General features: G+C 36.2%; 1 protein-coding gene and 1 non-coding gene across 3 annotated transcripts; one reads left to right on the top strand and one right to left on the bottom strand.

Annotated features, from left to right (window-relative positions):
- Positions 1-748: 748 nt before the first annotated feature.
- SLC26A7 (solute carrier family 26 member 7) lies at positions 749-143,532 on the top strand. 2 transcript variants are annotated; one of them, XM_030794979.1, is made up of 19 exons: positions 749-874; positions 996-1,300; positions 40,588-40,698; positions 46,950-47,122; positions 67,768-67,932; positions 83,995-84,147; positions 87,845-87,927; positions 90,075-90,222; positions 92,622-92,735; positions 101,060-101,137; positions 102,143-102,238; positions 110,715-110,821; positions 111,960-112,026; positions 115,083-115,220; positions 118,321-118,369; positions 137,681-137,781; positions 141,588-141,642; positions 141,727-141,830; positions 142,851-143,532. In XM_030794979.1, the coding sequence occupies exons 2-19, from the start codon at positions 1,108-1,110 to the stop codon at positions 142,884-142,886; spliced, it is 1,971 nt and encodes a 656-aa protein (XP_030650839.1). In that variant the 5' UTR covers positions 749-874; positions 996-1,107; the 3' UTR covers positions 142,887-143,532. The 2 variants fall into 2 exon arrangements, with proteins under 2 accessions (XP_030650839.1, XP_003268333.2); XM_003268285.4 differs by lacking the exon at positions 142,851-143,532 and adding an exon at positions 142,010-142,184 and having other exon boundaries at positions 780-874.
- A 69,325-nt stretch (positions 143,533-212,857) lies between these two features.
- Positions 212,858-212,962, bottom strand: LOC115830744. Its single transcript, XR_004026295.1, has one exon. It is a non-coding gene; the product is annotated as a small nucleolar RNA U13 (small nucleolar RNA).
- Positions 212,963-243,793: the final 30,831 nt, after the last annotated feature.

Below are 243,793 nucleotides of genomic sequence, written 5' to 3'. Positions count from 1 at the left end.
TCATAGATTTAAGTTTTTTTTTTTCTTTTGGAGGCTAAGCAAAATGATCATAAAATAAAAATCTTTGACAGTCTGTTCTATTATAAAATGTAACACCTCTTCTTAAAAAGAGAACACCTACCCCCAAAAGTTATACAAAAAGAAGGCAGCACCATAAAAAAAGCTAAGGATACTTCAAACAATAGTTTGAATCATATGACATTCCTCAGTAAATTTCAGTTACAATAGAATGAATTATAGGACTTAGAGAAACCATCAGAGAAAACTGAATGAACAGTTTCAGAGACAGGGAAGATCTCCTGTCACAAATATGTGCTCATTGTGATACTTACTTTCTTAGCCCATGAGATGAAATTTCAGTTTGTTTATGAGAACTAGTTACTCCTTTCCCAGACTGGGCAGTAGCTATCCGAATGTTTCTGTATGAATGAAAACCTCATCTGCCAGGGAATAAAAATGGTAAGGACCTTTAGCAATGCCCTGTTATGTTTCTGAATTTTGTAGAACTGGCAGTCATCTGATAATGTTGAAAATATATAGCTCTCAAAGAAATAGGGCTGGATTCTCTGAATATGTTTTGCACAACAGATCCCTCTGGCAGCTTTATGATTTTGCACAGCTTGTAGAGAGAGACTGGACTAGCTGGGTATTTCCTGGTTTCATTAGCATAGCCCAGCCCACTTCCAACACACGCCCAGAACTACCTCATTAACCATTGGGATTGCAGCCAAAAACATAAGACTACAGTGAATATAAGGGGAATTACTGGCGAGAGAGCTGTAGACCGACTTAACACTGAACCCATTACTTTTCCAAGACCAGAAAAAAATATTACATGAACAGGAACTACTTCTCCTTCAGATAAGAATTCAAGGTTTTAATCTATAGTTTTTAAATCTAGAATAATTAGCTGTATCATAAAAAGACAGCTGCATATATTGAAGTGCTTCTGTTAATCTCTCTCTCTCTCTTTTATTTACTTATTTTCTGGGCAGCTTTGACATTGTAAACCACAGACGAATTGGAGCTTGGCATTGAAAGGAGGTGTCTGCAATGATTTTTTTTCTTGTTTAGAGAAGTTTACTTCTACAAGAAGAAATCTGAAAAATGACAGGAGCAAAGAGGAAAAAGAAAAGCATGCTTTGGAGCAAGATGCATACCCCCCAGTGTGAAGACATTATACAGTGGTGTAGAAGGCGACTGCCCATTTTGGATTGGGCACCACATTACAATCTGAAAGAAAACTTGCTTCCAGACACTGTGTCTGGGATAATGTTGGCAGTTCAACAGGTGACCCAAGGTAATGTATTGCATTTGAGTTTCCTGTATTATGCAGAGTAGATGTCACTTTGCTTCCTTGGAATAATAGTATGACCTAGAATAAACAATTTAGCTAAATAAATGTATATTAGCTGTGGGGAAACAAGCATATTGGATATCTTTGGAGAAGAGTTTTCCTAATTGTCTTTTTTCCTCTGTATTTTGATAGCTATTAAGCATTGAATAAACTTTTGAATGACATTACATTTTTTCACTGTTAAAATTCACACTGTTTTAGCGTGAAAGATTAGTAATTATGGGAGAATGAGTTTTTATAACATGATCTTATTGATACAGTTTCCTACTTTCACTGAATCAAGCTATAAAATAGTCCTGGCTTGAACACATCATTTTGGAACCTAATTAGCAGCACACAATTACCTGTTGTAGCCTTGAGAGTTGCTATAAACAAGGAACAAAGCTTTCTGTACATAAAGAAGGCTCTTTGCCAAGATTGGTATTTGCAAAGAGAATCCCGTGTGTCCTGAGAGCTTATGTTTTACTGTGTATGCTGATTTACTTCTGTATCACATTACCTACTACTCTATTTCTCAGTAAGAAATTTAAACTGGTGAGAAGTCTGATTTTAACTTTCCCCAAAACAGACTAAATGATATTCTGGATTTAGATAGGTGTTTCTATTGGCAAAAGCTACCGACCTAGTGTGCATGTGTGTGTATTTGTTTGCCTTAAAGATATATCCATTGCAGTTCTTGGCTAATTCAAATAATTTTCTACCTGTAGCAAGGGAAGGAACTAATTTCTGAACCTTGAGAATTTAGAACAGTTTCCCTGGCATAGACACTGCAGGCTTATATTTCCTTGCAGTTTCACTACCTCCTTGGCTTTAACTATTATTTACACTGTTAAATTATAAGCACTCTTTTAATTAAATTATTCTGTAGCTGGAACAAACTGGTTTGTGTATTTGTGTTTTTAGCATGATTAGGAACATCTGCACTAGTGACTTTAAGATCCATAATACTGTCATATTTTATGGGATTCCATTTTACTGAATAGTCATATTTTTAATGACCATTTTGCCAATAGAAATGCATAGTAATCTTTCAGAAAAATGCAAAGTAAATAACAGCTTTGGGCATTTTTGGACTTGTGTTTATTCAGTTTTAAATTCCAAATGAAACACTACCAATGTACTTTGAAAACTTAGGTGATGAATTTTTTTTTAACCAGATAGTTTCAGCATGTTATAAATTTATTTTGCTTTAATTTAATGTAAAATGCAAGAGAATTATGTTTTTAATAATAATTTCATTTTTTTACCTTTGGAAAATATCGAGTTAATAAGACAATTTGAGGATAAGATAAAGTTATCTATGGTGTAACATTAGCGATATTATTTATGTATAAGTTTCAGTAATTAATTATATAGCTTTTATTTGGGTATAGATTTTGAGGGATTTTGTTTTATGAGTCATGTATTTCACTGGTTATGAAGGGACACATTGGCCAGCCCCAAGACTGATGAGAAGCAGAACACGTACTCAGCCCTTGTGTCTTGGGAAGTTATGAATCTGGCTGCTGGTTCTCTTGGAAGGCTACCAGTGATGGATAAGGCTACACTACAAAAACTTAAATGTTTTTGTTTGCGAAATTTAAGACTAACTATTTTTAAAATGTCTATTCTTTTAAAAACAATTTTCTCAAACTTTTTCATGCTCATCTACTACGTATAGAGAGTTAAAAAGTGAAATGCCATAAGCTACCATTTGTTGTAAGAGGCAATGCCCTAAACCTTACATACATTATCTCCCCCTATCCTAACAGAATCCCAAGACACAGCAGTCTCCTTTCCATTTTCCACAGGAGAAAATGGAGGCTTAGAAGAGTTAGAAATTTTCCCTGGACGTCATACCTGATAAGTAGTAGAGTCAGGACTTGATTCCAAAGCCAACACTCTTAACGTTTTCACTTTATAGTCTACACTGCCAAAATAACAAGACTTTTCCTAACACCAACGTTATTAGTAATAGAAGACATTTCTTTGGAAGGGTGTGACTATCCTTCCCTTCAAATTACTTTTGCATTCAGGTTTCATCCCTGCAGTTTTTAGATTCAAAGGCAAAGTGACAAGAAAAATAACTAGACTGGGATACAGAGTAAGGAAGGCATTTAGATATCATTACCTCTTGTTTGTCTGAATACAATATTGGCAATTATTATCAGCTCGATTTTGTAAGGAAAATTAGAAGAGGGATAATTTTTGTTCTTGCATCATAACACAAACAATAGGATCAAGCACCTTTTTTTTAGCTTTACCCATTTTTGAAGCAGCTTTTCAGTTACTCAGCATAGTTGAATTATATAAAGTTGTCCAATTTAATGTTTCTTGACCTACAAAGATAGAATGTTTATGTTCCAATCTAGTAGTTGTTTTTCATTCTTCTTTCTCAAGGAATGCATTTAAATTAAGGATAATGGAAATTCATTTGAGTGTTTTCTATATGTCAAATACCAAGAAGCTATTTTAAATTATTTTAATAAAGTAAATCTTTACTTTATTAAAGATTTCCTAATTGTTAAATACAGATACTTTTCTATTATCAGTAGCATTTTCTGTGTTGACTACAGTCTTTCTGAAATCCCTTATTCTCTTGGTTTTTAGACACCACTCTTGTTTTTCTCCTGCTACCTGTCTGTGCTTCTCTTCTTATGATTCTCTGCAGATTTTTTGCCTCCCACCAAAGACTGGTGTCCTGGAGATTCAAACCCTGGCCTTCTCTAAAAGCATAAAAGATGCTAATCACCCCCTCCAATGCTAATGAAACTTTCTTCTCAACTTGAGATCTACATATTTATTTATTAATTTTTTAAAACCAGCCAGATTATCATTAAAATGTGATGTATACACTGCAAGACTACGTTTTCCAGCTTTCTTTGAGGTTAGGTGTTGCCCTGTGATTATATTTTGGCCAAGGGAAAATGAGCAGAAGTATACTTCTTCCAGTCCTAGCCCGTAAAAGTCAGGTATGATCCTCGTGTCCCCTATATGCTGGCAGGTATTAATGCCCAAGGCAAATTTGGAAGCTATGTATTGAAGGTAGCATTGACTCTATCAGCAGCCTTGGTTCCTGAGTGACCTTGGAGTTCTACATATTTAAGTATGCTAGCCTAGAATGTTCTAAATGTACTTCAAATGCAGTGTCTTCTAAAACAAACTGAATGAAACCTCCATTCGAACCAGAACTATAATAATAACAACAGTAATTTTTAGGCACAGATGCAAGCAGTATTGTAAGAACACTTGACATATATACAAAACTGAAGTTGGGAGAGGACAAACAACTTGCCTAAAGTCACACAGCAAATGAGTGGAAGAGGTAGGATTTGAACTCAGGTAATCTGGCCCCTGAGACTATGCCCTCGCCTTTATACCAGACTGCTTCTCTTAGAAAGTCCTGCACATCATTCTCAACTCTTTCCTCTCTTTTGCCACCCTGCCCACTAGCATATGATCAGCTGCCAGGTTCTTTTGTTTCTATCCCCTATCATTTTAACCAAGTAGTCTTGTTTCATGGGCCCTGTAGCCGCTGGAATTCTGTCTGAACTATTGAAATCATCTTGTGGGTCTTCATTCCTTACTCTGTCTCCGCCTGTAGGCCATATTCCATACTGCAGCCAGAATAATCGCAAAAATTTGAATGTATCGATCCTGTTCAGAATTGTTTAATGAACCTATATTTTCTCTAGAGTAAAAGTCCATTTCTTCAGCATGTCCTATTAGATCATTAATAATCTGGGCCTCTTTATAGAAAGCTCTACTCAAAGAGATCTCTCCTCTAAGAATCCCTCCCAATCTCCTGGGAAGATGTTTTCTTCCCTCTTACTCCCTTTGTACTTTCTACGTATCTCTTTGATAGGCCTTAACATTTTGTATTATAATATCTTGCTACAACTCATTCCACACTAGTCTGTAAGCTCTGGAAACAAGACAATGTCTTAATCTATATATTCTTACCAGCTTGTGTATTGCTTGGCACATAAATGTTTGTTGGAAGAATTAAAACATTCTAGAAGCCACCAATTGTTCCATTGCAGCATGCTATCACTCTAGAGAGGAAACTGAATTTAAACTAATTCTTATGTTTTGTTATATAAATAAATGTAATAAAGATACTGATAGTAAAGAAATACATTAAAATACAAGTAATTGATATTTTCCAACTTCTCTTACTTTCTTGAAGTTACAAATTTGCAGGCCTCCTGACACATCTGGTAAAAGATACGTTTTCTTTGTCCCAATGTTAATTTTTTCTTTAGCCAACAGTAACAAATATGAATAGTTTATATAAAAGTCCAGATGCCCAGCTTCTCTTGAAAAATCTAGGGAGACATGGCCATGCAGGGCCCACATCTCCATGCGGCAAAATCTGCAGGCCCTTAAGAGAGGCTCCTCGCTTTTGCCACAGCCCCCACCATTCACAGGTTCACTGCCACCCTTCCTGCTGGTATGCCCATTACCTACCTAGCTCTATGAATGGCTAAATTTGTTTCCCGTGCCAAGACACTTTCTAACATATTTTGTTGAAATGCCTCAAATTTGCCCTTGAATAAAACCTTTATAGGGAGATGACATAATATTAGCTTCTTCACCTAGAACCACAGAACCTTCAGGTCTGTGAACCTGGACTCATATGTTTCAATATACTTCACTTCTTTATAATCATATGCATTGTCTGTTACTGATTTTTACAATGTGTTCTGGGAAGGAGTCCAGCAGCTTTACTAGACTGCCAAAGGGGTGGTTACCCCTCTTCAGAGTAAATAGATATAATATAGAGATGTATAAAATAACATGTAGATGTATTAATTTCAAAGAAAGAAAGATAAAAGAAACTTCAGGTCCTTCTTTCACTAAGTTCAAATATTTCCTAGAAACTACTTGTATTTTTTAAAAATATTTTTAACATTTGGCAGTTCTCATTAGTAACATCAGGTAAGAGCCTTTATATTTAGTATCTGCCATGATGTTCTTTAACTGATATCTTGAAGAGCTTCACTGTCAAATATGTTTTATAGATAACCAAACATTTGTAGAGAATGTCATTGACTTAAAACACGTTACCAACATGGATGGCAAGCTAAGCAGTATAAGACTCTGGTTTCTAAAGCATTTAGTGCACATTACAGCCTGAATGACCATTTGGGGGAAAGAGTTTCTCTGTTTCCAACATGAAAACTCAAGCATTGAGACAGAGTGGAGACCTGAAATGCATGACTTGCCATATAAGAACCTAATCCACTGGGGTGGAATATGAGAATGTTTGGCCTTGCATTCCAAGGGCTCACCTAGACTTTTTCTTCCCAAACCATGCAACTTTTAGCTGCCATAGGGTTGCCTGATGTTCAAACCACAAGGTTTTGGGCTGCAGACAAAAGATGGATGTTCCTTATAATTATGCAGAATGTGTGGCATTACTGGCAACAAAACTTGTGTGTGGAAGCTAAGCTTCATTGCACTCCTGAGGGCAGCTTAGTGACATGCAGAACAGTAAGTGGAAATTCCTGACGCATACTGCATTGCACAGATTAAAGACTTGTCTGGGAATGTTTCCCTGCATGGTCTCAGCTTTGGCGATATAGAATCCTAGCATTAGCCACCTATCTCTAACTTAGCTCCCTTAATCACTGTATCTTCCTGCTAGTAACTTTTCTCCAGGAGCAATGGCATCCAAATATTCCTAAATGAGTCTAAAGTATATTTTTCTTACCCCATAAAAATATAGAAGAGGTGTGACACATTCCTGTCTTTTCCTTCACCATTTCCCCTCATCCCATGACCCAATCCCTCACTGTAGCTCCAAGCTTCATTCAGTACTTTTGACTCCCTTTTTATTTTTATTTAATGCAAAACAATGATGGTTTAGATATTAAAGGACCCTGGATTTATTTATGCACTTAGCATAATGCTCCCTATTACATTTAGAGCTGTCCATATGGAAGAACCATGACCTTTAATTTTAGAGTGTTGAAAACCTGGCAAGGTTTGCAACAAAATACATTGGCAGTGAGTGTCAGGATGAGATATGTGGTCTATCTTCTGTTTTTACCTGCTATGAACCATCCCTGCTCTTTTCAGTAACTGTATCTCAGATTAATTTGGGCGAACAACCCCTCTTCCATCTTTAGTACAAGTGATTTAGGTGAGTTTCTATTCCTGGCACAGCGGATGTTGTCCAGGCTGATCAGGGGACTGAATGCCTCTAGACCAGGATTCTCAAACTGGAGGCCTATTGGAACCACCTTGGGGATTAAAAGAATGCCAATACAAGGGTTCCACATCTAGCAAGAAACCAGATTTTCTGGAAATTGTGCCCAGGCATTGAGGCATTGTCTCTCTTCTATTCTTTTAAAAACATGTTGCGGTTTCTAATGTGAAACAGGTGAAAGCAGGATCTAGCCATAGTTATTGGACCAGGTGAAGGTTTGTGGGCCAAGATGTGATAATTAGCATAGTTCCATACACCTGGCCAGTGACTGATTCAACAATAAGGTCTGACCTCTAGGCATAAGGATATGAGTTTACTATACAAGGGGCCAGCTATTTATTATTAAAATGGTAATGGCAATGTAAGTGACCTGAGTGGTCAGTCTGGGTCTCAGTACATGTATGAGACCTTTTAGGAAGCCAAAACTTCCTTTGTGCTGAAACTGATGACAGTAGAGATAATGTGCCTCTACAGTTTCCCAGGACCTCCACAGCCTGAAAATGAAGCCAATCCAGCAAAATGCATAGCAGAGAGAAACTGAGTCCTGATGACAACTACTATAGCCCTGACTCTTCATTTGCATGTGCAAACACTTTTTTGCTTTGTTTATGTAGATTTAAGTTGGGTTTCTTCTAGTCACCCTAATGACACATTTGAGTGCTATTATAGTGTAAATGTTTTACATAAATAATTTCGAATATTATGAAACCCAGAAAGATTGATATTATTCTACTGAAGGGCATCTCATGAAAGTATGAGCTCTGAACATTAGGTGAATTGGCTCACTTCTAGGACTGCTAAGACCTAAAACTGCCCTGCTCCATTCCTCATTCTTCACCAGTATCTGTTGCCCAGCTTGCTTCTAGCATGACAGACATGGCCTGGGTGGGACCGGGGCTGACTCTGAGCCTCCCTTCACATCTACCCCTCAGGCTGCCCCTTCCCATGATGACATGTTACCTGCCTTGATAAAATAAAACCCTGGATTTCCCACCAGAAGAGAGCTTTGCTGGTGAGAAGCAATACAATGAGCTATTGCTCTTTTCCCTGAGGTTCTCTCACTGCCCCCTGCTACATAGAGTAGCTTAGGAGAGAGGGAGGGGAGACATGCTTTAATACTGGCCTGAGCATCCATGAATAATAGATTTTACCATGTAGCAGAGGTGACACACAGATGAAATGTTTGAATGAAATTTTACTAAAGGCTAGAGAGCAATGAAAAGCGAAAATAACCAGGCTTACTGCTGTCCACTTGGTTTGATCCCTCTTGTCTCAGCTCTGTTTCCTCTATCGGGACAGATGCCATGTCTAACACTTACCACCCCCCAGCTCAGAGCACCACTGTGGACATTTAACCTCTCCCATTCTGAGTCCAAGAGGAAGGACTGCTTTGGGGTCTCCTAACCATTTTAACATTGGAGATATCTGCACAAAGGCAAGACTTGACTCCTATTCATAGCCATGAGCCTCAGACAGCATAGTTTCTTCTCATTTAACACCATTTCTCAAAATAAAAAAATTTAAAAAAACACATTTTTTCCCCTTCATTCTTTGTGCTTGACTGTCTTTTCCTTCTATACAGTTTTTTTTCATGAGCTAATCTATTTTATTTTTTACCTTAGGTTTGGAGGTACATGTGAAGTTTTGTTCCATAGATAAACACACATCATGGGGGTTTGTTGTACATATTACATCACCCAGTGTATTAGTGCATTCTCACGCTGCTATGAAGAAATACCTGAGACTGGGTAATTTATTTAGAAAAGAGGTTTGATTGACTCAACAGTTCCACATGGCTGGGAGGCCTCAGGAAACTTACAATCATGGTGGAAGGTGCCTCTTCACAGGGTGGCAGGAGAGAGAATGAGTGCAAGCAGGGGGAATGCCAGACACTTATAAAACCATAAGATCTCATGAGACTCACTCATTATCATGAGAACAGCATGGGGGAACTGCCCCCATTATTTAATTACCTCCACTTGGTCCCCACTCCATGTGGGGATTATGGGGATTACAATTAAGGTGAGATTTTGGGGGGTCCCAGAGCCAAGCCATATTACCCAGGTATTAAGCTAATCCATTTTCCTGGCTTTACTTGCCACTGTTCTATTGGTTAATTGTAGTAATATATTTCCATCTTAACTCTTCCTTCCTAGCTCTAGATATAAATCGCCAGCTGCCTATTGAGCACAATCTCAATGTCTCCCAGGGACAAATTTTATAACTGAACGCATCATTTTTCCTACCAAAAGTAGTCCTTATCCTCCATTCTTTATTATAATGCAAGTCACCCGCCCATCTACACAGTTGTTCATGCCAGAAACCTGGGAGTGATCCTTCTTCCCCTGTCCCCTCAACAACTATATTCAATTAACCAAGTTCTGTAAATTCTTCCCTCTTAATATCTGTCTAATACACCTGATGCCCATTGTCCTCATGGCCACTTCCCTGATAATAGTAGATATAACCAACAATTGCTAAATGTTTAAAGTGTGCCATAAACTGTGCTAAGGATTCATTGTCTATTATATCAATTAATCTTCATAACGACCCTAAGAGTTTGATACTGTTATCTGTATTTAACAGATGAAGGAAAGTAGATTAATTTGCTAAGGTAATCCAGTTAGCATAAGGCAGAAGGAGTGTTTAAATGCAGATCTTTCTGACTCCTGAGCTTGTGCTTCTATCTTAAGAGCCACCAAAATTTACCCTGCTAGTTAGGATGTCTCTCACATACAGTTTTGTCCCTCTATTATCTATCTTAAACTGCAACAAAACTAAATTTTGAGTTAGGTAGTGGAAACCTTGTTCTTAAAATTCCTTCAGCAACACTGCAAATAACTTTTTACCTGCTCGTTCACTCTGAGGTGTTCCCTTGCTTCACATGATCTCCTTGGCCTCTCTCACTTTCCTTACTGTCTTTTTTTCTCATCCCTTTCTATTTCTAGCTCCTTCCTGAAACTCCAAATACTACCCCTGGGACTGAAACCACGGGCGTGCATTGATTGGCTTCTACAGCATTGGGAATCAATGTTTAAATACCAGAAGACTTAATTTTAAAATTGAAGGCTTTCCCTCCTTTCATTCAAATATAGTCATCTAACCACACAGGTTCCATATTCCCAAATGGCAACAATAGGCTGAAGTTGACTTTTGCCTGCACCCTTTATATGAACATGGACTTTCTAATTTGTCATACCCTTCCACACTCCTGTTCTTTTGTACATCATCACTATTTAACACCTGCTGTTTTATTCTGCTCAGCTCTAGAACAGATGTCCTCAAACTCAGCTCAAGGACAATGTGACTGGCCAAGGTCATCAAAGCATTTAGAATAACAGGGTATTTAATATAAAAGTAAACAACATCTAGAAGGCAGTTATGGCTATAAATTGCCAACTTTACTCTCATTGCACAGGATTAGACTTCTGAAAATGCTTTTCAAGGCCCTTCAATATCTGAATCTCACTTTCCAGCCACACCTTTTTTATGTTCCCTTCAGCATCATATGCTCTGCCTATATTGGACTGCACTTAGTATTCTAAAGGATCATGCTTCTTTGCCTCAGGACATTTGCACATGGTATTTCCTCTAAAATGAATAATATTCCCCTGCCTTGTCCCTTTCACCTGATTATAACCTACCATATTTCAGGAATGGGTTTAGTTCAGTAATTCTCAACCATGGCTACATATTAGAGTCTCTTGTGGCACTGAAAAAATACTCATGTCCAATCTCCACCTTAGATTAATTAAATCAGAATCTCTGGATAATTTAGGGCAAATAATTTTATGTTCTGTGCCTTGGCTTACTCAACTAACGAAAAAGTAAATAAAAATGAGCAGCCAGAGTTGAGAACCATAGGCTTTCAGAAAGCACTGTTGATACCTCTATTTTGTTTTTCCATGGTACTTATATCCTTAACTAACTTCATAGCATTTATTTTTGATTCATATTTGATTGAGCACTGTGTTAGTCCATTTTAACACTGCTGTAAAGAAATACCCGAGACTGGGTAATTTATAAAGGAAAGAGGTTTAATTGACTCAGAGTTCCATATGGCTGGGCAGGCCTCAGAAAACTTATCGTCATGGCAGAAGGAAAAACAAGCACTTTCTTCACAAGGCAGCAGGAGAGAGAAGAGAGCAGGGGAAACTGCTATTTATAAAACCATCAGATCTTGTGAGAACTCACTCACTATCACAAGAACATCATGGGACAAACCACCACCGTGATCTAATCACCTCCCACCATATCCCTCCTTTGACACATGGCGATTATGGAAGTTACAATTCGAGATGAGATTTAAGTGGGGACACAGAGCCAAACCATATCAATTGCCTAAGCCGTATGTTCCTCGAGGGCAGAGATTATTTACAGTCTAGGAAAACCAATCACTTTGGCTTTAGCACTGAAAGTCCTGAGTTCCAGGAAACGCTTTCAGCTCCTATCCCCAGTATTTGGCACGGTGTAAGTACCAGAATATTTGTTGACAGTGAACAATCATAATTGAGATAGATGGATGGGGTTTTCCTAGGCCCATGCTCCTTCTGGTGGCTCCTCTCTTCATGGGAACTTTGTCTCTTTCTGTTTCTATTATTTAAGCTCTTAGGTCTGTTGGACTTGGGGTTTCTTAATCATAGTGATTCTTCGTGTTCATGCTTGTGAGACCTCACCTGTGTAGCAAGTCACAGGAGGAAGGTATGATGTGATTGGCCTCAACCTCTCTAATGATTAGAAATACTGACCTTGGAGTAATAATGGTTGTCTGTGGACCAAAAGAATGTGTGTTTATAGAAATTTGTCTTCACACAATTATGGTTGTTGAATATGTGTAAATTTACCACAGGAGACTCACTTGTAATAACACTTAACCCTAATCCCGCTGATATTGTAAACTAGACAGATGGTTATACTGTGCTTTGCTAATAACTATTCTAAGACCACCACAAACCAGTTACCACAGGGAAATAACTTTCATCATTGCCCGCACAATTTGGGTTGGATTTTTTTATGTGTAATTCTTGGAAGTGCTTACCACCACCTAATTATTTTGTTTTTGAGAATACTAATCCATCTTGCTAGGATTCTGTATTCATTTCTATTCAAAAAATATTTGAAAGAATACAGCCTTTTGCTATGTTCTTGGAAAGCAATAGAGGAGTATAAGACAACAATCCAGCCCACAAGGGGCTTATTATTTTTTCCATCTTCAGAAATGCGTACAAAAGTATATGAGAATGTGATCTTGTTATTTTAACCTTGAATATATCATTCTGGTGTGGGTATTTAAGGGCGGGAACATTTTCTTAATGAAAGTTTGTAGAGTATTGGTTTCAGCCACTTTTTGCCTTGAGTAAATTGTATAACCCAGGGAGTCGCCAAAGAATTCTGTGTTTTTATTTAGGAACATGAAGATTAGTACAGTCCCATCTATATAACATAACATGAAATGACTATTTGGTGGTAAAAATTGGATCAACAAACTGGCAGTCTTAAAAAGCTATCAAAGTTTGATTCGCTACAGATCTATATTATATGATGTAGAATTTTAAGGAATCAGGTTCTGCTCATCACTCCTTCCCTGGAAAGGATCTCAAGGGAACTGTACACACAGGTAACATCTAGGGAAGGGCAACCATTGTCCCACTTAATCAGCTGAGTTAGTGTGCAAAGCATAGCTCTAGCAAAACTGGAGTGGAACAAAGCAGTTTTGACCTGATATCCAAGAGGAGTTTCTTTCTTTTAAAGCTAAGATTTGGATGCACTTGTGGAGAAAAGAAAAATAAACTTAGAGCTTACCTTGAGGCAGGCCCTGGTCCTTTTATTAGCCAGTAGCATGGATTAGGAAATAGTAGAAGAGAGTAAAACATACCATTGGACATGAACTCCTCCTACCAGGAAATGTATCCTCTTCAGAGTGTTCAGCTTTGACCCCTCCGCTTAGCAGCATTCCTCTTGGAGGAGGTGGTAGACAGAAGAGGTCTGAGAATTTCTGCTCTACAGCTTGAGCTAAGGTTGTGGCCCTGTGCCTGGAGATGGCTGGATAGAATCAAGACATTGCCAAAGGTAGGATTTAGGTCTGGTTTGGGGAGTTTAGCTAAGACATATAAACTCAGCCTGGTGAGGGTAAAGTTTAGCACTTGAATGTCAACCAGTAGGACTGGTTGACACAAAAAGTAAAACTGGGGAATCAAGTATCTGACGCTTAGGCAAAATGGAGAAACTAGTCAGGATTAGAACCTGGAGCCAAAGTTCTGGGTAGAAAGGAGTCTGAATTACAGTCTAGGAAGCCAACAGCAATGATAGATCTGTGTTTTCGAATTTTCTACCCAGTGTCTGAGCAGTCTTCAGATTTTGGTGGGTAAACCCAAGCCCATGGAAGACAGTGAGAAGATGCACCTGGCTGACAAGAGAAGTAAGGGAAGAAGGCATCAGCCAGCATCATGGAAGGTCATGTGTCGGTGTCCTCCGTCCTTGCATTAGAATATCAGGTTGGCCTCTTGGCCTCTTGTGGACTATTGTAGGCCCATAAGAATAGGAGTTATTTGACTTTCTTTTTTCTCCTGAATATGGAGGGTCAAGCAATTACCACAATCTCAGCTTTTTATGCTCTTTAGTTTTGAAGAGGGAGTTTTATTGATATTGACTTTCAGAATTACCTCATTATTAAAAATTTATGGACTATAAAATGTTTAATATTTTGATAATGCACCCATAAATCTTGAAGGTTGTTGAATAAAGTGCTTAATTTCATAAATATTTTAACAATTATTAATATAAAACCAATATTTCAGCATTTAATAAGTAAACAAACCATTATTTAGGATAATTCTAAATAATTGTCAATAATGTAACCATGTACCACTATGCATAAATCTTACCTTGTGTGCTGTGAATCTCTTCAACTTACAAACATTATCTGTATTCAAACCAATTCTATCTCAAGTTTTTTCAATTGCAACAAAGTGATCGATAGTAATTTTAGGACTACAATTTTACAGAAAGGAAATTGGCTCTGAAAGGTAATTCTCTGGTCCCAATTAGATTCATAATATATGCATCTCAGCTAAAAGTTATTTCAGTTCTGCAAGTCTCTGAAGTAAAAACTGAACTATAAAGGGACAACCATCAGGCACATATGGATGATATTGGAAGGCAGATATTGGAAATCTGTTATAATGGTTTATTTTTTGTACTCATCATTTTTGATGCTATTTATGACCATGCTGCCTTGACTTTATAGCCTTGGTTCTTTATATTTATCATAGATACAAGCACTTGCAACATTGTATCATTTAATTTTAAAAAACTGAATAGGGGATTTCAGTTTATCTCTTATTTTAAAAGAAAATCCTTCTTGACTGAAAGCAACTGTAAGTGTAAATTTCTCCCTTTACTATGGCATTTAAATCTTGAAGATGCCATCTTAAGAGGATGATAATTATATCTAAACCTATACAAATGCTGACATTTATTTAACTCTTTCTTTGTGTTTACCCTGTGTTGGGCCATAAGCTCCCTTTCTTCTGGGCTTTGCCTGGAATATTCTCTTAGTTCCTTTCTTTCCTTCCTATCACCTTTGCAAGGTTCCTCCTATAAGACTTAAACAACACTACCCTAATCCTTCTGAAATGGGTTAAGTCTCTTATGTGATCCTGTAACTTCCAATACTTCTTTCTTTCTAAAAACTTCACATGTAAATATTTATTTACTCTGGGTTTTTCCTGTTAAACTCTGAGATCTGTAGGTGCAGGGATAATATCGTGTCTACTTCATTTATCACTTAATTTCTTGTAACTGGTTAAGTGATTAGCACAAAGGAGTTGTTCAATAAATATTAGTTGAATAAAAGAATCATATTGATAGGGATTATCATTCCATTTTTTTTTTAACAGTAGAAGACTGAAATTCAGAGAGCTTAAATAACTTGTATAAGGTCTCAGCCAAAAAGAGATGAAATTGAGATCCAAATCCATGTTGCTCTGCTTTCCTAAATGTTACTACATCTAGGGCTGGTCCAGAGGACAGCTAGTTAGTGCCAGATGCATTGGGCTTTGCACTGCAAGACCAAGTAAAATAACATATGGGAATCCACATCACAGGAAATGTTCCTGCCTGCTGAGACTCATGCATCTACAGCTTTCCCTGGAATTGAAACACATGTCTCCAACAAGCTCAAGCAAACTAATTCTAACATTGTCCCCCAGAAACACTGGGAGAAAAATCAGAATCATTTAATTGAAGCACCCTTAAATGCTACATACAAGGAGGGAGGCTATGGTGTCAGCACAGATGTATCCCTAAATAGACGATGGCCTTGCCAGCCTGACACTTGAAAACAAAATAGGAACTTCATGGGAACATGCAGAATAGAAGCTAGGGAAAAGGATAAACCTGGAAAACCAAAATGCTACTCAACCCACTCCTTATACCTGAGCCTCCTGGAAGGTCACCACACTAGATTTGCCTCCAATCTCTCCACAGTCCTCCCCATGATGTTGTTTCTATTGTTGATAGCTCTGTATTACAGGTCACTTAATATCCCAGACTAGCCCACTCTTGGATTCAGACACTTCGAAATTGCTTCTTTGAGAGTGTTTACTTTCATGGTTTCCCAAACCTCATTAAGTACTGTATATCTGTTCAGGACGTTACTTGCCCCCAATTTTTTTTTATTTATAATTGACACATAATTGTACATGTTTATGCAGTACAGTGTGATGTTTTAATATATATAAACATTGAATAATGATCAAATCAAGGTAGTTGTCATGTCTATCACTTCAGATCTTCATCATTTCTTTGTGGTAATAACTTTCAGAATCTTCTTTTCTAGCTATCTTGAAATATACAATACATTTTATTAGCTGCATGCTACTATGTAATTGAACACCAAAATTTATTCTCCTATCTAACTGTAACTTTGTGCCCATTGACTAATTTCTCCCCACTCCCTCTCCCCCATCCCCTTCACAGCCTCTACTAACCACTATTTTACTCTCTACTTCTATGCGATAAACCTTTTTAGATTCTGCATGTAAGTGAGATTATGTGGTATTTGTCTTTCTGTGTCTGGCTTATTTTACTTAACGTAATGTCCACCAGGTTCATCCATGTTTGTACAAATGACAGGACTTTATTCTATTTTTATAGCTGAATAGAATTCCATGGTTTATACTGCAGTTTCTTTATTCATTTGTCTGTTGATAAATACTTAGATTGATTTCATCTCCTGGCTATTGTGGATAGTGCTACAATAAACATGGGAATGCAGAGCTCTCTTCAACATACTGCTTTCAATTCCTTTGGATGTATACCCAGTAGTGGAATTGGTGGATCATATGGTAGTTCTATTTTTAATTTTCTGAAGAAGCTCCATACAATTTTCCATAATGGCTATGCTAATTTACTTTCCCACCAACAGTATATAAGAATTCCCCTCTTTCTGCATCCCCACTAGCATTTGTTATTGATTTATTTTTTGTCATTTTGATGATAGACATTCTAATTCAGGTGAGGTGCATCATTGTGGTTTTGATTTACATTTCCCTGAAAATCGTTGATGTTGAGCATTTTGTCATATACCTGCTGGCCATTTGTATGTCTTTGAAAAAATGTTTATTTAGGCTTTTTCCCTATTTCTTGATTGGATTATTTGGATTTTCTTTGTGGGGTGTGTGTGTGTGCGCACCTTTCTAGTTTTTTTGGTTTTTGCTATTGTTTGAGTTCCTTTTATATTCCGAATATTAACTTCTAGTTAGATGCATACTTTGCAAATTCTCCCATTCTGTAGGTTGTCTCTTCACTCTGTTGGTTGTTTCTTTTGCTGTGCAGAAGCTTTTTAGTTTGATATAATTCCATTAATCTATTTTTGCTCTTGTTGCCTGTGCTTTTGAGATCCTATCCAAAAAATCCTTGCTCAGACCAATGTCCTGAAGCATTTTATTTATGATTTTTTTTAGTGGTTACATAGTTTTGGGTATTACATTTAAGTCGTTAATTCATTTTGAGTTGTTTTTTGTATATCATGTTGTTTTGGTTAGTATGGCTCTGTAGTATATTTTGAAGTTAGGTAGTGTGATGCCTCCGGCTTTGTTCTTTTTGCTCAAGATTGCTTTGGCTATTCAAGGTCTTTTATGATTCCATCACATTTTAGGCTTTTTTTTTTCTATTTATGTGAAGAATGTCATTGATATTTTGATAGGGATTGCATTTAATCTGTAGATTTCTTTGGATAGTATGGACATTTTAATCATATTAATTATTCTAATTTATGAACATGGGATGCCTTTTATTTGGGTCTTCTTCAATTTATTTAATCTATGTTTTATAGTTTTTATTGTAGAGATCTTTCCCATCCTTGGTTATATTTATTCCTAGGTATTTTATTTTATTTTTGTAGCTATTGTAAATGAGATTGCCGTCTTGAATTCTTTTTTGTATAATTCATTTGTAGCATATAAAATGCTTTTGACTTTTTTGATTGATGTATATTGATTTTGTATCCTGAAACTTCACTGAATTCATTTATTAGTTCTAACAATTTTGTGTGGAGACTTTAGGATTTTCTAGATATATGATCATGTCATGTGCAAATAGGGGCAATTTGACTCCCTCCTTTCCAATTTGAATGCCCTTTATTTCTTTCTCTTGCCTCATTGCTCTAGGTAGGACTATCAGTACTGTGTTGAATAAAAGTGAAAATGGCCATCCTTGTCTTGTTCCAGATTTTTGAGGAAAAGTTTTCAACTTTTGCCCATTCAGTATGATGTTAGTTGTGGGCCTGTGATATATGGCCTTTATTGTGTTGAGGTATATTTCTTCTATACCTAAATTGTTGAGAGTTTTTATCATGAAGCGACATTGAATTTTATCAAACACTTTTTCTGCATCTATTGAAATGATCACATGGATATTTTTCTTGATTCTCTTAATGTGATGTATTATGTCTACTGGTTGGTGTATCCTCAACTTTCCTTGCATCCCTGGGATGAATCCTAACTGATCATGGTGAATGATTTTTCTTTTTTTAGTGTGTTGTTGAATTCAGTTTGCTAATATTTTGTTGAGGATTTTTCGTACTTAACTCCATTAGGCATATTGGCATTATCCCTACCTCTTTTTGTTGTTGCTGTTGTGTCTTCATCTTATTTTGGTATCAGGGTAATGCTAGCCTCATAGAGTGAGTTTGGCAGTATTCTCTCCTCTTCAACTGTTTTGGAAGACTTTGAGAAGAATTGACATTAGTTTTTCTTTAAATGTTTGCTAGAATTCAGCAGTGAAGCCATCAGATTCTTGGCTTTTCTTTGATGAGAAGAGTCTTTATTATTGCTTTAATTCCATTACTAATTATTGGTCTGTTCAGGTTTTCTATTTCTTCATGATTCAATCTTGGTAGGTCCTATGTGTTCGAACATTTATCCATTTCTTCCAGATTTCCCAATTCATTGGCCAATAGTTGTTCACAACAGTCTTTTATGACCTTTTGTATTTCTGTGGTATCAATTATAATATCTCCTTTTTAATATCTGATTTCTCTTTTCTGCTTGGTTAGTCTCGTTAAACGTTTGTTAATTTTGTCCATCTTTAAGAAATACCCAATACTTTGTGTTCTTCATCTTTCATATTTTAAAAAATCTATTTTTAAAAAATATTTCTGTTCTGATCTTTGTTATTTCCTTTTACTAATTAGTGGGTTAGCTGTTTTTCTAGTTTGCTGAGGTATAACATTAGGTTGTTTACTAGAGATCTTTTTACTTCTTGAATGTAGGGATTTATTGCTATAAAATTCTCTCTTAGAACTGCTTTTGCTGTATCCTATAGGTTTTGGTATATTGTGCTTCCATTTTCATTTGTGTCAAGGAAATTTTAATTACCTTTTAAATTTCTTCATTGATGCATTTTTATTCAGGAGAATGTTGTTTAATTTCCATGTATTTCCACAGTTTCCAATATTCCTTCTGACACTGACTTCTGTTTTTATTTCATTTAGGTCAGAAAAGATACTTGATATGATTTCATTTTTAAAATTTTATGAAAACTTGTTTTCTGACCTAATATATGGTCTTTCCTGGAGAATGTTCCATTTTCTGTTGAGAAGATATGTCCGTTGCTGAAAGTGAGGTGTTAAAGTCCCCTACTATTACTGTATTGCAACTCATCTCTCCCTTTAGATTTATTAATATTTGATTTATATATTTGGGTGCTCCAATATTGGGTGTATATATATTTGAAATGGTTATATCCTCTTGGTATATTGACCCATTTATCATTGTATAATGTCCTTATTTGTCTTTTTTAAACCATTCTTGACATAATGCCTATTTTATTTAAAATAAGTATAGCTACTCCTGCTTGGTTTTGGTTTCCATTTGCATAGAATCTTTTTCTATCTCTTCACTTTCAGTCTATGTGTGCCTTTAGAGATGAAGTGAGTTTTTTGTAAGCAGGATATAGTTGGACCTTATTTTATTTTAATTCATTCAGCCATATTCAAAGTGTCACTGATAGTGCCACACTGTCTGTGTGTCTTTTCATTGAATAATTTAATACATTTGCATTTAATGTTATTATTGATAGGTAAGGATTTACTACTGTCATTTTGTTTCTTGTTTCTGGTTGTTTTGTAATTTCTTTTTTCCCTTTTTCCTCTCTTAATGTCTTCATTTGTGGTTAAGTGACTTTCTCTAGTAATATGTTTTGCTTCTGTGCTATTTATTTTTAGTGTATCCATTACAGATTTTTTTTGTGGTTATTATGAGGCTTACAAAAATTTTTATAGTTATAACAGGCTATTTTAAACTGATACCAACTTAATCTTGATCACAAAACAAAACAAAAAAACTAACAGAAACAAACTTTGTACTTTTATACCAACTCCTCCCATTTTGACTTTTTGATGTTTCAGTTTACATATTTTATGTTGCCCATTTCTTAACCCATTGTTGTAGTCATTATTGTCTTTAATAGTTTTGTTTTTTAGTTTTCATACTAAAGATATAAGTGGCTTATACACCACAATTACAGTATTAGAGTATTCTAAAACTTTTTGCATGCTCACTTTTACCAGTGAGTTTTATACTTTTTGATGTTTTTTTGTTACATGTCAGCATACTTTTCTTTTAGCTTAAAGAACTTTCTTTAGCGTTTTATGTAAGGCAGGTTTGGTATGGATGAATTTCCTCAGATCTTGTTTGTGTGGTAGTCTTGATCTCTCCTTCACATTGGAAGGTTAACTTTGCTTAGTACATATATTGGTGTGGTATTCTTGGACGTAGTATTCTTGGATAACAGTTTTTTTGTTGTTATTGTTTTACCTTAGCACTTTGAATATACCATTCTACTGTCTCCTGCCTTGTAGGGTTTCTCCTAATAAATCTTTTGAAAGCCATATTGAGACTTTGTTCAATGTGATATATTTCTTTTGCTGCTCTGAGTATTCTTTATTTGTCTTTGGTTTTTGCTAATTTGACCATAATTCGCCTTGGGAATTTTCTCTTTGGGTTGAATTTTATTGGTTACTTCCAAGGTTCCCATTCCTGGATGCTGCCATCTTTCTCCTGGTTTGAGAAATTTTCAGCCATTAATTTCCTAAATATGCCTTCCAGTCCTTTTTCTCTCTTTTTTAAGTGTTCCTAGTAAGTGGAGATTAGTTCACTTAATGGTGTCCCATTTTTCTTTTTCTCTTTTGATTGGGTAATTTCATATGTTCTATGTTTGAGCTCGCTTATTCTTTCCTCTGTTTCATCAAATCTACTGTGGAAGCTTTGTACTGAGATTTTCAGCTTAGTTATTGTATTTTTTATTCCAGTGATTTCTTTTTTAATTGTTTACATTTATTTGTCAAATTTCTCACTTTCTTCCTGGATTGTTTTCTAAATTTAATTTTTTATACGTTTTTGTGATTTTCTAAATTTTTAAAAAAGTATTATTTTGAATTCTTTGTCAGCCATTTCATAGATTGTCAATTCTTCTTGGTCCATTATTGGAGCTCTGTTGGTTGCTTTTTGTGGTCTCATATTTCTGTGAGTTTTCACAGTCCTTGTATCTTTACATTGATTCCTGCACATTTGAGAAGATAACCACTCCTTCCAGCTTTTGGAGGTACTCTTTGGTAGTACTAGACCTTTACTACTTAATATTGGAACTTAATCACAGGCCTGCTATTCCTTTCCATTCTGGGGAGAACTTGTAGTGAGCACCAGAACTTAAATGCTGCACCCAAACTAAACCACTGCTTGCCATTGTTTCCTGGTCTGGGGAAAATTTACTGTGATCATTGGAACTTAAATACTGCACTAGAACCAAAACACAGAGCTGCAGTGCTTTCCAGGCCTGGGAAAGACTTAAACGAGCGTGAGCACTTAATTGCCAAGGTTTTAATTGTTTCCAGGACAGGGGACAGCTCCACTTGAGCACCAGGGATTTGTGATAAATCTGGCCAGGGTTTCAGGCCTCAGGTGGTTATTTTTTAAAGCTCTCAATGAACACATACTCTTGCCACCCACCAATCTCTGGCAGCCATTGACCATGTGAAATAGGTAAACTGAGTGCTTCAGGTGTCTCTCTAAGGGATATCTCTTACAGAGGAAGTTACTAGGAACATTCTGAGAAATTCAAATTTCTATGAATTGAGTTCTTTTCCTTGGTCAAATAAATTGTTCTTTTCGCTAGTTTTTAGGGCTTTTATGCTTAAGACCCCCCTGAATTTGCCAGCATCACCTTAACTTGGTAGTAGGTTAAAATAGGACTGTATTACTGGTTATCCAAGAGGTTTCCAAAGTACCAAGGATCTTGGTAAGGTTTCTGCTAACCAGCAGCACTGTCTGCAAGTACCATCAAGAAGCAAATCTGATAATGGCTCTTCTCTGTCAAGATCTGAACCACTCAGATCTGCTGTAGTCATAATGACTGTTTCCCCGGTCCACTATAACTAAGGTATTATAATTTCTCTTGCTTTGTACTACTAACTTTACCTGTTCTTTCATGTGTACTTCTCATCTTTAAGATAATGCCCAAATATTATTTTCTCACTGGAGCTTACCCCAACCATTCCATTTCACATTTCCTCCCTTCCACGCTCTCCAAACTTTCCTCCTGTCTTTTATTCTGCTCTGATTTTTCTTTTTTATAGCACTAAATAATTTATATATTTTATGTCGATTGTTTATTGTTGTATGCTGTATATTCTCTTGTATACACCATGAAAGCGGGATTGTAGCCTACTTTTTAAAAAAGATTTATCATAAGTGGCTAGAGCAGTGCTGGAAAATAGTAGATAATTCTACTAATGCTTGTTAAATGAATAAATATTATTTTAGCTGCTTCTTACTAAGCTCAGACAACGTGGAGACCACCATTTTCTTACATACTTTCTTCATCTGAATGCAAAGTTAGAGATAAAGAACCAAAGTAAATGGGGAGGAAAATTCTTGTCCTCTGCTGCTTCCAGGCTCGGGGGTGGTCTAGAGAAATCTTTTTTTTTTTTTTTTTTGAGACGGAGTCTCGCTCTGTTGCCCAGGCTGGAATGTGCGATCTCACCTCCCGGGTTCACCCCATTCTCCTTCCTCAGCCTCCCAAGTAGCTGGGACTACAGGCGCATGCCGCCACGCCCAGCTAATTTTTTGTATTTTTAGTAGAGACGGGGTTTCACCATATTAGCCAGGATGGTCTCGATCTCCTGACCTTGTGATCCGCCTGCCTTGGCCTCTCAAAGTGTAGGGATTACAGGAGTGAGCCACACGCCCGGCCGAGAAATCTTATAGAAAGTTAGTCCTTCACAAAAACACTGAAACATGCCAGAGGATAATTTCTGTTTACCTTTACCTAGTTATGGGTGTTCATGGGGAAAGAGTGTCAGGATCTACAAGAAGCTTTTGTGCTTAGTATTTCCTAAAAAACTAGCCTTTAACACTGTTGGGTTGTTACTGGCCTTTGTAATGAACTTCTTAGTTTCATTCTATGTCTCGTTCACAGTCCTCTTGATGATGACTGCTTGGCCTGATAGTCAGGACCTTCCTTTTGTCTTTGATCCTTTGCTTCTCTCCTCATATTATCTGTTACTCTAGGTGAATATATAATTTTCAGAATCCTTTCTGTGTTCACCTGGGCTTCATGGAAGAGACCCTGGTACTTTGCTTGATATACAATAGTTTACTGATAAATGGAAGTAATTCTGAGTATAATATTCCTTCATAATAGATGTTTGCAATCTAAATGGACCCCTGGACACAAAAGCAACCAATTAAAATCATTTTGGTAGATACTGAAAATGAAGAACATATAGCATGAGCTAACATCATTAAAAGCACAATCAACTCTTCCTGGAATGGGGATGAAGTCGTTAGTCAGCAAAAGTTTCAAAAGAAAATTATGTTTTTACCTGATCTTGAAGGCTACATAAAAGTTTACTAGCTACCACTGACGAAGGGCACTATAGACAAAGGAAAAACGTATGCAATGACAAGAAGAATGAACGTTTGTTTAAATACTTTCTAATAATATAATTTGATGAGAATTGAAACTGGAGAATTTAACATAGTCTAGGTCATAAAAGGCTTGTATGACACAGAAAAAGAGTTTGGGTTGATTTTAGAAGGCAATGGAGAGCCATTGGTGGATCTTAAGGAGGGCTATGGAGGGACATGTCTTTTACAATAATTTCTGTGGCAGCAGCTTACATTACATGCTTGGAAGAGGCAAGAGGCTAGTTAGGAGAGACTAGTTAGGAAAAATTATCTCTGGAAAATAAAGCATTGCTATCTGAACAGAAAAAGACAGAAATAGTGGCAGTAGGAATAGAAAAGAGGGACAAATTCCATCCATATTAAGTGGAATAGATAAGTTTAGATCAGTGTTTTATGTAATATAAGGGTGAGAAAAAGAGACTATTTTGATGACTTCCAGGTTTCTTAATTGGGTGACTGCATGGGTGGTGATGCCATTTTCTGAGATAGAGCATAAATAAACAAAGCAACCAGTGTTTGTTTTTGTTTTGTTTTTAATGCATATTGTTTTGTTGTTATGGAGGGGTTGGTGGTGAGAGGGACCAAAATAAACAATTTCCATTTTGTATTTGTTATGTAAGTGCCTACAGGACCTCTTGTTATCCATTTGGGTCTAGACCTTAGGAAGGATATCATAAAGATGTATATATTGTGGTCATGGTATGGGATTGGATCAGATAATTAATGGATAGTTTGCAGAATAGAAAGAGAAATTAGGGTGGAAGCAACCTTGGGAATGCTGACATTTAAGAGTGGTAAGAGCTAGAAGAGTGAGGGGAGAAGATATGGTCTATGAATATCAGGGTGCTCTGGGAGCCAAGTGCTGAAATAGTTTAAACAAAGGTATTGACAGGGCCAAATGTAGCAAACTTATAATGTATATATGAGATATACAGTTCTCAGGACAGAAAAAGTTAATGATTAGAAACTCAAAGAGTGAAATTTAATAAGAATATAAACTGGAAAATACGCTTAGTGACAAAATCAGATACAACCAAATAACTTCGTGACTTTTCAGGAAGGTAGGCAACTTGGAAAGGCCATTCATTTGTGAAAGTTTGTTCATCCTTCAACCCCCACTTCAAGTCTTATCTTCCGATAACACTTTTTTGTGATTATGTTTCTCATAATTTTTCTACTTTCTCTGAATTTTGGTTACATTAACTATCCTATAAATTGCACATATAATTGTTGAATGTTGGATGAAACTTTGTGTCAGTTGAGGACCTTGTAATTCATATCTTATGTCCGTTTGTATCTCTCATGGAATTTAATATGGATTTGGAGACACCGTAAGAGCTTTATAAGTAATTAAGAACTGTCAGGAAGACCTCAGTTTTGAACTTTGGATGTATCACTTGAACAACTTCTTCAGCTGCTCTAAGATTTAGTATTCCAGTGTGTAAAATAGGGACAATAACACCTAGTACACAGAGTTGCTTTGAAAAACAAATGAGAGAATATAAGGTGCTCAGGGCAGAATCTAGTACAAAGGAAATGTTCAATAAATGCTATTATTGTAACCTTATTATTATCATCTATTCCCCACTAGAACATAAACTAGGATATGACATTTATAAACATCAACTCCACAAAGACAAAGATTTTTATTTGGATTTGTCTTAATCTATTTTGTGCAGCTATAATAAAACGCTGAGACTGGATAAATTGTAATGGACAGAATTTTATTGGCTCATAGCTCTGGAGGCTGGGAAGTCCAAGTCTGAACAGCTGTCATCTGGCAAGGGCCTTCTTTCTGTCTTATAACCTAGTGGTAGACAGAGAGAGAGAGAGCAAGAGAATGAGAAAGAGAGAGAGGAAGAAAGAGAGATAGAGAGCACCAAGGAATGCAAGAGTGTGTGCAAGAGAGGGCGACCTCACTCCCTCAATAATGGCATTAGTCCATTCACAAGAGTGGAGGCCTCATAACTTAATTCTTAAAGGTCTCCCCTCTTAATATTCTTATACTGACAACTAAATTTCAACATGAATTTGGAAGAAGCAAACTTTCAAACCATAACAGAGTTGTTAATTGATATATCTCTAGTGCCTGGCACATAGATAGGTGAATTAAGCATACAAAGTGCTTAATTCTAGACACTTCTAGAATTTTTTATACCTCTAGATTTTAGCTTTGCTACCTGAAGGTAAGAAGATAAGGAGGTGGAGAACATTAGCTTTGCAAGAAATCTTTCAAAAACAATTAGGTTAGACAAATTCTAGACATCTTTTTCAAGGGCAGTCTCTTACCTCAAATTTGCCAAGGACGGGTACTTTGAAACTTACTTCCATATATCACTTATATCAATTATTGGATAGATACCATTTAACATCGGCAGGTACTCTATGCATAAATGCGCATATATTCTGTCTCTCTTCCACTTCTCTTATCTCCCTCACCCTCATCTATCTGGTTAAAAAACAGAAACAAAAAAAGAAAACAAACAAATCCAAAACAGCATAGGAAAAGATACCATATAGCTTAATTAACATTTTAGACTCACTCTCTATATGTAGAATATATATAGAATATATAACTGTAATATATAACAACATAGAATATAGAATTTTGGGCCTCTGGGCATGTAGCCAGCACTTACACGATAACTGGGTAAAAGATTATTATTATTTTTTTTGAGACAGTGTCTTGCTTTGTTGCCCAGGTTGGAGTGCAGAGGCATGTTCACAGTTCACTGCAGCCTTGACCTCCTAGTCTCAAATGATCCTCCCACTTCTGTCTCCTGAGTAGCTGGGACTACAGGCATGCATCTTTCACTGATTTTTTTCTTTAAAATTTTTTGTGGAGACAGGGTCTCATTGTATTGCTCAGGCTGGTCTTGAAACCCTGGGCTCAAGTGATCCACCCTCCTTGGTCTCTCAAGAGCTGGGACTATGGTTGTGAGCCACCATGCCTGGCCTAAAAGAATATTTTAATGACATTTTGTATCCTTACGTGATACATGTGGGTCCATGATCATTCTCTTTTAGCTTATTGTGCATAAACTTTGGGGGAATTGCTGGGGAATGGCACTGTGCAAAGAGAAACATCATTACTGCTTTGGTATGATATCAGGGGTCCAAGCCACTTCCTCCTCTATGGGTAAATTGTGTGAGAAGGGAGTGCTGGCCTGCACCATGACTGTATGCACTGGTCTGACCAGATAATCGCCTCTCAGTCTTGCTTAGAGTCCGGGATTAGCATTGTGTGCCTTTTCCTTTGCTTGGTATTTCCTCATTTTCATGTGGGCCTTAATGTTTGCTATTCCACACTTATCCTCTTGAAGCCGGTGAGCTAACTAATCCTCTCTGAAAATAACTGGATTATCTTTAAGTAGTAAATTAACCCTTTCAGAGCATGATGGCCATATATAATCAATTTTTGAATTAATTAAACAATCACAATCTGAAAAGTGATATCATCCCACATGCATGGTGTGATGTTTACTTACATAATTCTGTAACTTTATGGCCAAGGGATTACTTATTTTTTTTTCTAAAATTTTGAATATAGCTAAGTAACATCTCTTCTACTAAAATATCAAAAGATAGAAATCATAAAAAGAAAGACATGCCATTTTTTATTAGTGATCTTGAAAAAATAATTCATAGAATTTGAAAATCTAGTTTAAGAAAACAAATTCACTACTAACTTGCATTTGTATATTATTTTATTATTAGTATTATCTTGCATTCATTTGACATTTTTTTACTTTTCAAAGAAGTCATTGATTTTTAGTGTGGTGTTACGAGCCTCATTTTTGTTTATAAATCCTGGATTCCATTAAATATAACTACAATGAAAATTCTAGCAGATACTAGGAGTAGGAGATGGTGTTCATCAAAATTCTTCTCCAAATCAAGCCCCCTTGTAGCCAAGATTATTTCTTCCTTCTGTGCTGAACTGGACCTGAACTGACCATTCTCATTTCCTTCCTCTAATAATTGGGCTTTATGGGGGTTCGAAGCTATGTTGGGACTCTCATCAGGATTCACACTTGACTGTCCCTCTTTCTACTTGGGTTAAAATTTGCTGAAGCAGAAAAAATTCCTTGGCCAATAATCTCTGACAAAGCCATAAATTGCTGATTTTTAAAAATGCACTTCATCTTATCATCTGCTTCCTTCCATATCACAGAAACTTTTGGTTTTCTTCCATTTAACATTGAGACCCAGAAAACCAGAAACCACTGTTGCTGTCACTTTCTCTTCCTAACCTGGGGGTCTCAGAGTCTGAAGTAAAAATGGTAAGAAGAAACAAAGAAATGTGTATTTCATGTATATTTGCGTTTCAACACACATGCATGCCTCTGGTTCCTGTCATCCTTAGATTTCTTGACATGGAATCAAGTCCTTTCTCAATGAGCCCTATTTTCCCTTGCTTTCCTTCGAATATTGAGATGTGTGTCCTTCTCCCTGGCTTGAACTTCCAGTGATTTCTTCATTGCCAGCCTTTACTAATGCACCCTCAGGAACCCCTCTTTCTTTGCGAATAAACTGCCCACTTTCAAAATGTTCACAAAATATTCTCTCTACCTGTTTGCCTTTCTTAAAACCTGTATATACATACAGGTATTATGTATGTACATATTATGTATGCCTCTCATACAAAGGCATTATCTCCTGAACATCTCTCTCAAGTGGAGGCTAATCATTCTCCCACTGCCTTTGGTAATTCATGCATAAAACTGCTATTTGCTTACTCATTATCTGCCCTGTTCAATACTGCATCCCCATTTGCATATGCTCCTTTCAAAGTCAATATTTTTTAATGCTCATATATTTTTGTAAAATTTTAAAAGTAAGATATTTTAACATAAATTGAGAACAATGTCTCTTCCCAACTCGACCTCATTTGGGTCACACATCTTACGTCCAGTGGCATCAAAGTGGCTGCAATAGGTTTACAAACTGGGTAAGAAAAAGTTGCCACAAAATACATTGATGGACATAAAATAGAACTTATAATATGGCCCTATAACCAGAACATTGTCAATAAACTTGTTAATATCTGCAACTCAAATATTTATGTTTCTGTATAAGAAAACTTAAAATTCCCTAAAACTTTATAGCTATCAAGAATTTTAATGGAGGCTTTTTCAATTTTATAGTTTAAACTTCACATATTATTATTAACTTGGTACAAAGTTAAAATAAAATATTTTAATGTATCAATATTAAAAAACAAACTTAAATAAACAATGCTATCTTAGGCTTATTCCCCCCTAAATTAGTGACTGAGTCAGGATTTATGTGCTACTACCATGTATCATTAGGGAGTGTAAACCAAGAGGGCAGGAGCTAGAGACTAGGAGGGAGAGATGAGAGGATGCTTGTTACAGAGCTGACTACCTTCAAGAGTGTCTGACTGCCATATCACTGGGACCATGCCCCCTGCAAAGCTATCAATGTCACTTCTAGACCATCTTTCAGTGGCAGGAGGAGGGGGGAAGTGGAAACATTTATTCTCCAGCTCACTCTCTTATTGGTCAAAGTTTTATTCTTTGGGTGCTCCTCTGAGTTGGCATGTATGAGTCTGGGCATTAACAGAATCCCAGAGCAGGTGTCAACAGGGAAGCCCCACAGCTCTAGAAAAAAACAAACAAACCTGTCAGATTGCATCACAGGAAGTCAGACAGCTCTTGCAGAGCTACAAGAGACAGGTGAGGCCAAGAACATTTGAATTGATGCATAAGAGATGTCCGACATACAAGAGGAAAGCCAAAATTATCTTTCTATTCTCTCTATAGAAAATATTATACAAATCATTGTCATATGTAGCAGTGTTCAAAGACTATACAGCCTAAAATCATAATATATAGAAGTATATACTATATATGTATACAGAGGTATCATAGAGTAAAAGTATTATAGAAGTATATCATGAAATTAATGCAAAGATGTTATTTTTTTCTGGATGATGGAATTTGTCAGCTTCTTACAGTTTATAATTTGGTGTGATTTCTCATTCTAAATAAATATTTGCCTTTTTTTAATTAACAAAAATTGTATATGCTTATGAAGTACAACATGATGTTTTGATATATGTATGCATTACGAAATGGCTAAATCAAGCTAATTAACATATGCATTACCTCACACTTTTTTTGTTGTAAGAACACTTAAAATCTATTCTCTTAGCAATTTTCAAGTATGCAATATACTGTTATTAGCTATAGTCACCATAGTGTACAATAGGCCTTTTGAACTTATTTCTCCTAACTGAAAATTTTTGCCTTTTGACTGACATGTTTCCAATTCTCCTCCAAATCTTGACCCCCCCCTCAGCTTCTGGTAACTACCATTTCACTCTTTCTATTAATTAAGCTTCTTTAGATTCCCTATGTAAGTAAGATTAGGTAGTAATTATCTTTCTGTGCCTAGCTTATTTCATTTAATATGTCCTTCAAATTCATCTACAATGTCACAAATGATAGGATCCCCTTATTTTAAGGCTGAACAGTATTTCATAGTGTGTGTGGTGTGTGTGTGTGTGTGTGCATATATATATATATATATATATATATATATAAAATCACATTTAAAAAAATCCAGTTATCCTTTGATGGACACTTAGGTTGATTCGCTATCTTGGCTATTGTGGATAGTGCTGCAATGAATGTGGGAGTGCAGGTATCTTTTTGATATACTGATTTCATTTTCTTTGGATATATGCCCAGCAGTGGAATTGCTGAATCATATGGAAGTTCTATTTTTAATTTTTTGAGGAACCTCCGTACTGTTTTCCATAATAACTATACTAATTTACATTACCACCAACAGTATACATGGCTTTCCTTTTCTTCATATCCTCATCAACACTTATCTTTTGTCTTTTTGGTAATAGTCGTTCTAACTGAGGTGAGGATATATCACATTGTGGTTTTAATTTGTATTTCCCTAATGATTAGTGTTGTTGTGTATTTTATTTTATTTTTTTTGAGACGGAGTCTCACTGTTGCCCAGGCTGGACTGCAGTGGCGTGGTCTTGTCTCACTGCAAGCTCCGCCTCCCGGGTTCATGCCATTCTTTTTCCTCAGCCTCCCCAGTAGCTGGGACTATAGGCGTCCACCACCATACTCGGCTAATTTTTTGTATTTTTAATAGAGATGGGGTTTCACCGTGTTAGCCAGGATGGTCTCGATCTCCTGACCTCGTGTCCACCCGCCTCGGCCTCCCAAAGTGCTGGAATTATAGGCGTGAGCCACCACAACCTATTGGTCCTTTGTATGTCTTCTTCTGAGAAACTTCTATTCATGTCCTTTGCCAATTTAAAAAAATCAGGTTACTTATTTTCTTGCTCTTGAGTTGTTTGAGTTCCTTACGTATTTTGGATATTAACCTCTCATTGGATGTATGGTTGGCAAATATTTTATCCCCATTCTGTAGGTTGTCTCTTCACTCTTTTCCTTTGCTGTGCAGAAGCTTTTTAGTTTGATGTAATCCCATTAGTCTATTTTTTCTTTTGTTGCTTATGATTTTTGGCATCATATAAAAAATAAATCAGTGCCCAGACCAACGTCATAGAGCTTTTCCACAATATTTTCTTCCAGTTGTTTTATAGTTTCACCTTTTATGTGGAAGGTAACTAATTCTATGTGCAATTTTATCTTTCCTGTGGGAAGCCTCCCAACATATGTAAGATTTAGGACTTACAAAACCTGGATCTGCCCCTTGGCTTAAGTTTCTTGTACCTCAAAACTTGTAAGAAAACAAACTCAGCTTTTCTTGATCTCATGTCCCCATTTAGAACCAAGCCTTTCTCTCCTCTTCTGAACGGTACTTTTCAAAGATGAATTCATACTGTCTGCCTCTTCTTCCACCAAGATCCATTTGCTCCTCCTTGTTCCCCACATCATCTATTCCCCAGGAAGCACTCTTTCCAAGGCCACCAGTGGTCTCTCTCTTGTCAAAGTCAAAAGGACATTTCTGTTATTTGCCAGGAGTGCCATTTCAGTGGAATTACCACAGATTCTTGGCCATGGCTTCCTTTATGCTCTTTTCCTCTACTTTTTTTTCTCTGCATCTGGCAATTCCCATTGGTTTATTTTTCCTTCTTTTCATCTGATCAGTCTCTTCACATGACTAATTCAGTACTTGGATCCAGTCAGCCACCTTTGGCCCTGTGGTGTATTCCAAAAGAAAGTGTTCTGTGCTCAAGCCTCAGGCAGTGAAGCTGATTAGTTTTTAAAATATGTGTGTGTAACACCCGTTTATATATGATGAGCTATATTTCTTTGGGAAATGCTGTCCCTTTCTTCACTGCCACAACCTGGATATCTGTGGTAGTTTCCTAACTGCTCTTTCTGTCAATCTTGTTTTTCTTCTGTATAACTTCTGTGGTTATCACCTAAAAGTAAACCTCATCACAATTTCTCCCATTAGAAAAAAATTTCCTAATGGCTTCCTTAAAATTCAGGATAATGTTCAGATTGCTTTAAAAAGTCTTAATCAAAAATGTTTAAATTGCATAGGTTTTATGAACTCATTGTACAAAGTGATAAAGATTGAAAGATATATAAAAAAACACCAGTAGCCCTCTTTTTGGATTTTTACATAAGAGTATCATACAAAACATAAGTCTGAGACTTGTTTTTCGTGTGTAACCACGTATAATGGACATGTCTCCCAGTTAATAGGTGTAGTTCTTAGCCTCTTAAAGAGCTGTATAATATTCCACAGTACAATTGTGCAGAAGTGTGTCTAATGATCTTTATATTGATACAGGCATTGAAATTACAGTCGGCCCTCCATATCCATAAGCATCGAAACCCTAGAATATGGAGGGCTGGCAATACTATGCCATTTTCTATAAATGACTTGAAAATCTGCAGATTTTGGTATCCTGGGGTGTCCTGGAACCAATTGCTGGCAAATACAAAAGTCTTCCTCTATTTTCATGTTCAACCAGTACATAAACTATTTTAAATTCACAATATTAGGTATGCATTCTTATAGGATGTGAAACAGATTTCCAAGCCACTGGATCAAGGTATGTATGTATGTGGAGGTGTTTCTTACCCACATCTTTTCTTTTTTCTTCTGGTACCTTGGAGAATCATCTCCCTCCCACTCTAGGGTCATTGGTTCCTATAAGCCAACATTATCTGCCATGAAGGATAGGAAGTGACTCTGGCCTAATTAGAGACTGCATCTCTCTGGCCACAATGATAGTATTTTGCTTTTCAGAATATAAAGCATACCTTTTCAGCTGTTTATTGATGTTTCACATTGGAAAGTTGTACATCTTTTGTTGGTATTTGCTAGCTGATATCTCTTTGGGAGTTCTTATTTTTTTAGTCACACTTACTGAGGTAAAATTTGCACATGATTACTTTTTTCAGCTTCTCAGCTATCTGAGGCCATCATTTTTCATTCAGGTGTACTCACTGTTAGATTCAGTTTGATCTCCTCCCTTTGGTTATTCTGAGAACCAAAATAGAACTAATCACTTAAGTTAGCTCTAATCAGGGTATGTGTTCTCTCAGCACCTACATCAACCTGGCCATTAGGCTCTCTCAAGCAGGAATGAACAAGAAGCTGTTCAAGGGAAGGCAGATTCTGTCTTTGTGGGCAGAGGCCAATCAGCTGAGGTTTGAGAAGACATTTCTAGGGTTGAGTAGAAGGCTTCTCTGACTACGGAATTTCTACGTGTTGCTGCAGTTCTTCTCTAGAGCCACAGGATGGAACGACCCCTCCCAGGCGACAGCAGGCCGATGAGACAGCAGTTCTCTGAGGAAACTTCTATGCTTCTGCTGGCCAAAATCCTCCTCCTTCCTCCCTAATCAATGGCAAAATCCTAGTTTTTGCTCAGCTCTTGAGGAGGTGCAAGCTCTTTCCTCTGTCATTAGGTCTGTTGGATTTCCTCTGGCACCAAAGAGAATGCAGCTAAGCACTTGTGATTGTGGCATCAACTTTGACTTCAGATGCTCCTTCCTGGCCCTGCCAACTCTAACCTGATTGTTGTGTTACAACACAGAGGAGGTTGAGGGAAACAAAATGTCTCGTAGGTTCCAGGCCCTATCACCCTGAATCTCAGGTAAGTTCTTACCACTTAATCCTGAAGGCTCTTTACCATCTAATTTCATCACCTGGCACTTTGTCACATGCGTCCCTTTTGCTAAGCATACCAAATGGCTTTACATCCCAAGTGAGCTAAGCAAACATTTTCAGAACGCTGTGCCTTTGAACACATTTCTTCTACCTAAATTTGTCTCCTTCTCAGGCATCTACTCTTCATGCTTTTTTGTTCATCTGTTACTCCCCATTCAGCACTCATCATAAGCATTGCTCCTTTTCGTAATACTAATTGGGATCCAGTCATTCATTCCCCCTTTATTGTTTAGTTATTTTTAGTAGCAAAAATTTAAAAAAACATTCATGCTTCCATGAAACCATAAATATGAGCTAAAAACATTCTAGAACTTTCGTGTAAGGAAAACTCAACTTTTAGAAGAAGGGTATCTGACTCAAGATTTTTATCTTTCCACTCTCCTAGTGTTAAGGAATTCAAGATATTTCCACCACCTTTTTCAGAGCCAGAGAATATATGAGATAAACTTAAAAATACAGAAAGAGAAGGAGAGAAGTCCAGGAGGGGAGAGAGGGAGGAAGCGAAAGATGGGGAAGGGAGAGAGGGATAGGGAGAGGGAGAACAGAATTTGTACGACACCTTCACATTTCCTGAGGTAGCTATTCCTATTTTCTAATTGTTACCTAGAAAAGTGCCTCAGGTTCACCTTCTTTTCCATTCCTCTTGTTCATAAAAGATGCCCTTTCATTTTCATTGAAAAGGCTACTCATCAGGACCTTAACTGGGTGATCAAAGAATGTAGCACAGGATTGAATCTTTCATTTCTTTTCTTTCGGTCTTCTTGTTGGTATTTTCTCCAAATTCAAAACTCTTTCTCTTATGGAAATTATTGGTACTTAGCCTTTATTCTTTGGGATGAGAACTTTAAAGTGCTTCTCTCCTTAGCCATTCTAGGCTTAAGTTTTTAAATGCAAGCAAAAATAACTCTGAAGCTCAATATTCACGACATCACTCTGCCATCTCCACTCCCAACTCTCAGGTATTTATAAGAAATACTTAAGCTTTTGTCATTGGCCGGCTTTTATTCATGTGAAATATCTTTACTAAAGGTATTATTTGGATAATACTATGAATTATCGAGTGGTAAGACTTATTAGGACAAGAATTTTGGCTTTGCTTTTAAAATAAATTTCTCAAATCCTAGAGTTCCTTTTCTACCATCGCCAAAGGCAGTAATCCATCTGTGAACCCAATATTTAGAACTAACTGAAAAGCATTGCTTGGTTTTGGTTTGGCAATTTAAAAAAAATGAATACAGTACTTTAACATAATTTTGAGAAATATATGTATATATGTATATAGATAGATACATATAGATAGAAACTAGCCAAACTAAAAATTTTCCATTTTTGTAGAAGATATTTAGTTTTCTATTTTTGTAGAAGATAGTGGAAATTTATAATTGTTTTTCTGAGTGGTAGTTTCTCTGTCATTGGTCACAAATAAGGTGGGTTAGATCATCTGGGAAGAGGCACTGTGTTCTTATTCCCCAAAAATGTGGTGAATACCCTAACAGCAACTCTGGTTAGAAGCAGGCTAGGAGTAGAGGCCAGGAGCCTTTAGGGTTTTACATGAGCTAATCAGCCTAGTCAGTCATCTTGATATTTTGCAATTATTTTCTTTCTTGTGCACCAGAAATTGGAGAGACGAATGAGACAATTAAATTGTGTTTCTTTTTGTGGAAACTTAATTCTATAAAGCTTTAAAAGACTAACCACAGTTCCAAATATGATTGGCCTATCTTTATTCACATTTGTTTTTAGACATTAAACAGGCTTAATCTCCTTAAAGTTATAGATATTCAGTCCTGAGAATATTGCCTTGAGAACCCTGTGAACACAATTTCTAGTGTTGGTACCGTGTATAGCAGAGATTGGATGAAACTTTAACTCTTACATCTGAGTATTAAGCAAGCAGTTCCTTAAAAGACTATCTTTACATTTAGCAACATAACCTCATAACCTTCTTTAGAAACTAAATTTCATTGGTGCTACTTTTATGATTCCTAATACAAAATTTAAATGATATTATAGAGATTCAGGAATTATGAATTAGAAGTACAAAGGTTGTAATATTATTTAATATTTCTTAAGCACAAGTGATTTGATCCTGTGCAGAAAGTGAGATTGAACTCTCCAGCATTGAATGACCTCTTACTTTGTGTCTCCTTCTAAAAATTGTCACCTGAATTAGTTGTGTAGGGTGACCGTAATAAAGTACCACAAGCAGGGTGGCTTACACCACAGGAACTTATTCTTGAGGCTAGAAGCCCAAAATTAAGGTGTTGACAGGTTTGGTTTCTTCCGAAGGCCAGGAGGGGAGAATCTGTTCCATTCCTCTTCTCTAGCTTCTGGTGGTTTGCTGGCAAGCTTTGACATTCTTTTGCATCTGGAAACAGTACCTCAATCTTCACACGATGCTCACACACCTTCATTTTCACGTGGCATTCACACGACCTCCTTGACATGTGGTGTTCACGTGCCTTCATCTTCATGTGGCATTCACACGCCTTCATCTTCACATGGCATTCACACGACTTCATTGTCACATGGTGCTCACATGCCTTCATCATCATGTGGCATTCACATGCCTTCATCATCACATGTGTTTTCACATGACTTCATCTTCACATGGTGTTCACATGCCTTCATTGTCACATGATGTTCTTCCTGTGTGCTTGCATGTCTCTTCACATGGTCTTCTTTTATAAGGACACCAGTCATATTGCATTAGGGTCCTACCCTATTCCATGATGAGCTCATCTTAACTAATTATGTAAGATATGACCTTTTTCCAAATAAGATCACATGCTGAGGTACTGAGGGTAAGGAGTTCAACACATAAATTTTAGGGGAACACAATTCAACCCATAACAGCACTCAGAAGTGCTTTATGAAGATGATAGACATTTCCGGGGCAGTAAATTCTACTGTAATAGCTGCTCCTTTGAGTTGTGTTAGCTCCAGTTTTCTGGGTCATATTTGAAGCTCCATAACCAATGGCTATAGTCTATAAAATATTGTTGGTCTTGTATTCATATCTGAGGGGAACAAAACTAGTGCTTCTAAGTCCTAGTTGTCTGATCTTACAATAAAAAGGTAAGGCTGCTAGGCCAACAAAACATAGAGTATCTAACAGAGGGGTTTTCTATATGTAATTGTAGCACCAATTTCTAACTTCGGATACATTACTCAATTTCTAAACTCCATATGTGTTTCTTTGGTTTTCTGAATACTTGCTATAAGGTCATGTAAATCTAAATAAACTAGTCTGAAACTGAAATAAAAATCTGAATCTTAATATATAAATCTTCTCTGTGATAAATAGTTCACTTTCTCATTACTAGTGTTTGAGTCACTTTCTAGTGATCTCAGCCAAAAGATTATAATAGGAGCAGAGCCAGAGATTGAGCTACTTACCTGCTTTCATGGCCCTTCTTGGTCTGGGGTCAGGCACTGTGCCTAGGGAGGCCAATCTCAGCACAGCGTGGGTTGGAGGGACAAGGCATACTGGTGGCAAATGTTCAGTTTCACACTAAGGGCTTCTCGAAAGGTTGGTAGTGTTCACAAACCCTGAGACTACTGGTGATTTTGATATGGGAATCTAGAATCTCTTCTCCTATAACCATTATCATATCTACAAAGCATGTTTTCTTAAAAATTACATCTTTCAAAGTCTTCTCGTGACCATTCTTTTGTGGCTGTATCAGCCTTACATTACCATTAAATAATTGTCCCTCTAAAAATAATCAGCCATCTAAAGATTTCATCCATCCCCTCAGCCATCCTCTTTTGAGACCCATTAGCCTAACACTGTGTCTATTCCTTGATACTTTTGTTTTTGTTGCTTTTGCTCTTATCTAAATTAGATTAAGTTACATAAGTATCTGTCAGCATTTGCAATATTTTTCCCCAAAATAATAGCATTAGCGAGTTGTAATTTTGCTCTTATTTGAATTGAAAGCCATGTTTTATTACAGAGAAAGTAGAGATAATTCTGCTAATTTGTTAGCGACTTATTAAGATATTCACCGTTTTGGGGGGACTTAACATATTTTAGCTTGTGTGAATGTGTGTGTATGTGTGTGCACATGCGCATGTATGAGAGAGACTATGTAACCAGTTTATATTATGAACCAGAATAATAAATGAATCAGAAAAAGGAAACTTTATCGAGCTGCCTCTCCTTTTTTTTGAGGTACGTGTGTGGGGGCTGGTCTTGGGCCTTGTAGTTCTTATTTGTGGAAAGGATACTTGATGTTTTACAGTACTGTATATCTGAATTAGTTCATTCCTCCTGTGTTTTGGCCATTGTTCATTGCCACATTAACAGAGAAATGGGTTTCCATTGAGGGCGAATGATATTGTTGTTTAAAGTAAAAGTTCAATATCAGTGTAATATGAGATAAAGGAAATGTCTACATGATTTCTGGTCTTGGAGGTTGTTCTAGTAGAATCTCCTGACATGATATTTTGTATTTAATTTACAGGTCTAGAGACTGTTGAAAAATTAAATATATTTTACTTGATTATTCCCACTTTAATTTGATAGGAACATGAAATCTGGGAAAATCCAGTTTTTAAACTAAGTTTGTTATAGATTTTATTTGGGATAAACACAGAGAAAGATGACTGTTATTGTAATAAGGCAGACAGATAAGCAGGAGATAGCTATTCACGCTATACACATGGTAAGATAAGAGGATACAGCTGCTTCCAGCTTTATGTTACATTTGCCTGTTGCAAGCAGAGCAGCCAAATGGGTCTACCTCTCAACAATTTTGATCCTGTCAGTATTGACCGTATTTATCAGAATGTTGTGTCCATATGATTAATCCAGGAGCTTTTGCTAAATATGCCTTTCTTCCCCACTACTGATTTAGTCAATCTGTGTGATCTTATAAAGTGTGGGCTACATTTTTTTCTTACTCAGGAACACTCTGCATTTCTGTCTCTTGATAGATAACTTTTATCAGGTAACTTATTTGGAAAAGTGGATGAGAAAAAGTTGTTTTCTAGCTTTTCATATGGCTGATGTAAACAGTATATTTTACAAAGTTGCTTACACTAAAAATGCCAAAAGGCGCTTCTTGGTAGAGGTGGGGAAATATTTAGCCTGCCAATACTAACAAAGCTTCAAGACCTGCCCCTTAACACCATCCTTTCTACCTCTCACCATGCCTTTATGAAATTCTGGAACAGCCTCTGCCACTGACTCTTCTATAATCACTTTTATCGTATTTTCACCAGACTGTAGGGATACATTACCAGCAAACAAGCAACCCAGATGGTTTTTAAAAAGAAGAAAGAAGTGGTCATTGGTTAACTTTTCATGTATTTTAAATGCAGCAAAAGTGGCTTCTACTGCTTGAAAAATATCTGAAAGATAACTACGGAGCTTATTAAGAAGTGAATTTCATTTAATTTAAAAATGGTAAAAGCTCAACAGTAAAAATTATTGATATTAGAATCAGACAGCCAGGCTTTATAGTGTGACTAATTAATTACCTGGCCTCATATTCAGAGACTCCAGAATCTAATGCCTCCTTCATTCTCAAGTCTCTTTGTAACATGTAAAGTCCTTTATGCCCTATTTAATTGAAACATTTGAATGAATTTGTCGTTCCAAGGACCAGCCACAGTCAAGATAATTTTATGAACCCTTACTCGTAGATATTTTGGTCACGTTTAAACCACCAGTGGTCATTTAGACATGTCTAAGAAAATTTTCTATGTGCATGTATCATACCAACTATGTAGGCAATAGTCTTTACAAGGAATAAAAATTAACAGTTATGAATTATTTCTTACACCTTGAAAAAGAAAAGTTGATTTCTTTTTCCACTCTAAGACACTGTACCTGAAATATAAGCCAAGGTCCAGTTAGTTGGGAAGCACATGGATTTATTCATCGGCCCTACCACTGTGACACACAGTCTCAGGCTGGCTGTGCAGCTGGCCAACCAGCCAATGTTAAGTATGCGTCCTTTTTGTCCAGCCCTAGTTCCCATTCCATTTTAGGCTTCTCATCTGTCAGGGGTAAAGCTTCTAGTCTCACCTATCTTACAGATGCTATTGTGCACATAAAATTATACATGTGAAATACTTCTAAAATTTTAGTGTGCCTGGAGATATTTTACAATGTTACTGTCCAACCTACCATTCAACAGGAAGACTCTCTGAACAACTGTTTTTTTTGTAGACATCTCTGCAATCAAAGGAAAAAGCATTAGTCCAAAAATAATGGTTTTTGGAATTATAAAAATGAACTAAAGAGGGAATTTTCTTTTATTTAGGGCAATAATGCTAGACTGTTGTTGAGAAAGTAGAATAAAGTATGATTCATTTTGTCTATGAGTAAACCAATACCTATTCTATTGTGTAACAGACTGTGTCTTGGGGTTATAAGGTGGTTTTAATTACCCTAGTCTTCTTCACAGGATTGGCTTTTGCTGTTCTCTCATCTGTGCACCCAGTGTTTGGTTTATATGGGTCTCTGTTTCCTGCCATAATTTACGCCATATTTGGAATGGGACGTCATGTTGCCACAGGTAATAATTCCTATGTTTATGCTTCTAATGTTATGCTCAAAAGAGGCTTAGTGATTATTACGGATTACATCTCCTTAGCAGTGTTAATGTCACTGCCGAAAACCACAGCAAATATTAGAGGAAGATATTTACTCTCCATGCATCAGATAGTCAATATACACTGTGGTTTATTGCTATATTACTGTATAGCCAAGGTAATTGCTAAGGATTCTTTGCATTTTTGAGTTGCAAAGATTCCACAAAAGAAGGGAAATGGGGCATGGTAGTACATGCCTGTAGTCCCAGCTACTCGGGAGGCTGAGGCAGGAGAATCGCTTGAAGCCGGGAGGCGGAGGTTGCAGTGAGCTGAGATTGTGCCACTGCACTCCAGCCTGAGTGACAGAGTAAGACTCTGTCTCAAGAAAAAAAGAAAAAAAAGAAGGGAAATGTTCTGAATTTACAATGAAATTAGAGAAAGTAAGCACTTGGGAGATAAGACTACATAAAATATAGCCACTCAAAAAACAGTGAAAAATATTTTACATGTATTTGATATGTGGACTAAATGATGATCTTTTAGGTTTATTCCAGGCTAGTTTATACAATGCTCTTCACTTGGTGTGACTCTTACCTTACCTACCTCTATATTACCAAAGAAAATATGAGGGGTGATTTGGTATTAGATAAACCTGGGTACATACCTTATTTGTTGTTTGCTATTTACATGGTCTTAGGCAAAATTTTAAGCTCCATTGCTGCTTTCTTGATAGCAAAATTACCTTCCAAATTCTAATGATTATAGTGAGAACTAGATAATCGATATACAGTGCCTAATTTAGTACTTGCTACATAATAAGATTTAATAAAGTTAGCTATTATTATTACAAAAATGGTATCTTAGTCAACTATTAAGGAAATAATAAAATAATTTTAACTAAAAATATCTATAGAGACATTTCTATTTATTTGGGGATTATATGATCTCAGCCTCTATGTAATAATATTTTGTGACTATTTCTTCAATGGCCACTTTGCATTATTGATTGTATCAGTTTTCTGTTGCCGCTGTAACAAATTACCATACGTTTGGTGCTTAAAACAAGATAAAGGTATTATTCTACAGTTCTGGAGCTCAGAAGTCTGAAATGATATTCACAGGGCTAAAACTAAGGTGTCAGCAGGGCTGTGTTTCTTTCTTGGGGGCTCTAGGGGCAATCCATTTTCTTGACTTTTCTAGTTTCTAGAGGCTTCCTGCATTCTTTGGCTCATGGACCTTTCAACCATGCGATATGTAAACATGCAATATTGCATCTTCAAATTCTCTTTGACTCTGATCTTTTGCCTCCATTTTCCATGTTTAAAGGACACTTGTGATTACATTGGGCACACCTGGATAATCCAGGCTGCTCTTCTTAAGATCAGCTGCTTAGCAACTTTAATTTCATCTGCAATGTTAATTCTCTCTTACCATATAGCATAACATACTCACAGGTTCTGGGGATTAGGATGTGAACGTATTTGAGAGGTCATAATTCTGCCTACCACATTGATACATATATTTTCTGTTAACATAACATTTTATTTATGTAGATTTGGCTTTTTAAATCAATTAATTTTGTTATGAGGGAAGGAACAACACTTACCAATCACTTACAACGTTTCTGCCTAAAGTGTGGCTCATGAACCAGCAGGTTCAGCATTATGTAGGAGCTTGTTAAAAGTGCAAAGTCTTTATTTCCATCTCAGGCCTACTGAATTAGAGTCAGCATTTTCATAAGATCTCTGTTTTTATTTAATCTGTAGGTAATATAGTATATATATGTATTTATATATTTATGCATATTTGTGTATTATATATATTTAAGTTTGAGAACCATGGATGTTCTATTTATTAGGTACTTTATTAAGAGCTTTACATACGTTATTTTATTTTGTTCTAGCATAAGCCTTTTAAATAGAAATTATTACCTTTACATTGCAGGTGAAAAGAAAACACTAAAATTCAGAAAGTTTCTGTGAGATCACAGATTAAAAGTCACAGGTGCATGGATTGCAACCCAGGTGCAACCAAATCTAAAGCACAAGCTTTTAACTTTACAACTCACTGTTCAAGAATAAGCTTTTCTTTTGCATTGATGCAAAAAAGAGAAAAGCACAATAATTAATTATAAATTATTAAAGCCTATTTTTTCAATTATCTTGCTTCCTAATTTCCTAACGATTTCTTTTCATTTTTCAAAACATTTAAATATATTCTTAGCAATAAAATGTTTTTTAATACTAACCTCTAAAAACATTTTCTCTGTTAAACCCAAGATAAAAGAAAAAGGCAAAACAAGTTTGTCCAATACACCGTAATTGCTTTAAGAAAACAAAAATACACAATTTGAACATGCTTAAATACATACTTACACAAAATGTTTGATGTCCTAAGGAATCACTGTAAACATTTTACAGATATTTAACTGAATTACTTTGAAATTACCATTTACATAAGACTCTATATTTAACAAATTATTAACAGCTATCAGAATCTTATAGTCTACTTGATAAATAATAGGCATTTCAAAATACACATAATTTACAGCCTTAACTGTAGTCATTCAACATTAAAGCCGGAGACTAATTCTGATTTCCCTTCTGTTAAGTCGAATGGGCTACCACACAGTAAATGCTAGAGACATTTTATTTCTGCATTTGTACTTCACCAAAGGCAGCCAGCTGGGCCTTCCTATTTGTTTTTTATCTCAGTATTTAGGATTCTTTGGGTCAGTAAAAAATAAATGATAGGCTGGGTGTGGTGGCTCACACCTGTAATCCCAGCACTTTGGGAGGCCAAGGCGGGTGGATCACAAGGTCAGGAGATCAAGACCATCCTGGCTAACACGGTGAAACCCCGTCTCTACTAAAAATACAAAAAATTAGCCGGGCATGGTGGCGGGCGCCTGTAGTCCCAGCTACTGGGAGAGGCTGAGGCAGGAGAATGGCGTGAACCCGGGAGGCGGAGCTTGCAGTGAGCCACTGCACTCCAGCCTGGGTGAGAGTGCAAGACTCTGTCTCAAAAAAAAAAAAAAAGATAATTTTCCCTTATTTTGCAACATATATATGTCAGGGAAAATAGACTAATTATGTTTTGACTTTGCTTTAATCTTGGACATAGGGACTGAGTGTCACCAATAAGTTCCTGCAAATTAATATACAGAACATACTTCTCTTTTAAATGATTTAATTTTGATGCATATGCATCCCACTTCCATAGTATTATTAAGATATTGATGTTACTTTCATGAAGAAAAATTATTTGGGATTTTGCCTTCAATTTAGGTGGCTGGAATGCAATGCTGACTTACTAAATACAATAATAAATTATGTTAGAGGCATCTTTAAAAGTAAACAATTCATAAAATCAGAGTATAAAGACATGAAACATACTGTTTTGCTCAACAATGTGAACTTTCTTATTTTAATTTAAAATAGGTTTTTTTTTTAAAAAGGAATAAATCAGTTGATTACATTTTGTGGCTTGCAAAGAACATATATTGGAATAAATACACAACAGTAAAAAACCTGGGTATTAATCCAACGGAAACAGCATTGTTGTAGAGAACCAATATGAGACAATTGGTAGGATAATCTTAATTTTTCTCGAAATTGGGGAAATTTATTTAAAAAGCAAAGTTTCACAATTTAGAGAGGATATTGTGAAGACTATACAAGGCACTTTTCAGAAGAAAAAATAAATAATTATTTACTGATGGATTATAATATGATAGGACTTGAGATAGTGTTTTTTTAAAATATGAAATCTCATTTATTCTCTATCAAAATTTTGTAATAGATATTTTATCATCATTTTACAAATAGGGAAGCTGAGAGAGGTTAGGTAACTTGAGCAAGATCGGAGGTTCATATTAAGTAGAACTGGGATTCGAACTTGGGTCTATTTAACTCTAGGGCTCATATTCACTTCCTATGAGACCCTGTGACCCACAGTACTGTTGAGCTATCAGGTAGAAGTGGTGGTATATAAGGGTACCACTAATAGGCTGAAAGCCTAACCAGGCTAAAGCATTGAGCAAATGAGGCAAAGATAGAGAATTAGTAGGGAGGAGACAAAGACAAAGAAGAGACCTATAAATAGATAATATAGAATGTCACCCACAACAGCCACACATATTCACGGGCAGTCCCACTTCCCTTGATTGGCCTTCACTATCTCAGAAACAGCAAAGCATTATCCTTGCTAAAGAGGCAGTACTCCCATGTCCACATTGGCGTGGTGGATATGCCTGTACCCATTGCTGGCAAGTCCTCTCTCTGGAGGTGTTCTTGAAATATGACTCACATGCAGGTGAAGCTTCCTTTTGTTCCGCTAACAAAGCCTTTTAGATGGCTTTCTCTTTTACTGTTCGATTGCCTCCCATCTTCCTCCAAATCCCAGGAAAAACAGGCCTAAAATAAAAAATTAACTAGTCTATATGTTTTTTAAAAATTCTGTAGTCAATTTGTTCAGTGGCTTTTGTACAAAACATTTTGCTCTGTACTCTAAGAGATTTAAACACCAAAAGACAAACTCCTTTACTCTCAGAAGTATCTGATTTGATCTCCCGAGCATCGTGCTGTAATATACCCTCGGAAATATGTCCTATCAAGACCAGATTCTATGGTGAATATTCTCTACTTGGTATTTCCCATCCTGGGTGCTAGAATCTCATTTCTAATAATCAGTTATATTACATTAGTTTCTTGATGTACTCTTAATTTAGTACTTTATGATAAGGTCGTGATTTATTGATGATTTATTGAGAATGACTTATCTCACTAAAAGAATGTTATTCAATCTGCTACCTGTATTTATGTACCACCAACTCTATAGAACAGAGAAAAGTATACAATGATAGACCATAACAGAGCATTATGACTTTAGTCTTATTAATAATTATATGAATAGCTACCATTTATCAGGTGTTAACTACATGTCATCTTCTATCATATGTGCTATATTACATTATTTAAGCCTCATAACAATCCCATTGGGTGAGGAATGCTGTTTATAGACAAAAATACTGAGGAGACAGTTCTGGGATTTTAGGCCAGGTTTTTTGGAGGCTACAATAGTCATGTTTTTCTGAATCCACAGCATGTACCGCCTCTCTTATCTAGTAAGACCAAGGATTGGCTGTGTTGAATTTCCATTGAGACCTGTTTCTGTTTGACTCATGTCTCTCTTGCCTTATGCTGCTTCGTGCATGGTTTGTGCTGGGTTGTCTACATGCTGAAAAGCCCCTTTTCATGAAGTCTCATTTATGACCAGAAGCAAAGTAAGATCTTCAAGTAATGAGAGTAAATGTTTGCACAATGCTGCAGTTTGTTTCTATAACCCAAATTTGCCAACCCCTCTTTGAGAGAATCAGCATTTCCATGTTCACCAGGCTGCATTCTCAGGCACGCTGTGCCAAGATGAGAGGCTTCAGAACTCTTGACAGGAAGAGGGGAACACACTGAAAATGGTCCCACAAATGTGCAAGGCCATGGCAATTCTTGAAAAATAACAACGAGCCTTATCTAACAACCGTAGACAGAAATGGTATGTTTAATTATTTTATGGGCCACAATATGTTGTTACACAATAATAAAAATATACTCTGCTATGAGACCACAGAGGGTGGAAAGATTAAGCCTAGTTGGGAGGATCTGGGATGGATCCTTATTAGATATGGGATTTGAGCCAGACCTTGAAAAACTAATAGGATTTGCACATGTAGAATGAAGAAGCAAGCATTTCAGGGAAAAAGCTGAATTTACTGAGGTCTTCATACCTATCATCTCATTTATACTCCCCTTAAATCCTGAAATGTAGGCATTATTACTCCCATTTTATGGATAAGACCATTTATATCCAGTGTAATCTGCTTTAGGTCACATTATTGGTAAATTGAGTGGTTGAATATAAATCCAGGCCGTAATCTTATTTCCTGTACCAGGACATTCTTTATGCCAATCTGCAGAGAGGTGGGAAAATGTCTGACCCAGGAGGGAATAGCAAATAGACGAGTGGCTGTAAGTTGAATGAATAAGCATATATGGAGGTAAGTTTCCATTTCATCCATGGAGCGAGATGAAGAGTGGAGAAGCAAGGGCACAGAGGAGGGGACAGTATGTCTAACAGATCTGTTTGGTTTCACAATGTAGTTTCGACAGAATCCCACAATTTTTATTGAGCCTTTAAATCGAATTACTAATAGAAGATTCCCCACACCACTTGGTTTCAGGCACCTTTGCCTTGACATCCTTAATATCAGCCAATGCCGTGGAACGGATTGTCCCTCAGAACATGCAGAATCTCACCACACAGAGTAACACAAGCGTGCTGGGCTTATCCGACTTTGAAATGCAAAGGATCCGCGTTGCTGCAGCAGTTTCCTTCTTGGGAGGTGTGATTCAGGTAAGTGATACTGACACTTGAGCACAAAGAGAGGGGCACAGCAGCACAGGGAAGGCAGCTGGTGTTTTATTCTTGTTCATGAATTTGTCTTTACAGGTGGATAAAGGCCTGATGTGTTTTATCATTACGGAAATGCTGTTTAGAGTCATTACTCTATAAATGCTGGTTGAATGAATGAATAGAATCAATAAATTGAAGTTATACAGAAACGGTTTTTAGTCTTTAAAGAATGAACTTCCTAAAAAATGTTTCAGAAAATGGAATGAGCTTCCTTGTAAGGTAATGAGGCAATCCCTGTGTCCACACAGTGACTAGGTCGTCACTGTAAGGGAATGTTATAGGAAAAATTCCTGCAATAGGAAGGAGATGTGACCAGATCTCTAGTGTCCTTCCCAGTTTTCAGATTTTATGATGTTATTGCCTGCATCAGTAACAAATAGTGCTTGGTTTATGCCATAGGTTTGCTGATCTGAGGTCACTGGACTCAGATCAGTACCATTAGCATCGTGTTGCTGCCAAGATTGCTACAGTCTATTTCTTCAAAATACCAGAATATGTAATTTGATGTTTCTAATCAGTCATCAGAATTAGAAAGCTCAGAGGTGACTATAAAATAAACGTAGACAGACACTGAATATTAGACATGGAATTGCCTGTTTGATAGCCATTTTCGCTTACTCTCTCATGGTGAACTGAATTATGTGTGCATAAACTTCTTGGGTGGCTGTGTTTTGGGTTGGGAGGCTCTATTTTACCCTGTAACATTATTTACAAGGTCAAAGATCTTGTAAACACCAAGAAGGGCGAAAAATAGTTGATGATTGGCTGGAATTAGATGGTAAGAGAAAACATGTGACCTAAAAGAAAGGAGCATTAAAATTCTTAGAGTTACATTGCCCTCTAGCTATGTGAAAAGGCTGAAAGAATTAAGGATGTAAAATGAAATGAGAGTAAGAACTCATGTCTTCATAGTGCTTGAGAGAAATAGACCATTTGAGTGGCAGCTCATTTGCTTAGGAGACTGACCAGACTGGTGGACCAATCAGTATTTTCTATGGCTTGTATCTGAGCTATCATACAATAAAAATTAGTTGCCTGGGTACCCTGTAACTTTCGGTTGATTTTTCCAACCATGGATGATGTCAGCCTATTCTGAGGCTTGCACAGGTAGGCTTAGTGGCTTTTCCTCCTTGCCTGGCCTGTGTGAGGCTCTCTCAGATCTGTCATCTATCTCCATCTCAGAAATAATCAGCCCTGTGAACTGGTAGATCAAACATGGATATGTTGCCTTGGATTTGGCACAGGTTTTCCTTAATTTCTATTCATTTAAAATAAAAAATCTTTGTATTAACATTGCAAAGATAATATTGTGTCTATTTTCTGTCCCATTATTTTCTCATTCATATTTCTTTTTGAATGTATGGTTTTTACTAGAGTTGGATATTCTCTTACTCTACAAAGCATGAAACAAGTAGTTTTAGGTTATTTAACAATGTAGTATTAGTTTTAGGTATATATTAATATAGTAAAAATCTAAGAGTATACATAATTAGCAGTGAGACCCGGCAACCTTCTGCTTAGTCTCATTTTAACCATCTTCTGAAAGTTTGAAACAATCATCAGGTATTCTGTTATTATCTAGTATATTTGGATTATGACTTAAAATGATAACATATAAAAGTCAAAGCCAGGATTCTAACAACATAAAAAATATATGTCTCATTTCCCCGAATGAAACTCCCTAGAATTATAAGAGCAAAGCAGAATGTTATTAAAGAGAATAAAAATAATTTTGTTTTCATGGCCTTTTATTACATGTAAAATCTGATTCAGAGAGTTGCATATTTTCTCTTATAACTTCATCAAACATCTGCTTTTCTTCCTCTTTAGTTCTGATCTTGGATATGTGACTTACGTTTTAGCCAATTTTTAAGCAGATGGCTGGACTTTATTTGACCTCCAAACTCTTCTTTCCATTGTCAACTAGAAACTTCAAGAGTTCTGCACCTTTGGGATTTAGCTGCTCAGTCATTTTTCCTTTTATTCCTTTAGATTTGAAATCCACTGAATCAAAGTATCCAGTTTCTACAAACACATGAAGTGTGTGTTTGGCTTGTTTTATTTATTTATTTGTGTATTGTTTTGCTCTTGCTTGCATATTATTTAGTTTTGGGTTGATTTTTTTCCCTCTGAAGATCCAGCTGACAGAATTATTTAGGTTAATAAGATTGTATTGTTAAAGTGTCTGAAACAATCGTGTCTGATCTGATTCACAGTTAGAAATGCTCTCACCTGCAAGGAACAGAGAACCCTCCTATCGGAGACTTACACTATAAAGATATTTATTGCTTCTTGTATTACAGGAAGTTATAGAAGTAAGTTCTGAAGGGGCTTTGGTGTTTGGCAACACATTCAATTGATGAACTAATCAGCTTTCTGCTATTACATAATAAGGGCTCCATGACTTTTTCTTTTTGCCTTCTCTTCTTGTAACTGATAAGTAAGTTTCTCCCACTAAACAGTAGCTTGTATTTGTCTAAATGTTCCCTACACACAACTCTTTCTCCACTTCTTTACTTGACTTATATTTTTAACATTATTTTAATGATTCTAGTATGTCTATCTCTTCAATTTTAACTTAATGCATTTTTTTAGAAGAAAGTATAGCATAGAACAATAAATTTCTGATTTTAGTTTGCTCTTTGCCTTTTTTTGCTTTTCCTCCAATATTTTGTATGTCTATAATATTTTAGTTTGTTTGCTATGTAAGACATTACTTAGAGAACAAAGTTCTTGTGGGTATTAATACAACCTTAAAGCATGTTAAAGTCATCCTTGTACCTAGCAAAGAACTCTACATGGTAGATTCTCAGAAAACTTGTTGAATTAAAAAATGAATTATCTATTCAGGAATTTGAAAACCAAAAAACATAATGCTAGGTAATAATGATTTTAAAATATAAACTGAGTCTGATGTTTGTTAATTTTAATTATTGTTATAGCAAGATGGGACTGTAAAAAAAAGTCACACTCAGAACTGTCACTTCCCTTCCCTAATGCTGGTATGTATGTATATATCTGGATTTTCATTTTATTAGGAACATCTCTTCAAGATGAATTCCTTGAATGAGGTTACTGGGTCACAAGGTAAATTCAAAACAAAAACAAATGTAGTTTTGTTAGACATTGTTAAATTCCCTTCCGAAGGGGTTGTGTCAGTTTACATTCCCACAGCAGTGTATGAGAGTGCCTCAGCCTTACCAACAGAATGTGTTCTCAGCCTTTTGAACTTTGGCCAAGCAGGTGAAAAGTAGTATTCAACGTAATTTGAGTTTCTTTAATTACGAGTGAGGTTCAACATCTTTTCATATGTTTAAGATCATTTTGTGCTAATTTTTTGAATTGTCTATTTATATTTGTCTCATTTTTCCATCAGAGTTGTAGATTTTTTTCTCTTCAAATTTTAAGAGTTCTTTATATATTATGGATATTAGCCCTTTTTCTGTGATACATGTTGCAAGTATTTCCTTCTAATTTGGCAGTTGTACTTTGACTTTATTTTACTATGCAAATTAAAAAAATTATGTTGTCAAGTTTATCAGTCGTTTCTTTTACTGCCCATTATTTTGAGTGAGTGTTAGCTTTTTTCAACACTGAGTTTATGGAGGAAATCATCCATATATTTTTTTCTAGACTTCCATGATTTAAGTTCTTTATTTTCTTTTTATATCTAGATTCCTGATCATTGTGGAGTTTATGCTTGTGAATGGTGTGTGATATGGATGTAATTTTATTTTTTTCTAAGTTGCTGCCTACTTGTGCCAACAACATTTATTAAAACGCCCATCTTTACCTCTATAACTTAAGATGCCAGCATTATCATTTCCATATGTACTTATATCAATTTTGGGACTTTCTTTACTATTCTACTGCCTTTAACTCTATTCTTGTGAAAGTAGCACCCTGTTTTACGGAGACTTTATAGAATGGTTTAATGTAGGGTAGGACTAGTCAACCTTTGTATTTTTAATTTTTGTGTGTCTTCTTGGCTATTCTTGCATGTTTGTTTTCCTTACGAATTTCAGCACCAACTTGCATTGGAGGAAAAGCAAAAAAAGGCAAAGAGCAAACTAAAATCAGAAATTTATTGTTCTATGCTATACTTTCTTCTAAAAAATGCGTAAGTTAAAATTAAAGAGATAGACATAACAGAATCATTAAAATAATGGTAAAAATATAAGTCAAGTAAAGAAGTGGAGAAAGAGTTGTGTGTGGGGAACATTAGACAAATACAAGCTACACTTTAGGGGGAAAAACTTACTTGTATAAAAAGAAACTTGCTGATACTTTTATTGGGATTGTGTTAAACTGACATCTTTATGATGTTGATTTGTCCTATCCAAGAACAGAGGATGCCTTTCATTTTGTTCAAATCTAATTTTGTGTTTTTCAGAGTGTTTTAAAATTTTCCTCCTACAAGTTTTGCACATTTTTGTCAAGTTTATTCCCAAGGATTTAATCTTCTTTGTTGCTATTATAAGTGGAGTTTTCTTTACCATTATGTCCTCTGGCTGGCTATTGTTTGTGTCTTTGAAAGCTATTGATTTTTGTATGTTAATTTTGTATCCTGATGTCTTACTGAGTTCTTTTAGTATTTGAATTAGTTTTATTGTTCATTAATTTGCTAGAATTTTTAAGAGATATTTTTACTTCTTTACAAAATCATATGACTGGTGAGTTCTCTAATCAAATTGCTTTGAGTTTTGCAACCTCTATTATAACATTAGGTAATTGTGAAAATAGTGGGCATTCTTGCCCTTTCATGAGCTTACTTATAATGCCATTAACATCTCCACAAATTACAATGCAGTCCTCACAAATAAAGTTTATATGTTTTGTCATGTTAAGAAATTATAAATTGTGTCCTATTTTTGTGTTTTTAATAGAAACTAGAAAATATGTTGAATATTGCTGAAGCTTTTTCAGCATCTGTAGAAATAATCTTACTTTTATTCTCTCAAAACTATCATTTATTATGTTAATAGATTCCCTAATATTGAATCAACTTTAAATTGCAAGAATAAATTCCAGTTGGTCATGGTCTATTTTATTCTTAATGTGGTGCTGGATTCTGTTGATTACTTTTCTTCTTTAGTATTTTGCATCATTTTTCTTTAGTAGTACTGGACTGTAGTTTTCTTTCTTGTGCTGTCTTTATCAGGTCTAAGTCTCAATGTTATACTTTCTTCTTAACGTCCTTTCTCAATGCTTTTCAGCATGTATAACACTTTTGGAGCATCTAGTACTGGAGGTTTTGTAGAATTCCTCTTTAAAATAATGTTACCTGGTGCTCTTTTGTAAAATAATTTCTTGATGATCCTCTCCAGTTTCTTCTACAAAAATTGGTCAGTTTGAGCAGCCTAGCTCTAAAACCACCAGAATTGGAAATCTTTATTTTCTTGGAAAATTATATTTTTATCTATCTTTTCAAACGTATTTACATGTAGGTCTTTAAAGTAGTCTGTTGTAATTTTAAAAAAATTTATTGTTTCAATGTTTTACCCTTTGATATTTTCTATTTTTATATTTGTGCTTTTTCCTTTGTTCTTGATCCAGGCAGCTAGTGGTTTTTCTATTTTGTTACTTTTTTAAGAAAACCAGAATTTTGAAATAGTAGGTCTACTTTTTTCCTATTTCTGTCTCTGCTTTTATCTTTATTATTTCCTTCAATTTACCATTATTTTATTGTTTGGTTGTTGCTCTTCTTCTATTTTCTCTATCTAGGAATTCAATTTGCTTGTTTTTTTTTCATTTTTATTGATAAAAACACTTAGTGCTATGAATTTTCCTATGCTAATTGTTTGAAATGTATTCTGTTGATTTTTATGTATACTGTATTTTGTTTCAATATTTTTTAGGAATAAAAATTCTGTAATTTCAGTTTGTATTTCCTCCTTTACCCAAAAATTAAGACAAGAGTTTTTAATTTTAGGTGGGTGAGTCTTTTTGCTTTTCAGTTTTGTCAATAATTTCTAGTGTTATTTCATTGCAGTCAGGGAGTATTGTTTATAATAATTTATGTTACCTAATTTACTAACATTTTCCTTCTAACCTAATCTATAATCATTTTTTTGCGAGTGTTTCATGAGCACTTGAGAAAAAATATATAGCCCTGATTATCAGAGTGTAAAGATCAGTATATAGCTATTAGGTTCTTCCTTGTTGATTATGATTATTCACTTTTTTGCCTTTTTGATTTTTCTTGCACTGACTGAGAAAGGTGTGTTCATTACTGTAGGCTGCCTTAACTAGAATAATGGTATTGCAGTGGTTTAATTATCTTTTAGGTAAGCTATATATGTTTGTGTCATAAACATAAGACCATCCAATGTCTCTCACTCATTGGCCTTCAGACAAAATAAATAATTTCTGTCTGTCTTCTCTGTTGCCCTTTGATTTATATTGCTAGTATAAACAAAGTGCACTTATACAACCACAATAATGTAATGTGATAGTCTCTATGTTGTACATTAGAATATGGGCCTTTTAAAAACAGCATTATTGAGATATAATTGCCATGCAGTAAATTCTACATATTTAGAATGCACAATTTGATCTTTTGACAGATGTATATGTCATGAACCCATCATCAAGACAATAAAAATATCTGTAGTTTCACAAAATTTTTTCTTGACCATTGTAATCCCACTCCGTTAGCTCCCCTCCTCACCCACTGATCTGCTTTTTGTCACTGTGAGTTAGTTTGCATTTTCTAGAATTTTATAAAAATGAATGTACTGTCCCTTCCCTTTCTCTCTCTTTTTTTTTTTTTTGGTCTGATTTCTTTCACTCAGCAAAACTTTATTGCTGTTTATGTTGTAGATTTATTGCCATGGTTTTATAACAGTAGGAACTCTTGTGATTAGAACTCATGCAATTTCTGACAGTTGATAATGCAGTGACTAAATTGACTGGTGTGATAATCTTATTGTCTCCAGTTCTACTATCTGTTTCTAAGGCACATCGTCTCATAAGAAAGTTTTTTAGTGGAACTGATGCAGTTTTGTACTATTAGTATTACTTTACACAAGGAAAAGAAATTTTTTCTAGCTAAAAACAGTAAAAACAGTAGCAGCCAAGAAAGGAGTTGCTTGCACACTCACAGTAATGAAATGTTAATTTCAAGGCAAGGTGGAAACTTTTAAAATGCCAGTATCAATAAGAATTTCTACTGGGGACACAAACACATAATAAAAGCCAATGCACTTTAAAAACCATTGTTATCTTCTCCCTGTAGCTTTTATTATTCCCTGTCATGGACAATTTGCGTATTTGTTTTTCCAAGAGCTGAGAGGGGTCTGGGATTGTCCCTTGCCCATTCACCTTTGGAAATTTTCCCAAGCTCTACTTTTCTGAAGGAGCCATAGGACAAGATTTCTGCCATGGGGAAATCTAGTTTGTCTTTTTGATCTTTCTTGCACTGAGAAAGGTGTGTTCATTACTATAGGCTGCCTTCACTAGAATAATGCCATTGTAGTAGTTTGAGTACCTTTTAGTTAAGTTATATATGTTTGTGTCATAAACATATATTCAACAATTATAAAAGTGTGGGGTGACACAAGGTGTGGTGTTTAGTGACAAAGCCTTGTATTATGATACTAGTGCATTCTGGAGACACGTGGTCTTATGTCTTCAAGGATGATAAAAAGACAACTGTAACATAAATAGGAGATTCTTCAATTACTTTTGGTGTTGTGCTAAACATTTTCTTGCATGTTTTAAATAAGAGGATCAGGAGTATAGAAGGGACACAAGATATAAAACTAGTTTATACTGCCTATTCAACACATCGTACTTAACTCTTCTCAGGAACATCATCAAATTCATATTGATGATGTAATTGTCATCAGAATTGTAATGTAATGTTTCTCAAAAACATTACAACTTCTTTTGTGATGCAGGAGGAGGACAATCTGAAATCTCTTTTGATAATGTTTCACTGTTTTACAACCATTACAGCAGAAAGTCATTACTCTGTTTAATCTAAATCTTTCCATCTGTGTTTGTACCTGGCGAAGCTAAGAAGTAATAAACTTAATCAAGTTAGAATTATAACACTCTTAAAATTATAAAAAACTTTCCTCACGTACAAAAATAATTATATTTATTAGCCTAGTATTTGACAAGCTCTGTTCTAAGCTTACTACATGTATTCATATATTCAATCCTCATTTACATTTTAGGAAAAATTATTTAGGAATAATTTTGTATTATACAGATAAAGATACTGAAGATAAACTGACTGATATAGTTTGGCTTTGTGTTGCCACCCAAATCTCATGTTGGATTATTATAATCTCCAATGTTAGGAGAGGAACCTGGTGGGAAGTGATTGGGTCATGGGGGTAGATTATTCCCTTGCTATTCCTGTGATAGTGAGTTCCCATGAGATTTGGTTGTTTAAAAGTGTGTGGCACTTCCTCCTTTCTCTCTCTCTCTCCTGCCACCATGTGAAGACATGCTTGCTTCCCCTTTGCCCTTTTGCCATGATTGTTGGTTTCCTGAGGCATCCTCAGCCATACTACCTATACAGACTAATAGAGTGACTTATTTAGAATCTTTTTTTTTTTTTTTTTTTTTTTTTTTTTTGAGACAGAGTCTCGCGCTCTCACCCAGGCTGTGCAGTGGCGCAATCTCGGCTCACTGCAAGCTCCGCCTTCCGGGTTCACGCCATTCTCCTGCCTCAGCCTCTCCGAGTAGCTGGGACTACAGGCACCCGCCACCACGCCCGGCTAATTTTTTGTATTTTTAGTAGAGACGGGGTTTCACCGTGGTCTCGATCTCCTGACCTCGTGATCCGCCCGCCTCGGCCTCCCAAAGTGCTGGGATTACAAGCGTGAGCCACCGCGCCCACAGTAGGAGTCGGACTCCAGTATCCACTTTCTTAACTGCTGCTATGCAGCTTTCTAAACTAGTGTTGACAAAGGAAGCAAGGAAACTTAATCCATCTACTTCTCGGGCCAGGCATTGTTCTAGCTCTTTCCCATATTTTACCTCATTAATAATAGTGGCAGTCTGTGTACCGGGCATGTGTCATGTGGCAGGACAATGTTCTTGGCTCCACAACAGTGTGCCTGTCATTCTCTAGGCATGCCAGGCCCCTTCTCATGCCTCTTGTATGGCTCCTCTGTGTCTTTCAAGGTTCAGCTCAAATATGATCATCTCAGAGAAGCCTTCCCTGGATCTCTGGACATGCTTGTATGTGATTCCTCTTAGTGTTCCTGTAAGACATTGCTCATGTCCTACCTCATAGGGCTTCTCAATCTACCAGGAAATATTTTTTACACATTTGCCTCCTTTTCTAGACTGTGAGTCTCTATAGAACAGAGACTATTTGTCTCTATAATTCCAACAGCTGGTACTTAATAAATGTGAGTTGATTAAATTGAAGAGGAAAAAGGTCAGTTAAATGTTAGTGGCATCACTATGTTAAATAACCAAAATTAAATTGAGTCTTTTTTTCATCCTTCACCAGAAGATAGGGAATGTGTCTGTATCTGTTTAAATTGTAAAACAGTTCTTGATAAACAAATAGTAATAAACGTATACTTCTCTAATTTGCTCATGGTTATTTTGTTAGATCCATCTAGCTTAAGTGTGGAGACCTAGTCAATAAAAATCTCCCACCTTTTCTTATGAATACTCCCACACCTGATGAAAAACAAAAACACAACTACTCTACAACTCCTTACACTTGTGTCTTTTAATAATATCATGCTTCCAATCATCCGAATTTATGACTATTGTTTTATTGAGCTCATATTTCTTAGACAAATATGAAATCGGAGGAGTCAAATTGTCCATCCCTAGCAGTTCTGACTTTCATAATATCTAGCATCAGAGGCTAGTTTTTTCTTGAAGTGTCTGAGAACTGAAAAGATTATGGTGCCCCCTTCAACCATGTAATTCCAAATACAGGTGATTCTAAATTCCAGTGAATTTCTGATATATTACACAAAATTTAGATAGACATTTCCTGAACATATGATTAGTTTGTCTGTGGAGTAATGTGTACTTGGCTCATCTCTCTGCTCTCCATTCTTGCTCTGTCTAGTTTAGGTGACTTTTTCCTTTTTCCTTTACTATTCCCGTTATACCAACACTGTCATGAGATCAATCCTACCAAAGCACAGCTCTCATGTTTGAGCCAGTGTGCAGCATAGTTCTTGGCAAGATCAGATGTTTAATGAATGTATGGAAAAGTGATGTCACTCACTACTGCAAAACTCCCTTTTCACTACTTTTACTGTGGACTATATTCTGACTTCAAAATGTCTTGCTTTATTTTCTGTTACTCACTTGTGGCTAGTTTTGTTACTTCCAGACTTGCTCTGAACATATCCCATGCTGTCCTGTTTGATCCTCATACTCTTCCCTCTTTTTTGAATGCTTTCTAATGGTTTTCCTCCTTCAGTGTCAAGTTAACAATTTTAACCCTATCCAGCAATACTCCCTTCTCCCTCTGAAATCCAGTGACACATGTTCTATTTCTCTCTTTTATATGTGTGGTTTATATCTCTGTCTTGGTGTGGTTATTTGCACACATGCCATACTTCTAAAACCCAGCTGTTTGGTGCTTTTCTTAGAGTCCTTCTTTTTCCCTGTGCTGATGTATGCAGGATTCGGGAACTCTTCATGAATAGCACACACTTTGGCGAGAAATTTAGACTTACCTGAAGATTCTGTGGAACAGGTGGAGGGGATTTTCTTTTCTTTTTTGCGTTTTTAATAACTTTCACTTTAGGATGATTTTAGATTTGCAGAAAAGCACAAAAATAGTACCCAGAGTTGACATGTATGCCACACAGTTTCCCCTGTTACTAACATCTTACATTAGGATGGTATATTTGTCACAATTAATGAACCAGATTGATATTTTGTTATTAACTAAAGTCTATATGTTGTATCCAGATTTCCTTATTTTTTTTTTTTGAGACAGAGTCTCACTCTGTTGCTCAGGCTGGAGTATAGTGATGCAATCATAACTCACAGTAACCTGGAACTCCAGGGCTCAAGTTATCCTTTCACCTCAGCCTCATGAGCAGCTAAGACTATAGGTACCTGCCACGCTAATTTTTAAAGTGCTAGGCCAATTTTTAATTTTTTTTTTTTGTAGAAATGGGGTCTCACTATGTTGCCTAGGCTGTTCTCAAACTCCTGGCCTCAAGCCATCCTTTCCTCTTGGCCTTCTAAAGCACTGGGATTATAAGCATGAGCCACCATGCCTGGCTGTTAATTATTACCTAATGTCCTTTTTTTGTGTTCCAGGATTCCATCCAGGATACCACATTACATTTAGTTGTCCTGTCTTTCTTCAGTTTCCTTATTACTGAACATTGCCGAGACTTTTTAAATTTTTAATGATCTTGACACTTTTGAGGAGTACTGGTCAGGTAGTTTGAAGAATGCCCCTCAATCGGGATATGTTTGATGTTTTTACCATGATTAGATTGGCGTTATATGTTTTTAGGAGGAAGAGGTGTGTGTGTGTGTGTGTGTGTGTCTACATATAATTGTGATAAAACACACATAACATAAAATTTACCATCTTAACCATTTTTAAGTGTGTAGTTCAGTAGCATTGAATACATTCATAATGCTGAGCAGCCATCACCATCATCCATCTATACAACTCTTTTCATCTTGTAAAACTGAAACTCTATACTCATTAAACCAGTGACAGTCTCACCACATCATAAACTATAACAACACTTATCATTGTTGATGTTAACTTGATCACCTGGCTGAGGTAGTACTTGTCAGTTACTCTATTTTCTCCCTTTCCATACTGTATTCTGTGGAAATAAGTCATTATGAATAGCCCACACTTAAGGAGTGGAGGTTATGTCAAGTGGGGAGTTAATGAGTGGATATTGTCTGCATAAATTACTGGAATTCTGAACATATTTGCCTATTCTTCCCTATTTATTTATTTAGTCAATCATTTATATTTGTCTGGACTCTAAGATATTTGTTCTATTCTTTGGTTATAATCCAATACTACTTTATTTATTTTGCTCTTCAAATTGTCCTGGCTTTGGACATCGGGAGCTCTTTCAGTTGGCTCTGTGCCTGTGTTTGACACGCTTATTTGTTTATTTACTTGTTTAACACTTCCTTCCTTTCTGGCACTACAAGATAATCCAGGTTCATATTATATATGCCCTGCTCAGTCCTAGAATCAGCCATTTCTCTAAGGATCTCTGATTTGTTTTATTAGAGAAAGTTGTTAGACTTTAGGATTTAGATGGTAGGTATGCTTATTGCTACTGGGGTGTTGTTGCTTCTAAGGCTTTTTATCTGACAGAGCAAGGGAATATTTTTAGGTATGTTAAACATAATATGTTTTTCCCTACCCACTTGAATGTCCCTGGGAGGTCATAAGCCAGTTAAACTTTGCCATTTTGCCTCTTAATATGCATGGTTGGGCTCACTTGCCCAACTCTTAAGATATTAGCGAGAAGCTGCTGATCACCAGTGTCAGGTGCTTCTGTCTATTGGGAGACTTCCTTTCCCTGGTTCTGGCTAGGACCAATTATTATTTTAGAGAAACAGTTTAACAACTGCCTGACCATCACTTGATGGTCACCTGACATTCTAGGTTGGGGCGGAGGATGGCCCTCTACTGCCCTGCTCATGTCTGACTAGCTACCTACTATAACATTTCCCCCAACAAACATCAAAGACTCCAATTTTTTTGAAGAAAATGGAGAAAAGTCCGGTGGTTCTGTGGGTCGTGGCCTTTTGCTAGCTGTCAAGACAGGGTTGGCTCCATTGGTTGGTAAAAGTGGTATCCTGCCAAGTCCAAGGGGGACAGGGACAGGACTTTTCCTCTGTTGTGTCCCACTGATGGGCAGTTTATGGGTCCCCTGCAGAAGGGTGATTTGGCAGGATGGTATCCCTCACTGAGGATCTGGAGCTTGATGGCCTGAAAGCAAGAGGAGACAAATCAGGTTACTAGATTTAGAAGAATGTTAAAACGAAATAAGGGGGTGAGGACAGCTTCCCAATAAGATCTCAAGAGTTGAGCGAGTGGGCTCAAGAACACGTATTAAGGGGCAAAATGGCAGAGTTTTACTGGTATATGACCTTCCAGGGAAATTCAACTGGGAAGGGAAGAACGCCTCAAGTGAGCATGCATATGACTCCAGTAAACACACTGCACATGCTCCCCTCCCAAGTGCTAGCAGGCCAGCGTGCATGCAGACAGCCCACTCCAAGGGAAGAATCATGGGAGAGGGAACACAAGACCCCAGAAGCATGCCGACATATGAAACCCCAAGTCAAAAGGTCAAACAGTGCACTTGGTCTCTCAACTTGCCTGCTTGGCCCCTTCTAAGTGTACTTTACTTTTTTTTTCCATTCCTGCTCTAAAGCTTTCTAATAAACTTTCAATCCTGCTCTAAAACTTGTCTCAGTCTCTCCTTCTGCCTTATGCCCCTCAGCTGAATTCTTTCTTCTGAGGAGGCAAGAGTTGAGGTTGCTGCAGAGCTATACCCATATGGATTTGCTGCAACAGTGGTTTCAGAATTATTAACCCCATCCCCATGGGAAACAACCCCAGCAGTTAGAGTCTAGTGTTTCTTTTTGCCTTTAGTCTTCCAGACTCTAGTCATTTTCAAAATTATTTATGTTAGCACATTCTTTTGCCACCCACTTCAGTGAGGTTGTTGCATCCATTTAGCCCGTCTGAAAAGACTACATATTATATGATTCCATTTAAATAACCTTCTGTAAAAGGCAGAACTTATAAAGTCTATAGAGACGTAAAAAGCACAATCATTGCCAATTAGATTCTTTATCATATTCTGCATTCCATTCTGAGAACTCCTCACCTCCTAAATGATTAGTTATATATATATTTATATATATATACACACACACATATATGTATAATGTGGAAAAATAAACAAGCACACAATTTACCATCTTAGCCATTTTTAAGTATGTAATTCAGCAGTATTAAATACATTTACAATGTTGTGTAACCACCAACCACCTCCACCATTTGGAAACCAAGTAGTATCTAAGACAGTTCTCAATCAATTTAGAAGTTTATTTTGCCAAGGTTAAGGACATGCCAAGCGGAAACGAACATAGCATCACAAAAAAATGGTCTATGGTCTGTGCTTTTCTCCAAAGGATTCTGTGGGCTTCAATATTTAAAGGGGAAAAGCAGGCTGGAGGAGGAAGAGGGAGGATGTGGTAATCCACATGTAGCAAGGGAATAGGAGCAGGTAGGGGAATTATTAACTATGTATTCCTCTTGCCCTCCGTATATCAGCACTTTACATAAGATAAGGTAAACATAGAGTGGCTACCTGTGGAGATATTTCACCTTTATCGGTGGCTGTCTACTTAGTAACCAAAGGCAAGGCAGTTTCTTGCATGACTCAGTTTTCAGCTTATTTCTTTTCCTTTTGGCTTATTGTATTGAGGTCCCAAGTTTTTATTTTTCTTTCACACATATGTCTCCATAACCTTTTTCAACTTGTAAAACTGAAACTCTATACTCATTAGATAATAACTCCCATTCCTCACTTCCTGTAGCCCTTGGAAACCATCATTCTACTTTATGTCTCTGTGATTTTGATTACTCTAAGTATTTCATGTCAGTGGAATCATACAGTATTTGCCATTTTGAGACTGGCTTATTTCATTTAGCATAATGTCCTCAAGGTTCATTCATGTTGTTACATTTTTGGAATTTCCTTCCTTTATAAGGTTCAATAATATTTTATTGTATTTATATACTACATTTTGTTTATCCGTTCATCCATTGATAGACACTTGTGTATCCATTGTAGCTACTCTGAATAATGCTGCTATAAATATCAGTGTAAACATATGTCTTTGAGATCTTGCTTTGAACGTTTATTTGCATGTATACCCCAAAATGGAATTGTTGGACCATATGGTAATTCTATTTTTAATATTTTGAGGAAACATCATACTGCTTTTTGTAGTGGCTATACCATTTTACATTCCCAGCAACAGAGCACAAGTGTTGCAATTCCTACATATGCTTGCCAAAACTTACTTTCTGTGTGTGTGTGTGTGTGTATGTATGTGTGTCTGTGTGTGTGTGTGATAGTAGTCATCCTAACGGATGTGAGGTGCTCTCTCATTGTAGTTTTGATTTGCATTTTCTTAATGATAAGTGATGTTGAACATCTTTTCATGTGCTTATTGGACATTTGTATACCTTCTTTGGAGAGATGTCTATACACATCCTTTGCTCGTTGTTGAATCAGATATTTGTTTTTGTTGAGTTTTAGGAGTTCTCTATATATTCTGGATATTAACACTTATCAGATATATGATTTGCAAATGTTTTCTCCCATTTTGTGGGTTTCTTTTTTATTCTGTTGATAGTGTCTTTAGATGCACAGATTTTTAAAGTTTTCATGAAGCCCAAATTTGTTTAGTTTTTGGTGCCCATGCTTTTCGTGTCATATTAAAAATAGCGCTGCCTAATCTGATGTTATGATGCTTTTGTTCCAGATTTTCTTCTAAGAGTTTTATAGTTTCAGGTCTCATATTTAGATCTTTGAACCATTTTGATTAACTTTTGTATATGGTGTTAGGTAAGGGTCCAACTTCGTTCATTTGTATGTGGATATACAATTTTCCCTGCACCATTCATTGAAAAGACTGTCCTTTCCTTCATTGAATGGTCTTGTACACTTGTCAAAAATCATGTGACCATGTATGCATGGGTTTATTTCTGGGCTATTTTATCTATTGGTCTATATATCTTTTTATGCCAGTACCACACTGCTTTGATTACTATAGCTTTTTAATAAGTTTTGAAATCAGGAAGTCTGAATCCTTCTGCTTTGTTCTTCTCAAGACCTCTGGTCACATAGAGGTTTTTTTTCTCCCATATCTATGAACAGCACTAAATTGTTTTCCTAATGTTATTAGCAGTTTCACTCTTTCCCCCAAATCTGAATATATTCCTCAGCATACAACACAGGGCTCTTTAACATTTCAGGCCCCACCCAAACAGCTTTTCAGACTTTACCATCCAGTCACCTATATCATTCTTCTTCATGGTCCTGGTTAACAGTCCTCTTTCCCAACATCATCATTTCACATCTCTTTACACAATCTTTTAGGGTGTGAACTGTATCTTTAGCTGCGTAATCTGCAACAGTGTTGTGCCTAACTCTTAGTAGATATTCAATAAATATTAATTGAATGGACCAATAAGTGATTTGGTATAATGTAAAAGCCAGAAAGCAGACTAACCAACATAACCTAAAATACATTCTATATTCTATCCACTTGGCTAGTATAATTGTTTCCTATGTACTATTTGTTATTTTAAAATATTTGAAGGCTACTTGCAAAAAAAAAATGGCCTGAAATCTAGATACATTCAATTAATGTGGAACACATGGTGTTTATAGAAGCATTATCAAATAATATCATGCTAGTGAATCTTGATCATGTATGTCAGAGGATTTCAGTATTAGCCCAGAACATCAGCATTACTACAAACAGCTGAACTATATTGTATGAAATTGATTTCCTCATGAAATACTGCATGGACAGGATTTTGGGAGTTGGCCTTCTAGATTAGAAATATTATCATCCATATTATTGGTAAAAGGAGATGATGTGGCTGTTTATTAAGTAATTAGCTTTAAAAATCCTTGACATTGGTATCAAATTTAAATACTGGGTCTCCAAGCACAATATTCTAGGAGAGCCCCATTTCACATACTTCAGTTTGAAGATAAACATGTTTCAATCTGTGGGCCCCTCTTGCAAAGCCTGTGTTGCTTGTGTACTACCTTTGAGCTGTGTACACCAGCATCTGTATGCCAGATTCCTAATGTCAGTGTGAATTAGCTACTAAAATTTGAGTGGTGGGAAAAGAGGGGGTTCTTAAATCTCCCCTCCCCATCCTCCACTAGTTCCCCTTCCTTTCCTACTTCTCTTCTTCCTCTTCCCTCTTAACACGTCTGCCATTGTGTTGGGTTTTGAAGAAGTTTGTCATTCAGAAGACAGAAATTTCTCCTCGGTTAAACCTCATATGTTTTTAATCATCCTTCATATGCCCAGTGGTTTGTATCAGAAATTAGGTCTTTAAGGAACTTGACCTTTCAGAGTCGAGAACTTTCCATGTTAAAGATTTATCTTTTGGTAGGAGGATTTTTTTAAAAAGTATAATAACGTATACAAGTAGAATGTTACAATAATATTTTGAGTCTTTAGATATTTTAAAAGAGGATAATTCATCTTTTCTCATTTGTGTTGCAAGGTAGGTTCCCATGTTTTTTAATACTTGAAATGGTTGAATTCTTTTTATGTCTTGAACTTCTTCTGGACTCTTTTGTTTGTAAGTTTTAAACTGTGGAAATGACAAAGAAGCTGCTACTAGAAGATGGTGGTTTAGCTTGAAGTGGTATGGTAGGTGACCACTTAAGGTTAGGTAACCTTTCTTTCCCAGGCAGGGCAAATCATTTAACCCTCTCAGCAGGCACTGGAATTTAGGAAACAAGTGGAAAACAGAAGGTAAAATGATGATGGTCTATACAAGGCCTCAAGATTACTTGGCATACTGATGCAAACTTTCCAACATTCCAAGTATGCATAAATTTCATGTATGCACACTGGTTTTGCCACTTCAAAGATTTGGATTACTTGTATTCTACATTTAGCCGAAATGAAAATTCAACTCTAGTTTTCATCGTACCTCAGTAATATGCTAATTTCATCCTCATGGCCTGTAAGAGTTAATGTCATAAGTTGGAACTAACTTACTAGTAGAGAAATACATGGGAATAATTGGTTCAATGTTTTTCATAGCTGATTGTGTTTTCAGAATGAAAACCAACTGACCACAAATCAAGAGCTGCTCCCCCCCAAAAAAAATCACCATGTTCCACTTGTGCCCACACAATTGGTTGCTTGGGTATTTCTCTCAGAACATCTCTCTTTGACAAATATAGTCACTAAAAAATGTTAGTAGCAGAAGCTGCTGCTTTGGCATCCTGAGTTGGCTGTAACAGATTGCCTGATTTCCACATTGGCACCCCATATTCTTTTCTTTATTATGTATTGAATAAAAAGTGGCTGCTAAACTGCAAACAATTTAAATACATTTCCTTCTTCATTACATTCTTTTTAGTTTTACAGAGTTAGAAAATGTAGTGTGGCCCTTTCTACATTTTCGAAACTGGTGACTGTTTTTCCATACTAGGTAAATATGTATGACACCCCCTGTTGTTCCTGCTACATCATAGGTTAAACATTTTACAGGTTTCGAAGCCCTTGCATGTATTATTTCACACTCACCTTACACAACTCTACAAAATAAGGCAAATATCACTTTAATTATTTATAGATGATAATGAGGCTTGGAGAATTTCAGTAGGTTTTCTATCATCACAAACCTAGGATGTGGTAGAACCTGGGTCAGAATATAGGTTCAAATTTTCAGATTTGAGCCCATGAAAATCCACTGTAATTCAGGCTCAGAGCGTTATTGCTTTTGGCCAAGGGGTTATTGTATTATGATCAGAATAAAGAAATAATATATTTTGCAATTTTTGCTCTAGTGGTACCAGATACCACTTTATATTTCTCATTTTCATCACTGTGACCTCTTGATAAAGGAGATCTTGTTGTTATCCTTCCCTCTGATTTCTTTAAGAGTTAATCTCATTTGCCAACAAGAATTTTTTATTTATTTATTTTTTGAGACAGGATCTCACTCTGTTGCCCAGGCTGGCATGCAGTAGCATGACCACAACTTACTGCAACTTCTACTTCCTGGGTTCAGGCCATCTTTCCACCTCAGCCTCCTGAGTAACTGGGACTATAGGAACTCGCTGCCACACTCAATACTAATTTTTTTTTTTTTTAGGAGACATGGTTTCACATGTTGCCTAGGCTTCTCTCAAATTCCTGGCCTCAAGTGATCCTCCTGCCTAGACCTCCCAAAGTGCTGGGATTACAGAAATGAGCCACTGTGCTTGGCTTGCCAACAAGAATTTTAAGACTTGGCCTACATTACTATAATTAACACATTAAGAAGTCATATCAGCATTACCTCTTTTGTTTCCATTTTCTAGTGCTTATACTTTTGAATGTAATTTAGCATTACTTTCAAAATAGTAAATTTTACTTTTTGCAGTTTCTGCGACTGAGTTTACACAGTTGCATTATGCCAAAGTGTGGGCCATCTTCTGAAAGCTCTCTTGCAAAGGAAGAACACTAGTCATTGAGGTATCAGGAGTTAGAAGAGGCCAGGTGTGGTGGCTCACACCTGTAATCCCAGCACTTTGGGAAGCCAGAGCAGGAGGATTGTTTGAGCCCAAGATTTTGAAACTAGCTTGGGCAACACAGTGAGACCCTGTCTCTTAAAAAAAAAAAAAAAAAAAAAAAAGCCAGGCATTTGTCTGTAGTCACAGCTATTCAGGAGGCTAAAATGGGAGGATCACTTGAGCCTGGGGGGTGGAGGTTGCAGTGAGACATGGTCATGCCACTGTACTCCAGCCTGGGTGACAGAGTGAGACCTTATCTTAAAAAAAAGAAAAAGGAAAAAAGAGAAGAGTTTTGTTGCTTCCTGTCATTCCTGTCACCTTTTGCCCAGCGGAGTTCAATGCACAGCTTCTACGTAGAGGTGATGATTCTGCCTGGTCATGAAATGGTTTTGAGATGGAGGATGATGCTATGAAAAGTAAGGAATGTTGAAGGACAATGATTTTTATACCGATTTATGGGCTTCTCAAGACATATGTCTTTACCCTATCTGTCTTTTGCAGTGCCACATATACAAATAAGTCCTAATATATTCTTATTAAATATTAGCCCTTAATAATTATGCCTAGTGTTCCACTATTGGAATGCTAAGCTTGTGGGAATTATTTATATCCTACTGCTGAAGGTCATCGCCAAGGTCTGATTTTTCACAAAATAAATTTACAACCTCTGGCATAAATGGGTTACTACTTGACTGAGTATCTGGTCAAAGAGTGTGTTCCCATTTCTCAGAACCTGGGAGAATCTTGAGGAATGGCTTTCTTTCTTCAATGGTTTTGAGGTTTTATACCTACTGGGTATAAAGTAGTGAATCATGTCTTTTCCTTTTTAAAATTTTAAATTACAGATATAGCAATGCAAATTCAATTTTTCTTCCATGTAGACCCATATATTAAACTGATTTGAGTGTATTTCCCTTTTTTGAAACATGTAGGATTAGGAAAAGAGAAAAGTCTAAATTTAGAAAAAATATTGTGTTAATTTTAGTTGAGATACTCACGTTGTACCTAATAATGTTTTCTAGAACTTTAAGTGTAATAAAAATATATATATAAAATAGAAATAAAAATAAAAAAATAAAGTTAAATTAAATTAAAAAAAAAAAGAAACCTTTGAAACCTCTTAGAACCTAACAATGTGCTCAGGGAAACCCAAGATATTGTATACATACAATGGAAGAAACTTGTTACACGTCAGTTCTCTATAATTCTATCAAATGAAAATGAGAATGTGTCAAATATTAACCCCTCTGGGAACTTTGGGGAGTTTCATATGAAGTTCATCTCACTTCTCCCTTCTCCTCTTAGGTGGCCATGTTTGTGCTGCAACTGGGCAGTGCCACATTTGTGGTCACAGAGCCTGTGATCAGTGCAATGACAACTGGGGCTGCCACCCATGTGGTGACTTCACAAGTCAAATATCTCTTGGGAATGAAAATGCCATATATATCCGGACCACTTGGATTCTTTTATGTGAGTTTTTCATATGCTTTCATACATATCTTTTGAATGTGCAAGTTTCACAAAGTAGAATTTGATTAATTACAGTACTGAGATTTTTCTGTATTAAAGCAACTTGGGTTTAAATAAAATCTTATAGGATATTTTGAGTGTGACTTAAGATATGAAACTAATTTAGTGAGTAATTTCTACTAATTTTGGAAATGATTCCTTGTAATGAACAATGGAATATGAGCTAATTTGGGAGCATAATTAGAAAAAAAAAAACCTGAATTTTTTGTGAGCCAGGTATTGTTGCCAGCTTCTAATGGGAATCATCCACTGGGATTATGGCCCAGTTTAACAACAGTGCACTCCCCCACATTCTTTCAGTATTGCAAATCCCGGTATGGATTAAATCAGAGACCTGGTGGAAATTGGTGGCTGAAGCCTCAGTAGCAGACAATCAGCTATTAAAAACCACCTGAACCCGAGAAAGAGAGCAGCACTGGCCATTTGCAACATATTTTTCTAACAACACTCCTTTGTTCTTGGGTTTTTTTTTTGAAGTGGACCTAAAATCTGTAACTGCTCAAGAACTCACATCCTATTAGAGGTTTATTTTTTAAAAAGCCTTGTTAATGAATTTGCTGACAACCAAACTTTGTTTTGTTTAACTTTATGCATTGCTGTATGCTAAATAACATTAATTTTTTGTTCCATAATGAGAGTATTGTCATTCTTAATTTTCTTAAATATTAATGGCTGGAAGTAGCTCAATGAATGGAGTATGGTAATTTATCTATCTGTTATTGAGGTGGTTTCTGGCATTTCTGTATTATACATGGCCCCGTGAGGATCCTCTTTATTTGCATATTATTCTCTGCACCAAACAAACATTGATTGTTTCAGAAGGATAAATTCCTATAATAGAATTATTAGATCAAAGGGATATAAATTTCAATCTGAAAAGATGTATCCATTAATATTTTACTCTGACGTTATCATTGTCAACTCTGGTTATGGCTATTTTTTAAATGACCATTTGATATGTGAAAAAAATGGTATCACTTGTCTAAGTGTGTTTCTCTGATTAGTTGGCAAAGTAGTTAATAAAAAGCAATTGGCAACACGGAGCTGGAAGCTGGATCTGAATTTCTATTTCTTAGATAATTTCCTGCTCAATGATTCATTCATTGTAAGAATGATTAACACTAAAGCAAGAACACTGGAACTGGGCCTGGAAGCAACATAATTCCAAGCTCCAGCTCAAACAAAGCAGACCAAAGTAGCTGTAAGCTGTCAGGTGACTAGTTGAAAGTTTAAGACTTTCAGTGACAGCAGATCTACACAACAGAACCAAAGCAGTGATAGTTTCTGTCTTGACCTCTCACCTGGAAATGTCCTGGCCTGCTTGTCCACACATGTACAGTTTAAGGAAATGACTGTCCATTACCACTTGGCCTCTTGAATCATATCTGCATACACAAACGATCATCTTTCTTTTTTCTAGTTGTGTTAAAGAAGCAGGGTAGCCTGCTGTGAGAATGACTTTGGTCTTTCAGCTTGTTTCTCTGGTGGCAATGTGAATAAACTTCTATTAAACACTTCTGTTAAAGGGTTTTGTGTGTGATTTTGTTTTTCATTTTGTTTTTTTTGAGGGAAACTGCAAGCTACTTTACCCTAGTCTTGTAGATCAACACTGTGGGACTTTTTGGAGGTGTTTCTTTTTTTTCTTGAGACGGAGTCTCACTTGTCACCAGTCTGGAGTGCGGTGGCATGATCTTGGCTCACCGCAATCTCCGCCTCCTGGGTTCAAGCGATTCTCCTGCCTCAGCCTCCTGAGTAGCTGGGACTACCGGTGCGTGCCACCATGCCCAGCTAATTTTTGTATTTTTAGTAGAGATGAGGTTTCACCAAGTTGGCCAGGTGGAGGTCTTTCTTAAAAACTTTGCAGTGAAACGGAATCAGATTTGAGAATGTTTTTAGACTGCTGGCTTTAAATTCACATTACTCAGTTGATGGAAATTGCTATGCTTTGTGTTGATGGAAAATGAAAAAAAAGTTGCTCTTGCTTTTCAATTATCACAGAGTCCTGTACTGTGAGGCTGTTAGGTGGGAATGGTGCTTTGGTTCTTTGCCATGGTTTCAAATGGATGTTGATTTGCAATGCCAAAAATTCTGGTGATCTGAGTGTTAGATTAAGAAATAAATCTTACATCATGCACAGGTTGCAGTGGGATATTGGGAAGTGTGCTTTGGGGTACTTAGGCTGAGAGAATCTGATGATGGCTACACTTGCCACTGAATCATTTAAGTGTTACATAAAGAAGCAGAGCTGAACTCAGCAAGGATGTAGAGCAGAAGACATCATACAGGCCTTGGCTAGCATGTCAAAGAACCTACAGCAGAATGAATTGACACATTTGGGGGACTTTTCACTCTTTGACATGCATCCTGCCTCTGAGTTTTCACAATTGTTATATCATTTTAGAAAGCAATTCAGGCTGAAGAGAGATAAAGCACATGTTACTGATATTCTTGGAACATAAATTGGATATCTAGAATATTTAAGACTCTTGCACAATGAGCCAGTCATGATTCCTAACAGTCTCAGGTGGGCTACTCATTTTTGTCAAAAGAATCCAGTTTTAGCCAATCAAAATGTCCATTGATTAATTAATTATTCTTAGGTTGAGGTCTGTAGATTGGGGTCTCTTTATTCTGCCACTGTGTGGTTTTTACAGTGTCTTCCTCGCAGGGGATGTCCGATTCTGTGCTATTCAGAGAATCTCATTCCCTAGTTGAGTTGGATGAGTATGAACAGCTAATATTTCCATCTCTTTGGTTGCTCTGGGGTGGCAGGTGTCCTTGCCACAATGAAATATTTTTAGGGAGCAATTTGAATCAGATACACATAGGGGTCTGTGCTCAGTTCTGCCCTCTTAGATGATAGATAACAGACTTCTCATAGGCTTGAAGGATAGACATGGCATAATGCCTTCCCCTTATCTACATCTGGCATGAGGAAAACACGCCCCGACTCCAGCGAAGCTCAGGTTGTTGGGCCGCTCTTTCTTTTCTAGCTGAAAGTTGTTAAAGAGTTTCCTCAGGGGAGGAGTTCTTCCCGAGTGTGACACATGACTAAGGCTTTCCCCTTTGAATGCCCTTCGAGAACTTCTAGGGTCCACATATTCAAAGGGAGCCTCCAGAATAATTGTCATGGCCCTACTATATCGCTAAGAAGAGTGGGTATAATTAGGCCTAACTTATCCTTTTATTTAGCCTTCCTAAATTCCTTCAGAGATAACTCTTTACTTTTTAAATTTGTTCTTAAAGTTTTATATCTAGATTCATATACTTCTGATTAAACTATCTTTCTTTTAGTATTACGGCTAGTTCTTAGTAAACTTTAAAGATTACATCAATGTGTTCTTTTTCAGATACATATTGGGAAAAAATTATTATTTTTTCTCTGAGGTAACTTTTGGCTCTTGTTAGTTACCATAACTTGAGCTAATGACCTAGTGTCTTTGATTTCCAATTGTATTGTCTGCTTTGTGCACTGATGATAATTATACTTTTTGGAATTCATTTCCAAAATGAAAAGCATCGAACATAGGTGTTCATCAAGTGGAAGCCATTATCTTTCTTACTAGTTGTGAATAGTTCAGTGTAACAAATTATGGATTTTTTTAAGTGTCACTTAACTAATAGATACTAATGCTTTTCCTCTATAGAGGACTCTTACTCAGATTTTAAAGAAGACTAAATAACAAAACAAACTTATGTGTATTTTAATGACTTAAAAATGGCTTGAAAATTTATAAAACCTTTAGAAACAAATATATCTTCTGTTAGTGGGGGTTGATCATTACAATTAAAAAAGCTATTTTTTTTAGTTTATTTTTATTTATAAATGTTTTCAACAGTTCAGCTCAAATCTCCCTCGGCAGTTATAAACGCATTTAATAAATTATAAACAGTGTTGCAATATATTTTAAAATAAGCAGAAACAATAATGTTATAAGGGTCACTTCTGTCTTGGGATCCTGGCTCAGAAGTTAAATTGTTCTATTCTTGGCTTCCTTTAAATTCAAATATTTGACCAGTAAGTTGGTTCCTTGCACAGATAAGAAGAAAAAGTTTAATTCTTATTTACAAAAAAATTTTTAAATTGAGGAATGATGAAGTATCTTTTTATCAGAAAGGATGTTTTCCCCCAAAAGGCACAATAAAAATTACAAAAATTCCTAGTTCGTATTAGCACATGTGGGTTTCTTTGAGATGGTGCCAGTGTCTCAGCCTGCAGCAGCCTATGATAAATTTGGCAAGGATACTTTCATTGGCATGGCTTTATATGAGCACTGCTCTAAATAATTATGTACAGTTATATATATTAAACCCAAGAGCAAAAGGTGAGCTTGGCAATATATTCAACCATCCTTCTTGGAAGTTTTTATTTTCTGCCCTAAAAATGGGTAGTTTCAGAACTGGAAAACAGTTTAATTCCCACCCCCCACTCCTGAAGTACAAGCAAAGTACTTTTCTAGTTTGGACTGCAAAGACTGCAAAAGGGAACCAAGAATGTTAATAAAATGGGATAGACATGTCAGAAGGAAGTCAGAGCCAATGAAACATTTTCTTTTATAGAGAATGAGATCACAATTAAATATGTATAAATGGGGTTTATACGTGGAGAACAAATCTACTTTGTAGACCTAGGCCCTGTGGGATTTCTGAATCAAGAACATGCTTTGATGGTTTATGAAAGCTCACAGTTTCTCTGCAGATATTTTGACATCTCTATTGTGAATTGCAGGAATGTTCAGTATACCCTGAAAAATGGACAGAATAAATTAAAGGGGAGAGAAAAAGAATGTTCATCTGTAACTTGATTCAATCAGTGATGCAGGGGATAGAAGATGTGGCAGGTTTAATTTGGATATGAAACAAGTATATGGAAATTTATAGCCAAGGTTACTTTAGGATTCTAAATCAGAGAGCAAATATTTTTGCAACTCAACCATCGTAGGCCAAACTCTCTCCATCCCTCACAATTCACTGAAAAATGCATCAACACAAAATCCAGTGCTCAAGTAATTCAAATTAAACTAATTTACCAAACAAGAGATGGCTGGATGCCACCTGGACCTTGGAATGCTTGGTTGTATGTTTGGTCCAAGTGAGTTTTGTATACTCATGATGTCTTTAGCTATTTAACATACCATACTTCCCTTAGACCACATTTGTTCTGAGACTTATTTTATCCCTTGAAATAATAGCAAATGGATTTATTCCAAGTGTATCATATAGTTATTGATTAGAAATTGGGGTATAATGATGTAAAAAACTACCAGAATGTTGGTTTTCCTTCTTTCTTTTGGGATTTTGTTTGTACTGATAAAAGTACAGCCTGTGGTTAATATCCAACTTAATCTTTCTCTTTCTCTTTTTTCTTTTCTTTCTTCTTTTTTTTTTTTTTTTTGAGACATAGTCTCACTCTGCCACTGAGGCTGGAGTGCAGTGGTGCCATCTTGGCTCACTGCAACCTCCACCTCCCAGGTTCAAGGGTTCAAGCAATTCTCGTGCCTCAGCCTCTGGAATAGCTGGGATTGCAGAAGTGCACAACCACTCCTGGGTAATTTTTGTATTTTTAGTAGAGCTGGTGTTTTGCTTTATCAGCCAGGCTGGTCTTGAACTCCTGTCATCATGTGATCTGCCCGCCTTGGCCTCCCAAAGTGATGGGGTTACAGGCATGAGCCACTGCACCCAGCCTATATTTTTCTTGTTTTTGTATTTATGTTCACTACTTTAGAGGGAGGTGGGATTTGAGGGGCTTGATCTTATCAATACCTATTCTAAAATGTTTAATGATGTATAATGATATAGGCAAAGTTGACAAGAGACATCAAATTCTTATGAATAGAGAGAACTTGTGCTGACATCAAGTTCTAAAGGATCAGAGTTGGCTTTAGGTGTCCCTGAGCAGGAATTTAGATCTGCTTGGAGGCAGGATTCAAACGTAATGAGCTTGAAAGCAAGTTGGGGTGGGGAGAGGGCATGCCTGGACAATCATGACTCATGTTTAAAGGTTCCAAGGATGTGAAAGCTGCCTTAATTGTCCAACAGAATAATCAGAATAATCTGGGGGGATTTTACAAGCTACACATGAGTAGGAAGAGATCAACATGCATCCTTGATTAAAGAACCACTAGAACAGATTTACTGAATAAATTGACCACCTCACAGGCATTGAGGATACAGTTGAACAATAACATTTTTGTTCCCATGGAATTTTATTGAAACACTGAGGAGGGATGCAAAATATGGAGAGAGGAGACAAAAAAATTGGCAAATAAAGTAATCTCAGATAGTGTTAATGAAGGAAACAAGGCGGTGTGATTGAAGGTGGGTAACGTGGTCAAGTCACAGGGGTGGGTCTGCTTAGATAAGATGGCCTGGGAAACCTTTTCTGAGGACATGGCTTTTGAATGGAGGCTAGAAAGATGAGAGAGACCCAGCCATAGAATGGTTTGAGTTAAGAGTATTCTATGAAGAAAGAGAAGAAAGAGCAGCAAATGCTAATTCCCTAAGGTAGATACAAGCTTGGCATGTTGGAAAGACAGAATGGGTTTGCTTCTAAGATTCTTTCCAGTGGAATTTCAGAAATTTTGTGATTCTATTTCATTAATTCCTGAGGTTTGGCTATAAGACCAGACCCTACTCTTGTTTTATATGTGTAGCTGGCAGAATATACGTTTAATAGGGAGACAAGAACAAGAACTACATGCCAGCTCCATTGTTCAATTTCTGTGTGGCCTTAAGCAATTTAGCTAACCTCTCCAAGTCTTATTTTCCTCATGTGTTAAATGGAAATAATAATGCTCACCTTGAATTAATTAAGACATTAAATGAATCACTGTGTATAAGATGGCCAGCATAGAGCCTGAAAGTGTTAATTCCCCTACTCTTCTAGGAAGTGACTAAGTTTAAACAGTTTCCCCATTCTTTCTTCTTGAGTCCCCCCTGCACCACCCCCCATCTGCCTGTGATAGGGAAAATATGAAAATGCCTCTCCCTTCAGGAACGGAGGGTGAAGGCACTGTATAGATACAGGTAGGCTTTCACCAAATATGTTTATGTTAAGAAAAGGCCATGATCTGTGTACTAACAGCTTTCAGAATCAAGTTGGAAGGCTTTTTGCTTCCCTTGTACTAAAGTGACTCTGCTGCTGATGTTGAAGGTGCAAGACTGGAGGGTGAGAAGAGCTCGTATGCCTGAGAAGCAGCCAGGTGCCATTGAATACCACCACTAAAACTCCAAATCTAAGACTTCATGCTCCATAATAGTCTCCTCTTCAAAGAGGTAGCATCTTCCCTCCATAACCCAAGGGAAAAGGAACCAGCAGGGAAATTTGGAAAAATTCTTTGCTGGACTGAAAAAATCATGAGAGAGTCATTGGTAAAATGTGCACGTGTTTGTCTAGGGTTGAGGGGACCTGTGTCAAAATCCTGATTTTGTCATTCACAAGCCAAGTCACCTGGGGCAGGACACTAGTCTTTGGAACCTTGGTTTCTATTTCTACAGAATAAGTGTGTGGAACTGGTTGATTCCTAAGGTTTTTTTCTGGTGCTGACAAGTGTCTTCTGAACATTTCCTTTGATAGGCACTTTAGTTGTAATCCTCACTGCAGATATTAACTATGACTGATTGATCTTTGGTAGATGCTCATTCAGTTGGCCATCTCTCTTAATTGTACTGATCACTTGGTAGTTATTATTGAAAACTTTGTTTGGTTTCTTTTTGTGTTTTAGAATACTTCTATCTCAGCTAACATGACAAGAGGGGAATTTACTAGGGTCTATCTGTGATTCTAAGAACAAAAGCTTGGCATCCCCTCTGCCCTCTCTATTAGCTTCCTACGGCTGCCACAATAAACTATCACAGACGAGGTGGCTTAAACAACATAAATTTAATTTCTCCCAGTTCTGGAGGCTGGAGATTCACAATCCATGTGCTGACAGGACTGGTTTCTTTTGAGGCCTCCCCGCTTGGCTTGCAATCGGCCTCCCTCTTGCTGCTTCCTCACTTGGTGGAACCTCTGTGCATGCACAGCCCCTGTGTCTCTGTGTCCTGATTCTTAGGAGGACGCTAATCATATTGGATTAGGGCCCACCCTAATGGCTTCCTTTTAACTTAATTACTTCTTTAGAGACCCTGTCTCCAAATACAGTCACATTCTGAAGTTCTGGGGGTTAGGATTTGAACATATGAATATTGAGGGAGCACAAGTCATCCCATAATACTTTCTTTGAGTTGTCTCAGAAGTGAGCAGCATTAGATTTGGTGCTGGCGTCTTATGGCTCCTATAACTTGTTACCACAAATCTGGTGGTTTAACAAAACAAATTTATTCCCCCATTTCTGGAAGACAGTTCAAAATCAAAGTCTCTTCTGGCCCATGCTCTCTCTGCAGGTTGTAGGGGAGAAACCATCCTTGCCTTTTCAGCTTCTGCTGGCTCCTGGCATTCTTTGGCTTGTGGCTGCATCATGCCAACTTCTGCCTCTGTCTTCACATGGCCTTCCCCGCTGTTTTTTCTTCTCTCCTGTCTCTTACAAGAATACTGATCATGGGATTTAGGTGATCTCATTTTGTGATCGATCCTTTACTTAATTACATCTGCAAAGACCTTATTTTTCCATATAAGGTCATAGTCACAGGCACTGGAGTTTAGAATGTAGACTTTTTTTGGTGGGGGGGAGCGGTAGGGGACTACAATTCACTCACTACAGTAACCCAACCATGTATGGTGAGGAGGTTTTATGTTTTTGCTTGTTTTTTGTTTGTTTGTTTGTTTTAAAATTAGAATGTGACTGAAGTTATCCATGTGATGCTATCAGTAAATATAATTAACATAGTTTCAAAGCTATTTCAGGGCCGTGACTACCACTGAGTGCTCTGTGTTGTGAGATGAGGCTTCTGATAGAAGTACCATCTAAATGGATAGATTATTAATAAATTTTATTCAACATAGGACTTTACAGTAGATACAATGAGTAAAATAGTTTATTCAGTGGTGCTACTGTTGTCTTATTTTAATATATACTCTTTGAGACATAGAAAACAGTCCATATTTTTAGACACCTGTCTATATACTGATTATGCCAAATGCACTTTCAAACCAAAGTTTGCACATGTGGTAGTTGGCATATATGGATGTTACCATTGTTTCTGGAGATAGTTCTGGTTTTGTGGTTGATGACTGACTCAAAATAATATATTGGGAATTAAGAATTGTAGATTGCAGATTAGTAGTTTATACCTACTATTAAAATAGTGTGCTGATAGATTTATTACAGTGTGCTAATTTTACTAATGCTCTGTTGTTTCTCTAGTCAAACACTAACTTATTTATCACAGATCTTTAGTGCCAAGATAGTGCAGGAATGATAATGCTACTAAAGGGTTATGTGTTGTTTTTAGCATAGAAATATTTATTCAAATAATCTTTGTGGTCCTTTTATGGATAATTCAAAAATGTATTCATCATTACTAGTGAAGAATTATTATCAATAATATCATTATGCTCTAAAAATGTTTAAAACATTTTTTCTCATGTATATTTTATTACAGCAAAACCTAAACCAACCAGAATGCAGAGGAAAGTAATGTTTTGATTAATAGAATTTTCTGGTTAATAAAGTATTGAGCAGAAAGTTCATTTAATTTTTAATACTTGTTAATATTTTCTAAACATATAAGATCTATTTGTATTATGAAATTTAACAGAGTGGATAAACTTTGTATTTTTCTTCCTGCATAGGTATTTCTTTACAGTGCCTTGTTTAGAAATTCATGACAGTTGTGCAATGAGAATTCAATAGCTATGGTCCCAGGGAGACCTTTGTTTATCTTTTCTTAGCTAAATACTAAATATAAACTTTTTCAGCCTTGATGTTGCTTCATTTTTCTAAAATTAAAATTTGACTATATCAAAGATGGATTACTTAAAATTATTGCAATGGTAGTTTAATATTTGGCTCAATACCTTGCACGTAATATAACCTCAATAAACAAGTTGAATAAATGAATACTTGATAACTGCAAATCCCCCTAATATAATATAGCCCAAGTATTGGTAGTGAGAAGAGTCTGGATCCTTTCTCTTCTTGTTATTCTACCTATTCAAGGTAAAATCTATGCCTACTTACAGACTTATTGTTACTAGTACTATGCTAGACCCAAGTATTCATTCATTCAACAAAATTTGAGTATCTACATTTTTCCCAGACACCATTCTAGAAGTTGAGAATCCATCAGTGAAAATAAAAGCTTATAAAGAAAGGCAAATTAGACAAAAACACTTTATATAAATATATTGTATATGTGTGTGTATGTGTGTGTGTAAATGTCTATGAAGTACTTTAGAAAAAAGCCTCACCTCTAAAGAAAATAATGAGAAGCAATACATGTGCTGTGGATAGGTGATTTACCTCAAGATGGATTGTTTATGCATATTGATATTTTTCATTTTATATCATTATAATAAATGGTAAATTTAAACAACCAATATTACAGTCTCAAAATTAGCTGAACTCTCAATATGTAATGAACTAATATTACAGTTTTATTAAACTGACTAGGCAGTTCTGGTTAGATAGCTTACTTATTTATCCATACAGATATAAATATTATCTTTGCTTCTCTGAGATCTGGGGAGAAAATGCTGATCCTCAGTAGGAATTTTTATCTACTGGAGCTTAACGCATGATAGTGTATTCAGATGACTGGATTTATACCAGAAATTAGAAATTTAATGTGTGCTTAGGATGCCTGGAACTCTATTAAATGAGCATATGTAAATATGTGTGTGTGAGTGTGTGCATGTCTATCCTTAGCCCCATTCCTATCTCTTTTTCCATATGCCACCCATCTATCATGAGCCTGTTTTAGCTTGTGATTCTGTCTGTGGGTCCACATGACAGTCATTAGAATGACACTCCTCACCAGCCTCCTTTCCTATTGTGTTCTTCATGCTGGTTGTAATGAGCTATCCACCCCCATGTTCTTCTGGAGCATCTTGTGAGATGTGCTTTGCTTGATGAGCTGTAGTTTAATCCAGACAGACAATAAAAACCCTGGGAGTTTTCTCATTCCATTCATTCTGGGGTGGTCATTTTTATTACTGCAAACACATGTTCTCAAAATGCACACTACAGCAAATTTGGTATGGCTTGGAAGTTTTGCATATTTCTACTCTTTCTTATACAGACATTGTCATGGCATACTTTTAATACCATATAAAACAGCAGAAAAGATATTCTCTAAATGCTTTAAAATATTTGGATGTTTGTCTTCTTCCTGACAAATCATCTAAATAATATTCTCAATTTTATCCTCAGATCATGAAAAATCATCAGAAAGCATTTGGACAATTTGTTTTTTTACATCGTCTCTATCTCCATTCCCTGTAGAATATTTCTCCCTGAGTATCATTTTGGATTTTTATCCTGGGATTGATTGAATAGTGGGCAACTTTAAGAAATGAACCCTCTTCCTTCTGTAGAAATCCTGTGAACAGTTATCATCCACAACATAGAGACAGAGAGGAAAAATGTCATTTGCATCTAACATAATGATGACATTGTAGTACCTACTTTTCTTTTCAAGCAGCATGGAATAAAATAGAATTATGTGAAAAAGATAGTAAGTAAAGCTACCTGACCCCTAATATGTTTATTAATGTATCTGATTACATAACTAGTGGGTTTTTTGTTATTGTCATTTTAACTGTATGGATAAAAGGGGGTCTGGATAGCCTACATTATGCTAATTCTTTTCACCCAGTGAGGCTCCACTTAATTGAGTACATTTGCTTTATCCTAATTCTATTATCCTAATTATTTTCACTCAGTGAGGCTCCACTTAATTGAGTACATTTTCTTCGCTCAAAATATTTAACATGTTAATGATAAAATTCAATATGCAGTATTCAGGCTTAACCTGATGCACTGCCTTTATACCAGGTGCATTTGATCTGTGGGCCAGATGGGCTGAGTCCTTTGATGAGGAAACCTACTAAGCAGAATTTTATGATATTCTAAGAAATATAGTCCATATAAATTCTTTTGATCCATTGTCTATATAATGTTTTGACTCAATATTTTGAGTTGTGGTCAAATTATATTTAAGATGCTAAATAGAAAGGACAAAGAACACAAGAAGTTAGGCTACTATAAGAATAGCCTGTGTGCCAGAATAAAACTAATCTTTATCACCTGAAACTAGACTTGAGCAATCTGCTGTGGACAAATAGAAATGAAGTTATAAAAACTGGATTCAGCATGTTCAAGAGAAAGAGAAGTTAAGAGACATTTTGGAAATAAACATATAAGGACAATTCAAAACCCTAAAGTTATCAAAGTGATATATTTTCATAAGAGAAAACATGGAAGATACAAATAAGCTCTTATGCAGAGCTGTTAACATTCCAGATACATTCATACATATTTAGAAGCATGAAATTTTATTTCATCAAAAGTAATATCTATATTAGCTTTCTAGGGCTTTCAAAACAAATATCACAGACTGGGTGGTTTAAACAACAGAACTTTATTTCTTACAGTCCTGGAGACTGTGATCAAGAAGTCTAGATCAAGGTGATGGCAGTTTTGATCTTTTTTTTTTTTTTTTTTGAGACGGAGTCTTCGCTCTGTCACCCAGGCTGGAGTGCAGTGGCGCAATCTCGGCTCACTGCAAGCTCCGCCTTCCGGGTTCACGCCATTCTCCTGCCTCAGCCTCTCCGAGTAGCTGGGACTACAGGCGCCCGCCACCACGCCCGACTAATTTTTTGTATTTTTAGTAGAGACGGGGTTTCATCGTGGTCTCGATCTCCTGACCTCGTGATCCGCCCGCCTCGGCCTCCCAAAGTGCTGGGATTACAAGCGTGAGCCACCACTCCCGGCCTTGATCTCTTTTTAAGGCCTCTCTCCTTGGCTTGCAGATGGTGGCCCTCTCCTTGTGTGCTGACATGGTATTTCTTCTGTACAAGGTGCATGTCTGTGTTCTAACCTCTTTTCAGTCATTTTGGATTAGGGCCCACCCATATGACCTCATTTTATCTTAATCACCTCTTTAAAGGCCCTATCTCCAGTATAGTGACATTCTGAGGCACTGGGGGTTAGGACTTCAACATATGAACTCGGAGGGGGCCACACAAATGAGCCCATAACAATGTCAAACCATACACATTTATTTGAAACTTTTCTTTTCAGACTTAGCATTATAACAGGAAGGTCTTTCCATGTCAATAAATATACATTTTGTCTAAAATAATGAATTTAATGTATGTAGACTATTGTATGTATATATGTAACCTAGAGAATTCAACCAGTTCTCTTTTATTTTACTCTTTAAATGGATTCCATTTTCAATGCTGTTTTAAACAATGTTTCAGTGAATATCTTTGTAACAAGGTTTTTTCACACGAGCTTAATTATGTTCTAGCTTAATGTTTTGAAGTAGAATTGCTAAGGCAAACAATAGAGCAGTTCAAAAGTGTTTATTTTATTTTTTCAGCTTTACTGAGATATAATTGCCACATAAAAATTGTGTATATTCAAAATGTACAATGTGATGTTTTGATATATATATACATTGTGAAATGATTTCCAAACTCAAGCTAATTAACATATCTATTGCCTTCAAAGGTTTTCCATACATTTTATCAGATCACCAAAGGACTGCAACAATTTATACTCACAAGGGCATGTGAAAGAGTTCCCATTTCTTCCCCCAGATTACACTATTTAAATTATTATTTAAGCATCATTAATAATTTGATAAAAGAAAGAATGCTTTCTTATAGTTTGAATTTACATTTCTTTGATTACTAGTGTGGTTGAGCTCTTTGTTCACACGTTTATTGACCATTTGTTTTCTTTTGTTATCTGTTTATGTCCTCTGCTAATTTTAAAATACTTATTTTCTATGACTTCAGGTTTTATATTTAACCTCATTTAATCTAGAATTTATTTTATTCTGCTTAGTTTTTGTTCAAATATGATATGTTGGATAATCTTTAATATTGGATAATGCAACTGTTATGTTTCTGGGTTTTTACTGTTTTAAAATTTTTCATATATCTATATATACACACACATATATATATATTATATGTTTTTAAGTTAGAGACCCTATCTCTTTCTATATATATTTAATATATATTTAATTAATATATATTATATATATATTTAATACATATTTAAGTAATATATGTTTAATATATATATATTTAATACACACACACACACACACACACACATGCACACACATATTTAAGCTAGAGACAGGATCTCCTTCCGCTGCCCAGGCTGGAGTGCAGTGGTGCAATCATAGCTCACTGTAACCTAGAACTCCTGGGCTTAAGGGATTCCCCCCCGCCAGCAGTCTCTTGGGTAGCTAGGAGTACAGGTGCATGCCACCATACCCAGCTAATTTTTAAAATTTTTCATAGGGAAAGAGTCTTGCTATATTGCCCAGGCTGGTTTCAAACTGCTGGCTTCAAGCGATCCTTCTGCCTCAGCTTCCCACAGTTCTGGGTGGTGAGCCACCGCACCCCGCTTTTTCTTGTATATTTTTAGTATCATGTTTTGACTTATTATAAATATACTTTTATGTTTGTTAGTATAAACCCATAAATATTTTCTTTCAACATTTTCTAATATATTCTGTGCATTTAATATTCTGTATGAATTTGAGAACCACTGTGTTAAATTTCCAGACAACAAAATTCCAGGTGAGTTTCCTTATATCAAACATTCATGTAGAGGATGGATTGCGTTTGGCTGGTTATTATTTTTCAGCACCTAATTTAGGGTTCTTTAAAATCTCACCCTATCTTTTTTGTGCTAGTAGATTTAGATGCTTACATATCTATCAACAACATTCTAAGTTGTTGAACAAAGTGTTATTGGCACTTGATCGAAACATAGCCTTTGATTTTAAAAAGCGCTTTAATGTTGTTCTTTTGGTTGACTTTACTCTTACATTGATCCTACCTTTTCTGCCACATCAGATTATCCCAAATTACCAAGATTGAGTGTTTGATATTAATGTATTATACTTTCTTCCTAGTTTCAGGCAAATTCTTTGATGTAGATATAACTTCAAGCAGGGCTGCACACTTTTAAAGACAAATGGTTGTATTGATTTCTTGACCATACTTTTCAGGAAGTCATGCACCCCTCCCCTCCCATTTTATGCTCTAAGTTTTACAAATAGGCCCTTTAGGCAGAATATTTTCCATCAGGTTTCTTCCTCTTACCCCCTCTATCATCTATAACCTGGCCAACTCCCATTTATCTTCTTTGAGAAGGACCCATCCCACCACCACTCAAAACTCTAAGTCATATACTTCAGGTGCCCTTTCCACGTCCATAGCACTGTATGCATTAATTTATTGTTTTACTTAGCAATTCCTACACTAGACCATGAGCTCTGTGAATACTGAAGCAACGTCTAAATTTTTTACTATGTAGACCTCGCAATGGGCATGGTGCTTGGTATAAAGTAAGTGACAATAAACAAGTAAGTTAATGCTGAATGACTGAGAACATGTTAATATTTTACATGAAGCCAAATATCTGATGTCAGTTAAATGCCAGCTCTTAACTCTTTTGTGTGTGATCTGTGTGCTTGTTTGCTTCTGGGGTTTGAGGAGGGCCCTGAAGTTGGGGAACCCATGGTCCCCTGACTGCTGTTGATGATGAATCTGCATATAAATAAGGAGTTAAGCATCTCTGCCCCTCAGAGTGTCAGGGATGAAGCCAGAAGAGTCATTCTCTTTAGCAGTGTTCTTATGTAGGAAGGTTCAAACCCTGAGTTTGATGAAAGAATCAAGGGTACAGAAATTTTGTAGATGCAAATAAATACATAGCATTAGCACTGACTACCTTCCTACCTATATCTTTCCTCTCCCTAGCCATTAAGATAGTTTTATAAAACATCATTGAGTTTATTGGGGCCATATTTTCATATTGGTATATTATAGGTGACCCTGGATTTTGTTTGTATTTTTTCTCATTACTGTAGATTTATGCATATGTTTTTGAAAACATCAAGTCTGTGCGACTGGAAGCATTGCTTTTATCCTTGCTGAGCATTGTGGTCCTTGTTCTTGTTAAAGAGCTGAATGAACAGTTTAAAAGGAAAATTAAAGTTGTTCTTCCTGTCGATTTGGTTTTGGTAAGTATAAAATCAACATTTAGCTTTTTGCCATGCAAAGCTTTCCAGTTCTTGGGGAGATCTGCAGATGCTTACTATATTGTCTATAGTAACCTCAGCTACTCCTGTCTCTCATTAAAGCAGGGCTAATTTGCGTGGCTATACATTAATGTAAGAACAGGAAACATTTTGAGTCAATAATTTAAAAAAGAAGGCACACGTGTTTTCAATTTATACAACAGTTCTCATATGCTTATAATGGTTTATATAAATAAGAGAACACATAGCTTAAGATCTTAAATAAGGAGGTACTTATAAGGGTGAGACTTAAAATGTCTCTGGCATGATCTTCTGTAAATTAATAAAATGTGGTATCATTTCCTATTCATATGGCACCTATAAGATATATATAGAAATATTATCAATTGATAAATGTTCATTCATGATTGAAAGGTTTTGTTACTTACCTAATTTTGCTTCATTGAAAGGATGCTCATGATTTTCACTGACCAAAGTTGGTTCTCTAAAATATTTTTTTGTTGTACCTGGAAAAGCAATACATTACATTTTGCTCCTAAGGCTTGTGGCATTAGAAAATATGTTTCGAAATTTCAAGAACCTCTGATGGGAACTCTTAACTATACAAAGCATTAAGTTGAAAATAAAATCTTAACATATAACCACAGTCTACTAATTTACTATCAATTGGCTTTAGTCTTTCAATGATCTTTGAGTTATACATGTATATGATAAATGTTGTTTAAATAACTTCATCTATTAAAATATTCCTTCTAATTGTTGAAATTATGTAGGTTTATGTACAATTATAAGGCTAGCACATTGGAAATTGACTATGAAGGCTATGACTCATTTCTATACAACTAATACGAAAGGCTTCTCTCCATAACTAGGCCATGTATGATCCTATACTCTTGATAATTTGAGATCTATATAACATATGTGATTTATATAATATATATGTGTGTATATTTCAAATAAGCCATAAAAATACAGAATACTATGATTATTAGATTTCACAGCAACAACCGTGAAACATACCATCTTATCTCGAAGTCCTGTAGATATTAAGAAATGCTTATTATATCTTGGGAAGCTATAGTGCATGTTTCATAAAACCAAAAATTGAAAATAGCCTTAGGGATAAAGGCTGTTGAGCTGGTAGTAAACCAGTTTCTTATGCTCTGCAAAACCAGTTACGATTATTCTTACAATAAGATTAAAAGTATTCTTTATACGTGTTATCCCTAACATTTCTAAGACCCAAGGCAAAAGTACCAATGCAAGCCCCAATACTTATAAGTTATAGATCAAAATGTTAAATATAACAGATTCTGTTTTCTTATGTTGACAAATATCCCTTAGTGATGACTTTGAAAGCCGGGTTAGAACAGAGAATTTTCCTAGTCGTTTATGTTCTGCCAGTATGGGGCAGCGTGGGGAGACCTAGCCTCTTGCTCTGCTCCCTCTCTTCACTTTCCAGCTCTATCCCACCTGCCAGGGCATTCATATGTATATGTGTGGACACCTCTGTTCTCACGTCCAGGCTCCAAACACATCTCCACTCCATCACCACTATGACTGTCTCTTTGCCAACTTTCTTGAGCCACCCTGGGAGGATGGACTTCCAGAAGATGCCCTGCAAGCAGGCAGAAGGACATTTGGGCAGGAAATGATAGATTCTTAAGTATCCAGAGTGTGGTTCAGAAAGAAGGGTACAGGTTTGAGTTGGGCACAAACCCCCTACTCCCACAGAGCTCCCTTCTCGTGGGGAAGTCTACAGTTGGAAGAAGCCAGATTAGAACTCTCTGAAGCAGGGGTCCTCAACCTCTGGGCCATGGACTGGTACCAGTTCATGGTCTGTTAGGAAACTGGCCACACAGCAGAAGGTGAGCATTATTGCCTGAGCTCTGCCTCCTGTCAGATCAGTGGCAGCATTAGATTCTCTTAGGAACACGAACACTGTTGTGAACTGCGCATGTGAGAAATCTAGGTTGCGTGCTCCTTATGATAATCTAGTGCCTGATAGTCTGAGGTGGAACAGCTTCATCATCCCCAAACCATCTCACCCCTCCTCCCCCAACCCTGTTCGTGAAAAAATTGTCTTCCACAAAACCGGATCCCCGGTGCCAGAAAGGTTGGGGACTGCTGCTTTAAAGCACCAGTCACACCTGGGGTGCAATCTCCTCTTGCCCAGGTCTAAGGGCAGTACTGGCCTTAAACACGCATATTGAATTAATATTGAAGAAGGACCAATTACTCAACTGATAAGGAAAGTTTAATTTTGGTAAAGAAATACAGCGAGGAGGTACAACACTGAAAGGCTAATTCAGTGAGTTAGAGCACTTATTTTAATATTAACTGTGTATCAAATACCCTGTATACTTCCATTTTCAATAAGAATCCAGTATCTAGTAACTGTGGCATATTTTCTTTATAGCTCTCAATATTTTCTGACCTAGTATAGATGTTTCATGATGATTATGAACAATTATAATTTATTAATTGGCGTAGGAATTTTTAAGTATGTTAATATGTCTGATTCTAACTTAATAGCCTGAATCTTTAGCTACTACTAGCTTCTTTAGAAAATGCTACTATCGTATTACAATATTTATAAATGTTAACAATATCACCTTTATGGTTTTGTTCCTTTTTATCTTTTTCTTCAAGTCTTCAGGTGTTTTGCTTTTTAAGCCTATTTGATGTTTTAAAAAACCTCTGCAAATTCAGCTAAATATCATCACAGAGAACAGAACAACAGGAATAGGGGAAAAAACCTACAAAATTATATTATTGGGCATTGATTATTAGATATTCCTTATTTTGCTAGTGTGAATTTGTTATACTTTTGTTCTGGCCATGTATATTGTAAATTTGTACTTTAAGTGGATAACTGATGTGTCTCTTTTACAAGACGAATTACTCCAAACTGATACCATAATCATGTGAAATTTTTAATATCTATTAAAATTATCAGAAAAATGAAAATCGATGGAAAACAGTAGAATGCAGTGGCTGGTGAACTGGGCTCTGATATGCATGTTAAAGATGATTATGGGTATAGGCAGGGAACATGTAACCTTGCTTAACATACGTCAGTAACAGAAGGATAGGGTATCTGAAACTCCATAGGGGTCATTTTAAAAGCATTGAGCCCAGCAGGCTGTGAAGCAGCATGTTTCACTACAAGAAATAGTAAAAGCTAAAAATTTAAAAATATTCAAGGAGACTGTAAATCATCATTGATTACTAACATGGATTAGGAATGTTGATGCAATATCTTAAACTTGTGAAAGGCTGCTGTCATGGAGAGAAAATGTGCTGTCTTATGAAGCATCCCTTCGTATCATGGGAGGCAAGTATTTAGGTTGGATTGTGCTGTCTTCATGCACACACATGCTCCTGTATCCTGTAGTTTTTCCCCTTCAAAATTGGACATAATTGGGTTGACAACGGTAGGATATTAGAAAAGCCATATGATTGGGATGTCATCTAATTTGGAGACTGTCAGTGCTCTCAAAACTGACTGACTTTTTGACTTTTAATATTTTATTTATTTTTGAAAATCTGTGCAACTGCTATATTATTCTTGATGTTTATGGGACATGAGAACAATGTTTACTTTTAAAAATTGTTTTAAGGTGTTTGAGAGGTCAGTAATGTATATTTTTTTCTTTTTTCAAATGGAACCACACAGATTATTGCTGCATCATTTGCTTGTTATTGCACCAATATGGAAAACACATATGGATTAGAAGTAGTTGGTCATATTCCACAAGGGTAATGTAGTCCTTTTTAAAAAAATATTATTTGTTTGTTTATTTTTGATGGAGAAAGGGACAGGGAGTGAGTGGGTATGGATATTTCATTTCTTAATTCTGATTAATTTCTATTGCAAAATGATAGAAGTACACACTTCATGTGTAGAGAAAGAGTAACTTCCTAGACTTCACCTTTTACTAAGGATGTTGATAATTGCTTTATACAGCATTGCTTCAGGTAAAAGGTTTGGGAAATATTTGCAAATATATTATTAACAAAATAGAGGGCATTGACTTTGCAAATGAGAGTTACGGTCTGGGATTTAGTCAGCCCTATGTCTTCCCCACCACACATATTCTATAACTATTTTCATTTCACTTAAATCATAGTAAAAGTAGACAAGCATAATCTGAAATAGCAAGCCCTAGGCCTGGGTAGTATATAATAATGAGAGAGTGGAAGGGGAGAAGAAGGCATGGTTCCCTAACTGGCCTGTAGCCTTCCTCTGGCCGCCAAGAAGGAGTTTAACAAAAGAGATGTTCACCCTAAAATGAGCAAAAGGTCCTACCACATATGGGCTGAAAGAAAATAAAAATATGTGAGGGAAAGAGGACAGTGTCTTAGGGGTTATTCACTTTGAATGGGCTGCATTACATGTACACTGATAATTATAAATTTGGGGCAAAGTTACAATTGTTGAATCCTATAAATTTTTATCTTCCAATCCCAAATTTTTGTTTCTAATTACATGAAAATGGAGAAACAGTAGAAGAATTCTCAGGAATTAAAAAGGGAATGTTAAAAATCCTATCTCTAGCACATATAGATATAGGCTAATGCTGATTATATGAATCAAATTGAATTTTCTCAAAGATTCCTGCTTTTCTACCTTTGAAAGTCAGCTTATTATTCCTTTTATGCCGATTTGTTGTTATTAGTAATTAGGCTCACTCAGCCTTCGTGAAACAAAGTTCTTTTACTTTGAAATGGTTTTGTATAGCATAATAACCTGTAATGATACAAATCAATTTGTCTTAATGGTAAACTTAAGTAGGTGGGTTAAAAAAAAAAAGTCATGCCTCTCCTCTATCACCTCTAATTCTCCTTTATTTTGAGTGACCTTTCCAGACCCATCCACTAAAGGAATTATAACAAGAACATGGCTTTGAACAGAAATGGAGCTGAGATTGCATTCCAGCTCTGCCATTCACCTTGTGATGTTAGACAAATTACCTAACCTTTCTCAAAATGTTTTCTCCTCTATACAGTGGGTATAATGATGCTTGGTTTGGAGGTTGTTGGGAGAATTAAATAAAATAGCTATTATGAAAGGGCGAAGCATTCTACTTACATACTGGGTTTTAAAAATCAACATGAATTCTCTTCCCATTTTCTTCTACTGCCTGAGGGATTTATTTATTTATTTTTTAATTTTTTGTGTAAGTCTCCCAAATAATAATCAGGGATAAATAAATAATGATACTTTGGCTCAAGTGGTTTTCAAAAGACAATTAGACAAAGGCTGGGTATTATTTGAGAGAAATATTTTGAACAGTTCTTTGAGATGGAAAAACAACTATGGTCCTGTATTTTGAAGCAGAGCGTTAGTTAGATGGAGCCGTTATACATATTTTTCTTAATGGATGTAAGGCACAGTTAAGTGTACTGTGAAAGGATTGAGTTAAAAACATAATTAAGATAATGAACTCAATGGCAAATTTAGGGATTAACTCAAGAATTGTAGCTCAGAGTAAACCAGTGTTTGCATACAGCACTATAGTATTCAAAGGAGGAAATACAGTCTGCAACACCAGCCTAATAAATATTTGGAAAGGTTCGAATGAAAGAATGCTCCAGATTTGCTTTTGTTCTGATACAGGAAATTTCTGTTGAGTCAGAGTTTCTGTGGTATAATCTGAATTCCCTGGGCGTAAATGCCAGTTAAATGCATGGAGCTGTCCCTGTGGTGTTCCTTGTAATTTTGCTTTTCTGCTAAATAATGTTGAAAATGAAGGGCTTCTAAGGGCAAGGCTGCTTGGTTTTCTCATGGGTATTTCACTTAGTCTATGTAAACTTCAGAGTCATTGCCACAGTTAAATTCATTGCAAGTTGTTACAGAAATTACATGAAGTTTGATGACTTCAGTATGGTCCTTCTTTCCACAGAATTCCCTCACCTAGAGCTCCCCCGATGAACATCCTCTCTGCGGTAATCACTGAAGCTTTCGGAGTGGCACTTGTAGGCTATGTGGCCTCACTGGCTCTTGCTCAAGGATCTGCCAAAAAATTCAAATATTCAATTGAGGACAACCAGGTGGAGTGTGCCCCCAGTCCCTCTCCACTCCAGTTGTATCATTGCACTGTGCACTCCCAGATCCTAAAAATGTTGAACTTATGAAAAATAAAACTTTCCTAACTGTATAGCAAGAGTGGGTTGAACAAAACAAAAGAAAAATATTGAAATCATTCATAGGAAGCTAAAAACCTGACATTGATGGTTCATAATACCTTTTATTTTGGTTAAAATAAAAGGCATCATGATGTTCTTTTTGATTTGTTTTTAGGAGAGAATCCAAACAGATTTATTATTGCATGCTAATGTTTAATAATTATGGATTTCTAAGTACAAATAACACTAGTATTACTCTTAGTAAAAAAAACTAAAGAATGTGAGGGTCGATTCTTAGAATACCAAGGGATGTAGATTACACTGATCATATTTCTGAAAATACTTTTGCATATGTCCTGCTTGAAGTCCTGTCATGGTCCTACAGAGCTGTGCTGTTCTGCAGAGAAGTTGCAGTGTGGTGGTTTATGAATGTTGAACTACCTGTGTGCAAATCTCATTCTCACACTATGTGACCTTAATCTTCTCTGTGCACCAATTTTGTCATCTTCACAAAAGTAGATTTATTCATTCCACAGATATATGTTGAACTCTAATACATAGCAGGCACTGGTCTAGGTACAAGGGATACAATGGTGAGCAATGCAGACCATGTCTTTCTTTTACTCGAAACTTCCCAGTTGCTTCTGGTCACACTCAGAGTAAGAGCCTCTCTCATGGCTTACAAGGCTCTATATAACCTGCTAATACCCTTTTCCTCTTTGGTCTCATGCCCTTTTACACTCTGTGCTAACACCACCACCTTGCTTCTTCTTGAACCCATTAGTCATGCTTCTGGCTATGGATATTTGCACTTGCTCTTCCCTTTTCTGGGAATTCTGTTCCCTCCAATACCTGCTTAGCTCCTCCATTTATTTATTTATTTATTTATTTATTTTAATTTTTGTTTTCTAGAGACAAGTCTCACTCTGTTGACCAGGCTGGAGTGAGTAGCATGATCATGGCTCACTGAGGCCTCAACCTCCCGGGCTCAAGCCATCTTCCTGCCCTAGCCTCCCCAGTAGCTGAGACTTCAGGCATGCACCACCATGCCTGGCTACTTTTTTTTTTTTCATTTTTTAAAAGTAGGGGTCTTGCTGTGTTGCTCAGGCTGGTCTCAAACTCCTGGCTTCGAGAGATCCCCTGCCTCGGCCTCCCAAAGTGCTGGGATTGCAGGCATGAGCCACCGTGCTCAGCCAGCTTCTTTATTCAAATGCTCCTTTCTCAGGGAGGCCTTCTTTGGTAATCTAAAATCTTAAACTCAAGATTTGCCCATGCTTTCCTCTGTTTTGCTTTCTGTATTTATCTTGTTTCTTGCCAGCATTCGCTTTCCACCACCACAGCTCTACAAGGGCAGGGATATTTGTTGTGCTTACTAGCAACAGCAGATGCAAAAATACTGTTAAGGGGAATTAGCAATAATCCAAGTGAGATTTGATGACTTGGACCATGATGTAGTGATGGATGAGATGGAAGTATATGGATTCTGGATTGAATATGGGTGCCATTTGGGAAAAGAAGGAGCAGAAAAATCAAGAATAACCCTAAAGCTTTCAATCTAAGCAATTGGAACTTTGAATAGGGAAGAACATGGGAGAACCAGGTTGGGTGGTAGACAGCTGTAGCCCAATTTAGGAAGTTGGAGATATCCGTTAGCCATCCAAAGGGAGATGCTTAGTAGTAGATTGGGTATACAGTCTGACATTCAGAAGAATGGTCCAAGTCGCAGATAAAAATTTTAGAGTTGTCAATGTGTATTTGAGTAGCTTATATGTAGATAGAGAAGAGAAGCAGTCCTCCAATATTTGCAATTCGTTAGATGGGAAGGAACCACAAAAGGCATTACAATGTGATGGCCAGGGAGGTAGGAGGAAATCAGGGACATCCTAGAAGCCAAGTGAAGGAGACTTTAGGGAGGAAGAAATGAGCAACTATGCCAAATGCCTCTTTTAGGCAAGGGAAGCCAAGAATGAACCATTGGTTTAGCATTGTGAAGGTCATTTGTGTAGTGATGAGAAGAAAAACCTGACTGAGGTGACTTAAAGATGGTGGAGAAATTGATGACAGAGAGCATTAAAAAAAAAATAGTATTTCCCTATAAGGTTGTTCTGAGGATTAAATGAGTAAAGTGCTTGAGAACAATTTCTTGCTCATTGTAAGCACCCAATAAATGTTAGCTATTTGTATTGTAATTGTTAAATCCCAGCTGGTGGGGAGAACAAAATCTGAATACAAACAAGCCTCATTATGTGACAAATTGTACCTGCAGTCTCTAAAAGTCGATTGTGATTAAGATATTATATATTCTCTCATTATGAATCTTGCAGGAATTTTTGGCCCATGGCCTCAGCAATATAGTTTCTTCATTTTTCTTCTGCATACCAAGTGCTGCTGCCATGGGAAGGACGGCCGGCCTGTACAGCACAGGAGCGAAAACACAGGTAACTGAATTGTTTCTCAGGGACAAAGCACTGCTGGGCCTTCACTCCCCTTCTAGGAGAGTGGGAAGAGCTAGCTTCTCTTTAACGCCCTGAAACTATTTTCACTTATTTAATTTTTTTTCTAAGTTGTTTTAAGAAAGTCTTTCTCTCTCTCATCTCTTTCCTATAAATGACACTTCCGAAAGCTAAGGATTCAACAAGGAAACTAAAAAATTCTGTACAAATTGAAGCTTTACGGTTAGCAACCTTTGAGGCCAAAGCTCCCTCTAGTGGTGCCTCTCTCTTTCTTTCTTTCTAATCTAAATGGTCAACATGACGTTTTCCCATTTTTGTTAACTGTCTTTAAATAAATAAAATCGATTACATGAAAAAGAAATCAATCTTTGACACTGAAATTTCTATCTATAGATATGTACAGGTATATAAATGTATAATAAGATATCTGCACGTATTTTAGGTTAAACAATTATTATAATTTTTAGGAACTCAAATCAATTTGACATGTATTGAGGGCCTGTGATATACCAGGCATTCTGCTGGATACTGGTAAGATGATGATGATGATCATGATGTTGATGATGACAATCATAGTGATGAAGATGTTGCTATTGATGATGATGGTGGTTGAGATATTGAGTTGTGTGCCAGGCATCGGCTGTCATACTTTTGTTATAAATGAACTTGTTTAATCCTATGAAAAATTAAACCTTTGATGGTCTAGGCAACCTTAAGAAGGAGGTGTAATTATTATCCTCAGTTTCTACATGAGAAAGTTGAGGAAAAGAAGGTTAAAGTAACTTACCCAGGTCATAGAGGTAGTAAATGGCAGAGCCGGGATTGGAACCCAGATAGATCTACTTCAAAACTTGGATACACAAGAAAAATCATGTGTATCTTAGCATAAAAAATTAACATTAACAGGTAACCATTATTAAAACAATTTATGTTTAAGATAGGAATCAAATGAGAACTTTTAAAACATTCATTGGGACTCTTCCTTATTAAATACTATTTTAGGTTGTAGAATAATTAAGTTTGAAAAGTATGTGGTTCTTGACCTTGTGGGCAAGTGATCAATAGATATTAAAATTTAACATAAAACTAACTAATCAAATTCATATCCATGTATCATAGAGTACATGAAAAGAAGCAGTAATCAATTCTGAATATATTGTAATTTGACAAATAATTGCCACAGCTCATCAGCTAAGAAGTAAAATCCTCATCCAACCTTGGTTTATATGACACAAGCAATCTGATGGATTTTTAAACAGCTTGGATTTTCAAGTGTAGGGTCATCTTCTGTAGTGGTGTAAACATTTTTGCAAACTGTACTCTCAAATCTTTGTGATCTAAATTTGAAGGTTTAATATGCAGTGAACTTAAATATTATTCCCTACTCTGATGACTCTTCTATCTGTAAAATCCTAGGATCCTATAGCAGTTTTTTTTTTTTTTTTTTTTGGCAGAGTCTTACTCTGTTGCCCAGGCTGGAGTGCAGTGGCACCACCATAGCTCACTGTAGCCTCAAACTTGTGGGCTGAAGTATCCTTTCACCTCAGTATACAGAGTAGCTGGAATAACAGGCATGCACCACCACACCTGGCTTTTTTTTTTTTTTTCAAATTTTGTACAGATAAGGGTCTTGCTTTGTTGACCAGGCTTATTTTGAACTCCTGGCTTTGAGAAATCCTCCAACCTCTGACTCCCAGTGTTGGGATTACAGGTGTGAGCTATTGTGCCAGCTGGATTCTATAGTAGTTTCTTCCTGGTTTCTTACCAGAGTGAATGTATTAGGTTTCTCTCTTCATTGTCAGGCTCAATAAACATAGTGAGTGGTTCGGCGTTGGGCTCCAGAGCCTGGGCTTGTACCCTGGCTTCACCACTAGTGAAGTGGCTTTGCACAAGTAACTTGACCTCTCTGGCATAAGTAGACTTGCCTATTAAAGTAGAATTATTACAACAACTAAAGGAGTTAATAATGCTTATTTAGCACAGTGCTTCAGCACTAAATGTCCTTAAAATGTTAACAATGATCATCGATTTTATTATTACTATTGTTATTTAGAAAATAATTAAATATGTTTAGAATGTTTTTTTAACACTTAATGTTAAAACATCCTGGTATGGTCAAGATGCAATGAGACAGTTTTCTAGTCCAAGTTGCCCACTGTGCGGCAGGATCTTGAGCAAGTTAACATACTCATTTATCACATGGGCAGAAAATGTTGAAATAGAATCTTTGAAGTGTTTCCACTTTCAATGTGTTCCATAACTGGGGTTTCCTTAGGCATTTCCCTGCTTTTCTAATTACTATTTTAGTAATAATCATTCTATCTGATTCATCTTTGTAACCTTTAATACTGAGTGTCTGAAAGAGAATAATTTGAGAAAGCTTATACTTATTTTAAATTTGGGATTTTTTTTCACTTGAGTTGGGTGTACAGATGTTTGATTAATATGGTTGGGATAAATCAGCGCCCCTTCTCTTCTCTGTTCTGGAGGCCACACATTTGAATGACTAGAACAGCAGAACGTTTCTAAGGACTTTTTATTTAATAGGAATTTTTTTTTTCTGCATGGTATTCTATTCATCAGCCTTCAAAAGAAATGAAAAAAATCTGTCAAAACACTATTCCAGGAAAACAAAGCTCAGTGGTAGGATATTTTCATGCTCCTCTGCTTGTTGAGATGGTCACTAATCTTTTCAACAACTCCCATTAAATTGCACAGGGAAAGAATCTGATTTAACGTGCATACTCAAATTGAGGATGCTTTCCCATGGTAGTCATTTCAGACCTTTAGCATTGCAAGTGTTAAGTTTATGTGGGTAAAACTGATAACTGGCATGGTTCCGAGAAAGCACTACGTAAGCCAGGCCTTAAAAGTTTTGCTCTAAATAGGCTATTTGTGAAAGCAACTTTCTATGTGACACGACTTCACAAAACAACCCCTTAAATGGCTCTGATTCTCTTAGGGACTAGATTTATATCCCATAAATTGATGTAGATGACAAACAATCTTCATTTTTTAGGCTAATGACAACCAATCAAAGGATCAGTGATAATCATCTTACACTTGTTAATGAATTCACCAACTGACTTTTATTCAGAAACATTTCTGGTATTTCTGTAGAAATGGTATTTCTGTTTAAAGCTATCTTTACAAAATGCAAATATGGTCATGTTGTTTTTGCTTAAAGCCCTTAAAAGGCTTTGCATGGGTCTTAGAATTCAAACATTTCTGCTGTCTACCAGGCGCTGAGTGCCTCCTGGCACAGCCTCTTCTTGGCCTGTTCTCCACCTCATTCTCAGACCTAGTCCTTCTCCAGCCCTTGTGGGTTCCAGTGTCTGTTCCCTTTGTCTTTGAGGCTGCCTTTCCCTTCCTCTCTATGTGAATTCCTCCCATCCTTGGTATCTCACTGCCATTTCTGGGTCTGTCATGTTCCTCTTTGTCAGCGTCCTTAGTGCTATTTGACATTAAATGTTCATTAGTGTGATTATATGATTGATGTCACCCTTCTATCCTTGACTTAAAGCTACTGGAGAACACAAAACCTTGTCTGGTTTTGTTCACTGTATCCTCAGTGGCTAGCCCAGGACCTGGCATGTGGTAGGTGTTAGGTAACTACTACAGAAAATAATGAATGAGAAATGAGAGCTTCCAATAACTATAAAAGAAAACTACCAGTTTTGCTGACATTAGAAGAGACTGGTTAGGCTGGACAGTTTTTTTTAAATTACTGCTTAATATCGCACATTTACAGAAAATCCCATTTAAAACCAGGCTTAGGATCATGCACTTTAGAGAAGCACAACTGAACAGAAACATAATATGAGCTACACAGATAATTTAAATTTTCTAGTAGCCACATTTTTAGAAGTAGAAGAAATTGATAATTTTAATTTTATATTTTAATTTACCTAATGGAGTCAAAATGTTATCATTTTAACATTAATATTTCAAAGTTAATAATTTAAAAGTTATTAATGATATTTTAACATTATTTTCTTCTTGGTACAAGGCTTCAAAATCTGGTATTTTAGATTTCAGCATACCTTAATATGAACTAGCCACATTTCAAGTCCTCAAGAGCCATATGTGGCTGTTATGACAGTGAATTTGGGACAATTTTATACAGAAGTGAGTTGATGGTAAAGACTTTCAGTGCTTTAGAAAATGAAACCAAATGTTTGGATTGGAACAACAAGAGTTACTGATCATTTAACACCAAGTGCCATGGTCATCAGACACATTTCTATCTTCCATATGAAGAAACCCTTTTTACAGTGACCCCCTTTAGATGTGACACCCAAAGCATGCATATCTAAGAAAGGCCTTCAGGAGAATAAGAAATTTGTAGCACAACTTAGACAAATAGCACAAAAAAATTACATTTCTTCCTTTTCTCCTTCCCTGTAAAGAACGGTAACTATGGGAGGGAGGCTCAGTGTCCCCTGGCTTTCTTCCTTGCATGCTTCTCTTCACTTCCAACAGAGGAGATCTGCTGGTGCTCTGCAGGGAGCTCGGGAGGTATAACTAGGAGGGATGAGAGACTGAGTCTGCTGCACAGGCAGCTCAGCCACAACTGAAAACAACAGCTGGCATGTTTTTCTGCAACACTGAGATTGTCTCTGCATTCTAATTTGCCAAACTGTATTCCTTTATTCTTTCAAAATTTGGCTAATTGCTTTCATCTCCTTTAAAACCTTCTTAATCTAGCTTTAGTTATCCAATGTCATCTCTCTCTTTTTTCTTTCTGCTCTTGCCCATCTCTTTTGCCATTTCACTACTTTCCACAAGACTGCGCATGCAGTGAGTTCAAGAACTACTTATGCCTTCTTTGACAACTACTTAGGAAGTAAATGACTGGTTTCTCCCTCTACTCCCAACCAAATATATAGGTATGGATAATAAAAATGCATGCATGGTCATCTTTGTAACTAACATACAGCATATAAAATAATTGAGAACATAACAAGAATAAAATATAGATTATTTCATTATCTTTTATGCAGAATTAACTCTTAAATATCAGTAGTTACGATTTTGAAGCAAAAATATATTTGGACATTTAGTTAGTATGATATGGAAAGAAGGAGTTAAAGAGTAAAATCCTAGCCAGTGTTTGCCCAGTGGGTAATTGTGTGAACGCTTTACTAATTGCAATAGAAGCCAACCTGAAACTTATTAAGAAGGAGCTAGTTTTGTTTTGTTTTCTGAGATTAAAAAAGGAGCAAGCTCATCTCTTTTGCTCTGGTTTTAACTTGTTTTTCAAATTTTTCTCAAAGTAGGTCAGAGAAAGGCAAGAAAATAATACCTCATATGCAAAGTAAAATATACGAAGAAAGTAGATGACACTTGAAATATAGCTTAAGTGGGTTATTACAGAATCCTGAAGTTAGAGAATTCTATTTTATACACTGCAAATATTTTATCTTAATTTGAGCTCTTTTTGAATTCACTGAGTTGGCCAATTATGGAATGATGGCTTTCACTGCATAATCTCAAAGACTTTTTACAAATCCAAATTTCAGTGTCCTGGCTTCTTCTTTATGAAGAGAATGAATACCAGTATTTTGAGAGCTTTGAGGGCAGACACTATAATATTATTAATTTCCATGACTGGGGAGTATATACACTGGACAGAGCTGCTAAGAGTTTCTTGTCTGATTAGATGAACTTATCTTTTGACCAAGGGCATCAACAATGATGAGGCAAGTACATTAAGGGAGCTAACATAACCCATTTACTTATGGTCTATTTCATTACATGACTTACCATTTAAGGTAAAAAATAGTCTTTTTCACCCATAGTTTGTCACCCTTTACCAAATAAGATCCATTTAACTCTTGACTTATTTTGACTACAAGACTGAAATTGTAGTTCAGTTGTTGTTGATGAACATACAAAGCACCATGTAAATAAAAGATAAATTTAATATTATTTAGAGAAAAGCCCAAATGTAGTTGTGATTTACTGTTTTTAAATAGAATTATTTAGTTAGGCTGTAATTTCTATAACAGCTTTAGTGTACTATAATAAATTTGGGAACCTTAAAATATATTTGGCGTTTTTGGATCCCAATTCAGTACATATTTTGTATTACCTTCATGCTTTCTACTCCCTAGCTCTATGACCTTGGCATAGTCACTTTGCCTCTCTGTGTCTCAGATCCTTCCAAGTAATTGCAACTGCATGTGTCCAAAGTTCATTCCAGCTCCTAAGATTTAGGGTTTTGGTTTCAGGTACATTGTAAAGATATGAGTGAAGAGTCCCACAAAAAGGGTACATGCCATTGTCTTTTGTCTTAAAATAAACCTTAGCTGTTGGTATTTTTTTCTTTTCATGTAAACATGGATTTACTGAATCACTGACTGAGCTCTCTGACTGGATCCTGTGAGCTGCACTCTGACACCTACCTCTTTGCAGTCTAGTAGAATGTCAGGCATCATATTTTATTGTTTAAAAATTCTTATGTAAAATCACCAATTACTCCGAAATGATCAGGGTAGTGACAATTTGGTGTACTATAACTTTTTTTAAGTGGCAATCATTAGTTCCCCTACTGATTTAATTCCCAAGTAAGAATTGTTTTTCCCCTTTGTATGCTGAAGACTGTTTGTGATGAGTTACACAAACTATGGAGGGGAGAACAGACTCCCTCAGCCTCTGCCAACAGGAAAAGGCCTTGAATGACTGCTTGCTTAGCAGAATAATTATAGCTACTGCCACTCCACTCTCCCTCTTCCCATATACACACCTTTTAATAGTACAAGGTTAGGACAAGCGCTGTTGCTGGACTTACCCTGGGTGTGGACATATGCATGTAAGCAATTGTTAGAGATCTCTTCCCAGGTTTCTTTTTTTTTTTTTTATTAAAAATAAGGTTTATGGAGGTATAATTTAGATATAGTACAATTTATTCTTTTAAGGTATACGGTTCACTTTTTTTGAAAAAAAATTGTTGTATAACAAGTAAAATCAAAATATAGAATATTTCTATCACCCTAAAAAGTTTTCTCATACTCTTTTGTAGTCAATTCTTTGCCTCCACCTCCAGCCTCTAGCATCCTATAATTTATCTTTTTTTCGGAAAGTCATATATATGAAATCTTATAGTATGTAGCCTTTTGTGTTTAGGTTCTCTCATTAGTTTAATGATTTTGAATTTCATCCATTTTTTTAAATTGCTGAGTTGTATTTTATTGAATGGATGTACCACAATTTATTCACCAATTGTTTGATATTTTAGTTATTTATGATTTTGGTGTTTATGAATAAAGGTTCTATAAATACATATTTAGGTTTCACGTGGACATACGTTTCATTTCTCTTAGCCAGTCCTGAGTCATAAGGTAAGTGTATGTGTAACTTTGTAAGACACTGCCAAACTGTTTCAGAGTAGCTGTACCATATTGCATTCCCACCATCAATGCCTGAGAATTCCAATTGCTCTGAGTTTTTGCCAGCCTTTGATATTGATTGTTTGTTCATATATTTATTTTTAATTTAAGCCATTCTACTATGTCCAAATTCCCTTTGATATCTCCATAATGATGTTCTAGGCATCTTCATGACCCTGTGAAAGCCTTCTTTTCTCTTGTTAGGAAGGCAGCTGGCCAAATGTTTTATTAGGTCCTGAACATTTGCTTCTGTGAAATCAAGTTCTCCATCAAGTGGAACATGGCTATAGGAGTCAGGTGAATTGAACTGCCTTTTGTCAGCAGGCTGGTTGGTTAGAACATGATACTAATGGCTTTTCAAGTTTAGTAAAATTAAGTCTGTTCCACTGCCAGAGATCACTCCCATATCCCATATAACTACTTCACAACTTGAGCATTTACTAACAAAGAAATCCAAAGGAGAAGGTAAATGCTTCAGTGGAAGTTATCGGCAGAGAAAAATCCTAAGCCACATATTCAGTTATTGCTCGAACAACCTCCTACAAAATAAGGAGGGGAGTCAGGCTAAACAACAACAGGCTAAGAACTTTTAATTGAAATGTCACTTTCACTATTAAACAAAAAAGCCATAAGTGTGATGTGTGATAAAAGTTGATGGTGTCCTATTTCTTTGTGTGAAATTGCTTTTCTCTCATCACTGACTTAATTTGATTGCACCAGTTTGTCAGCTGTCACATTTGGCTTCCCTCAGTTGCAAAATATAGATAATGACAGTCTAAGCAATTTAACAGTTATGTGTCAACATTTTGTTTCTTCTAATCAAGATAAACTAAGAATTATCCCCCCACCCCATAACTTTGACATAATAAAAAAGTTCAAGGCTTTCTTTTTCCTTTTTGTCTGTCTTGTATTTTACAGGTGGCTTGTCTAATATCTTGCATTTTCGTCCTTATAGTCATCTACGCAATAGGACCTTTGCTTTACTGGCTGCCCATGGTATGGTAGTGCTTTTTCACTATCTACTTTTTAATTTAACTTTTCATGGGAATCATTGTTTATAAAATTCCTTGGAAGTATAACCTCAACAATCCTAAATCTAGAAACCCTGTTACAGAAGTAAGGTTTGAATGGAGGAGGTGTGGAAAACTACCACATTTGAGGCAGGTGTGGGAGGGGGTACCGAGGCTGTTTTTTTTACGTTTTTGGCTCTCACATAAGAATGGTATTGTAGAACTAGATTTATTCTGTGCTCATCTGGAGGGTGGAACTAGGCATATTCTGTTATAAGAAGTATAAATTTTACTAAAACTTTGACTGTTAGAGAAACATATGTGCTGGGACAAGGAATTAGGAAACAAAATACAGCTTCCCGCTTGTTGATATATCTGTTACACAAAGTGATTCAGAACATTAGTGCCAGTGCTTCACCTTCTTCTTCATAAGCCTGAGGCACCAAAGGAATGCAAAACACTGGGCTTATGAGAGCCAGTCTCCATCCTTTGTTATTCTAATTTTTCATCTGTGCAGTGAGAATAAACAATTTCCATGGTAGGATCTTCCAATAATCAAGTTTGCTTTTCAAGAGAGTTATAAATATCTTCAGGTGAAATCAGATAATTGACATTTAAGGCAGTTATAAGAAAATATATGATATACATATTTAATTTCGTGCAACAAATACATTTCAAACAAATGACTGTGAATGTGTATAAAGAGGGCATTTAGCTTCATGATGTTCACCCTTACCATTTACTTATTTTCTTTTTGCTCTTGTTGTTTAGAATTGTACAAATATTACCTTATGAATTTCTAGAATATATATTATATTCCTGAAGTACAATAATAGGTTAGTTTTAAACAAAATTGCTTTTGTCTTCTAATTGGTTATTGCTTTTCTCTATTAAGTACTTTAAAAACAAAACAATAAAAATACCTTAGCCCTTTTAAATTTAAGTTAAAATTTTTACGTTGCTTCTTCTTCAACTTACGTTTTATTTCTAGTGTGTCCTTGCAAGCATTATTGTTGTGGGACTGAAGGGAATGCTAATACAGTTCCGAGATTTAAAAAAATATTGGAATGTGGATAAAATCGATTGGGTAAGTAGAAATTTGACCTAAAACAATCCCTTTTTAGCTTAAGCTTATGTTACCAAATATGCACTAATACTTTTATTTGCAGAAAATAGATATAGTCATTTGAGACTTGTACGCTTTACAAACTACCATTTATTTTTTCCAAAATCTTAATAAAAGCATTAAAATATAAATTGTCTTCATATGAAACAGAAATAGAGTTTGGTCAAATTTTGATGAATGTGTAGTTTGAGAACTTTTAAAGAAATGCTAATAATTTCAGTGGATTTGGGATGCCTAATTTACAATATAATTTTGGAAGTAAGACTTACCAGGGAAATAGACACTAATAGAAATATGACAATTTATAACCTATATGAAAAACTATCCTTAATCACTAAGAATGCATGCTGCGTGCATATAGGGTGAACCTCTTAATGGTGACCACTGTCATTCTAAATACAAAAGGTCTCATGAATTGCGTTTTAAATGGGTTACATTAAGAGGACCATGCTTGAAAGAGATTAAAATATACTGAACCATGATAAAGTGTGATTTCTACTAACATAAATAGCACACTGATTCTAGAGAAACCTATCTATGCAAGAGCAATCCAGAAATCTCTCCCTCTCCAATATGGGAGAAGTACTTCATGAGTACCCTCTGTTTAGCTCTATCATGACAGTCACCATATTGGAATATAATTATTGATATGAAATACACATTTTCTCTTCTTCAGATCATTTTCTCTGAGAGGTTTTGGGATATTATTTATTTTAGGAGTCAGGTGAATTGAACTGCCTTTTCTCAGCAGGCTGGTTGGTTAGAACATGATACTAATGGCTTTTCAGGTTTAGTAAAATTAAGTCTGTTCCACTGCCAGAGATCACTCCCATATCCCATATAACTACTTCACAACTTGAGCCTTTACTAACAAAGAAATCCAAAGAAGAAGGTAATATTCCTCCTGGGGCTCAATATTACTGAGCTCCTACCAAAGTATAATGCTGGGCACCATGAGGAATGTGCAGATGAAAAAAGAACGATCCATCTCTCCAGACAGTTATTTGTGGAGGAAGTGGACACAGAAACACTAAATCATTATGCAAGACAGGATACAACATGACCTGGAAGGAAAAGTAAGAGCTTAGTTTTGGGGAAAATAGAGGCAGGAGCATTTAATTTGGACTGATTAACATGAAAGAATCTCACAAAAGAGCTGAAATATGAACTGAGACTGGAAGGAACAGTATTTTGTAGGAAGAACAAAAGGCCAAAATTAACCATGACCTTTTAAAGGTGATATATGTTAGGTGGCTCATGAAAACAAAGAAATGAGAAGATGCAAACTTACTCAACAAGCTACTTGATAACCCTATGGTTAAGTTATTTCTAAGGAACTCATTGATCATATAGGAGGCAGCATGTTACCATATTGGAAACAGTAGAGAAGATGTCAAGTAAGCTTTCTACTAGGAAGTGATTTCTAAGTTGAGAATTGAAGAATGAATAGGCATTACCTGGAGAAGAAAGAAAGAGAACCTCATATGCAAAGATACAGGGATGAGTGTGAACATGTCTGTCTCTGAAAAAATCAAGGTATTTGGCATGGGTAGAACATATAATGTGAGGATGGGAGTAGTGACAGATGATTTTGGAAAAGTTAAGAATGGGTTGGATTGGGAAAGGCAGCTCATGATTTACAAAGATGATTTGATTTCATTAGGAAGGCAGTGAAACATCACTGAAAGGTGAAATAAGAATAAAATGTATGTATTAGAAAGGTCACTTGAGTAGTTTGAGGAAGATGGATCAAACTAGTGAAGTATACAGCAACTGGAGCACTGCTTTAGCCCTTCAGGCATATAAATGAGGAAGGCCTAGACCAAGGCTGAGACCATGAAGTACAAGAAACAATCAGATGAAAAATATTAAAGAGATTGCCTTTGTTAGTCCTGACCACCAGTTCATTATATAATGTGGATCAGTTGGAGTGACTTCTGAGCTTCTATTTAGGAGCATCAGTGGAGGAGGATTATATCATTCACTGAGTTATAGGATATAGAAAATTCTATTGTTTAGATGCATTTAGTGGTTACCTTTAGTCTCTTTGAAAAAAAAAAAAGGATTCTCATACCCGAGTTATTTATTTCATCTCTTTGTTTTCTGTACCTCACCAAGTAGTTTTCCAAGAACTCATGTGTTTTATATTCCTTGAGCTATTTCATGGTGACAATATCTGCTTGTTTTCATACTAGAAGGAAGTTTTTGACTGAGTATAAAATGCTTTCTCTCAGGTCTTTTTAAATCTAACATTACCTTTAGGCATTGAGGGATAAAGTAGAGAAATCACAGGTCAACATAATTTTTTTGTTGTTTTTTTAAGTAAGCTTGTTTTTCTAAATGGATGTTCAATGAAGTTCTTTCTTCTTACCCATGAAGTCTGGTACTATTATCAGAATATCACTGTGGTTGAGCACTCAGTCCCAAAGTTCTGAGCATGACATAATCTTTTGATCTCATAATCAGAATTATTTACAATTTTTTTCTTCTAATATATCTTTGAATATTTTTTCAAATCTGTGTTCTGCTCTCTTCTTAGTGAATTTTCTGTTTGTTTTTACTTTGTTTTTCTTCATATCTATATATTTTCCCATGACTATTTTGTTTTTCTGTGTAAGTGATTTCTTTGGACTAGACACATATCTCTGAATATGTATTTCTAGTTGTGATTATCTTACTTTTTAAATTTTAAACATGGCTTTTATTTTCATTCATTTTCTTTCCTGAATTATTCTAGCCTGCTTGCTTTTTATGTCCTTCTGTTTTTCTGTTTTTCATTGATCATTCCTTCTTTGAATTTTTTATTTAAGGTTTTTTTTTTTCCTGAGATTATATTGCCTATTACATATCTGAATCTATCTTTTGCCACTTATTCATTATTTTCTTTCTTTATTTTCCTCATTTCCATGAATAGGGCCCTTGATGATTTATTTAGAATTGTAATGCATTTTTTAGGGGACCTATTTGCTGGAAAACAACATAGGGAGAGCAGGAGGTTGGAAATGAGGTAGAGCAGCCCGCAGTTCTTACTTAGATCATGGAAGCAAAGCCTCAGAAATCATAGATTCACTGGTGATCTCACGCTGTTGTCATCTCTCCATTCTTCATCTTGTTTTACTTCCTGCAGTTACCTTTACTTAGGAAGTCAGATTGTAAGTGTTACAAATGGCTTTTCATTCTCCAGTCCTCTGGTATCAAATAAATCTCTATGAGTACATTTCCTTTTTCTCTGGTAGCCCATCTTTGACCTTAGAACTTAGAAGCTGTTGCCCCAAAAGCTCTTACCAGATTATTGTATAGAATTTTCAGGATTCTGGCATTTATGCAAAAATCTATACTTGATTGAGCTCTGAGGATAAGTTTGTTGGCTTCTAGTGTCCTCCTTGATTATTATCCAAATTTCACAGTATTTGGCAAGTCTGTATAATATTTCGTAGTTAGAAGTTTTGATCATTGTTCTGGCTTTGTTGATGCTGATTTTTTCCCTTCTATGTTCACATTTTATATTGTTTTGGGTGGATTTTAATAGAGGAGGGTTGTGTAAAAATGCCTTTAATATACTCTCTAAATCTGATATCCAAATCTATACTTAGAACATTAATTCTACTATTTAACAAATGGTGCTGGGAAAACTGGCTAGCCATATGGAGAAAGCTGAAACTGGATTGCTTCCTTACAGCTTATACAAAAATTAATTCAAGATGGATTAAAGACTTAAATGTTAGACCTAAAACCATAAAAACCCTAGAAGAAAACCTAGGCAATACCATTCAGGACATAGGTATGGGCAAGGACTTCATGTCTAAAACACCAAAAGCAATGGCAACAAAAGCCAAAAGTGACAAATGGGATCTAACTAAACTAAATAGCTTCTGCACAGCAAAAGGAACCACCATCAGAGTGAACAGGCAACCTACAAAATGGGAGAAAATTTTTGCAATCTACTCATCTGACAAAGGGCTAATATCCAGAACCTACAAAGAACTCAAACAAATTTACAAGAAAAAAACAAACAACCCCATCAAAAAGTGGGCAAAGGATATGAACAGACACTTCTCAAAAGAAGACATTTATGCAGCCAACAGATACATGAAAAAATGCTTATCATCACTGGCCATCAGAGAAATGCAAATCAAAACCACAATGAGATATCATCTCACACCAGTTAGAATGGCCATCATCAAAAAGTCAGGAAACAACAGGTGCTGGAGAGGATGTGGAGAAATAGGAACACTTTTACACTGTTGGTGGGACTGTAAACTAGTTCAACCATTGTGGAAGACAATGTGGCAATTCCTCAGGGATCTAGAACTAGAAATACCATTTGACCCAGCCATCCCATTACTGGGTATATACCCAAAGGAATATAAATCATGCTGCTATAAAGATACATGTACACGTATGTTTTTTCTTTTTTTTCTTTTTTTGAGGTGTAGTCTCGCTCCGTCCCCCAGGCTGGAGCGCAGTGGCGTGATCTTGGCTCACTGCATGCTCCACCTCCTGGGTTCATGCCATTTTCCTGCCTCAGCCTCCCAAGTAGCTGGGACTGCAGGCGCCTGCCTGCCACCACACCTGGCTAATTTTTTTTTGTATTTTTAGTAGAGACAGGGTTTCACCGTGTTAGCCAGGATGGTCTCGATCTCCTGACATCGTGATCTGCCCGTCTCGGCCTCCCAAAGTGCTGGAATTACAGGCGTGAGCCACCACACCTGGCCACACATGTATGTTTACTGCGGCACTATTCACAATAGCAAAGACTTGGAACCAACCCAAATGTCCAACAATGATAGACTGGATTAAGAAAATGTGGCACATACACACATGGAATACTATGCAGCCATAAAAAATGAGTTCATGTCCTTTGTAGGGACATGGATGAAGCTGGAAACCATCATTCTCAGCAAACTATCACAAGGACAAAAAAACCAAACACCACATGTTCTCACTCATAGGTGGGAATTGAACAACAAGAACACTCGGACACAGGAAGGGGAACATCAACACTAGGGCCTGTTGTGGGGTGGGGGGAGGGGGGATGGATAGTATTAGGAGATATACCTAATGTAAATGACGAGTTAATGGGTGCCGCACATGTTTACATATGTAACAAACCTGCACGTTGTGCACATGTACCCTAGAACTCAAAGTATAATAAAAAAAAGTATATAAACAAAGAACATTAATTCTAGCAGCAGTATGGCAAATGGTTTACAATGCAGATGACAAAAGCAGACAGTTAAGTAGGACACTATCAAAAGAGTTGAGGAAAGGAACAGTGTGAACTAAGATATCATTAATAATTCAAGAAACGGATATGGCTTGAGATTTTTTTCTTAACAATTTAAAGAACTTGTGAAATGATCGGACAAGTAGATTAAAGAGGAGAAAAAGTAAAATATGATTCCATAGCTTCCGATTATAGTGTATTGAAGGATATTAGTGTTATAACTGAAGGAGAACGTTGGAGGAAGGACAGATTCTGGGGTGAAGTTAATGAGTTTGCATTTGGACATGTTAAGTTTGAAGGTGTTTGATAGCTGAAAAATTGCTTAAGAGCTTAGAATTTGTAGTCTCCTACTTAGACGTGATAGTTGAATACTTGGAGTAAGGCAATATGGTGTGTGCAAAGATATGGTGTGAGAAAGGTGACATGGATATAGCAGGCGCATGATGATTCAGTGGGACATTGGATTTAGCTTGAAAATAGCCTTCTGTGGTTGGAGTGGATAGATATCTCCTAGCTGCTAAGGGATTCAACAGTGAAAAGCCATGGATTATTGGGTTATTGGGCACAGCTTTCAAAGGATTATTGGACTATTAGGCACAGCATTCAAAGTATGAATATTGCACAGACTTTTGTGGATATAGGCTATATACCCAATACGTATAATGTCTAGATTTCTAAATAGATGGACTGTGCCTAGAATATCATGGAAGTAAAATTATCCAAGATATGGGTGTGTGTGTGTGTGTGTGTGCATGTGTGTGTGTAAACTAATTTGAAGGTTTAAAGTTTAAAATATCATGTACATAGTCATCACATGGAAAATTAGAAACTGTTGCACCTCTTTACATCTATTAACAGTTTAATACTGATTCTATTTTTAGTTGTTGGTCAAAACCCCCTTTGAAGTAATGAGAAAATAGGGGTCCAAATGGAGGCTCAACTCATTGGCTCAGAACCGAGTTTGAATAGCTGAACATTGGATACAGAATTCAGATGTATAAAAATTTAATAATAGGGATCTGCCACAAAAACAGATAGTACAACAGATAGGCTAGGGCGAAATGAGGTAATTTAGTAGCTGTTAAACTGTGCTTTATGCTGATGTATTTTCTACAAGGACAAAGGATTGTGTGCCCTACTTAAGGTTAACACTGGGGTTAGTTTGTGTTTGGGGACTGTGAGTGCCAAATAGGGAAGAGAGCAAGTAGGAACACATAACAAAAAATAAAAAATAGGGGCCCAAAAGCCAACTAATTCTTGATAACTGTGACAACTAGCATTTGGGTCTTTAACAGGAATTATTACAGAATGCTGTTGGGATTTGTTCTAACCAATGGAATTATTTATTGGTCTATGTTATTAATTTCCATTTGATATTTTTTCAAAGCTATAAATGTAGCCCCAGCAAATAAGTAAGCATTTGGAAAGCCCAACTTATAATAGATGATGTTGTGGGAGAGTAAATATGCTTTAAAAATAGAACCAGATGGTACCAAAATTTCTGGTTGCTCTGATGAATTCTGGCCTCCAGGCTCTATGGTTTTTTAAGTGGCAGGGACCAGGATCCTTAGTTCCCTATGCCATATTGAATCATGGAGGATGGCCCAGAGGAATTAGATTTATAAAGCTTTTGGTGAGGTATTATTCTGCCACATTCAGGCAGATTCAGTTAGGATTTGAGAATGAGTGAGATTCAGAGTCATCATGGGAAGCTAAAATAATAGTCAAAAACTTGCAGCCTTGTTTTGTATATGATTAAGTATAGCATAATACACCAGGAAGAAAAAAACACACACTATATAAACAGAAGACTCAGATGACTGACTGTGTGTTCACCTGAATAAAGAAAAACCATTTCAGCTGGGAATGATCTCATAGTAAGTAATAACCTAGCATTACATTTGTAGATGATGGATCTTAAAATGAGATTCATTTAAATTGTATTCTCTCTTTTACTCCAGAATGTGTGTTTGTCCTACATCAAAAGGAATTTTAAGGATAAAATTCCCTCCATTTGCTTCCAAGGGCTCAGCTTTTCAAAACAGTCTGTTAAGAATCACTCAAACTCAGTGTAGATAAATAGTCCAGACAAAGGAGAAGTATTTCAAAAAAAAACAACAACAACAAAAAAGAGCCCTTTAGAAATATTTATTTCAGACTTATCTGAAAAACAGTTGCACTCCTTCCCTCCCCAAGATTCTAGGCTATTTTTAGAATACAGAAACGTTTCTAACTTTCTCATTTGTATATGGAATTGAAATATGTTTTCAAAGATATTTTAAAGTGATAATATAGCTATTGGGACAGAAATAAATAAATGTAGAATTGCAGTCAGAGGCAAAGTGCTGCAAGTTTTGGGAGGACGAGAGAGGTTAAAAACGTTGTTAGTTTACTGTTCGATAAATGCAGGATTTAGTGTTAAAAAAATATAACCTGGATTTCACAAATTATTTTGCTTTTGAAGATAGTTTTTCAGCACTAAGCTTAGAAATGCCAACTATAATACAATATCTTGTTGCAAATTATAATTTTACGTGGTGAACAAAACTGCAATAACTTTGGTATTCCAACTAAAAGAGAATTAGTTTCATGTAATCTTTTGAAATGTTCCCAAAAACTAAGTTGGCCCTGATATTTTAACTTTCATAATGAATGGCCCCTTACAAATAAAATTATAATGATCTTCATAGTGATTGATCTAAAAGTGGCATTGGCAGTGTTGTTTGACTCAGTCATTTTAAAATTAGGCTTCCTGAGCCTTATGTATTAATAAACAACCTTAGTTATTTTTATAGCAATGCTAGAAGACAGAATATTGTTGGGAATGACCAAAAATCTGTACACAATTGCTTGTAATAATATTACATTAGATGAGAAAGGAGTGGGAAATCATGGCATGCTTTTGAACCATACACATCAACCAACTATTTACAGATCTTAAATATAGCGTTTGTTGGGGATTGAACTAAGGGTTGGCAGTGTCTGGAAATAAAAGAAGAAACTTTTCCCCACCTTTGCTGCTGAGAGTCTGATGGAGCAGGATTTGTTTCTGTATTTCTGAGCTTCTGTTTACCACTTGTTAAATAATATTTTCTTGCTGAGAGATTTGGTCACAAGAGTGTTAAGAATACGATTGTGAGGAACTTAGCAATAATGAGAAGAAGTGAATTTCAAAGGATTCACAACTTCTGTTTCTTGTTTCTCTTTCAGGGCATATGGGTCAGTACATATGTATTTACAATATGCTTTGCTGCCAATGTGGGACTGCTGTTTGGTGTTGTTTGTACCATAGCTATAGTGATAGGACGCTTCCCAAGGTAGGATCCTATCTAAATGCTCTGTTTATTCTGACACTGCAGCAAAATATATGGTTACTTGCCATATGGTACTTGCTAGTTACTTTTATTTCTCTGTAACATATAGTACTACAATCTCATGTTTTTCTTGCTGTCAGAGAACTAGGGACAAATAGATAAGAAAATGTTTTATCTGCATATGATATTTAACAATGTTGAACTTAATGAAGATAAATAGCTTATCAACATTATAAAATAGAATATATAAACTCTTTTAAAATAAATAAACCCCTTAGCCTTATACTGCATCATAGAGAGATTTCTTTTTTTTTCTTTTTATTTTTTATTTTTTATTTTTTTGAGACGGAGTCTTGCTCTGTCGCCCCTGTCGCCCAGGCTGGAGTGCAGTGGCGCAGTCTCGGCTCACTGCAAGCTCCGCCTCCCGGGTTTCTTTAAGTGAAGAGAGTTAGTAGCTAATGATCACAAACCATTTCACAATATAATTATTTAGAAAGTTAAATAACTTCAGAAAATTTTATTTTTCAGAAGTTAGATTAATCTATCTTCTAGATAATTTACTGAGAAACACACTGTCTCTTTTTGTCATTTTACTGAAAATTTATAAATCATTTCCCTAGTCTGACCAATTCTTTTTCTGCTTTACAAAGTATTCTTGTGGGAATAATGTTTCTATTTACTTCACATCCATCTTTCCCTTAAAGCTATTTGTGAAATAATGTGTTCTAAAAAATGTTGTTTTATCTCCATAGAGTCTTTCTTTATAGAATTTATATATTCGGATTCAATACTATTCAGTCCATCTTGTCATTGATTCTTTCTTTCTTGCTTTTCATTAAAACAGTATTTTATCAATACTGCATAATCTCTTGCCTTTTCTCTTTTAAAATTCTTCTTTACTAATCCACATCTAGTAGCTTGGAGAGATGGGGCTCTATTTATATGCCTCTGTTGTTAACTTCTATCCAGGAATATCCCAGAGATATATAGATTTACCAATGTCCTCTTATGAACAAATGAGTTATAGGATATAAATTATTTCAGACACATTCTAGTTATTAAATAACTACTTTTGATTTCTTCATTGTTTATATAATGATTAGGAAATGACTTTTTTATTTTCTATCTGCTTTAATTTTAGAGCAATGACTGTAAGTATAAAAAATATGAAAGAAATGGAATTTAAAGTGAAGACAGAAATGGACAGTGTAAGTTTAGTTTTATTTTTCCTTTATGCGATTGTTAATCATTTTGTGGGTGAGATAATTTTAAGATATCACAAAAATTAGATAAATTATGATAGTTAAAAATATAACTGTTTTTAATTAGTATAAACTTCCAATGGTACATATGTGATCACAATATATGTGGCAAACGACATGCAACGAATCAACAGAACAAAAGAAAATCTCTTTGGATTCAGCATTCAGACAAAAGCATAGCATGGTACCTAGAACTACAGTTCACTGTAGAATCATGGCATTTGGACACCTCTTTTCCATTACTGAGGTGCATAAAGTAATCAAACTAAATTGATAGTCTATTCTGAATTAAATCATGGAGGAAGATAGGAAATAGGAGAGGGAATGAAGCAAATTTGGTTCATGGTATTGCTTTTTTTTTTTTTTTTTTTTTAACTCAGTCAATGAGACTGTATGTTAGCAGAGGGTAATTCAGTCCAATGGCCACAGAATGCCAATAGAATTGGTTTCTTACACAGTGGGTAGCTTTTTAAGGACACAACTTGTATAAACAGTCTTGCTCTGCTCATGCTTAGGAAAGCCAATTGATTATGTCTGAATTGTAGTTTGTTGTTCTAAAGGATGATTATAACAGTTTAAAGTGAGGGGAAAAATGTTGACTTGAAATATTTTTACCAATTAAAGAAAATTGCCCTCATTTTGAACCTGCTTTGTAAATGTTTGGCTAACCTTTTTCCGTTTATTTTCCACATACCCTTGTTTCAGTATCTCATAATTCCCCTAAGGACAGAGTAAACTGGCCTCCCACCAGAAGGACCAGAGTCAGGGTATTTCCAAATAGACTGGAAGTAGGAAGTAGCATCAGGAACCCTCTGCGGCACCCAAGGGAATGGCTTATGTTTTTAATACTATGGAAAGATTTGTTTCACAGAATGCTATTTGGGTTCAGAGCCTTCCAGGGTGTTCTAGGCTCAAGTTTTCCACCAACTTTGCCTTTCTTTTCTTTCCTTATTTTTTCCATGGGAATTTAGTGCTTGTGCAAAGCCCTAGACTGACTTTTGGGTCCCTGAAGTCCCCTGTGTATCCACACCACAAGTACACATGTATTAGCCCTGACCTCCTTAGCTTTGAGACTGAATTTGGCTTCGGATTTGACTATTTTCAGCTTAAAAATCACTGTTTAATAAATTCTGTCTAATCCTTAACTTCTTCATGGGCTAAACATGTAGAGAAGTGAATGAGGGGATTTGTAGGAAGATAAAAGTGCTAGAAATTTCTCCACATCTTTAAGTCTTGATTGGTTTCTGTCTATTCACTGACTTGAATAATAACTGTTTCACAAAAGATTTTAATTTTGCTATAATATTACATCTCTCTAATTATTCAATGTTTTGTATAAAAAATAAGAGGGAAAAAACTAAGATAAAGCAAGATTTGAATATAAGTTCTTAGGTGGAATTTTCAGCTAAATTAAAATAATCTGTCATTTATCTTTTCCATTTATGCACTCTTCCACCTCTTCTTCATGTGAAATGACCCTTCCTGATTTGAGAGATCTCTTCCCACTCAGTGAATTCAACCCCACTGATAATTTCTTTTCTAGAACAATTTGAATCTCTATTCTTTCACAAATACATTTTTTTTCCATATTAACTTAAAACAACACATTGGCACAATTATGTAGTGCAGGGTTGTCCAATCTTTTGGCTTCCCTGGGCCACACTGGAAGAAGAATTGTCTTGGGCCACACATAAAATACACTAACGCTAATGATAGTTGATAAGCTAAACAAAAATTGCAAAAAAGTCTCATAATGCTTTAAGAAAGTTTATGTATTTGTGTTGGGCTGCATTCAAAGCCATCCTAGGTGGCATGTGGCTCACGGGCCATGGGTTGGACAAGTTTGACATAGTGTGATTAGAGGGTCAGGCTAAGCTTTGGTGCTTTGGGATGACTAATATGACAGGCTTAAGAGTTCATTATTTTTTTTTTTTCTAAGAGGTTTACTCTTGTCCGAACGTTAGTTTGGCAACTTAAGGTTTGTTTGTTTTCTTGAGTTACTTGTTGCAAATCTCCTCACTTTGCAAAGTTCAATCAGTTTTGTAACTATAGGAACTTTTTGAGATTTTCTAGTTTAAACATTTATCTCATTTTTGGAAATGAGGGAACTGAGAAAAGTTAAATGAATTGTCCAAATTAGCATACTTAATATTTTCTTTCTTTCATACTTCTATCCTCTGTCTGTATGAATCGCTATTCTTTGCATCTCCTCTTCTATGGAAGTAAAGCCTGAAAGAATATTGCTTTACTTAGTTGGTAAGGAGTTGTCATTTTGTAGAATTTACCCTCCTCTATGTTTCTAGGTAAGCCACTTGCCCCAAAGGTCATAGAGAAGACTGTTTTAGTTGCACATCACCAAGTGACGCGAAAATAGCCAAAGCAGACACGTTTTGTGTCATAACTTTTCCTTCTTCCTTTCTACATCACTCACTACATCCTGGCAACCAGTTCCTAGGCCTGCCCAAAGTGAAATTATATTCCTAATACTACCTCTAGGTCTCTGTCTTCAAATTAGGTCTGTTAATCACTTGTAAAGTTACATTTCAGCTGAAGGAAAGCTATGTCATTATGAGGTAAATGACTCATAGTTGACCCTTCAGAACACATTTTCATTAAAAAAATACTGATGGTTAAGTAAATTAATTTTTAATTGATAGATTGAATGAAAGAGATACTTTTGAAAGGACAGGACTTCCTGGAACTCTTTAGATAGTCTAGGCTACTACCTCCTGAAAAACCAGCTAGGAGGAATAAGGGCCACTTTCTGAAAAGCTGCCAACCTTTCTTGCCATTATTAATGTTTCTTAGTAAGCAGGAAGTATATATTTCCCCTAAGGAAGTGTGATAGTACATTAAGGCCTCTAAATACATTTTAGTATGAAAATGTTAATTGAGAGATTGCTTATAAAATTGAGTGACATTTAGATCTGATTGTTTATTGGCTATAATTCTCTATTATTTAATTCAGAATTCTGCATCTGTTTCTTTTTCTCCTCCAAAAGGAAACCCTGCAGCAGGTGAAAATTATCTCAATAAACAACCCGCTTGTTTTCCTGAATGCAAAAAAATTTTATACTGATTTAATGAACATAATCCAAAAGGAAAATGCCTGTAATCAGCCACTTGATGATATCAGCAAGGTAGGATCAATGGTTTGATTAGAATGTCATACTACATATAGCCTTATATCATGACAATAAAACATGTATCAAGTAAATAATAATACATCACACAAGTATTTCGATACCTCTCCCTTCAGCAAAACCTATGATTATTTGATTCTTTTAGTTAATTTTTAGGTAATCACTCTCTTGTTCATTCATCATTTATTCAGCACATATTTAATGGACATCTGTCACAGGTACTATAGCACTAAAAAGAATAAATAAGACAAATGATCTAATTTAATGGATCTCTTAACCAACCTCTAAAGGATTTTTTTTTTTTTTTTTTTTTGAGATAGAGTCTCACTCGGTCACTCAGGCTGGAGTGCAGTGGCGCCATCTCAGCTCACTGCAAGCTCTGCCTCCTGGGTTCACACCATTCTTCTGCCTCAGCCTCCTGAGTAGCTGGGACCACAGGTACCCGCCACCACGCTCGGCTAATTTTTTTGTATTTTTAATGGAGACGGGGTTTCATGGTGTTAGCCAGGATGGTCTCAATCTCCTGACCTCGTGATCCACCCGCCTCAGCCTTCCAAAGTGCTGGGATTACAATATGCGTGAGCCACTGCGCCCGGCCGAAAGGATCTTTTTTTAAAACCAAAAAAAGGCATTAGATCTAACTCTAAACGTGATAGAATATGATAAATGACTTCAGAGATGCATAAACTGTTGCAATCATTTTAATAATATTATTATAACATTCCAGAATTCTTTATCTCCATTTATACTGTCAATTAACAGTGATATTGAATCAAATGTGCATCAATATGATTTAATATAAATAAGCTATCTATTATCATTTGAATCCTTAAGCCCTCTGTAATGTTAGGAGTGTGAACTCTGAGGCCAAGCTGCCTGGGTATGCCACTTACTAGCTGTGGAACTTCGAGTTGTTGAATCTTTGTTCTTCAGTTTTCTCACATGTAACTGAGAGGATTAAATGAGTTAATAAAGGCAAAGCACTTAGAATAGTGTTTGGCCTACTCAACACTATAACATCTTAGTTAGCATTATTAGTTTGGTTGACTACTGTCTCCATGAAGCTTTCCTTGACTCCTCTAGATCACAAGGATCTCTTCTTTTTCTTGTGTCCTTGAGCTACTTATCCCTCAGTCATTTAGGTACATAGAAGATCTTGACCCTCCCATTTCTGATGTCTTAGGAGCTGTCCTGAACCACATTCCTGTCTCCTACAGCTTCACACTTCTGCCTTTGGGCCTTACCCTAACTTGTACCATAGAAGCCTTATATACAGGATCAGATACGTAATTTACAGGGCCCCAGTGCAAAATGAAAATGTGAGGTCTCCTGTTCAACAATTATTAAGGATTTCAAGATGGTGACAGAATATCATTAAACCAGATGGGAGACCCTTCTAAGAGAGGGCCCCTTTTGTGAGGAAAACTAAAGAGGTAAAGTGCCCTTCTCATCACACTGTATCAAGGGTACCTACAATCAACATGATTTATCAACTTGTTTAACTCTACCTTGATCACCTGGGTAAGGGAGTGTTTGCCAGGTTTCTACACTGTAAAGTGATTCCATTCTCTCTATTCTGTGCTCTCTGGAAGAAAGTCACTGTGTGCAGCCCACACTTAAGAAGCGTGGAATTATGATCCACCACCTTAAGGGTAGAATATCTACATAAATTATTTTGAAATTCTTTTGCACGGGAGATTTCAGTTGAGGTATTTATTTATTAATTTTTATTTATTTATTTTTTTTGAGACAGTCTCTTACTGTTGCCCAGGCTGGAGTGCAGTGGCCCGATCTTGGCTCACTGCAAGCTCTGCCTCCTAGGTTCACCCCATTCTCCTGCCTCAGCCTCCCGAGTAGCTGGGACTACAGGTGCATGCCACCACGCCTGGCTAATTTTTTTTTTGTATTTTTAGTAGAGACGGGGTTTCACCATTTTAGCCAGGATGGTCTCGATCTCCTGACCTCGTGATCCGCCCACCTCGGCCTCCCAAAGTGCTGGGATTACAGGCGTGAGCCACCGCACCCGGCCTAGATGAGGTATTTTTAAGAGGAGGGAAAGGAAACTCAAGTTCACTGAATATCTCTCAGGGGCCAGTCCCTTTAATCAGGCTAACTTAATCATCACCAGCCCTGAGATGTAAGTGGCATTACCTGAATGTTACATAAAAAGGGAGGTAGAAATAGAGAGAGATAAAATAACCAGATGGAAATTGTGTAGCTGATAACTGTAAGAGTCAGGCTTAAAATACATAAGCTGTAGCACTGGCCATAAAGAAGAGAAAACACAGGTTCTCTAGTCAGCCTTTAAGATAAAAACTGATCTCGCGAGAGAAGCAGTGTAATGTAGTGGTTGGGAACAAGAGGCTTGGAATTGGAAGGGCATGAACTTTGGTTTTAACCCATGCTATTACTAGTTTTGTGACTTTGGTGAAGTTGTTTAACCTTTCTAATCTTTGACTCTCTCATATAAAAAATAAAATTTGTAACTTCATATGCTTGTTCTGATGATTAAATGATTAGTGTGAAGTCCTTGGCATACAGTGAGGAGTGAAGAAATATCAACTGCTATTATCATGATTAACAAAAATAGCAATAATACATTATTTGAGAAGTAGACAGCAGATGATCTCCTTAGAGGCATCAATTATTGTCAGACAAGATTAACTGTAGGATACAGAGCTGTTTTTTTTTTTTTAATCCAGCATTTTCATGTAGTGGTAGTATATATGATAAGTGGTTCTCCCTCTTAAAATGCAATGCTAATAAAGATGATTTCTGATTGAATATGCTACTTAAAAAATGTGCAAATGTTTAACTTCTAATCCAAAATCCAAACAAACTTAGTCTTGCAGAAAATATTCTAAAGAAGACAGTCTGACTGATAACAGAAATTATTTACTGAATTGCTATATACTTAGAATTAATTATTTTATTATTTCATTGTTTTATACATTATTCTGAAAAATATGCTAGTGAAAAACAATTTTGGAGATGAGTTTTTTTGTTATTCTTTATAAATAAAAGAATTATGTGATTTTTTTCAGACAGAAGTAAAATTTTATAACATTTTTCTTCTTTACGTTTGTTTTTATTTTAGTGTGAACAAAACACGTTGCTCAATTCCCTATCCAATGGCAACTGCAATGGTGAGTTAGCTTTAAGGAAAAAGAAAATCTAAGTGTTTACCTTGAATATAGACCAGAGAATAAAATCTTCTTCCCCTTCTCCTCCTCATCTGCCTCCCTCCTCTGTTCTTCTTCCTCTTTTCTCCTAATTTTCCTCTTCCCTCTACTCTCCTCCTCCCTTCTACTGGCTTTAGCTTAAGCTTATGTTACCAAATAAGCACTAATACTTTTATCTGCAGAAAATAGATTTAGCCATTTGGCTCCTTCTCCCTTCTCTTTCTTCCACCTCCTCTCCTGTCTTCTCCCTCTCCTCTTCACTTCTAGTCTTCTTTCTCTTCCTCCTCTCTCTTCTTTCCTCCTTTTTTCCCCTATTTTCTCCTCCTTTCTCTCTTCATTCTTTTCTTCCTTTTTCTCTGTCCTTCTTCCTCTTCCCTGTTCTCTCTTCAATCTCCTCCTCCCATTTTCTTTCTTTTCTTCTTCCCTCCTCTCTCCTTTTCTCTCTCCTTCTTCCTCCTCTCCCACCGCTTTTCCTTTTCTCTCCCCTTTCCTCTCCTTCTTTTCATTTACTTAAACATTTGAACCACAAATTGAAATTCATGGCATTAGTGTAGTTTTAATATGGATGAGGATTTATCATGAAATATATCTTTGAATACATTTTGGATCTCCACCCAAAACAAACCAGCAGTTTAAAGCTATTACATGTTCAGATTTACCTGAAAAATCAGGTGACAAGAACAAATGTTTTGATGGTGGATGCTTGTTAAATTACCAGGTCAATGTTCTCTAGAAGTTTAATTATCTTTCTTTGCAAACTCATAAATTGATGTGACCGTTGTCTCAGTATAGAGAAAATTAAAAGATATACAAGAAAATATGAATGAGAAGCATTGTGATATTATAACTAAATGATAACAAGAGTTGAATTGAAACAAATTTGTATATTTATCTTTTAATTTGATATTTACTAAGATTAAAGCATCAATGTAGTTAAATTATTCATAATTGTGACTTATTTAATATAAAAGGTTATACAAAAGTCTTTTATTTTTTGTGTCATGCAATATTTGCTTAGCCAATTTCTTCTAAGTAGGTGGAGATAAAAGTGATTTTTATTGGAAATCTTTGACAAATATCTAGTTGTATTACTTTTTATTTTGAACTTTTGGAAATAATTTTAGTTACAAATGTGTTAGATTTTTAAAAAAGTTACTAATGGAATGACATCTATTACTTTAAACATATGCTTCAAAATAACTATGCTCTTTTTAGCATGGAGCTAAAGAAATAACATGATTTTTGAAAGAATGAAATAGCATTATACATTTTTCTGTTATTAGATCACAAGTTTGAAGAAATAGGTCGATGCTGAAAATTCAGGGTGAAAACTGGATTTTTTAACTTCCCTTTTTCTTATTAATAAGGGGAAGTCAATTATGGATCATTTTTTAAATTTACTTTAAATAATTTTTATTTTATTATAGATTCAGGGGAGACGTGCAGGTTGATTACAATGGTATATTGAAAATAGTACCCAATAGGTAGTTTTTCAACTTTCTCCTCATCTCCTATCCTCCCTACTTTTGGAGTTCCCAGTGTCTATTATTTCCATTCATATGTCCATGTGTACTTATTGCTTAGCTCCCACTTACAAGTGAGAACATGTGGTATTTGGTTTTCTATTTCTGAATTAATTCACTTAAAATAATGACCTCCAGCTCCATCCATGTTGCTGCAAAGACATAATTTCATTCTTTTCTATGGCTATGTAATATTCCATGGTGTATATATAGTACATTTTCTTTATCCAGTCCACTTAGGTTGATTCTATGACTTCTATTGTGAATAGTACTGTGATAAACATAAGACTTCAGGAGTTTCTTTGATAAAATGATTTCTTTTCCTTTGGGTAGATACCCAGTAATGGGATTGCTAGGTTGAATGGTAGTTCTATTTTTAGTTCTTTGAGAAATCTCCATACTGTTCTCCATGGTGGAGGGCAGAGTTTGAACTAATTTACATTCCCACCCACAGTATGTAAGCATTTCCTTTTCTCCATACACTTACTAACATCTATTAGTTTTTGACTTTCTAATAATAGCCTTTCTGACTGGTGTGAGATGGTATCTCATTTGATTTTGATTTGCATTTCTCTGATGATTAAGGATGTTGACCATTTTTTCATGTTTGTTGGTCGCATGTATGTCTTCTTTTGAGAAGTGTCTGTTCATGTCCTTTGCTCACTTTTTAGTGGGGTTATTTTCTTTTTCTCATTGGAATTCAAATTCCTTATAGATTCTAAATGTTAGTCCTTTGTTGGATGCGTGGTTTGTACATATCTTTTCCCATTCTCTAGGTTGTCTGTTTAATCTGTTGGTTGTTTCTTTTGCTGTGCAGAAGGCCTCTAGTTTAACTAAGCCCCATTTGTCTACTTTTGTTTTTGTTGCATTTGCTTTGAGATCATAGTCATAAATCTTTTGCTTACACCAATGTCCAGAAGAGTTTTTCCTAGGTTTTCTTCTGGAATTTTTATAGTTTCAGGTCTTATATTTAAGTCGTTAATCCATCTTGAGTTAATTTTTGTATATGATGGAAGTAAGGGTGTAGTTTCATTTGCCTGCATGTGGCTAGCCAGTTTTCCCAGCACCATTTTTGAATAAGCAGTCCTTTCTTCATTTTTAATATTTGTTAATATCATTGAGGATCAATTGGTTATAGGTAGGTGGATTTATTTCTGGATTCTCTATTCTGTTCCATTGATCTGTGTATCTGTTTTTGTACCAGTACCATGCTTTTTTGGTTACTATAGCCTTGTAGTATAGTTTGAAGTTGGATAATGTGAAGCTTCCAGCTTTATTCTTTTTCCTTTAGGATTGCTTTGCCTATTTTAGCTCTATTTTGGTTCCATATGAAGTTTTGAATTATTTTTTCTATTTCTGTGAAAAATGATATAATGTGTTAGGAATTGTATTGGATCTGTAGATTGTTTTGAGTGGTAGTAATTTTAATGACATGGATTCTTCATTTCCATGACCATGGGATGTTTCTCCATTTGCTTGTGTCATTTGCAATTTCTTTCATCAGTGTTTTGTAGTTCTACTCATAGAGGCCTTTCACGTCCTTGTGTAAATGTATTCCTAGGTATTTTATTTTTTTGTGGCAGTTGTAAATAGGATTGAGTTCTTGATTTGGTCTTTCAGCTTCAGCTTTGTTGGTGTACATAAATGCAACAGATTTTGTGCATTAATTTTGTATCCTGAAACTTTACTGAGTCATTCATTAGTTCTAGAAACCTTTTGGTAGAGTCTTTAGAGTTTTCTAGGTATAGAATTGTATCATTTGTGAAGACAGATGGTTTGACTTCTTCTCTTCCTATTTGGATATTTTTTATTTCTTTCTCATGCCTGATTTCTCTGGCTAGCACTTCCAGTACTATGTTGAATAGGATGGTGAGAGTGGGCATCCTTGTCTTGTTCCAGTTCTTAAGGGGAATACTATCAGTCTATGCCCATGCAATATGATTTTGGAGATGGGTTTGTTGTAGATTGCTTTTATTATTTTGATGTATGTTCCTTTGATACCTAATTTGTTGAGGGTTTGTGTCATGAAGGGATGTTGGATTTTATTGAATACTTTTTCCGAATTTATTAAGATAATCACATGGCTTTTAATTCTGTTTATGTGGTGAACCACATTTATTGATTTACAAATGTTGAACCATCCTTGTGTCCCTGGAATAAAACCCACTTGACCATAATGAATTTTTGTTTTTGATGTGCTGCTGCATTCACTTTGCTAGTATTTTGTTGAAAATTTTTGTGTCTTTGTTCATCAGGGATATTGGCCTTTAGTACTACTTTTTTATTGTGTCCTTACCAGATTTTGGCATCAGGATGACACTGGTTTCAAAGAATGAGTTAGAGAGGACTCTCTCTTCCTCAATTTTTTGTGATAGTTTCAATGAGCTTGGCACCAGCTCTTCATTGTCTGTCTGGTAGAATTCGCCTGTGAATCCATCTGGTCCTGGACTTCTTTTTGGTTGGTAGATTTTTTTTTTTATTACTGAATAAATCTCATAATTCTTTATTGGTCTGATTAGGATTTCAATGTCTTCCTGGTTCAAACTTGGGAGGTTGTATGTTTCCAGGAATTTATCCATTTCCTCTTTGTTTTCTAGTTTGTGTGCATAGAGATAGTCACAGTAGTCCCTGAAGATCTTTTGGATTTCTGTGCTATCAGTTGTGATGTCACCTTTACCATTTCTCATTGTGCTTATTTGAATCTTCTCTCTTTTTTTCTGTTGGCTTATCTAGCTAATAGTCTATCAATTTTGTTTAGCCTTTCAAAGAACCATTGTTTCATTTCTCCTTGGTATTTTTTTTGTCTCAATTTCATTTAGTTGTACTCTCATTTTTGTTATTTATTTTCATCTGCTAGCTTTGGGTTTGATTTGTTCTTATTTGTCTAGTTCCTTTGGGTGTGATGTTAGGCTGTTAACTTGAGATCTTCCTATCTTTCTGATGTAGATACTTAATGCTGTAAACTTACCTCTTAACACTTTTTTTTTTTTTTTTGCTGTATCTTTGAGGTTTGTTATGTTGTATCTCTATACTGATTTGTTTCAAAAATAATTTTGATTTATACCTCAATTTCATTGTTTACTCAAAAGCCATTCAGGAGCCAGCTGCTTAATTTCCATGTACTTGTGTGATTTTGAGAGTTCCTCTTAGTATTGATTTACACTTTTATCCCACTGTGTTCCAAAAAGATGCTTGATATGATTTGATTTTTTTGGAATTTATTTAGATTTTCTTTATGATCAAGCCTGTGGTCAATTTTACAGAATGTTCCATTTGCAGATGAGAAAAATGTATATTCTGTGCTTGTTATGTGAAATGTTCTGTAGCTGTCTATTAGGTCTATCCAGTCAAGAATCCAATTTAAATCCAGAATTCCTTTGTTAGTTTTCTGCCTCAGTGATCTTTCTAGTGCTGCCAGTGGGATATTGAAGTCCCCCACTATTATCATTTGGCCACTGTCCCTTTTCTTAGGTCTATTAGTATTCATTTTATAAATCTGGGTGCTTCAGTGTTTGATGCATATATATTTAGGGGTAGTTAAATCTTGCTGAATTGAAACCTTTATCATTACATAAGGCCCTTCTTTGTCTTTCTTTCTTTTTTCTTTTGCCATTGTTGGTTTAAAGTCTGTTTTATTTGATACAAGAATAGAAACTCCTGTTCTTTTATGTTTTTCAGTTGTGAGATAGATCTTTCTCCACCCTCTTGCTTTGAGCCTGTGAGTGTCATTACACAAAAAATGAGGCTATGGAGGCAGCAGATGGTTGGGTCTTTAAAAATAAATCCATTTTGCCAAGCCATATCTTTTAAGTGGAGCATTTATGCCTTTTATATTCAAGGTTAATATTGATATGTGAGGTTTTGTTCCTGTCATAGTGTTGTTACGTAGTTGCTTTGTAGTCTCAAATGTGTAATTGCTTTATAAAATCTGTGAACTTTGTACATAATATGCTTTCATGGTAGCAAGTATTGTCCTTTCATTTTCATGTTTAGAACTCTTTTGAACATTTCTTGTAGGGCTGTTCTGGGTGTCCTTAGCATTTCCTTGTCTGAGAAAGACTATTTCTCCTTCTTTTATGAAACTTAGTTTGATAGAATATAAAATTCTTGGCTGGCATTTTTTTTTTCTTCAAGAAGGCTAAAAACAGAGCCCAAACTCTTCTGGCTTGTAATATTTCTGCTGAGAAGTCTACTGTTAGTGTAGTGGGATTTCCTTTATAGGTAATTTAGCCCTTTTCTCTAGCTGCCTTTAAGTTTGTTTTTTTTTTTTCATGTTGGCCTTGTATAGTCTGATGACTCTGCTTCAGTGATGTCTTCTTCTACAGTATCTCACATGTGTTTTCTTAATTTCTTGTATCTGGATAATTACCTCACCTGCAAGATAAAAGACATTTCTCTGAATTATTCGCTAAAATATGTTTTTCAAATTGCTTACTTTTTCTTATTCTCTCTCAGGTATGCCTGTAAGTTATAGGTTTAGTTGTATTACATAATTTCAAATTTCTTAAAGGCTTTGTTTGATTTTTAAAATATATTTTTCTTTATTTTTCTGCCTGGGTTAATTTGAAAGACTAGTCTTCAAAGTCTAAAATTATTTATTCTTTTTTTCTGGTATATTATTAAAGCTTTCAAATGTGTTTTGAAATTCCTTTAGTGAGTTGCTTAATTCTAGGTGTTCTATTTGGCTTTTATAAAAATATAGCTATCTTTCAAATCCTGAATTGTTTTCTGGTTTCTTTGTGCGGATTTTTAACTTTCTTCTGGATCTCACTGAGTTTCTTTGGAATCTGCATTTTGAATTCCTTATCTGCCATTTCCGACTTTTCCTTTTGGTTAGAATCAATTGCTAGAAAGCTAGTTTGATCCTTTGGAGGTGTTAAGACACTCTGTCTTTTTGTGCTGCAGTAGTTCTTTCACTAATTCCTTCTCATCTGAAGGAGCTCTTGCTTATTTTTGAATTTTATATAATTTGGATGGGACTTTTACATTTTTCACTCTTTTATCCCTTGAGGGTATACTGCAGTATATGTTTTTTACAATCCTTTGGCTTCATTTCTGGCTGCTTTCAGGGCAAGGTTCTGCATGAGTTCCTTGGTTGTGGACAGCTTCTGTGCACTGGCTTTCTCAGATGCTGCCTGTTGTAGTGATATATCGAATGTAAGAGCCAAAACAGTATCTTCTGCAGGGCTGAGGGTGCAGAGATCTCAGGTAGCTTTTCTCCTGCACTGTCACTATGTACTTCTGGCAGCAAGTTTTTATTTTGTGGGGCAGTTCAGGCTCCAGTCCAGTAGGTGATATTTAAGAGTAAGAGCTGGCTCACTGCCCAGGAGGCTGATGAGTGGAAGCACTCAGTCTCACGGGAGGATGGCAAGGGGAGATCATGTTGGGCTGTGAGTAGGTCTCCAGGGAAGGGGCAGTGGGGCGAGCACCAGATTCTCATGCTGAGCTGGCAGGAATGCAGTTTACCTCCCTATAGCACCCCTTCCTCAGGACTCATGACCTTCAGTTTATATAGACTTTGTCCTTTGGCTCATGGCTGCAAAATGGCTGCAGACTGTGGATGAAGCCCTCTGTCCACTCCCACTAAAACCAACTCAGGGCAGAGCCACCTTCCCCAGTCCAGAGCAGACAACTCTGTAGCTTATGTCCTCCATTGCAGGGCTGCTGCTGTTCTGTATAGGAAGGAGAAGTTGGTCCCTGCTCATTGTGCAATCCCAAACAGGGAGGGTTCACTTTCAGTGGTGGTGGAACTGCCATGAAAAGCACTTTCTCCAAGTGCTTTCCTTCATACATACCAGCCCCCAGCAGGGAGAACCTCTTCTGAGTCTGCAATAGTGGATGAGGGGAGTGGAACATGATCACCTCTCCATGTCTGTTCCTGGCTGCTGGTGCTGCCCCCCTTCAGTGATTGGTACCACATCTGTTTCCTTTGTCCCAAGGGGGGCTTTGGTGAGCTGAGTGCCCACCCATAGAAGTGGCTGAAAGTTAGATCTCCAGAGGTCTGAAAGCTCCCCTGGGACCCATTGGTCCTCTGCACCTGCCAAAGTCAGAGCGGGTTGTAGGAGATGTTTGCGGGCAATCTGGTGGTGCAGGGACTCAAGGTCAGAGAATCTTCTGGCAGGGCAGAAGTCCACCATAGGTGCAGAATTAGTATGGTGCCATCTTAGCTTAGGTCTGAGGAGAGTGAGGGCACACATGTGTGAGCTGGTCACCTGGTTCTTTGACCCTGAGAAGTTCTCAAGTTGCCACCAACAGCATTGCACAGTCACAAGAGCAGAGGGACTCCCTAAGAGTTTGGTAGTCTGCAGATTGTCGCAGGGGTGAGGGGAACAGAGAATCACCCCCACCTATGTTTTCCGTGAACTCTGAGTTCCTCGGCTGCCAATCTCTCAGACTTTGCTGCTTTTTTTGTGTGTGCAACCCTACTTCTTCCATTGGGATTTCTGACAGGTCCTGGCTCTCTTCCCTCAATATTCCATTTAGGACATGCCCATTCACCAACAACTTTGACCTAGTTTTTGAAGAGAACTGGTATCTGATGTCCCTAGTCAGCCATCTTGAAAAAAACGAAATACAAATATTTTTAGAAAGCAAGAATGGCATGGTTACTGCCTTATTTCTCAAGTCTTCACTGTTTTTCTTTTCCCATTGACTGTCTCTTTCATTTAACATTATTTCCCAAAGAATTTGGTATTTGTTACTATTATGGCTTTATCACTAGGCACAAAAACTTAATAGATGGTCAATTAATGAATAAATGGAAAAAAGGGAGCAAACAAGGGAGAGAGAGCAGGAAAAATGAAGGCAGAATCACTGAGGTCCAAATCATTACCTAAACCCTTGTTAGGATTATATAGGGTCATATGGTATATAATATTAGCATCACTCCTTGGTAAGAGAGAAAAAGAGACAAGAAAGAAATGAAATCTATAATTATATTATAATGTATAATTATATATTTATATAAATAATATATAATATATAATATAAAGTATATATAAATATATCATAATTTTATATGTATTTATATATTAAATTGATATATTTATTAGGTATATATATATGTGTAATAAATGTGAGAACGATTCAGAAGCATCTTGCTAAAGGTCTGGGAAAAGGGGAAACTATTCTGAAGAACTTAATTAGGATTATCATCTTTGGCTGAAGATCTGGTTGGACACTAAACTTGGGCTGTTGTGTTCTCTCTCAGATACCAGCTAGGAGAGCCCTGAGTCTTACTGTCTCTCTCATGACCATACACTGGGTCATTATACAAGTTTCAACACATTTCAAATAATGAAAATTATACAGGCAGGTTTCTGTCCAAAATACAGTTAAGTTGGAAATATTTAACAGAAAGAAATTTACAACAAAAATATAACCCCAAAACTACCATATATTTGGAAATATGTAACAATTAAAAGGAAAAGAGGAAAACTCATATCATTCACACATGAAATAATTGTATATTTAAAATATAAAAACAATACACTGTATTTGAATTAATGAGAAGTTAAAAGTTTCTTGTAATTCATAATCAATATAAAATCAATTTGTTTCAATATACTAGCATCAAAGAGAAAATACATAAAAGTTACCATTTACAGTATCTTTAAAAAATTTCACATCTTAGAAGTGAATTTAAATAAAAATGTATAGACCTACACAGGATGAAGATGTACAACTTTATTATGAGACATTAAAAATACCTGTAGCAAGTAAATATTTATAAATAAATGGTGGGAAACACAATGCCCATTGATTAGAATACTTGATATCAAAAAGCACAATTTCTAAAACTGATTTATAGATTTATATTTAATATCAAGTAAATATTTTAATACTTGAATATTTTAATATCTAAATATTTTAATACTTGAATATTTTAATATCTTTTTACAAGCTTATTTAATTTTTTAAATAAAAATGCAAATGGCCAAGAATAGTCAAGACACTTGAAAAATATGAACAAATGAAGGGTATGTCCTCTTAGCATCAAGATGTATCATAAAGCTCTAATAATTACTGCAGTATAGTATTATATCAGAAATAAATAGGTCAATATGACAGAATAGAGAGCTCAGAGGCGGAAAACCCTCACATGTATTGCTGTTTTATTTATGACAAAAATGGCACTATAGAGCAATGGGAAAGGACAGTCTTGATGATAAATAATGCAGAGACAATTATGTATCTATATGAATGAAATTAGGCCACTAATCCACACCATACCACACATATGTATGAGGTAGATCAATTTCAATATAGTAAACAAAATGTAAACTTAGAAGAGCATATAGGAAAATATCTTAAAAGACCTTGGAATAAGTAAATTTTCTTAAAACAAGAAATATAAAGCAGTAAGCATAAAGAAAATGATTATTAAACTTCACTATATTATTTTTAAGAACTTTTGTTTGCCAGAAGGCACTATATAAACATGAAAAAATAAGTCAGAGTGGAAGAAGATAGATGTAACTTACAAAATGCAGAAAGGACTGCTTTCTACTACAAATCAACTAGTGAAAAAAGGCAGACAACTCAATAGAAAAATAAGCAAAAAACATGAACAGACATTTCACATAAAGGGACATTTTCTAAGTTACCAAAATATATACATATAGGAATATGCTTGACTTCACTATTATTATTCACAGCTATTATTGGGGAAATGCAAATTAAATAACTCTATATGTATGATATTGGTCAAAATGGAAAAATCTGACAATACCAAGGATTGGTGAGGATATAGGGCAACAAGAAGTCTCCTTCAATGTTGGTGGTAGTATAAACTCTTACAAGTTGAGTATCACTCATCTGAAATGTTTATGACCGGAAGTGTTTTATATTTTGAATTTCTTTGGATTTTGGAATATTTATTTATGCATTATAAGGTATCTTGGGAATGCGACCCAACTCTAAACACGAAATTAATTTATGTTTTATATGTTTTATATACACCCTATACACATAGTCTGAAGGTAATTTTATACAATATTTTAAATAATTTTGGGCATAAAACAAAGTTTATGTGCATTTAACCATCAGAAAGCAAATGATGTGGACAATCATCTCCGGTTGTTTGGCATTACCATCACTCCTGACTGAATTTATATGCTACCAATAAGCAATCATTTTCTTACATTTATCCACATGTAAGTACTGAACAGTAACAATTATGACATACCATTAAGATAGTAAAATGATGTGTTCAAGGTAACTTATGATGTCATGTTGACATTCAGAAAGTTTTGGATTTTGGAGCATTTCGGATTTTGCATTTTCTGATTACCATCTGTGCATCCACCTTGGAAAACGGTTTGGCAATGTCTTATAAAGTTGAAGATACACATATCCTGTGATCAGCAATTCTGCTCTTAGTTGTACATCCTGAAGAAATGATAATTTATGTGCAGCAAAGTACACAAACAAGAATATTCACAACAACATTGTTTGTAACTGTCCAAACCTGGAAATATCTCAGGTGTCCAACTAAAGCAGCAGGTACATATAAATTGTGACATATTTATACAATTGAGTTTTTACTTAATATATTTGTTATATGTTATACTCACATAATAATGAAAATTATATACATCTTATAAACAATGTTGGGGAAAAAAGCAAGACAAATAAAAACATATAGTAAGGTTCTAATTTCATTCATATAAACTTAGATGAATTAAAAACCTGAATTATATTAATTTTTGCACTTCTAAGACAATTAAAAAAGAATCTCTTAATATTTGTATCTGGAGGAGTTATAAGATTTTTCATAAAATTGCTTATTAATCCCCCAAAACTGGAAATAAGCAAAACACCCATTAGCAGTACAATGGACAAATAATACGTACAATGTTTTGTAAGAGGATAAAATACATATTATAATATCAATTGAATTACAGCATATAATATGTTGTAAATCAATATATGACATAATAAAATAGAATATAAATATATGAATGAACTGCATGGACCCACATTAACATGGATGCATCTCAGATGTCAGCTTTTCTGGTCTTTTCTAGTTTATTGTGGCAAATTTACTTTTACCTGCCCTGTGCTCTCAGAGAACACTTATGTAGTACTAGAATAATACTTACTTAACTTCTTGAGTGCCTTGCTCTCTTTCTGAACTGAAAAAATTTTAAGGGAGTTTCTTACTTCTGCATCCTGACCAGGCCCACTTTGCACAGAACAGTAGCTGATGGGCATGATCACCTTTGCTGGGTCCTCGTGAAACTCTTTGGTACCCAGTGGCCCTTCGATACTTGTCAGACATACTTTATCAGAACACTTCTGACATCCTCCTTCTCTCCCCTCCAAAGTTTCCTCGGTCCTCTTATCTCTCTCTCTTGTTCAAGTAATGCCCTGCTGTACTCTCCTATGCTTTAAATGCTGAAGTTATGTGTACTGTGCTTATTTTTTATTTTACATCTTAATTTAATCCCTAAAACCTATAACTTGGTTTCATTACCTTTACATTTTTACTTCTGTGACTCTGATTCTGTCCTTAATTATGTTCGAAATGAATTAGTATTATCTTCACATTGTTTTTTATCTTATGCTATGAGATAGCCTTTGTTGTATTCTATAGATAGAAAATACCCAGTATGTATGTGCATACCAGACACAATAATAGATCAGGGCATTTTTTCCTATGAGCCAAAGTAGCCTCAGAATCCTCTCAACATATTGTTGTAAGAAGCTACTACAAGTGGAGTTGACATGCAGCTGAGATCTAATTGCCATTCCAGCTTTATTTCATTCTGTGACATAATGACAGATTAATGTTAAATCACTTCTACTTTAAAAAATCCCTCTGTTCTTAATAAATTATAATGGTTTCCTTCTGAGGATCAAGTACTACTCCCTAGCATGGCACCTAAAAGGCTTCCTAATCCTTTCAAATTGCTTTCCTTCTTACCACACATTATACAAGCTCTCCGTCCCAGCCAGACAAATCCATTTATGGCTCCAACATCTAACTTAATCATCTCTGAGTCTAAGCCTCTATTTGGATTCTCATAACTAGAACCATCTCCCTTTTCTTCCAATCCAAATTTTATAGTTTTTCTGAAGTTTAATAGAGAAGTATAATATATTGAAGAGACACACTTCTTTTCAATCTTGTTAGGGGGAAAAAAGTCAACTAGATCCATATAGAAGAATTCTCAGTCAAGTGCAGACTGGGATTCAGTATCTTCACCTGTAAAGTTTAATTCATAGTAATAGTGAAACAGAGAAATTGCCACATGCTTTCATCAATCACATGTTGCCTATATGGTTATAGAGTCATTTTATTTATGCATATTTTACTCCTAACTAGATTTTAAGGTAAATAATGCATTTTTAATTTCCATTGTATTATCCTTCATTGTCCAATGAACAAAATATTTGTATAGCAATTCACAGGGCATTATTCTCAATAACTAAAACAGGTAATAGGCAAATGCTCTACTCTTCATTTTAAAATAATTAAAATAATTACCAGAACACTCTTCATTTTACTGGTGAAGTTGAGGCCCATATGGGAGACTTAACTTGCTCTGGATCATGCAGCTAGTTAGGGGTAGTAGAGGCAGGACTTAAGTCCCTGTTGAAAGTAGGCTGTATACATGAAAGGGGATACTTAAAATTGAGATTCAAGAGGATTGGTCTAAATGCAGCCTGCATGGAAGGAAGCAAGAATGATAGGGTGATAATAATCTAGAGAAGAGGAGTGAAGATTCTATCTTCCTCTTCTTTGGTCACAAGGTTATGAAAATGGAGACGAAGGACTCAAAAGAGATTTCAGCAGTGTAATGAACACCAGCTGGAACTGTTTGGGAGTTGGAGTAAGGGAGAGAACGATACAAATGATGATTCTGAAACTTTGAAACTCTCAAACTGGGAATAATAGGGAAGCCAGGAAAACAGCTAAAAGGAAAAGTGAGTTTAGGTAGGACAATGGTAAACTTAAGCTAAATGAAGTCATCCAGGAGACATCAAGTGGGTTTTGGGGACTACAGAATAGATCTAGAAGTGATTAAAGGAAGAAAAGACATAAACTGAGTAAGGGAATGGGCAAGAAGGAAGAGATTTAAAAATAGCCCTCTCCCCTAAAAATCATTTCAGAAGGAAAAGATTTATAGTTGAGCACATGATAGAATAATCAAAATATATGAAGCAGGGTTACATCAATTATGAAATGGAAATCATGCTATTTCTCTTAGTAAAAATAAAAATTTCTCAATTTTTAGAGACATCTTCCATTACCACTTTTAGTAGTTTGAGTCTCCAAAACACTTCAGTCAGTTTATGTCAACTTCCAATCATTATCAAGTCTCAGCTAACACATCACATTCTTCCATTCACTCCTGCATTAATTCATGCTCTTGTTCACTCAGTTAATCTTTCTTGTACATATTGAACATCTAATAAATCCTGGGCACAACAATGAATGCTGGATATTCAAGGATGAAGAAAGTAGACATGAATTCTGCCATCACAGACCTTGAAATCTAAACAAGTTCCCATCCTTATTACTCATTTCCCAAATAAATAATGCAGGTATATTAGTTTCCTATTGCTGCTGTAATAAATTGCCACAAGTTTAGTGGCTTAAAATAGCACAGATTTGTTATTTTACAGTTCTAGATGACAGAAGTCACTGAAATGAGTCTGGAGATAAAATCAAGTTTTGGCAGGGCTGCATTCCTTCTAGAGGGTCTAAAGGAGAACTCATTTCCTTGCCCTTTCCAACTTCCAGAGGCCATCTGTATTCCTTGGGTCATAGCCCTGTCCTCCATTCGCAAGCTGCCAGTGTGACATTGTCAAATCTCTCCTCTCTCATCTTCAAATCTCAGAAGAGATGTGGTCTCTTCTGTCACCACATCTTCTCTGACCTCCAACCTCCTGTCTCCTTGTATGACACTGGGCCTACCTGAAAAATCTAGGATAACCTGCCCATCTCAACATCCTTAAATTAATCAAATCTGTAAAGTCCCTTTTGCCATGTAAAGCAACATATTCGCAGTTTCTGGAGATTAAAATGTGTGCATCTTTAAGGGGCATTATTCTGTCCACCACACAAGGTCTCCTTCATCTCCATAGCATTTTCTGCACATCTCCAGCCCTCATCACACTTTAATTTACTAGCTCAACTGACTAGTTTCCCTACCTGACTGTGAGTCTGTTGAGGGCAGTGATCACTGTTTTCCTTGTTCATCATTGTACTTACATTTTCTAGGACAGTGCTTAGAGTAGGCACTCAATACATCTATATTAGCTGTCTGCTGGGAGGAAGGAAGGAAGGAAGGAAGGAAGAGAAAGAAGGAAAGAAATGTTCAATAATATGTGCACATGTTTTCCAAAGGCAATGTTGTGGTTTGTCTTAAATATGTATCTTCTTATTTTCTTGAGAAATTTGAGATATAAATCTACTTTTCAATAGTTAATTGATATCAACAGAAAATACTTCCTTTTAAAAAATTATGAGTTACTCACAGACTGTCAAGAATCTTTGAAGTATATAAAAAGCACTCTTAAATTATGCAACTATGAATATTTTTTAATTAAAGAAGTTAATGAATATTCCACAGGAGAGAGCTGGCTTCCACAGTCTGGAGTTAATTGCTTACCCACACCTGATGGTTAATTTCTTTCTGAAATGTTGTTTTTTTTTGTAGATAAAGCCCATCATTTGCCACATTCCACATGGGTATAGATTAGTTGTCTCCTTTGCACATGCTCCAAGCTTACCTCATTTTGCTTAAGGCAGGATATTAGCTGTGCATTCACTTTACTCTTTTCTAGGATTATGTGATTTTTATTGCTCTGGTTGATTTACTTAGGAGTTTAGAACACAAGGTTATAGCCATAAAATTAGTGCAACGGCAGAACTGAAAGGATACTGTGTAAAAGAAAACTTCACTTATTTTTGGAAAAATGTTAGAAATGTCCATTGTATTTAAATTTTCATTTGGGTGAATTGGTAACTTTACCATTAAGACTGTGTTTTTTCATTTAGAAGAAAATTATGAATTGCCTCTCTTAAAATAGCTTACTTAAATTATTATCCACAACTACAAGGCATGAGCCTGTTGTTTTGCTTTACTTTATTTTTATTTTTGGATGGCCTGAAAATATACAAATATTTCAATTAAAGGGATAGCACAGAGGAAGTTGGATAAAAAAATAAAGACGAAGCAAACAATGGCGTGAACTCACTCTCAGACAATGGAAGGGACATTTTTAAATCACTATTGATAAAGCCCCAAACACTTTCAGAGTTAATAATCTATCATCATGTACATTATGAGATAATTAAAAGAAAATAAAGAAAATTGCAAGTACAATTTAGAAGTGAAATATGGTAGGATAGAAAAGGAACAAAAACTTGTTTAAGAATTTTCAATACCTTTTAATTACCATGTTCTAGTCAATTAAATGCAGTTATCAATCTCTCTAAGTAACATATACACAGATTGTTTTTCACTGTAATTTTTTTTAAGTTCAGAATGAGAAATAAGTTTTTGATCAGCTAGTAGTGGCTTCCTGAAGCACTGAATTGATGGAAATTGTAAGGTCTTGTTTGACCTCAGTGGAAAAAAATATCAAAATTCATTAGCCGTGTTTGCCATGGCTGTGGATAGGGATGATTGAACTCATGTCAGACAGTTACAGATAATAATTTATGGAGCATCTTCCAGGAAAAGCAACGCATTGAAATATTTTCCAAATAAAACAACTGCTAATATTCTTTCAGATTACAGTTTCTTTCTAGCAAGCCTGTCTTATAGACATTGCTATTATGTTTGGTAGTAAATAAATAATAAGGCTTAAATATCTTAGAAAAATTCATAATTTATTAAATCTTAATATTTAAGTTACATATGAATGCTAACTTTTTCTGTGGAAATTTTGAACAAATAATTTTAGATTGCAGATTATTTTAAAATATGTACTATTTTATAAAAGAGGTATCATTTGGTAAGAACAAGGTTGTATAAGTGGATAAAAAAGGACAAAATTTGATATCAATCTGTGTCATCATTGTTATTTTAAGATGTATTGTCAAATATGTCAGTGGTTTAAGTCTTTCATTTAATCAAAGCCATTGGATTTTTAAAACTTACTGATGATTTTCTTTATATTTAATAAGAGTACCCACCTTTAAGCAGTGATATGCTGGTGAATAACAAACGATTCTTGGAGTGGGGATATAAGGTTGGATGGTGGAGAAGTTCTGATCTGTAGCATTTGCCAATTTCCATGGTGTAAATATTTCCACTATCACTGATTTTAAGCTACCAACATGCTGTCATTAAGCAAGGAAGATATATAAACGACTGACTTTCAAGAACTGGCATCATCTGGCCCCAACTCATTACTGACTTTAAAGAAACCATATAAATTTTATTTTCTAAAAAAAGTTTGAAAAAGTCAGCATAAGAAATTTTCAAATATTAAGTTCCAATATACATTGTAAACATGATTAGTCTTACTAATTTTTAAATCTTACTTTGTAAGAAAACGTCTAACTCCCTTATATATATTTTACCTATGTATATTATATAAATTTTTTGTTTTCTCAGAAAGTTTACCTAATATTTAATTGTTAGAGATTTTTATACTGTGAAAATTTAATAGAACATTTCCAAAAATGTATTTATGACCAGTCAACATCCCACTGTTGATTTGAACAAGTACTCTCTGCTTAGGGTACTTTTCTATTTCCTGCAATCTTAATACTTTCCTATTTCGGATAATAAGCCAGGGCATATTATGCTGAAAATATAAATAAAAGCCTCTGCATTAGTAGAGGTAAATTTTATGTTTAATCAGGCTAATAATGAATGATAATGATTACAGTTGAGTGGTCAGTAGATGAGCTATGTTGTGGCTATTTTCAATTTTGCTTGAGGTTCTAGTTTACCATTTCAGGCCTATGGAAACATAGCCTGAATGTCCACTAACCAGTTAGCCCCCCTTGCCCTGGGAGAAACAGCAGAACAGAAGGCACTACTGGAGTACCTGGCATATAGTTGGTCCTCATTAAATGGTTGAATGGGAGCAGAGGGAATTTGAGATCTTAAGCTGTCATTAGTGTTTGATTAAGGCTGTCCACATGGTTAGAATGCGTACATGTCTACGTTACTTCTCCTTTTGGGAATCTGATACATCCTGCAAGGCTGCTTTTTGCATTAAGCCTTCCCTGATTACTCCAAAGAGACTACTCTGTTTTGTAAATTCACATTTTTATTCATTTTATCATTTTAATCATGTCATTTATATACCATTGCTATCCTTGACACTCAAAAGTATTATAAGCTCCTAAAGTAAAGAATAAGACCTCACTCATATTTGTTATCACCCATTCCTTAAAAAAATTACTCCTTAAAAGTTACTGATTATTTAGTATTATTATCCACTCCTTCTTGAACATAGTACAAACATAACATAATTATTATTCAGTTAATAGCATGTTCTTGGATTAATAAATATAAATATAGATCTAAAGATGAAACTGAAAACCAAGTCTTATACCTGACTATCAGTTTTCAAATACATAGAAATTACTTTGTAGCATTTCTCCTTTTCCTAACAGTTACTGTCATATATAAATTTTCAGTGTTCATTATTTATTTCACTGCTTTTTTTAATCTGTAAGCAGTATTTTATTTATTTATTTATTTTTGGGACGGAGTCTCGCTCTGTCACCCAGGCTGGAGTTGCAGTGGCGCGATCTCGGCTCACTGCAAGCTCCGCCTCCCGGATTCACGCCATTCTCCTGCCTCAGCCTCCCGAGCGGGATTTTTTCTTAGTTGCACTATTTCCCTCATATTTTCTCCCAACTTGAGAAACAACCACAGTCCCACTTTTATGTAGCCACTATACAGAAAAACCTTGAATATTTTAAATGGCAACGCTATTTAAATTAAGAATTTATTTTTTCAGGGAATTTCATAATAATTAATGAATTTGAATTTAAGTGATAGACTTTGCCTACAGTGGTGGGGGAATCAGCATATGTGATCTGCTCTGAGAGCCACATCACTCCTCGGAGGGACCCCAAATGTGGCCTGTCACTGTTAAGAAATCGGTCATAACATGTAAGGAAATCGTGGCCCTAAGAATATCAATCAAAAAGAGGTCATGAACTCCTAAGTAAAATCTTGTTGTTTTCATCAGGTAGATTCAGAGGCCGATTTACTACGAACTGAATGAAGCTTAATTTTCAGGGCCTGTCATATAGATCCCTTCCAAGGCTGTGGGACAACCCCTAGCAATGGAGTTTTTTTTTAGTGTGATTCCAAAATTGTATACGCTTCAGGCACCACAAAGCAGGGCTCTACTCTGGGCATACCTATTAAGGAAACATTGTGATATTGTGGAAAAGGTACTATTCAGAATGTCTAGAGACTTTGCTTCTGTCTGTGTTTAGCACTAATTTGCCAGATATCCTTTAAAAATTATTTAAACTTTTAAACTGAACCTCAGTTTGTCCATGTATGAAATGATATTGGTAATTAACCTATTTTGTCTTCTTCTTTGAGTCATGTCATAATCACCTGAAATTGCATTCCAGTAATACAAAATCAGAAAGTTCAGGAATAATTAATAACTTACTGAAAAATGTAAAAATTAGAAGTGTTTAGAATTACTGTTGTTAAACATGAGGCCACTGTTACCCTCCCACCAGTCAACAAAGCCAGCAGCAGAAATCTCTTAAAATTCTCCCTAACTCAAGTCTCTGTTTCTCCTACAGAAGAAGCTTCACAGTCCTGCCCTAATGAGAAGTGTTCTTTAATCCTGGATTGCAGTGGATTTACCTTTTTTGACTATTCTGGAGTCTCCATGCTTGTTGAGGTATTTATGGAACTTGTGTTTAAAACTGTTTCTTCCCTTTTGTTCAGTAACAGGGGTTTTCACCACCTTCTCTCCATAGTCTTGAGCCTGCTTGTTGCAATACTCATCTCACCCCATTATTTGCAAAGGACGTAGAACTTTGCTCCCATCACTGTAGATTTGTTTTCAGGAGATCCTATTCAGCTTCTAGTTGTATGTATGTGTGAGGGTCAGGGATAAGAATATTTGCATGGGGTAGTCAGAGAGAACAGTACATAGACTTGAGATACAGTGGGCATAGGATCTCCTAGGCAGTCAATTTACAAGGATTCTAGGAAGGAGAAAAGCCCATTCTAGAGCACAGGCTGCATAAGCAAGTGCCTTGATGATGTCAGGAGGTTTTCTCTCACATCATGGTTGGGTCCAGTTTGACCTCGTACCATTTCTGGTCTCACAAGCAGTGCCCAATGCAGGGGCTTTTCTCTGTTCTCTCAGGCAATGGTGCCTCTTTCTCTACCCTATGATCGCCATGTGGTTTCCATGATCCAGGTATGCAAAAAACAAAACTCCACTTATGGCTTTAAAACTGACATAGCTTCCATACCCCATTTCCATAGATGGAAGAACACCTAATTTTGCCAATTCACGGAAAACTCAGACAAAACTTCTAAGATTTTTTTACCTCCTTTTTTTTTTTTTTTTTTTTCTGAGACGGAGTCTCGCTCTGTCGCCCAGGCTGGAGTGCAGTGGCGCGATCTCGGCTCACTGCAAACTCTGCCTCCCGGGTTCACGCCATTCTCCTGCCTCAACCTCCCGAGTAGCTGGGACTACAGGCGCCTGGGACTACAGGGCCCAGAAACTGCTTTGCGGCAGAAAGCTGCCATGATCGGAGGGCTCACCCCATTTGTCCACCTTTCTCAGGAAACTCAGCCACCCTGTGCTGCCCTGCCTGGTGCCGATTGTCTAAACACGGTTATTGTATATTTTTGTCCAGTCGTGTACTTCTTTGTGGAGGAGGGGATAGTCTTGTATTAGTTACACATCATGGTCAGAAAGTGGAAACCAGACCTTGACTTTTAAAGGGTTCAGATCAGTATCCTTGAAAAGGTCGCATGTTGTGGACTGGGATTGTTTTCTTGCGGCGTAGCATACCTTGTGTCTGTATTCATTTATATCTTAAATTTACTTGGAAATGTCCAGCCTTTCAAACTCAGGATAGTACAAAGGACAACATTAGTGTTGCTTTCCTATGAAGATATGGGTGGGAGTATGTGGAGGGGAACTGCTTAGTATGTGGAAGCCACAGCATAGTCCTAGCTGCATTACACTAGCTAAGGTGTGGGGGAAATCATCTCACTTGTCTAGATCTCAGTTTATTCATTTTCGAAAAATGAGGCGGCGATTTTGTTTCAGAATTGGCAGATATTTCGAAAATAAATAAATTGTTTAAAACAATTGAAGTTTAAGTATCAGAGGCCTGAAATCTAGTGGCTATTTTTAGCAAGTCGCCCTTTCTCCCCACGTAGTATGTTTTTATTTTCTTGTGGTTCACTATAAAACCTTTGCACAGTTGGACTTAGGATTCAACCTGAATACTTCGTGTTTTCTTCTAGCTGAACCTAAATTGTAAACACATGGTTCCTCTTCACAGGAGGGCCTCTTGTATTCGGCATTTTTATTTACTCTGTGTTCCTAAAGTCTACAAGAGTCTCTTATAATTGTGTGTTTAAGGCTCTTCTGGGGTGCTCATTGAAAATGCAGTCTTCTGGGTTCTGGTTCTGATCTAGGAGCTTCATTTTAAACACCCATAGGTGATTCTCATGCAGAGGGCTCAAAGATCCTGTTTTGAGAAACACTAGACTAGGATTTTTTTTTTTTAACTGGGAAAGGCCAGTATGTTTTTTTTATTCAATTCCATTTTAAATTGGTTTCTGAAATTATTAGCTTCTTTCTCTAGATATGACAAACAGGACTTAGGGTTAATAAAGAAAGAAGGAGAAACGGTTACCTACTCCCACTGAGTTTAGGATCCACGGCTGACAATTCAGAGAAATTCAAACAATCTTGGCACTGGGCATGTTGAAAAAAGACTTATTTTTCGTCATTCATCTTAGTGGTTTTAAAGATCTGTACACTGGAATGACAGGATCAATCAACTGATGCAATTTATTTTTAAATTGGCATAAAATGACATTCCCTTAGCCAGGTGTGTTTTATCTATATCTACAAAACCAGCAGTTTTGTATCAGTTTGCCCTTTTAAATTTCCTTATTATTCCTATTTTCTTTATTGCATTATGGTTATAGTAACAGCGTGATCTATGTTAAGACCATAGACTTTAAAGATAGGCTAAGCCTGGTTCCAAATGTCATCCATATACTAGTTCTGTGATCTGGACTTAAGTGTTTACTTACTTTTCTGTAAACTTTAAGTGGAAATACCCGCTTCATCAAGTTGTTGTGAGGCTTAAAAATGATGTATTGCATATAAAGCACCTAAAAAAGTGTCTAGCAGTTAGGAAGAACTCAATAATGCTAGTTTCTGTTATTTTTTCTCATTGTAAAAATGTCATTTCTTAAAGTGTAAATAATATCATTGCATATTATTTCTTAGTTCCAGCCACCCTGGAAGAAGGTTCAGAGTAAACAGCCACAAGGACTCTTCAGCCCTGCATGGCTTCATGCTTTCTAACAACACTCCTTGCACTGTTTTCTTAGTTGCTTTGGCATAAGAAACGTTCTCTTGGGAGTTGTAGGTTGAAGGAAGTAGGCTGACTTCTCTTTATTCTTTTACTTGGGACATTGAGGAGGTCAGTGAACTGGAGATTATATTTATCAGCATCAACAAACCACCCATAGCAATGTGTTTATGTTTCACTGAGCTTAAGAAAAATCAAACACTGGGAGGTCACCTTGAATTAATCATTTTAACTTACAAAAATGGGAGCCATTTATTCAATGGCAAAGATGCAGTCCATGTTTTTTGCTGTTTTCTCATTTATGCTCCATAATATATCTCCTATTATTTCACAATTCTTCTCACCTAGAAAGAACTTCTTACTGCTGGAAGAATATGAATGAAATTTTGAATGTACAATGTGCACCATTAGAATATATTGTAAATGCACCTTTCTATATTTTATGTGTAAGATACATCACTATTATATAACGAAATCCATCCTCTGGTAACTAAAACGCCTAAATTTACTTTTACAGAAGTTCATAGACTGACTTTGATTTGGGTGAATTTAAGATCAGAGCCTTTAATAAGTTGTTTCTGCTTGAGATTTTCTAGGACTTAAAAGAGGCCAAACAAATGAGTTAGGATCTCTTATCTTGCATTCCTTTTAAAATGGAAGTTGAGTAATCAAACTTGGCTTGGATTATAGTGAGGTTCTCAATTTAACATTCACGCACCGGGTTTGTAGAGCCTGTGAATATGTCCAAATTATTGTAAAATATTAAAGCAAGCAGTAGGTCAGCAACTTTCTTCACTTTCACAAATGGGTCCTTGTCTTCTATTAAAAGAGGTTGAGAACAATTTTATATCATTCTTATAGGGCAGCAAAGGCACTGTTTTTACTTTTATTAAATGATGTGGAAAAGGTAAGCAGTCAAATTTAGTTGCAATAAAGGTAGATGCCCTGCTGTATTAGTCTTTTAGACGCTTGCCAGATTATGCCTGACTGTGTAACAATGCCTCCCTCTGGTGGTTTGACTTCATAAACATCGGCTTTAAAGGAAGTTTGATTTCTTCTGAAGCCCATCGTATTTCCTCCTGCTGGCTATTCTGAATTAATTGTGGGTATCCTATTTTAATTCTTCCAGGTTTACATGGACTGTAAAGGCAGGAGTGTGGATGTATTGTTAGCCCATTGTACAGGTAAGAGAATGTCCCTGACTAACGTTGAATGTGATTTTTCTGCACTTCCACATGTATTCTTCTATCACTTGTGCTTTCTTTTAGCTTCCTTGATAAAAGCAATGACGTATTACGGAAACCTAGACTCAGAGAAACCAATTTTTTTTGAATCAGTATCTGCTGCAATAAGTCATATCCATTCAAATAAGGTGAGTTGATTAAGTTGGCCTGAAGGAGTTATAAGAATATTCAGAATATAGAATCGAAGCTTTGCATCTTTTATATTAGCTTATTACTCCATTGGCATCTAAAATCTGTTAGCCCCCCCACCCCACCCCACCTCAGACTTTCTATTACAAGTAAAAGAATTTTTCCATTCTTTTTTTAGGCCAGTTATAAACTGTTGTTTGATAACTTGGATCTTCCAACAATGCCACTACTCTGAGGATTGGGCGGTTGCCTATCAATTGCAAATGGCTTACTTGTACAACAAATGTTTCTTCCAGGATCTACTGTCCTGGGGATTTGAATCCACCTTTCTCAAATATAAAAACTCTAAATATGGCCTTATAAGTTTTTTCTGCTCTGATATCTTGCCTCTAAGCTTATGTTGCCATCTTTGGAAATATTATTTGCAGAGTCTAGTGCTCACATGATCTGAAGTGTCAAAGTTATCTTACAAATGCTGGGCTTATGGTTTAGTTTTACAGTTGTTCTTAGAGCTTTGATTTCCTACAATTTTTCCTTGAGTTTTGAATTGTTTTTCCTTTCCTCATCCCTAGAATAACATTTGGTGCCTCGCAGAGTCATCCCTATTGTATACAATCAGAACAGTATGTATTTACAAAATAATAACAACACTATTATTATTATATCTAAATATTGAGTGCTCTCGTTATATTCCAGGAATATTCTAAAAGCTTTACTATGTTGTTTAACTGAATTTGCCATGACCTTATGAGGTGGATACGATAATGTAACCCATTTTTAGAAACAAGGAAAATGACCAGGGAAATTACACCATCTGTAAGTGGTAGAGCTGGTTGCAGAGTCAGCAGTTTGACTTTGGACCTGGAGCTTTGAACTGCTCTACTCTGATGCTTCAGAAAAGGTTCATTTTTTTTGGCTTAGCTGGACAGCTTGCTTCAGTTACTACTGTTCTTTTACTCTGGTACCAATTTGAGAGTTGAGTAAATAGCACATACTTATTTCTTCCTCTTGTATTTCAGAATTTGAGCAAACTCAGTGACCACAGTGAAGTCTGAGACCCTTTTGTCGCAGTACAGCTCTTGTCTTTACCAACTGCCTGAAGAGGCCATATGCTGGCATTTTGCACAACTTTTTTGTTTTTTAGATCCTACAGATGACCTCTGCTACAATAAGTGTGATGTGACTTAGTAACTGCATAGCAGTTGGAAAGAACTGCCAACTTTTTTTCTCATTTTTGTTAGTAAGAAGATTCACTTATTTTAATATAAAAATCAGTATATGTTTAGTTTTAGTGTACTGAAGGATAAACAAGGTTTTATTTTATTTTACCATAATATTTTGTGTTGTTTTATTTCTATTGTGCTGTAAGTTGATATTTAAAATTGAGAAATACTTTTGTCATAGGCAATTTGGAACATTTACAAGCCATTTGTAAAATTTTAAGATAATCTGTAACTAATACATAAAAACAACTTAGCAAATGTGCGATTTTCACACAACTTCTCTCTGTATAGGCCTCTGAAATATCAGTAAGGCTAAATATTACTTTACACAGTAAGATGTGAAATTCACAAAAAGTAAACCAAACAAAACAAATGAAAAACTGGAAATAATTTGTTTCCATATCTTTCCATACATCCATTCCTGAAGTATTCAGGAATGTTTTCATAATCGAAAGAAATGAGTATCCCAATAAAACCATTGACGTTGGTCTGTTTTGCTGTGAATATTGGAAATGCTTAGGATCTTCAGACCCAATAGCTCTAATTTTAACATTTCTACCCAATAAGAGGCTCTGTTTTCCACTGAAGTTTTGTTGGAGAAAGAGAATATGGGAATTACACATTTTATAATTTTTAGATGAGAAAATACCACTAACAGAATAGCTTTGTGCTATTCCAGTATAAGATGAACTGTAATAATTTTTGACTTTCCTATTTCAGAGATTGTCAATATAATATGCTTATCTATATCTATATGGATGGATAGGTAGGTAGATCTTCATAGATTTTTTTTTCTTTTGTTAGAGGAGAGCTTGATGTGATTATCTGCAAACCCACCAAACCAACAGGATAATTGACAAATAAACGCCATAGGCTAGGCTGAACTGTATGTTATTGTTTTCATGCTTATACATATATTTTCAATCACACATAAGTACATAGAATTTCACATTTTAATTTAGCAAATTGATTTACCTAGGAAAAAATTATCACCTTCAAAGATAGGCATAGACACATAATTATGCTTAAGCTTTTAACAGCATTTTAACCGCTCTAAAAATTACAAGAGTAAGAAAAAGCTAGGTACTTTAAAGTGAGTTTGAGAAACAAGTTGAAACTAAAATTAAAATACCAGCCATTTAGGTGCTTTCTCTGGCATCTATAAAAGTAAATTCTAGTGCCTGCCAAGTGATGGATTATAATCGTCTCTAGCAAATGTGTGGTAAACATTCATATGGCCCTTGATTTTAACATTAAATCGTAGGTAGGGCAATGTAGTAAAACGAAAGAGAATTAAGAAAGGTTTCGGCCGGGCGCAGTGGCTCACGCTTGTAATCCCAGCACTTTGGGAGGCCGAGGCGGGTGGATCACGAGGTCAGGAGATCGAGACCACGGTGAAACCCCGTCTCTACTAAAAAAAATACAAAAAATTAGCCGGGCGTGATGGCGGGCGCCTGTAGTCCCAGCTACTCGGAGAGGCTGAGGCAGGAGAATGGCGTGAACCCGGGAGGCGGAGTTTGCAGTGAGCCGAGATTGCGCCACTGCACTCCAGCCTGGGCCACAGAGCGAGACTCCGTCTCAAAAAAAAAAAAAAAAAAAAAAAAAGAAAGTTTTCAAATTCTTATAACATATCCAGCCATTTCAATTTTGATTGAAATGAACTACAAAGAATAGTGTTTGTCCCTGTGGTAGCCTCAATCTCTTTATCACTAACTTGGATTGAAATGAGTGAGGCCAACTCACATTCCCATCAAACACTCTTCCAAGTAAAAGCAGAAGTAATAATTGGAGGTAAAGTTTCCTTAGAGAAAATAATTTTATTCTGCTTTGTCCAATTAAATTATTCCAATGGTGGATGGTAATATTCACCATCTCTAATTCATTGGTCACTGGCAGGTAAGCATGAGTTAAGGAAAGTCAAAAAAGAAAATATATTTTGCTACGTATAAATTGATATTTTGCTATGCAACTCCTATAATTGAATTTGTATAATGCAGGCACTTTCTAATTCATTAGAGATTATGGATCAGGTCTGACATTAAAATCGTAGTTAATTGATGGATGGTTTTTATAGTTTGTTGATAAAATGAACACAGTATTGTCTGAGCAGTTATATTTTAATGCATTTCAGTGTTTCTAGTAGAAGTTTAGTGGATAAAACCAAGTCCAATAACTTGGGTGTCAAATGCTAATGTTGTATTCAATGTAAAGGAAGACCAAACCATGTACCTTATGAAAACCTTTGTTTTAAGACTTCCACACACCAAGGCTACAATGACTGTTAACCTGTAGGAAGTCTCTGGTATTGAGTTCTGAGAGCTTAAGAGCTAAACATGTTAGACACACAAGATTCTAAAATGCAAATGTTTATTTCGAAGCAGGCATTGACAACACAAAAACTGTGTAGTGGTCTTGATGTTCGATTGTTTCTAGAGTCACACTGAATTATTTTTATGAGATTACCTTATTTTTATATATGACAAACTACTTCTATAATACTTATTATGGTAAAATAAAATTGGAAAAAATTAAAACTGACCTATAAGAGCGTTAAGGACCTAATAGAGTGACATATATAAATTAAGCATAAAATATGTAACCAGGAAAAGACTGTTAACATTACATTTATGCAAATTAAATGCCCTTAAATTTCACCATTTGTCTTTCATTTTAAAGGTTATTTGCCCCTGCTTATATGATTCAAGCGTTATAAGATTTAGCTTGAACTACTTTGCAGTAATTTATTTGACAGATCTCTATTCTATAAATGTGTAGTGTAATGAAGAAAGAGATCTTTCTTTTTTAATGAAAACATTAATGTGTTAATACCCTGTATGGATAATGCTTGACATTTAGTGGTTGCCAAAATATATTAGTATATTGTTGAACATACATTATGGCTTAGAAATGCATATTCTGTATTTTGTGGGATGATAATCTAATTCAATATAGAATATGCTATTTGGCAATGAGTTTGTGGCCAGATTTCAAATAGGAAGTTAAGTGGTACTTTCACAATCCAAAGATTTTTAGTTAAAAATCATGTAGTCTAATATGCTGCAGTTATTTTTTTACGTTTTTCAATGCATTTAATTATCTTTTTTATAATTCTTTGTACTAACTCAGCATGTAACAACCAATTTACATGGAAATAAATCGAAATATGATAACTATTATGCTTAAACGGATTTGTGTCTATTATTTCATAGTATTTACTCTCCTGCAAAGCAAATAATACATAATGTTTCTTGGAATGACCACAGAATATTATGTGTTGAATATTCCTGGAAGTATCCATTATTCTTGGTGATTTATTCTTACAAAATTTCAACCTAGGACCGTAAGATACTGTGCCTTAATTTATGGACTGCTGATAAGAATACTTTTTGCTACAAAACTACATTTAGACATACTCTTTTACCAGGTTTACATCCTTTTCCTTAAAATTTTAATTAATATATACATTTTAATTTTTTATTTGCTTTGGCTCTTCATTATATGCTGTTGTTTGTCTTTCCTGATTTCCTAGGCTGAATTCAATATTCTTCAGTCTATTAAAGGCTACTTTTCCAAAGACAAGAAGCAAAGGAAGTCTTCTAGGTGTTAGAGAGATGGCAGATAATGAAACAGAAAAAGCATAAAAGCCCTCATGAACTTTGTTCTAACAAGGGAAGACAAAATAGAATACATTTAAAATGCATTTATTGTAAGTTAGATTATAATATGTGCCAAAATGAAAATACATTAAGAAAGATGACAGGGAGTATGGCAGAGGATAAAGTGTTGCCTTCCTACATAGGGTGCCAGTAAGGTGATTAATGGTAGTGTCTTAGTTCTGGCTGCTATAACAGAATACCAGACTAGAGCGCTTAAACAATCAAAAGTTACTTCTCAGTTCTGGAGTCTGAGGAGTCCAAGTTGAAGGTGCTAGTCAATTTGGTTTTTGGTGGGGGCTCTCTTCTTGGGTTGTAGATGGCCACCTTCAAACTATGTCCTCATATGGGGGAAAGAGAAAGAGTGAGAGAGAGAGAGAGCAGTCTTCTTTTAAGGACACTAATCTTATTGGATCAGAACCCATCCTTATGATGTTGTTTAACCTTAATTACCTTCTTATAGGTCCTGTGTTCAAATGTAGTCACTTTGAGGGTGAGGGATTAAATTTTGGGGAAACACAATTCAGTCCACAACATTCTAGCCTTCACCAAATTCATGTCCTTATCATATGCAAAATACTTTCATTACATCCTAAGAGCCCCAAAGGTCCTGACTCATTCCAGCATCCACCCACAAGTCTAAAGTTCAAAGTTTCATAAAAAAATCATCTAAATCATACATAGATGAGAATAGAAACAAGATTAACTCTTATGCAAAATTCCTCTCCAATTGTGAACCTATGAAGCCAGACAAGCTATAGGCTTCCAAAATACAATGGTGGCATTGTCATAGAAATGGTATCCCCATTCCAAACAGGAGAAGTAAGAAAGAAGGAAGTAGTGACAGGTCCCAAGCAAGTCCAAAACCTACCAAGGAAAATTCCATCAGACCCAGAAACAAAAATAATTCCTTTTGCTTTGATCCGCCACCTCTTTGACCCCCTGGGGTAGCAGTCCTGCCTCCAGAGTTCCACAGGGTGGTTCCACCCTATCGCTTTGCAGGGTCTTCTCACCCCTAGAACTTCAATTTGAGGCTGTCTGCCCTATTATAATTGAGGCAATGTCCCCACCCTTTGAAACCAAGGAGGCAGCATGGATTATCTCTGAGTTGCTTGTGTTGTCATTCTTTCTTTTCTTGAAGAACAGCACATGTTACAGCTGATTAGCTCTATGGTGTTGTGCTGTAGAACCTAAAAAATCTGATCGCTCTCCTTCATTTTGTCCCATCTCTGTTCCCTTCAGTTCAAACTGGCAGTGGTTTGCTGACATAATTTTATCTCTATTTCTCGCTCCTGCTGAGGTGGCTAATCAGATTCATGGTTCATAACCACATTAATCTACTTATTAAATGGTTGTTTAGCCACACTCTTAGTGTTCTCTTCAGAACAAGATTTCTCATTTTATACAATATGAACAGACTGATAATTTACCACATCTTCAACTTCTTGTTACTTTCTGCTTAACAACTCCTTGTTCAATTCCCCTTTCCCCTCATATTTTACTAAAAGCAGTCAGGAGTAACCAAGTCACTCCTTCAATGCTTTGCCTAGAAATATCCTCAGCTAAACATCCAGTTTTATCACTTGTGTTCCTACTTTCCAAAAAAAACACTAGAACACGGTTCAGCCAAGTTCTTGACCACTTTACAACAAGAGTCGCCTTTCCTCCAGTTTCCAATAACATGTTCCTCATTTCTATCTGAGACGTCAGCAGAATGGCCTGTTATGACCATATTTCTACTAACCTTCCATTTAGGATTACTTATTTATTCTCCAAGAAGATGGAGGCTTTCTCTTTCCTTTTCTTTTTGAGCCCTCACCACAATCGCCTTTAAGTTCATGACAGTCCTTTCACAGCAATCCAGGCTTTTTCTAGCATGCACCTCAAAACGCTTCTTCCACTTTTTTAGTTATTTGTTACAGTGGTACCTCATTTCTCAGTACCAAAATCTGTATTAGTCTATTTGGGCTGTTACAACGAAATACCATAGACTGGAGGCTTAAACAACAGGAGTGTACTTCTCTCAATTTCAGAGGCTACAAGTCCAAGACCAAGGTGCTGGCCAATTTGGTTTCTAATGAGGGTTCTCTTCCTGGCTAGTAGAAGGATGCCTTCACTCTGGGTCCTCAGGGAGGAGAGAGAAAGAAAGAGCAAGCTCTCTGCTGTCTCTTCTTATACGAACACTAATTCTATGAGATCGGAGCCTGACACTTATGGCCTCATTTACCTTTAATTACCTCCTTATAAGTCCTATCTCCAAATATAGTCACATTGGAGATCAGGGCTTCAATATATGAATTGTGCAGGGACACAATTCAGGCAATAGCGAGGAGTTATGCATTTCCTAGACTTTTAACAATTTTCTTTTTTTTTTCAATCTGAAAACCAGCCTTACTAGAATTGTATTTTCATTTACTGTATGTCATGCTTTTGTATTAAAAACATAATAATTGATCATGGTCTGGTTAAAACATTCTGTTGCTAAAGCCAGTAAGTTAGCATAGACATAACTAGCAATACCTGGCTACTCAGATGAGGCTGTGGCCATGAAACAGTGATGTGTTCAGGAATGGGTTTGCAGCATGCCAATGGTGATTCAGAAACTGAGGCATATGATATTCTGGTGATGGTTCCTAATGATTAGCTATCTCATTAAAGAAGATAGAATTGAATTAGCTAGGCTAATTTTTTCTAAGTTATCATACTGTTTTAATGAAAATAACAGCACAGACTTGCTTAATTTCACCAGTTGTCTCAGAGATAGGCACGGAGCACAGTCTTACTGATAACTTTCCACTTTGAGTTTTTGCTTTCTTTTGTTTTGTTTTGCCTTTTTTTTTTTAAAGAAGAATGCTCAGTTACTCCAAATTGATGAAGTTGTCAGAAACAATCTCTTTTAAAGTACTTACTATTCAAAAATCCTTACTTTCTTTTTAATTGATTCAGCAACAGGATTTTATTTTTATTTTATTTTATTTTTTTTAGACAGGATCTTTCTCTGTTACCCAGGCTGGAGTGCATGCAGTGGTGTGATCTCAGCTCACTACAACCTCCGCCTCCTGAGTTCAAACAATTCTCCCACCTCAGCCTCCCATGTAGCTGGGACTACAGGCATGCACCACCACACTTGGCTAATTTTTGTATTTTTTAGTAGAGATGAGGTTTCCCCATGTTGGCCAGGCTGGTCTTGAGCTCCTGACTTCAGATGATAAGCCTGCCTTGACTTCTCAGAGTCCTGGGATTTCAGACATGAGCTACTACACTTGGCTGGAAATTCATTTTGATCAAACTTATCTCCTTTCTCTTCTATATAATAAAGACTATTCCCTATAGTAAGTGTAGGAAGATTTTCAGTATTTTTTTTATTTGGAGCCTCTTGTTTTAAAGAGTCATTTAGAAATTGGCTCATTCTGATGGTAGTTTCTTTTGCTGTGCAGAAGCTCATTAGTTTAATTAGATCCCATTTGTCTATTTTGGCTTTTGTTGCCATTGCTTTTGGTGTTTTAGACATGAAGTCCTTGCCCATGCCTATGTCCTGAATAGTATTGCCTAGGTTTTCTTCTAGGGTTTTTATGGTTTTAGATCTAACATTTAAGTCTTTAATCCATCTTGAATTAATTTTTGTATAAGGTGTAAGGAAGGGATCCAGTTTCAGCTTTCTACATATGGCTAGCCAGTTTTCCCAGCACCATTTGTTAAATAGGGAATCCTTTCCCCATTTCTTGTTTTTGTCAGATTTGTTAAAGATCAGATAGTTGTAGATGTGTGGTATTATTTCTGAGGGCTCTGTTCCGTTCCATTGGTCTATATCTCTGTTTTGGTACCAGTACCATGCTGGCAGAGTGAACAAGCAACCTACAGAATGGGAGAAAATTTTGGCAATCTACTCATCTGACAAAGGGCTAATATCCAGAATCTACAAAGAACTCAAACAAATTTACAAGAAAAAAACAACCCCATCAAAAAGTGGGCAAAGGATATGAACAGACACTTCTCAAAAGAAGACATTTATGCAGCCAACAGACACATGAAAAAATGCTCATCATCACTGGCCATCAGAGAAATGCAAATCAAAATCACAATGAGATATCATCTCACACCAGTTATATTGGTGATCATTAAAAAGTCAGGAAACAACAGGTGCTGGAGAGGATGTGGCGAAATTGGAACACTTTTACACTGTTGGTGGGACTGTAAACTAGTTCAACCATTGTGGAAGACAGTGTGGTGAATCCTCAAGGATCTAGAACTAGAAATACCATTTGACCCAGCCATCCCATTACTGGGTATATACCCAAAAGATTATAAATCATGCTGCTAGAAAGACACATGCACACGTATGTTATTGTGGCACCATTCACAATAGCAAAGACTTGGAACCAATCCAAATGTCCATCAATGATAGACTGGATTAAGAAAATGTGGCACATATAAACCATGGAATACTATGCAGCCATAAAAAATGATGAGTTCATGTCCTTTGTAGGGACATGGGTGAAGCTGGAAACCATCATTCTCAGCAAACTATCACAAGGACAAAAAACCAAACACCGCATGTTCTCACTCATAGGTGGGAATTGAACAATGAGAACACATGGACACAGGAAGGGGAACATCACACACCGGGGCCTGATGTGGGCTGGGGGGAAGGGGGGAGGGATAGCAATAGGAGATATACCTAATGCTAAATGATGAGTTAATGGGTGCAGCACACCAACATGGCACATGTATACATATGTAACAATCCTGCACGTTGTGCACATGTACCCTAGAACGTAAGTATAATAAAAAAATATATATATATATAAAGAAATTGGCTAATTAATAAGTCCTATAAGTATCCATAAATTACAAGAACAGTTGTTACATTAAAAAATAAAATACTTTGATAATGAAGTAAATAAAATAAAACTAGAAATCTATCTTTATTTCCTTTATTGCTAGAGCTACTTTTTAAAATCTTCTTGGTTTTGAAGCAATTTATGGACTCATAAGTCTAGAAAAGTGAGGAAATACAGAACCTCTTTTGGACTAGCATGTGTCTTCCAGATCAACTTTCATATTTAATGCCTCTCTTTCTATACTTCCTTTCACCTTGATTTATATCTTACAGGCTTCTCAAGCTTCCATTCTCCCTGTTTTCTTAAATTTGTAGTTAGGGACCTATTGTTTAAATAAGGGTGCCTTTATTTATGGTAACAAAGCCTGAGAGAGAGCAGGAAAGGGAGTGAAGTGAACGCAATTTCTGGGCACTGAATGGATTTTGTGGGGAGAAATAAAGACTGAAGATAAGGCCAGGTTTACAAAAGATATTTCAGGAGAAAGTTGGTCGGCATGATTGACCCTGTGGTGGTATGATTTCAGGAGTATCTTAATGTCCCTTAAGTCCAAATATCTACTTCACAGTCTTCCAAGAGGCTTGAAGTTCTCATCATTAGTCATTCACTTGGGCTGCAGTAAATAGTATATGAAAGGAAAAACACATGGAAGCCACTGTAACACATTGTGTTAGCCTTATGAAGAACTAGTTCATCTAAAGAGCTTATAAGACATTGTCCCCAAAGATCTGAAAGAACAAAGCATACAATAAATTTTGATGAAGAAGGATGGTTAAGAATATTTTGGGTGCTGCAGAGGACAGGGTTTGGGGTGGTAGCATGATGCTGGGAGGCAAGATGGGTGGTGAGGGGGAATGGGTGGGGGAGGGTAGGCAGGCTGAGTGACAGGCCTCAGGCATTTTTGGATGACCGGTTCTTCCCTGGCCCCCAACCCCCGGTGACACAGACATGGCAGAACTGGGTTTCATAAAGCCAAACACAATTCTTCCCACATTACAACTCTTTCTGCAGCTCGAATCTATGCCTTTTGCCTTGGCTGGGGAATTCAAATTTGAGAATAACAGTGTGATTGCCCCAAATGGGATTGGCATCTAATTTCTGTCTCATGGAAACCTTTTGTTTTTCCAGTTGTCTCTCTTCACCTAGCCAATGGAAACATTGAAGTAGTAAGAGTCTAGCTTAAGACAGTAGAGGTTTAATCAATTAAAATCAATCAAATGATGTTGCTAGAGTCCTCTTGAGTCTTGTTTGAAATGCGAACCTTATAATATCTACACCAGAATTGTCATGAGTGCTTGTTTGCTAAATGCAAACAGATTCTAATGGCCTATACAAGACCTAGTGAATCAGGATTTATTTGGGGTGGGCTTGGGAATATGTATCTTAAAATGATAAGCCCTTTAGTTTTAGACCCTAAAGTTTAGGATCACAGTCACGAAGACTTTCTTTAGTCTGGTATTTAAAAGAAGCCCTGTACTACAATTCTTAGGTACTTATGTTTTCATCACTTCATCTGTTTCAGCTTGTGCATTAGTCATAACGTATTGTGGCTATATAGTATCCCTATAGTGTTATTCTTAGGTAACAAAAACTGGGTACATAGTTATGTCACATTGCAAAGGGCAATGTCAAATTAACCAAAGCCTTTGCTCAATATGATTATGTCAAGCCAGAAAGTGCCTGAAACATATTATCCCTATTCATATAGTCTTGGGTGACTTGCAATAGTTTTCCTAAGACTGGAAGTTGGGAGGTAATATCCCTTATCATGGAAAATTTAAATCTTCTCCTTGTTTCACAAATTTGTACTTTTCCACCACATATTGATGTAGTCATATAAGAAAATGATCCCATCCTCCAAGTTGCCTCTCATACACATCCACTAAAAATACATCGTAAAAGAAAAGGAGATATTTCCCTTCCAGCCTAAGGCTATATGGGTAATTATTTTCTTTCAACACCTTCATTGAAATTCCATGTAATGCTACCAGAGTGAATTATAGTTAAACCTTTTATTCTGCACATATGGAGCTGGAATAAAGGGATGGTGCCAGCAATATTACTCAGCTACTTTCAGTTTGGGGATTGAGACTGATGTAAACTATCATAACTAGAGAGAAAATGATATTCAATTATGAATCACTGCCAGATGTGTGAATGTACGTCTTCAAGTTTCATTTTCTGGAATATGCTTACTGTAGTTTATTTCTTATCCACTTTTAAAGTGATTCTCATTCTATGGATAATAGATTTAGTGGCATTAAATGTTCAGAACATCCAAAAATTAATAAAATATATATTTGGACTCCATCTCACAATCCAAAACAGAAATCAAAAACTGATCTAAAGTGTATGTTAGGTAACAAAGTTCTGTAGCCCGAGTTGCAGAGGAGCTGTGTGCGGCACTTCATTGTGCATCTCATACCACACTTGCCCAGAGCACCAGCAATGTGAAGGAAAGAGAGAGAATAAAGGAAAATAGGACACAACAATTGTTAGAAAAATTAGTAGCAGCCTGAGTAAAATTGGGGGAGAATTTGATATTTCTGTTCTTGAGACTCAGGATTCCAACTCTTGTGGTATACACAGACTCAATTTTTGGTATTCAGATGAGGTGGCTGGGAGGTAATCCCATTTCTGCAGTTTGGTGTTCCTGAAAATTCCTTCTCTCTATCCTAGAGTGAACCTTTAGTGCTGTCAATGCTTTCACTTCTCTGTGCTTAGTAACTTTACCATTTCCACTTTCCAGTATTCCAAGCTGCAACTACATCTTTAATCCCCCTTCTAAATCCTGTTCCTAAGGGCCTCACACAGATAACCTTGCCTCTATCTTCAGGAAGCCATTATGCATTTTCTTCCTCAAATTTCTATTAATTGCCTGGTAACCTAAAGATATATACATCAAAATCCATATGTACTTGTATTTTTTGAAACAACTGGTGGAACTGTCCTTTTTTTCTAATCAAGGTCAAATCTGCTACTCTGAGTTTCCCTTAACCTTGTTTGTTAATTTAGTTTCACTTGTGTTAAAAAAAAAAAAAAAAAAAAAAAAAAAAAAAAAAAAAACAACTTCCACTGTGTTTTCCCAGGCACATCTCTATCAGTTAATTTTCCAAGTGTCTTTGATCTCTTTTACTAGACTGGAAGTAACTATAGTATATTAAAAAATAAGTTATTTATCCTCTCTCTTAAAACAAAAATCTTCATTTGGCCATGCTTCCTTTTCTGCCCTTTATCTCTCATTTTCTTCAGTCCCCTCTGAATAATTTCAATTCCAATGTGCTGAAAGAGTAGACATTTGCTGTCTCTACTTGCTCATCTCTGGCTTTTGCAGTCTAAACTTTGCCTCTACTACACTTTTAAAGGGTTCTGCACAGATAGCCATTCACTTCAAATTTCCAAAGTCAGTGGCTACTCTTTTCAATCCTCTTCTTATTAATTTTGTTTGCTTTTATACTCTTGACCACTCTTTTTCATAAAATCATACTCCTTTGGCTTCTAGAAATCACTTATGTATCAAAAAAAATTGAACATCGATTATGAGTCAGGCACCATGCTAGTTGATACAGGCACAAGATTGAATAATTATTTGCCCTTAAGGATTTTAGATACCTGTGGGCAAAACAGGAAAAAAAAAAAGAATTATAATCCCACATATTATGTGCTCACAGTTTAAGATGCCATTCAAGCTAGTGTCTATGATCACCTATTTTGTGGTCACTTTTTAGAGATGAGACAGGTACCTCCACCCAAAGTTTGGTTTGAGACTGATGATGCCACAAAGGCACGAAGAGGGTATGGAAATGTTCATTAACTTACATAATTTGGCCTTCTGATAAGAGCAGGGCAGGCTGCTTAAGCTAGTCTAAAAGTTACTTGAAAAACAAGGAAAAGAGACTCGCTTAAACTTCTTATGGTGGTTAAGGGATGAAGCTTGAAGGAAAGTCCCTGAAGTGTTTTGAACTTTCTTGCACCAAAGGAAAAAGCACCCCAGCTTTCTTATCAGCTTGCTCAAATGTGGGGCAGAAAGGAAAGAGAGAGGTGTGAAGCTTAAATGTTGTCAGGAGTAGTCAAACTTCAAAAAATGGAGTCATATTCTTTATTAAAATTGATTCCGTTAATGTTAGATGCACACCTATGTTTTGCTAACATGTTATTCTTTCTTCTAATGTTATATATTCACCGTATTTTATCATAATTATTCACTTGTATACTTCTAAACGTACTGGCAATCTAGTAATCATTGGTGTGTTCCTGGCCCTTTAAATGTTACGTTTATTATGTATTTGTTGAAGGGATGAATGAAATGATCAATCAATCAAAATAAAAAATATTTAACGATATTAAAAACCTAGAAATCAACTAAAGAAAAGAGGTTAGTATTTTCAAGAGATCCAGAAGGTGAGCGTGATTGGAACAGCAGGGAACAGTCAAAGGCTTGAGGCAAATCTGAAGAGGTAAATAGAACTTGACTATGAAAAACCTGCTGCCCCTATTGATCACTTTAAACCACCAGTTTTAAATCACAATTACACTGCAGTTACCTAACTTGACTGCTAGAGAATTAATCTCTACTTTCAGATAAAGTAAGCAGGCATTTCTAAGATGCCATCTGAAGGGTAATGAGAAGTTTTGATTCTCCAAATCCGTTGTCAATTTGTGACAGCTCTCAAAATTTCTAATGATAAAACTCTCTTTCATAGTTAAAGCATTAATTCAATATGTTATCAGTAAGGACACTATAATACAATAAAGGAAAATAAAGCTATTAACTCATCATCGCAATTTACCATACATTATTGCTTATCAAGAACCCAGACTTAGGTAAATGGGACTTATGGAAAAGTAGACTTGGATTAATAGAACAGTGGCCTTTATTACAGTCAATTAATATACTGTGTTAATTATCCATTTCTTCTTAACAAACTACTCTAAAACTTATTCATCATTTCTCATGATTTTGAGGTTTACTGGATTCTGCTGGTCTTCCTGGGCTCACTCATGTTGCTGCACTCAGCTGCTGAGTTAGCTGGGATCTGGGCTTATCTGGGACAGCAGAGATGATTGAGTCCCCTTTGTCTATGTGGTCTTTTTGGGGGGGGCTTCTTCAAAAGCCTGGAAGCCACAGAATTGTGAGAGAATGAAGGTGAAGTTGCAAGGCCTCTTGAGGCCTAAGCTCAGAAGCTTAAGGATGTCACTTTCACCACATTTCTTCCACCACAGGCCAGCCCAGTTTCAGGGGGGTAGAGAATTAGATTCCACCTTTGTGTGGGAGAAGCAGCAAAGCCACTTTGCAAAGGCACAGACATAAGCTTCCATTAAATGACCTTCTAGAGTTCTCTACCTTTGGTTACACAAATTATTAACATTCCTTCGATATGTAAAGCATCCTTATCCCATCCAGGAACTTCAAAGTTTCATCCCCATTACAGCACCAGGCTTTAAGTCTAGGACCTCATGATCAGCATCTGGTTGGGTATGGATGAGGCTCCTCAGATGTAGCTTCTCTTGATGATGAGATATGTGAACTAGAAACATGTATTAGTTAATTCTCCCATTGTTGTAAAGAACTACCTGAACTACCTGTTGAACTACCTTCAACATACATTGGTGAGACAAGGACAGAATCACCACAGAAGACACTCCCTTTAAAATATTAAGAATAGAGCAATGAGCACACCCAGCTCCTGGATTTTGGTTTCTAACACTATAACGCAAGAGAAGGAAGCAGGACTCCTTGGAGAAAAAAATGATTCTAGGGCTGGAGCAGTCTAACCATAAAAAGAAAAAAAAAATCAAGAAAACCCAGGCTGAGAGACAAATACCTTTAATGTGTCCCAAATGCCTGGCAGATACGCTTCAAACCATCAAGGTTATCAAATGCAAAAAAAATTTAAAAAGACTAAAATATTGTCACAGACTGGAGGAGGCTAAGAGACATGATGACTAAAGGTATTGTGGTATTCTACAGGGCATCCTGAAACAGAAAAAAAAATAGAGAAAATGTAGTGAAATTGAAATAAACTGTAGAGTTTGGTTTATTGTAAGGTATCAACATTAGTTCCTTAGTTGTGACAAATGCTTCATGATTATGTAAAACGTTAATAGAGAAACTAGATGAAGAGTCTACGTACAGGAACTCTCTGTATTATCTTTGCAGCTTTTCTGTAAATATAAAACTACCCTAAAATAATAATAAATTTAAAAAAGAATAAAAAGAGAAGCAGTCTCAATTTTGTAGCAATTCTGAAAAACAGTAGGGCACATGTCACCCATTTCCCCTTTTCTGTGGGCAAGAGAAGTTATTTGGTTAAAGCCCAGTTCTACAACCTGGGAGTGACTGTTGAATCGACTGTTACTGGATCTTGTAACAAATAACAGATCTTGGATCTGGCTACACTGTCTGGTCTTTTGGTTCTGTTCTCTTAAGACGTCTTCACTTTTTGATCAGAAATAGCTGATCTTTGCAGCTGCGCCTCAGCCTGCTTCTTTTTCATAGAAAGTTCAGACTCAGAGGCCTTTTTTTTTCCCCGTTTATATTTTTTTGACCCAAAGAGGCAGTGCCTATCAGAACCATTCTCTGAAAATTGTTGCAATTTTTACTGAAGTTGATGCCATGCCCTAAAGTGGCATCCATAATTCTTTTTAGGACTGTTCTGTGTCTACTTTGGGCATATAAAACTGCTGTGCTAACACACTTTTGATTCTTAGAAGTTTTTTTGACTCTAAGAGTGGTGAGATCAAAAGCCTACTAACCAGACACCACTTTTAAGTCTTTCTCAGATTTTAAAGGGGTTTATAACAACATAGTTAAATAGGTACTTATGATAAATGATCTCTCCTAAGATCATTTCTTACACTGGGAATATTCTACAGGACAGACATGTGAATGAATTTTATCTTTCAGCACAGCAATTTCTAGCTCTTCTATATTTCTTCTAAATTCTGCTTTCAAACTTAACAGTTCTCTCTTCAGCTCATCTCTCTCCTCTCAACTTACCAGATGCAGCTTCAAAAGCACTTTCAACACTGCCTGGCACTCTCCTTACAGATCCACACATTTCATTTTCTGTATTTCAAATTGCTGCAGGCTATATTTTCTCTGTTGTTCTGCTACTACATAACTGAGTTGCTTTTCTCTTCTTTTTTTTTTTTTTCTTGAGATGGAGTCTTGCTCTGTCTCCCAGGCTGGAGTGTTGCGATCTCGGCTCACTGCAAGCTCTGCCTCCCAGGTTCACGCCTTTATCCTGCCTCAGCCTCTCGAGTAGCTGGGACTACAGGCGTCCACCACCACGCCCGGCTAATTTTTTGTATTTTTTTTAGTAGAGACGGGCTTTCATCGTGTTAGCCAGGATGGTCTCGATCTCCTGACCTGGTGATCCGCCTGCCGCGGCCTCCCAAAGTGCTGGGATTACAGGCGTGAGCCACTATGCCCGGCTATAACTGAGTTGCTTTTCTAGTTGTCTCCAATAGCACTTCTTCACTGCTCTTGCAGCCTCTGCCTGCTGCCCAATAGCAAAACTAATGCCACATTGTTTCTAGTTTTTATGTCAGCTCCCACACCAATACCAGTTTCTATATCACTTATCTATGGCTATGTAATAAACCACCCCAAAACTTAATAGCTTGAAAATTGGCAATGTATTATCTTTCAGAATTCTGTAGTTTGGCTGACTTGATCTTCAGTAATCTCACTTGTGCACATTCTTGTAGCTACATGCAGCTGAAGGATTGGCTAGAGATGGGCTCAGCTGTGATGGTGAAGGTTGCTGGAACATTCTCTCCAGGTGACCTTTTGTCTTAGGTTTTTCACCATAAGAGAGAAATGGAGAAGCTGGAAAGCATTTTGAGGCCCACTCTCTGGCACACATGAATGTCATTTCTGCCACATTCTATTGATCAAACCAAGTTACACACCAGCCCAATTATTTAAGGGGACACAGGGATGGACTTCTCTGGATGGAAAGAATTGCAAAGTTGCAGTTAAAGGAACATGCTTATTAGAATGGGAGGAGTTTGTGGCTATTAACCTACTACATACCCTCGGTTAGGAGGAAACATTCTTTTAGTTAGGAGCAGGTTTAGCTCTAAGTAAAAGTCCCTCTCTCTACTGCCCCAGAAAAAAAAAAAAAACGACTTAAATCAGATGGATCTTTATTTCTCCTTCATGAAAGTATCTGGTCCAGAGCAGCAGCTCTTCCCCGAGAAAGTCACATGGCTTGCTCCCAAACTTCAGTTAGATTTCTTCTGTCACTCTGCTGGAGAACACTTAATAGACAATCTTATATCCAGAATCATATCCAGACTCTCTTTATCCATTTTCCTGATGCTTTCATAATGGTTATTCAATGTGATATTATTAATGACATAATCATTCTATATGTCTCTATCTAATCTATCTACCTACCCTACCTCTCCATTCATTATCTATCTATCACTTCTGTATCTTTATCATTTATCTTTCCTATCAAAACGCAAGTTCTATGAAGGCAGATCAGCTGTGTGCAATGCTTTATTGTCAGTTCCTAAAATAGCCGTTCCTGGAACATAGCAATTTGTCCTTCATGCCTGTTGAATGGATGAAAGCTATAGATATAGATAAAGTCCTCACATACAGCTATATCTCAGCAACCCAAACATCAACTTATTTCAGCCATTTGCAGCCCCTGACTTCAATTCAGAGTTGGGAGAAGCAGGTGCTGACACAAAACTGGAAGGAGGAAAGTGTAAGTGAAGGAGCTTGCTCACTGCCCAGAAGTGTCTTTTTCTGCCTTCTTTCTCTATCTGGTAACTTCCACTTCCCAATCTATGATCTAAACAATTAGTTGTCTCTGCCCTATCTCACAGATTTCTTAGCAAAATTTTTTGTCCAGGATATCTATACTGCACCCCACTCCTTTTATGATACTTAATTAAAAGATATATTAAGGAAAAACAATTTTAAAAAGGGAAATAGCTTATGCAAGGCATTGTTAAATTAGCAATTTAATTTGACCAGAGACAATTATCTTCTTCACCTTAACCAACTCCAAGAGAAGGCAAAATAAATATTGAAAGTCATAATTGAAAATATAACAAAATGAACACATTTCTAGGTTATTAGGTAATGTGATTGATACATTTTATAGCAAAATATGTACAATATTTTAAAGGAAAATATAATAAATTATCATTCTTGGTTATTTACTGTGTGTCAGCACTATTTTAAGTGCTTTACAAGTTGTATAATTTTATGCTTAAAGCCACTAAATAGGTAGAAAGTATAACTCTTAGTTTGTCTTAAACATTGCTTAAGATGTCCAAGCATCTAGGCACACTTTTTTTAACACTGCAGGAAAATCCACATTTTCTTTTCTATATGTTTCTCTATATATACCTACCTATGGGCAAAATTGTTGAATGTATAAACAATTTTACTAAAGCAAAATAGTGTGTGCTTTTTCCCATCCATATAACTGGTTTATATCTGAGGCCAATTACTAAAAGTCATGATTCGTAAGGCTAGAAATAATTGGTTGTCAAAGCATAATGGCAAATACAGAGAGAAAAATCTTGGATCATCAGAGGAGACAATAATCTGTTTAAGAATTTCTTCTTCACACTTTTCCCATAGCAACGAAGTTAGAACAGGGTGAGATTTTTATTCCCTAAGCTTGTGTACAGTGAGAGCTCTATATCCAGGGGGAGGGCTTTGCCTTTTCTTTTCTTAATCTACTTGGCTGTAAATTGCAGAGCTGCTAAACTGAAGGTAGCTGATAGATGCTTGAGAAAAACAGTACTGAAGCTGCACAAAAGGATGTGCATTGGCCAAGATCATGATGGATTCCTAAAAAACTAGTCCCAAGAAGTCCATATCAAACTGATATTAAGAATCTATTAAGGGCCAGGCACGTTGGCTCATGCATGTAATCCCAGCACTTTGGGAGGGTGAGGCTGGCAGATCTCTTGAGGTCAGGAGTTTGAGACCAGCCTGGCCAACATGGTGAAACTTCGTCTCTACTAAAAATACAAAAATTAGCCAGGAGTGATGGCACAGGCCTGTAGTCCCAGCTACTCAGGAGACTGAGGCAGAAGAATCACTTTAACCCAGGAGGCAGAGGTTGCAATGAGCCGGTATTGAGCCATTGCACTCCAGCCTGGGCAACAGAGTGAGACTCTGTCTCAAAAAAAAATTAAATAAATAAATAAATAAATATCGGATCTGTAAATTGGGAGTATAATGGTTATAATCACAGCTGTGAAGTCCTACTGAAATGGTTTTGGATCTTACCTTAGGCATTTCCTACCTGTATGGCTAAGGGCCCATTGACCTCAGAAAACTCATGGGAGGATTATTTGTTAAATAAGAGAATTGATGCAAGGCACTTAGCACATTCTTTTGTTTAATAAATATTTATTGAGTACCTACTACTTTTCTATGTGCTTAGTATAGATAACTGAATGAAAAGGAACTGGAAACTGACATTTGATGTTTTAATATAGAGATGGAGAGACAAAACAAGGTAAATAGAAATGCAAATAAATGCTTACAAATTGAGAAAGTGCCCTGAAGAAATAAGCAAGGTACCACCATGGTAGAGAATAACGTAGCCAATAGGAGGGTAAAGGAGGGATTGGGTGAGACAGTTGGGAACTTAGTCTGGGTAAGCTGCTCAGGAAGGCTTCTTTGAGCAGGAAGTTTAAAAGTGAGACACTATGGGTAAGAGGAAGACACCCAAACAAAAAAGCCATTTTAGGGTAGAGGAAGCAGGCATGAGAGGACTCCAAGAGAGGAAATTTCATGCACAAAATTTCAGAAGCAGGAAAGAACTCAGGTGTTCAAATGCTGAAAAGACCACAGCATGGTTTGGGGACAGTGAGTACTACAGGGGAATAGAAGGGTGAGAACAGGGCTTGGTACAGAGGAAACATTTATAAAAGGCAGCGGCTTTTATTCTTGTTATTTATATGAGGAAGAGATGAGATGAGGTAATATGTAAAAAAATGTAATATAGTGCTTGAAACATAGTAGATGCCAATCAATACTATCTCCTATTATTTTTGTTGTTATTTTAGCAGTACTAGTGGCACTGATATTTTTTGAAAAGCAGATCACACTTCAGGTGCCTCCTGTTAGTGCTCTGTTCCATCTTCATGTCACAGTCTTCATGACTCTCCCTGTTGCTTTTATTCTTACTTTCAGAGCACAAATATTCAGCTGTTGTATTCTCTAGAAATTCCACCCATGACTAGTGGTTCATCTGGAATACTTGTATCTTGAATATATTTATTTCATTTACTTCAAAGCTTTTTGATCCTTTTATTTACTAAAACATTTTTTAAAAGAGAAATGTTTAAACAAAATAATTTAAAAATTGGGTCAGTTCACTAAAATACTCCACATTTGGTATCAAGAGCAATAATTTTTACTGCGATTATCTGAAAAAACATCAGAGTCTTGCCCTAGTGAGTGGGGTCTGGGAAGCACCCCCACAAACATGTCTGCCCCTCTCCAGCCACTGGGAGGCGTTACTCTCCCCAAATGATCATGAATGATTGATTTGAGATTCTGGACTCTTCAGAGCTTCTTCAGAAGTGAACAAAAGACAGTCATGCTCTGAGCCTTGGTGGCATTTAGTCAGCTCTTTAATGTGATTCTAATGGTTTGTGTGTGAGAGAGAATTAACAGTAAATTCATTATGAAAACCCATTTACCACAGGGTTGACACCAGCAAAACCCTGAGGCAGCTCAGGGAATTCTGGGACACAACATCTGTTTCAGTGAACATAACTCAGACATTCCAAATCGGTGCTCGCTCATTGGTGCTTAATAGCTTCTTGCACAGTTCCTTTTCTCCTCGGGACATACACATTCAGACACAGAAAACCATAAAGGCCAAATGTCTTCTTTAATCCTCCCAGGCTTAGCTAGCTAAAAGGAAACTGTCAAAAGCCATAGCAACTGCCTCTGTGAAAAGAAAGCAGAAATAATAATAATAATAAGAGCGGGAACGAATAGAAATAAAGCTAATTTGCTGATTTAATTCATTCAAGGGTCTCTTTTTCTCTCTTTTACTGCTTTTGTGTGAGATTTTCATGTATATTTCAAATAGTATGTATAATTCTAACATACCTACTTTGTTATGATTTACTGTTAATAACTTAGCTGAAGTGCAAATGGCCTCACATGCTAATTGGGTGTGCTTCCTGTGACATATGCTAACTGACTTAGAAACTAACATATGCTGTTATTACTCATAATAGATCAGCTTTGTCTGAAATATTTGTGCCCGAAATTACCATTTGGCATCTCTTCAAATTCAAATCCACCTTCTGCCCTGAGATGGAATTCAAGGATTTGTTTTCTGTTTTATATATTTTGGAGAGGCTGCTTTCACTGCTACAATAAGGAGTGTTCAGTGTTTACATTATAATGACTATTTATGGGGGTTTAATATGTTGCTTGTTGCAAATCACATCCGACTGAATCTTGGCAAAGTGGCACAGAGATGTGGGACCACATTCAAGTATATTTAACATTGTATCAAGCAGTTGATCTTTTGAAAATCTATGGTGTTAAATGGTACTTAGCATAATCCTACAAACTCTTTTTAATTTTTTGCTTTGTAGAAGTTTAAAATGATGTTATCTTGTACCTTTGCAGAAACAAACAAACAAACAAAACTATATTTTCTGGTTGTCAGCAACTTACTAAGTCTCAGGCGATGGGAGAACCTAAAATCAACCTACTCATTTTAGAACTGCTAATACTTTGTAGGTTGTTACTAGATTTTCATATTTTTGTGTTATCTCTTAGCATGTCCTCCTGTGGCTGAGTAGAAGATGGAGGCGGGAATATCTGGAAAAAATATATGTAGATGCTAAAGAGTAACATGACACCCCAAATGAAATGCCTGGTTTGTATCACATAATTTTATTCCAGTTTGAAATATTGCACTAAATTGTAAAAGCTTATTAGCTAGATAATTCTGATAGGTGGGAAGGGAAGAGGTAGTTTCTTCATCATTTTGGAAACTTCAATTTGTAAAGTGGAATGTTGTAGATTTTGGAGATAATTCAGGTCATTGAATCAGAATCAGAGTATGTGAATAACAGCATCTTCAGTTACTGTTTAACTTCAAAGGAAGATTATTTTTCTTCATTGACATTAACCTTGTTAGGGGAAGCAGTTGGACATGGCTCCTCAGCATCCCTGCATGTTCTTGCCATGTGTGTAAACTGCAAGCTGTATTCATCTCCTGATAGTGTGCAATCTTCATAGTCACAAAGACTCCTAAGCAAGTCAGGGTTACCTCAGCGTCACTGCAATGTAGCTGCTTACTGCCTAGTGAAGAGGGACTGGTTGGTTTGCTGTTAATTCAGTAACTACTGGAACCCTGGCTCTGGGTTCCTCAGCTGCAGTACAACCCACCGTATGTGTGGCATCCATCTGGGCCCATGGGGTTTGGAGACAGGAATCTGGACCACTGTGCTGATGTCCCTGCTGTTGGCTGTGCTGTGAGCAATAAACTGTCTTGTCTACTTTGGGCATTTATGGAACGGTTGTAGCTTATTTCTTCTCTTCTTCTATGAGGTTGAAGTTGTTCCCTGACAAATATATTTGGAAAGATCTTCCAAAAAGTCAACTTTTATCCTAATTATTTAAAAACTGTATATTGGCAAACAAAATATAATACACAATAGAAGGTATTTTACATAGATAACAGTACAGACACTACCTTTATTTGTAAAAAATCATTTTCTAAATCTTATTTGAGCAAGTTAAAAATATCTTCCAGTTACTGGCAAGTATTAAATACATTTTTTTCATTTATTGTCTCAATAGCCTTATGAGGTCAGTATTATTATGCCATTTTTACACATGAAGAAAGTTACACTGAGCTGGTTCAATAATCTGTCCATGTCAGATGGCTTTTGAACTGAGGTCTATCTGATTCCCAGTCCAGTGCTTCCAATGTCTAAATTCAGCCACCTTAAGACCAATGACTGCTTTAAATATCTTATGATTGACTTCATCTCCTGATATAAATTTTGTGTACTAAAACATTTATTCTTGGAAGTATAGTCTTCTCTCCTGAGGTATGACTCCTCTACCCTTTTCATTCCACCACATTATCTTTCTGAAGTCATCAGTCATACATTTGGGATAAAAATCAGGATTTTAAGTCATAACTTGAACATAGCTTGAATGTTGTGAGACTTGTGCTCTATCTAATAAATAAGATGCTTCAAGTGAACTTGATTGTTCCTACCAGTGAATAACCAGATAACTCCAGAAAAGGTTGGAATTATTTCAGATAAACTGATTCATGGTGTCTTTGATTTGCTTTACTTTTTTATACAATAGAATGCAGTTTGTCACAATCCTTGACACTGTAGATAAATGAGTAGAATCTAGGCTAAATGAAGAACGAGATGTACTGAGGTGGATGAAATGCAGTAGCCCTGTTGAGCCTATTTGATATGTTATGTTTAGGGTTTTTGAGTGCTAATGCTGCTGGCTGGCTCGACAACAATAAAATCACTACAATAAATAAAGCAAAACCAGGTGGTTCTACAAAATCATTCTGATTAAATTCATGAAACTTACCATCAAATCTTCTAAATATATGCAAATGATTAATATGTGACTGAACATCTACTGGGGCTTTGTTATATTTAGGCTACAAATTTACAGAAAAAAACTAGATACTAAGATGTACTGTGGGAAAAAGCAGTGGTGGATTCCTCTGAACCAATAAGAATATTTTCAGATTGGCTTTGGAGAATCTCTAATTTCTGTGCTGAAAACAGGAAAGTTCTGAGCATTTCAATTACAAGTTACTGCCTAAAATAGGAAGTAGGAGTTTTAATGATATGAGATAAATTCTGACTGCATACAATGGTACCCCAGGCCAGCCTGGTTGATTGAATTTGCTGAGCTCAGTAAGTGAATACTTTCCCTTACAATTTGAGTAAGGGAAAAGCAGGTCTAGGCTCTTTGAGATCTGGAGCATAGACTATTGAGAATACTCTCTTTAAGTCATAAAGATATTACGAAATTATGTAGCAAAATAAGTATTTAGAATGAAGAAAAAAGTTAAATAAATTATATTTCAAAAAGCTGACACATATCACAAATGTCCCCAAATTCAGAAAAATAATTATTTTCAATTAATTAACTTCTGGATTCACTTCCATATTATTTTTAGAAACATGATTTTTTCCCTGCATACTCTTTGTTCACTTCTTCATATAGCAATTATATAACATTTTTTAAAAGGAAAATAAAAAAATAACTATTTCCTTTAGCATGGCTGTATACATTTGTATTTTTTATTGGTAATTTTGAAAATCTTTTAGATTCCTAATTTGGCATTTGTAATATCATATGAACACTTAAGATGCTTGTCAAAATTGTGAAAACTTCCATTAAAATTTCTTCCATGTATTAGCTTGGCTATTTCAGAGCATTTCAAGTTTTCTTGTGCAATGACTGCTCTTCAACGGTCTTTGAATTGACAAATGGCATTAACCAGTTTGTCAATGTCTTTGGTGTAGTAACTCAGTATTTTATCATCATTGTCTCTATTCATGTTTGTCAAATTAACAGGTAATTTAAATCTTTTTTTCCAGTATTTTAATGTGACTTGCTCTTTTTCATAAATGGGATTCTCAAACAAACCAAATACCTACTCATGATTTCCATTTTGAAATAATCTTTTTGTATAAGGAATTACTGCTTTTGATAGTATGTAAGTTTTTGTTTTGCTACAATTTATTTCTCATTGCAGAATAATTTCTTCTTGATTTCCTTGCTTATATTTTTGACTCCATTAACTTTTATCTGTTTTAAAAATTTGATTAATATGTAAATCTTGAAAAAGATGAAATATAAAGCCAAATAAGCTATAATTTCTATTTCTTTTATTGAAACTTTCCAAAACACCCTTCCAAATTTTACATAATATGGCACATTTTCAACTTAGCCTCTTTTGCCAGATCCCACAAGATAGCCAGACCTTTGCTAAAGCCAAGCACTGAAGATGAAGCATGATGGAAGAGCAGTAGGTCTAGAAAGAGATACCAGTCTTAATCGACTGAGGTTAAAATGTCTTACTTTTATAAATCTTAAACAAAGAAATGTCCTGTCATGTGAACACATTGTTGAAATCTTTCTCTGGGACTTTGAAAAGACTCAGTTAGGTGAGGGACTCTGAGGCTTAAGCTTTCATTGTTTTCTGGAAAAAGCTCTGCTGCCAACCAGATGACACATCGATCCCTGAACACTACCAGGAGCAGGTGAGCTCTGAAGCTGTAGATGGCATCCAAGGCAAAGCATTCCAGAAACCTTTCTTTGCAGGGTGCAAAACAAGGGGCTAGGAAAGGTAAGGTGGGCCATTTCATCAAGAACTGGTTCAGATGTGAAGGCTGACAAGAGTGACAACTAGCGCTCCTCTGAATATTGCATTCTCTTCTGTTCATTACTGAAGAAACAAATCAAAAGTGCAAAGAAATAAAAAAGGAAGTAAATGGACCTTGCTTCCCAATACTTCTCTATTTTCTTACCGAGGCAGCCTAAAGTTCATTTCTGAAAGTAGTCTCAAAATTGTATAACTCTTGAGATTGGAGGGCTAGAAGCCTCTAATCTTTCCTAGGTTATACCAGGGAGGGCCATTGCTACATTGGGACTGCTCCACTTCTGGCCATGTTGTACCACAAAGAGAGAAGGGGCCAGAGATAAGGCTTCTGACATGGAAAAGAGTGGCCAACACTCCCGGTTTTTGTGAGAATAAGAGGTTTCCCAGGAAGCATGTCTCCGTTAAAAACTGTCAGAGACCCAGGAGAACTGGGTTGAGAGTTTACCCTAAATCAGAAAGGCCAATTCCCTAAATGGAGACCTATATCACAATATTTCCTATAGGTGAGAATATAGACTTTGGGTAAGCTAAACTGAGTTTCTAGTCATAGACCATGAGCAAATGGCTTAGCCTTTCTGAGTCTCATTTTCCTCATTTGTAAACTAGAGATGACAATGCTCATATCATATAATTTCTGTAAGGAATAAATTACCTGCTAAATTTAAAGATCCAAGTATGTAGTCTGATATGTAACAGGAGTTCAAAACTGATGGATCTCATCAATATTATTCACATCATCATCCTTCAAGGAGTTAGAGCTGTTGGGTGGAGTCAGCAGTGGTTTCCAGGTGATAGTGATATTTTCAGCCAGGTAAACTACAGCAACAGGGCTCATAGAGTCTGTCCTAATAAAAGTAGGGTCTTTGAGAATGTCTTGGAATACTGTGGAACAGTATTCAGTCTTGAACTAGGGAACTGGTAAGAACCAGGAAGATTAGACAAGAACCAGGCAGATTAGACAAGTCCCAGCCAAATGAGTTGGTTTCAGCGTAGCAGATCTGGCCCATTAGGGAATTAGAGCCACAATCAGAAAGCTGAAGCAGGTTAGAATCTTAGATTCATTTCCTTGGGCAACAAAAGCTTTTCTATACCTGTCCTGTAGAGAAATTTGTTTACGGAAATTAGTACTAATGTTGAATTCTTAGCACTGAGCCTGGCTCCTGGTAGACACTGAATAAGTAATTACTTCAGACTTGCTTTTGGTAGAAGGGTGATACAGACGACCTACCCTCAGCCTAGTGTGCCACTCCTAAAACCCCTGACAAGTGAGTCAATAACCCAAATGTCTTAATATGAGACCCGCAGGGATCACCGTCAGCCAGTTGCACGTGAGTTCATCTATTCTCTATTGCCAATCTGACTGCTAAAATTTCTGAGTTCAGATATGTTCCTAAAGTAGAAACTTGGGATAAAGAGTCTAAATTCCAGTAATCAGTTGAACTATAAGATCCAAGTGGGAGTGGCAGCTAGAGCATTCATAAGCTCTAGACCTCAGTATGTGAGAGGGCATAAAGCAAGAACAATGGTAGGTGACACTGCAGGGACAGCTCAGCTATAAGCTGCTCTAGGAGATAATTGATGGTTTCTGTTTCTATATCCCATCAGTGACAATTCCATCACAAGTGGCCAATAGCTGTTTGCTGCTGCTGCTGCTGCTGCTGCTATAAGCTGAAAGGTTAGCAAGAATCTTTAAGAAGCTGGGGAAAGAAAGGATCTAACTTCTTTTGGATTATTGGCTTCATATAATAGTTGGGGATAGTAAATACCCAGGGCTCCACAAGATTTATTTAGAGAAGAGGTAAAGTCTTTGTTTCAATTGTGGAAACTATTCTGGGATCTGGAAGAGCGTCATGTGCCATAGTGGTTTGCTGCACCTATCAACCCATCACCTAGGTATTAAGTCCCACATGGATTAGCTACTTATCCTGATGCTCTACCTTCCCCTGCCCCCCAACAGGCCCCAGTGTGTGTTGTTCCCCTCCTGTGTCTATGTCTTCTCATTGTTAACCTGTTAATTTATAAGCTTCAAGAGGATAGGAACAATTTCTGGCTTGTTTTCTGTATCCATAGCCCTACCTCAAATATCTAGCACAGTGACTAGCTTGAAGAAGGGGTCAATAAATTTTGGTTCAATGGTTGAACAAATAAACTAATGAACAAGTGAGAACCCTGGGCCTCACATGCCCTAGGAGACCTTAGGTATTTTATCTCCATCCCAGAATCTGCTAATGGAGATCTGGAATATCAGAAAATTGAGTAAAAACACCAAATTTTAGAAATTAGAAGGATATCAATCACATCCTAGTTCAAGAAGCAGACAGTATTTCTTATTTGCCACACTTAATTATTTGATCCAATGAAACACATCGTCTAAAGCTATTGCACACATTTGGAGCTAAGGAGTGCCTTCACTTGAAATCCTTTTGTCTGATCCTATGAAGCCTTGTGTTCCTTGCAAGAAAAAAGAAATAACTGGTGTTTTGATGTACGTAAGAGAGGAGGATGGGTCCTATATTGTGCTTTAAGTGGTTTAAGTTTAAAATATAACAAACTCACCCACTGTCTTGCAACTTTTTTCCAAAACGGTTACATTCTTAAATGTTAAGAGTGAATAAGAGCTCTATACAACTTACTCTGCTGTCTTTTATGAAGGCTCCTAAAGGAATATAACAGTTATCCCGTAGAGAAACACAAAAACGTTGTATATTAATTTAAGCTTTATGCTTTATTGTGGACCACCTTTGGCACATTATGTAGCAAATCTCTTGCCAAAAATTCTCATGGAGAGAATTAGTATAATTCACAAAATTCTTTTGGAGGAAATGAACAAGCAAACAAACAAACAAAAAAACCCCAAACAAAAACAACCAGTAAAGAAACATCCTAAGGCATAACATGCAAAAGCACTTTTCACTAATCAAAGAATCATTGCAGAGTTGGCTGACAATGCTGTAATAAATGACCTTCATTGCTGCTCAGAAACAATATGCTTTGTGAATACAGCACATTCTACATTATCTAAAACTCAGAATTGAGGATTGAGGTTGTTTTTAGTTCAGCAAGGGAATGAAGGATGACTTTTCACTTAATTCCCATGCCCTGGAACATGCCCCTAGCGAAATTGTTGACCTTTCTCTGTTTACATTCATAAAACAGAAAGTCTAGCCTGTTTAATAAGGATGCAAAAAGAATTAGCTTGAACTTGTGATTAATTCAGCTGCATCAACTTAGTTTGCATACACTAACTAAAACAGAGAAATTTAGGTAGTCTAATATATATACTTCATTCAATCCAAGTTGACCAAGGTTTCTAAAACATGTGTGCATTTGAAATTTTTTCTAAAGAGTTGGAAAATGCATTCATAATCCTAGTTAACACTAGTTTTGTATTAAAAATGTAAAAATTGAGTATATTAAATAGATTTTATCACCATAAAGCCACTGTTTTCTATTGTTACTTTTAAGTTAAATCAAAAATTTCTCTTGCCTATGGTCATGATACCTAAGGAAGCTCACTCAATAAGTGTGTTATTATTTTAGCTACTCAAAAATGTAACTTGATATTACTCTGAAATATATTGAAAATTCAAGGTAGTATTTGGGAGGACATATTTTGAACAAACAATTACTAATCAATATTATTTGTGATGGAGGAAAATGATAAAAGTGAGCTATTTTATTTTCTAGAAATCAATCAAATCCCCATAATATTCAATCTTAGGTAAACATCTTTTCCTCCTATGCCTAACCCATCAATTCATCACTCTCTCCAACAACCTATGGGGGATTAGAGTCAATAGCACTTCAAGAGCTTGTCATCATAGCCTACAGTAATAGCTAAAACTGAGAGGTGACAGCATGCTGGCAGTCCTCACAGCCCTCACTTGCTCTCGGTGCCTCCTCTGCCTGGGCTTCCACTTTGGTGGCACTTGAGGAGCCCTTCAGCCCACCGCTGCACTGTGGGAGCCCCTTTCTGGGCTGGCCAAGGCGGGAGCCGGCTCCCTCAGCTTGCAGGGAGTGTGGAGGGAGAGGCGCGAGCGGGAACCGGGGCTGCGCGCGGCGCTTGCGGGTCAGCTGGAGTTCCTGGTGGGCGTGGGCTTGGTGGGCCCCTGCACTCGGAGCAGCTGGCCGGCCCTGCCGGCCCCGGGCAATGAGGGGCTTGGCACCCGGGCCAGCGGCTGCGGAGGGTGTACTGGGTCCCCCAGCAATGCCAGCCCACTGGCGCTGCGCTCAATTTCTCACCGGGCCTTAGCTGCCTTCCCACGGGGCAGGGCTCAGGACCTGCAGCTCGCCATGCCTGAGCCTCCCACCCCCTCCATGGGCTCCTGTACGGCCCGAGCCTCCCCGACGAGCGCCACCCCCTGCTCCGCGGCGCCCAGTCCCATCCACTACCCAACGGCTGAGGAGTGCGAGCACACGGTGCGGGACTGGCAGGCAGCTCCACCTGCAGCCCTGGTGCAGGATCCACTTGGTGAAGCCAGCTGGGCTCCTGAGTCTGGTGGAGATGTGGAGAACCTTTATGTCTAGCTCAGGGATTGTAAATACACCAATCAGCACCCTGTATCTAGCTCAGGGTCTGTGAATGCACCAATCGACACTCTGTATCTAGCTGCTCTGGTGGGGCCTTGGAGAACCCTTATGTCTAGCTCAAGGATTGTAAATACACCAATCAGCACTCTGTATCTAGCTCAAGGTTTGCAGACACACCAATCAGCACCCTGTGTCTAGCTCAGGGTTTGTGAGTGCACCAATCGACACTCTGTATCTAGCTGCTCTGGTGGGGCCTTGGAGAACCTTTGTGTGGATACTCTGTATCTAACTGATCTGATGGGGACTTGGAGAACCTTTATGTCTAGCTCAGGGATGGTAAACGCACCAATGAGCGCCCTGTCAGAACAGACCACTCGGCTCTATCAATCAGCAGGATGTGGGTGGGGCCAGATAAGAGAATAAAAGCAGGCTGTCCGAGCCAGCCGTGGCAACCCTCTCGGGTCCCCTTCCACACTGTGGAAGCTTTGTTCTTTCGCTCTTTGCAATAAATCTTGCTACTGCTCTTTGGGTCCATGCTGCTTTTATGAGCTGTAACACTCACCATGAAGGTCTGCAGCTTCACTCCTGAAGCCAGCGAGACCACGAACCCACCAGAAGGAAGAAACTCCGAACACATCTGAACATCAGAAGGAACAAACTCCGGACACACTGCCTTTAGAACTGTAACACCGTGAGGGTCCGCGGCTTCATTCTTGAAGTCAGTGAGACCAAGAACCCACCAATTCCGGACACAAAACCATCTTGTGCTTCAGTGCCTTCCTTCTCAGATTAATGTTGCAAGGCAACAGTATCTATATTAGTCTATTTTCACGCTGCTATGAAGAAATACCGGAGACTGGGTAACACATAAAGGAAAGAGGTTTCATTGACTCACAGCAGTGCACAGCTAGCGAGGTCTCAGGAAACTATCAATTTTGGTGGAAGACACCTCTTTTCAGGGCGGCAGGACAAAGAATGAAAATCAAGTTAAGGGGGAAGCCCTTTATAAAACCATCAGATCTCATGAGAACTTACTCACTATCACGAAAACAGCATGGGGGGAACTGCCCCCGTGATTCAATTACCTCCCACCGGGTTCCTCCCATGGGGATTGTGGGAACCACAATTCAAGATGAGATTGGGTGGGGACACAGCCAAATCATACCAATATCAAAGCCTAAATTATTGTGAGAATTGTCTTCATAGAGTAAGCAAGATGCTAGGAAAATGTTTCAAGACAATAAAAAGATTAATATTATTTATACCTCATTTCATTATACTCTTTCTGTTCAAATAATTCCTCCTTCAAAGAAGTTCCAAATCTTCCAAATATAATTCATGTTGTCTAATTGGACTATAGGATGATCATTTAAAGGTGATGACTAACCACTCATTCACTCATTCGTTCATTTAATAAACATTGACTGAGAAGTAACTAAGTTAGCCAAAAGAAAGACAGACACTCTCAAGGAGCTCACAGGTCACTGCAAAGAAAGAGTTTCCCAAAGCAGTAAATTGATAAGGAAACTATTGTCTGGATTTTGGGTTTGTAAATCTAGGAGTTCCATTTGTCAGTGTATCCCAAGATAATGTGATGCAGGAAGACAAACTCATGAGATAATACATTAACCAGAATGCTAATATAGGCCGGTCACATTTGCTCATGCCTGTAATCTCAGCAGTTTGGGAGGCCGAGGCTGGTGGATCACCTGAGGTTGGGAGTTTGAGACTAGCCTGGCCCACATGGTGAAACCCTGTCTCTACTAAAAATACAAAATTAGCAAGGCATGGTGGCAGGCACCTGTAATCCCAGCTATTCGGGAGGCTGAGGCAGGAGAATCGCTTGAACCTGGGAGGTGGAGGTTGCAGTGAGCTGAGATCGTGACACTGCACTCCAGCCTGGGTGACAGAGTGAGACTCTCCTCAAAAAAAAAAAATGCTAACATACCGTATTAGTTAATTTATAATGAGAAAGCTAACAAACAGGGAGATTAGGAGTTTCACCTTTTGGTTAGTGTATTCTCTTTTATAATAGCATAACTTATATGTAATGTGAAATTATATTCAGAATGGTGCATGGGGGAGCAAAGAATCTGAAGAAGTGGAAGCCAGTATTTTTGAGGACTGTTTTGACCCTTTTGTCTTATACTATAAAATTCTATACAGAGACCTATAACTTTTAGTTTCATAAAAGCAGGTCTCATTCTCCTGGACAATGTTAGGAGACTACAAAGTTCTTATTCTGCCACTATCATTTCTATAGGTTATGTTATTGTACTACAATGATACAATCAAAACAGTGTGGTACTGGCATAAAATCAGATATATAGACCAATGAAATAAAATAAATAGTCCAGAAATAAACCCTTGTATATATGGTCAAATGATTGTTGATAAAAGATTGTAAGGCTACACAATGGGGAAAAAAATGATCTCATCCATAAATGGTGTTGGGCAAAGTAGATAGCCTCATGCAAAAGAATGGATTCAAATCCCTATCTACCCCACATACAAAAATTAACTGAAAATGAATTAAATACCTAAGTATAGGACTTGAAACTATACAACTCCTAGAAAAATACATAAAGGAAATACTTTTACGGTATTGCTCTAGGCAATAATTTCTTACAGATGACACCAAAAGCAGAGGATAAAGTAAAAAATAGATAAACTGAACTATATCAAATTTTAAAACTTCTGCACAGCAAAGGAAATAATCAACACAGTGAAATGGCAACCTATGAAATGAGAGAAAATATTTGCAAACTATGTATCTAATAAGTGGTTAACAACCAGAGTATATAAAGAACTCCCACAACTCAACAATAAACAGAAAGTCTGACTGAAAAATGGACAAATGGCCGGGCGTGGTGGCTCATGCCTGTAATCCCAGCACTTTGGGAGGCCGAGGTGGGTGGATCACAAGGTCAGGAGATCGAGACCATCCTGGCTAACATGGTGAAACCCCGTCTGTACTAAAAATATAAAAATTAGCTGGGTGTGGTGGCGGGCACCTGTAGTCCCAGCTACTCGGGAGGTTGAGACAGGAGAATAGCATGAACCAGGAGGCGGAGCTTGCAGTGAACCGAGATCGCACCACTGTACTCCAGCCTGAGCGACAGAGCAAGACTCCATCTCAAAAAAAAAAAAAAGAAGGAAATCCTTTATATGCTACAACATGGATAAACCTTGAAGACATTATGCTAAGTGCAATAAGCCAGTAACAAAAAGACAAATACTACATAATTCCACTTATATGAGGGACTGCAACCCAAGTCCATTCTTGTTTCCTCTGACCTTGATGACAAAGGTATTATGCAGAAGCTGGAGTCCTTCATTATGGAGCGAAATATCTATGCTTGGTCCGAAAGTCAGAATTTAACACTATTTTACCATACTTGAAAATGATAAATATATGTGTATAAGTCTAGCCAACTAGATTGGGATCAAATAATTGTAAATGGTGCGTTTTAATTCCAATAACAATATTCTTGTATTTTTAGCACATCTGAAGATATTTTTTGGCATAATAATACAATACAGTGCTAAATTTGACGGAATTATAATAGAAGATCTTCTTCATTGACTGCAGGAAAACTTGGACTCAAACAGCACTTGATCTCATCAGTAGTCAACCACCACATCGCTTCTCTAATCTTTTGAGGTTTTCAACCAAGAAAAAGGGCTAAGTCCATCTGATTTTAATCCTATAGGCAAAGATGTTTATCTGAGTCAGTGATCTCTGATTCTTTCCTGTATGAAAGCTGAAAATCTTTGGGGGAAATCCTTTACAAAACATAATGTTGAATGGAGATGTTTTGATTTTCCTTATCTCCAACTGCAATTTCTCAAAGAAGAGCGATAACAGAGCTGACTCTTTTAAACGAGACACCACTGCTCAGAGGAGGTAGCCTTTTTCTTTCTCTCTTATTGCCTTTCCCTCTTCCTCCTCCCTCTTCTAATGTATGTAAAATGCTAATAAGCTAAAAAGAGTTAACTGAGCACAACTTCTTCCTAACTTGACATTCTTGCCTTTGGCCAACCATTTCTATTTTTCACTTTCAGTAAGCTCAAAAGGGGTAGATGAGGAATAGTGAGACAAATTTAAGAACATTCATGGAGAAACTTAGAACAGATTTCTTTTTGTCTTTAATATTTTTCAGCAGTGATAGAACCATAAGAAGGAAAGAAATAGCAGTAGTAATTTGGTTTTGGTGCTGGTTATGGGGCACTGGAGAGAACAAAAAACCCTCTCAAAATATTACGCTTGCAAGTTATGCAAATTAGATTTAAGTTTTATGAGAGAAAAAAAGTTCCAAATAATCTGCAAACAATAAAGAAGTCTTATTTTGGTATTAACCCTTCTAAAGCTATTGTTTGATGCACTAACTTTTCCTCAGAGGTGCTAACTGAGATTTGCACATTGTAGGCATTCAATAATTACGGGTTAAATTATTTTTGATTCAGGACAGGAACTGCATCAATTTTATATGAACAAATCATTTTTACTTGAATATTAATCACAAAACAATAAATGATGCAGCAATATAATAATTATTTTATGATTGTTATTATCTATTGAGCACCTTCAATTTGCCTACCATTGAAATATACATATATTACTAGGTATTTCTCTGAGATAAGAGAACTTTCCAGACAGCTCAATTAATTTCTTAGAAACCAAATAAATCAGCTATTTGATCAGCAGACATCTGTTATCAATACTCTAAAATTTGATTAAAAAAGGTGTTTTACTTGTGGTTGGATTTATCTTTGTAAAATATACACATATAAAATAAGATAAACGCATGAAAAGATTCTAAAATTTTCACTAAAATCTTCACCATTTAGACAGAAATATCTTGTTTGCTGCAGTAGTGAGAAGGAAATTAGACAATGTAGTATTTTCTATATTGTGTTTCTTCCTATAAGTAAATTCAGAAACTTTGCTTTCTTAACATAAATTATTAACCTCAACTGGCAAATCCTCTTTTTAGGATATTATAATGATGGATAAAATATATATGAGTTTAGGGTTTTAAAATATTTAAAATGAACTGAGCCAGATGCGGTGACTCACACCTGTAATCCCAGTACTTTGGGAGGCCGAGGGTGGATGGATCACCTGCGTTCAGGAGTTCAAGACCAACCTGGCCAACAGGGTGAAACCCCGTCTCTACTAAAAATACAAAAGTTAGCCAGGCATGGTGGCACACACCTGTAGTCTCGGGAGGGTGAGGCCAATCACTTGAACCCAGGAGGTGAAGGTTGCAGTGAACCGAGATCATGCCATTACACTCCAGGCTGGGTAACAAAGTGAGACTCTGTCTCAAAAAATAAATAAATAAAAAGTAAAATAAAATAAAATGAACTGAAAAAACTGGACAGATCCTAAGTGACAAGAGCAAGTCAGTTGCCTTTAATCTCAGATCTAGATGGTTCAGATGAGGCACAATATGACCAGGAAGCTAGCAACCTACCACTTTTTGAAAGTTGGACAATTTAATACTGGCAAAGACTCAAAAAATGCTTAAAGTATGTAGTCTACGGGTTTGCTTTTGTTTTGTCTATCTAATCAAATCTTCTTAAACTTTAATTAAGAGAGAATATGAGAGGGATAGAATGTGGATCACACATAATGTTATTGCATTGTAAGTTGGAATCATAGGAGCAGCCAAGACATTTATTGAAATTTAGTTTCAAAGCAGTCTACATTGATGTTCTATTATAACAATTTCATTTCAATGTATCAAACGATGGATGAAGATGCAGTTATCTGGTCTGATGGATGTGATACTAGGTAAAGGTGTAGTGCTCTGTGCTTCCTTATTTAATAATTGAGCTTACAATAACAACAATATACTACATTTTCAAGTAATTTACTATCTTTAAAATTTCCATTCAGTTTGCAAGACAATCATTATTGCTTTATTATCAAATAAGAATATCATAAGATTGATCATAAAAGAATTGTTAGAATTTGGCCAGCAATTTGCCTTTGATGATAGTGCTGTGGAGTGGTCTGGAAAAGTACATAGGGATCTGTTATAGACCGAGTTGTATTCTTCTGCCCAAATTCATGTGCTGAAGCCCTAACTCTCAATGTATTTGGAGATAGGGCCTTTAAGGAGGTAAGGTTAAGTGAGGGTATAAGGCAAGGATGCTATTCAATAGGACAGACATCTCTACAAGAAGAGGAGCAATAGCAGGAGTGTGCATGCATAGAGGACAGGTCATGTGAGCAAACAACAAAAAGGCAGCCCTCTGCAAGCCAGAAGAAAGTCCTCACCGGAAACCAAGTCTCCTGACATCTTGATCTTGGACTTCCAGCCTCCAGAACTATGAAAAAATACATTTCTGTTGTTGAAGGTTCCCAGTATGTGATATTCTGTTATGGTAGCCTTAACAGATGAATACAGGATCTTGTAGGATATCAACTTCTGAGTGTTACCTAAAGCTTCAACTCTTCTTAGTTCCCCTAAGTGACTAGTTATGGACCTATCACAAGCTTGTTTATCAAGATGCTTCTTGAACTTAGGGTTTTACATATTTAAAATGGATAGTTTAAATATTCTCAGTGCTGTCTTTGAGTTAGCAAGTTCTATGCTTTGTTACCCACTTTAAAATGTGTGTGTGTGATTTTTTTTGAGATGGAGTCTCACTCTGTTGCCCAGGCTGGATTGCAGTGGCGCAATCTCGGCTTACTGCAAGCTCTGCCTCCCGGGTTCATGCCATTCTCCTGTCTCAGCCTCCCAAGTAGCTGGGACAACAGGTGTCCGCCACCATGCCTGGCTAATTTTTTGTATTTTTAGTAGAGATGGGGTTTCACTGTGTTAGCCAGCATGGTCTCGATCTCCTGACCTCATGATCCGCCTGCCTCAGCCTCCCAAAGTGCTGGTATTACAGGCGTGAGCCACCGCACCCGGTCTAAAATGTGTTTTATTGTAATAAAATATACATAACATAGAATTTACAATTTTAATCATTTTTAAGTGTACAGTTCTGTGGTATTAAATACATTGACAATATTGTGCAATTAGCACCACCAGACATCTCCAGAATGTTTTCATTTTCCTTAAGTGAAACTCTATACTCATTAAGTAACTCCTCATTCTCTGTTCACTCAAACACTGGTGACCACCTGATATGGTCTGGCTCTATGTCTCCATCCAAATCTCATGTCGAATTGTAATCTTCAGTATTAGAGAGGGGACTGGTGAGAGATGATTAAATCATGAGGGCAGACTTCCCGCTGTTCTTGTGGTAGAGTTTTCATGATATCTTGTTGTTTGAAAGTATGTAGCACCTCTCTCTTTGCTCCCTGTCTCTCCTACTGGCCATGTGAATATGTGCCTGCTTCTCTTATGCCCTTTGCCATGGTTGTAAGTTTCCTGAGGCCTCTCTAGTCATGCCTCCTGTAGAGCCTAAAGAATTGTGAGTCAATTACACCTCTTTTCTTCATAAATTACTCAGTCTCAGGTAGTTCTTTATAGCAATATGAGAATGGACTAATACATCACGCTTCTGTGTTCTGTCTCTATGAATTTGACTACTGTAGATACCTGATACAAGTGGAATTATACAATATTTATCCTTTTGTGACTGGCTTATTTCACTTAGCTTAATGTCTTCAGGTTCCATCTATCGGGGCTATATTTAGAATACTTACAATTGACATTATGTGGACACCATGTTTTGAATCCTATAGTTACTTTATACAGAGGTCTAGGGTTGGGGTCTCAAGGTAAGTTCTAGGTCCACAAGACGAGAAGGCACTAAGAGGCTAGAGGAAAAGGCTATTTACCAGGTACTTATAGATAATTTTATTATTTTAAAAACTAGTATGGTCATACTAGTGATACCACCTAAATATCAATTCCCTTCTTGTGCATCATGACTTTTTCAAGAGTCACACAAAATTTTATGTGTGCCTGTTTGAAATATACTTACCTATAGGAAAAAAACTAATGAATTTTTGGATGGAGTGAATTTCTCTTCGTTTACCAGGAAAGGCTGGTCATGTTTAATGAATATAATAATAATGTTTTTAAATTGCTTACTAGAATGACCATCAAATTTCAGCTAGATTTGCAATCATTTGCCATGACAGCTTATTTGATCACATGATATTTTCTCTTTTGAAAAGCAGTTATCTATCCTTAAAAGTTAATAACTTCTAGACTAGATATGCATCACAATTGTCTTTATTTATTTATTTATTTATTTGAGAAGTAGTTTTGCTCTTGTTGCCCTAATCTTATTTGTCATATGTCTCTAGCCAATGGTTTTCTCTTGATGATGTACTTTGTTCTCATAAATTCACCAATTTGTAATATTAGTCTACATGTGACCATTATATATTTTAATAATAGCTTTATTGAGATAAAATTCATATGCCATAAAATTGCCTTTTTAAAGTATACAATACAGAGGTCTTTGATATATTCATAGTTATGCAATCATCATCACTATTTAATTTTAGGTGGTTTTATCACCCCCAGTACCCAATAGCAATCACTCTCTATTGCCTAGTGCCTAGAGTCACTATCTTACTTTCTGTCAGTATGGATTTGCCTATACTAGATATTTTATATAGATAGAAACATATAGTATGTCTTTTCAAACTAGCTTCTTCACCTATCTGAAAGTTTTTATGGTTCATTTATATTGTGGCATGTATTAAGACTTAATTGTTTTATTGCCAAGTAATGTTCTATTGTATGAACATACTATATTTCATTTATTCTTTCCTGTTGATATGCAGTTGGATTATTTCCACTTTTGGGCTATTAAGCACAATGTTGCTATGAACACACATATGCAATTTTGTGTGGCATACGTTTTTATTTCTTTTAGGTACATAGCTAGAAGTGAAATTATTGGGTTATGGGAAGGATTTTTTTATTTCTTCAAATTTACCCAACTTTGTGTATGATTAATATAAATGTCAGTTATTTTCAGAGTGTATATGTGTGCCTCTACACTTATATATATATAGATATATAATCTATGAGTGTGTATTTATATATACAATTTCACATTTTTATGAAAGTGAATACTTAAATTACTGAAATAAATATTTAGACATCCCCTGTACCCACAACAACAATGTCATCTATGGAATATGCTAGAATCTTGGATCCTGAAAGACTAACTTGAACATTTATAGATTTAACCTACCTTTATGCTTTATCATGGTAACTTCATGAGCCTATTGGCTACCATAGTTAAAGTCCTCATCTCTAAAGGGCTGTTAATAGGATAGAGTCAATTAAATAAATAATGAATGTAAAGAATCCAGGATGTGCCTAGGAAAACTTAAGCTTTGAATACATGGCATATACCCTTATTCTTCAGTATATTTCAGCCTAATTCCTGAGTTTCTTCCTTTGCTATGAAATTTTGTATAAATTGGAAAACCAGCAGTTGGTATTCAGTTTAAATGGAATAATCATCAAAGGCATTTTGTTGAATTAGCTTTTAAAGCACTTAATTGTAATTCATATTATGCCTGATGTGTAAAGAGGCAATAAAGACAAAAAATAACTTTACGTCAGTTGTAAACTTTATTCCAAAGATAAATTGCTATCATTATCACTAATAACATCTCTCTATATAAATTTGATTCCTTAAATTTTGAGAATATCAGAATGTCCTTCTGTGTGCATAAATTAGACCACCCCTCAAAATGCAGCTCTAATAGTACTCTTCAAAATTGAAACAATCTTTTAAAATGTATTTTAGAGCAAAGCTAAAAAGCACCCATCTTTCTTAAAAATATCTAAATCCTATCTGACTTTTGAATCATTCTCAAAATTCACATTAAAAACCTCTCTTCCTTGCAATGAGTTATTCTTGTTACCATTCCTCTTCAGAGAATCATGATAAAACAAACAAAAACCTTTAAATATTCATCTAACCTTTCCAGTGGTTCCTGTGCAGTTTAATCAAATACCACTATTTTGTAGTTAGTGTGTCTCTCCCCATCCATGCTCGGATGGGTGTTCTGAAGTGGTTTAAGTAACTTCCAAATATACCATGATTCACAGTTGATATTCTTTTGGGGCTTACAAGTAAAGCCAACAAACAGTGCAAATGAAATGTCAAATAGCAGGATGGGGCCACTGGTCAACACTTGTAACTCCTACAGTATAGGGAGATAAACTTTATGAAAACACGGAAAGTACTTGTAGAATGCTAAAAAAGTCAGTGCCATTAGCTAAGGCTTGGAGAAGCTGAGCTCAACCAGAAAGTTATTTTGGCTACGTTTGTCCTGTAACTTCTTTTGTTAATTTCCCAGTGGCATTGCGATGAAAGAAAAGGCTGTACTCTGCAAGCCATTGGAGGATGCAACTTCTGAGAATGAGCATGGGGGTTCTGGTATTGCAGAAATCAGTGGGAGATGTTAAAGTCTTCTGCAGAAGACTCTATCCTTAAAACTTAAAAATTGTGAAAAATTTCAGGTGTATACTGAAATGCATCCCTAGTTTCTGCAGATACAACAAATAATGGGGGGTGGCAAGAATAGAGTTCCAAGGAGGGCTTGGAATAGAGTTGACTTAAGAGTTATTCAGTGACTAGTATAGAATTTGATGAATTCAGAAGGAGACCAAGGCAAGCTCAGGATAGATGAATTATATCAGCCACTACTACTGGAGGGTTTCATCACTGCCAGAGTGAGTTGGGACTAGGATTCTGGCACTAAATCCAGAACCACTCTGTTAGATTGGTATATGATTTTAAAGCAGTGGAGTTCACATTATGTCTCTACTACAATAGCAAAGTATAAGCTACTAAATTTCATGGTGCCTTAGCATTCTTTACATTTTGTGTAAAATGGAGATGATGACATTACTTCATCCGAAAAGTTATGTCATCAAGGTATTTGATTCCATCAGTTTCTACACATATCCCCACAATGATAGAACTATTATAATCATCCTTAAAAATTGCTTGCTCCAACTATTGCAAATGACAGGGCATAGTATTTTCTCTCCGAGCAGCATCATTGAGGGGTTAGGAAAAGAAATTATACAGGATATCCTGGCACTTAGTTGAAAGAAAACAAGACAATAATAACACTTCATGGTGTCAGAATTACCTTAGACTTTATATAAAGCACATAGAACCATATTGACACAAAGTAAGCATTTACTAAATGTTAGTGATCATATTTACCCTTTCCTGTTTTTTTAAGTTTTATTTTTAATTAAAACATAATTGTGTATATTTGTGGATACAGTGTAATATTTCGATAAATGTATACATTGTGTATTGATCAAATCAGAATATTCAGCAGATTATATTTGTTCACGTCTAATTTTAATTACTATTTAAGAAACAACATAAATTTACTAAACGATAAGTTCATTCTTAACAAATGCAAATCATGCTGTCTTTGTGAAGTTCTGATACCAAAGTCCACTTCAGGTATTATCAAGGGGCATTATTTCAGTTGCTGGCTTTAAGCAGATGATTGTCCTTGACATTATTGTGCTTCCAGCGCTGGCCAGGTGAACAGTGTCCCTTACAGATCATAGCAGCATTAAACACATTCTCTTCCTGGTTGAGTTGCACTTTATGTCATCAAAGCCACTGGGATTGGGATTCGAGTTCATTGCCTTGGCATGGCGGTTTTGCCATGCATGTTTCTCTTTATGGCCCTCAATTTAACTTTCAATCTCCATATAACATTCGTGTTGAAAAATTCTTTTTATGACTTCTAGAATATTGTAAGATTAGGGGCTTTGCATTCTCCAGCAAGCAACATTTCACTCACCCATACTAGGCTTTCATTTCTTCTAGGGTTGACTATTTTAATTTGTTCCTGATGGCATTCCAGATTGTTTGCAAAACTGGCTGCAGATGGTTTTGAATGTGGCTGCTGCCAGCATTGTTACTAAGACGTGGTCTGTAGATCATATTTCTCCTATCTTACAGTCTTTATGTTGGCTGCCTGTTGGTCAGCATAGGGCTTTTAAGAATCCTTTTAATGACCTATATAGTTATCAATAGCCCTAATTCTGTTTACTTTTCTGACTTTTAAACATTTTTAAACTTTAACACAGACTCTTCACTTATCCAATATGATGTTGTCATGTAGAGCATAACTGGTAGAGTGGATTGGTAATTGAGTTACCATTCAGACTGGCTTCAGCCTGTCCCAGGCGCCAAAAACCAGAATGATTTGAAGAGTGCACAGAGAGCAGAAATTTTGTGGTGAATAATTTTAGATGTATTTAATGATTAATAATTTTACTTAATTATCACCTTACCTTCTTGAGATGCCTTTGGTTGTTTTTAAAGTGGTTTTTTCTTATCTTCTTTCCAAAAAAGGTAAAAATAAAAAAAGAATGCAATGGCGCCTCAAATGTGTATTTAACTTGTGAGGTTTAGAGCAATCACTGAATAAAAGTGCTAGAAGGAGATACTGCTGTGTGTAATGACCTTAGTTGTTTTGAGAAATTTTTGAAAAAGTAACCTATTTATCTTGAGGACATACAAACTGTAAAGCCACAAACTGCAGCGAGTCATTTTTGGTGCACTATATGACTTTGTAGTTGGGATCATCAAGCTTTTTTCTGGATACGAGAGGAGGAAGAGGATGTAACTAGCCCTCTGTCCCACCTAAATTATCACATCTAGGAGGCAGGATTTGTTTGTGTTTTCTTGCGTTGTTTCTTTCCTATCTCTTCATAATTTCTCATATAAAATTAGCTGGAAATTAAATGGAAAATTTTTTTTTACATATATATAGTTGTGTTTTTCTTCTGAGGGGTAGGGTTTTGTAGATAAATAACTATTTTTTTCCAAGTTTGGGAAGCAGTTGAGAAATAAGATGTAGGAAATAGAGAACTGGAGGTCACGTATAAGCTTTATTATAGAAACGTGTGATTGAAGAACATGGCTATAGATCTGCAATCAAATAAACCTGATAATGCTTTCTCTCTCTCTAAACCTAGACTTTAGAACAGCCCACATGAAGGAAGGTTTCGTCTTCAGAGCAGTCACACCTAGAATACCACTTCACATTGGATCAAAGCCAAGAAGAAAGAAAACAATCCTCTCATCCTCTATGATTTCAGCTTTTTAGAAAATTAGTTTGAAGGAGTTTTTGTAGGAATGGTGTGTTAGATTATTTGGCTTACGCCTCTTGCTAAAAATTGTAAGATATAGTGGAATGAGCACATATATATGGGAGACTGCCATAACAAATATTAAATATTTTGGAAAAGTTAAAACCTAAAGAAATAAGCAGAATAAATAGACTATCAGAGCACTAAAATTGTTTTTTTGTTAGTTTATTTCATGCTGAGGGTAAACGTGACACACTCTTGGACCTCTTGGAACAAGAAAAACAGAAGTTAAAACCTAAGATTTTGTGTTTCATAAAAGATTTTCTTGGCCGGGCGTGGTGGCTCACGCCTGTAATCCCAGCAGTTTGGGAGACCAAGGTGGGCAGATCAAGAGGTCAGGAGATCAAGACCATCCTGGCCAACATGGTGAAACCCCGTCTATACTAAAAATACAAACAAATTAGCTGGGCATGGCAGCATGCACCTGTAGTCCCAGCTACTCAGGAGGCTGAGGGAGGAGAATTGCTTGAATCCGGGAGGCAAAGGCTGCAGTGAGCCAAGATCATGCCACTGCACTCCAGGCTGGCAACAGAGCAAGACTCTGTCAAAAAAAAAATTGTCTATAGTTTAAAGACTTCCTCTCACATTCAAGTAGGACCTAAAAAGTCTCACTCTGAGGAGGTGAGGGTAACCTATAACTAAAGCTATCGTTGTATATCTCCCCAAACATGAAAAATATCCCTTAGGGGGGCAGTGAAGTAGGAAAATAGAAAGAAAAAAGAGAAAATATCTAAAAAAGTGTGACAGGAGACCAATATTCCCCTTTAGTTTTGTCCCCAGGTTTGAGATGTTTCCCAGCTGGTAGTGCCATCGGATGCCTCTGGTATAGGGCATATTTGTCCTGGGCCTTAGGAAGTTTCTATGCAATAAAAAAAATACAATGCCTACCATTCTGCCAAATGTAAAAAGGCATAAACAAGGCACTATGGGTGAGAAGCAGAAGAGGTAATAGCAGCAGAAACAGATTTCACATATTAGAATTATTTAAATATTATAAAACATCTGTGATTTCTATGTTGAAAGAAAAGAAGATGTCTGCTTCTGATTATGAAAGGGTAACCTCTACAGGACTTCCCCTACCCTTGTAAATAACTAGAAAACTAGAAAAAAGTACAAAATACCTTTTCTTAGATGTTGAAAAAACATCAGTGCAAGCTGATGTGCTCTGAGTAAATGGAAACAAAGATAGTAAGCCATGCGATCACAACAGCTGTATGTCTCGTGGCAGTTTTTGAATTGGTACAGAGTTTGGAAGCCCAAACAGAGCTCAGAAATTTTACCAACATGAAGAGTCAAATAATTTTCAGGCAAATTCTGCAAGAGAACTTCTGCATGGAAGAAAGAGCAATGCAAGAGAGAGCTGTGGAAATCTACATAATGATTTCCTTGAAGCTTTGTCTTAATATCCATCTTTACAAGCATAGGGTAAAACCCAAAGACTGCCCAAATAACAATGATCATAAAAAGAACAATTACTAGGGAAGAGTAAATTGACCAATATTAAGAGTTTACAAAGGCTAGAAATCATTTGTGTTTCCAGTAGATGCAAGAGACCATGTTGAGTATATTAAGTGGAGACTGTGAAAGGGTCACATGTTAGTAGCAGGACTAAACTTAGGTTAGAGTAAAAGCCAATCTACTCAGGTCCTACAAAATCCTAAAACAAGCCCTATAAAAGATAAGGCTGATTCACAAGTGCTCTAATTGCCTGCCAGAATAGCTCACAACTCTAAAGTAATACAGTAAAATCCAGTTTCAATTATGCAAAATTTATGCTGTTTAGAATGTAATAAAAGTTACTAAACATGCAAGGAAGCAGAAAATAATAACTTCTACTAACTAGGAGTAAAAGCAGTTAATAGAAACAGACCCTGAAATGACAGAAATGATGAAATTAGCAGACAAGGATTTTAAAAGAGCTCTTATAAATATGCTCAATGTGCTCCAGAATTTGAAGGAAAGTAGTAAGAAGGTACCAAAGCCAAAGATATTTACAAGACAATTGGAAATCTAATTCTGAATAGTTGGTGATAGTAAATAATTTTATAATTTAATTCGTGATAATATTATTGTAATGATTTTTGAAGAAATTATTTCTTTCAGAAAATTACATTAAAATATTTATAGATAAAATGATACATAATAGGAATTGCTTCTACTTTTATGGGTATGGGAGATGTTAGATGAGATATAAATGAAGCAAGATTGGCTATGAGGAGATAATTATTTAAGCTGTGTGAGTTTTGAGTGTATTCAATTACTCTATCTGCTTGTGTGTAAATAGTTAAAGAAAACTCAATGGAAATGTTTTTCAGCAGAAAGGATGAAGAAAATGAGAATGAATAAACTGGTAAATTGGCCATAATTTAAACAACACCCGGAGAGACAAGTAGATGAAAAACAGAGTGAGAAAGGTGAGAGGACACTACAGGACTTTAGCAATATTTGATTAGAGTCCCAGTAGGAGGGGCAGAGGTAATATTCAAAAACATAATGGCTGAGAAACTTCCAGAAGTGAGAAATTCTTCAATTTACAGAATCAAATTATCCAGAAGATTCCAACTATAATAAAATTTAAAAATCCATACCTAGTCATAATATAACAAAATTATTGCAAACCAAAAAGAGGAAATACCTTTAAAACTTGAAGAGACCAAACCCAAATTCTGCTTTAAGTACTGAAAACTGTAAGTTTTACTCAACTGTAAAAGTGGGAGAAGTTTCTGTAAGTAGAATGATATTTTAATTTTCCAGGGAGAAATTGTCCACCTGGAATTTCACACCCATCAAAAATATTTTTCAAAGGTAAGAGTAATATAAAGATATTTTCAAAGCAATGAATCTGAAAAAAATTATTAGAAGTCTCTCATTGAAGGATATTTTAAAGGTGCTTAAGAAGAATGATAGTGATCCCAGATGGAAGTCGTGAAATGCAAAAGGGAATTAAGGGGGAAAAAGGGTAATAGTGTGAGCAAATGTAAATAAACATTGATTATATAAGATACTTATAATAATATCAAATAGAGTCAAAAATTATTGAATCAAGATATATGAAAAAATATCAAAAATATCAATCAAGAAGGATAGAGTTAAATATTCTCAGGCCCTTGTGTTATCTGAGAGGACAGTAAATGTTTTGATTCATTTAGTTTTATATGAATGTTGTAATTGCTAGGATAACCACTAAAAGAACACAGCCAGATGGAACAGAGGAAAATGCTAAAAATATCAAGCAATACAAAAGTAAGCAATAAAGAAGAGAAACAATATTGGCTGAGAAGTACAAATGGACGATAGATTTAAACCTGAACATAACAGTATTTACACAAATAATAATAACATAAAGGTTAAATTAAAATATAAATATTTTCTCAATGAATATTAAAAATTCCAATCACCCTATTTAAAAGAGAAACATTTAAAACCTAAGGATATGGAAAAGTTGAAAAAGTGGAAATAGGAAATATATAGTAGGAAATTATTAACCAACTGAAATATTTTGTAGGTATAACAATAGACAAATTAGATTTTAGGCAGAGACACTAAGGGAGGTAAAAAGGATTACTTCATATGAATAAGGAAAATATACCAATTTAAATCTTAAATTGCACTTAACATTGCTTCGAATACATAAAACAAAAATTGCCCATTCACTAAACCATAAAAGCTCAAAAATTTTAAAGAATAGCCATCATACAGGGACTATTATCTGTTAAAAGGCAAATAAAAGCTAAAAGTCAATATAAAAAACAGAGCTGGAAAATTGTTAAGTATTTGGACATTAACTGCTGTGAGTTAAAAAGAAATGAAAATGAATACCATTTTTGACTGAATGATAGCAAAATACTACATATAGAAAATGCATGATAGAACTACAATTGTACTTACAGAGCAGTTTATAGACTTAAATACCTATATTAGAAAATAAGAAAGGTTAAAAATAATAAAATAAACATCTATCTTAGCAGTTAGAAAAGGGCAGCAAAATAAATCCAAGCAAAGTAGAAGAAAGGATGCAGTATTCATATTTATATCACCAGAGATTAGTGATATAGAAATGTACAATGGTAAAGATTAACAAAACCAAGAGTTGGTTCTTTGTAAAAACTTACACAAATTATGAATATCTGGCCATTCTAAAATACTTACAAGTCAGTATTCCATCAGGGGACAGAAGCTATATTGCTAATTTTAAGAGATTATTAGCTAGTAGCAGGGAATAGTCTACCAAGGGAGGTAAACTGTAACCAACCTGGAAATAGCAGATATAGGGGCAGCTTTGAGCTGAGAGAAAGTACCCAAGGAAGGAAGAACCTTGGAAGAGCGACCCTGGCAAGGATGAGCTTCACATCTCATGGAGAGGGTGTGGCTGTGGTCTGCTGCCTATGAAGAGAATTTGCTAAATGCCACAGGCCAGACCTGGGGAACAGGAAACCACCTTCTGGGGGTGCCACCAAAACTCACTAGGAAGCTGCCTGCTGGGTGCATTGAAACACCCTGGAAAACCATCCACCGAGGTGCTGCTGAAATCACTGAAGGTTGTGTCACTGGGAGTTTCTGATGCTGCTGGCTGCTGTTAACCACAGGAGTGAGAAGAAAACTCACTGTGCTATTTCCATTACCCTGTGATGTTTTACCTATTGCATAGCTTCAAAGAATGCATCACAACATCAAATGGAGTCTAAATGGGGTAAACATGTTGACCTTATATAGTCCTATATATAATTTATGTCCTAAAGAGGCCCATTTTAACTTGCTACAGAGAAGCAGGCTACTTTTATCACTTTGGAAGAGTGTAGTCAAGCAACAAGAAACATGTATATATTAATTTCATCTAACTAAGCTAGCTTAGTGAAGTGAAGGTTGCTTTCTACTCATTTGATCCTTCCCTCTTTAGTAACTGACGTGATATAGTATCTGTAGGAGTTTCCTTACTTCCTATCTATAGAGAAGCATGGATGTAGTGTGTAAGACCTAATGAGTACATTTCTACAAGGCCTTTCATTTTCTTCAACCTGAGAATTGGTTCCACTCTTTAGATAAGTAGTTTTGTTCAAAATGATACTATATATTCTTTCACCAACCCCCTGAACCACATTTTACTCAATGTAGTTCTGACTTGGCTTAAGATTTTATATCTCCTTTATCTCTATGGAACAGTTTATGGCTGCCTATTCAAATGGGTTCTTTTGCTTGAGAGTATCAAAAAAATTCACAGCCAATTTGAACTAAATATTAGTTATTGTCTCATGAAACTTAGAACTCCAGGAAGGAAGCCAACTTCAGGTGTAGCTCATCCTGGAAATCAGACATTAGGGTACTCGCTCACTGTTCTACGTGTCCCTATTTGACCTCATTCTGCAGGTGAACTCTCACGATGTGCCAGTCAAGATGGCTTCTCTCAGCCCAGACACATATTTTTTGGAGTCCTTGTTAGCTCCAGTGGAAAGCTTTAGAAAATACTCTAATTGGCTTTAGCAGAATCATGTGACCATATTGGAAATGGCAGGCCTTGGGTAATATTCTCTATCTCTTTTGTGTAGAGGAAGGTATGGTAGTTTGAATGAAAGCCTGTTGGGATTATAAGGAATCAGAGACCTTATTCTCCAAAGGAAAAACAGAGTGCTTTAAAAGCAAAGAAGGGGAATCAAGGAACATATTGCTATGACTAAAATCATAGCTTTCATAGTCCATTTATAAGGTCAAAATTACTGTTCTGGAAATCACTTTTCTTATTGTAGGGCAGCTCGTATATCATACATTCTAAACATGCACAAAGAATAATGTTAAAAATGTCATTTGGAAGGAAGCATGCTTAGAAAACCTATATATTCTTTGACTTACAAGATGTTTTAGTATTTTGTTTAAATATAAAAAAACTTGGTCTCCATAGGTGTTCTTAAACATTTCTGATGAAAATATAAATTGATATAACATTTCTAGAAAATATTTTTCCATTGTGTAACCAAAAGACTTAAAAGTCTTCTTGAGATTTGACCTAAGTATTTAACTGCTTCAAGGTAATTATCCTAAAGAAATAATAAAGAATGAAGATAAAGATCATGTAGAAGAATGTAAGCTATAGGGGTATTCAAACTAATGAAAGTTAGAGGCTGGGCACGGTGTCTCATGCCTGTAATCCCAGCACTTTAGGAGGCCGAGGCAGGTGGATCACCTGAAGTCGGGAGTTTGAGACCAGCCTGGACAACATGGAAACCCGTTCTCTACTAAAAATACAAAAATTAGCCAGGCTTGGTGGCACGCTCCTGTAGTCCCAGCTGCTCAGGAGGCTGAGACAGGAGAATTGCTTGAACATGGGAGGTGGAGGTTGCAGTGAGCCAAGATGGTGCCACTGCACTCCAGCCTCGGTGACAGAGCGAGACTCTGTCTCACAAAAACAAAAACAAAAACAAAAAAACAGAAAAGAAAATTAGGAACACATTAAATGTCCTAATCTAGGAGAATGGTTAAAAAAATGATGGCATGTCCAAATAATGGTATATTATACAACAATATAAAATGGTTTTGAATCTAGTTTCTTTTTTCTGAGAAAATGGTTTTGAATCTAGTTTCTTTTTTCTCAGAAAAAAAGAAACTGTATTCAAAAGCATATACTTATGATAGTTCATATTTCACATTTGTAAATGGTTATATTTATACAGTTACACAAAAGTATAATGCTTTTCTGGGGAAAGAGATTATATGTGGTTCTGCATTATGTTTATATTGCTCTAATCTGAATTGATGATCTATTGTTATAAAATTTTTAGAAAAGTCTTAGTCTACTGAAAAGTATATCCTAGTTAACTTTAGTGATTGTATTTGTCATGATCAATTAAGAGGTCCAGGTGCCTTGCCAATAGCTGTGCTGCTGTGACAATATAATTCCTTCCCATAGAGCTCAGTGCAAAGTAGAGCTGCTTAGAAAAGCTCCGTCACCTCTGAGTACTTAAGTGTGTTTGTCAACAAGCATGGTGTAAGCTGCTTTGATACCTGGAAGGAGAGGGTAGAATCAAAGTGACTAAAAAAGGAGTCTGCCTTTATTATTCCCAAAGGGTACTAAAAAATATAAGCTTCTTGAGGGCAGGGTTGGTGTCTGCTGTGCCCATCAGATTGTCTGTTCCATAGGGGATGTTCACTAAGTAGGCATCAAATGCATCATTTTCTCATAGAAAGTAACAACTCAAGTAACAATAACAGATAGCTGTGAAAACATCTCTTCACTCACTACCTCTATCTCTGAAATATGTACATGTTGGCACCTCTGAAGAGATGCTTGTCAGTTGGCATTTATGGAGGCAAGTGTCATGCAATATGAAGTCTACAGCTTCTCCAGGTGACTCTCCCCTTTCTGACGGGATATGCTATGAGAAGATTGTTATTCAAACAGCCCAGAAACAAGAACTGAACAGCACTAACATCAAACAAAAGCAGCCCCTGGATTTTCTGACAAACCAGAAATAATTTTCCAGATGCAGGCAGCATACTCAAGTTGGCATTTGTAAGTTCTTACATTTAGCAATAAATATTGGGAGGGAACCATGTCTGCAGTCTTGGGGGTGGCTGAACCTTAGTTATTTGATTTACAGTGTTCCAAATCAGAACAGAAATCCCTTCCTTGCTTCAAGTACATGCTGGATTCTTGGCAATATGTATAGACCAAATGGAGCTTACCTAAACCTGCTTTCCATTGACTTTTACCCTCATATTTTCTTCTATGAAGCAATTGAAAATGACTAAAGGCAGCAAATAAAACCTGTGGCCAGGACATAGCTCTGCAGTTGTTTGGCAAAGGTTAGGCACACTGAGTGAATAACAAAAGGAAAACTACCTAGGAATCCACAGATCGAAAAGATTTAAATACATTTGTTACAGCAAGTACCCAAATACCTACTAAAGAAATTACCGTGCAGGGGTGCATGCCATAGGGATACTTTGTGTATATGACAAATAAGGAAAATGTCCCTAAATCCTTCTTGGACTAAAGCCCAATACCCATTCTCTGTATTTAACAGATTCTCAGAAGGCATGGCAGAGTTGAGCTGTCTCAGCCATTGTGTGCCAGGGAAGCATCACCTGGAGGTTTGGAACAAAATTGAGAGTGGAATCATTTGAAATCAACAGGGTACAAAGTAAGCAGAGTAACATAGCTCCCAGCGGCACACTACTCGTTGCAGGACCCACATTTAAACAGCAGCTTCCTGCTGAAGTCAGGCCATAAAGGGATGTCTGAAGGAATCCTGAACAGGATGGGGAGGAAAGGCGGGAAAGAGATGAATGCACAGTGTCTGGAGTTAATAAAATTCATTTCCTCCTAAGGCTCATGGCCATGGGGGTAGAGAGAAGAAGGCTGAAGGCAAAGGTAGGTGTTCCTGGGTAACAATTATGGGTGAGGGCGAATGCATCATGCTTCTCCTGTAGGAATGCTGATTCCTGAAAGGAACTCCTGAGGACATCTGATGGACACTGGAGTCCTTGTGGCATTGTTCATGCAGGGGATGCTAACACGATGACAGACAAGCAGGCAGAATGGGGAAAAGTGAGAAAGTAAGCATGCTCACCAGTGTTAACGAGTTGTTTTTGCTTTGCTTTGAAACTCAATCATCTTTGGAAGGTTCCCACCTTCAAAAAGCTGAGTAGTTTCTTTACAGCAGTGGTTCTCAAACTTATCTGTCCATGACAATCACCTGGAAGGCTTAGTGAAGCACAAACTTCCAGGGCTCTGTATTTAAAGTTTCTGATTAAATATTTCTGGGGTAGGACTTGAAAATCTGCATTTCTATTAGGTTCAAAGGTGATGCTGATGGTGCTGGTTTGGGCGATGAAATTGAAAACCACTGCTTCTAGCACACAGGGACCTGGGGAGTGTTTATAAATAACTTTGATTCAATAAAGATCTTTCTGTCTCAGCTTCCTAAAGTATCAATTTCATTAAAATACTAATAGAAAAAAATAAGTAGAAAGTAAGCATATTAATGTTTAGTAATTCCTTGGAGTATGACAACTGGCAGCTTTGCCTGTCACATATTTTGCTCTTTGGTTTCATTTGCCCATGGGGAATATGAACTTAGATATTCTGCTTGTCTCCCCTTTCTATTGTAACCGTCTCCCTACTCCTAACTCAAATAGCAGCACCAGGTTTTAGAAGCCTATGGCTGTTATGTCAAGACCCCAACCCTCCCTGTAGCACCACTGCTATGCCACTGGGGCAGCAAGGCAAATTCAAAGCGAACGACTGGCAAAGATGATACATTTCTCTGGAGACCCTAATGCATTTTTTTGCACAACGAGCTTAATTAAGAATCCGTGGCAATATATTAACCACAAGTTTATGGATCTCAGTATGCCAATCAAACATAATGAGATAAATGCAAATGTCAAAGCACAGACTCTTTACCTAGGAATATCAGAAGGCTTAAAGCTGTACCCTCAGTCAGTTGTCAGAAAGCAATGGGAATGGCTGGGCCTGAGGAGGGCAGGGTTTGCCCACTGCAATTTAAAAATCCATGGCGTGACCTCCAGGACTGAGCTCTCACATATCCAGGGTATGAAAATAAGACTAAAGGCCAGGTGCTGTGGCTCACGCCCATAATCTCAGCATTTTGGGAGGCTGAGGTGGGCAGATCGCCAGAGGTCAGGAGTTCTAGACCAGCCTGGCCAACATGGCGAAACCTCGTCTCTACTAAAAACACAAAAATTAGCTGGGCATGGTGGCGGGTGCCTGTAATACCAGCTACCTGGGAGGCTGAGGCAGGAGAATTGCTTGAATCCAGAAGGTGGAGGTTGCAGTGAGCAGAGATCGCGCCCATTGGCCTTTAGCCTGGGTGACAAGAGTGACTCCGTCTCAAAAAAAAAAAAAAAAAAGAAAAAAAGAAAGAAAGGAAAAGAAGGCTAAAAATGGTTAGTTTACAGCCTCACATTAAGATGATGATGATGATGATAAATCTCAAGATGCTGACCTACTTCTGAAGAATGAAGAATAGGGCTAGAAGTCAGGAGCCAAAATCCACATTTGCATCCCAGGTCTGTCACTATAAGACAAGCCAAATGACATCCCTTTGAATATCTAGTGAAGCAGGAAGGCTGATAACTGCTTGTTTTATAATAATGCATATCAGTAAAGAAAGTAATGGATTTAATTGTATTATTTTATCTTCTGAATGACTAGGTTAAAAAATGGTTAAAATAGAGGACTGTCATCTGTTTGGTGTATCTGGCTCAGGGTCAGATTTGATGAACTTATAACGGTTGAACAACCTGCAACATAAAGCTGGCTAACAGATGGTTGTTAACTTGAAACGTGTGTTCTGGTGGCTGAAGGGCTCGGCCTTGCTAGGATTGGTGTTTTTCGCTATTTTTATTCAATAACAAATTGAAAGCATAGTTATCAAATTTGTGAGTGACACAAATTTGGAGGAGACAGCTAATATCTTCTGTGAATACATTAACAGTGAAATACATTTTCTTTTCAACTTGGTAATAAAGTGACTTTAATAAAACATACTTTAACAGAGAAGAATGTAAGGTCCTTCACCAAGACAAAAAATGACCCAGAAAGCAAATCCTACCAATAGGATAGGTGACTTAAACGTTATATGCATGGAAAAGGCTTGCTTTTAATATTAAGCGTTTATGAGATTTAGCTTCTAAGAAAGTCAGTGTGATTTTTTGTTGCCTTTAATGAATTATACAGAATGATTGAAGTGATAGTTTGCTGTAAATTAGCCAGATTATATCCTGAGCATCATCCTCATTTCTGGACAACACTCTTTTGAGTACAGAAAAAAGCAACCAGGTGGGAGAAGGGAAGGATTTCACATGAAGCATGGTTGAATGAACTGAAAGATTTTAGCACTTATACACGAAAACTAAAAGGACAATTAACGCTCTGATTTAAATTACTTAAAACTATAGTCATGGTGAAGAGAAACTATTATTTATTTTTGTATGTAGAGCCCTGGAGAATATAATTAGGACCAGAACTTAGGGAGGCAAATTTTAGGTCAGCATAAGAAAGAAATTCTTTCTTTTAAAAAATGCTTATCAAAATGATACATTGGTTACAGAGGCAAAAAATGCTGCCAAACGTGTAATTAAAGACTACAGTTGTCTTCTCCCTCTCCACCCTAATCCTTGCTCCCTGCAGGCAACCTCTAGGGAGTTATTTTACTTACTTTCCTGGTACTCCCTCTATTTTCCAAATGTCATGCATATTCTACTTTAAAAAATTAAATCTAATGACTTCTATAGAAAATGAGATTTTGGTTCTCTGTTATTCTCTCTTCTCCTTCTTCACTCTCTCAATTTAGTTAAATAACTGTTTCTGCTTATATCAATAACCAGGATGTACTTTATGTAAATAGTTTATGATTGAGACCTATGAAGTATTATGAGTATATTTTCTTTCTTTCTTTTCTTTTCTTTTTTTTTTTTTTGAGATGGAATCTCGCTCTGTCGCTCAGGCTGGAGTGCAGTGGCATGATCTTGGCTCACTGCAAGCTCCGTCTCACAGGTTCATGCCATTCTCCTGCCTCAACCTCCCGAGTAGCTGGGACTACAGGCACCTGCCACCATGCCCGGCTAATTTTTTAAATATTTTTAGTAGAGACGGGGTTTCACCATGTTAGCCAAGATGGTCTAGATCTTCTAACCTTGTGATCCACCTGCCTTGGCCTTCCGAAGTGCTAGGATTACAGGCGTGAGCCACAGCGCCTGGCCGACTATATTTTCTTGTATAATGATTTGTCTTCCTTAGAATTAATAACTGTTTTTTGTTTGTTTTTTCCCTTACGTAATTTGTGTTATTTTCATCCCCAAACTCTCTAGGAGAGCTGCATAACTTAAATCAATACAATAAAATGCACTGGTCCATCTCTTAGCACTATTTTTTTCCCAGCAAAATTGTCTCTGAAGTCCTCAGCTCAGTGGCTTCCATCTTGATGCAGCTGTGGTCCTTCTGATTCCCTTTACTTCTTTTTTGACTTTTATAGTATCCTCCTTCTTGTTTTATTCCTCTATTTGGTGGAACATTTTTTCTGCAGTAGTTTCTTCAGAATAAATGTATGACAACTAAATTTTTGAAATGGGCATCTATTCTTCTTTAAGTTTGATTCATAATATTCCTGGGCTTAGAATTCTAGATTTGAAATTACATTACTTCTAAATTTTGAAGACATTGATTTATGCTATTGTTTTCCAACTTTCAGGATCTTTGTTAAGAAGCCTAAGCCCTTACATTCATGCTGCTTTTTTTCCCCCTTCTGGGAAGATTTCAGTAACTTCTCTTTTTTTCTTGTTAGTCTGAAATTTCTCAATGATTTCCATTGGTGTAGAACTTTTTCATTCATTTTGCAAGGCACTTGGGAAACTCTTGGTTTTCAGTTCTTAGAGGGTCTTTCATGTTCTTTTTTTTTTTTTTTTTTTTTTTTTGAGATGGAGTCTCACACTGTTGCCTGGGCTGGAGTGCAATGGTGTGATCTCAGCTCACTGCAAGCTCCGCCTCCCGGGTTCACGCGATTCTCCTGCCTCAGCCTCCTGAGTAGCTGGGATTACAGGTGCACACCACCACACCTGGCTAATTTTTTGTATTTTTAGTAGACGAGGTTTCATTATGTTGGCCAGGGTGGTCTCGAACTCCTAACCTCGTGATCCACCCACCTCAGCCTCCCAAAGTGCTGGGATTACAGGCGTGAGCCACCATGTCCGGCCCTTTCATCTTCTTTATTAATTTTTTTGAAAGCAAATTTTGCCCTTCTGTTTTGTTTTTTGTTCTCTTTCTAGAATTCCTATTAGTCAAATGTTGTACCTTCTCAATCTTCTAATTTTCTCATATTGTCTTTCATATTCTCTTTCTTTTTATTTTGTTCTATGTTTTGGAGAGTGCCACAAATGTGTCTTTTAATCAGTCTATCAGAGTTTTCATTTTCAGTACTGTATGAATTCCAAGGGCCTCTTTTTTGTTTTCTGAAAGTTCTGTTCTTATAACATCCTGCTCTTTATTTTATGAATACAGAATTTTTACCTCTTTAAACAATTAATGTTAATATTCTCTACACTATGTGTCTCTTTCAAGTTCCTTTTATTCTCCGTGCATTGATTTGGACTGTCTTTCATGTTAGAGAGTTTCTTATAAAAAATGCTGGAATATCCTTTCATATTCTTGAGTGAGTGTGTTAGATTTGGTTTTCTGGGAAATAGAGTTTGTGCAGAAGTTTACTGGGAATTCCCTTGAAATCAACACCTAAGGGGGAAAGTGTTGAGAAACTGAATGGGAATATGGTTGCGACCAGTTCACAGTCAATCACATGGAAAGCACTGGGGTTTGGATGTCTCCTCACAGATGTACAAATTAAGCAAGTGGGCTAGACTTATTTATCCCATACCTATAAGTCATTAGATTTCGGCTATTTCCAGGGAAGGGGTGTGATCTTATGAGAGCCATCTCTCTTCACCTGCGAGCAATTCTCTAAGAGGAAATCAGCAATAATCCATAAGCCACTAACACTCACACAGTTGACAATAACACCTCAGTCCTGAAGAGGACTCAGGGTGACACACTACAGTATCTTCTATAGCAAGGCACTAAAATGCTATCATGCAGATGAGGTTAGGCAAATGGTAGATCTCACTACAAAGTTGTTTCAGGAGAGGGAATACTATGAGACAGCCTCAAATATCAGCATCAGAGTTACTTCTCTTGGGCTGGTAAATTTCCACAGATGAAATTGGGGAAGAAGGTAGATAGTGGCCAGTGTACTAGAAGGACATTCAAGGAGCTCAGTATTCACTGTACAGACCTTGGCTTAGTCACCTTGTTTGTCCAAAGGTGCTTCACCTCCACCATCCACTGTGTCTTGTGTCTGAGTGTCCACAATCTTCATGACTTAATATCTTTAGAAAGTAAACCAATGTGCTTCTGCCTGTGTGGGAAGAACAGCTTCCTGGCTTCGTGGGGTGAGGGGGGGAATCTGTGTGTCAGACTCTTCTTATATATCCCTTAATAAATTCTCCCGTATTCAGACTGACATTACAGATGTACTTGAGCTTTTCCATGGTTAGTCTTTCCCCTGGCAGGCTTAAATTTCAAGTTTTCTCTATTCCTCCAAATCAGCTTCCAAAGTTTCATTGACATTCTTGGTAGATGTTTAGCAATTTTTACGCATTTTACCTGGATTTTGGAAATGAAGAGAGGAGATAAATGAATTGTTTAATCTTCCATGTTTGATTTTCAGTTCCAGTAATTACCTTCTAAAAAGCAAAATGCGCTGTCTGCGCTATCTCAAGAGGTGATGAATTCTCAATCACTGGAGGTGTTCGAGCAGAGAACAAATGATCACTCAAGAGGTATGTAGACAAGATTCCTGTGTCACATTGGAATTAGGAGCTAACTCTATCCAATCTTGAGTGTCAATGGTTCCATATGTTGTAGGAGAAAGGCTTTATGTCCATGAGAGAAAAATGTTCCATGGAAGTCAGAACAGAAGTCCATGTAGTACAACTTCCTCATTTTGCAGATGGGCTTAATACTCAAGGCCTTTTTTGACTTAGCTTCCATTTACTACTTTCGTTCCAAACTCACGACATTACTCCAACACACCCTTGGATTCAGCTATACAGAATTTCTGGCAGTTTCCCAAATATATGATGGTATTTCATGCCTCCTTGTATTTCCACATGCTGCTCACACCTAGAGAGCTCTTTTCCTTTTTTTTGTCAAAACAACTCCTACTTGTCCTTCAAAAACTTAACCCAAGCATATCATCCTACACAAAAACTTCCCTCAGTGCCTGCTCCATGTCTTATTTAGTTGCTTCATTTCCATGTGTTCTCCACTACGATGTATAAGTGCCTTGAATAGAGGAAATATTCATATGCACTTCTAGGGCTAGCACAGAACTTAGTGAATAATAACAGCTCAATAAATCATGGTTGAATGAATGCATGAGTGATGAATGAATAAGAAAATTGAGTCTGAGAAATTTTAAGTGACTTAACCAACGATACAGAGTTGATCATTGACAGAGTTAGTTGGAAACGTAAGAAGGGCTTTCAAATTTCCTCTAACATGTTCTTTTAACCAGAAAACCTCACATAATTTTCATTTCTTTTTTTAAATTATACTTTAAGTTCTGGGATACATGTGCAGAACGTGCAGTTTTGCTACATAGGTATACACGTGACATGGTGGTTTGCTGCACCCATCAACTCGTCATCTACATTAGGTATTTCTCCTAATGCTATCCCTCCCCTAGGCTCCCAACCCCTGACAGGCCCCAGTGTGTGATGTTCCCCTCCCTATTTCCATGTGTTTTCATTGTTCAGCTTCCATTTCTGAGAGAGAACATGTGATGTTTAGCTTTCTGTTCTTGTGATAGTTTGCTGAGAATGATGGTTTCCAGCTTCATCCATGTCCCTGCAAAGGACATGAACTCATTCTTTTTTATGGCTGCATAGTATTCCGTGGTGTATATGTGCCACATTTTCTTTATCCAATCTATTACTGATGGACATTTGGGTTGGTTCCAAGTCTTTGCTATTGTGAATAGTGCTTCAATAAACATACATGTGCATGTGTCTTTATAGTAGAATGATTTATAATCCTTTGGGTATATACCCGGTAATGGGATTGCTGGGTCAAATGGTATTTCTAGTTCTAGATCCTTGAGGAATCACCACACAGTCTTCCACAATGGTTGAACTAATTTACCCTCCCACCAACAGCAGAAAAGCGTTCCTATTTCTCCACATCCTCTCCAGCATCTGTTGTTTCCTGACTTTTTAATGATCTTCGTTCTAACTGGCGTGAGATGGTATCTCACTGTGGTTTTGATTTGCACATCTTTAATGACCAGTGATGATGAGCATTTTTTCATGTGTCTGTTGGCTGCATAAATATCTTCTTCTGAGAAATATCTGTTCATATCCTTTGCTCATTTTTTGATGGGGTTTTTTTTTCTTGTACATTTATTTAAGTTCTTTGTAGATTCTGGATATTAGCTCTTTGTCAGGTGGATAGATTGCAAACATTTTCTCCCATTCTGTAAAAACCTCACATAATTTTCTACCCACATATTCAGATATGAGATGACCTGTCTCTTTTCTTCCTCGTTTTCCTTTCTTTCTCTGTTTTAATCTACTTCATTCAAAATGTATTAAGTATCCTCTTTTTGGTAAGTTTGGAAAATGCAAACACAAATTTCATTTCTCTGGCTCTAACTCCATTTCTCTGTTACAGATCTCCAGTCTTTCTCAAAGCTGTATCTATTATTTCTAGAGTGTCTCACATTTACTCAAGATTAAGTCTTTTTCATTACTACTTTTTATCTCCCATTTATGTCATCTCATCTCTTCCCTCCTTCAGGAAGACCCCATGCTTGGGCCTCTCTTGCCTTTAAAGCCATTCTATCACTTGTTACTGTCCTGATGATAACGGTTCGCATGAGAATCCTGATGTCTGTGACAAGCCTGTTGTTCCTTATTGTTTCTCCTTGCTTTTTGTTACATATCATCATATTAGTTATAAAATAAAGATTTCTTTGAACCCCATTATCTTGTGGAGTTTTAAAATATGACTGATCATGCACCCTCCTTCTCAGGATTCACATAAGTCATATAAGTCTGTACGAGTTGAACTAGGGGTAAACTCAAGTGGCAGAGACCTACCCGCCTCAGGCTTTGCTACTGGGCAAATTTGTCTGTGAAATTTTCTTTTTCTCTTAGATGGGTTATTTCCTAAGAAACTTTTCAATCCCTTACACAAATAAGCTCAAGCTGGGCCTGTTCTTCCAGTCGGCTAGAAATACCCAACCATGTTTGAATCCCAGCAGTGAACATAATTTAGACTCAAGCTGTGATCATATCTATATAAGAAGAAAAAATGAATTACATATTCCAGTTGAGTATATGTATTCATAAATGGATAAGCAAGACAAATTGATCAGGGGCCATGGAATAAGAAAATGCTCTGATAATCTGTTCTGAGTTATTCATAATTTAGGAGTCAAACTTAGATCAACTTTCCCACCTACACCCCTTAAGAGTATTTGGATGAGTAGGTCAAAAGTGCTGTTTGTTTTTATGTTATTTTATTTAAAATAACACAATAGTAAGAGTTAACATTTATATGATTTTACCTTGTGCCAGACAGTGCTCTAAGAGCTTTACATGCATTAATACATTTAATCCTTATAATAAAATCACATGAAGTAAGAGAAAATTTTGACCCCATTTTATAAATGATGAAACTGACTTACAGAGAAATTAAATCACTTGCCCAAGATCAGTTAGTGAGTGACTGAGCCAGGATTTGAACCACATTTTCAACTGACTCTAGACCCCAAGCTCTCAACTGCTGTGTGGTTCTGACCTTTCTTACTAATATAAAACAATGCCCTCCAAGAAACTGTGACACAGCAATAAAGTTCACAATATGTGACACAGAGAGGAAGTAACACAACCATATCTAAAAAAAACAAGTGATATTTTTAGTCACTCTGCTAAAATGCTTTACCTATGTTTTTCAATTAATACAACAACTCTATTTCAATTCTGTCCCTGAGATGAAACTAAGTTACTTGTCCTGTTTTACCCAGCTGGTGAAACCAGGATTCTAGCTCAGATCTGTGAGAATCCAAACCTAAGATTAGAACTGCTTCTCAAGACTGCCTTCCATGTAATCTAGGAGAGACCCTTGGCTTTATTTGATTTAGCATTTGCAGTTCGCATTAATTTCACATAATCCACATTCCAGGATATATAGTACAATTAGTAATCTTAGAACATTAATACTGGCTGCTGTGCAGGCTCCAGGCCGGCCCACCATTCAGCACTGTAATTTATGCCCACTTTTTGAGTCACTATTCATATTTGTATATAATTTAACTTAAAAAATAATATGCTATACAGGTATTTGAAAATTTGAAATTCATGAGGATCTGGGGCAAGTCTTGAACATTATAAAATGAAGTTGTACTTTCCTCCATGATGTCTGACCCCACAGGTTTATATACACCTATGTATAAACATATCTATGTTTACTTCTGTGTATAGCATATGGCTTGCTACATTCAGGTTGCATTGTTTAGATGGTTAGAATGGTAAAAAGACTGAAATCCTGTAATCAGTTTTTGCTTCATTTTGTTTTGCTTTTTTTCTAGATTTAATGCTCTGGACATTCACTGAAAAATCTCAATTAAATATTTTCTTTTGTAGATTTAGGGGGTAAAAATGCAGTTTTGGTACAGGGACATATTGTGTAGTGCAGAAGTCTGGGCTTTTAGTGTAACCATCACCCAAATAGTGTACATTGTACTCATGAGGTAATTTCTCATCCATCACTCATTAGTCTAAAAAGAGAATAAAATATTAGTATTAGTACCATAAAGTAACATCGTGATATATAACATATGCTAGTTTTACAAAAGTTCATTTGTTCTCTAAGGAGAGAATATGTATTTCACTTATTTTGAGGAATAAAAATATTAATGACTAGACTTTAGGACAAAATTAGATGATTCCACAAGATGTCACTATTTCCCTTTCAGTGGAAATGGTTTGCCATCAAATTGTATCTAAGATATTTTAAATAAATAGAAATAAAGTAAATAATTTCCTTTTGTATGGGTCAGTCAACCAGTATAACATATTATCTACAAAGAGACATTCAAATATACAACCCAATCTTACATGTCAATTTAGATACTGGTGCAGTGTAGCCATCTTAGCAAAAAGCCTGATGTGTACAGTATTGATGATAATAAAGAGCAGGATCCAAGTACAGTTCAATGGTCTGTTTAGCTCCAAAGAAAAATGTGGGTAAAAGTAATTTTCCTATTAAAAAGTAAGGGTTGCAATTATAGTCTACAAAGCCTCACAACTACCTTATTACTTGCTTCTTTATTCCTAGAATCATTGAACCTTCACAGCTTTATTGACCCAAGTATAGAAGATTAAGTTCTAAAAACACTGGAGAATGAACTTAGAGGAATTTACTGTTCCCCCTCCATTTCAATAACTAGATCAAATGTGGAAGGATCAATTTGATTTTGCATAGAATAAGTATGAGGGCTAGTTTTACCTCAAACCACTTTCATTCTCATGTCGTGTTCTATTTTCCTGTCTTAATCTATTCAGGCTGTGTACAAGGTCCCACAGACTGGGTGGCTTAAACAACAGAAATTTATTTCTCACAGTTCTGGAGGCTGGGAAGTCCAAGATCAGGGTGCTCCCAGATTTGGCATCTGGTGGGAGCCCTCTTTTGGCTTGCAGGTGGCCATGTTCTCAGTGTATGGCAGGGAGCAGACAGAGAGAGAGCCTATTCAGAGGCTCCACCTTCAAGATCTCTCAAAGGCCCCATCTCCAAACACTATCATATTAGGAATCAGGCTTCAACATATAAAGTTTGGAGGGGCACAAATATTCAGTCCACAGCGCTGTCTAGACTACCTTAGCCATAAATCCTTGAGAGAAAATAAACGGAATGGTATAATAGAACACAAAATAGAACATTTAGAATAACTTTACATTTTTCAGAAGCCCATATTCTTTCTACCAGACATGTTTGAAGACTTCTGTTAACTCAATAAAAATGCAATTTGGTAACCTGATGTGAAAGGATGACATAGATTAATTCATCCAGCAAAAACTTGTTGAGCTTTGTTATAATTCCATTGTTTTGATAGGCAGTGAAGACGTGAACACATGAAGGATAAGGTACCAGTCCTCAAGGAGCTTCCAGTCTAATGAGGAAGAAAGACAAACAAGGAAGTGTAATATACTCTCAGGGCAATGGCAGATGTATTCATAGGCTATAAGTGCAATAGGCTAACAGTGAAAGTGAGGGTCTGCAGCTCATGTTCAAGAAGCCCTTGTTGCTCATTGAGTTGGCAGTTTTACTCATGACAGTTCACCTAACATTAGAATAAACCACCCAATGAAGGACATACTTTAAACAGATAGATTATAAGGCATATACATATACGGTTGCACATCTGAGATATTTATTTCAAAATAATGTTTTATTCAAGCAGAAATGAGAATATCATTCTTTTTATAGGTTTTTCTAATAAATTCTTAGGCTTAAACCTTCCATCTCAGATTGAGATTGGAAACATATGACTTTATGTTCTCTACTCTAAGTAATCTGTTTATTTCAATAACATAAATATGAATGTTTCATTAGAGAAACAAATTGTGAGCAAAGACAGTATGTTGAGGCTTCTTGTTCTTTGTAGATGCCTAATAGGTCTTAATATAGAGTGTTTTATAAAATAGAATTATTGGTCGTCTCACTGAACTTGCATCTCTACTGGATAATTGCATAGATTGATTAGCATTTTAATAAAAAAAATGACAATTTTTCTCTTCAGAAAGTAAAAAGTGTTTTAATTTTTGGCTAAGGAGAGGACTTTGTTGTTGTTGTTGTTGTTGTTTTTGAGACAGAGTCTTGCTCTGTCCCCCAGGCTGGAGTACAGTGGTGTGAGCTCAGCTCACTGCAACCTCCACCTCCCAGGTTCAAATGATTCTCTTGCTTCAGCCTCCCAAGTAGCTGGGGCCACAGGCACGCGCCACCATGCCCAGCTAGTTTTTGTATTTTTAGTAGAGATGGGGTTTCACCACATTGGTCAGGCTGGTCTGGAACTGCTGACCTCGTGATCCACTCGCCATGGCCTCCCAAAGTGCTGGGATTACAGATGCCTGGCCAGAGAGGACGGTTTTTATTTTAAAGTTTGGCATAGTTGATATACACAGATTAGTGTTCCCCTTTAAATCTTTGGTAGTTTCAAAAACTGATGGAAAATATCAGAAGTCTTCTGGCTTGGTTATATTTATTTATTTATTTATTTATTTATTTTTTGAGACGGAGTCTCACTCTGTCACCCAGGCTGGAGTGCAGTGGTGCAATCTTGGCTCACTGCAAGCTCCGCCTCCCGGGTTCACGCCATTCTCCTGCCTCAGCCTCCCGAGTAGCTGGGACTACAGGCGCCCGCCACCGTGCCTGGCTAATTTTTTGTGTTTTTAGTAGAGACGGGGTTTCACCGTGGTCTTGATCTCCTGACCTCGTGATCCACCCGCCTTGGCCTCCCGAAGTGCTGGGATTACAGGCGTGAGCCACCGCGCCCGGCTGGGCTTAGTTATAAAAAGAATAAAGAGGAGCAGGAAGCAAGAGGAAGCCAAATTTTCAACTCTAGATACTGGTAGTATTAATTATGGGATGTACATAGAACGGAGTAGTATGCTATTGTTAAAAATTATTTTGTGTAAGATTAGTTAATAAAATAAGTATATTTATGGTATGCTTTAAATGAAAAATCACATTATAAAGCTAATTATTATATGATTCAAATTTGTGTTTTAGAAACCCTATGTACTGTTTTGCTAATCTGTACTTCTTTAATTTTGTAGAAGTAATTTATCATATATTTGAAATAAGGAAAAAGTAGTAGAACTGGTGTTTGTGTGTCTTCTCTTTCTTCTTTTTAAGATATAACTGCTCTTTAGTCTGCTTTATTTTTCATTCTGTCATTATTTCAAAGGGAGACACTCTATCCTAGAGCCTTTGTATATAGTTATCTCGTGAGTACCATAAAAATATTTAGTAGTCATTTTATTTCTGTGATAACAATTGTTAATTATGTTCCTATGGGAAGGAAAAATGCCTGAGGCCTCAAGTCACTGAATTATCAAGTACTTACATTTTCGAGGAATAAATGCCGGGATTGCATGCACGTTTTATTTTTCGTACTAATGTTTGTCCCAAAACCTCCAGCACAGTAAAAGCCATTCCCTGTAGATGCTTCTCAAAAGCTTCTAATGCTACTTAAACTCTAAACTGCCTCCTCCTGGCCTTCTTTTCTCTAGGTCTCTGTCGCTTATTCTTACTAAAACTACACTGTCTATGACTGTGACTTTGATATGAATTGAAGTCCATTGTGCCTCCTTCTGGAGGGTATAGGACCTCCTGTAAGGTATTTGAGTCTACCTTGTCAACAGTGGTGGCTGTTGCACTTCTCCGATAAGTTTAATCTCACATCTCACGATTATAGAATAGTAGCAGAGTACAAAGGCAGCCAAAATATATGGTACATGATTAATAAGAAAAATATTACCAGCAATGCAACTTCCATGTGAAAAACTCACATGCTCACACACCACTCAACTAAGAAACACAGTTCATTTGATGTAATACTGGTGAAGATTGTACAATGTCCCAAATTAATCCGTATTTTGTTTCCTGGCTCTCATTCTTCAAATTTCAGGAGGCAGTTACAATTTTCTTTGAACAATTTTTAAGATTTTATTATTTTAACTGTAACTCGAATTATCTGCCCTAGTATAGTGAACCTCACTTTGGGTCTGTATGTATCGGCCCAGCCATTGTTTTATGAACTGTGATTGTGAAGGGGCAATCTATTTTCTGACATGACCCCAGTATACACTCTCTCCACTGAATATCACCTGAGGCCACAGCCCTGGGTACCCTGTGGGTCACCAATTCTACCATGATTGATTTCAAATATGAATATACAACAGTCATGACTTTTATAATATGAAATTAATTTATAAAAGCTTTAAATGTGATTTCAGTCTTCCAAATCTATAGCTAATTTTTATCATGTTTGAACACGATGGAAATTGTCCTCACTCAGTGTGATCACATTTGCTTTCCACCATTTTTCTTGCTTTGTGGCTTTCTACATACATTCTTGTTTCCTGTTCATGTGTTTTTGTTCTGTTTTCTTATTTTGTTTTATATTGGAACATCTAAATATTTGGGCATGGATTCAGAACTATTTCACATGGAATGAATACTTCAGGTTTGGAACGTCCGTTCCTCCAGCAAAGGTTTTCTGAATTGCTCTTCTCCTTTTCGGTGTTTTTTTCACACATGAATTGAGATCTTTCCCAATCTAATCACACAGAACTTTTTATCAGTTTCTGGAATGTGATATGGTCTCCTCATTTCTTGCCAACCTGTTCCCTCAGCCTGAAAATTTTTCCCTACTTCTCACTTGGCCTAACTCCTACTCTTAAGTTTTAATGTTGGTTCCTTTGTTAAAGCTGTCTCTCCCCATTCCTCTCTCTCTCCAAGTCTCTCCAAAAATACACAACATAGACTTAGAAACTTCCAGAAAGAGTTTCTCTATATCTGGGCCAGTTTGGCTGATCCTGTTTAGGAATCTATACTCTTTCTCCTCTGGCTGGTGGGGCTGGAGGTGACCTCCCAAAGGAGGAGATGGGTGCAGGAAGGAGGTCTTTCCAGCATCCTTCCTCCTCCTCCGTGCAGTACCCACAAGGAGGCCCCTTCTCAGCCAGAAAAAAAGGTGATTACAAGAAAGATACTTTGAAGGTGGCCTGGTCAGAAAATCAGAGTAAAATGAAGGCATATTGGTAAAGAAACAAAAGTAAAAGGAGATATTTTAAGCCAGTGGCTTGGAGAACAGAAAAGAAGGGGTGTTTCAGAAAGAGGAATGATTTGATGATGAGTGCACTGGGGAAGGAATCCAAAAGTAATTTTGAAACAGCTGTAATTGCCAGTTAAGAGACGTTCTTGTTGTATTTCTTCTTTTTTTTTTTGAGATGGAGTCTCACTCTGTCATCCAGGCTGGAGTGCAGTGGCGTTATCTCAGCTCACTGCAAGCTCCGCCTCCCGGGTTCACGCCATTCTCCTGCCTCAGCCTCCCGAGTAGCTGGGATTACAGGCTTGCAACACCACAGTTAAATTGTTTCTTTACAAATATGCCTTCATTTTAAAATATTCTAATGAATTACTATTCTCCTTAGTGAACTTCCTCCCGAAGCTCTTTGTTATCCTTGCTCTAAGTCCTGGCTGAGTGTTCCGCAGGCCTGTGGCAAGGACATCCCTGCAATATCATCCAAGAATGCCCTGTTGGTGCTCTCAGTTGTTGCAGTTATTATTTCCTTAATCCTGTGCCTTCCTCTCTCTGGGTTTAATCATTAACAACAAAACGTTGTTGCAGTTCACCCTCAAGTAGCTTCCTAAGAAAGAATACATAGGGAAAATATCAGAGACAGCGCTTGTCTGTAAATGCTTTTCGTGTGTGTGTGTGTGTGTGTGTGTGTGTGTGTGTGTGTGAGAGAGAGAGAGAGAGAGAGAGAGAGAGTCTCACTCTGTCGCCCAGGCTGGAGTGCAGTGGCACAATCTCAGTTCACTGCTACCTCTGGTTCCTGGGTTCAAGCAATTACCCTGCCTCAGCCTCCCAAGTAGCTGGAATTACAGGCATGCACCACCACAGCCAGCTAATTTTTTTTTTGTAGTTTTAGTAGAGACAGGGTTTCGCCATGTTGGCCAGGCTGGTCTCGAACTCCTGACCTCAGATGATCTGCCTCGGCCTTCCAAAGTGCTAGAATTATAGGTGTGAGCCACTGCGCCCTGTCTGTAAATGCTTTTAATCCTGCTGTCTGCTGATTAATGGTCTGGCTAGGCATATAATTCTAGGTTAAAATTTACTTCCTCTCCAAAATTTGAGAATATTCTTTATGAGCTTCTAGCATTGAAACTTGCTGTTAAAATGCGATATGTCATATGCCTCTCCATTCCTTTGTAAGGTGATGTTTACTTTCTCTGAAATTTTAGTTACTCCTCCTTACCCTCTTGTGAAATTTCACGAAAAAATATGCCTTGGCGAGATTCCCTTTCTATGGGTTGCACTGGGCACTTGCTGAGCCATTTCAATCAGTAGCGTAATGTACATGCACTCTGGGAAATGTTCTTGTATGAGTGCTTTTATGGTGAATTACATTTAATATTTAAGAGTGAGGGTTCTAGAGTTCTGAAGCATTTACATTAGGTAGTTTAAAAATCTTTTTCTGCTACTCAACTTCTTATCTAAAAATTAGTTTAATAATATAACCTACTTCATAGAGGTTCTCTGGATTAAATAAAAGAGGATGTGTAAAGCCCTTAGAATAATGATAGTCATCCATTTTTTATTTTAGACTTGAGTTTGAACATAGTGGATTGTGTTTTGTATGGAAGATATTATAGTTCACCAAAGAGAGATTAAGCATGACAAATCAAAGAGAAATATAATATATAATAGGGAATTTGGCTAAGGAAATGAGGAAACTGTTGCAGTTTTTAATTTCCTGGGCTTTGTTTCAAAGCACAATGGATGAGTTAACCAATATTCACTGGGTGGAGGAAGCCTAGACTTCCAAATCCAGGCTCTTTTAGCAAACAATTTTATATGAACTAGTAAGGAAAAAAGAGGCTTCATGTACCTCTGTTTATATGAAGTCACATTTATCTAGCTGCCATTTACCACCTTGCCTTTCATGCTCATTGCAGCTGGATAGGAACATTTCCAGGTAGTCTCATGAAACTTTTCTATGAAAGTCTCTTTTGATGCTTGGCCAAAGGGGAACCCTCACTTTACATAAGGATTTCACACATCTTTTAGCAAAGCCTGAGAAAGAGAACATAAAATCCATCACTCAGGGACATCATTTGGATTTGTGACTCTCTCTGGAGGCCAGTGTGCCCATAAAACAATGTATGGATCAGATCCATTCAAACGTGGAGTTTTTCATTTATGACATATGTAATATTGATAATATCGTTCATTTAATAAGTCATCCAAGTATAATTCAATGCAAGTTCCTAGTATAAATTACCAGCCACATTCATCTTGCTTGACTGTTTTATAACACCAAAGGGGAGTGAGCACAACTGCATAAAAATTCCATGTTGAAATTCGAAAGGAGAGCTGCTTCTGCAGCAGGCCCAGTTATTCTCCCTTTGAGAAGGGGCACAAATCTGGACTCTGCCAGAAAGCCAGCTCATGTAAGCTCAGTTCAGTCTGACTGTGAGTGATTGTGGCCAGACAGGTAACAGTGAGGAAAGGAAGGAATTCCTTTAAAAAACTCTATTGACTCTGACCTCTTTCCTTTATCGCTACACAGCTCTTTCCCACTGTTTTCCCTGGTAATGGATTTCTGCCTAAGTCACTGTGATTTAGAACATAGACAGCAATGTCTGGCCTTTTTAGAGCATGCAGATGCCTGTGGACTAACATGACCTAAGAATAGCAAGCGGAACTTCGCAAGAAATCAAACGCTAAATGAAGTGAATATTTTGATGAGAGTGTCAAATGTAGCCATACATATTGTATGCAGTTATTAGATGATATAGAAGTAGGTAGAAAAAATCCATGTGAAATGCAGGGTTAGACCCAGTGTCCTTGTTTCCATTTCTCTTTCTACTTAGCCATCACAAACTGGCTCCATGTTACTAGTAGAACTGCCTCCTCCATAGTCACCACGGCATAGTAATGACCAAATTATTTTTTTCACCATTCTAGCTTGATCTTTCTGTTGCATTTGACCTGAGCCATCAAATTCATCTTCTTTAAATTTGTGTTTCTAAGATACAGTATATTTTAAAACCTGCTATGTCTGAATCCTCTATTTCTGAGTTTCTTTGTTCTGCCTGATTAGCCCCTTTTTTTCTAATTATGGATATGGGTGCTCAGGACCTTGTTTTTGCCTCATACTCTTTTCCACCACATTGTTGCAATGTGAGAAATGATCAATGTCTTTTTCAAACCATCCATGATCACTTCTGTATGAGTGATTTAAAAGTTCATATGTCTACCCCTACTTTGGAAGTATTTGACTCTTCTGCTTTCTTTAGGCCTCATATGAAGTTACCCACTGAATCATGTTTGTTACGCCTCCAAAATATCTTCAGGAAGGCAGAATGATGGGAGACATCATTGTTGAGAGAATGAGCTTGGTAGTTACCTGAACCTTGGCTTTACCCCCAGACCTGGCCCTTGGTAGTTGTGAGTCTTAAGGCGAAGCTGCCAAACCAGCCTGTTAAGCCCTCCGAGAGCTGTTGTGAGGATTAAATTTGATGATATCTGTAAATCACTTATTATAATTCTTAGCCCAGAATATATCCTCTATAACTTGTTCTCCTGGGTGATATACAATATGAAAGTTATCCTGTGTGATATGCTATATTCAGAAACTCAACATACTCTAAATGTATACATCTAAAATAGAATGTATGATATTTCCCTAGAACTGGCACCCTCACTCAAGTCTCTGTTTTAGTTAGTGGTATCACCTCCCTCCATTTCCTCACCTGAAATCTCAGTGCATGTGGCTTTCCCTCACGTCACTACTCCATATGGAATGCTTTTCATAGCCACCTCCTTTTCTTCAGGGCTGCTTTCCAAGCCCACTCTGACATCACCTGAACTATTCCTTTTTTTTTTTTCATGTCAGATAGGTAAAGTGCCGACGTTGTAACAAGGTTTGAGGAAGGCACAACTCATACATGTGCGTGACAACCCATTCATCACACTTATTAACTAGAAAAAAGATCACTACTCCATTTTTTGCTTTTTCATTTTCCCACAAGGGTGCCAGGTTACCCTCCAGCTACCCAATGTTGACCTCTGAACTTGGAATTAATTTTCCAGAGAATAAAGGTGTTTAACAAAATAAACTTTTTAAATTTCATTTTTAAAAAGTTTTGATTTCCATAGGTTTTGGGGGAACAGGTGGTAGTTGGTTATATGAGTAGGTTCTTGAGTGGTGATCTGTAACATCTTGGTGCACCCATCACCCAAGCAGTATACAATGAACCCGATTTGTAGCCTTTTATCCCTCATCCCCTTCCCACCATTTCCGCCCTCCAAGTCTTCAAAGTCCATTGTATCATTCTTATGCCTTTGCATCCTTTTAGCTTAGCTCCCACCTATGAGTGAGAACGTATGATATTTGGTTGTCCATTCCTGAGTTACTTCACTTAGAATAATAGTCTCTAATCCCATCCAGGTTGCCCTGAATGCTGTTAATTATTTCCTTTTTATGGCTGAGTAGTATTTCATTTTATATATATAATTATATATACATACATATATCTGTGTGTGTATATATATACATACATATATATACACATATATATATACACACACCATAGCCATATAGCTACATATATACCACAGTTTCTTTATGCACTCATTGATTGATGGACATTTGGGTGATAAAATGATCTCTATGTGACATTTTAACTCAGAAGTTTTAGGGTTCTTATTTGTTTTGGGAGTCCACATTACTACTTTTGCCACAAATCTTAAAGTCCAGCTTTAAAGACATTTCCTAATTTAACTACATTTTTTTGAGCAATTGTGCCTTCCCTCCCTTGGTCCTCCCGGTCACCCAGCCGTGCCAATGTCTTCTGTCACATGCTTGCATTGTTCATACACTTTCCTCATTGTTAATTAGCTCCTTTTTCTTCTTGCTGCTCATTCTTTAGGAAACTGACAGGGGAAATTATAAGTAAGAATGAGTGTGATAGATGAAGATGAGAAAATAAAATAAAGTAACATTGAGCTAGGTCTTTTCCTGTGGTCCTGAGGCTTCCTTTCTAACGAATGAGGCCTTCTTGTTCTTATGAAAGGCATTATGACTGCTGGCAGCCCTCTGTTTACATCCTTCAAGGTGTTAAACCCCATGGAGAACCCTAATTGACTCCGATTGGTTCATGAGACTATTGTTGCTGTTGGAAGAATGGTCCAGTCCACTCTGAATGACTAGGCCTGGCCAATGTGTTTTCCAGTTGGTGGTAGGCAGTGGGTTTTGTGGCTATAACCAAAGTGAAAACAGTGTGTTACCAGAAGTGGGAAGGGCTGTTGCACTAACCAAAACAATTGATATTCACTATAGTCTCTATAGGTTCAGTTGACATAATATGTCCCCCCAGTACATGAACATTTACATAAATATACTCATTCATTGATTCAATGACTATAATATGGTCTTGTCTACCTGAGGCAAATGTCCAGCTATTCAGGATTACAGCAGACACAGGTGGATGTCTAGTAAATATCTACACCCCCACCCACCTTTCATAAAGCAGAGTATCTGCTAAGATGCTGCTGCTCAGCCACTACAATTCCCAGCATGAGATTAGCTCCTGTAAAGGGAATATGAATAGAGGTGTTCCACTCCCAAGCCAAGTTGATTAAGAAGCAGATGTGCCTTCTCTATTTTTGCTTTTCCCCTCCCTCAGTTGGAAGCAAAAGTCATGGAACCTTTAGGTGCTGGCAGCACTACACCCCGAGTCATCATGTGGAATGTTATGTGCCGAACATTCCCACTGAATTGTTGTGTAAAGAAAAAATTATGCTTTATTATTAAGTCACCAATGTTTGGGTATTCATCTGCTGACAGCAGCTAGTGTTAACCTAATGAAACTGGAAAAAGCCACATAACGGATATCACTCAGAGAGAAGAAAAAAGTGATTGTATTAAATTGACAATAGCATTGATCTTCTTCCTCAACGCATAATAGAAACTTCCTGAAGGCAGAAACTTTCCCTGTTCTTTTCAATGTTGTATCCCAAATATTAGAACAGCTACTGGCACATAGTAGGTGCTCAGTAAATATTTGTTGATTATTGATGTAGTAGTTTTTTTTAATTGCTGCATGACAAATTACTACAATCATCGTGGCTTAAGCAATACACATTAATTATTTCACAGTTTCCATGGGTGAGGAGTCTGAGAATGGCTGCTATAGCTTGGTGCTTTGCTCAGGATCTCACAAAGCTGCAATCAAGGTATCAGCTGCAGCTAGTGTCTCATCTGAGGCTCAATGACCTCTTCCAAACTCATGCTGGCAGTATTAATTTTCTCAGAGCAGTAGAATCTGTGGTAGCTTACTTCTTCAAAGCCTGTGGGAAAGAGACTTCCTTACCTCTAGACCCTCTTTTCAGTGGGATTTTTACTAGATGAGCTGGTTTAGGTTAGGCTCACCAAGTAAACATCTCCTTTTTAATTAACTTACAGAAAACTGATTATGGACCTTAATTACATCTGAAAAGCCATTGTATTCTTGTCATAAAATGTAAGCTAATCAAAGTAGTGACTATTCTAACATCTTTTCCATGTTTTAGAATATGGAACTTAGAAGCAAGTTCTAGGTTCTGCCCATATTTAAACGAGGTTATTATACAAGGGTTTTACTCATTGTGAGTTATTTTAGAATTCTGCCTACCTCAAAGGACAAAATATTTTGAAAATATGCTTATACTTTAAAATATGGATATAGAACATTATTTTTGAGACAGAATCTTTGCTCTGTTACCCAGGCTGGAGTGCAGTGGCATTATCTCAGCTCACTGCAAACTCTGCCTCCTGGGTTCAAGGGATTCTCCTGTCTCAGCCTCCCGAGTAGCTGGGATTATAGGCATGCAACACCACAGCTAATTTCTTGTATTTTTAGTAGAGATGGAGTTTCACCATGTTGGCCAGGCTGGTCTTGAACTCTTGACCTCAAGTTGATTCACTCACTGTAGCCTCCCAAAGTGCTGAGATTACAGGCGTGAGCCACTGCACCCAGCCTAGAACATTATTATAAAATAGAGATGATGACTACTTGTAAGCTTGGTATAATAAAAATCCAGTATTTTTAAAGGTTTAAATTTAGCAAATGATTTTAAGAAATTAGTAAAATTATGAACAAGTGATAAATATTCAACTGTCTTACATTTTTATGAACCTAGAGTAAACATTATAGCATATTTACATAGAAACATATTCATACTACTGTAAGAATATTCTAATAAGATACAGTTTTACTAAATTATAATTAAAAATTCATGTTCAGAGATAGTCTTCTATAGATACTAGTATCCCAAGTATTTCTAATAGTAGTAGTAGTAGTAATAAAAAGAATAATGGAAACAAAGTATTCTGTTGATGTTTGATATTAATATAGCAGATATAGTAATTATTAAATTATATTTGCTGTGTTGCTGTTAAAACTGGAGAATCTGCCATTTAAAAATTTGCTGGAACTTCATTTCTGATTTCTAGGGTGGAATTTTCTCTTCTCCTCTTTGTGGTGATCCCCCTCTATACTCTGGGAATGTCTGGGTTTGTGGGCTTTTATTCAGACTTAGAGAAAAGCACCTACATGTTCTTCTTGAGAAAGTGTTAAACTCCAGAAAGTAACCCACATGCAGACACTTGAGATGGAGATAATAAATGTTGTCCTTGGTCATTTTGTTTTGATTAAGATTGCCTTTGTTAGCATTATTGTTTCTTCATTTGTGCTTAGGGAATGTCTATGTTTGTGAGTTTTTCTATGCAAGCATGTACTCATAAAATTCTGAAAACAGAAACGAAACTTTGTTGCCTATCTTGGTTCCTTGACAACATGGAAGCTTTCCAATGCTTAACATGCTACACTATGGGAAAAACACAGGTAATTTTGTATTTTGGGATCGTCCTGAAAGGAGCCTAGGGTGAGACCAATGCCTGTGGGTAGGGGGTGGAGTTCTCCCGAAGAAGAATGCATGATCCCCATGAAGCAAGCTGGGGAGAGGTCAATCAAGGGCAGAAACTTGATTGGAAATCAGTCAAGAGATTGGGGACTCCTGGGGGAGTCAGGAGGAAGGAAAAGCTGTTTCTTTTCTTTCTGACCTCAGGGAGTTGGTGTCTAGACTGCAGGAGAAGCTGTATACTGTACTTAGGAAGCTCTCCTTGCCTCTTTGCCAGAAGGTAAGCTGGACTCTGTAAAATGGAGGAGACAAGGAATGGCAGGAAGGTTGATTTTCACCACAGTGAGGCAGGTCAAGATCTAAACAGGAAAAGGTGTCAGGAGATGACAGACATGTGGCTTGGGACTTTGGATTCTAAACGCAACCACAACCAATTTCAAGTTTTCTGTGTGATATTGTTCCCGTCCCTGGTTTCTTTCAGTGAAGTCTTATTAAGCATTACACAGCGCAGTCGTGCTTTAGAGAATTGACGGATGAGCTTACCATTACACTTGCAGTAAAGCTTCTACAGGGGAGAACCACCCGCACCCTGAGACATACATGAAATGAAGCTCAACTCAGAATTGGGGGGCATGGTCCAGCAATAGATGTGGGGTATTCCAAGTGACCGGTGAGTTCCAAAATGTAATTTGAGAGCATGTAACAAATGGAATCAGGATTCCCAGAGGTACTGGGAGAAGGAAACCTCATAAAAGAGTGCCTGTACAAAAGTACATTCGTAACAAAAAAAGTAAAAAGGAAGTGCTACTTTATTTCAAAGTCTTCTGAGGCCTGGAGCATACGCATTAAAATAGTTTTCCTTTGTTCAGCTTTTCTTGTTCTTTATCCAGTTCCTGACAAAGCAAATGTGTTAAATTTCCTACCTGTAGATAGAAACATTTACAGTTTTATCTTTCCAGTGAAGGCCTTGATTACACTTGAGTAAAAGGCAATCGAACAAGAGGAAGAACAGTGATGTTACAGCATACAAAGAATAATAATAACTTAAAATTGGAAATACTTATTTTTATAAATTAATTTCTCAACATATGTTAATACATTACGTGTGTTAATTTTATGTATAAAACAAATCCAGCTGTCCTTACGAATACCTATCAGAATCCTAAACAGTTTGAAAATACCTAATATAATAAAACTATCACAATATCAATTAAAAATTTCTATTTAATTAAAAATTATTATGAAGATACACATATGTTCACAAGCATAAATTTATTTGATTTGGGATTGTGTACATCTACCTTAGATTGAGATAACTTTTAAAAATATTGAATATGAGAAAAGTAATCTAAATAGCAGGCAGAAGAGTTTTATTTCATACCATCTATTCCTTTCTTCCTTCCCTAAAGGATTCTTTGATATCTCCTCCAGGAAAAAAATCAGAAGGAACCTAGAAAAACTTGTCATGCAGTTTAAGGAATGGCTGTGAGGCCAGCCAAAACAGAGTGGAGAAGAAAATGCTTGAATGTAGGGATGTAATGAAAATGATCTGGCTGGTCATAGAAATTGCAGGAGGGATTCTCTCATGAGATGGGAGGTGAAGGATTTCATTTCTAAGCTTCCTTTCAGAACTTAAGATTCTATGAATTTGACACTCTTGTCCACCATTACTTGCTGAATTACACTGGAGTAGGTTTGTTTGTTTAGTTATTAATGTGACTGCCATCTTTGCTTAGCACTCTTCATTCCGTGTGCATTTTTAAACCTTTCTTTTGCTTGACCAAATGCAAATACATGTACTTAGATTCTGCCTACACATCAGCAACACTCAAAAGAAAATACATACTTAATCATGCAGGTGCTTTATCCAACACGACACTAAACATTTGCAAAAAGGTGGGATTCTAAACATTCATATTTTAGGGGACACTGAGTTGTAGCTATGCCGAATATGTGAAAGCACATGGCAGGCCTGTGATTCATTTAATCTTTGAGGATATGAATAACAACAACAAAGAAGTCGGTGATCTGGGCTGCCAATTTCTTGTTTAGTTTTTACTTTCTATGGCTTACAAAAATATTTCTATTTCATTTGACCTCATCATAGAAGGGTAAAATTGGTATTAATAATCTCATTTTATAGACAGGAGAATTGAGGCTTAGGTGATTAAAGCAGCTAGCCTAAGGTGACCTAAGTAGTTAATGATGAAGGAGAACTGATTAATGAGGAAGCAGAGACTTGAATTCAAGTCTTCTGACTTCAGGATTTATTTTTCTTTAGCATCAGGTACTGGTTTTACCTTTCTGGAAAATGGTTTTTAGAGTTTATACCTTAATTATTTTATTTTATTTATTATTTTGTCTTGAGATGGAGTCTCACTCTGTTGTCAAGCTGGAGTTCAGTGGCATGATCTTGGCTCACTGCAACCTCTGACCCCCTGGTTCAAGCGATTCTCCTGCCTCAGGCTTTCGAGTAGCTGGGATTACAGACACGTGCCACCACATCCAGCCAATTTTTGTATTTTTAGTAGAGATGGGGTTTCACCATGTTGACCAAGATGGTCTCTGTCTCCTGACCTCGTGATCCGCCCACCTCGGCCTCCCAAAGTGCTGGGATTACAGGCGTGAGCCACTGCGCCCAGCCTCTGCCTTAATGTTTTTACACCTCATTGGAAACGGTTTGAATCAGAATTATCAAATGCAAGGAAAACAGTTACGGTCTAACTAGAATATAGCAGGATATAATGTATGATTGCTTTGTTTTACATTATTTCTATAGCTTTAAATAAAGGAAAAATGCTTAATGGTGTCCTTTTCTGATTAAAAAAAAGTTTTCTGTTTCCTTCTTTGAATCAATTTACCATGCTTTCAGTATCACAATAGTTTTCAGTTGAGCTTCTATTTATAAAGGTAGAAGCTTCTTGAGACAATTTCTTTTTGTGGTCGATAAAGCATTTTCCCCTCCTCCTCAACAGACTACCACTGGACCTGACAGTGGTAAAAACTGTCTGCCTATGCCAGAGAGTCCTCTGTAGCTTCTATGAAGAGGCAAGGTGCCTTTTGGCAGAGACAAAGTATATGTCATCTTCCTCCCCATCTTTTGTTAGGCTAAATTTGAGGTACTAGAATATAAATGTTTTCCAAAATATTGATTAATATGGTTGTTTCTATGTTAAAAAATAAATTGAATCAGTTGTTTAGCATCAAGTGTACAAAAGAAATTATGTTGATTTTTTCCCCCACATGTCAGTTGGCTGTTATGGTAAATATTTTGGCACTGTATAGACACTAACATTGTCTACATGATGCCAAAATGATGTGTTGACAAAAGAAAAATGCAAAAAAACTAGTTATATAATGTTTTATAGCTACAACTGTATTTTTCCTGATGTTATATATTTTTTAAAGCAGTATAATTATATGATGTTTTATAATTTCTTATGGATATAAAATTTGGGATATTTTTCTTGATTTTAGAAGGAGTCAGAATTATTAAGAGCCTGTTTACTCATTTAGGTAGCTAATCTAAAAATTGACTTCATATTAAAGACTGACTTAAAATACAAATTTTCTATAAAATTATGCTGGCCATAGTGAATTAAATAAAAATTAAGACAAGTAAAATATACATATATAAAACATATCTATGATCATAGAATGAATTAATAGTAGAATTTTGGCTCAGACTATTTTTATTCATGAGTAAAATAAGAAATATAGTTAAATAATATGGAAAAATATAATTAGATATTTCTTTAGGAGTCACTAGAATATATAAACACAAAGATGAATCACTTAGCATATACTTAGTGCAGTTATAGGGGCTGTGAGGGACACCCTGCTTTGGTTGAGGAAAACTTAATATTTATTAAATAATGTTGAAAATATACAACAGAATTCAAGTGCTAAAATACATTCTATAATTGCTTTAGGGGTACCAAGGAATAAAAGATTGATGAAGGCTGTGTTGAAGAAGTGGTGTTCCAGCTGAGCCTGAAAGCAAAGGTCAAGTTTAAATTGATAGAGGTGAGAAAGGAAGACATTCCAGATGAGAAGGGCAACGTGAGGAAAATCCTAAGGTTGAAAGTAAGCAGGGTGAGCATTTCCACATTGTATGTGAAAATATAATACTGAGTGCCTTTATTTTAGACATGGTTCTAGAAAATATCTTGAATTTTCCATCTCCTTTCTGATTTTGCAGACCTTGGCTTTATTGAAGTGTTGGAACAGTACTAGTAATAATGTTTATTAGACAATAATGAAAAGAAGAATGATATCTCAGTAATCCTCCTGTCATATTATTTGTGTAATCTGCACTTATAGTCCTCACTGTCAACATATATTAATAAACAACCAGCCTTAAATGCTGTTATCCAAATCCATTACTTAAATAGTGCTTTACAAGTAATATGTTGAAGAGACTATGGTCTTGAGATTCAAAATAATGATGTAATTCAGCTAGATTTTGAGGCAGAGGTGGAGAAAGAAGGGCTGTGCCAAATAGCATGATGAACTCTGGTCTTCCTATTGGGTACTTTTAAGCTTTTCTCTAGGTTTCTTAAGACAAAGCCTTTTTTTTTTTTTTTTTTTTTTTACAACTAGTGGACAACTCTATACCCCTGTATATTTATGAAACAACTAATGAGCAACCCCAAACACATATATATTAATGCTGTATGTGTGGGTATGACAAGAGACATTTTATCTGCATGCAGATAAAATGATATGGTTAGGCTTTGTAGCCCCCACCTAAATCTCATCTTGAATTGTAATCCCCAGGTGTTGAGGGACAGACCAGGTGGGAAATGATAGGATCATGGAGGCAGCTTTCCCTTTACTGTTCTCATGATAGTGAGTTCTCACGAGATCTGATGGTTTTATAAGCATCTGGCATTCCCCTTGCTTGCACTTCTCTCTTGCCTGCTGCCGTGTTGATACGTACCTGCTTCCCTTTCCGTCATGACTGTAAGTTTCGTGAGGCCTCCCCAGCTATGTGGAACTGTGAGTCAATTGTACCCCTTTCCTTTATAAATTACCCAGCCTCGGGCAGTTCTTTATAGCAGTGGGAAAACAAACTAATACATAACATTACAGGCATTCAGAGCTTTATAATCAAAGGAAAAAAGTAGGGAAGAAATAGAAATAACTAAATAGAGAATGATTTATCAGGATAATAGAGTGAGATCTGCTAGAAAATTCCTTCAAAAACAGTGCAATAGGTGAGAATATTTTTTGGTAGTTCACAAAGCAACCTTTCACTTTTAATAGTTATATATTGAATATACATTAGTATACTACAAAGTGAGTGGTGTATGTGTGTGTGTGTGTGTGTGTGTGTGTGTGTAATAAGCACAAGAAAACCACAAAATAGTGTGTAGTTTTTACAGTGTGGTTCCCAAACAGTAACAGTATCACCTGGGAGCTTAGAAATGCAAATCGTCAAGCACTACCGCAGATAGACTGAATCAGAAACTTTGCAGGTGAAGCCCAGCAAGCCCTCCAGGTGATTCTACTGTGTACTAAAGTTTGAGAACCACTAATTTGATGAATATATAATTGCTTAGGGTAAGGCTAAATTAAAAATCTATTTAAATTTAATTTAAAAATAAATTTTGGTATATAAGTCATAGTTTAAGAAGATAAATAAAATGAAAGTAGTATTTGAGTTACTGAAGTTAAAAATAGTGCTCTCCTTTGTAGTATTGTAAAAACTGTGGCTTGGCAGAAATTACAGTGAAGAACAAATAAGAAAATGAGGAAAAATAATGAAAGAAGGAAGGAAATGGGGTTTAATGTCAACTAACATGTATCAGTAAGAAGCATGTGGAAGATCCTTTATCAAAATATTCAGTAAGTCATTTGTTGGGACTATCTTGTCTAATGTTGAATATCTGAACCTTATTATTACAAATAGTCCAGTTAAAGATAGCAGGGCAGAAAAATCCTTGACTTTATGTCCCAAGCACAGAAGCACTTCCCAGATGGCCTGAATTAATGGACATTTTGTTTGTTAAAACACCAAATGTCTAAAAGCAAATTAGAGTCATTTGGGTCAAAAAAAAAAAAAACAACCATCCTTAATTTTCTATTTGGCAGTAATCCAGTTTGAATTTTTCTTGTGCCACTATCTATAATAAAGGAATTTGTGTAAACTTCAGGGGATTATATTCTCTTTCACAGAGAATGCCCAAGATAGATTATTTCAGCCTCCAATGTGAAGCAAATGTGAAATTCTGGGTTTTTTTCTAGACTTAGATTTAATAATCTAATACCTGAATTGATTTTATCATGCAAGTGCCTATTGGTAAATTTAATAAATCATAATCTTTAATGATGTAATTTCTGGACATAGAGCATATTAACTCTAAAGAAATAAATGTCTATCAGGCATTAAAAAAAGAATCTTAGTTTAGGCTTTGTCTCTAGTTTATAATAGTTCTGGGTTTAATTATATATTTTAAATATTCAGCATCTACTTTAAATTCCAGTAGCTAATCATATTATTCAGTAGCTATAAAATCCACTTTTGTTGGATCTTTATTATTCAAGTATTCTACTACATGCAATAAGAAATAAGCAATATACATACTAGAAATATCAGAAGAGAGTAGCAAGCATTAGCAATCCTTCACTTGGGAAGAGGCAAGAGTTCAGAAAGAGATTTTATGTCATGAGTAGGGCTTGAGAAAAGCTGAAGATGGAGCAGGAACATCAAATCACCAAATAAAACCTTCAGTACTCCACATGTCACACTAGACACAAGGAAGCTGTGGTCCATCATTGGAGAAATTTGAGGTTGGTAGTGCACTGAGATAACTACAGCAACTACAAAACTCTCATCCATTTCAATTACTGGTGAGACTGACTCAACTACTAACACTAACAGTCTTAGATAAGAAAAGATATATCAATTTCAGGGTACAAATAATAGTTATCTCAGTCTCTACTGTTTCTTGACACACAATATTTGATGTTTATTCGTATCTACTTTCATTCCTGTTTTTGTTTTTTTCCTGGTGTGTGTGTGTGTGTGTGTGTGTCAGACAAAAAAGAAAAATGACCCATTGGCAAGAAAACAAAATAGTAGAAATGGAAATAGAGATATCCCAGACGTTGAAAATTTTCAGCAGTCTTTGAAATAAGTATGATTAATATTTTAAAAATCCAGCAAAAATGTAGACAAAATATTAACAGAATTTGAGTGGAAGGCTGGGAAGTATAAAAAAGTAGTAAATTGAAAATGCTTAACAGAAACAAATAATTCCTTTGATGCACTTATCTGTAAACTAGACAGAGAAGAGGAAAGAATCAATGAACTTGAAGATAAGTCATTTGAAATAATTCAACTTGAAAGGTAAATAGGAAAAAGGAGAAGAAAACAGAATTAAATATCCAGGAATGTGGGACACTATCAAACTCTACAAAATACCTAGACTTGGCATCCCAGAATGAGAACAGGGAATAGTGAGAACCCAACAATTCATGTAGAGTTACAGGCCAAGAATTCACCAAAATTTACTGAAGTCAACAAGCAACAGTTCCAAAAATCTCAAAGAACCCCTAGCAGGCTAAATATACCTAGGCACATCATAATCAAACTGCTTAGAAACAAAAATAAAGAAAAAATCTTGAAAATACTCAAAGAAAAAAGAAAAATATAGAGAAGAACAAAGTTAATGGCAGTAGACTTTTCATCAGAAAGCTAGTAAGAAAAACAAAAAGAAGAAAAGAGAAAAACAATGAAGTGACATGTCAACTGGATAAAGAAACAAAACAAAACAACTTGTCAACCAATAATTCTATACCCAACTAAGTACCTTTTAAAAATAAATAAAAATATGTATTTTTTCGCATTAAAAACAAAAATAGAGAATTTATCACCAGCTTACCTGCACCACAAGCTATGTTATGTAAAATAAGTCTTATAGACAGGAATAATATGAGGTCAGTTGGAAATCTGTGTCTTCAGAAAGGAATGGATATGCCTCAGAAATGGTAAAAATGTAGATAAATATATAAAAGATTATTTCCCCTTACTTTTGACCTTTTTAAAAGATAAATGACACTTTATAACAAGAAGAACAGTAAAATATTGTGAGGTTAATAACCTATGTAAAAGCAAAATATATGACAGTAGTACAAATGACGGGAAGGAAGAAATAGAAGTATACTGTTGTAAGGGTCTTGTGTTGTGCAAAAAGTGGCATATTATGTGAAGGTAAGCTATGATAAGTTAACAAAGCATATTGTAAAATGCAGAGCAACAACTGAAAAAATAAAACAAAGATATATAGCTAATAAGCTGATAGTGGAGATAAAATGAAATTATTAAAGTGCTCAATTCAAAATATGGCAGAAAAAGAGCACGAATGAAACGAAGAACAGATGGAATACTAGATAAGAAATGGCAAGATTTAATCCCAACCATATTATAGATTTAAGCCAACCCCATCAAAAAGTATATTTGATATAAATGGTCTAAATACTACAATTTACATGTAGAAATGGCCAAATTGGATTTAAAAAGGCTCAAATATATACTATTTATCAGAAAATTATTTTAATATAATGAAATAGGTCAAAAGTAAAAGGATGGAAAATATATACCATGAAACACTAATCCAAATAAAAATGGATATTAACAGAGATAAAGAAAGAAATTGCATGGTGGAAAAAAGGTCCATTAATTGGGAAAACATAACAATCCTAACAATCCTAAAGGTAAAATTTGAATCACCTAATAATGGTACTTCAAAATACATAAAGCAGAAAAATGATAGAACTGCAAGGACAAACGGACAAATCCACAATTATGGTTTGAGATTTTCAACACTCTTCTCTCAATAATAGATAGAATAAATAGGCAAAAAATATTTAAACCTACAGTTAATATTGTACTTTTACTTAATAGTAAAAACCTATACGACCATATCTAGTCAACACTGTTAGAGGTCATAGTCACTTCAGTAAGTCAAGAGAATGCAAACTGATTGTAAAGAAATACTGTGAGCTCTTCACTCACTGATGATATGATTGTTAATATAAAAAAATCCGAAATGTAAATTTATAAAAACCTAACACTAAAGACTAGTAAGCTACCAAGGCCATAAAATTTAAAGTTAATATTTTAATAATCGATGTATTTATATGCTAGTGATAAATAATTTAAAATGGAAATTTAAAAAGAATACTTTTTCCAACAGCATCAAAAAATATGAAATTCTTCTCCACTTCAATGAAATATATGCAAGACATGCACTTTGAAAATTATTAAACATTTCTGAAATTAAAGAATATCTAAAGTAACAGAACTATATAATGTATTTATTGGTTGACTCAATATTGTTAAAATATTACTTCCCAAATTGATCTGCAGATCTAATGCAATTTCATTCAAATTCAAATCAGGACTACTTTGGGGAATTGACAAGTTTATTCTTAAATTTGTATGAAAACATCAAGAATTTAGAATAGCCTATACAATTTAGAAAAAGAGAAAAAATATCTGGGCACTTACACTGCCTGAGTTACCAGTGAGTTAGCAGTTAGCTTTACTTAGCACAAATCTACGTTAATAAAGACAATGTGGTATTGACATAAGAACAATCATATAGATCAATGGAACAGAATAGACTGCAGAAATAGACTCACATGTGTTAATTACGTTCAAATTAACTTGATAAAATAATTCAATGGGAAAAGAATAGTCTTCAGCAAACAGTGTTGGCATAATTTGATATCTATATAAAAATAAACTTTGACAATTAAAAAATTAACATTATGAACAATAGACCTAAACATAAGAACCAAAGCTGTAAAACTTCTAGGGGAAGACAAGAGAAGCTCATTGTGACTCTGTTAGCCAATGATTTCTTGGTATCAAGGACCATTTGTCACATCTTTGTAGGATAGAACCCTGTAGAGTGACTGATATATAGTAATATTGAAGAGAAACATACTCAGTATATAAACACATTTTCAGAAAGTTTTGAAAGCTGATTCCAGTAGTATGAACCCTCAATTACGCTGGCCTCTTGCCTAGAACCTTCATAAACTTTTGTATGTTGGAAGCATAGGCCCCTAATTTGATTCTGGAAATTCAGAATTTCTATATTCATTTGACAATTGGGACACTCTCTAACAAAATATTACCCTATTTGAATGACATGTATTTCTATGGCTCCTTGAGCTCTCCAAATTTCCAGGAATGTTTTTCTAAGTCATCCTTGACTTCATGATGGAAAATACTGGCATATCGCCTAGGTCCATATGGATGTGGACATGGACTTGTGTATGAGAGTCATTAGGTGGGTTCCAGGCCTTCTGTGGGAATCATGCGATTTATAGATCCTGCTCTTGCTACTTTTTCTTTCTTTTATTCTCCCATTCATTTACTTGCTTCTACCTTGTTTTGATCACCTTCCTATTTTATTAGGATAAGAAGAAAGACAAGGTGTGAAATATGAGAAGGGAAATGAAAGAGAAGAGAATAATTAAATGCAAGAGAATAAAACATGTAGATACATAGAATTCTGGAAACAGAATGATAAATCTTTCAAGGAAGAGTGAAATCCAAATAAAATTGTTAAAAGCTCCATCTGTGAACATACAAGCTAGCCAGAGGGTGGGGTTGAAGTTGGAAGTATTTGGGTTTTTAAAGTCTTCCTAGCCATGAAATAATTTCAAAGTAAACTAAAATATTTTATTAGACATTGTTAAATGTCATTGAAAATCATTTTCTAGGAAAATGTTATTTCCTCCAAACAACTTTGTAGGTAATAAAATTTCAATCTAAAATCTAGAAAAGACTTCACAAGTTCTAAAGATTTTCATAGAACCTCAGCCATCTTTAGTTCTCCCTATTGAGGATGTTGCACATTTTTGGAATTGATTCAGAGAACAGTTAAGCACCATCTGTGTGCCATTTACAGTAGGAAAAAAAGTATCTTTAAACTATTTATATTCTGAGATGTTTTTATTCTTGTTGGACAAAGTAGAATCAGTTCTGGTTTCAGGAAGCAACTTGGCATAACTCAACTTGAAAGAATGAAAAACTGATATAAAAGCCTTGCTGAAGATGATATAATAAACACATGTGCTTATTATAAAAAATTAATGCATAAAATTGCAGGTTATCTGGTGAAGTTGTAGGAATCTTATTAATAGACTTGGAGTGATCGTTAACCTATGGCTGATCAACAGAAACCAATTCATAGGCTTCTTCTATATGACATGAAATATTTGTTTTCAAATGGTTATAATGATTCAAAGACATGACATGTCAGGCAGTAATCACATAATCACATAATCCATTAAGCAAAAGAGTTCAAAGTGGGCATACAGTCTCAACTATAAATTATAGTTATTCAAATATTTTACAGTTACATTTTAACATGAGAGGTACTTTTTTTAATTAAAAATATTAGAAACAACTTACTTTTTTTTTTTCCTTTTTTTTGAGAAAGAGTCTCACTCTGTTGCCCAGGCCAGAGTGCAGTGGCACGATCTCAACTTACTGCAACCTCCACCTCCCAGATTAAGTGATTCTCCTGCCTCAGCCTCCCGAGTAGCTGGGATTACAGGCTCCTGCTACCATGCCTGGCTAATTTTTGTATTCTTAGTAGAGACAGGGTTTCGCCATGTTGGACAGGCTGGTCTCGAATTCCTGACCTCAGGTGATCCACCCTCCTCGGCCTCCCAGAGTGCTGGGATTACAGGCATGAGCCGCTGCGCCTGGCCTAGAAGCAACTTACTTTTTAAATGAGACACAAACTATGATAACTATACACAGACACAGGTGGACTCTTTAATCAAGAAACATGTATAAAAAGAAAATTTGATATGTTTAATAGCTATAACATTATTCAGTAGTAAATAGAAATATAGCAATTCAATTACTTGTTTCAATTATTTTTATTTATACACAGCTCATGTAAAACCTAAAATTTTCCCTTTCAGTTTTCTAGTTCTCCAGTGACTTGCATTTAATGGATGGCTTGCATTTCATGAATGGATACATAAATGGCTATATTTTTTCTGTTTTAGCATTTATTTATCCTCACTATTATATTACCATAATCCTTGACAATTCAAGAATATATGCAGTGCATAATACCATACACTTTCATTGAATCCCAGAGCCTTGTCAATGGTTAGGATTCTGTAACACAAACGCTGTGTCTGTCACTTTGTGCTGAGTGTTGGATGCACAATCTAAACCTTAGAAGAAGCTCAAGCTTTTTCATTCCTTGAAGCAATGTGCTGACTGGGTCATGGCTAAGGAAACCTAGGATCTAGACCCAGGCCTAGTTCTGGAGTTGCATCTTTTAGTGCTAAGAACAAGAAGCCTTTGTCTCCATATGAAATAGAATTTTGGTATTCTTAACTCCTTGATTTTATTTTTATATTTGGAGTATTTTATCTTTAATATATTTGATGCAGCATAATGGGCTTTAGTAAAAAACAGAAAAAAAACCAAGGGGAAGAAGAAATTGTCTTGGGCAAGGTACATTTTTCTTGTTTGGAAAAAATATGTCCTTATATATCATATAAAGTCCTGCCTACTTTCTAATGGCCAAGTATTCCATATATAAATTTGCAATACAATGTATTATTAGTAGTGATAAATATATGACATTTTCTTAGACTTTTCCTTTGTACCCATCTGTTCAGGACCTAGTTTGTGTGAACTGGTCAAGTATTCAGGTTGTCAGGTCTTTGAATCTTACTCTACCTTGAAGACATATCTGATCCTGAGATTTCTTTTGGTCTCCTCATATGGTTCCTTTCACTAGGACTGCAAGTTCCTTGAACAATTTCATGTTTCTTATAGGCTATGTGTAGTAGGTCTAGAACACTTAAGACAGCAGAAACTGATCCTAAAGCTATGCATTATGTGTCTAAGATAATGACTTCATGGTCATCTTTATCATATCAATAAATCCAATTTCACCAGTTGTGTTTAAGTGAAGATACAACATTAAGAAAAAAAGAGGATCTTAAATCCTGTTATCTCAATGCTTTAAAGTAGACTTGAGAGCAAGCAAACGTTAGGTAAAAGGAAGAGAATAGAGAAGGGAAGGGAAAGACAGGCATTTAAGAGCAGTCCTTAAATATCTTAAATGTAATAAAAATGATTTTCCTTAATGGTATTCTTAGGATATAATATTTTTCTGGAGCAGGGAGAAATACCTGTACCTTTTCTTTCTCCTCATCTGATAGAAATCCTACTCTATGATTGTAGTTTCCTCCAGTTAGAAATTCTTCACTCATTCTTATTAATTTTTTTTTAATTCTTAAAGATCATAATCTAGGGCTGATATGATACATTCAAACAAATTTTCCCTTATCTTCCTTTGGACATTTAAGGTATTTGTTTATAATTATTATTAATTATAGTTTTGTATTCTCATGGTTCATGTTCATGAATTAACCTATATTCTTTTTTACACTTTGGAAATGATCTTATTTATATTCCCAACTTGCTTAGTGTCTAGGACTAGTAAGTGCTCAATAAAGTCTGATTACTGGATTTATGAATAAATGGAGAAATGAATGACTGAATGAACCTCGACATATACTTTGGTGTAAATAAGTTCATATCAAAGTGTAAATGCTACTTGATCACTTTGTGTTATGTCTTGAAAGCTGTAGTTTGGGAGGGTAGATAAAAAACAAGCCATTGGAGTATCTGAAGATCAAAGAGGATGAATCTAAGCATAAAAACATACCCTAAAAGGGAGTCTTTAAGCAAATGTATAGAAAGCTGCTGAAGATGGCATATGTTAATCCTTGCTTTAGAGTCAAGAACTGATACTTATTTATCTTATTATTTCCAGTATTTGACACAGTGCTTTGCATAGATAATTAAAGAATGTTTGGTGATTAATTACAGCTGATATGTATTGAGTTCTTAGTATATGTCCAAATCTGCACCAAGTGCTTTATACAGTCTCTGCTTTATACCTTATGTTGATAATATAAGGTTTTATTATGAATATTGATATTATTAATATTTATGATAAAATAATATTGTATTTATTTTATGAATGTGGAAACAGAGACTTAGACAGTTTTTAATATTATTAATATTCATAATAAAATCATATTATTGTCTTTATTTTATGAATGAGGAATCAGAGGCTTAGAAAATTTTGGAAATTATGCTGAGGCCACACAGCAAGTTTTGAGACCAAAATTTAAATCCAGAGGTCTTATCTGTCGTAAGAATCTAAACTCATAACTTCGAGGATTTCATAATGTATCTTTCAGTTTATCTTTATTTAGGCAAGTAAAAACTCCAAATATAAAACAGTACTTATATCCTACAGAGTCATGTTATATTATCCTAGTCTATAAGTGGGCAATAGGTGATGAAGACATGCTTAAATGTTTTAGAGAAATCAGAGGTCATTCATTAGGACAGAATGCACATTTTGTTCAATTACGGTCATGCTATTCTATCTACATAACCTGTTTCTCTCAGGAGGATGAAGATTTAGGACACATTGGAAATTTGCTTTTTAAATGGCTTCTGAGAGTTTTCTATATCAAATACAAACATATATGTATGTCCATTCTCTATAGCAATTCTCTAAGTGTTGTCCAGAGACAGAGAGGGTCCCTGAAATTATTTCTTTAAATCCAAAGTAAAAATAATAATATTGGAATGCCAAGATAATTCCAATAGGGAAAAAAAATTTTGTAAACAAATGGTGCTGGGACAACTGGATATTCACATGCTAAATAAGGAAAGTATACCTCTACCTCATGCTATATACAAAGTTAATGCAAAATGGATTAAATACCTAAATTTATTTATTTTAGCTGAAAGCTAAAACTCTATACTTCTTAGATAAAGCCAGGTATACATTTTTATAACCTGTAATTAGGTAATGGTTTTTTAGATATGACACTAAAGTGACAAAAAATAAATAGGTAAGTTCGACATCATCATAGTTAAAACCTTCTGGGCTTCAAAAGACATCATAAAGGAAGTGAAAAGATAATCCACGGTATGGGAGAAAATTTTTTACAAATCTTATATCTGAAAAGGGACTGGTATCTAGAATATACAGTTGACCCTTCAACAACACAGATTTAAACTGTGCGGGTCTACTTATGTGTGGATTTTTTCAATAAACGTTACACTGAGTGTGCCTGCCTCTCCTGCCTCCCCTTCTTTCTCCTCCACTTCTTTCACCTCTGCCACTCCTGAGACAGCCAGACCAACCCATCTTTTTCCCCCTCCTCAGCCTACTCAATGTGAAGATGACAAGGATGAAGACCTTTATGATAATCCACTTTCACCTAATGAATAGTAAGTATATTTTTTCTTATTTTTAAATATTTTTGCTTCTCTAGTTTATATTAAGCTGTATATGTACAATATATAATACATATAACATGCAAAATGTGTGTTAACTGTTTATGTAATTAGTAAGGCCTCCAGTCAATAATAGGCTATTAGTAGTTAAGTTTTTGAAGAGTTAAAAGCTATATGAGAATTGTTGACTGTGCAGGGAGTCAGCACCACAACCTCTGTTCTTCAGGAGTCAACTATATAAAGAACTAATAAAACTCAATAATAAAATTATAAATAACCGATTTAACAAAGGGGCAAAGGATCTGAATAGATAGTTCTCCAAAGATACACAAATAACCAGTAAGTACATAAAAAAGATGTTCATCATTAAACATCAGGAAAATACAAGTCAAAATCACAATGAGTTGTAATTTCACATCTACTAGGATAGCTATGATTAAAAAAAAAAGCAATAATAACAAGTGTTGTCAAAGTTGTGGAGAAGTCAGTACACTTTCATACACTGCTCGTTGGAATGTAAAATGGTGTCACTGCTGTGGTAAATAGCGTGGTAATTTCTAAAGTAGTTATATGACCCAGAAATGCCACTCTTAGGTATATGCTCAAGAGAAAAACATATGTCCACACAAAACTTATGTAAGAATGTTTATATTAACATTATTTATGGAAAGAAAATGTGGAAACAGTCCAGATGTCCTTCAAATGATGAATAGGTAAATAAAATGCAGCATAGCCATACAATGGAATATGAGTCATCAAAAGAAATGAATGATTGATATATGCTGCGCCTGGCCAACATAGCTGTTTTTCAAGAAAATGCATTATTCAAACTGACAAGAGAGTGGTTTATTATTGTAGAGTATGGGTGAATAAAAGCTATATCAACAATGAGCTACATACAAAATTGGTATGCATATGTTGGGCAAAGTCTGTGGTTGCATTCTACACTGGTGCCAATGAGGTTGGGCAAAAAACAACTAGTAGTAAAAGAAGAACTATGTAGAGTGTAAATTTAAAAACAGTCAGATATTAGAGTGGGTTGGGAGACATTTACAATTTGATGATCTGAAATAGAGAGACCTCCTTGAGTAATTGGGACATACAGGAGAGACCTCAGAAAGCCACATCTTAGGAGTAGAATGGAACTAAATCTAGAATAAAAGTTACTGTAAACCTGCCCTAGCAATCCTCAGAATGATCATTTAAAAAACTGTCTTCTAGAATAAAACATTCTTGTATAAAAGACAACAAAATTTATACAACCAACAATGCCATATTACAATTGTCATCATCCAATCAAAAATTACATGTAAAGAAGTAGGGCAGGGCAGGCGTGGTGGCTCACGCCTGTAATCCCAGCACTTTGGGAGGCCAAGGCAGGTGGATCACGAGGTCAGGAGATCGAGACCATCCAGGCTAACACGGTGAAACCCCATCTCTACTAAAAATATAAAAAATTAGCCAGGCATGGTGGCATGTGCCTGTAGTCCCAGCTACTCAGGAGGCTGAGGCAGGAAAATCGCTTGAACCCGGGAGGTGGAGGTTGCAGTGAGCCGATCTTGTGCCACTGCACTCCAGCCTGGGCAACGGCGAGACTCTGTCTCAAAAAGAAGAAAAAAAAGTAGGGCAATAAACTCATAGTCAGTAGATACATCAGTCAGCAGAATTGAACTCAGAAATGGTATAAATTAAGGGCCAACGATATTTTGTTATATAAAAGGCCATAATGTAAATATTTTAGGCTTTGAAGGCTGCCTGTGGTCTTTATCATATGTTTTTCTCTGTTTTATTTTGCTGTGCATTTGTATGTGTGTGTGCATTTAACACTACTTTAAGATATGCAAACCATTCTTAACTCATGGATTGTACCAAAAAAATTCCATGGACGATAGTTTCTGAGCTGTTACGTACTGATAGAATGAAAAGGAATTTAAATTAGTATAAATATGTTTAAGAATTTAAAAGACAATATGAACATAATTAGAAGAAAAAATAAAACCTATTTATAAAAGAAGCAAATGGAACTTCTTGAGGTGAAAAATAGAATATCTGAAACAAAAAAGGCACTAAATGAGTTTTAAGTGCGTGATAAATACCACAAAAGAAAATGTTTAGTGACAATGAATCAGAGCACTAGAACCTAAAAAAAAAGTGATTTAAAAAATGAACAGAGATTCAGTGACTTGTTGGACATTAATAAACTCTCTAGCACACATGTAATTGAAGTCCTTAATGGTGAGGAAGGTAGGGCTTAACATAATATTGAATAAATAGGTAGAAAATTTCTTAAATTTGGTGATATACATACATCTACAGGTTCAAAAAGCTCAGTGAAACCTAAACTGAATATAAATAAATGAAATCACATCTAGATGTATCATAGTCTAACTACTAAAACCCAGTAATGAAGTGAAAGTCTTCAGAGGAAAATGATATATTACATACAAGGTAACAAATTTAATTGACTTCTCATTATATATAATGCGAACCAAAACGCGATGGGATGATATTCTTAGAGTTGAGAAAAAAGTTAATCTAGAATCTATATCTAGCAAAAGTATCCTTCAAAAATGAAAGTTAAATGAGACCTTTTTAGAATAACAAAAGCTGAGAGAATTTGTCACTGGGAACTTGCACTAAAAGACATGTTCAAGAAAGTTCTTCAGTCTTAAGGAAAAGGATGTTGGATAGAAATATTTGCACAAGGGAAAGAAGAATTTCTTTAATAGTAAATATGTGAATAAATATAAAAACTTATTTCTCATTAAAATTATATTAAACTATATTTGATTAAAGAAAAAATAGTAACAATGTATAATGGGGTATATAATATGTGGAAGTAAAATTACTATTTATTTTTTCAGTGGAATTAAGTAATCTAGGTTTTAAAGAGAATATACGCTTTCTTCTTCTTCTACTTTTATTTTAGGTTCCAGGGATACATGTGCAGGTTTCTTACGTGGGATACATTGCATGTCACCGAGGGTTGGTGTACAATGATCCCGTCACCCAGGTAATGAGCATGATACCTAATAGGTAATCTTCTGACCTACACCCCCTTTCAAGCCGTCTCCAGTGTCTATTGTTCCCAGCTTTGTGTCCACGTGTATTCAGTGTTTAGCTCCCATGTATAAGTGAGAACAGGCAGTATTTGGTTTTCTATTCCTCTGTTACTTCACTTAGGATAATGACCCCCAGCTGCATCCATGTTGCTGCAAAAGACATAATTTCATTTTTTAATGGCTGTGTAGTATTCCATGGTGTACTACATTTTCTTTATCCAGTCCTCCATCAATGGGCATTGAGGTTGATTCCATGTATTTGCTATTGTGAATAGTGCTACAGTGAACATACAAGTGCATGTGCCTTTTTGATGAAATGATTTGTTTTCCTTTGGGTGTGTACCCAATAGTGGGATTGCAGAGTCAAATGGTAGTTCTGTTTTAAGTTCTTTGAGAAATTTCCACACTGTCCTTCATAGCAGCTGAACTAATATGAATTCCCACCAGCAGTGCATAAGTCTTCCCTTTTCACTGCAACCTTGCCAGCATCTGTTGTTTTCTTTACTTTTTAATAATAGCCATTCTGACTGGAGTTCGATTATATTTCATTGTGGTTTTGATTTGCATTTCTCTAATGATTAATGATGATGAGCATTTTTCACATATTTGTTGGCTGCATGTATGTAGAAGTAAAATTATTGACAAGAATAGCACAAAGGACAGGAAGGCAGAAATTGAAGTATAATGTTTTAATGTTTGTACATTGTACGTAAATCTGTGGCATGCCAAAGAAATGATTCCAGAAAAGGGTATCTAAATAAAAATGTCTAAAGGATATTATTATTTGGAAGTATTCTATATGAAGATTTTCTTAGTTCCTCTACTGTGAGAAGTAGGTACTGTAAAAAAAATCTGGATCATATACCACTCACTATTTGCCAAAGATGAATTAAGTTTGATTCTGAAATATATATATGGGGGAAAAACCTAAGTGTATTATTCTTCTTGTGATGGATAACACTAAGCAGATATACTGTGTTTGATTAAAACATACCTGGGGAATAATTGGTGCTAAATATGAATACTTGACAAACAGTAATATAATATTTGAATCCTGAAAAGGAAGTCAAAGTTTGCATTTTCCCACACATAACAAAAGAAAAGAGAATAAAATTTTATCAAGGGGATGAATGCCAGGAAGGTGTCATCAACAAGTGAGAAGAATATCTGTAACAAAGAATATCCAGGGGAAGGAGACTTCTAGGAGAGTTTCCTTGAATTTCTGCACCAGAAAATCCCAAATGTGTTATGGAGTCTTTTTTTCTATGTGTGTAATAATATAGGATTCTTCACGTACTTTTATCCCTTTGACCTTCTGGATGAATTTGGGAAATTCTTGCAAGCAAGTCAAAGTGGGATTTCACAGAATGCATATTCCGCAAGCACATGTCTATGTATTTGCCTTATTTGCTTGTAATAAGTGATACAATTTGCCTTAAGTGAAGTGCACAAGTGGATGTTGAAACTTTTAATTCAAGAACCATAACATTGGATGAGAATCAATGTCTGTTCAGTCTTAATGCTCACACAAATAAGATATTTCTTAAAAATTACATGAGCAAGATATTTATTTAATAGATAGAAGCCTGAAGCTTAGATAATGCTACTAAATAATCTGGCTAGTTAATGAAGATTTAAGAGTTATTATAATATTATTCAAAGGCAAGTAGTAATATGTATATATGGCTATATTCGTAGACCAGAAAATTAAACATATTTTCTGAGAGGCATTCTGTGAGAATAATTTTACCAGCAAAGGAGTTAATAGTTTGAAGAAATGAAATTCAGCACCAGCAAATAAATGGCAAGAGACTCCATGGTTGTCTTTGCCAAAGTAGCAGGCTTGTTTTTAAGCTTATATAACCATTTATATTTTAAGCAGGTTTCTGAGAAATTGAAAGACAGCTTGGAAAGCTGGTGCTTTTTTCTTCAAAACAGACAAACTTTTAAAATTACTTTTTAACATGAAGCCAGTAGAACAGATTCCCTAGTTGAAGTATAACAAATTCATTGACTCTTAAATGTTGTTAAAGGACCTAGTATTTACTGCCCTAGTCATTGAAGATTCTCAGAGAATACAAGTCTCTGTTGCCAAGGGGAATACATGATGGTGGCTGGAGAGAGACAATAAACAAAAAAGGCTCTGTCATGTTAGTGCTCTGAAGTACTAATAGGTTAAATAATCAAAGTAAAAGAGATAGGGACAGAGAATGGATGGGGTGAGCTATTTAGTTAGAGTGGTCAAGGAAGTTCTCTCTTTTAAGGTTGTATTTGAACATAAACTTGAATGAAGCGATGCAGAGATGCAATGATATTTATCTTATAGATGCATAGATACATAGATTTAGGTATAGATAATTCTCCAGGTAGAAGATACAGCAATTGCAAAGGCCCTAGAGTGGAAGAGTACCTGGTGCATTCAAAAAACAGCAAGAAAGACAACACAGCAATGCCCCAGGGCAGGGTGTAATCGGGTGGTAGGAGATAGGTCCAGAGAAAGGAAAAGGAGCCAGAACACGTAGGCAGCTGTAAGCAATAATAAAAACTTTGGAATTTGTTCTGAGTAAGATGGAATGATCTGGGAAATATTTGAGCTGAAAAGTGATAATCTGAGCTTTGTTGTAGGAAATAGACAGTAGTAGGGTAAGCAAGAAGGATAATTGCAGATAACTTCAATATCCAGGCAAAAACCAATTTCAGCTTGGACTAGGGGCTGATATTGGTGAAAAGTGTTTAGATTCTCAAAGTATTTTGAAGTAAAAACCAATGTGATTTGTTAATAGATCAAATCTGGGGTGTGAAAGAAGGGGAGGTAACAAGGAAGACTTAGACTTTTGGCCTAAACTGTTGGAAGAATGGAATTCTCTTTATTGATACAGGGCAAATAAGGGAAAAACAAGAATAAGGGGAGAAGAATCAAGAGTTTAGTTTTTCAAAGTTAATTTTGAGATGTCTTTTAGGCATTCAAGAATTGGTGTCAAAAACAGAATTGGATATGAGTAGACAGTGGATATATTTCAAGGAGAAGTAACAGTGGATTTTGAACCTGAAAGTTATTAGCATAAAGATGACATTTAAAACCATGGGAAGACTTTGTTGGTATATAGACAAAAGAAATGATCCCATAACTGAGTTCTAAAATGTCCTGTTGTTCACAGATTGGAAATCTGAGATGGAGATAGGAAAGAATGCTGTGAATAAGTGAGCAAAGGATGAGAACCTAGAGTTAGGATCAAGAGAAAGGTGTAGTTGAAGCAGAATGGAGTGACACGCTATGCCAAATGCTGCCGATTATTAACTATTCATTGGCAGATGGTTAATCGGATACAGTCGCTATTCATTGCCTCTTTTCTTTGCTGATTCGTCATGAGTGCCTCTTGCCTATATATCAGGACTTCCCTCCTGGGTGGCAATACCAATTGGTCAAAAGAGTCAGTTATCCAACATTTAAAGGTCCCAGGAGGTGAAATCTGATTTACATAACAAGTTCTACTTCTATACACAAAATAGTGTATTTTGTGATACTTCCTCCTTTTTTACAACAAACTCCTATCCTCTCAAAGAATGAGTCATTAGAGAAGAAAAAAAGGAACATTGTGTAAAATTAAAGTTTTATGTTAAATATGTTAAAAATTCCACTTGGGAAGACTTTGCTGCTTTATCATTAGTCCAGTGCTCTTCAAAAATTAACCCAGAGGAGATTTCAGTTACTCTACTCATGAACTTGAATATGACATTCAGACATTCTACTCATGAACTTGAACTTAGATTTTAGGGAAGTAAGTGTTATTGAATTAAAAGTGTGCCTTTAAATATATAGACTCTCCTTGTCTATGATGTGTATCTACTTTTTCTGCTAATAATCAAGAAATTGTGTATTTGAGTAAACATAATCCATGATTGACCTAGTCTAGTCATAATTTTAACTTGTGTTCATAAATATAATAGATAAATGCTGTCTTTTAAAGTAACATCAAATTCATTTACTTCAATATAATGTATTTGAACATTATAACACGATCATTAAAACATGGCTTTCTATAATGACATAGAACCTGTTTTAACACACTGTAGTTAAATTTCTATATCATTGCTATAAAGCTTACAAAATAACATAAAAAGTTTTGATGACAGAAAATATCTAATATTAAACTAAACCCAAGTGCTGTCAGCTCTCCATATCTTTGGGTGCCACATCTGTAGATTCAATCAACCTCAGATAAAAATATTTAGACAAAAAATTGCATCTGTACTGAACATGTGCAACTTTTTTCTTGACATTATTCCCTAAACAATACAGTATAACTATTCACATAGCATTTACATTGTATTAGTGATTATAAGTAATTTAGAGATGATTTAAAGTATGCAGAAAGATCTGTGTCAATTGTATGCAAATACTATGCCACTTTAGCTCAGAGACTTGATATCTGTGGATTTTGGTATACTTGGAGAGTCCTGGAACCAATCCCTATGGACACTAAGGGACGACTGTAATTGAGATTCTTTATAAGCTTAAAATAAAACTTACAATGAAAAATCAAAAAAGAAAGCTCAGATGAAAAGAATGTCTTTGCTCACAGACAAACTACAAAGCAAGAAAGGCTGTTTCCATTGAGTCTTCTTTTCTTCAGAAAGTATACAGATGGTAACTGGTATATGAGTTGGATTTGGGGCTACAATAGCATACATGAGACTCAGCCAGGGACAGCCCTTTTAAAACCTCAGGCAAAGAAAAATTACAGGCTACTGTTTTCCTAAGGCAAAGAAAAATTATAGGCTAGTGTGACTCTGGGTCCCACTAATGGATTCTCTACGGGGTCTTAGCAATGTGTGTATGGGAAGGCGGAGCATGAACTGGTTTCCCACAGTAATTTGATGCCACAAGCAATTCTGTTCTAATGGAGTTATAATAGACTCTTTACTTCAAACAAACATTGATGTTAGTGGACATTAATTTTCATGGTGTTTTCCTCTGAGAAAGGAGGGATTTTGTTCAGGACAATAAGACACTTTCAATTTGTGAGATGAAAGTTTTCAAAGAGAGAAAAAAAGAAGAGTCTATGCTTTTATGCTTTATCCGAGATTTGTCTCAACTCTTTTCTGCTTTGTCCTCTGGCCATATCTACAGTACGATTTATTGCAGAGTAATTGATGGCTTTGCCAAATGGTGGTACACTGTAGTCTTTACAATGCATTGTGGTCTTTATGATGTTTGCAATGAGATAAAAAAGAATGCAAACCACTATTTTTTAGTATATCTCCTGAAATTCCATATCCCTTCAAAAGTGTACTATGTAAAGTACAAATCAGTCTGTACTTCGCTGTGCCTTAAAAATCTTTAGTAGCTTTCCTTTATCAACACAGTAGGATCCAAACCCTTTTGTATGGCAGAGAAGTCCTTTCTTCATCTGGCCTTTCTATGTGAAACGTCTCGCAGTTTAACTGATCTCTGTGTTATTTCTTGCCTGTGTGTTTTTGTTCATTCTGTATCCTGTGCCTAGAATTACTTTCCCTTTTCCTCTTCCTCCAGTTGCCTGTCTTACCTATAGAAACAGCCTTTACTCCTCTAGGAAGCCTTCCTGCCATCATCCAGGTTATGCAATGTGTGTCTCCTGTGTTCTCACTATGGCATATATCTGTTAGTGTACTTGCTACATTAAATTATCACTAATTCTACTTTTTCTCTGTCCCCAAAAATACTGTGGTCTCCTTAAAAGCAGGAAATGTTAACCATTAATTCTTTGTCAAGAGCAATGGCTAGCTAAAAAGTGAGCAATCACAAAATAAATGTTTGTCAGGTGAATGAATGAATGAACCAATGGTTAGTATTAGACACTACCAGTTCTAATAGTTTTAATGCTCTTTTTTTTTTCATCCAGCCTCTCCCAAACACCTTAAAACAAATACATCTTGAAGGATGTACCATGCATTCCATTATGATTTAGTTTGGAAGGAGTTTGGTTTACTATAACAACTGAAGGTATTAGTGTGCCCGGAGAGAAAGCATATTTGAAGCAGAGTTGTAATTATAACAAAGGAAGATTCCTAGCTCATGATTTATTGCCTGAAAGTTTCCAGTGCGAGTACAATTAGTGCACACTTAGAATGGCTCCAAATGATGAAGGATTTAATTACAGAAGGAGCTCTACCTCCAGTGCTAGAGATATAGATATAAATTTGTGTTTCTATTTAATTTACATGAAAGAGTTTTGATTTTAGCCACAAATTTGAATTTAAATGAATATAACTGGAAGCTATAGTTAAAGTCCATTATTCCTGAGAATTCAATGATTTGAGATAAAAATGTTTACATTTGTTCAATTCAAAGGAATAGCCTAGTTCTCATACTGAACAGCAAACCCACTTTTTCTTTCTCTTCAGGCAGCTGTCTCAGAGGGATTTTCGTACAACCTTCCAATCCATTTCTTTACTTTTAATGAGTAAAATATCCTAGGTGTTGTAAAATCGGGAAGAATTATATTATTTGTTTTACTTATAGAAATTTGTATACATTCATTATTATAATTTAATATGTTTTAATTCTGACAAATAAGAACTTGTAAATATTGAGATAGTTTCTTTATTTGTTTAAATTTTGTTGAGAAAAAACTCATAGAAATTTACCATTTTAATCATTTTAAATGTACAATTCAGTGACTTTTTTGTATATTTGCAATGTTGTGCAATCAACACCACTGTCTAATTTCAGAACATTTTCATCACCCTAGAAGACACCTCATATTCATTGAGCAGTTATACTCCAGTCTCCTTTCTTTCAAGGGCCTGGCAACAAGCTACTATTTGTCTCAATGAATTTGAGTATTATGGCATTTTATATAAAAGGTATCATATAATTTGTGACTTTTTCACTCTGTGACTGGCTTCTTTCACTTAGTGTAATTGGCTATTATGAATAATTGTGATAAGGCCATTCATCTACACGATTTTATATGGCCATACCTTTTATTTCTCCTTGATATATACCTAGAAGAAAAATCACATAGTAACTCAATGTTTAACTTTTAAGTAGCTACCAAATGTTTTTCTACAGTGGCTTCAACATTTTACATTCCTACCAGCAATGTACGAGGCTTCCAGTTTCTTGATATCCTTGCCAACACCTGTTATTTTCTGATTTTAAAAAAATTATAGCCATCCTAGTGGGTAAGAAGTGGTATCCCATTATGTTTATAATTTCAATTTTGCTGACTAATGTTCTTGACTAGTGTTGTTGAGCATCTTTTTTTATTATTATAATTTAAGTTCTGGGATACATGTGTAGAATGTGCAGGTTACATAGGTATACATGTGCCATGGTGGTTTGCTGTACCCATCAACCCATCATATACGCTTTTAGCCCCACATGCATTAGGTATTTGTCCTAATGATCTCCCTCCCCTTGCTCCCAAAACCCGATGGGCCACGGTGTGTGATGTTCCCTTCCGTGTGTCCATGTGTTCTCATTGTTCAGCTCCCACTTATGAGTGAGAACATGTGGTGTTTAGTTTTCTTTTCCTGTGTTAGTTTGCTGAGAATGATGGTTTCCAGCTTCATCCGTGTCCCTGCAAAGGACATTAACTCACTCTTTTTATGGCTGTGTAGTATTCCATGGTGTATATGTGCCACATTTTCTTTATCCAGTCTATCTTTGATAGGCATTTGGGTTGGTTCCAAGTCTTTGCTATTGTAAATAGTGCTGCAATAAACATATGTGTGCACGTGTCTTTATAGTAGAATGATTTATAATCCTTTGGGTATGTCCCCAGTAATGGGATTGCTGAGTCAAATGGTATTTCTGGTTCTAGATCCTTGAGGAATAACCACACTGTCTTCCACAATGGTTGAACAAATATATATTCCCACCAACTGTGTAAGAGTTCCTATTTCTCCATATCCTCTCAGGCATCTGTTGTTTCCTGACTTTTTTTTTTTTTTTTTTTTTTGAGATGAGTCTCGCTCTGTCACCCAGGCTGGAGTGCAGCGGTGTGATCTCGGCTTACTGCGAGTTCTGCCTCTTGGGTTCATGCCATTCTCCTGCCTCAGCCTCCTGAGTAGCTGAGACTACAGGCACCTGCCACCATGCCAGGCTAATTTTTTGTATTTTTAGTAGAGACTGGGTTTCACTGTGTTAGCCAGGATGGTCTCGATCTCCTGACCTCGTGATCTACTAGCCTCGGCCTCCCAGAGTGTTGGGATTACAGCCATAAGCCACTGTGCCCGTCCATTTCCTGACTTTTTAATGATCGCCATTCCAATTGGCATGAGATGGTATCTCATTGTAGTTTTGATTTGCATTTCTCTACTGCTCAGAGATGATGAGCTTTTTTTCATACTTTTTTGGCCACATAAATGGCTTCTTTTGAGAAGTGTCTGTTCATATCATTCACCCACATTTTGATGGGGTTGTTTGGTTTTATCTTATAAATTTGTTTAAGTACCTTGTAGATTCTGGATATTAGACCTTTGCAAAAATTTTCTCCCATTCTGTAGGTTGCCTGTTCACTCTGATGATGGTTTCTTTTGCTGTGCAGAA

This window comes from Nomascus leucogenys, chromosome 16, assembly GCF_006542625.1.
Source record: "Nomascus leucogenys isolate Asia chromosome 16, Asia_NLE_v1, whole genome shotgun sequence".
NCBI lineage: Eukaryota > Metazoa > Chordata > Mammalia > Primates > Hylobatidae > Nomascus > Nomascus leucogenys.
This window is presented reverse-complemented; position numbering and strand designations above follow the sequence as displayed.

Excerpts from the sequence above, each read along its gene's own strand:
- SLC26A7 (XM_003268285.4), top strand. The coding sequence starts at position 1,108 with ATGACAGGAGCAAAGAGGAAAAAGAAAAGCATGCTTTGGAGCAAGATG. Across the intron at positions 110,822-111,959 it reads GTGATAGGACGCTTCCCAAG|AGCAATGACTGTAAGTATAA; the intron begins GTAGGATCCTAT and ends CTTTAATTTTAG. Across the intron at positions 141,831-142,009 it reads GTCATATCCATTCAAATAAG|GCCAGTTATAAACTGTTGTT; the intron begins GTGAGTTGATTA and ends TTCTTTTTTTAG.